This window comes from Cervus elaphus, chromosome 25 (assembly GCF_910594005.1).
Source record: "Cervus elaphus chromosome 25, mCerEla1.1, whole genome shotgun sequence".
In the NCBI taxonomy this organism is placed as follows: domain Eukaryota; kingdom Metazoa; phylum Chordata; class Mammalia; order Artiodactyla; family Cervidae; genus Cervus; species Cervus elaphus.
The window spans coordinates 38,087,327-38,375,684 of record NC_057839.1 but is presented as its reverse complement, the minus strand read 5'-3'; the positions used below and the strand labels follow the sequence as shown (position 1 = coordinate 38,375,684).

At 43.3% G+C, this 288,358-nt stretch overlaps 2 protein-coding genes across 2 annotated transcripts; one reads left to right on the top strand and one right to left on the bottom strand.

Moving 5' to 3' along the window:
- The first annotated feature begins 86,567 nt into the window (after positions 1–86,567).
- Positions 86,568–277,410, top strand: EGFLAM (EGF like, fibronectin type III and laminin G domains). Its single transcript, XM_043887626.1, has 23 exons — positions 86,568–86,894; positions 151,958–152,067; positions 153,477–153,560; positions 157,181–157,207; positions 165,214–165,331; positions 166,896–167,031; positions 186,997–187,163; positions 217,351–217,466; positions 218,056–218,374; positions 219,034–219,134; positions 220,591–220,691; positions 222,807–222,951; positions 226,412–226,601; positions 237,085–237,210; positions 238,319–238,562; positions 242,606–242,717; positions 249,113–249,229; positions 251,831–252,011; positions 260,249–260,327; positions 263,908–264,051; positions 272,050–272,133; positions 275,319–275,422; positions 276,238–277,410. The coding sequence occupies exons 1-23, from the start codon at positions 86,798–86,800 to the stop codon at positions 276,390–276,392; spliced, it is 3,057 nt and encodes a 1,018-aa protein (XP_043743561.1). The 5' UTR covers positions 86,568–86,797; the 3' UTR covers positions 276,393–277,410.
- LOC122683786 (40S ribosomal protein S20-like) lies at positions 121,741–122,417 on the bottom strand. Its single transcript, XM_043887627.1, has 2 exons — positions 122,414–122,417; positions 121,741–122,175 (listed from the first exon to the last, which is right to left on the bottom strand). Exon 2 carries the CDS (start codon positions 122,148–122,150, stop codon positions 121,791–121,793), a length of 360 nt encoding a protein of 119 aa, XP_043743562.1. The 5' UTR covers positions 122,151–122,175; positions 122,414–122,417; the 3' UTR covers positions 121,741–121,790.
- Positions 277,411–288,358: the final 10,948 nt, after the last annotated feature.

Below are 288,358 nucleotides of genomic sequence, written 5' to 3'. Positions count from 1 at the left end.
TCCAGGAAAAGAAGCCTGGATTTGAGGACTAGGTTAGGGGAGCGAAGGACTGAAATGGAGCTGGCTGTTGCATCAGAATTCTGATCTTGCAGATCCTGCCCTGTTGTGGTAGGGTTCTGACTTGGGCGTACCTGCCCAGGCTTAAAGCCACGGTGCGCGTGCATCTTGTGTTCAGTCATGTCCGACTCTGTGCAACCCCACGGACTGTAGTCCGCCGGGACCCTCTGTCCATGGAATTCTCCAGGCAAGAGTACTGGAGTGGGTTGCCATTTCTGACTCGAGGGGATCTTCCCAACCCAGGGATTGAACCCACGTCCCCTGCTCTGCAGGCAGATTCTTTACTACTGAGCCATCTGGGAAGCCCTTATAGGATGGTAGACTTTGGCAAGTCATGTAATCTCTCCACACACCAATTGTCTCACCAGTAAAATCAGCAGAATGAGAGTGTTCCAAGAGTCTTTGTGAAGGTAAACAGAATTTATATAACGTACCATCACATTGCTCAGAGGAGAGTCAACAGAAGCTATTGGCCTTTCTCCTATGTATGCAGGCAAATGCAGTTGGTCCAGTGCAGTTACAGTTGGTGAAATCAAATGAAATGGCCATCAAGGGCAGTGCTGAAAAAAGAGAGAACTCACAGAGGGAAGGACCCTCAGGGCTGTGTGGATATGTGTGGTAAGACCCAGTTTTTGAAACTCAAGGCATAAACTGTAAAGACTCCAATATATTTGAATAGCTACCTTATGGCAGAGCGTGTGACCAGGAGCCTAAACACCAGTGCTACAAAGGGGTACCATTTGCCTGACCTGGTGATGTTAGCTCCCTTCAAATGTCATGTTCATAGCACAGGACTTGATGCGTTGATTCAAACCAAGTCAAAGCATTAAAAACCTTGCAGAATAAATAACAATGGGTCACGCGTTTCTGAGACATGTTTTCTGGGCTTTTTTTTTTAACCAAAGTAGTCTTTCCTGGCTCCTAAACACAAGCCGTCCTCATCTATTTCCTAAGATAATCCATTATAAATTATGACAGGCTCCCAAGGGCCTGGCGGGCAGCGCGGCCCGATCTGTTGCCCAGGTCTCACTTTTCTGTCCTGGTCATCTCCGACAAGTTCCATGCGTGACTGGTCAGGAGACGGCTAATTCTAGTCCACACATTTTTCAGATGAGCTTCATTTTATTTTTAATTTCCCCACAAATGCACGCCAGGCGCAGATTTCGTCAGTTACAGACATAGCTCTCTAATCTGTGCCGCCCTTCCGTAGCTCAGACACCAAATGAATTAAGGTCCAGTTACATATAAAAGTGATTATGATCAGCGAAATATCTGCCCAGCATGGCCCTCCCCCAAAAGGGCCAAGATTAAGAGTCCGATGCTCCCCTTTGGCCATCTAGGGGCCACGCACTGCACCAGAAAAGCGATCCCACCCACAACCTTCTAAAACCTACGCTCTCTTCAGATTTTACAGCTCAGGGACCTCCAGCCACCACGGAGCAGAGAAATACATTGTTTTCCTGGGTTGAGTGAACTGTATTTGTTTTCTATTTTCATTCTACAAGATTTCAGGAGACCTGATCCTTTTGAAAACTTCCTATTTCACTTCTACAGGCTTTCACTTCAAGGCAGAAAACTTCTTGCAAATCCTAACCATTGAGGGGCAGGACACTACATCATTTCAGATTCTTATTAGGCTCATCTGGGCCTTTCTCAGGACAGTTCAGGGCTGTTTGCCCCTCAAATGGTTAGGGGCCAGGAGCACATGAGATAAACACTGAACAGGGACTGTAACATTAAATCAGGACCAGGGAGCAAAGGCATAAATGCCATCTCTGTCTGCTCACAAAGGGTTGTTAGCATACTTCAAGGGACAGGAAATATTCCAAAGGGTGCATTGACTTCTCATATTAATACTTTATCGATTCATCTTGATAAGTTAATAGGTTATATACCAGGCTGAGAAAACAAGGAATAGTGTAGCAGAAAAAGTAATTATTAGGGACCAAGGAGCTGGATTTTGCCACCAAAGAAGTATATGATCTTGTATACGTCAATGCTTCTCTCTGGGTGTTGGTTCCCACAAATGTAAAGTCTATAACATTCTGGGCTTCAGTGACAATTGGTGACAGAACTAGGGAAATCAGGAAAACCTTCCTCACTGGAGTTTCTAGGACAAAGATCACAAAAGCCTACCCAGGCTGATCCTGTGGGGACATCACCATAGTCCGCCCTCGTAATCAGGCCTCTTCCTGTGGACTTTTCCAACTTGCTTTTGCAGAAGTGGCTGAAGCGAAGTTGGCTCAAACCACTCAATCCAGTTCTTGTTGCGGTGGAAGCAAGTTTACAAAAGGCCCATCAAGCCCTCCGAAATCTGAACGCTGAGCAGAGCCTGCCGTGTGGAGGTCAAGGCCGAGGAAAGGCTGCCCCCATCGGCAGAAGAACACGTTACACCCGGTCCCTCCACGCCCGCCAGACCAGGGGCCCAACTGCCCTCTGGGACAAACCAACCTTGGTAGTCACCCAACTTGAGAATCTTTTGAGCTCTTCCTGTCGCCATGCCCCACCCCATCCCATTCCACCCCGGCCTCTTTTTTCTCCTCCCTGGCAGCCACTCTGTTTTCAGATGTTTACCCTGGGTTAGAACCTCAGTGGCCAGCATGAGGCCTGGGGGAGAGAGGAAGGGCAAGGGCCCAGGAAGAGGAATTACTCAGAGAGGCATCTAGGGAGCAGCAGATGGATGCCCACTCTTTCTCTTGGCGTCTGGCAGACTGTGTGTATGTGCGCATGCACACATGTGTGTTTTCACCGGTTGACAGTGGGTCTGCGTCTCTGGCTTGCTAATCCTTAATCCTAGGTTAGCCCAAGCCAGAGGCCTTTTGGGGGGGAACACTCACCTCTGAATGCCCCATCTCAGTGGTCTCAATCTGATCAGGACATCCAGACTCTCTCACATCACTTTACAACCATCCCCCCGACCCCGACTCCATCCTTGAGAGCTCTGAGGACATGTAACTGGAAGCCGCTCTGGTTTCTCTCCCCCTCTGTCGTGGACCCGTGTCACCTGCCGCCCTGGCATCATCAGCCAGGCATGCCCTGTCACACTCCCAACCGGAATGTCAGCTCGCTGTTTGAGATTCACACTGACACTGGGTCCCCAGAGGGCTCCTCCCAGAGCCAGGGCAGCCTGCGCTTGGGAACACATAAAAGCACTGGAGTCCCCTGGCTTTTTGGCAGCACTTCAAGCGCTAGCCCAATGAAGAGATCTTGACAGCATACTTGTAAACTCCACAGGCCCCAAGGGCTCAAACACCATGATATTTATGCTCGCGGGGTGGACAGCCAAAATAGTTGGGTTGTTATGCAGACGTGGGTCTCTTAGTCGGGGCCAGCATTTCTGACACCTGTTAATTGGCATTTGAGAGAACTGAGTCAAGGGGGGCAGGGGGCCTTTGGAGCTGCGGCCAACCTGTACCTGAACAGGAGGGTGTCCTGTGAGATTTTGGCCCACCCGCTGTGGCCCAGAGCTGGGGGGGGGTGGTTTGGGGTTCCCTGAAAGGGTGGGGGGGAGGATGAGCAAGTGAGTCCCAGAGTTGCCAGAAAGGATCATCAGAGAAGGAAGAAAATAGGAAGGAGGGTGAGAAGAAAAGTAAGAGACCAAGAGGGAAGAAAAAAAATAGAGAGGGCAGTATTTTTAGATTTGCTAGCATAGAGCTTTGTGCTGTAGCGCCCGGGGCCCTGTTTCTGCAGGGCCAGTTCTCCTGGTCCAGGTTAGGACAAGCATTCCATCCCAGCTGAGGCAGACCCATCCATGTTTCCAGGTCTGCTGCAAGACCACCTCCTCCCGGGAGCCTCCTCCAAACACCCCCAGGTCCGGCTCCCTCTTCTGCCCAGTGCTCTTCTCCTAACATAAGTTTAGCACTCCCTCACTCTTCCTGAACATCTGTGTTCCTCTCCTCAATGGCCTCCTCACCCCGATGTTCACTCCTTGGCATCATAATGGAGACTTTCTCTGGTCTGCACTGCCCACCACTGACCCAGACCCACAGGGGTCTTTGGTTTCCACAGCTGGATGGCTACTCTCCCACTGGATGTCCTCGTCTCTTTAGTTCCAGGCTTTCTGCCTCAACATCCACTCAGAGAAGCCCCTGCTCTGTACCCACGTAGCTTCAAGCTGACCTCAGGGCTCTGTGAACTTCTTCCCTGTTCCTGCCTTGAGGTTTGGATGGGCCACAGCTCGACCTGAGGTGAGACTAGGTTGAAATGACTGAGTAAACATCATTTCTGTATTCCATTTTTCACACATACACAGATGTCCAGAAAGTCCCTATATATGAACTGACTTACATTCCAAAAGTTAGCTTGTAAATTAGTTGTTTGAATCTGGAAGTTCATAGGAAACAATATTATAAATGAATTCGTTCATTCATTCACCAGATACATCTCAGCAACATTAAAAGGCAAGCTTCCAGGGAACAAAGCCCCTCTCCTCAAGGGGTGTATTCCCTTGTCAGGGAGACAGATAACCCACAAATAAAAAAATATATATGGCAGAGGATCCAAGGTGCTACAGAAAGGAATATCATAGGGAAAGTGAATAAGGCGTACTGGAATGGGGCTGGGATTATAAATAGGGTGGCACGGGAAGGCTATTTAAGACACCTGAAAGAGGGCAAAGAAAGTCCAGATGCAAGGCAAGGGTGAAGTTGGTCTGTTCAAAGACCCACAAGGCCAGAGTAGCTAGAGCTGAGTGAGCACTGGGAGACAAAAATACTGGTTGGTTTCCTGGCCAGCCCACTGGCAGTCAATTTAGCTGTAATTCTAATTCAATGCAAGACACATTTATTGAGTGCTGACTCTGCCAGGGGTTAGGACTGGGACTCATTCTCTTGACTTCCACAACCTAACTCTTCCTCCAAGACACAGTGTTTCAGATCTCTGAAGACAGGTGCCTGTCCCACTGCCCTAGCCCCAACACACCCAGTTTAAGATTTTCTCCTTATCTTTGGTATTCTTCCGTTTTGTCATGAGGTACTTTGTTTCTAGATGCAAGAGTCACAGGAGACGCGAGTTCGATTGCTGGGCCAGGAAGATCCCCTGGAGGAGGATATGGCAACCCACTGCAGTATTCTTGCCTGGAGAATCCCATGGACAGAGGAGCCTGGCGGGATACAGTCCATAGGGTCACAAAGAGTAGGACACAACTGAAGTGACTAAGCACAGCACACCATACACTACGTGCTTTCAATCTAAGAATTTGTGACCTTCTTCAGTTCTTAACAATTCTCAGCCATGACTGCTTCAAGTATTGCTTCTCCCCCAGTCACTCTTTTTCTTTCATTGAAAAGATCAGACACATGATGGAATCTTCTTAAACTGCCTTCCCTGTCTGTTACAACTCTGTCTCTTTATTTCTGAGCTTATTCTGAGTGAATTCCTCAGAACTGTCTTCCAGTTCACAAATTATGTCTTTAACTATGGCCAACGTCACAGTTACCTGTTATTCCTCAGCAACTAAACTCCACACAGCTGTGTGAAGTTGGGGTGGTTTCTTCATCCCTCTGAGAGTCAACTTTTATTAAACGGGATAGTGATACTACATTTTTAGAAATCAGGATTAAATGAAATAATGCATATAAAGGGCATAAATAAGTGTTCAGTAAAAATTGTTGGCACCATTTCCTTTGACTGGGTGTCATCTGAAAGAACCGTGGATGAGAAAGTAAGAAAAAAGATGAAAAGAATGAAGAGGATTGAATGGAGGTTGTTGTTTAGAATGGAGGGCATTGTTAAGGACTTCTGCAAAAGGACCTAAAGCTACTTGGGCCATTAACAATTGATGGAAGCTAGTGGTCAATATTGGTCACCTCCAACAATTAGGGGTGGGTGGAACTCCAGGTCTTCTTCCTTCACATCCTGGCTACCTAGTGGAAGGCAACAATAGTAGCAAGTCTCAGACCCCATCCTACCACAGTCTGATAATGACCAGCACTCAGGTCCTCCAACAACCATGCAGGCTGATCCATAAGCTTGGGACAACCCTACTCTGGTCCTTTCAGGAAACCTGACAAGCACATTGTATGAAAGATTTACCCTCAAGCAACCAAGGCAAATTCATCAAATATTGTAAGAGCAGAATCATCACACACATCTTCTGCCAAGTGTGAGAGACAGAGGGTAAACAAAGTTTCAGGTCAAGAGCAGCCTCCTGAAGGTAGTAGATCACCAGATTTATGCAAAGGGAGACATGCCTTTACAAATTTTCTAGGCAATCATTTATCTTGAACACCACTGATTTCACAAATGAAAAAATGTTTTACCATCCTTTATGCTAATTAACCTAGTCTCAGATACAGGTTTTTAGATCAGGAGAGCTGAACTGTTTTCTATTCTTCTTCTGTGGTGTTTATCTCTGAGTATGTGTCTCCAATATGCATGATATTCACTCACAATACACATCATGTTTTCTGCATTCAAGTATTTTTAAAGGAAACTACATGCACTATAATAAGGATAGTTAGGCAGAAGACTTGGAAAGCCTATATCCTTTAAGTGAAATCTGAAGATAGGAAACAGCAGTCACTTGTTCAGACAGAGGAACAAACAGCACACTCATTCTTGGAATGATTTCCATTTCCTGGCTTGTTTATCATAACCCCTCTTTTGGCCAGAAAATGACCCAATTTCCACTCAGATTTGCTCATCCCATTACCATCCCACATTGTCTTCAAGAGACTTTTTTTATATAAAGGTTTGAATATAGACTTGAAGCTTCAGTGCTAGGAGAACAGGAATCTATTAACATTTTAATATTATCTATATTTGCATTTCTTTCAAATTCAAGCTTGTTCAGTGCACCTGGATAGTTAACATTCCACCTTAGGTACTACTCTTTTCAGCCCCTAAATTCTCTCTAACTAGTCCCACTGGTTTGGCAGAAAGACCTTGGCTTTCATCTACTGGCAGATTTTGATCAAAGGGTGGGGAGCTGGGATTCAGGAAGCTGGCACACACACACTGAACTTGGAACTTAGCCGAAGGTTACAGGGACACTAGCAGGGTGTACTTGCCACTTTCCACTCACAGTGTAACCAAACACCCTCCATTGTACCACTAGTTTGGCTGCTTAATGTGAAGACCACACTGGGTTAAGAGCCAAATGTCTGGATTCAAGCTCCAGCTCTATCATCTTCCAGCTGGGTATGCTTGGGTAAGTCATCTGATGCTTCCCAAGCCCAATTTCACAATCCATCAGATGGGGCTGGTGAGTGAACTCCAATTCACAGGGTGGTCATTAGACCAAATGGCAGATTATGAAGACATAAGCTCTATAAATTATAAACATTAAGCAGGTGCAAAGAAGTATTTATATCATCATGCCCATACATGTGATTGTTTCAGGTGAACATACCTGATCTTTACAAGTGGATTCTAAGATTCTAGAAAGGGGAGGCTATAAACTACGAGTCTTTGTACTACCTAACAGCACCACATACCTACTGACACTTACTGGGTAAATGAAAGAATGAGATTCCAAGAGTAGAGGAATAAGACAAGGACTTGGCTTAATGTCATAGACCTGTGTGTGCTAAGTCACTTCAGTCATGTCTGACTCTGTGACTCTGTGGACCATAGCCCACCAGGCTCCTTTGTCCATGGGATTCTCTAGGCAAGAAAACTGGAGTGGGTTGCCATTTCCCCCTCCAGGGGATCTTCCTGATCCAGGGATTGAATGTGTGTCTCTTATGTCTCTTGCACTGGCAGATGGGTTCTTTACCACAAGCACCACCTGGGAAGCCCATCATACACCTAGGAAGAGTATTCAACATCATTCATTCAACAAAACTTTATTGAAGACCTGCCATGTTCAAAGTCTTGTGTAAGACTTTCAACCTAAGATGAGTGGCCTCTGCCTTGAGGAAATTAAGTGGAATAAAGTGTTAAAAGGGCTAAGAAGAGAGTCTGAACTGAACACAATGGGAACACAAAGACGTGTTTGGGTAATTCTACCCCATTGGGTTTTGAGGGTGGAAATGAGAAGAGGAAGGAAGAGCTTCATATGGAAGCTGATGCATGAACTGTTTTGAAAGATAAGTGGGCGTGTGACATTTGGGGACTCAGAAGGTCTGGGTACTGTGTTTCAGAGGAATAAAGTGAGCAGAACCAGCAAGAGAGCAGGGCCAAATCCTTACCTGTGGTTTGAAGGGCCAGAGTAGCGAGCAAGGGAGGAGTGGTTAAAAGAGATGAAACTAGGAAAGGAAATCTTTCCCACTCTCAGTTTCTAAGAAAGGGGACCCCCTACAAACACACACACACACTCCTGACTTCTCTCCACCCTTGGGAGGTACAGTGACTTCTCTGGCTGGTAAACTGGGAAGAATAGAGAGCGTGTTCTGTTCAGCCCTGTCCTTCTTCTTCCTCTTGGGACTTGGAATATCTGCCACATGGAAATCTGCTCCTCTGTGCACCAGTCCAGCTGCATGCTGGAACTTACCTAATGAGGAGTCAGCTGGCAGGCCCTTGGCCCTCATACTAAGTGGTGTTCTCTACTTAAGACTTGATCAGTAGCAAAGTGAATTCTGGCCAAGTTTGCACACTTTGTTTGCTTTTGCAGTTTACCCAGAGCCCACAGAGGGCAGAGGGGCAATGTTTTGTGTTGGGTCCCCACCAGGGCCAGATCATGGAGGGCTTGGAAGGCTCTGCCTATACCTTTAGAACCACATAGACCAAAGGGTCCCTGCTACAATGAGCGTGTGACGAAAGGGCCTGTAGAGGGAAACAGTTAATGCAGCTTTTGTAGGAAGAGCATGGATCTGGATTTCAGAGGAACTGGGAGCCCCCCCCCCCCTCACCCCCGGCTCTGCCACCAACCATTTGGATGACTTTGGGCAGATTGCTTTAACGTTCCAGGTCAATTTCCTCATCTGTAGAATGAGTTGGTTTATAAAAATCTCTAGTGGCTCTCTCAACTTATATAAACTTAGAACAGGGAGGATTTCTTAACAGGAGGAAGTTTGGAACACTGGAGCAGGTTGAACAATGTGGCAGGCTGTGGAATCTCTTTCCTTAAAGATCTTGAAGAAGCAACTGGTTTCACATCTCATTTGGATAAGCAGTTTAACTTGTATATGCCAGATACCTGATCACAATAGTTATACGAATGTTCTTATTTAATTCTGGGGCTTCCCTGGTGGCTCTGTGGTAAAGAATCCACCTGCCAATGCAGGAGATGTGGGTTCAACCCCTGGAGAAGGGAATGGCAATCCACCCCAATATTCTTGCCTGGGAAATCCCATTAACAGAGGAGACTGACGGGCTACTGTCCATGGGGTCGCAAAAGAGTTAGACACTACTTAGCGACTAAATAGCAATTTAAATCTCATGCCAACATATGAAACAGATACTACTATCATTCCTCATTGATATTCAAGGAAACGGAGACTCAAGAAGACTTAGATAACTTCCCCAGGGGCTGACACGTAGTAAGCACCAGTGCTGGACTTTGAACCTGGGAGGTCTGACACCACGGCTGCACTGCCCAGCACTCCACTGCACTGCCTCCGTGAGGGGGGCAGCTCTGGGTCTTTTCTCAAAAGCCCATCATGATCCATGGTGTCTCTGGAGGGACTCAGCATGCAGTCTCTCAGACACGTGCAAAAGGCAGGTGCTTGGCTAGTGAGAGAAACCAAACTCTTTTGGCTCCCTCTGAGTTCTGTGCCCTCGCTTTTGACATTCAGGGGTGAGAAGCACTTGTTTGGCAATTAATAATGCACTGCCTTGTCACCTCACTTTATTGATGTCTTTATTGTTGTTCAGTTTCCATGTGCTTAGGAGTTGTCTCCTTCCTTCATACTGATTGCATAACTACCACCTGTCAGGCACTGTTCTACACACCTCAAATATGTTATTCCATTTAACGCTCACAACAATCCTTCAGGGCAGGTACTGTTATCATCCCCAGTTTACAGCTGAGAAAACTGAGGCACACAGGGAAGGACACTATAATATTGCCAATAGGACAGAGACATTGATAGCGTATACCAGAGCTTCCGTAAATATCTGCAAATGGATTGACTAGTCAAGGTTCATTTATTTCAAAGATTCCCTTTGCCCAGGTCTTTCCATAATCTTCCATTTATTCTCTACTTAGCTTTATCTTTTCTTTAATTCTTACACTGGCTGTGTCTAAGGTGCCGATTGAAAAGTGAAACAAACATCCAGGTGTGGAACATTTCAAAACACTTGAGGGCAGTGTTATTCTAGAAGGCCCTGGGGAAGATACAGGAGGCTCCCAATATGGAATACACACACCTTCCACTTAATGACTGTGCTTCAGTTGACTACCTTATTGATGGTATATTTGCTTGGTTCATGATCTGCTGATAAGCATGTTTGTTCATTCTTTTATGAATTTCAGGCCTGAGAGAATTTTTCTTGCTTTTTTCGTTCTGCATTCATCTGACTTTTAGCTTAAAAGTAAAATAGGAGAAACTAAAATCAGCTTAATGGGGGCTGTATGGAGTAGATATGCTTTTCTAAACAGATGTGTGTGTGTGTGTGTCTGTGTGTCTGTGTGTATTTTTGAAGGTGACTATGGGCTGGCAATGGCGGGAACCTCTCCTCTCTGCCCCTTGAATGTCCTGTGAACAATCTCAACTCCAAAGCCACAATTTCTATGTTTACTCTGGGCTCTGGCAATGAATGATTAGCCTTCTCCAATGGTGATGCACCCATTTTGGACACGCTCTCTACACTAGCGTTATACTTTGCAGACCACCGCCATGACTGTAGCTGGGACAATGATCTACAGTGGCAGCAGCAGTAATTCACATAAACCACAGGCTAGTCAGATGTGCCAGCCGAGGTCGATGGATCCTATGTGTCCACCACCTCTTGTACCCGGACTTGTTTAAACCCCTTGTGGACAAAATTAACTTTCCACGAGAAGAGTTAAACAAGAATGAATAGAAGAGGCTCTCTGCCTCTTTACTCCCAACCCTCCTTTAGTGAACACTCTGCTCCAAAATTGCAGTTAGATATATCTCAAATTCAACTCTGGGCATGTTTCTTTTGGCTTCACTTGTGACACATCTCTAAATAAATGTTAGCATTTTACAACGTTGAAAAATACCAGAAATACACATTTCTCCATAAAACCCAGGAAATTCTCAGTATTAGCGCATGAGCCATAATTCCATGACTTTTTACTGGAGAATGAATGTTCACAGCCTCCTCCAATGCATGCTTAGGCCTCTCCAGACCAGCTGGTGCAGGTGGCCATCTGCTTAGAATCACCATCAGCCCAGAAACAAATGCTCTGAAGACCCCAGGTTTCAATTTCCTAACAGGAGGCTCACATTCTGCACCTGAACCGCTGGTGTGAAGAAAATATGGATACACTGAATGCACCCTAAGAAAGGTGATGCTCACCCACACATTCTTGCGGTACAAGTGGGAACTATGTTACAACTTCTCCAAGAATACAATACACAAGAGTGAAATCTGGTCATGCAATCTATGACTTTCCCAGGACAGGTAGTAAATATAGTTCATCTATGTTAAAAATCAAGAGTAGGCCAAAAAAATTTGAAGAAGTAATTCACAGAGGAGGAAACATAAATGGCTACTAAACATAAGACGAGATGAATTTTCATGGTGGTTATTAGGGAAATACAGGTGAAAACTACAACAGGTTACCATTTTATGCCATTAGATTGGGTATAAAATGACACTCAAAGTGATAATATGGACGTTGAACAATGGGAAATCTTGGGCCCTGCCGGTGGGAGTATACACTGGTTCAATTACCTTAGAGAAAAATCTGGCATTGTTTAGTCAAGGTGGAGATGTGTATTCCCTCTCCCTTAGGTAGCCCACCGGTAGAATAAGTATCACGTAAGTGCAGGGTAGATATGTACGTGGATATCTGAAGTAAGATTGTTTGTTAAAATAAAACAATGGAAACAACCTGATGTCCATCTACAGGGTACACATAAATGGTTGTACCTTCATATAATCAACCACTAGATAGGGTGAAAATAAACAAGAGTGACATTCATCAATGTGGATAAAGTTAAGAGAACAAAAACCACTTGTAAACTAATAAATACAGCATGATATTATTGACACTAAGTTAAAAGCAGGTAAAATACTCCATGTTTCTTAGGGATCCATATATATGCATATAATAAAAGTGTAAAGAAATGCATGAAAATGGAAAGCACAAAGTTCAGGATGATGAGTTGTTCTGGGATAAAGAACACACTTGGGGAAGGATACACAGAAAGTTATCTATTATTTGGGTAACTTTTATTTCTTAAGTTGAGTGGGTATTCTTTGTTTTCTACTTTATACCAGTGTGCATATATTAAACATTTTGTAATACACTTTAATTTGCATATTCCCTATGTGTGTGCCCACACACACACACACACTCTGAGATAAACCTGTGCTGTAGGAGACTATTATTAGCAGAATCATGCACAACAGCAACAAACCAGACACTACATATATATGTGATATATTGATATACATGTATATTGATATATGTATATCTATATTAAAACAAATGGGTAAAAAAAATAAATAAAATACATAAATAAATAAAATATTCCTTTGAGATGCCAAAAAAATTTCAGAGTTAGAAAGGCTTTAGAAATCATCTAGTTCAATAATCTCCCTTTAAACATGATGACAAACAATGAAAATCAGAAATGGAAGAGGAGGCATTATAATTAATGGCACAGAAGTAAAAAGGAATGCAAGAGGCTGCTATAAACAATTATACTCCAACAAATTGGATAGCCTAGGAGAAAAGATACATTCTTAGTAAAACATGTAATATGAAGAATGAATTAGGAAGGAATAGAAAATCTGAACAGATCTATAGATAGCTAGTAAGGAGATTGAACTAGTAATCAAAAATATTTCAACAAAGAAAAGAAGAGGACCAGATGGCTTTACTGGTCCTCCAATCATTCCCAAACTCTTCCAAAAAACTGAAGAGGAAGGACTACTTCCAGACTCCTTTTACAAGGTCAGTATTATCCTGATATCAAAGTCAGACAAAGAGATTAAAAAAAAAACTACAGACCAATATCCCTAATGAATATTGATGTAAAAATCTTCAACAAAATATTAGTTAACTAAATTCAACAGCATATTAAAAGGATTACACATCATGATAAAGTGGAATTTATCTCTTGGATGTAAGGATGGTTCAACATACAAAAATCAATGACTATAACACATTACATTAAATAGAATGAAGGACAAAATTTACATGATCATTTTAACTGATGCAGAAAAAAGTATTTGACATAATTTTCAATTTTTTTGATGAAAACACTGAATAGACTATGAATAGAGGGAAAGGTCATATATTAAAATCCTATAGCTAACATCATACTCAACAGTGAAAAGCTGAAATCTTCTCCTCTGAGATAGAAACAGGACTGAGATATCCACTGTCACCATTTCTATTCAACATAGTATTAGAAGTCCTAGCCAGAGCAATTAGGCAAGATAAATAAACAAGTCATTCAAATTGGAAAAGAAGTAAAATTATCTGTTTGCAGAGTATATGACCTAATATGTAGAAAACCCCAAAGATTCTACAAATATGAAACTGTTAGAATAACTAAACTAATTCAGCAAAGTTGCAAGATGTAAACCAGCACTCAAAAATCAGTTGCATTTCTATGCACCAATAGTGAAAATCAAAATAGAAAATTAAGAAAATGAAAACATCAAAAAGAATAAAATACCCTGGAATAAATTTAACCAAGAAGGTAAAAGACTTATACACTGAAAACTACAGAACAGTCATGAAAGAAATGAAAGAAGATACAAATAAATGGAAAGAAATCCCATGTTCGCTGGAAGACTTAATATTGTTAAAATGTCCATATTGCTCAAAGCCATATACAGATTCAATACAATCCTTATCAAAATCTCAATGGCATTTTTTTGTAGAAAGAAAAAAAAATCATAAAATACGTATAGTATCTCAAAGAATCCCAAACACCCAAAACAATCTTGAGAAAGAACAAAGCTGGAGGCCATACATTTTCTGATTTCAAAACATATTACAAAGCTATAGTAATCAAAATAGTATGGTGTTGGCATAAAGACAGACATATAAACCAGAGGAACTAAATAGACAGCCCCCAAATAAACCCTCATGTATAAGGTCAAATGATCTTTAACAGGATACTTAGGCTACAAAATGGAAAAAGATAGTCTCTTCAATAAATGGTGTTTGGAAAGTTGAATATCCATATGTGAAAGAATAAAGATGGACCTTTATCTTACATGGGCTTCCCTGGTGGCTAATAATACAATAAGTGAATTACAATAATACGTGAACTGAGAACTTCCAGATGTTCAAGTTGGATTTAAAAAAGTAGAGGAACCAGAGATCAAATTGCCAACATCCATTGGATCACAGAAAAAGCAAGAGAATTCCAGAAAAACATCAACTTTTGCTCTATTGACTACGCTAAAGCCTTTGACTCTGTGGATCACAATTAACTGTAGACAATTCTTCAAGAGATGGGAATACCAGGCCACCTTACCTGCCTCCTGAGAAATCTGCATGCTGGTCAAGAAGCAACAGTTAGAACTGGACATGGAACAATGGACTGGTTCCAAATTGGGAAAGGAGTACATCAAGGCTGTATATTGTCACCCTGCTTATTTAACTTAAATGCAGAATACATCATGTGAAATGCCAGAATGGATGAAGCACAAGCTGGAATCAAGATTGCCAGGAGAAATATCAATAACCTCAGATATGCAGATGACACCACCCTTACGGCAGAAAGTCAAGAGGAACTAAAGAGCCTCTAGATGAAAGTGAAAGAGGAGACTGAAAAAGCTGGCTTAAAACTCCACATACAGAAAACTAAGATCATGGCATCTGGTCCCATCATTTCATGGCAAATAGATGGGGAATCAATGGAAACAGTGACAAACTTTATTTTCTTGGGCTCCAAAACCACTGCACATTGTGACTGCAGCCATAAAATTAAAAGACGCTTGCTCCTTGGAAGAAAAGGTATGACCAACCTAGACAGAATATTAAAATCAGAGACATTACTTTGTCAACAAAGGTCTGTATAGTCAAAGCTGTGGTTTTTCCAGTAGTCATGTATGGAGGTGAGAGTTGGACCATAAAGAAAGCTGAGTGCCAAAGAATTGATGCTTTTGAACTGTGGTGTTGGAGAAGACTCTTGAGAGTCCCTTGAACTGCAAGGAGATCCAATCAGTCCATCCTGAAGGAAATCAGTCCTGAATATTAATTGGAAGGACTGATGCTGAAGCTGAAGCTCCAATACTTTGGCCACCTAATGCGAAGAACTGACTCATTGGAAAAGACCCTGATGCTGGGAAAGATTGAAGGCAGGAGGAGAAGGGGACAACAGAGGATAAGATGGTTGGATGGCATCACCAATTTGATGGATGTGAGTTTGAGTAAACTCCAGGAGTTGGTGATGGACAGGGAAGCCTGGCATGCTGCAGTCCATGGGGTCACAAAGAGCCAGACACAACTGAGTGACTGAACTAAACTGAACTTATCTTACACTATATACAAAAATTAAAGTCCTAAATATAAGACCTGAAACTATAAAACTTCTAGAAGAAAACAGAGGGAAAGACTTCATGATACTGGAGTAAGCAATGTTTTCTTAGGTATAATACTAATGCACAGGCAACAAAAGCAAAAACAGACACATAGTGCTACATCAAACTTTAAAACTTATGTTCCACAGAGGGTACAATTATCAGAGTAAAAGGCAACCTACAGAATGGGGGAAAATATTTGCGAACCATTTATCAAATAAGAGATTAATCTGAAGAATATACAACAACAAAAAAACAAATAACCTGATTAAAAATAGGCAAAGGACTTGAACAGGTATTTCTCCAAAGAAGATATACAAGTAACCACCAAACAAAAGATGTTCTATATTGCTTATTATCAGGAAATGCAAATAAAAATATGAGATATCATTTCAAAACTGTTAGAATGGCCACTATCCAAACAAAACAAAACCTCAGAAAATAATGAGTACTTGCTATAAAGAATTTGAATATAAAGAATCCCCACTGTTGGTGTGATTATAAAATGATACCATTATGAAAAACAATACAAGGTTTCTCAAAAAATTAAAATAGAACTACTATATGATCCAGCAACACCACTTCTGGGTACATATCCAAAAAAATTGAAAATAGGATTTTGAAGAGACATTCACACATCTACCTTCATTGCAATATTATTCACATAGTCAAGATCTGGAAGCATCCTAAATGTTCACTAACAAATGAATGGGTGAAGAAAACATGTATAGACATGCAATGGAATATTATTCAGTCTAAATAAAGAAGGAAATCCTGGCATGTACTAAAACATGGGTAAAACTTGAGGACAATTTGCTAAATTAAATAAGCTGGTCACAAAAAGACAAATATTGCATGATTCCACTCATGAGAAAGCTAAAGTAAACTCATAGAAACAGAAAGTAGGATGGTGGCTGCCAGGAGCTGAGGGGAGGGAAAAATAAGATGTTTTTCAGTGGGTATAGAGTTTTCATAATACAAGATGAAAATGTTCTAGAAATCTGTTGCATAATACCATGAATGACGTATAGTTACCAACGCTTATTGTGCAGTGAACGTTATTAAGAGGGTAAATTTATGTTGACTGTTCTTTTACAACTAAAAAACGAAACAAAAACATGATGAGAGCAAGGACCAGGATGATGGAATGACTTACCCAAGGTCGTGAACTAGCTAGTGCTGGGACTAGAATGCAGGCTGGCCAAGTCCAGATCATTGACCTTTTTCCTGCACCTTGCCAACTTCTTGTCCTGAGTTCTGTCTTATTTGTAATACCATTTTAGAGACTTGAGATGGCCTTTAGTGAGGACTGCTCTGAGGGGAGAGTCAACTCTTTATTGACCACGATGGCTCTGTTTAAAACATGGCCTTGTATCTTCGTGAGGCTTGCCCAGCAAGCTTCCATAATTGAGTTCCTAATTTTACAGCAAGCAATCACACATTCACATTGTGCTCAGCTTTTGCTGCCTTTCAATTATGGAGCTCAAGCCCCTTCGGAGGCAGTTAAGATTCATGGTTTGCTTACTACATGAAATGACAGCTATATTATAGAATGAAAAGTGCGAGGCCTGGGAAGGTCAAAGGGCCTATCTAACATTACAATGCCATCGTTAAGGGGAACACGCTTTAAGGTCAAATTATTTAAAACTTTTCTGCCCCCTCCCTCACTTCAGCCTGATGGTTGCCTGTCTCATTCCCCAGCAGTGGGAAGTGAGTAAAATACAGAAACACAGAAGTATTAGTCCCAGCATTATCTTTTGCCCTTGGAAATGGCCTCCTTGCCTCCGTGGGAAAGGTATCAAGTGTTTCCTCGATTCTAAGGACAACATTTTTTTTTTTGCAAATTTTCGTAATTTGGGGTGACTGAGGCTCTGAGGTGAGGCAGGGCATGGGAACCTCTTTCCAGAGCAGGAATGTGGGCAGGTTACAATAAGCAGCTCCTACAAATGGAAGTGAACAACCAAAAGCGCCGGGAGTCATAATTCCATCTGCGCTGAGGCAGTCATAACTCATGGTTTCCTGAACACTCCAGACGCTCCGGAGGGTAATTAGGGCTGCTTTCTCAGGGGCCCATGTGCCCTAAATGGGGTCCAGTTGGACCGACAGACCCCCCCCCTTCCCCCCACACTTGGAATTGAGACTGGGCACCTGGTCAGCCAGCCTCCTGGTTCAGCTCAGGTTCTGGGTTTAGGAAACGAGACGCTGCCAGCCCTTCACCGTCTTCCCGGAGGGTGTGCTTCCTCTGGGTGAACCTGTCAAAGTTGGCTTCCAGGAGGACAGCCACTTGCTCACCACTCAGACAAGCGGTGGCCGCGTGGGGAGGGCCCGGCGTGAGCGCTGCCCCCGCGTGGGAGCCGCATGGACCCCGACGCCAGGCCTCTGAACGGGGCGAGGGAGCGTCTGCTGGGGCCTCCTGGACCCCTGGGACCCCAGCATTTTAGGGCTCCCTGCGCCCCGCCGGATCTCCCGCCTGGCATTCCGCTCCCCGGGGCGGGCACGCTGATGTCCCTTCTCCAGCCTCCAGCCTGGCCCTGACCTCTGGGTCCGCAGGTTGGCACGGATTTATAACCCTGAGCTGCTTTTTATCTCTTCGGGAAGTAGACGTTTTGCTTGGGAAGTTTTTCAATTTCCTCCTGGCCTGGACGAAACCGCTCAGATTTCCAAGGCCGAGCTTCCCCTCTCCTCCTGCCTGGGAGGCTCATTCCGCCTGCAGACAGGCCTTGAGGGTGGAGCAGACAGGCCTTCCTGACAAGCCTCCCCCTTCCCAAAATGCATATGAGGGGCGGGGGCACAACCACGGCCAGCCATCAGCCCTCCCTAAACGGCCCCTCCAAAGCGACCACAAATTCTCCTAAGCCACAATCTCCCAGGACAGGGCCCCAAAGCAACACCTTCCCCCAGCAGCCCCCGTGGTTCTGAAACACCCCAAAGTTCCATTCCCACTGCTGTAGTCACTGTACAGTAGACAGAACGGGGTGAAGCGAATCTTAGTCCTCCTGCCTTTAATCCTCCTGAAACTTTATAGCATCATTCACAAGAAAAAAAAAAAAAAGATGAACCCAGGACAGTCCAACAACAGCATATATCAGGCTTCTCACCAATAACATTGATGACTTTTTTTTTTTGCAGAGAAGTTTTCATCCAATTGCACACACATCTTTTTCCCCCCCTCCATAAATTCCCCTCCTCTAATCCCCATACTCACCCTCCCACGCAGTTTTCCCTCTTAGACACGATGTCATCTGAAAGTCAGGGAAAGCGGTAAAGTCAAGGCATCCCTTTTATACCTTGGTGAATATCTTTCGTTTTGATGGCTCTTTTATCCTGAATCGCTTCACCCACTTCATATCCCAGGATAACTTCACCCACCACTGAAGTACCGCCAGCCGGCTCAGGAGGGGAAAGTGGCAGCTGTTGCTCTGTTTTAGGCAGGAAGTGAAGAAGAACATGATATTCAATTAAAACTGCAGGGGGAATTCAGCGAGACAGCAGGGTCTAGTGGAGACCAATGGCCTGGGAGATCAGCCGGTCTGAGTTCTCCCCCCAGTCTCTGCCACCAGCTCCTGGGGGTGACCTTGGGCCTGTCACTAAAATGTTCTGGGCCTTCGTTTCATCTGAAAAATGGTGGTGATGATACCTGCATCCTCACAGGGATAGTTATGAGGATTAGGGAGATTAGGAAAATAAACAGGGCTCTTTTGATCCCTTCAAAGTCAGCAGCAAAGGATGGATGGATGCAGAAAGCCATCTTAGGCTGAGTGGATTCGGCTGCCAATTACAGGATGTGATCTGAGGTGTAATGAAAAGGCAGCTAGAGCCGGGATGCCTCTCCCACCAGCCCGCAAAGCTGCTCTGAAATCCCACTGTTGAAAAGACATGCAAAGAGCTGGGTTCAAATATGAATGTGACCTCTAGGAGCGACCGCACATCCACAGCCTTCTCCTGAGCTAGCTGGAACAGTTTGCCAGTTTCCAAGGAGAAAAAAGGGTCCTGAGTGAGTGAGACATTTGAACAAGGCCATGTTATTGGAGGAGAGTTTAGTACAAAGAGAGCGAAATTAGCATCAGCATGATGGTGGTTAGGGACGTGGGGAGGGGAGTGATACTACAGAAGCTGGTTTTTAAAAACACTGTAATCAGTGTTAGGTTACTGATAACAGTATGTTATCAATATTATTATAATGTTATTGATAACAGTAAGATCGCCCTGATGAAGTAATGTTACCTGATGTCTATTCTCTCTGTAAGATGCTGTATGTGTCCTTTCTTATCCAGTTTTGCTCTTCATATGTCCGTGCTCACTCGCTTCAGTTGTGTCCAACTCTTTGTGACCCCATGGATGGTAACCCACCAGGCTTCATGGGATTCTCCAGGCGAGATTGCCATGCCATCCTCTAGGGGATCTTCCTGATCCAGGGCTCAAACTCGGGTCCCTTACATTTCCTGCATTGGCAGGCAAGTTCTTTACTACTAGCGCCACCTGGTAGCCATCCTACACGTGTCTGTTCAGCACACCAGGAAGAAGAATGGTACTGCAGAAAGCTTTATGAAGATGATGACTGCGGTTGTGCTGACCGGTATTAGTATTATCGTTTCCACACACACGTCAGGCATCACACCACCGAGGGCGATTAAATCCTGGGGGCTTGAGTTGGAGTCCCAGCTCTATCACTTTGTTCGGGGGCCCTGAATATTTGAGCTTTCTGAAACCCAGTTTCACCATTTGGAAAATTAACAGACCTGCTTCACAGCTCTTTCCAGAGGATCGAATGATGTGGTGTAAAGTGCAAAAGGCGTCTGTATATGACAGAGGGCAATTCAAAGGGGAACTCTTGTCTCAGTCAGAGTAGGCTAGGTTACACCACAGTAAGAAGTAGCCCGTGACACCAGCATTCTATGGCTTAAAGCAGTAAGGGTTGATTTCTTCCTCCTGCTACAGGTCCACCACAAGTCAGCCCGGGGACACTCTGCTCACTGTAGTCGCAGTGGGACACAGGCAGAACCGCAACCTCTAGGTCAGAGGTCAAAAAGGAAGTGCCCTTGGCTCTTAAAGTTTCTGCTGCTCCTTCCTTAACCCAAGAAAGTCACAGGGCCCTATGGACTTCAGGTAGGCAGGGGATTGTAGTCCTACCGTGTGTCAGAAGAAGGGAGACCTAGGGCAGGCATGGTCACTGCTCTACAAGGCTGGGTAAGATGTCATCCTTGCATTCAAGGAGCTTACCCAGAACTAACCTCTAGAGCACACCCCAGACGCTCCAGAAACAGCTCCAGAAGAGCACATGCGCATTCTGCCCTGGATTTCCACCCTTGCCCCCACTTCCTCCCAGCCTTCTCAGGCACTCATTTCCATCTCAGGAATGCCTTTGCGAAAGGAAGCTAGAACACCTCCTGCTTCCTTGGCCTCTGCCACACTGATTGTAAAATCACCTCAAGGCCTTTCTTTCAGAGCTGGAGTCCTCCCTTTGTCCTTCATCTAGACTGCATGGGGAGGTGCCCAGGCGGCAGGCCTCTCAGGACAGCCTCCCCTGGCTGCAGCTAATTGCACCAGGTTTGAAGCACAGCCCCTCCCTTGCCTCCCGCCCCTCCTGCGCCTGATGCAAGCTGACCTTCCCTTGGCCCAAGCTTGGAGCTGGTATTTTGCCTTTGGGGAAGAAGCAGGCAAACTTAGGTCAGGCTTTGCCCCTCCCAGTCTCCCTTAGAACCAGTTTCCAACTCTCCGAGTGTAGACATCTCCCACATCCCCTTCTCCATCATCCAGAGATTTCTAGCATGGCTTGAGATTCAGCAAAGTTTTCCCTCCTTCCTCTTGAGTCATGTCCCTTCTCCTAAGCATTTCAGTTGGGACCCAGAAAGAAAATGAAAGGGTTTAATGTAATATTCTTAGTAATAATAATAAGCATAATAGCTTACTGTGTGCCAGGCTCTGAGTACATTAAAGTATTAAGTCATTAAATATTCACAACAACTCTACGAAATCGGGACAATTTTCTCATTTTCGATATGAATAGGAAACAAACCCAGAGAGGTGAAGTATCTTGTCCAAGGCCACGCAGCTAGTAAGGGAAAGAGTTGGGATTTAACCCAAGCAATCTGCATGGTTAAAGCCCATGCAGACCGTTTTCCATAATGGTAGTTATTTATACAGTGTTTGAGAGAGGTGTTTGATAGACTGGAAGGCTGATTCACTTGTCGAGGCCTTCCCAAGATATTATGAGGTCATCACTGCCCTCTGGTGGTCATTGGTGAGCATTGCCACTCAAAATGCACTGACCCTAACCCTCTGGCAAAGATCTTCACAAAATTCAGAGTGAACTGGCAAATAAACGTTCACATGCCACATTGTCGTATTGACTATTTCCCTCTGGCTTGGTGTGTTTTACATTTGTTTTCCCCCTGGAGAAAAAAGAAGGAAGAACAAAAAACACACGGGCAACTCTCCACCTCTGTGAGAATAAGCAGAAGAAAACCACAATTATGTAACTATCAAATAACAAGTCTATGTGTTTATTGTCATGGAATTTGTGATGTAGCATAGATGCCCATGGAATGTCATCCTAAACAGATGCAAAAGCACATTTTCAGTCATTTATAACCAAGTTAAGGTGAAATTCTTGCTTTAATTAATCAGGGTATTCTTCCACTATAAAAGGTTGCATGCAAGAAGATTCTTATTTTTAAAGTTCAGCCATTTTGGATTATCTTCGTTCAAATAGAAATCCGAGGTCATGTTTTGTTTTGGTGTAGAAGGATGAAGGTGATCATTTCTGACGGACTTGTAATCGGACAGCTTGGCCTGAGAAACCGTTTCAATAGTGACTACAATTGTGGAGTGGGCTTCCCTGGAGGCGCTAGTGGTGAAGAACCTGCCTGCCAATGCAGGAGACATAAGAGATGCAGGTTCAATCCCTGGGTCGGGAAGATCCCCTAAAGAAGGACATGGTAACCCACTCCAATATTCTTGCCTGGAGAATCCCATGGACAGAGGAGCCTGGTGGGCCACAGTCCATGGGGTTGCAAAGAGTTGGACACTAGCATGCATGCACACACAGTTCTGGAGCTTCTTATTAAACTCCAGCCAAAAGGACCCCTCAGAGAAGGTGATCCAGTAAGTCTTTATGGGGAGGAGAGGGAGAGAGAGGGAAGCATGAAGGGGGACATGTGTTCCTACTTGTAGCCACAAAAACCTGGTCTGGTCCTGGAAGCTGTGCCCTGGAAATCGCACAGATGAAGCACCTGGTAACACGTGGGAGGCCTGAGGAGTCAGGGCTTCTGGAGGCTGGGTTTTCAGCCCCCAGATGCAGAATCATTAGGCCTGTCAGCTCTTAACTTGGCTAAAGTGTCCCTCCTTGAGAAGATTGAGTAAGTTATGCATGCACAGGGCATTAGTCACACCAACAGCAAATCCTTCATCAATCAGAATTCCTCTGTGTATTTTTCAGTTCCTGCCAACACACCTTGTTCAGATCAATGTGGAAAATCACAGGAAAACTGCTGATAAGAAGTGTTAGTAAGGCAGAGCTACCTTCACACACTTAGGATCTGCACTTAGCCCCACCCACAGGTCATGCCTGGACCATGAACATTGATATCCTATCCTTGGGTAACCTCTCTGGTCCATGTCCAGACCATTGTCTTGATATGGGCCATGTGCATATCCATTGTTCCTTACTGCTGCTCTATCCCGTGGTCCCAATTTGCATTCAACTGCCCAGTGGCAAGTTCCACCCAGTTGTCCCCCAGCCCCCTTGCTCAGCATGTCCAAAGCGGACCCACATATCCCATCCCTGCTGCCTCTCTTGGACGTCTTCAATTTATTTTACCAGTTTCACCATCTCCCTGTGATTCCAGATCAAACCCTGAAACTCATCAACTTTGCTTCATGCTCTTGTCCCACCCACTGGACCTAGTCACCTGCTGAGATCGCTCACATCTGCCCTCTACTTCCGGTTTCCCACTCTTATCACCTCAGATGGCATGATGCACTGGAGTATGCAGAGTCAAACATGGGTTCAAATCCCAGCTCTGTTCTTTATTATATGTAGGAGTGTGGACTTTACTTAATATAATCAAGCCTCATTTGTACAATGGAAGATTGATGATGAGTTCAAGGTGGGTAATCTAGGTTAAATATCTGGCATGGGGGGCAGGTGCTCAGTATATGTTATTTCTCTTTTTTTCCATTCAGGCCTTGTTTCTCACCAGAACTAAATTGTGCATGCTAAGTCACTTCCGTCCTGTCCAGCTCTCTGCAACCCTGTGGCTTGTAGCCCACCAGGCAACCCTCTCCAAGGGATTCTCCAGGCAAGAATACTGGAGTGGGTTGCTATGCCCTCCTCCAGGGGATCTTCCCCACCCAGGGATTGAACTCACATCTCTTTAGGTATCCTGAATTGGCAGGCAGGCTCTTTACCACTAGCTCCACCTGGGAAGCCCAGGGCTAACTTGACAGCCTCCTAATTATCCCTTGCTCCTTTGCTCTCAAACACTAGTGTGGATTGAACACTTCCTATTGGCCAGACACTAGACTCTCCACTCGACTGAGCAACTTCACTTTCACTTTTCACTTTCATGTGCTGGAGAAGGAAATGGCAACCCACTCCAGTGTTCTTGCCTGGAGAATCCCAGGGACGGGGGAGCCTGGTGGGCTGCCGTCTATGGGGTCGCACAGAGTCAGACACGACTGAGGTGACTTAGCAGCAGCAGCAGCAGCAGACTCTCCACTAGGAAGAGAAACATTAAACAATTCCACAGGATGCTGCCCCCATGAAGCTTGCAGTCCAACAGAGAAAGTTAGATTCTCTCCTTCCAACAATTTATTTTCACTCTTCTGACAAATGAATCTTGCTAAAGCACAGATCACTCATGTCATTTCCCTCCTCAAGACCATCAATGGCTCCCCACTTCCCATCTCATGAGATATACATTCCTTTGCCTACACTCAGGTCCTCCTTAGTTAATAAGGGCCTTACCTCCTCTTGCAGCCTAATTTCCTCCACCCCACAGACCTTCCTTTCTGTCCAAGCAGAGCAACTTGCCAGTTCCACAGTAGAGTAGATAATTATCTTTTTTAACATGTCTATTATAATGTCCTTCCTGTTGGGAGAAATCCCCATGACTGAAAATCTTGGTGAGAAGCAGGACTCTCTTCCCACAGAAGTGGGAGCACACAGTTTCTTTTTCCCACTCCAACGGCTACTGAGATACAGGCAAAAGACCAAGACCAGGACAGTCCAAAACCCTACTCAGGATTCTGATTTTTGAGGGAGTGACATGGCATCAGATGAGACACTTTAAGGTTTTAACTGAAAAGATCTTAAGGAAGAGAATATTTACAGAAGTATGGTCAGGGTTAAGGAGGTTAAAAATATCACCACCGGGGATTGGCAATGCCCTTGGGATGTATTTATAAAGACAAATCTAGATAAAAATTTATGTCTCTCCCCCCCACCCCGCCCCCTGCCGATTTTAAAAATTGTGGCAGTTTTATAACTTGATCAGCAAATATGAAGAATCACATAAGAATATATTCTCAGCTTTTTTTGCACACAGAGGAAAGGGCATCATTTCCGCCTGTGATTTTCATTCAAGCATCTGGAAGTGATCCTCGTTGTTAGCTTGATTAATAGACTGAAGCTACTAAATGACATCAGGACGAGACAAATTCCTTAGCATGATGTAGAAAAAAGAACTCAAAGACCTAAAGAGAAGGGAATGCTGGAGTGGATTTGCATGTTTGATCCGCACCCCTCGTCTGCAACCCGCTCCAGTATTCTTGCCTGGAGAATTCCATGGACAGAAGAACCTGGCGGGCTATGGTCCACGGGGTCATAGAGAGTTGGACACGACTGACTGACTGAGTACACATTACCATGATAAGAAGAAGAGCTGACGTGTAATAAGAATACACAGGAATCCCTCCTTGGTTGAGGGATTGAGATCCTGCATGCAAGTTACATGGCCAAAAAAAGAAATTTTTTTTTAGCCAAAGTTAACTGATTCTGAATTTCCATGAGTGCATGGATTATCCTATTTGCATAACTAAAAATAACGTTCACCGTAAGAGACTGTGTTGTTGTTTGGTCCCTAAGTCATGTCTGACTCTTTTGAGACCCCATGGACTGTAGCCTGCCATGGACTGTAGTCCTCCAGGCTCCTCTGTCCAAGGGGTTCTCCAGGCAAGAATACTGAAGTGGGTTGCCATTTCCTTCTCCAGGGTACCTTCCCGGACCTCTGCAGTCATATGGCTGCTAGATGGTAGATATTCTTTCCTTCCTGAGTTCCCTCAGGGCTCACCAGCTCGCTGTTGGCAGTGGTTGCAATTACTGACAACTGTGACATCTTTGTTGCATTTGCAGGTAGATTCTTTATCACTGAGATACCAGGGAAGCCCAAGAGACTATAGATTGGCCCAGTTTTGGATAGAATTAACATGTGGCCAGGGGGGAGCAACGCTGAAACACCACTGCTCTCTCAATTCCTGACTCCCTTCAGGGATCCAGAGGCCCAAGGACTGTGGATGAGAGCACCACTTTGACACAGGCAGATGATTAGACACCAGATTAGACATGTCTGGGGCTGCTGTGCTTGACCACCATCTGCCTTTCAGCAAAGCCAGCATGTCTAAGTTTTTGGGAAGGAACCACTGGGATAAATGAACTTGAAGAGCTTAATTTAACTGGTCACAAGGAAAATGCATTTTTTTTTTCCTTCTTGATGTCGCATATTTATGTCCAACCAAAATGATCAGTTTAGTGACAGAATTAAGACGTTCAATCTATGAACCCCAAAGTGATAGCATGCCCTGCTGACTCACAACTGACCTTAGTATGCAGTAATATTCCTCATACCCAGAGGGACTTGCACGTGGGACGATTTCACTTCTGTCAGACTCAACCCATCAGATCATGAAGAATCATGGTGTAAGAGAACTCAGGCCACAATCTTAGAGGTCTCTTTCCTATTGATGAAGAAGGAATTTCCACAGACAGTTTACTGTGGAAGATCTTCCTCTTGGTAGAGTAATGAGTGCAATTCTGTGCTTGGGTAAGTATTCAGTACATTGACAATGAAGACAAGTTTGCCCTGTTGGAAAACTGGTGGTAAAGCTAAAAGCCCTGACTCAGCTAAAAGCTTGAACCGTTTTGATAAACTAAATTGAAAATGTCTCTCTTAGGTCCTGCTGTCTAAAAGTTATCAAATATAATTAAGTAGCTAGCTTCCAGATCTTGTGACTGAGAAATGGAACATTTCCTGCCATGTCAATAAACAAAACACTTCAGAGTCATCAACAACTGCAGCCACTGCCAACGATGAGCTGGTGAGCCCTGACGGGAACACAGGAAGGAAAAAATACCTGCCATCCACCAGCCACGTGACTGCAACCACTCCCCATGGTGAGCCCTGAGGAAACTCAGGATGTGAAAATACAAGATACTGGCTCCAGATAGCTGAGGTGCCTATCAGAGGAATGATTGCAGTGAGCCCAGACTCTTGCATCTTCCCATACATGGAAAAGCGTAAACTCCTTAATCAGGAATATTGGTTTTCTTTAACTAACAATCATCTTTCGACATTCAGACTAACTGCCCTCTGTGACAAACTTCTATATAACCTGGCTGTCCCCCCAAACCCCTTGCCTCCTTGGAGCAGCTCTCTTAAGGTAACTTGAAATGCTGCTTCCCAGACGTAAGTCCTAAAAATTCTCACCAAATAAAATGTAACTCTCAAATTTAGGTTCTGAATATTTCTTAAGTCTACATGACCAAGTGTCTGACTTGAGCTAACCACTATGACAGAAAGTAACAATAGACAGAAAAACACATAAAGAAGTTTGGTTCATTAGGAAGGACTCTGCAATAACATCTTGAGGACACAGCATGACTATTCATCCTAGTTTCCCAAAGATCCCTAAAGACCTTTTACCAGGGTAACTGGGTCCTGGGGAAAGATGTCATTTTGACACTGACTCTAAGCTAACAAATTCTTAGAGGTTACAGAGGGGGCTTGGGGAGGTGATATGATGAGTGACATTTTGTCCAAATCCACCTTGAATGCAGCTTAGTGAGATCCCAAGCATATCCTGATTATTTCACCAGCCCCTGGATATATAGTTAAAATTAATATTTTTAACAGAAAAATCCTGATCTGTAGGATAAGATGATCTCATGGTAGGAAAAAACCAAAGAAGATCCAAAGAGCCCTACCAAAATGGTGAAAAAAGAAGCAGTACCAATAGTCATGTATGGATGTGAGATTTGAACCATTAAGAAGACTGAGTGCCAAAGAATTGATGCTTTTGAACTGTGCTGTTGGAGAAGACTCTTGAGAGTCCCTTGGACTGCAAGGAGATCCAACCAGTCAATCCTAAAGGAAATCAATCCTGAATATTTATTGGAAGGACTGATACTGAAGCTGAAGCTCCAATACTTTGGTCAACTGATGTGAAAGGAAGACTCATTAGAAAAGACCCTGATGCTGGGAAAGACTGAAGGCAGGAGAAGAGGATGACAGATGATGAGATGGTTGGATGGCATCACTAACTCAATGGACATGAGTCTGAGCAAACTCCAGGAGTTGGTGATGAACGGGGAAGCCTGGCATGCTGCAGTTCATGGGGTCACAAAGAGTCAGACAGGAATGAGCAACTGAGCTGAACTGATAGCATTCCTGGGTTAGGGGAGGAAGATACTCATATAAATTATTGTTACTTGAAAGATGCAAGGAGTATGCAGCTCAATTCCAGAAAAATAAATGACCCAATCAAAATATGGGCCAAAGAACTAAACAGACATTTCTCCAAAGAAGACATACAGATAGCTAACAAACACATGAAAAGATGCTCCACATTACTCATTATCAGAGAAATGCAAATCAAAACCTCAATGAGGTACCATTACACACCAGTCAGGATGGCTGTTAGCCAAAAGTCTACAAGCAATAAATGTTGGAGAGGGTGTGGAGAAAAGGGAACCCTCTTACACTGTTGGTGGGAATGCAAACTAGTACAGCCGCTATGGAGAACAGTGTGGAGATTCCTTAAAATCTGGAAATAGAGCTGCCATATGACCCAACAATCCCACTTCTGGGCATACACACCGAGGAAACCAGATCTGAAAGAGACACGTGCACCCCAATGTTCATTGCAGCACTGTTTATAATAGCCAGGACATGGAAGCAACCTAGATGCCCATCAGCAGATGAATGGATAAGGAAGCTGTGGTACATATACACCATGGAATATTACTCAGCCGCTAAAAAGAATTCATTTGAATCAGTTCTGAGATGGATGAAACTCGAGCCCATTATACAGAGTGAAGTAAGTCAGAAAGATAAAGACCATTTACAGTATACTAACACATATATATGGAATTTAGAAAGATGGTAATGATAACCCTATATGCAAACAGAAAAAGAGACACAAATGTACAGAATAGACTTTTGGACTCTGTGGGAGAAGGCGAGGGTGGGATGTTCTGAGAGAATAGCACTGAAACAAGTATACTATCAAGGGTGAAACAGACCACCAGCCCAGGTTGGATGCATGAGACAAGTGCTCAGGGCTGGTGCACTGGGAGGACCCAGAGGGATGGGATGGGGAGGGAGGTGGGAGGGGGTATCAAGATGGGGAACACATGTAAATCCATGGCTGATTCATGTCAGTGTATGGCAAAAACCACTACAATATTGTAAAGTAATTAGCCTCCAACTAATAAAAATAAATGGAAAAAAAAAAAAGAAAGATGCAGGAGTAGTGATTCTCCAAAATAAGGATAATAATGCTATTCACCTCATAGAGATATTGCAATCATTAAGAGAGTTAATACATGTGCCTGGCACACTATAGTTGCTCAATGAAACTTAGCTACTATTTCCATAAATATTGATAATTATAAATCCTATTTTAGTCTGCATGGGGGTGTTCAGAGAACACTGAGATCTTGAAGAATCACTATAGATTAAGCATAATCAGGTAGTAATAGGCCCTGGAAAGCAGACATTAACAGGGATTCTGGAATTTAGGTAAGAGAATAAAAGGTAAATCCATCCCAATTCAAAGACTTTCCACCTCAAACTTCTCTTAGGGGTTCAGCAGTCTGGGGCACATCAGGATGTCTCCTTTGAGGTAAAGGGGTGTCACTGTACTTCACACCTCCTACTAAGAGGCCTTGGGATTGAGAGGCTGGGTGGCCTGTTTCAAGTCGGTGTTGAGGCTACCAGACCAAGGTGGCATTTCCCTCCTCCTATGGATGTTCTGAAAATACATTCAAGAGACAGGCCTGGGAGGTGGGGAATGAATTGGGAGATGAGGATTGACATATATACACTATTGATACTATGCATAAAATAGATGGGCTTCCCAGTTGGTGCTAGTGGTAAGCAACCTGCCTGCCAATGCAGGAGACCTAAGAGACACGAGTTCAATCCCTGGGTCAGGAAGATCTCCTGGAGGAGGACAGGGCACTCCAGTATTCTTGCCTGGAGAATCCCATGGACAGAGGAGTCTGGCGGGCTACAGTCCATGGGGTGGCCAAGAGTCAGACATGACTGAAGCGACTTAGCATGCATGCATGCATAAATAGATAACAAATGAGACCCTACTGTATAACTCAGGGAACCCTACTCAGTGCCCTGACTTACAAGGGAAGGAAATCCAAAAAAGAGGGGATGTATGTATACACAGGGTTTACCACGTTGCTCAGTCAAAAAGAATCAGTCTGCCAATGCAGAAAATGCAGATTCGATCCCTGGGTCTGAAAGATCTCCTGGAGAAGGAAATGGCAACCCGCTCCAGTATTCTTGCCTGGGCAATCCCATGGGTAGAGGAGCCTGGAAGGCTACAGTCTATGGAGTCACAAAAAAGTTGGACACAACTTAATGACTAAGGAACAAATATGTATACGTATAGCTAATTCACTTTGCTATAGAGTAGAAACTAACACAATATTTGTAAAGCACCTATAGTCCAACAAAAGTCAACTTTTTTAAAAAGAGATAGGCCTGTAGTTCATCTGGGTTTGCATTCACAAGTTCCATGGGATGGTAGTGAACAAAGAAGCTGGTGTTAATGGGTGAACCCTCCCCATGGCTATTCCTCCAGGGCTTAGTAGAGCGGAAGTAGGCAAAAACACCTAGCTCCTGAACTTTCCCTGGAGGGGATTTGACAGCATACTTCACAAACTGTTGTTGACTGAGGGTCTGACTTCTAAATAGCATGCCTCTGAGTGTTGACTGAAATCCTCCAGGGAGCCCAAAACACCAGTGGACACTTTGGCCCATCTTCTCCCTCCAGCTCACTCCAACAATGTTAACTAAGTCACCAGTATTGACTTTTCCTGTTGTGAGACCAACAGTCTTCTAGGAAGAGGTAGTTCCATCCCCCTGGTTCCCAGCATGAAGATGCCCTGAAGCAGAGTTGCAAAAGTCCGTGTAGTGAGTGATAAACTTCTGTTGCTTGTTACTATGGCATTACTTAGCATTACTTATGCTAGCTGATACTCCCTCCTTACCCAGAAGCGGTATGCTCTATGGAATGCTAAGATGGCTTAGGCAGTATGTAATTACAGGGCCAGTTTGTTGTGCTTTTCTGCAGGTGGAGAATCCAGTGAAAACCAATGAGTATATTATGCAATTGTTCCCACGTTATGATTAGAGAACTGAGAAGTGGATGTAGAACCTAACTGAAAATTTTGCTTCTCCTCTCTGAAGCTCTAGCCTCTGTCATTGTAGAGGTTATTATAAGCAGGAGAAGACTACTTCCCCCAAGGAAACCAACAATAACCACGTGGACTAGGAAGCTGAGTATGCCGCCCAACCATCCCACTGGATGAACAGGCAAGAGAGTCGCCATTTGCGAGGCTCTTGCCAGCTGTCTTCCGGTTGGGTCCTACCAGGGAGCAATGACTGGACACTGGAAAGTGAGCAGGGAAAAGGACAAATGTGTGCTGTTTTCAGGTGCTGGAGGTGTCTTTCCAGCAGATAGCAATAGACACCTGTACACTCTTGAGTCCGTAGACAGGTGCAGCCTTGCAGCATGAAGGAGATTTCCTGGTCCCTGCCATGAAGTTTGGTGCCCTCTGCATGGTCCCAGAACTAACCACGCAGCATCCCCTTGACAAACCAGCATTCTCATGTGGCACTTCCTCCCCAGGATGTCCCAGCACCAGCTGTGGGGCCCTGTGTTCCAGGACAACTCAGTGGCTTCTGCTCTGCGGCAGTCCCGCTGGCTGGAGGCACTCCTGGCGGTGGGGAGGAGGAGTTGTCCACTGTGGATGAAACCACTTCCTCTTCTTTGTTTCTGCAGCCATAGGAATGGAAACTTCTTCCTCCAGCTATGATTCTCAGCATTGCCTGGCCTTCTTGATTTTATCTTCTTGACCGATTTCATGTTTTTGCAAACAATTCCCTGAATGAAATCCTTAGACATGTTTAGCTTGGTATAGTTTTGCAGATTGGACCCCAAATGATACACTATCCATTTCAGAAGGCACATTCTGGGACATGCCTGGTGGTGCAATGGATAAGAATCTGCCAGCCAATGCAGAGGACAAGGGTTCAGTTTCAACCCCTAGTCCAGGAAGATCCCACATGCTGCAGAGCAAGTAAGCCCACACACCACAGTTCCTGAGGCTTCATGCCTAGAGCCTCTGCTCTGCAACAAGAGAAGCCTCCGCCAGCTCAGAAGTCACCACAATGAGAAGCCTGCACACCACACCAAAGAGTGGCCCCACTTGCCACAACCAGAGAAAGCCTGTGCAAAGCCAATGAACACCCAGTGCAGCCAAAAATAATAAATAAATAAAATTATGTATATATATATATATATATTTAAAAAGCACATTCTGAATGCCCTCTCCTCCTTGAAGTCTTATCTCTTCTCCCAGCCCAAAGTTATCTATGAACTATTCGCAATTATTTAACACTTTTTGAACATCTTTAGACATTTGTAGTTTTCCATCTTGTATAGAATTCACTTGTTTTATCCCACTCGATTTCCCATAGATGGTAAATACATTGAAAGCAATCACCGCATTGCAGTCATCACTTTATCTCCTACAGCAACTAGCTCAGTACCATGAACTCAGTTCGCGTTCTGAGAAAATATTATTTGATGTGAATTGCTGTTCCAAATGGTAACCCTAAGATCTTACCATTATCATCAGCCATCAAGATCGTATTGCCTTGGCTGTACTGTCTTCGTTGTACTCATAGTGATGCTTAAATTTGGAGTTTAAAAAAAATAACTGAGGTTAAATTACAAAAAAATATATTCATAATTCCCCAAACTGAAATGGAAGTATTTGTATACCCTATTTCCTGCCTTACACTCATTCATCCATACACATAAAACAGTGCTGTCTGAAAACATTTAGCTCATTTTAACTTCATATTGATGATGAGAAATAGAAATTGATACACTTTGAGTACACACAGTACTAAAAGGCAGAGTTTGGGCTCCTATCCAAAATACTAACTTCAAAGTCAAGTATTCTTTCTCACCTTTTGTCTAAAGATGGGGTTCTGGAAAGTCAAGGCTCATATTTCTCTAAGTCATTTCTCCCTGCGAATGAACGCCACCACTAGACAACCAGATTTCCATGTTTTACGCAAAGGCACAAAATAACAGATTATTTTTATTCCTCTTTCCTATGAAATAAAGGGGGAAATGACCATTTAATTCTTCTGGCTTAGAGAATGTGGGCAATCGTGTTGTCAATTTCACAGTTCATTGCTTGAACATTTATTAGATTAGCACCGGTTTAGAAATGCACCACTGAGCCTCCCCATAGCTTGGCAGTCGCTTTTTGATTGCTTTTTGGAATTGTGCTGCCTGTTCTCCCAAGACTACGACCAAGGTTTAGCGAGTTAAAACTGAAATGCTGCAGGCAGAAACTGAATCCAATCCAGGCAAGGCTCAAGTTATTACTTTTTCCCACCTGTTTATTGTTCGGTTTTTCATTGGTGCCACTTCTTGTCTCGGGGGCTGATGTTATAGAAGCAGATCTCCTTTCTCAGAGCAACATTTATGTCTTGGTAGAGAGGGGAGACTCATTCCATCACTAGCCCTGTATTGGCCCCCAAGCACCTGAAAATATAGCTCCAGTAATTGATCTTGGGTTTGGCTGGAAAAGACCTGTTCGGTGGCCCAGCTATATGAAGTGCTATTTGAAGGGTACTGAGAATGTCCAGGCAAAAGTGTCATTCTCTACATTACACCCCTTGGTTTACATTGTGGTTGATGCCTAAATTCCACCAACAAGTCATTTTTTCCTTTCCATTGGGTTTTTGAGTCCTTATTCCTGAGAAATTATCATGTTGATTTTGCTTGTCTGATCATACTCAATCCTCCTATCTGAGCAGGTAGTTTAGGTTCTAGAACCCGAAACACAGAGTACTTAGGATATTGCCTGGTGGTAAATCCTCCAACAACGGAAGTCATTACTGTCATTGTTGTCATCATTACTATTATTAGATATGTTTTGTTACCCAGATCAGCTAATCGTGATGGCTGATATTTATCACACACATACTATTCTAGGTTTACTCTAGATACTACTTTGCTATTGAATCGTTGCAACCACACTATGAAATAGGTACTAATATTTGCCTCAGTTTTAAGGGTGAGGAAATGGAGCCAGAGACTTAAAGTACCTTTCCCAAAGCTGAAGGCCTAGAAAGGGGCAAACCCAAAATTCAACTGTTGGCACCCTTAATAGTGTAAGAATTGAAGGGAGCCGCTGCAAGATGAGTCTACCAGACATGTCACCTACTCCTGTGAGAGTATCTCCCATATAGCCTACCTAAAAAATACTGAAAGAGATTTGTCTAGACAAAAGGGGAAAGTCAAAGGCTTGGGTCATTGAGGAGAGGTATAGGCCCTCTATCTCTCCCAAACTTTCAGAATAGGGCACATAATATCTGGAAGAGCCTCCTGGTGTCAACTGGAAAAAAAAAAAAAGCACAATGTGAGAGATGTGAGTTAAGTTCTATTTGGGGCAAAATGATAATTATAGCCTGGGAGACAGCATTTCAGATTGGTCTGAGAAATGGCTCCAAAGAGGCAGGGGAAAGGTCAGTATACATGTGATTTTGGTGAAAGGAGAGCACATGCAATCAAGCACACATTTTTACAGAAGGTTACCACTAGTCACAAGGAGCAGATGTCACCATGAAGGATTTTAAATATGAGGCAATATAAGAATTGAGCTCATAAAATGTTATCCTGAACACGTCTATCTGAAGACCTGTTCTGTCAGTCTTTCCCAGAGCACAGGGTGTCTCGTTCCTGATCTCCACCCTGAACACCTTTCAGGGGATGCTGGCAGTCAGCGGTCATAGCAGATCGGGATTTAGTCCTTGCAGAGGTAGATGGCCCGTGCCAGTTTGTAGCTGGCCCTGGGCTGAGCACCTGAAGGCAGAGGTGCATTGGGAATATGGCTCTTGGTGTTCTCTTTGTTCACAGCCAGTGTGTGCAGTGGGTGACTCCCTGGGGGTGTGTTTAGGCTTATGCACAACTTCCAGCCCTCACCTATAGATCTCTCCTATGCTCTGCCACTCAAGGAAGCACACTGGAAATTAAGTGAATTAAGTTATGTCTTTGGACCAAATAACTCTGGAGTGTTCCGGTGCCCCACTGGGCTGTCTCTAGGGGGAACTTGACCTTCCCAGGCTCCCTGCAGGATATCTAGGGAGTGTGGTCATACCTTCCTCGAGAGAGCTCTGGACAGAAAAATGGGAGTGAGTAGAGGACAGAGGTATGACTGCGCAAACCCAGATCTTGCCAACACACTTCAGACAAGGCGGAGAAGATCATGGTCATGTCATTTCCCCAGATTCCCAGCTTGGCAAACCCAGGTTCGACTGTCAGACTCAGGCTGCAGAAGGTGTCCAGTCAACCACTGCTTCTGAGTGGGGACTGAGCCGGGCTGACAACTAGGAGGGCAATGTGGCCGGTGGAGCGCAACCGGTAGCCATCTCTCTAGAGATCAGTGTGGCTCTCGAGTCTCCTCTTCCCTTGCTCTCCCATCCCACCTTTTCTGTTCTCATCACCTTCCATCTCAGCAGCCACTTCCCAGTATCAACAATGGTGATGGTGGGGGCCTCTGTCATCATGTTGTAACCTGCCAAGTTCCAATGTCATGTCCCCAGGCGGGGAAATTATAACTGTCTGAAATGTGCCACGACATGAAATATGAAAGCACATGAAGTAAGTAAAATGGAATTCAGAAATTTAGTTGTGATGCTATATGGCACATTTTGTTTATCAAAACAAGTGTATCTCTCTGTTAGCATGATGTAGAGGGGGAAGACCTACACTAGGCTTCTCCATCCCCAACTTCCTGGATTTTCTAGGGAGAAATCTCAGTCCTTTTCCAGTCTGTCTGGACTTCTTTCCAATCTTCCCATTTCCCTCCTGCTCTTACCTACCCCACACCCCTTCCCTTTTTCCTTTTCTATATTCCTTGCACTTTCCACTTCACCTCTCTTTTAAAACTGTTCTGTAATGACTAATGAAAATGACAAAGCAGAAATCTGACCAAAAGTGACTCCCTCCCTTCTCCTCTTTTCCCAGAGAGCTGGAATATGCACATAAATATTTTTATTTTCCCACAAGGCTTGTACATGTTTAGTTGGACGTGATTTCATGCTGTGGAAAAGCTTTGACAGGCAGATGCTGTTAACCAAATTACTCAAATACCTGTAGGTTTTACAGTGGTGGATTTTTAGGAGAAAAATTATAAGAAGCGACATGAATTTGAAAAGGATACTCCTATATAGTAACCTGTTACCACACAAAATAATGTCTAACAAATAACTGCAAAAGTCAGTACAGTCAAAGATAGTGGAATTTTGCTCATTCAGCCTCAGGTCAGTTACAAGGCGGCTGATTCAGGCTGGGATGAGCTGGGCTCCAAGCTGCAGGTTGCTTCTGGTTCTGTTCTAATTGTCTTTCTTCATCCTTGGATCAATGGGATTCTGGGAAAATCTTCTTCACATCAAAGAGACAGAAGTCCAACTGGCCAAGCACAGTTCAAGCTTCTGTTTGCATCATATCTTATAACATCCCACTGATCAAAGCATGTCCCTTGGCCTAACTCAATGTTAAAGGGTTGGGAAGGATACCTTGTTTCTAGTAGGAGGAACTGCAAAGTCACACAGCAAAGGGTGTGAGGATGAGGAAGGCTGAAGAAACAGGGCCACTGAATTCAATCGACCACTCCTGGGACAGCAGCGGCTGTATTTAAAGCTGTGAATAGCCAGGATTTGGAGGAACCCTTCAATTTGATCAACTCTGGTGGCATAAGGAGCCCTCCTGAGGCAGAGGCAGGGGGTGTGAAGGGAATTGGGCACAGGAGTGGCCCACAGCCAGAAGAAACCAGTGAATGCTCTTTACTTCCCACAAGGGATCACTTTCCAGGACACCATCTGCCTCTTTTTGTAACTTTCAGCCTGTCATTTGTCTACCTAGAGCCTCCATTTTTTACCTATAAAATGGGCACAAGGAGGGAGAGAGGGCAGAAAGAACTACAAGACCTCTGAGTTGCCTTCAGACTTAGGAGTTTAAGATTTTGGAAAAAATATATTTAAAACATCCTTACTTCCCTTGCCCCTTTCTCCCAAAGCTACATTCACTTAACAAGACCTCAATCCAACTTTCTACCTGCTCCACACCTGAAGCCAGACCAGCTCGGTGTCTTGAAGGGAACCACACAGCCAGCTTGGCCAGCCCACCCCAAACTTAGGACCAAAAGCTCCAATGGGCTCTTACTGCTACTGGGCATTTGTTTTGTAATCTGTTATTACCTGTACTTTGCAACCTTATCTCTCCTCACATTTTCAATATTTCTTCCTTGCTTCATGGTCTTTGGATGACCTTACTTTATAACTTTGTAGACAATATAGAAGCAATTAAAAAAATACCCTATTCCCCCCTCCTCAGTTTCACCAATGGACCTACAGATGTATTTAGCTGCCCGTGACTGACAGAAGCAACTACAGCCAGTTATGTGAAGTTCGCGTAACATGAGTAAGAAACAAACTTTTGTGTTCTGTTTGCCGCCGAGATTTTGGAGTTGTTACTGCAGGACTGATGCTGAAGCTGAAACTCCAATACTTTGGCCACCTGTTGTGAAGAGCTGACTCATTTGAAAAGACCCTAATGCTGGGAAAGATTGAAGGCAAGAGGAGAAGGGGACGACAGGGAATGAGATGGTTGGATGGCATCACCAACTCAATGGACATGAGTTTGAGTAATCTCCAGGAGTTGGTGATGGACAGGGAGGCCTGGAGTGCTGCAGTCCATGGGGTCACAAAGAGTCAGACATGACTGAGCGACTGAACTGAACTGAACTGCTGGATTACCTAAGCTGACTGATCCATGTGTCGTCTTAAATATCGCACAATCTAAAAGTTGAAAATTGCATTTTATTCGGAGAGAATTTTTAGAACTTCAAGCCCAGGAGGCAGCATCTCAAACAAGCCTGAGATAAGTGCTCTGAGGAAGTGGTTGGGGGTGTTGGGGAGCCAGGTTATATAGAAATTTTGTAACAAAGGGCAGGTAGCCTGAATGTCAAAAGATTATTGTAAACTACAGAAAACCATGTATTCCAAGTAAAGGAATTTAGTGTTTTTAATATATGGGGGAAAACGCAAGAGTCTGGGCTCACTGAAGTCATTCTTTCAAAATGTCCCTCAGCTATCTGGGGCCAGTATCCTGTGTTTTCACATCCTGAGCTTCCTTAGGGCTTACCGTGGGGAGTGGCTGTGGCTGGATTCTGATGGCCGCTAGATGGCAGGTATTCTTTCCTTCCTGAGTTTCTTCAGGCCTCACCTGCTCACTCTGGGTGGTAGCTGCAATTGCTAACAACTGTGACATCTTTGTTTACTGATATGGAAGGAAAGATTCCATTACTGAGTGTTTTCTTTTAGCTTATCAGACTAATACATACAATGAGAGTGACTTTGTCATGGAAGAGTCCATAATCTAGAGTCAAAAGATCTCCATTTGAAATGTAGATCTGACATTGGATTTGTTACCTTGGAATCACCTGACCTCTGGACTTCATTTTCCTTGCTTGTAAATTGGAACTAATAAAATTTCATGTTTTTAAACTATGGTTATTATTGGTTATTATATGGTTATTACGGTTGTTATTTTTCTACCATAACCAATAATAGCAATTGCTTCTACTTTTTGCTCTCTTATTATTGAACTCCTACCAGGCACTGGGGCCAAGCACCTTCCATGGGTTTAATCTTCCCCACAGTGTCATGAAGTAGGTTCATTATCTCCATTTTACAGATTTAGAGCTCAAGGGCTTGCAGTGTTAAGTATTCTGGCCATGGTCACATAGAAAACAGGAGTAGACCCAGGGGACTTCTCTGGTGGTCCAGCAGTAAGACTTTGATGACCAATGCGGGGGGCCTGGGTCCAGTCCCTGGTCAGGGAACTTGATCTCGTACACAACAATGAAGATCCTGCGTGCTGCAACTAAGACCTGGTGCAGCCAAATGAATAAATAGAAATAAACATTAGAAAAAAAAAGGAAGACTAGACACAGGATGTTTGCTGAAGCTGGAACTATCGAATCTAGCAAGGATTTCAACTTGACACTTAGAAAGGAAAGCCCCCGAAAGAAAAGTTATAAACTCCAATGCACACATTTTAGAGATTTAATATTTTTAAGATCTATTTTTCGTAATTAGCTTGCCTAACACAATGGCACTATGTATAGGTGAGAACTACATAACATTTGATTGTTCTTATTTTCCCTTGTAGCTCAGTCGGTAAAGAATCTGCCTGCAGTTTAGGAGACACGGGTTCGATCCCTGGGTTGGGAAGATCCCCTGGAGAAGGAAATGGCAACCCACTCCAGTATCCTTGCCTGGAAAATCTCATGGACAGAGGAGACTGGTGGGCCGCAGTCCATGGGGTCGCAAAGAGTCGGGCACGAACACTATTATTTAAAAGGTTTTCTTGCTTTTGGCCACTAGATGGTGCTCAAGGCCAGCAACCTCTACCACACTTTCCCTGTCTGGCTGTAAGTCACCTCCCAGTACCGCTGTGCCGGGGATTCGGGCGCTTTCACAGCCGGACTCACGCCTTCCTCACACCAGAGGGCCCGAGCTGGAAGAGCTGATCAACATCCATGGGGTTCCTGGCATCTGGAGACCTAGGCCAACACTGGGACTATATTCGGAACTCTTTCCCATAAATTTGTTAACATTTTTCCAAACCAAATAAATTTACCTTGGAAACTCCAGCTTAGAAACTTCAGAGGGCCCCAACCCAGAAATGACATGCCTGTCCACCTCTGGCCAAGACAAATTATCACAAGTGTTACTATTTAATGCAATGGAATAGGTATTTATTGGGCTTCCCAGGTGGCTCAATGGTAAAGAACCTGCCTGCCAAAGCAGGAGACACAGGAGTTAAGTGTTCGATCCCTGGGTCAGGAAGATTCCCTGGCGTAGGAAATGGCAACACAGTCCAGTACTTTTGCCTGGAAAATTGTACAGACAGAGGAGCCTGGCAGGCTACAGTTCACAGTCACAAAAAGTCAGACACAGCAGAGCACGCGCACATACACAGAGGTATTTATGCAATTTAAACTTTCCAGTTTACCATTACATTAAAGATCTGAGTCTACTACTGAAGCATGGCTCACTGTAGGCAAAACCCAGGAGCTTATTATAAGATATAGAATTTCAGGATCTGCTCTGGACTCACCGGATTAGAGTCTGCATTTGAATAAGACTGGGTGATATGTGGGATCACACTTCAGTTTGAGAAGCACACAAGAGCCACTAGCCCATTTGTGGTCTTCCTATTAAAAAAAAAAATTTTTTTTTAAGTGTCTCCTTGCAGGCAGAGGAAGCCATAAAGTTCTAAGCACAGCAGAATTTCAGTGCCCACTAGCCAGGGCTCTTGTGCTGGGGTTTAATCAGCACGTTACACAGGGACCTTGATGATTGATTTTTTGGTGGTCATATTCTCTTCTCTCTCTCCTCTCTCTCTCTCTCCTTCTCACCTTCCATTCCTCCCTCTCTCTTTGGTATATGTGCCAAAGATCCACCATCATATACTTGTATAATAATTGTCTAACCAGTACACAACAGCTTACTTAAAAAGGTGTCCCTGAAAAGCACTTTTCAATTTTTTTTCCTTAATAGATATCTTTTTAAAAAATTTATTTATTTTAAATGGAGGCTAATTATTTTACAATATTGTATTGATTTTGCCATACATTGACACGAATCTGCCATGGGTGTACATGCATTCCCCATCCTGAACCCTCCTCCCACCTCTCCCCCTATCCCATCAATTTTAAACTCCTTGGAATATTGATGTTGCATCCATTAGCCCTGATAATCAAGAGCCAATTATATACTGAATCCTGGAATAAGCATACACCCACTCACTTCCTTGGTGGTCCAGTGACTAAGACTCTGCATTCCCGATGTAGGAAGTCTGGGTTGAATCCCTGGTCAGGGAACTAAGAGTTTGCATGCCACAAGTAAAGATTCCACATGCTGCAAAGAAGATCCAAGATCCCATACGCCATTACTGAGACCTGGTGTGGCCAAATAAACAAACAAATAAATATTTAAAAATAAATAAATAAAATTGTAATACTACATACACTACTTACAAACTTACACTGCAAAAAGGATGACAAGAGTTGATTATATATCCAGCTCTTCCCAACACATTGACATCATACGTGTGTGCTCAGCTGTGTCTGACTCTTTGAGACCCTATGGACTGTAGCCCCCCAGGTTCCTCTGTCCATGGAAGTTTTCAGGCAAGAATACTGGAGTGAATTGCCACTTCCTATTCCAAAGGGATCTTCCCCAACCAGGCATCAAATCCTCATCACTTGTGTCTCTTGCATTGGCAGGCAGGTTCTTTACCTCTGAGCTACCTGGGAAGCCCCATCACGTTCACTTCAACCCAATACAACTTGCATATTTCTTTAGATGTTTGGGGGTCTTATTGAAAAAAAATAGCAACGAAATATCCTTGATGGTCTTTGCTTTAAACTCTCATCTTGTTCTTCCTAAGTCTTTTCTGTCTGTCTGATGCTCAGCATCTGAGGAATAAGGTAAAGGCCTGGACTGGGCCAGTCTTCTCCTTGGATCATTCCAGGGGCAGTGACCTTGGTTTCATGTGCCACCAAAAGAGAGTAAAGTATTACCTAAAAGAAGAAGAGTTCTAGAAGGGTAAGAAGGATCTAGAGGAGCACAAATGAAGAGGCATCAATAGATGGGGAGAGAGAAGATGCGAAGGGGCAGTGGGAAGGTGGGAGGAAGGAAAAGTGAAGAAGAACTGAGAAAAAGTGCTGGTGATACAAGGTAATAATAATTCAAATTAATGGTAAAAATAATATGCCCCATCTCCTGCAGAATTAAAATCAGGGCCCATAACCTCTCCTCTTCACATTTCCCCAAAACTCTTGGTTTTATCTCCCCCTCCTCCTGCCTCCATCACCCACGCCAAATTTCCACATTATGCCTCCCTCAGTCCCCAGAATTCCCACACTGCTATGGCCACCCCACCTCACCTCAGTCTGGGAGCACTGCCAGCAGGCTCTCGCTACAGGGATTTTGCATTAATCTTATCTGTGTTGAAAAAGGCTTCCCGCAATATCTACCTGGCCCACTTCCTTCCTTAGTGTAGTTTTCTGTTCAAAATCCCTCCTCAGGTCCACCCTACAGATAACTTTACAAACACACCTCCCCCATCCACCCTTAATGCCGCTTTATTTTCCTTTTCAGCCTTTATCACCTCCTGGCATTTTACACATCTATTTATTTCATTCTCTGACTTGCTGGACCAGAATGTGAGTTCTAGGAGGCTCTGTTTTGCTCGTGGTGGGACTTCCAGCACCGAGGACAGTGGCTGATGCAGAGTCAGGGGCAACAAACCTCCACACAGGTGAGCGAGTGCATTCTTCAGAGTCCACTACAATTACCAACCTGTTTAACCTTCACCAGAACCCTGTGAAGCCAGGGGCTGTACTGAAGAGGAACCTGAGGCACCAAGAGAGGAGGGAACCTGCCCAAGGTTTCTTTGTTTGGGTTTTTTTCTGACTTGGCCTTGACCAATCTTTTTCTGGTACAGGGCAAGGGTGAGAACACTACAGCTTGCTGGCCAAATCCAGCTTGCCATCTTGTCTTTGTAAAGAAAGTTTTAGTGGAAAGCAGCCAGGTGCACGTTTTACATATTGTCTGTGACTGCTTTCTGGCTAAAATGTTAGAGTTGAGTGGTGTGACAGATACCACATGCCCTGAAACATATTTGCTATCTGACTTTTTACAAAAAAAGTCTGCTAACCCTTGTTTTTGAAAGTAACCCATCAGGAAAGCGAAGCCAAATCACTGGTCATCTGCTTGAATGCAGTGGCTCAATAACTGTGTTTGATCATGTCTTTAAGTATTCAGATGAATTGAGGGAAAAGATCTCCAATCTTGGATTTAATAAGTATGTGTTCTCATCTCTTTTCTGTTGCTAATTAGCTCTGTGATCTTAGGTCATCATTTCTTGTTTCTGGATCTGTTTTCCCATAGATCTGCTATCCCACAACAATAAGGCATGCGTGCTAAGTGGCTTCAGTCATGTCCCACTCTTTGCGACTCCATGGACTGTAGCCCGGCAGGCCTCTCTGTCCATGGGATTCTCCAGGCAAGTATACGGGAATACATTGCCATGCCCTCCTCCAGAGGATTTTCCCCACCCAGGGATTGAACCCGAGTCTCTTACATCTCCTGCTTTGGCAGGCGGGTTCTTTACCGCTAGTGCCACCTGGAAAGCCCAACAACAGTAATATGATGATAGTAACGATAGCTCTTGCTAAATGCCAGGCTCTCTTCTTGGCATTTTACTGTAAACTAATAGTGTTTGATATTTGAGTTGGGCTTTTTGTAAATATACTGACTCTACGTATGGTAGAAGTATGCTTCCACACCCACTGGAAAATAAGTATTGCTATGGACTTGCTTTGGCGAATGAAGTGTTAGAGGAAGTGGCACGTGTAAGTTTGACTTAAACTTGAATAACCTATGCACACATTTCTTCATTCTTTTTTCGTGCCTTTCTACCATGGCAACCAAAAATGTTTCAATAAGTGGATATTATGTCAGTTGGGTCTCAGAGTGTGGATAATGCAGAGCAGAACCCCTGGTTTTCCCTCATAGAGCATAAGTATTCAGTACACCTGGGTTTTTGTTGTTTGTTTCTAAGCCACCGAGATTTGGAACTGTTTCTTACTGAAGCACCAGCTAGCCTATCCTGACTAATAACACAACCATTAAGATTCTCTTCAGGTCAAATTCTGACATCTTAAAAACAAAATTTTTCCCCCCTCAGGGGTAGGATCTTCATTTTGTCAAGGAAAGGTGGCTTATGTGTGTACTGGGGAGAAGGAGTGGCAGAGCGTATAGGGGAGAGGGACAAAGAGCAGGAGGGGGACAAGGATCTCTCTGAATAGTTTTAGGCAATTTTAATCCCAAATATCTGCTCCTGTGGCCACTTAAAAAATTCTACCACTGCTCATTCCTTGGGTAAGACAGTAAAAGCTCTTATTAGAACATGCAAGTGCGTGCAGGTGCATTGTTTTCTGAAGGGCCAAGAGTTAAGTTATTAGCTCTCACAATAAAAGACAATGTGTCAAGTTTTATTCCCTGGAAGGCAAATGAAGGGGGCCTAAGAGAGATATATTTTGCAAAGGAATGTGGGGAAATGTTCACACATACACATTTTGTGCAAATAGAGAACCCAAATCAGCCGGGCAGTACAACCTTTCTGGGGTTGAAGGAGAACTGAAAGAGAAAGAAGGAGGATGAGGAGGGAAGAGACACACAATTTTAGTTGTCAGTCAGACTCAGGATTGATATGAGTTTTAAGGTTAAGAATGTGAAAGAGAGAAGTTGAGAATTTTGTTATTTTTGTCAATTCTACTTCTAAAGGTTCAGATTGGCACCAACATAGGTGAGGGGTGAGCAACAAATATTATTTAAATTGTAAGCATGCTGTGCCATCTCCATAAGCCATTTTTTTTTCTTTCCCTTTTCCCAGCAGAATGCCATCAGTTTGCATGCTTCATTTTATTGTACAAGGACATCTGGTGGGCACAACAGTCCTCTGGCTCATTTTGGTAAACTTTCACCACATGTGAAACTCCACTCATTGGGTGGAGTTATTTTACAAGTTGAAGGGGTTTTGCAGTCTTCTAGAATGGGCAACTAATGTCTGTTTTAAGATGGACCATAGGCCACCTAAAGTGTGGGTGGCCTTTTGTGTGATCACTAAGCATAACATGCCTTGTGCTCTGTCGTGTCTGACTCTTTGTGACCCAACGGACTCTAACCTGCCAGGCTCCTCTGTCGATGGGATTTTCCAGGCAAGAATACTGGAGTGGGTTGCCATTTCCTTCTCCAGGCGATCTTCCCCACCCAGGGATTGAACCTGTATCTCCTGTGTCTTCAACATTGCAGGCAGATTCCTTATCTGCTGAGCACATTGGGGAAGCATGTGACGAGTACAGACAAAGCTAAATGGCAGCCACATTAGAAGGCCAGGTGTCTGAGGAGGCGATGAGCCATGTGACTATGTGAGCAGCTGCCCTGACCCCCAGTACCCCAATGACAGCAAGCGTGTCCTGAGCACTGACTCTGTGCCAGCCCACCATCCTCCTCCGAGAACGTTGGCCAGCAGGCCCCACATTGCACCGATCCCGAGGGACCCCCCACTCCTGCCAATGGCTGCATGGGTGCTCTTCAGACAGAATGCAGAGTGAATGTTTTCTGGGAGTGGTACAAAATGGTGACCTTCTTCATCCCTAACCTCTTACGAGCATCTCACCTCGCAGATGTCCTGGAGATTGGCAAGCTTTTGCAAGCCATAGATCAAGTTTACAAAGCCAACTCTCCTGGGATGAAGGCAGGAGGGAGTGGAGTCTCCTGAGACGCTGAGTGGGTGGGAAAAGATGGCAAGTGACCTTGCACTCATGTTGTATGAGACAAAGGAGGCTCTGGGGCTAGAAGGAGATAGGGGCTTTGGAAAGAGCAGGAACTTCCTCCTTCTCCACAGACAGAGGTGGGGACCTCCTTGGGAAAAGTCTCAGAGTCAGGACACTACTAATATTTCAAGGTACCCACATGAGTAGCATATATGGTGAAAAAAGTTCAGGAATTTAGAGGAATGAGAAAGATTTGTGGGCTAAATCATGTTATTTCTTCCAGTGTTCTAATTTTTTTTTTTTACTTTGAGTGTATATTGCTTTTATAATCAGAGATGGCAATAGCTATTTCTTTTTGACAAAATTAACTCAAGTGTGCTGAAAAAAAGAGGTGGCGATATAAAATACACCATTAATCTTTATTAATTATTTACACTGATTTTAATGAGAATAATTACACACACATATATAATTATATAGTAATTATAATTTTGAAATAATTATTAAATTAATAATTAAAATAGTTAATTTACACTAATTATTGGGAATGCTAAGAATGAATGAGCATTGGCTATGGCATGGGATGTATTCATCATTTTCCAGATGTGTATTGAAGGCTAGAAGGTATTTCTGGCATCTGGACCATCAGGACATGTGAGTTTCTTGCTTCCAAAAATCTGCCATATCGTGTGAACATCTGTGCCTGGCATATCCAGCCCCTTAGTAATTATTAACTGAACTGAAAAGCACAGTTTCTCTATCCAGTAAACCTCTGGTTTGAAGTAAGTTTTTTATTATAAAAATTTGTTTCCCTGACCCTCCAGCGTTACTTTGATGTGTTCTGGTTTGAGATTCAGAGACCTGACTGCTACCCAGATTTCAAGCTGACAATCTTTGAAACATCCAGTATGTTCATTTAGAAATGTGAGCTTTCAAATCAGTAAGATTTTGCCTTAGTTGTTTGAACTCGTAACGCATTCCATAGCAAAGAGAAGAAGCCCCATCATGTCTGAAGCCCTGGGCAGCTAGAAGTTTTAGCTTACATTACTCTTTTATAGGGCAGAATTTCTTTATATCCGTATACACATGAAAAGTGTGGAAAATGTGGAAAATGACATTTCATGTCATTTTCTCCTTGCATTTTCCCCAACTTCCTTTGGCCCCTGTTTTTGTAATTACAGATGCTTTGTAAAGTGCTTAGACATACTATTTATAGGAAGGTGTCATATAAAATGAAGTTGCTGTGTATGTGCCTCTACCATTGCAATGTCAAACATTGTGAGCCTGAGGAATACAGATTTTTCAGCAGCAAATGAAAATGAAATGAACAAAATGCTTTTGATTCATCCCAGGAACACTGGCAGGTGATCTCCTGTAGCACCAGAAGGTGCGAAAACCATGCTTAGTTTCCTCTACAACATGGATCAGAAATGTAAAAAGAAATATCAGGTCTGAAATGGTAGTAACTTCTGAATTTGGAACTAAAAGGAAACTTGAATTCATTCAACCTTTTCATAGATGAGAAAACATACCTGATGCCTACATACGTCAGAGGTTTTGCTGAAAATCATTCAGGTAGTGGAAGAGTCAAGCTCAGAACCCTTGTCTCTGAGTTCCCAGCTAAGGACTTGTTTTAGTAGATTATATTTCCTTAGTCCACCTGCAGCAAGGCTTTGAGGTCATACAGCCTCTCTCTTCCACTAGGATGTGCTTCATAGCAGCATCAGAATTTGGGGACCATCTTGACATGAACCTTAACAGACATAGGCTTCCAATCTTTGTAAGTTATATAGAGAGCACTGGAAAAAGAAATGCCATCCTGCTGGCTAAACCCACATGATAGTGTTGTAGCCACGTGTTCCAGGAAACAAACTCACTCAGAAGGACAATGCAGATAGTGGAGTGCAGTTTATTACACTGGCGGGCCCAAGGCAGAGTCCCCTCTTAGCCAAGGACCCTGACCAGCATTTGTGAAAATCTTTTATACCCCATGTGTACATGTCTGAACCCACCACCCCAAATTCCTTGAGACTTACATAAACTAAGGAAGGGTAAATACAATCCCAATAACCCCATCACTCATGTGCCATGTGCTCAGACAGTTAAACAATTAGCCAATAATCAATAAGCACGAGGTTACACTCTGATAGATACAGAAAAATTTATGGCCTGTCTGGAGGAAGGGGTGATTAGTGTATGTGTTCTCTTAGGTGATGAGTAACCTGGATAGGATCTTCAAGATTCCCCTGTCTGGAGGGGGTCTTATCCTTAAATTGTTGTTTCAATAGACACTAAATACAGAGTTCAGAGTCCATTGGAGAGGTGGCCGAGCATGATCAGCATGAACAGGCCTAAGATGGAGTCCAGGCCCTATGAATTCCTTCTTCAATAGAAAAAAATGAGAAAGAATGTCATAAAAAATGAAAAATATGAAGACATTGGGTTGTAAGAAGCACTGATATCAAAGCTTTGACTTATGCTCATAAACATTGCCAAGCAAATTTTCTATGTTCTCAGTTCTACTTCTTAACAGACTGAAATGTTCACTAGTTGGATTCCATTTCAAAGTTAAAATTCCAATTCTGTGAAGTTGCAATGAAGATCTGAGTTGACTCTTGTTGTCATATGACCTAAGTTTTCTATCCATGCCAACTTTTTCATTTTTTCTGTTTTGTGCATTAATGATGGCTTCTTTTCCCCTTGAAGTTTAACTCCATAAAATATCCCCTATAACTGTTCTACTTGTCACAGTCTAAACAATTCTCCAATCAAATAGTCCTGCTTAGCACAATACCTCCTCTCAGAAAGCAAAAAAAATAGATATGGGGCAGACAAAGTGCAGCTGTGTTGAAGCTGTTTAATAGCCCGCCAATGGCTAATGTATAGCCCACCAATGAGGGGGCGGGCAGCGGATGGGGGTGGGTTGTAGAGACCCACAGAGACATCCAAAGAAAGAGCAATCATTTTGATTTCAGAACACAAAGTGAAGGAGTGCCTTTTTTTCAAAAGATCCTTGGGATAAGAATGTAAATGGTGATCTAATGATATAGGGTCTAGCAGTAGGGCTGCCCAGGAAGAAAAGCCTGTCTTATCAGGAAATGTTAAGCTGTTGCCCCGGAGATTGTTAGCTGCCGAGGGAGACGCACTCTAGGAGTCTCTGTGACTTTCTGAGGTGTCCATTAGGTGGATGAGGGTGTCTTACCAGCCCTATAAGACCCAAGGAGTCAATCCCATTGGCTTAGCCAGCAAGTCTTAACATCCCTGACACTGGCTTCACATCGTCAGGAAGTTAATTCTTTAGTGGTCAAGAAAAAGAAAGGGATCTTGTTTGAGGACAGGGGAGTCTGGAGCTGGCTGGTGTAAATGGCCTGAAGCTAAGGAAGAGAGTGTTTTACAATAAGCCATTGATGATACAGAATGTCAGATTGAGGCAGAGATGATATGAATGAAAACCATGGATGGGTTGCAAGACAGAGCAGAATGGGATTATGTCAAGTGCCCCCAATACAAATAGTGTTCTGACTTTTTCATCTTTAGGCTTCTGTGGAAATGTGTGTTTCCCGATTCACATGGGCAGATCAGTCAAATGTCACAGAAAGAGATGTATTCTTTCTCCTATGGAGTTCTATGATGCTCTAGATGGAGGGGTGCTTTGAAGTCAAACTGTAACCTTTCTTTTGGTAAGATTCCCTTGCTAAAAATGACAAAAGGCTTAAATATTGTTGCATAATGTATCAATGATAAAAATTGAATTCTTGAGGTTTAATTAGTCACTTGTATTCTTTTTTAAAGAAACTTAAATCATGGGGTTTTTCTCCATTGCTAGGGTATCTTTTCACTTCATTTGATGAGCTTGGTCTGGGTGACTCATGGATATTTGCGATTCTCTTGCTGGTTTCATATTTCTGAGCCAGGCTCAATTTTATAGACCAGCTAGTTTTACCATCTGTCTCAGTAATTCTCAAATAATACAGTGCATCAGTATCCACTAAAAACCTATTTTTTGTTGGCTTGGTTTTAGGTTTTTAAAAAAATGTTTAATTGCAGTATAGTCACTTTACAATATTGTGTAAGTTTCGGGTGAACAGCCCAATAATTCAGTTATACATACATACATATAAATATATTCTTTTTCAGGTTATTACATGATATCAAGTATAGTTCCCTGTACTATATAGTAGGTCCTTATTGGTTATCTGTTTTATATAGAGCAGTGTGTATATGGGCTTCCCAGGTGGTGCAGTGGTAAAGAACCCGCCTGCCAATGTAGGAGATGCAAGAAACACTGAGTTTTATCCCTGGGTCAGGAAGATCCCCTGGAGAAAGAAATGGCAAAACACTCAGTATTCTTGCCTGGAAAACTCCATGGACAGAGGAATCTGGTAGGTTACAGAGCCTGAAGTCACAAAAAGTCAAACACGACTGAGCATGCTTGCAGTGTATATATGTTAATTCCAAACTCTTAATTTATTCCTTCCCACTCCCACTTTTCCTTTGGTAACCATAAGTTTGTTTGGTATGTCTGTGGCTTTATTTCTGTTTTGTAAATAAGTTCACTTGTATCTTCTTTTTTTTTTTTTTTAGATTCCACATATAATTATTGTCATATGATAATTGTTTTTCTCTATTTGGCTTACTTAGTATGATAATCTCTAGGGCCATCCATGTTGCTGCAAATGGCGTTATTTCATTCTTTCTTATGACTGAGTAATATTCCATGTATATACTGGTGGTGGTGGATTAGTTGCTAAGTCATGTCTGACTTTTGTGATCCCATGGATGGTAGCCTGCCAGGCTCTTCTGTCTGAGGGATGTGCCAGGAAAGAATACTGGGGTGGGTTACTATTTTCTTCTCCAGGGGATCTTTTGAAACCAGGGATTGAACCCATGTCTCCTGCATTGCAGGTAGTCTCCTGCGTCACAAGCAGATTTTTTTACAGCTGAACCACCAGAGAAGCCCTCCGTCAGCCAGTGGACACGTAGGTTCCTTCCATGTCTTGGCTGTTGTGAACAGTGCTATAATGAACATTGGGGTGCATGTATCTTTTGATTTATGGTTTCCTCTGGATATATGTCCAGAAGTGGGATTTCAGGACCATATGTTAACTCTATTTTTAGTTTTTCAAGGAACTTCCACATTGTTCTCCATAGTGGCTGCACCAGTTTACATTCCCACCAACAGTGTAGGAGCATCCTTTAAAAGTCTGTTAGAGTGAGCCCTACTAACTCTACTATTCTTGAGCCATATCACCAGAGATTCTGATTCAGAAAGTGTGAGATCAAGGAACCTACATTGTGACAAATGCTCTAAGTGATTCTGATTGTGATGCAGTTGGTCTACCAGTGGCACTTTGAGAAGCCCTGCCTTATCCTTTTCTAGTTGCTGTCGTCTGTATGTCTTGTCCTCCCTCCATTTCCCATCACAGAATTGTTTTATGATCCATATCAAGGGGAAACCACGTCAAGGCCCCAAACTTCTCAAAATCCATTACATATGTCATCAGCACCCAACTACTTTCCCAATCATTCCAACTCCATCCTAGATATCTTCCATCCTTTGGAATCAGTCTCTAGAATGTCCTCTAGAATCAAGCAAAGTGAGAGATTAATAGCTTTTCTTTAGGCAAATGACATCTCTTTAGCCTTTTGGTCCTTCAGCTACAGAATAAATCAGTTGGACAAGATCAATAGTTCTCAAATGGGACGCAGGGTACCTATGAGTCTTTGTGGAATGCTAGGAACTGATGCTTTTGAACTGTGGTGCTGGAAAAGACTTCTGAGAGTCCTTTGGACAGCAAGGAGATCAAACCAATCAGTTCTAAAGGAAATCAACCCTAAAGATTCATTGGAAGGACTAATGCTGAAACTGAAGCTCCAATACTTTGGCCACCTGATGCGAAGAGCTGACTCATTGGAAAAGACCCTGATACTGGGAAAAACTAAGGGCAGGAGAAAGGGGTGACAGAGGATAAGATGGTTGAAAGGTATCACCAATTCAATGAACATGAGTTTGAGCAAACTCTAGACAGTGAAGGACAGGGAAACCTGGTATGCTGTAATCCATGGGGTCACAGAGTTGAACATGACTGAACATTTGAACAGCAAGAAATAAAATACAGAACTGTTTGCTTAATTCCAGGAACAATTTTATTAAAACAAAACTTGGCCATGCAATATAAAATCACAACCATGACCACATGAGTGGTCTTTCTCAAAGATGGCCACACTCAACTATATAACCCTTCCCGTATATTCTTCTTTTAATGTGACTTACACCTCTTTCAATGAGAGATGGGCTGTATGTTACCTCCCCTTGAATCTGGGCAGGAGTCTGTGGCTGCTCTGATCCACAGAGTATAGTGGAAATGATATCTGTGAACTTCAAGTTTAGGTCATTAAAAGAATACACTTCTTGTTTGTACTTGTAAACTAGCCTCCATATTGTGAGGAAGCTCAACTATAACATGAGGCAATCATTCTGTCATGAAAGAAGTAATGTCACCCAGGTGTAATGATTGGATTAAGAGAAGGAGAATTTTTGCTCTGCCAGCATTAGAACCATCTCTTATTATCTATTTCTGTGCTGCTGAACTTAGAAGTTTTCCAATTATGTCTATTTATGGGTTTTATATGGTAGACCTGGTCATCATAATAAACAGTTTTTGTTTTATTCTAAGCGCAAGGATTTAATAAAAGGCAAGATGTTATGTTTTAAAAAAGATAATTCTGACAGGTTCATGAAGAATGGATTGTGTAGACAAACAGACTCTGAAGGCCTGTAGGAGGTTATTTTAGGAAAAAAATTATGGTGATGTGGACAAAGGTGGCAATGATAGTGAAAAAGATAAATATATAGACTGGGGATGTGCTCTGGAAGGAGAGTCGACAGGATGCCCCAGTGGGCTTGTCAAGGGAGATGATGAGAAAATCAGGGTTATCTTAGCTTTTTGACTTGATTACCTGGTTGGGAAAATAGAGTCGTTTACTGAGATAGTTAAGATGGAGGAAGGAACACCTTTGGGCTAAGGAGATGTAGAAATCAATAGATTGTAGATTTCAATGTAGAAATCAATCAGTCCTCTTTTGAGATCCTATTACTTATCCACACAGATATTAATATATCAAGTCCAAAGAAGGATACAAGTGTGGAGTTGAGGAGAGAGGTCGAGGATAGAAATGTAAATACAGGCATCATTAGCACATTAAGGCTCTTCGTGTATTTGTTTTTATTTATTTGGCTGCACCAGGTCTTAGTTGTGGCATGTGGATCTTTTCTTTTTAGTTTTGGCATGTGGGGTCTAATTCCCTGACCAGGGATCAAATCCAGTCCCCCTGAATTGGGAGCATGGAGTTTCAACCACTGGACCACCAGCAAAGTCCTCACTGATGCTATTTAAAGCCAGGGGGGCTGACTGAGATCAGGGAGAGAAGAGTAGTTGGGAAAATCAAATGGGTAGAAGCAAAGCCCTCAACAGTCTCTGTTTGGAGAAATAGAAGAGATGATGGAGCTGACAAAGGAAGGAGGCTGAGAAAGAGATACCACAGACAGGAGAACCAGGAAGGGTCCGCATTGTTTACTTGAGCTTAGAGCATGCTGATGGGAATAGATGAATAGAGGCAGGGGAAAGGCAGAAGGAAAAATAGAAATAACCACAGGAGTAAAGGCCTTGAGAAGGTGAGCGAGGGGGTCCAAGCACAAATGAGAGCTGGTTTTCCACAGGAACTAGGGAAGCTTGGTGACTGGCCAGAGTGGGGACAGACTGTGGCTGTGCATAGGCTGCAGGCTGGTAGATTTGCTGTGGGAAGATGAGAGAGTCTGGCTTGCGTCACTTGCTCTAAACCCACTTGTTTATTTTTTTTGATAATCCTATGGAAAACTTCTTTGTAGAAGCCAGCTGGTCTGGGAGGATCAGAAGTTGCATTTGGCATTGTTCAAGGCATTTGTATTGCAGAGTTAATAAGCTCAGAGCGAGGATGGGCACCTGGTAAATGGTGAGGTTATCACCATTTGTCTTTAGAAATCCTCCCTCCCCCAAGTCCTTCACTATTTCTCCCACCTCCTCATCCCTTTCAGTGTTCTCAGTACTTTGGTAACTCAGGTCAAAGAGAAAGCATCAAACTTCTCTGTCCCAAGCTATAAGGGCTTAAGTGTCACCCTTCCCAGGACTGTTTGCCTTTTTAAAAGAGAGTTCTGGGAAAAGAGAAGAAAGTTCCCAATGCAAATTCCCAGTGGAGGAAAGGCAGGCGTGGGGAAGATTTGGGGGAGTGGCTTTCCTCCTTCAAATCCCAACAGGGACAGCAGTCATAAACAATTATAGGACCGAGAAACAACATCAACCAAACTACTGTTTACAAATCTGATTACTGCTCACAGATGCTTTCTGTTTTATCTTTCAAGGTATGTAACTGTGACATACTGTGACTGTGAGCCATTATGGTGGGGGAGGAGAGGAAGACAAGGGGGAAGAAAAAAAGGAGGAAGGAAGAGGGAAGGAGAAGGGAGAAAAGGAAGAAAGTATATTGATTGGTGTCATTTGTGGCTCTGTAATAACATATCTCTTTCTGTCCATGAGATTTCCCAGGCAAGAATACCGGAGTGGGTTGCCATTTCCTTCAGTCCATGGGGTCACAAAAGAGTCGGACTCGACTTAGCAACTAAACAACAACAAATAATACCTCTCTAACAATCCGTTGCTATATTTAGTAGCAACATTAGTTGGAGAGTCCAAACATCGGGATTCTAGAAGAAAATGGACTTTTAATGAAAGTTGGTTTGGTGATCACCATCAGCCATCACACTAGTCTTTAATAGTAAAATTTGAAATTTCAGTTAAAGTATTGTGTGCCATATCAGAGGCAAAGGAAAGAAATAGAGCTTGACTTTTTCATAATAAGGAGAAAAGCAGAATGATCCTAAGAATGATAATGGCAGTAGTAACAGCTATGATAGTGGGCAACTACCGTGTGCCAAGCACAGTGCTTTATTGTTGTTCAGTTGCTAAGTCATGTCCGACTCTTTGTGACCCCGTGAACTGCATCACGCCAGGCTTCCCTGTCCTTCACTATCACCTGAAGTTTGCTCAAACTCATGTCCATTGAGTTGGTGATGCCATCCAATCATTTCATCCTCTTTTGCCCTCTTCTTCTCTTGCCCTCAATCTTTTCCAGCATCAGGGTCTTTTCCAGTGAGTCAGCTCTTCATACCAGGTGGCCAAAGTATTGGAGCTTCAGCTTCAGCATCAGTCTTTACAATGAATATTCAGGGTTGATTTCCTTTAGGATGGACTTTGGAGCCCAAGAGAATAAAATTTGCCACTGTTTCCATTGTTTCCCCATCTATGTGCCATGAAGTGATGGGACTGGATGCCATGATCTTGGTTTTTTGAATGTTGAGTTTTAAGCCAGCTTTTCCACTCTCTTCTTTCAACTTTATCAAGAGACTCTTTAGTTTCTTTTCGTTTTCTGCCATTAGGTTGGTATCATCTGCATATCTGAGGTTGTTGATATTTCTCCCAGAAATCTTGGTTATTCTTGCTTCATCTTGTTTATCTTCATCTTGATATCTTTAAAGTCCACACTTTCATGAAGTAAGTAGCTACAAAGTCTGCGAACTTGGAAAGGTCAGAAATAAGGTGGCCCTCAAAATGTACAAGAGTAAAGGGAAGGACAGTGATATATAACAGAAAGATTTTGTCAAATTCAAAGAACACATGTTCCCTGTGTTGATTTCTACCACAACTGTTCCTTCTCGACTCAAGTCAAAGGAAACAAGTTTACCATCTGCATCTGCCTTTTTGTGTCACATCTAGATTTCTGAATATTTCCCAGACTCTCCACAGATGAGGTTAACCTACCCTTAATGCAGAAAGTCATCACTCAACATAAACCCACATGTGGCCCCCTCACTGTTGGCCAACAGCTGATGCTGAGGGTTATGCTATTTTGTGTGGGGTGGCTCTGATGGACAGAAGCTGACAGTACCAGAGTCACAACAAGCCTGCGTTTGGATCTCATCTCTGCTATTTATTAGCTGTGTCACTTTGGGCAAGTTCCTTAGTCTCTCTGATGCTCAACTTCCTCTTAAGTAAAGCAAGGAGACCCTGGTCTTCTTGTGAGGGTCAAGTCAGAGAGTATACATGAGCACACAGAATTTTTAAATGAGGAAAAGGACATTGAAGGAAGCAGGGCAGTTAAGAAAAAGATGAAGGAAGAGAGACAGAGAGAGAAGCAAAAGGGGGAGAGGAGAAGGGGGAGGGGGAGGGGAAGGGAAAAAGAAAGTGCTGTGAAGACTGGCAAAGTGTTTTGCATGTATGGGAAATATATGTTTACTGGCTATAATGATGAATCAATTTCAGTGAAAACAATCATAAAGAATAGCTAACAGTTCTCTCTTTCTCTCCTTCAGCCCCAGTAGTTTCCATTATCTGCCCCACCATTTATAAGGAGGTAAAATCCCAGAGTTACAGCATCACCTTCTTGGGGCAATCCTAACGAAGAGGAAAAAGAAAACAGCATGGAGGTTTTGGATAATTCAAAAGCTGAACAATCAGCTCCTGAATAATTGAGAGTGGCTGCTTCTGCACATTGCTTCAAGCCCGTAAGAAAGCCGGGCCAGTCAGGTGGACATACAGCGAGGCATTATGCGCCCCCTATCCTCACCTGCCCCCAAACACTAGGCACAAGTGTTTGACCTTGACCCAAACTCCACTGAGCCCAGAACAGTCTGATCTGCATTCAGTGAGCAGGCTGTGTGTGTGCTCATCATGAATATATCATACATATTTACAATAGTCTGCCATGCTTTCTAATGACTGCAGGGAAACTCGGGCTATCTGTCTGCATACATCGCTTACCTGAAACAGAATTAGGAAACCATTTCCACTTGATTTCCTGAAAAAGTGTCAGTGGAATGATTCTTAGGTTATGAATTTAGTAATAGGCAATAGTGTTAATTATGAAGTGAAATATATAATATATATGGAAAGTATTAGTCACTCAGTCATGTCCGACTCTTTGCAAACCCATGAACTATAGCCCGCCAGGCTCCTCTGTTCATGTGATTCTCCAGGCAAGAATACTGGAGTAGGTAGCCATTCCCTTCTTCAGGGGATCTTCCCAACCAAGGGATCGAACTTGGGTGTTCTGCATTGCAGGCAGCTTCTTCACCATCTGAGCCACCAGGGAAGCCCATAATATATAAGGGCTTCCCAGGTGACTTTAGTGGTAAAGAACCTGCCTGTCAGTGCAGAAGACTTGAGAGACACGGGTTCAATTCCTCTGTTGAGAAGATTCCCTGGAGAAGGAAATGGCAACCCACTCCAGTATTCTTGCCTGGAAAATTCCATGGACAGAAGAGCCTGGTGGGCTACAGTTCATAGGGCTTCAGAGAGTCAGACACAACTGAGAAACCAAGCATACATATACATATATTTTATATCTATTTAACTATGAATTAAATATATATAATACATGTAATTATAAATTAATGTATTATAGATTTAGAAAATAAATGAATATATAATTAAGTGAAATCTATTCAGATTTTCCTGGAGTTGGTTTTGCCATCTTGAATTCTGAATAAAAGTGGGTATCTAAACTCCCATAAGAATCAGTAAAAAAATAAAAGCTCTCCAGTTCTTGTATTCTTCTGAATACTACCGAGATGCAATAAATAATCCTATCAAACAATGCTTGTGCTGTGAAGCCTGTGATTTCTTTGATTCTGCAGCAGAAACTCCTTGTCGGGGGGCTCGTTAGTACAGGGCAGATGCTGATACCCTTTCAGAAGAGTGTGGGCACCGAGAAATAAACGCTTTCTTAGAGTAAAGGGCCAGCAGCATCTGCTGCATTTCCACATCTTTGGCCTTTCTCCTTTGTCTGGGAATGGAATGAGGTGTTTTTCCCAGAAGTCAGTCTGTCACCTTCTTTATATCACAGGAGGTGAGAACTCAGCCCTGGACTGGAGGTGGAGTGGTGAGCAGGCACTGGAATGGCTCCAAGTATGGGTGTGAAGCTGTAGTGTGATGATGTCCAGTGAACCCAGCCCATGGAGGGTAGGGCTCCATCACTGCCCTGTGTGTGCAAACTAACCCTCTTCAGTCATGTCCGACTCTTTGTGACCCCATTTACTGTAGCCTGATAGGCTTCTCTGTCCGTGGGATTCTCTCGTGGAGCAGGTTGCCATGCCGTCCTCCAGGGGATCTTCCCAACCCAGGATTCAAACCCAGGTGTCTTACGTCCGCCTGCATTGACAGGCAGGTTCTTAACCACTACACCCCCAGTTCCCTTCTCTCCTGTCAATTTACCGCAGAGGAACCACCTTTGGCTAAAAACAAATTCTTGGATTGCTCTGCTGCAGTCTACCTCTGGCACTCATGGGAACAGAAATAACTGCTGGAGGTCAAAAAGGGACACGTCATGGGATCTATCTGAACTGAAACAAGTGTGTTTGCTGTGGAATGAAGTCCTCGGGGCTGTGATGCTCACTAAACGGGGGCTGAAATCCTAATGCCCGGGGCAGACACCCCTGCTTTAGGTCTTGACCCAGCTGTATCCATAAATATTTCTGAGATCAGAATCTGGTTCTGTCCATGAATTAGCCTATAGAGAGTTACTAAACCTTCAGAATATAAAAGCATCAATGACCAAAACACACACTTTCTCTCAATGTGAGAATGAAAGTGAGGACCTTCAGATTTAGTCTTCAAAACAGCTTAATGCTCATTCACTCCGTTGTGAACACTCACGTGTTCTTTCTTTTGAAATTATCAGGTCTCACCAAATGCAGGGCAGGGTGGGAGCATCAAAGGGAGACCTCGGCAGCACAAGGGGACCAAGGACAAGCTTGAAGGAGTATTGATCAAAAGACTGAACATTCATCCTAGGACTCAGATTCTAAAAAATGGCTTCTTGGGATCTAAATTACCAAATTTGGATAAATTCTTTTTTTGAAAAAAAGTTCATTCATATAAAATCATTTTCCTTAAAATCAATGATAAGAAGCTTGTTGTTTACAGATGAATGTTTCCTCTCTGAAGTATATAGTAAGCACCACTTCAGGACTTTCTTCCACTCTGTTGCTTGAATCACAAAGTCTCCTGTGGCAGAGGTGGGGTGATCTTTCACTGAACCATTTCCATTTTCCTCCCAGGCACGCAGCTCTTTTACCAGGAGACTTAATGCAGTGAGCCATAGAGCACTCCATAGCATTTTGTCTCTTTCCTTTCAGAATTAATATTTACTTCACTGCAGAATCATTGCTTCTAAAAAATGTGTTTTTATTTTTTAAGTTGGTTTTAAAGCAAAAAAAAAAAAATTCTGATGTAGTCATCAAATTTGGTAATTAATTGAGCGAAGAGATTGTGATTACCAGTAGCCAAGCATATGCTTCTTATTATAAGTTTAGTTGAAAATGGCTTTTTCTTTCCTTTTCTTTTCCTGATTTAACAGAATATTTTTCCACGAGCCTAGTTTAATGGACTCCTAGTGATGTTCTAAGTGTTTGCTTTTATATTATTGGAGAGCAATGGGTTTATAAACTTAATGAGGTTGATGATTATAGAAATTCAAACCAGAATCGCTTCAGTTAACATATGCAATTTTTTTTTAACTTCAGTGTATTTGTCAGTATCTAATGCATCAATATCATTTGACTTTTAGCCTTTCACACAGGCAAACAAAATAACTACATTTTTAGGTTCCCAACAGTGAAGTTTCAAGGAAGCATTATGATGTACTTAAAATTGATTTTCTAATTTGATTTATTGTTTGAGTGGATAACGTAATGCATACTATATACAAACAACATAAAGGATCACCTAGTGAAAAATTGTGTTCTTTTCTCTCCCTTGCCTTCTAGAAACTCAGTTTCTCTGAAAACTGCCACTATTACCCATTTCTTCTATATCTTTTCAAAAGTATTCTATGTATATTTAAATAAACATGTATATATTTATTTTCCAGAAAAATGTGATATTATACTTAAGTACTTTTTTGGAACCTTTCTTTTTTAACTTAACCATATCATCTAGAAGTTCCTTCCATACCAATACATATACAACTTTTTCACTTTCTGTACAGTATTCCATTCTAGGAGTGTGCCATGTTGGCTAACCAGTTCCTATTAAAGGACATTTATGTGATTTCCAATACATTGCTATTATAATATTACAATGGGTATATTCACCCAATAATGTCACTTTGCATGTATGAGAGTGCCCATCTGTTAACTAAATACCAAGGGGCGGGAGATGTGAGGATTTTTATTCTGAGACATACACATATACATGCTTATATAACCATGTCTTTAAAATGACCAGTGTTGGACTCTCCCACTTTGGAGGAAACCAAACAATTTTCATGATGAAAGAGCCAGCCATTTGCTTTGCCTTGCTGGGCCTAGCTGTAGGGTTAAGTAGATACAAAAGCCTAGACCTAAGGATGGTCAACAAATTTGCAAGATGCAGAGGTGTCAGGAGCTTGGAGTAAGGGAGGTAAGAGAGGCGTGAAAGAAGTGGACTAATGACATTTAGAATTAAGATCTCCTGGCTTAAGATGCTAGGAAATACACAGGTTAGGGAAGGCCAGTGACCTGAAAATGCTCATTGTTTAATTGTGGTGAAGGGGGAAAGATAGAGATGGAGACAGACATAGAATGCACATGGAGCCTGGAGTCAGAAGACCTAGCTTTGAATTCTGGCTCCACTGGAATGAGTGATCTGTGACTGACTAAGATAGCAAGGCTTACTTCACAAGGGTTTTGTAGGGGAGAGAAAGGAATGCATGTGAAAATGCCTGGAAAATTTTGAACTTAATAACTGTTAGTGGAATCTGAATGAATTCAGTTTTCAACATGTTTAGGCACAAAGCAATACTAACTTCAGAAAGTTTCCCAGAACATCAGCCCCATAAGAGCCAGGCTGTGTCAGGATTATTCACTGCTATGTCCCCTCTGTCCAGAACTGTGGCTGATTCCTAATGGGTACCCTATGAATGAAGTTTGGGCCATCTCTACTCCACTGTTGAAGGAAATGAAAAGGCATAGAGAGAATCTGGTTAAGGTTAGAGATAGAGTTTTAAGAATTATACACTTATAATTTTTAGTCCTGTTCAATTCAGTTTAGTTCAGTCGCTCAGTCGTGTCCGACTCTTTGCGACCCCATGAATCGCAGCACGCCAGGCCTCCCTGTCCATCACCAACTCCCGGAGTTTACTCAAACTCATGCCCATCGAGTCGGTGATGCCATCCAGCCATCTCATCCTCTGCCGTCCCCTTCTCCTCCTGCCACCAATCCCTCCCAGCATCAGGGTCTTTTCCAAACAGTCAACTCTTCACATGAGGTGGCCAAAGTATTGGAGTTTCAGCTTCAGCATCATTCCTTCCAACGAACACCCAGGACTGATTTCCTTCAGGATGGACTGGCTGGATCTCCTTGCAGTCCAAGGGACTCTCAAGAGTTTTCTCCAACACCACAGTTCAAAAGCATCAATTTTTCGGCACTCAGCTTTCTTCACAGTCCAACTCTCACATCCATACATGACCACTGGAAAAACCATAGCCTTGACTAGATGGACTTTTGTTGGCAAAATAATGTCTCTGCTTTTTAATATGCTATCTAGGTTGGTCATAACTTTCCTTCCAAGGAGTAAGCGTCTTTTAATTTCATGACTGCAGTCACCATCTGCAGTGATTTTGGAGCCCCCGAAAATAAAGTCTGACACTGTTTCCACTCTTTCCCCATCTATTTCCCATGAGTTGATGGGACCAGATGCCATGATCTTAGTTTTCTGAATGTTGAGCTTTAGGCCAACTTTTTCACTCTCCTCTTTTACTTTCATCAAGAGGCTTTTTAGTTCCTCTTCACTTTCTGCCATAAGGGTGGTGTCATCTGCATATCTGAGGTTATTGATATTTCTCCCGGCAATCTTAATTCCAGCTTGTGCTTCTTCCAGACCAGCATTTCTCATGATGTACTCTGCATATAAGTTAAATAAGCAGGGTGACAGTATACAGCCTTGACGTACTCCTTTTCCTATTTGGAATCAGTCTGTTGTTCCATGTCCAGTTCTAACTGTTGCTTCCTGACCTGCATACAGGTTTCTCAAGAGGCAGGTCAGGTGGTCTGGTATTCCCATCTGCTTCAGAATTTTCCACAGTTTATTGTGATCCACACAGTCGAAGGCTTTGGTGTAGTCAATAAAGCAGAAATAGATGTTTTTCTGGAACCCTCTTGCTTTTTCAATGATCCAGCGGATATTGGCAATTTGATCTCTGGTTCCTCTGCCTTTTCTAAAACCAGCTTGAACATCTGGAAGTTCTCAGTTCACGTACTGCTGAAGCCTGGCTTGGAGAATTTTGAGCATTACTTTACTAGCGTGTGAGATGAGTGCAGCTGTGAGGTAGCTTGAGCATTCTTTGGCATTGCCTTTCTTTGGGATTGGAATGAAAACGGACCTTTTCCAGTCCTGTGGCCACTGCTGAGTTTTCCAAATTTGCTGGCATATTGAGTGCAGCACTTTCACAGCATCATCTTTCAGGATTTGAAATAGCTCAGCTGGAATTCCATCACATCCACTAGCTTTGTTCGTAGTGATGCTTCCTAAGGCCCACTTGACTTCACATTCCAGGATGTCTGGCTCTAGGTGAGTGATCACATCATTGTGATTATCTGGGTCGTGAAGATCTTTTTTGTACAGTTCTTCTGTGTATTCTTGCCACCTCTTCTTAATATCTTCTGCTTCTGTTAGGTCCATACCATTTATGTCCTTTATTGAGCCCATCTTTGCATGAAATGTTCCCTTGGTATCTCTACTTTTCCTGAAGAGATCTCTAGTCTTTCCCATTATGTTGTTTTCCTCTATTTCTTTGCACTGATTGCTGAGGAAGGCTTTCTTATCTCTCCTGGCTATTCTTTGGAACTCTACATTCAAATAGGAATATCTTTCCTTTTTTCCTTTGCTTTTAGCTTCTCTTCGTTTCACAGCTATTTGTAAGGCCTCCTCAGACAACCACTTTGCCTTTTTGCATTTCTTTTCCATGGGGATGGTCTTGATCCCTGTCTCCTGTACAATGTCACGAACCTCCGTCCATAGTTGCATAATTTAATGAAGAAACGAATGAACTTTTCAGAGTGCTTTCAGAAAATATTTCATGAAGTCGCTGGGTTCCCCAAACCCTACAGGGAGAAAAATATTATTTTTATTTGCATTATTGGATTGTCCAAAAAGTTTGTTCAGGTTTTTCCATAACATCCTACAGAAAAACTCAAACTTTTGGGCCAACTCAATATTTATATTACAGTGACTTGAACTGTTGACAAGTTATTCCATATTTTACTTTTTTTTTGTATTTTAATTGTTTTTTGACCTATGTTTTGCTTGGGATAAATTAACACATATGCTGTTGGCCACGTATTTCTAAAGCCTGTTTTACATAGTCATGTAGTTTATGTTGCCATATGGAAATACACAGACAAGGAGAAAATTCCTCAAACCTTCTCACTGACCAGGTTTTCAAAATTAAATAAGGAAATTGAAGTAGATGACCTTGAATGTCCTCTTTTGGCCTAAAATTGTATAATTCTGTGAATAAAAGTACAAGGGAGAGCAGAGGTTAAAAAAAAAAGCCCGGGATCCCTGTGGGACAGAAGCCATGTTACACTTGGAGTATGATAATAAACACCTCTCTTTTATAGAGTGTTGACTAAAGGCCAGGCCTTACATACCTTGTTTCACTTAATCCTTACAATCCCTATAAAAGGGGTGTTGGAAATTCTGCCTGGTGTCCAGCAGCTGGAAAGGAGATCGTTCTAAGCACAGACCACTATTCGAAGCAGCAAAGTTGCCAATAATAACAAGCTTTGTAAAAGTAATTACTGCTTGAAGTCAAAGAAGGGAACCGTTCCCCTCCTCCCACACCCACCCCCACCCCCACCCTGAAAGGGCTGTTAAATCCAGGGCCGGTCCCGCCAGCTATAAGACACACACAGATAGTGTCACCTTGAAGGGACGGTTCTGTGTGGTAATGACTTCACAGAGCAGGGATTTTCTACTAGCTTTTTCACTTTCTCCGGAATCAGTTTTTCTTTCTTGAATGGGTGATACTCTTTCTCCCTTCTAGTTTCTACCTCTGTTGTGAATTGCCTAAGCCGATGAGGTAGCAGAGTTCTTAGGCTCTTTTTGTTCATATCGGGTGTATATCAGGTCAGAGGTAGCTGGGAACTGCAGATCTCAGTGCTCACGTCTTGCTACAAGTAATAAAAGCAAGACTCAGACAAACTCTGCTCTCATACAAACATTTACTGACAAACAAGCATCACTGACTTCGATTCTTGCCCTTTTGGCTACTCCTATTACTCCTCGTTTAAATGGCACATTTGGGGCAAATGCCATCACATCTTACACGGACGGTTCAGTTAGCCTTGTGGTTACCATCAGACAACCAGAATCCTCCAAGCCAGTGGTAGACTTGGGACAATTTTAGAATTCAACCTTAGGAACCATTTTATTGTGTGAAGAGATTATATTCTTAAACCCTGTCCATTCAAAGGCAGGCAGTATGTCCACATTATTCTAGACTAGCAGCTGGCAAACTTGGTGCAAAGGTCAAATCTGCTCTGTGCCTGTTTTTGTAAATAAAGTTTTATTGGACCACAGCCATGTCATCTCAATTATATGTTGTCTAAGACTGATTTTGTGCTGCCAAGGCAGAACTGATTGATTGTGACAGATTATTCACCTGCAAAGCCAAAAAAAATTTGTCATCTGACCTTTCCTGGAAAAAAAAAAGTTTTCTGACCCCAGCACTGGCCAATCCACATATACTGATGTGAAAGTGTCAGTCTAGCGGTTCAGTCATGTCTAACTCTTTGCGACCCCATGGCTTGTAGCCCACCAGGTTTCTCTGTCTATGGAATTTTCCAGGCAAGAATACTGGAGTGGGGAGCCATTCCCTTCTCTAGGGGATCTTCCTGAACCAGGGATCGAGTCTCCTGCATTGGCAGGCTGGTTCTTCACCACTAGCACCACCTGGAAAGCCCCCAGGTATATTAAGCAGGATTATATTCAGCAGTAAAAATCCATTGCTATTAATAATATCCATTTTGCTAATTAGCAAAACCTCTGGTGTGGATCAGAGATAAATGTAGCTGAAGTGTTTACAGCAGGTACCTCTACAGGGTGGCCTGCCTATTAAATATTAAATGACACCCCCATAATATGCATGTTCTATTAGAGCAATAGTAGACTCAGAGTATTTATTAAAATTAACACACATTTATAGAACATTGTCAATTCTGACATTTTAAAAGTAAGTTGCAAGTCATCTTAGATTTTCTTTTATTGCATCTCAGAGCTTATATTCATTAATGGTTATGATTAAATTTGGGCTTCCCCGTGGCTCAGTGGTAAAGAATCCACCTGCAATGCAGGAGATACAGGAGACGTGGGCTCGATCCCTGGGTTGGGAAGATACCCTGGAGGAGGGCATGGCAACCCACTCCAGTATTTTTGCCTGGAGAATCCCATGGACAGATACGCCTGGTGGGCTATAGTCCATAGGGTCTCAAAGAATCAGACATGACTGAAGCAACTGAGCATGCACGATTAAATTTTAGAAACTCTCATTTCAATAACAGTGTTCAACCCAGAGTTGGAAAAGTATGTTATCCAGTTGGATCTCAATGCAATAGCTAAGACAGAGCAGGTTTATATAATCCCATTTTACAGAATAAAAAATCTGGGGACTTCCTTGATGGTCGGTGGCTAGAACTCCAAGCTCTCTCAATGTAGGGGGCCAGGGTTTAATCCCTGGTCAGGGAACTAGATCCCACAGGCTGTAACTAAAGATCCTGCATGCCACAATGAGGATAGAAGATCCTGCATACCTTAACCAAGACCTGGCACAGCCAAATAAATAATTTTAAAGAAACTAAGGTCTGAAAGTATATCTACTTTTCTCACAGTTGTAGAACTGGTGAGTGATAGACTGAGGCTTGAATCTGAATCTATTCATTTTCCAGATCTTATCATCTCTTCTCTATACCATCATAACTTCCCAATAACAACAATTAATTGATTTTTTCTTTGAGCAAACTGCAGATTTCAATTTCAGCCAATGGAAATATATTCTATGTCTAGTAAATAGAAAAAAAAAATAAATTCTTAGGAACTTGACTATTTTGCAAACTGTTTCTACCTCTTTTTCTCCACATATTTTATCGTTAAAGTTTTAAAGCCAACATTGGGTTGCAGGGTTGGCTACTTGAGGTGGGGATAAACTTCCCAGGGAATCAAAGGAATGAAGGTAGATGCTTGAAAATGGATCTGTTTCATCAACTGCATAAAATGAGACTCTACAGCGTCAAAGAAGTCTTTGAAGGCCCACCCTGGACTTAGAAGTCTGTAACTGGCACAGTATAATAAGGCTCCAGGGCTGTTCATAGACATTAGAAGAGGAAGAAGCTCATTATTAGGTTAGTGAGTTCACCCCACCGCGCCTTACAATGCTGGGTTGTTCTTCCAGCTGTGCTGGGCTGCATGGGAAATTCAGTTATTAATGATTGGCGGTGGTGACCTGGTGGAGCGTCTCCTCAGCCTTTCCTCAGTCACTATTCCCCATGACTCTGACCCTCAGTTTCCCATAATCTATTCATTCCCATCCTATGCAATTATCTTGGTTGGATTTAAGCCCATAATTGGTACTTGTGCATTTTGCTTCTTCCATCTGCAGGTTCTGAGTTGGAGACAGAAGAGGCTTTCCTCCAAGACATCCCTTCATCTACATGGGCTCCAATAGGCCTCAATCATTACCATAACTTTAGGCAAAGAAAGGTAAAGGGCAGGTATCATGTTCAGGAATAAGAATGTTAAGGTGTAAGTCCAAAAAGGAAGCTAGAGGGCATCTTTCCAGACCTTAGTGTGATTGTCTGCTAGTGACTTGGATGACAAGTCATAACCATATACATTCTAATAGCCAATAAAAGCCCTCATTGGAGACTTTTAAAAACAGCTTTAAAACAACAAGTTAGTGATGTTAAGAGACAAAAATGAGTTTAGGCGTGAGTCCACCAGTAGATGGTAAAACAGCAGCAATGTTAGGAGAGAGAAGTCGCTCTGTGTGCTTTTTTGAGAAGACTCAAATCTCTTAAAGACAGTTTCTCACATCTGAACATCTGGGAATCTTCTTTGTGATTCTTCTAGTTGACTTCTGATGCTGATGGAAATAGCAGAGTCAATGTTGGGAAGAAGACAAGACTTTCAAAAGTTAGGGTTTGAGATTATATATTTATGATCTGCCTGAAATAGAAAAGTGGGGAAAACAATGAAATCTTGAGTATTGATTTTGGGGGAGAAGACTTCCCTGACAGCTCAGCTGATAAAGAATTTGCCTGCAATGCATGAGACCTGGGTTTGATCCCTGGGTTGGGAAGATCCCCTGGAGAAGGAAATGGCTTCCAGTATTCTGGCCTGGAGAATTCCATGGACTTTATAGTGCATGGGGTTGCAAACAGTCTGACAAGACTGATCGACTTCCGCTTTCAAATATAATTTACTTTTCACATAATATTAACTTTAGGACTATGTAGTCAGTCATTCAGGATAGGGTAGGTTATCCTGTGGCAACACACACCTGCAAAATCTTAGTGGTTTAGAACAACCGAGGTCTACTTTTCATCCAGAGAATATACCCCTTGAGAGAGTTAACTTCACTCTGGAACCCAGGATTATAGAAAAGTAGCTCTGTGGAACAAGACTGAGCATTGTGATAGAGAGAATAAGAGCTTTGGAAGGTTTGAACCAGCAATTAAGTGCTTCAACCCAGAGTAACATTTGCTAACAACTCATTGGCCAGTGCTGGTCACATGCCCCACTCAATCATAAAAGCCCAGGAAGAAGAATCTTATCAACTACCCAAAAGGCAGTTAAAAATATTTATAAAATAGTGCTAATGATTTCATGTCATTAAGATCAACAGGGCAAAATCTGACCTGGAGTATGTTCAAAATCATGTACACCAAATGCTTCTGTTAAGGCTGACTTTTAAAAAACAGATTACAATAGCCGGATCATGGAAGCAACCTAAATGTTCAATAACAGTTGAATGGATAAAGAAGTGATACATATATACAATGGAATACTACTCAGTCATATGAAAAAAATGGGTCATTTGTAGAGATATGAATGGATTTACAGTCTGTCAGACAGAGTGAAGTAAGTCAGAAAGAAAAAAAACAAATATTGTATATTTGCATTGTATATGCAATTGTAATGCAATTACATTGCAATTACATATGCAATTTGTAATGCAATATTTGCATTGTATATACATGCATTGTAAAAATGCATGTATGTGGAATATGGAAAAAATTATACAGATGAACCTATTTCTAGGGCAGGAATAGATGCGCAGAGATAGAGAATGGACATGTGGACACAGGGAGGTAATGGAAGGGTGGGATGAATTGGGAGATTAGGATTGATATATATATATACTACCACATCATATAAATGGGCTTCCTTGGTGGCTCCGCAGGTAAAAAATCGGCCTGCAAGGCAGGAGATTCAAGAGACGTGGATTGGTTCCCTGGGTCGGGAAGATCCCCTGGAAGAGGACATGGCAACCACTCCAGTATTCTTGCCTAGAGAACCCCATGGACAGAAGAGCCTGGTGGGCTACCGGTCCATAAGGTCACAAAGAGTAGGATATGATGGAAACAAGTGAGCACACTTGCATCTAAAATAGCTATGGGAAGCTGCTGTATAGTGCAGGGAACTCAGCTCGGTGGGTGACAACCCAGAGGGGCGGGATGGGGTTAAGAGTGGGAGGGAGGTCAAGAGGGAGGGGATATATGTGTACACATATAGCTGATTCCCTTCATGGTACAGCAGAAACTAACACATTGTAAAGCAATTATACGCCAATAAAAACATACAAATAATTTGCAGGCACTCACAGTAGTGGGAGGATCTACTCAAAGTTTCTCTGCACTTGGAGAGTGAATATGGGGATCTCCTGAAAAGTGTGAAAAATACTTACGCCTGAGGCCCATTCCAGAGATTCCAATTTAATTAGTTTGAAGTGCACCTTGGGCATCAGGATCTTTAAAAACTCCTTGAAGTGATACTAAGATTTGCCTAGAGTAGAAAGCCACTGATCTGATTTACAGGTCAGGGTTTTATGGTCATTTTCAACTCCAGAGTTATCTGTGCATCTGTGTGGTCTTAAGTCAATTAACCACTCTGGGTCTCTGTTTCATTATCTGTGAAATGAGGGGTGGAATACAATGACTTCTACAGATCCTTCCAGTCTTAAAAATCTCTCCGAGACCATTGACTTCTATTTAGAAGGCGTTTCAGAGCTCAAGTTAATGTGCAAGCGCAGCCAAATCACTCTGTAAGTTCATCTGGTTAAGCTCCTCTATCTTCGATAATGGAAACAGGGCAATAACTGGCAGGAGTCTTTACGAGGTAAGGAGCTGTGTTTTTTTTCCCCACCAAACCAGAAAGCTTGGCCAGACTTGGGGCTAAAGTCATGCTATAAGAAAAAACATGAAGTTAAGTTCATCTCTTGGTTCTGTGTGGACTGAGGGTGAACTTCCTGCTCTAAGATGAAAAAATTGTATGACCTAAGGCTATTCAGGTAAAAATAAATTTTAAAAAGCCACTTCCCTGAATTCTTCTTGCTGAAAATGAAAAAGTGAAAGGTTTCACCATTTCTTCACCGTGTAATCCTATCTCAGTGCTGTCAGTGTCTTAATGGCGTATTGATTGGCCCACACGCCTGCTATCTTTAAAGAAGCATTATTACTCTGTTGGTCCCAACATAAAAAACTACTTTTAAAGACCTTTTTAAGGTTTCTTTCTTTCTTTTTTTTTTTTTCCAAAAGCTTCTTGGGGGCGTATTGAGCTTCTGTGGCAGCTGGAATTAACTCTACAATGCTCTTTCTCTATTTCTGACACAGTGAATCAGCTGAAGACGGCAGGTTATCAATGACTCATAGGAGAGAGACGATAAGAAGGCTCCGGAGATAAATTAATGTGGTAATTAGTTACATGGATACCTGTATTTTTAGGCTCTTTCTAAGTGCTACTGTTGCATTGGAAACTCATGATAATTATCAATCGCCATCTTAAATATGTGAAGTTGACTAGTATTACAGGGGAGAAAGTGAAGAGAGGAGAAGATGGATTGTAAAAATTAAAACTGTTAGACGTTAATCTGTTTTTCAATTATCAAAATGCCTGACAAGCTGAAAAAAAAATCTTCATTTAGAGCCCTGCTATATTTATTCAATGTCTGCATCTCTCTTCTTCAGTTATTAGAAAAAAGCATCAGAATAATTTTTATTGAAAGCTTAGAAAAATACATGATGATAATAAACCAAAATGTTGTCATTGTGGGTGATGGTATTGTGGTTAGGTCTTTTGTTCTTCATTTGGGAATCTCTAAGTTACACTACTTTTCTCCATTAACCAAAAAAAAAAAAAAAAAAAAAATTTAACCCCACTCGTTCAACGTGTTTTTGGGAAAATAACTTAACCATTCTGAACCTCATTCTGCAACTCAAGATGAAGATATTAATAGTATATATCTCAAAGAGCTGAGGTAAATATTAGGTTTAATCACCTGAAATAGCTGATACTTGATCATCTTTTGACCTATGAACATGGCAATTTGAAATGATTCAGCATGGTATTAAATATTTAGCACTGTGCCTGACAAATACTAAGCACTCAGGAAATATTCACAGTGAAAGAATGTTAAGGAAATATAGAGAACAAATTTTAAAATAGAAAAGACATGCAATTTGAAAAATTAGGTTTACGGAGGTATCATCTGCATGTAGCTTATAGTTCGAGAAAAGATGACAAACACATACAGTTAAATAAACATAGTCAGGATACAGAACAATTTCATCATCCTCTCAAAATGCATTGCGCCTCTTGTAGCCAGCCCCTCCCTTCTCCATAGTCCCTGGTAAGTGCCAATATTTTTCTATCCTGATAGTTCTGCCTTTAAGATGAATTTCCCCCTTAGTTTGGACTTCCCTTGTGGCTCAGCTGGTAAAGAATCTGCCTGCAATGCAGGAAACCTGGGTTCAATCCCTGGGTTGGGAAGATTCCCTGGAGAAGGGAAAGGCTACCCACTCCAGTGTTCTGGCCTAGAGAATTCCATGGACTTTATAGTCCATGGGGTCACAAAGAGTCAGATATGACTGCGCGACTTCCACTTTCACTTCACTTTCCCCCTTAGTTTAATTAACTAAATGTGTTCATTTGCCTCGGAGAAGGCAATGGCACCCCACTCCAGTACTCTTGCCTGGAAAAGCCCATGGACAGAGGAGCCTGGTGGGCTGCAGTCCATGAGGTCGCTGAGAGTCGGACATGTCTGAGCAACTTCACTTTCACTTTTCACTTTCATGCATTGGAGAAGGAAATGGCAATCCACTCCAGTGTTCCTGCCTGGAGAATCCCAGGGACGGGGGAGCCTGGTGGGCTGCCGTCTATGGGGTCGCACAGAGTCGGACACAACTGAAGTGACTTAGCAGCAGCAGCAGCATTCATTTGCTTCCTTCTTACATGGACACACGCTTTGAGAGGCAGAAGGGAAGTCTCTTCCCTTTGGCTAGCTGCTAACTTCCACAGGGGTTCAAGGTGTGGAGGGGGCAGGGACAGGCATTTGCTGAGGCTCGGCTTCTAGGAGTAGAGATTCATTCCTCACGAGAGGAGGCGAGAATGTACCCAGGCAGCCCGTTCTGACTACTTTTCCTGGGATCCCAATGTGGTTACGGGCTCTGACTTTTCTGTTGATTATAACAGGTACACATGCTTGCAGGAGGTCTCAGGACCTAAGGTCAATTTAAATTGTTCCATATCTCCAGAAAGTGTTTAGCAAAGAGCCCTCCTCAGTCCGCTTCTCCTTTTAGAAGAGTGCGCATCCTGTGGGTGTAGGCAAAGCCCTTGCTTCTTGGATACTGGGGTACTTTTATAAGGGTCAGGGTCATGGTTGTGCTCTTTGAGGTATTTTTTCCTTGCCTTCTAAGCATCTCTTCATCATGAGATCACGGAGAATAATGGCCTTATTTCACATTTCTGCAAGTCTCTTTTACATCCAGTTTAATAGAAGATGGGGCTTCCCTGCTAGCTCATCTGGTAAAGAATCCGCCTGCAATGCAGGAGACCCCAGTTCGATTCCTGGGTCAGGAAGATCTACTGGCGAAGGGACATGCTACTCATCCCAGTATTCTTGGGCTTCCCTGGTGGCTCAGCTGGTAAAGAGTCTGCCTGTAATGTGAGAGACCTGGGTTCGATCCTTGGGTTGGGAAGATCCCCTGGAGGAAGGCATGGCAACCCACTCCAGTATTCTGGCCTGGAGAATTCCATGGACTACAGTTCATGGAGTTACAAAGAGTCGGACATGGCTGAGTGACTTTCACTTTCATTTAATAGAAGATGGAGGTAGGCTCACACCTGCTTCTGCAGTCAGTCTATTATCACAGGATGTGTGACATGCAGCCTCTGAAAACCCCATCGAATTCTCGGGACAGGAGGCAAGTCAAAAAAGGCAAATGGCATCTTAATATCATAGGAATAGTTTTAACCTTACAAACCCCACAAGAAGGTCTCAGATACCCTACTCAAGGGTCCCCAGCACTATCTTTAAAAACCACTGCAATAGACCACGTTTAAGAATCCTAGAAAACTCTGGAAGTTATTACATTAATTCCGGAGTTGGGCTTTATTTAAAAAATAATTTTATCTATTTATTTCTTTTTGGCTGGGCTGGGTCTTTGCTGCTGTGTGGGCTTTTCTCTAGTTGCAGTGAGCTGGGGCTGCGCTCTAGTTGCGGCGCCCTGGTTTCTCATTGCTTTGGTTTCTCTTGTTGCAGAACGCAGGCTCTAGGGTGCCTGGCCTTCAGAAACTGCAGCATGTGGGCTCTGTAGTTGCACTTCCTGGGCTCTAAAGCACAGGCCCAACAGTTGCGGTGCACAGGCTTAGTTGTTCTGAAGCATGTGGGATCGTCCCAGACCGAGGATCAAACCTGTGTCTCCTGCATTGGCAGGCAGATTCTTTACCACTGAGCCACCAGGGAATCCCCAGACTTTTAAAAAATATATTTATTTATCTCTTTATTTGGCTACGTGAGATCTTAGTTGAGGCACAGGGAATCTTTCGCTGCGGTGCACGGACTCTCTAGTTGGGGCGTGTGGGCTCCAGAGCACTCAGGCTCAGTAGTTGAGGAGCACAAGCTTAATTGCCCGGCAGCATGTGGGATCTTAGTACCCCAACCAGGGGCTGAACCCATGTCCTCTGCATTGCAGGGTAGATTCTTAACTGCCAGGGAAGTCCCTGGAATTGGGCTTTTGATGTTTTGTACAATTTCTGACTTCTAAAATTCAGTGAGGATCCTCTTTCTGAACCTAGATTTTGTTTCTATTTCAGTTGCAGTTTCCTTCCTCATCTTCATCCTCTGACGGTGTCTATCTGATCATACTCTCAACACAGAGGAGAATCTCTTCAGAAAATCACCAGCCAAAGAAATAGTATTCTCTCTAGACAGAACATTTGATAAAGAGGATGTCAAGTGGATAAACACATTTTATTGAATTCCTTAAAGATTTTTTTTTCAATTATTTTTATTAGTTGGAGGCTAATTACTTCACAACATTGCAGTGGGTTTTGTCATACATTGACATGAATCAGCCCTGGAGTTACATGTATTCCCCATCCCGATCCCCCCTCCCACCTCCCTCTCCACCCGATTCTTCTGGGTCTTCCCGGTGCACCAGGCCCAAGCCCCCTAGCCTCATGTATTAAATGACTTAGACTATGACTTTTTTTTGCTATATGCATCTACCACACTTATCTTTAGTATTTTTTATTCAAACATGGTTTCACAATTTTTTAGATATAAAATGTAAACTAAAATCAATTGATTTGCTTAAATAGCATATGTCCATTTTTTTTGTCCCTAATTTTTAATACTCTTATGCTTGAATTTATAAGTTTATACCAGGTCTCAGAAGAGCTTTAGAGTAGACTTCTGAGTTCTTTGATGTGAACTCTCCTTTGAGCTTGGAAATGTTTCTTTAGTGTATCAGGTTCTCCATTGGATCTGTATCAGCTTAACTCCACCCAAGTGTATATTGAAAGAGTTGTGCTAACTGGCAAATCTGTTGTTCATCATTATGTCAGGGCTAGGAAAGTGGAACCCTGTGAGTTCAAGCCTTGAGGCACTCTTTCTCTGCAAGATTCCCCTCAAGGCTTAGTGCTCTCAATTCAGAGAATCATAGAATATTAGGATGAGGAGAGATCTTCAAGGTCACCAAGACCCATGCCACTCAATAGTTAAAGCACAGGTACCACCCGGGAAGTTGCTAGAAATGAAGAATTTCAGGAGCCACTCAGACGTACTGAATTGGAATCTTCATTATAACAACAAGACTGCAAGAGATGAAGTGTCCATGTTAATGTCTAAGAAGTGATGCTCCAGACCAGCCTCTTATCCAGTGGAGAAATTGTACCTGCAGCATCTTCCATGTTGTGGTCCCCTACGGCTCGTAAGTCTTCACCTTCAGGCTTTGGGATACAGATCAGTGATTCTAGATCAAAGATTCATAACTTTGATTGCACATTAAAATCACCTGGTGAGTTTTTAAGAATTCCAATGTTGAGATCTCACCTTGGACTAATAAAATCTGAACCTCTGACATTCGTGTTTTATGAAATTTCCCCACAATAGCCTAACATGAAACCAAGTATTGGACAACTGATCAAGAGCTATCCATTTGCAACTTAGGCCATTTACTTCATTCCTGCTTTGATTTTCTGTGAAAATGCAAATATTCCCTAATTTCCCAGGAAATAGGGTTTTTTTTTTTTGTTTTTTTGTTTTTTAATAAATCATCCTAACTAATTGATGGCAAACTCTTTAGTACCATGACAATTCACACAGCATTACTCTGGGATGGAGGAACCAGCAGTTAGGAAACCTCAAGCCTACTTCTTAGTTATGACCAGTTCTTGGTCAGCTAAACTGCCTTGGGCAGGAAAGGGCTGGGTCAAGCAGAGAACAGGAAGTTCTTTGGCCAGCTCACTTCAGGTTTCTGGTCTGTCCTCTTGCTTCTGCATTCATGATCCCTGGGGTGAGGAAGGTGTAAGGAGGCAAGAACCTCTATAACTGCCAAGCTATTGGGCCCCCTCAGCTGAGTATGGGGTCCCCAGTCTAGTCCTTGGTCTCATAGGTCTAAGGCAAATTTTGCTAATTTCATAATCTTGTTGGCCTCAGAAGAAGCTGGCTGTTTTTCTCCACTCAATAATCCTCTTGAGTCATAAGCACTTCTGTTTGTGACATCACTATTGAGGAAACTGAAACCTGCTTTTATTACTTTTTTGCGATTTGTGGGAGTATGATTTTGTTGACATTTATTAGCTTTTAAACTATCCAGTTTTATTTTGATAGTACTACATTAGACTAGTTGTTGCTTGAAAGTGTGTAAATCATGTTAACAGTAATTCTGAATAGACTAAATTCATGATCAAGTCAAAAATTTGAGGACTTGGGAGAGAGTATTATTTTAAAAGGAAATTCAAGTTATCACCCATAGTCATTTTAATTTACTATTTAAAAAATAACAGAAAATGAACTCTTAATAATAAATAAATTTAGAAGTTCTAACATCCTAGAATCCAATGAGTATCATTCATATATTAAAATAAAATTCAGAAAACATATAGCTTAAAACTTTTCTTTATACATGTTTGAGGATGAAATGCCATCACATCTCCTTTCTTCCATCCCTGCTTGCATCCTTGCTCAGTTGCTCAGTTGCCTAACTATTTGCGACCTACAGACTGTAGCTCACCAGGCTCCTCCTCCATGGAATTTCCCAGGCAAGAATACTGTAGTGGGTTGCCATGCCCTCCTCCAGGGGATCTTCCCAACCCAGGGATCAAACCTGCATCTCTTGCATCTCCTGCAATGGCAGGCAGATTCTTTACCTCTGAGCCACCTGGGAAGCCCCATCCCTGCTTACATAGTTTTCAAATCTGGATATACATATACACATGTTGTTTAATCATGAATGTGACACACTAGATTTATAGACGTGTGAGGGATTTAAAATTTTGGTTCGACAAAAGGAGGCAAGAATATACAATGGAAAAAAGACAGCCTCTTTAACAAGTGGTGCTGGGAAAACTGGTCAACCACTTGTAAAAGAATGAAACTAGAACACTTTCTAACACCATACACAAAAATAAACTCAAAATGGATTAAAGATCTAAATGTAAGACCAGAAACTATAAAACTCCTAGAGGAGAACATAGGCAAAACACTCTCGAACATAAATCACAGCAAGATCTGCTATGACCCACCTCCCAGAATATTGGAAATAAAAGCAAAAATAAACAAATGGGACCTAATGAAACTTAAAAGCTTTTGCACAACAAAGGAAACTATAAGCAAGGTGAAAAGACAGCCTTCAGAATGGGAGAAAATAATAGCAAACAAAGAAACAGACAAAGGACTGATCTCAAAAATATACAAGCAACTCCTGCAGCTCAATTCCAGAAAAATAAATGACCCAATCAAAAAATGGGCCAAAGAACTAAACAGACATTTCTCCAAAGAAGACATACAGATGGCTAACAAACACATGAAAAGATGCTCAACATCACTCATTATCAGAGAAATGCCAATCAAAACCTCAATGAGGTACCATTACACACCAGTCAGAATGGCTGCTATCCAAAAGTCTACAAGCAATAAATGCTGGAGAGGGTGTGGAGAAAAGGGAACCCTCTCACACTGTTGGTGGGAATGCAAACTAGTACAGTCGCTATGGAGAACAGTGTGGAGATTCCTTAAAAAACTGGAAATAGAACTGCCATATGACCCAGCAATCCCACTCCTGGGCATACACACCAAGGAAACCAGATCTGAAAGAGACACGTGCACCCCAATGTTCATCGCAGCATTGTTTATAATAGCCAGGACATGGAAGCAACCTAGATGCCCATCAGCAGACGAATGGATAAGGAAGCTGTGGTACATATACACAATGGAATATTACTCAGCCATTAAAAAGAATTCATTTGAATCAGTTCTAATGAGATGGATAAAACTCGAGCCCATTATTTATATATATAGAGTGAAGTAAGTCAGAAAGATAAATACCAGTACAGTATACTAACACATATATATGGAATTTAGAAAGATGGTAATGATAACCCTATATGCAAGACAGAAAAAGAGACACAGATGTATAGAACAGACTTTTGGACTCAATGGGAGAAGGCGAGGGTGGGATTATCTGAGAGAACAGCATTGAAACATGTATATTATCAAGTGTGAAACAGATCGCCAGTCCAGGTTGGATGCATGACTCAAGTACTTGGGGCTGGTGCACTGGGATGACCCAGAGGGATGGGATGGGGAGGAAGGTGGGAGGGGGGATCAGGATGGGGAACACATGTGGATCCATGGCTGATTCATGTCAATGTGTGGCAAAAACCACTATAATATTATAAAGTAATTAGCCTCCAACTAATAAAAATAGAATGGAAAATCAATCAATAAATAAAATCTTGATTTATATTTCTTTAAACATCCCAATAAGTAGTCTTAGAGATAACATTAAAGTTTACTTTGTAGACTTAGCAAGTATTATAGGAAGAGAAGATTGTGTCTTGGGTACCTGAAAAATATAGAGAATTTTAGAGCAATTCTGTTCTCTGTTAAGGAAAACATGGTTTGGCTTCCCAAGAAAATGTGAGAGAGGAAGATGGAGAACATTTTAAGAAGGATACTTTTTCTAATTATAACTCTTTTCTTCTACTACTACAACATTTGTATTTAAAATTTTTAAAATAAAATCTCTATTTTGGTACATATATTCTATTTTTTTTCACTAACTTACATTTTCATTTCAATAATGCTTTATTTTTATATTTGAATATATATGAATTGAAGTTAACACTTTAGTTTGTCTCTTCTACTTTCAATTAAAACATTTGGGAAAATCTCCCTGTGGCGACTTTTATAAATATTTCTTTAAATATGGAAAAATCCCAGTCATGCCCCAAATGGATCTTTTACATATGTTCAGATTTCTTAATGAAGGGCACACCTGTAAAGAGTCATCTATCTGAACAGGTAATTTTCTTATTTACTTGACTGGTGGGGCTTCCCTGGTGACTTAGATGGTAAAGAATTTGCCTGCAATGTGGGAGACTTGGGTTTGATCCTTGGGTCGGGAAACTTCCCTGGAGGAGGGCATGGCAGCTCACTCCAGTATTCTTGCCTGGAGAATCCCCATGGACAGAAGAGCCTGGCGGGCTGCAGTCCATGGGGTCACAAAGAGTCAGACATGATTGAGCAAGTAAGCACATACACACACTTTACTGGTCATTGGGCTTTGCAGGTGGTGCTAGTGGTAGAGAAATCTGTCTGACAATGCAGAAGACACAAGAGACGTAGGCTCCATCCCTACGTCAGGAAGATCCCCTGGAGTAGGAAATGGCACCCCCCATTCCAATATTCTAGGCTGGAAAACATGTTTAACTATTAAAATGTGAAATCATGCTATTAAACTTATGAACTAATTCAGTGAACTTTTGAGAATATACGTGAGAATGTTCTTGATCTCAGTATCTTCCACTTCTGTTCCTTTCTTCTCTCCCAGGTTGTTTCCTTGACTTCTGGGTTTCTTCTTTGTCCTAATTTCCTTACATATAGGTCTCTACTTTTTGAGAAGGGCCCAAGTGTACACCTGCATAGGTGAGGATATGTGGGGACACTTTCTTACATCTTCAAATTAAAGTCACTATGTTGCTACTGTCTGCTTTTCATGCTGGTGAAAGTGAACAGCTTGAATTGTGTGCTGTTATTATTGTTATTTCAACTCAACCCATGATTATCATAGAGTCTGGGACCAAAGAGCAATTAAAGCCATCCCTCTCCTTTCACCACATAAATACTTTGAGGACTGCCTTCTTCCTGCAAGTCAACATCTGACATTCTTCATCTGCTTCTTGGGTCTTTTCCCCTATCATCTGGACTTAGCAATCACTTTGGTCTAAATCTTCAGCTCAGACACCAGAGCCATGGTAGCATTTCCCAGGATAAGCATTTGGGATCTGGACGTAATTGAGGAGGATGTGCCTGAGTCTACGTTGCCCAAACATGGATGCAACAATATTCAAGCTGGGAAAGATTTGTGCTCCTTCCAGTTCATCCCAGGAAACTGCTGCCAGAGAGGCAATGTGACTCATCCAGGGACATATAATAAGTAATAAACAAAGAAGAAAACAGGGAACATGGAAAGCACACATACTGGATTAATTAAGAGGCACTAAAGCTGAAGGAAAATATGAATGGGGCTCAATGTTCCCAGGAACAGAGAGGACTAATTGGCATGCTACCAGTGGCTAAGTGTATCCTGTGTGTATCTTTATTCATCTTAATGGCCTAGCCATTATTCCTTCCCTATAGAATCTCTGTCTTGTATATCATTATCTTTTTTGGAGATATCTTTCATTGTCCCCAAATACAAACCTTGACTTTTCCCTTATTTCCAATCTACATTGAAATTGTTCAGATCAAAGCTTTATCTCTGGCCTCGAGTCTTATTTGCCATCCTAGCAATAATCCACTAGTGGTTCTGGAATTTAACTCTGGAGAGGACTTAGCCTGTCTCTGTGGTAAACATGAGTGATGCAATGAAAGAAAGCCAACATTTAATGAATGCCAAGGGTATGGTATGTACAGTGCCCTGGGTTATCCCATCTGATGGTCACAGCCTTTGAAGTAGGCTGTACATCTCATTGGCTTCCCAGGTGGCACTAGTAGTAAAGAATGTGTTTGCCAATGCAGGAGACATAAGAGATGTGGGTTTGATCCCTGGGTTGGGAAGATCCCATGGAGGAGGGAATAGCAACCCACTCCAGTATTCTTGCCTAGAGAATTCCATGGACAGAGGAGTCTGGTGGGCTATAGTCCATGGGGTCACAAAGAGTTGGATGCGACTAGTCTTGCTTCTTGCCTACATTCTATTACACAGAGGAGAAAAGCAAGGATAGTTTCTCCCTCATCCTTCACTACTGATCTTTCTTTATATTGACAAATAACCTAAACTTGTTTTCTAAGCCATTCCCTCTTATTTTTTAGAATTTCCTTTGAAACTATCCCATTCTTCCTTCCTTGAAGCAGTGCTATCATCTTGACAGGCCACACAATTTCTTCTCTGGCTTAAATCTTTTCCTCTCATACCTCTCCTCCCCAGCGGCTGGGAACAAGCCAAGTCTCCCCTTCCTCAGCTGTTTTGCACCTCCTTGACATGTCCCTCCTGGTGATAGCAGACTATATCATCAAACCTCCAGTCCCCTCCTCCTCACTTCCTCCTTTAAGAAACACCCAAATACAAATATAATCAAACTCAGATGGAAAAACTGGCATTCTGCTTTTTTCCACAGGTTTTCTTTTGGCATCAGAAAATCTGCTTTTATTTGCATTGTCATTAAATAACCCCGAAACTGAGCTTCCTCTGTTTCCTACACCCACCTCTCCAGAGGGGTCTCCCCTACCCCTCCCTTTTCACAACTCCCTATTTCCTCTGTCTGGGTAGACTGGAGATGACTTGCTTGGAAACTCTGGGTCAGTACCTTCTCAAAGGCTTTTGTCCTGCTGTGTGTGTGTGTCTTAAATATTGCATTTTGTCTTGTCTTCCTCCCTCCCTTCCTCCTTCCCTCTTTCTTTCTTTCACAAGAGAATCTGCTTTCCAACTTCACAAAGTTTTTCTGAGAATAAACTTTTTACAAGAGTTCTTATTGTTTTTAAGTACTGACATCTGTCTATCCTGGAAAAGTAAAGAGTTTCTTCTGTGGACTCTAAAATGGTGAGCCCCAGGACAAGGATAAACGTCGTCTCATCCAATACCCTCATTTGATAGAGGAGAAAAACAAGGTCTAAAGAGGTCGTCTGAATCACTAAAGTCTCATTGACTTCCAGAGAGGGATAGAGCCAGAGGGCAGGTCTCCTGACCTCTGGTCCACCGAGATTTTCTTGAGATCATGTCATTTCACAAACAAGCCCTGCATTTTGGAGTTGCATGCTGGCTCTTGAAATAGCTGTCCGTTAGTCTGCTGAGCAGTTGCCTGCGGCCACTTCCGGGCTCCTGCATTTTGTTGTGTTGTGTGTGTGTGGTCGCTGGTGACCACACAGCTCTGGAGACCCCAACGTCTTTAACATGTGTGTGTGCGGGGGTGTGGTGGGGGGGATTCCCTACATTTCCAAGAAGATAGTAATGCCTGTTCTCTTTCTTGCATTAAATCTGGCAGCACCAGATAGAATCACATGACCCATTAGGTCTGCCTTTCATGTCCCACTCTCCTATGAACAGCCTACCTGTCTCAGACGTCTCTCCTTCTAAGAAAGATATCTGGAACCTGTATCTCTCCTCTTCGATTCTCAGTCCCTACCATTCCTCCTCTCCCACCAGATACTCCAAGTAGGCTGCCCTATGTTCTTTTAAAGTGCATTCATACTTTCTTTTTAACCCAAATAAAGACATTCTTGGGCTACCCCGGGTGGCGCTAGTAATAAACAACCCGTCTGGGTCAGGATCCCTGGGTTGGGAAGATCCCCTGGAGGAAGGCATGGCAACCCACTTCAGTATTCTTACCTGGAGAATCCCATGGACAGAAGAGTCTGGGGACTATGGTCCATAGGATTGCAAACAGCTGGACACAACTGAAGCGACTTAGCACACACGCAATGACATTCCAATGATCACAAACATAAGAAGTAAAAACAGCATCCCAGACTGCCCAGTCCCCTTCCCATGCTCAATTAACCCTGGCACTCTGTTCTGCATCTTGTTTTGTCCACAAATGTGGGAATACCAGGTGAGATACCCTGGGGACTCCAGTCCTGTCTCTGGTGAGTCCTGTTAGGTATGCAAGCATGATTTAAACATTTGTGATGCGGAGTGCTGTATTTTATAGTATATGGTTACATAGCTTACCATTTGAAATCCAGGCTCTTCCTCTCCTGACACACCAACAGCGTGTTCACTCTTATCTGGTGCTTCCCTTGCTCTGTTTTCTATGCATTGTCTTCTCTCAACAAAACCCCACTCTTCCTGAGTGTGGAAGATACTGTTGCCTTTTCTTCCCTATAAGTCATTCTTTTCTCAGCACAGAACCCAGCACATAGTGGGATCACACCTCAATTAATGCTTGCTTCATATTGAGGATGGGGAGTATTCACACTTTTTGCTGATCTATTTTTATTTGTGTATTTTAAGGAAAAGTGAAAGGGAAGTGTGAACTCTCCTCATATATATGTGGGCGGATGAAGCACGAGGAGGGATTCTTGGGTTGATGGTCATGTTCTAGTTCTTGGTCTGGATGGTAGTTACACATATGTGCTCACTCTGCTACAATTCATCAGTTGGCACACTTCTTGTTTGTGCATTTTTCTGTACACATTGTATGTCATTTAAAACAGGCAATATGTGTTATATGATATATAGTTCTAGTCTGATAAGACACTGTGTTGGTGAAAGTTTGTGGAAATAGTCATGCTCCCATATTGCTTGTGGGAGTGTAAATCGTAGAATGTTCTTAGGAGTAAATTTGTCCAAACTATCAAAACGAAAAGGTACTTACCCTCTGGCTGAGCAATGGCTAGCCTAGAAATGTACCCCAAATCTATTATAACATGTGGAAACTGTTACACATTCAAGGTCATTCACTGCCATGTTGTCTATAATAGTAACACTGGAATCAACAGGAGGAAGAACAGATTGTTGTACATCATACAATAGAATATTATTCAGCAGTTAGTAAGAGGGAGGCAGATCTGTATCTGCTAATTTGAAAGGAACTTCACGTTAAAAGGGCTTCCCTGGTGGTTCAGATGGTAAAGAATCTGCCTGCAATGCAGGAGACCCAGGTTTGATACCTGGATTGGGAAGATCCCCTAGAGGAGGACATAGCAACCCAGTCCAGTATTCTTGCCTGGAGAATCCCATGGACAGAGCAGCCTGGCGGGCTACAGTCCATGGGGTCACAAAGAGTTGGACACAACTGCATGACTGACACTTTCACTTTGGGTTTCCCTGGTCCTCAGACAGTAAAGAATCAGCCTGCAATGTGGGAGACACGGGATTGATCCTTGGGTCAGGAAGATCCCTTGGAGAAGGAAATGGCAACCCACTCCAGTATTCTTGCCTGGAAAATTCCATGGACAGAGGAGCCTGGTGGGCTACAGTCCATGGGGTAGCAAAGAGTTGGACACGACTGAGAGACTAGCACTTCAGGTTAAAAAGTATGTACAAGATGTATTTGTTTGTGTTAAGTATATATATATATATATATTTATATTCATAAAATAACTATGCTCATAAAATAACTGTAGAAGGACACACAAGAAAGTCTTAATATTTATAGCTTATGACACAGGAAAGGGTAAAAGGAAACTTATTTTTCACCGTTTATTCCACTTGATGAACATTTCAAATTTTATATGTACATGCAACCCATTCAAAAAATTAATTAAATCCAAAGCTGCTTCTTTGCTGCTGTCTATTTCTCACTCTCATTCAGGAACTTCCTAAATATCCTATAATTGGTAACTTTGCCTTTACTTTCTTCTAACAGCCTCCAAATCCACTCTACGGAGGAAAGACCATACTCTTCTCCCATGATATTGAGCAAAGCAGGCAGGTCACTCTTCTGCTGGTGACCTTATTAATTGAGTTTAGACCTCAAGTGAATTTGCACAGCTTTTTTTTTTTTTAATGAAACATTCAAACCTCTTTGCCCCCTTTAGCTCCCCTCCTCCCAGAAGGCAGGAAGAGAGTCAAAGACAAGTGTTCCATTTGTCTTTAATCAGATTTACAAGTGCGGTAAGCTGGTTGTCGGACTAGAAGAGAAAACCTTAAGGGATGTAATTTGACAAGTGAAGGGAAGAAGTTGGGTCTAACATGTGTCCTAGATTTGTAACAAGCAGATCTCAAGAAGTAAGGTCTTATCTCAGTGGCCTGAGAATCTGGAGCTATTAGAGGCCCTCAAAATGAAACTATAACAATATAACCAAAGATAATCCCAACAAAGAAGAAACAAAGAGGACTCTGATAGAACCAAGTCAGCTTCCTGATCACCCATGGCCAGCTGCAGAGGATGGAAAGGCCAAGGGTGAGGAGGTGTATAGGTGCTTGTTGAGGGTGTCAGCAGGAAGGCTGAAACTCAGCCTTGCAAAATTCGCAATGGACAATTTGTATAGATTTTTGAAAAGAGACATTCAAACCTACTGTAGAGTATAGGGAACCCTACTCAATTCTCTGTGGTGATCTAAATGGGAAGGAAATCCAAAAAGGGGGATATATGCATACATATAGCTCATTTACTTTGCTGTACAGTAGAAACTAACAACATTGTAAAGCAACTGTACTCTAATAAAAATTTTTTTTAAAGAAAAAAGGAATATTCAGAGAAAAAGAGACTTGGATTAGATGGTGCCATTTTATTAGATAATAAAAAGAAAGCAAACCCTGGAACATGGCAATGATTTCATCTAGTCCCTTCATTTTGCCAAGATACACTACAAGTAGAGCCTAATATTAAATACATGGATCTCAGGATTTTTGGTCCACTGCTGTGTCTGCTTGTGTCTTCTTCAAAGTCTGGACTCTGGAACCAGACCACCTGGATTCAGCTGAAGCTCTGAGTCTCAGAAGTTGAATGATTTAGAGCAGATCACTTAACTTTTACGGGTTTCCCAGGTGGCTCTATGGTAAAGAATTTATTGCCAATGCAGGAGACACGGGAGATGCAGGTTTGATCCCTCGGTCAGGAAGATGGCTTGAAGGAGGAAATGACACCCCATTCCAGTATTGATGACTGAAAAATTCCATGGACAGATGAGCCTGGCAGACTACAGTCCATGGAGTGGCAAAGAGTTGGACATGACTAAGCATGCATGCAGTTAACTTTTACATGTTTCAGCTTTCTCATCTGTCAAATGGGGATAATACTAATAACAGTACCTAGCTGGTATGGCTGACAGTGGGATTAAACAGTCTTTTAAAGAGGGTCTGATACATGGTAGGTGATATATAAATGCTAGCCATAATATTAATGGTTAATATTACTTCCAATTTTTACATCAGGGAGAATAATTTTTAAGTGGGAAAGAGCAGAATCAACATGGGAGATAAATTCAGGGCAAAAGTTATTTGGTTCTAGGTGTCACCTTAGGTCCAACCCCTTCTCGGCTGGTGGTAAGGTAGACGCTCTTTATCACAGGTGGAGCTCAAGGCAAGGATGCTGATGGCAGATTCCCGAGTGGAATGGAGGCAGGGCCTAGATGACCTCTAATCTTAAGATTCTGCTACCTTTGAGACTAGCAGCCTTGTGGGGCAGACGCATTGCCTGGCTACCAGACATACATTTAATATCACCTTCAAAGTGAACGGCGTAGTCTGTACGAATTTCCCCCTCCAGCTCCGTGTATAAGGACAAACTCTGGTGTCACATCTAAGACTTCCAATGACTCAAGTCGGAGTGGACTTTGAATTTCTTTATGGACAGTAGTACACCTGAGAACGCCCAAACAAAAGGGAACGTATTCTCAGCTTTGCTAACAAACCAGATCCGGCCCATTACAAACCCTCTAGCCAGGGAATAAATACTTCACTCCTAAAAGAAGAGTAGACATCTTTGCTGGGAGGAGGCGGAGGGAGATAGTCAGCATCGTTCCCTCCCGGTTCCCCGAAGCCAGGTTAACAATGAACGGCCTGGACGCCGGGAGCCTCCCGGGCGCGGCTCGGTGGGGCGGGGCCGGCGCGGAGTCCCCCAGGTCAGCCACCAGGCTCCCTCTGCGGGGTACTTCCTGGGGCCTTTGATCTTCCCCCAGGAACCGGCGAAGGCTGCGTTTTCCTCCAGGTTTGTTCCCGCTTGTTTATTTATTGAATCCGCCTTCTCTTCTCTTTGGCTCGAAGATCAGCACGCGGCTGTGCAACAGGACTGGAGTCCCGGCGTCTCTTCTCTCGCCACCTGGAAATCCGGCAACAGGCGCTTTTTCCTGAGTTCTCCGCAGCAAATCCGGAGGAGAAGGGGTCTTTTTCGGAAACAGGGAGCCGATCTGGGGACCCTGGTCCCACGATCAGTGGCCAGGACCCCCTGTTGGCCTCCAGGCCCAGCCTGGCTGGCGCGCGCCCCGCTCCCAGCCGTGTCTTCTCGGTCTACCAGGGAGCTCGAGCTCCCTTCCTTACCCCCAAGGCCGGGCTTAACCTAAAGCTTCCTCTCCTCCCCTGGAGGGTCTCCAGTTGCCTTCCTCTACCGGGAGGGCACCCCACTTCCCCGCGCCGGGCCCTAATCTCCACCCGGCGTTTCCAACAGAGTGACCGGCTTCAGCTCTCCATATGCGCGCCTTAAATCCCGTTTATCTTCTTAGCGCCTGGGTCCTGGCCGGCCCCGCCCCCTCTTCCTCCTAGCCCCCCGCAATGCGAACCTCAGACCCCCGCCCCTCCCCCCAGCTACGCCCCTTACCCCGAGGGCGATGGAGCGGCTAGAGCCACCTTTGGAGGTGTTGGCAAAAGTGCCCAAGGAAGGTGGAAGCGACCCAGAGGGGCGCGGCCCGAGGAGAGTTTACTGGGGGGGGAAGGGGGGGCAAGATTTCAAAATCAGGACCAAGGCAGAGGGTCCGCGGCTGGCAATCATCTAAATCCTGCCCTGCGTGTCTAGAGGTTGAAGTCGGCCCCTCCTAGCGCGCCAATCTAGGTCACCAGCCGGGAAGGGCTGCGCAGGGGGTCGCTAGAGGGGTGATGGGCGGGCTGTCTGCCCCTGTGGTGGGCGAAGAGTCAGTTGTCTCAGGGCCTGCCCCTCTCACTTCCACTCGATTGTAATTCCATCCCCGGGCGGGTCGAGCCTTCCTCCCTCCCTCCCGCGGCCAGCCAGTCCCTCCCCGTCGGCTTCCTCAGCCGCCCCCGCCCCCCCGAAAAGCCCTGCCGCTCGCAGCCGGCTTCACTCCAGCACGCCGACCTCCCGGCTGCTGTCCTGCCTGTTTGGACGCCTCCTGGTCCAGCTCCCTCAGTCCTTCGCCTGCTCACCCCGGTCAGGGGCTCCGCGGGGGCCGCGTCCCCCACGTCTCCCAGGAGACGCCCTTTCGGTGTGCGCCCGGGACTTTGGTGAAACTTTGCAGACGCCCGCGGTGAAATGGATTTAATCCGAGGAGTCCTGCTCCGGCTCTTGCTCCTGGCTTCCAGCCTCGGACCCGGCGCTGCGCCGCTCAGATCAGCGCTCAGAAAACCAGGTAATGCTGTCAGGGCTCCCGGGAGCATCGCGTCCGGAGAGCCCAGGGCCCCGTCCCCAGCGAGGACGCGAAGCTGGCGACGCACCTTCTCTTTCACCCCTGACCCGCAGCACTTAACTGGGTTCTTCTCTGCCCAGAGCCCAGAAGAGACGCGAACCTCGCCCTCCCCTTCCCAGCCCAGGCGGTTCCAGGGATATTTGTTTGTTGAAAGAAGGATCTCTTTTCCAGACCCTGTAGAGGTGGAGGGCTCTGTATTTGACCACAGAGAGCTGAGAGTTGTGGCAGCGATCACGCTGTCTCAATTAGAAGGATTGCAACTGTGCAGGAAAAGTCAAACGGCTCCTCCTGTGTTTCTAAACAGCTTATTGAATTCATACTGCCCAGAGCCCAGCCATTTCCTGTTGAGTGTCTGAAGATTTGCCTGGTGTGCCCATCTCCGGTCCTCCCCACGCACTGTGTCGGGATGTGGCTTCAGATGTTAGGGGCTTCTTCCACTCGGGCTGTTTTCTCAGAAAAGAGCGCCCAGTGGGTTAATTTTATCCTGTGTTTTCAGCTCCTGTCTCTGCGATTTAAACAAAGAATATATAGCCTCATGGGCTATTACAGTGAACTGGAGCAAACTTGAAACACCGTAACTTGCATTTCCTCTAGTTACACAGGTAGAAAGTCTTCTTGTGTTTTTGTCTACTTTGGTTTGGCCTGTGTGGTGAGATTATTCAAAGTAGGACATTCTAAGCAAGAAAGTTCTTAACGTCGTTTCTCTAATGATTTTTATTCTTCTTTGCTGAGGTTATATTTAGAATTCTGAAAAATCTGTTTTTTCTTAGTTTACTTTGTAAGGAGGGGGTTGTCTTATGGGATTAATTATATCTTATGAACAATGGAAACAATATAACTTTATTTGAATGCAGTCTGCAGAACTTTGCAGAAAGTGCAGTTTGTCTTCACAAATAATTTTTTTTCCGTAAGAAAGAGACAAACCAGGAAAATTTTGCTGCTTTTTACTGGTGAAGTTGTGTCCGACTCTTTGAGACCCAAGGACTGTAGCCCACCAGGCTCCTCTCTCTGTCCATGGGCTTTTTCAGGCAAAAATACTGGAGTGGGTTGCCATATCGTTCTCCAGGGGATCTTCCCAACCCAGGGATTGAACCCACATCTCCTGCATTGCTAGGCAGATTCTTTTACCACTGAGTCACCAGGCAAAGAAAATAATCTTGGCAGATCTCTGTATAACTGCTTAAATATTTACACTGCTCAAGAATCTCTCTACTTGGAAATATGACTTGTTGCTTTTCAGTTCTGGAAGACACCTTCACCCTTCAAGCTGTCATCACCTGCGCCTTGCTACCTGCTTTGAAATTTATGGTTGTTATTGTTATCTCAAGCACACTTAAATAATGAGCTATTCTGTTCCTACCGATCATTGACTTTGGAGGAAACAGCAGCAGTCCCAGGTGATATTACATTATGTTGTTGCACTTCCTAATGCACACAGACACATATCTTCAAGCATTTCAATGAAGGAATTCTTCCTAACTTTCCTCCTTAAGATATGCAGATTGTGATCAACTCCCTTCTGTGGATTTATTTACAGAAAACCATCTAGTCACAATTTTTTGAACAATGCATCGTTATAGCTGTAGTTCTTAAGCATGAGTAGTGTATGTAATGTTCTTTTAAGGATAGATTTCATTCATTTAAGCAGAATTTTTTAAAAAAAAAAGTATTGCACAAAGCCTGCTGTGTAAAACTGCTCATATGGTTCACCATATTTCCTTTCTTATTTTCTGTAGTTCCTCTCCTAAAAATATTTCCTACCTGGTTCATCCAGGGTCTCATTCTGTTATTCATGCCATGAATATGCTGTGTTGGTCTCTTTGGTTTTATTTGAAGCATAGATAGGGTTTTCATAGCGGAAACTCTACCTTTTAAATATTTTGGCACATTAAACATATCAAACTGGAGGTAGAAGGAGTGTTTGGACTAGGTTCAGCCTAGGAGAGTTTTTCATTACTTTATAATTTTATCCAGACACTGGCTTTCAGATTGGAAGGCTGTTCAGATTAAAATGACAGCTACTTCATAAACTTTGGGGGAAAATATCCTCCTGGGCTCATTTACATCCCTTGGAAAGACTGGTTTTTGATCCGGAAAATTGGTCCAGATTAAAAACTGAATGTGCCCCACTTGGCTGTGATGTGAACAGCAACCAGCTAATTTATAATCTTCCCCAGACACCAGCAAATCCTGCGAGTATCCATGTGGGAGTTTCTTTGTACCTCGTTTCCTCAATAGAAATTGATTTGTGTGCAGTACTTTGAAGGTAGCATGGCTACCACCTAAGGCATACTGGAAAGGTCCTGTTTTATTTGAATGGCCCTGTCTTGCTCCTCACACTCCTAAATCTATCTTTGACAATTATGGCTTTGTTGAAGTCTTGGATTCAAAATCCACCTGCAAATTCCCCACCCCCATCTGATTCTGGTGAGAAAGAAAACAACTATGCAGCTTGAAACTCAGTTTTGAGTTTCATTTGGGTCTAACATAGGCAACCTTTCCTTCCACCCCAAGATAGCTACTCCTCTGTTATTAGTGTCAATAACGAAACCTCTGCACTTGCTGAGGCTCACCAGAAAGGACGGCGTGCAAGTTAAATCATATTAAATAGTAATAACACTGATTAAGTGCTTGCTACTCTGTCCGAAGAACTTGACACATAATGATTTATTTAATCAACCCAACAGGTCTGTGAGATGGGTACCGTTATTATCCTTGTTTAACTGAAGAGGAAGTTGTGGCTTAGAGAAATTAAATATCTAACAGGGTCACTCAGCTAACAAGTGGGGGAATGGGAATTAAAGGCTCTGATATTTAGGAGCAGAAAGGAGTCCTTAATGGCCTGATGAGCAGAGATGTGCATCCCTTCAGAGAGGGCGTCCTCCTCCTGGATGAACTGGGGGGCTACCATGGGGCTCCCAAATTCAAATCCCAGACCTGGCAGGAATTGAAATGCCCTCACTTTACGGCTGGGTTGAGCATGACTCAAGGACTTGCGTTAAGTTAGCATCAGAAGCCGAGCCTGGAACTAGTACCCAGACCTCCTTGAGTGATCTCCAGCACTTCTCTTACCCAGTCGCTCACCCGCATGTGCAGAGAGGACTGCTGAGCCTCTGATGTGGGGCAGTGGAGGGGAAGGAAAATCCAGACAAGACACATCTGCTGGGACCAGCGTGCATCAAGCCACATGTGTTCCCACGAGCAGATCTGTATCTCACGGAGTTAGCTTAACTCTGGTACACAGAGAGAGCTGGAGGGCTTCCCTGCCTTTTCTCTTTCCAGCTGCCTGAGGTCTCAGGGTCAGTGGGACAAGGTCAGGTCAGTTCAGAGTTCAAGATTTTCCCCTGGAGGACTGGGGTTCGCAGTCATTTTTGGGGGAGATGCAGGTCTGTAATCATTTCCTTTCCACCTTTCCCTCAATATTTCTCTACCGGAGTGGACTCAAACAAAGATCCAGGGAAACTCAGCAAAACGAAAGCCTGGAGGATCAGAGCAGATTTAGCTCAAGGGCACTGTGCCTTGGGGGTTGATGGTGGGGAATACAGGCGCCTCCGAGGTGGTTTCTGCTCCTACTAGTGTGACACTGATGGCTAGAGGATCAAGCAGGGGTCACGAGTCATCTTGTTCTACTTCCCCCACCTACCCAGAGTAACCTGATAGTCACAAGAGTTCGGTTATATCCTTACTTGGAGCTCTCATCAAGTGCCTTTCACAGAGCATGTAATTTGGAGGACTCAGCCCTTCCAGACACCCCCCTCCGTTTCCAACTAACCTTACTCCTCCACGAGGCTGATCCAGATTACCTTGCTTCTTGATGAAAACTGGAGCCACAAATGCCACGAGGGAGATTATGTGAGTGTGTGTACTCAGTCTCTCAGTTGTGTCTGACTCACTGTGACCCCGTGGACTGTAGCCAGCCAAGCCAGCCATGAGATTTTTCAGGCAAGAATACTGGAGCAGGTTACCATTTCCTCCTTCAGGGGATCTTCCCGACCCAGGGCTCGAACCTGTGTCTTCTGCATTGGCAGGTGGTTTCTTTACCACTGGGCCACCTGGGAAGCTATAGGTATATATACACTACTAGCGTCCCATGCAGCTGTGGCACCATAGCAGAAATATATTCCTCCAACCAATGCTTCCATCAGCTCTCCTACCCTCCTGTTTGTTCCCACTTCACAGCCAATCCCTATAAAGAAGCCCCTGCCTCTCTTTCTCTTTCCTTTGATTCTCTACGAGGTAAAGGGATCTCTGTGAGGCCACAATCAGCAGTAAATGTGTGTAACATGAGGCAGTACTTTTTTCTCAGAATTCTTTCTCATGGAAGAGAGATTTGATCAGAAAGGAACTGAGTGGTGTGTTTTGTTTGTGCTTTATATTTCTTACGCTGAGATCAGGGCTTTAATAACCTTAGAATTCTTTGGGGAGTAGTTGTTCATCTGTTCATGGGTTGCGTGCTTGTGTGCTCAGCAGATTCAGCTGTGTGTGACTCTTTGCAACCCTTTGGATGGTAGCCTGCCAGGCTTCTCTGTCCATGGGATTCTCCAGGCAAGAATACTAGAGTGGGTTGCCGTGCCCTCCTCCAGGGGATCTTCCTGACCTAGGGATCGAACCTGCGTCTCCTGCATTGCAGGCGGATTCTTTACTGCTGAGCTACTGGGGTAGCCCATCCATGGGTTACTGTAGCTCAGAAGTGGTCCAGTGACCCAGAGTTAGATTTCTGGAAAACAGGGCTCAGGTGTCTGAGGCAGAGGTGGGATCTCAGCTTCTGCAGGGTTATCCTGGGGAGATCTGTCTTCTCCTACCTCTCCCCCTCCACAAATGGAACTGTATTTCTCCCAACCCACTAAAGGAATGACATGATGTCTTGATTGCAACAGAGAATCTTCTGAGCTGGTGAAGACCCTTGCCACTTGTTTTGGCCACAGCTAGTTGCAGGTATTAGAAATACACCTGCTACTTCAGGGATTAAAAAAAAAATAGGGGAAAGATGAGGAGATACTGCAGACTGTAAATGGCAGTTTATAGGAGAAATACCCCCACCCCCACCCATCTTTGACTGCATTGATTGTGAACCGCCATTTTGGAGAAGGACCTCAAGGTGTGACTTTAATCTCCTGAGATGAGCTGGAAGACATGAGCCCTCTGATCTCGTGGTTTGGGGGTTGGGCGTGGGGACAGGGAGAGACTCAGGTGAAAAGCCAAATAAAATTGCTGCCACCAGAGGGCAGACTTTCTAGTGTTGGCTCAGAGCAGATCTTAGACCTCTGACCCAGGCGAGTCATTCCTGAATTCCTGTGTGGATAAGAATTCCTGGAGTGCATCCCAGACATCTGCTTTTTAAAACAAGAACCTCAGGTCACGTGGTGCATGTGAGTCACAGTTCACACGTGGGGACATGAGGGAGGAGAATTTGGGTTCCTCCACCACCTCTCTTCCCTGGTACGTCCACCCCAGGAACTTTCCAGTACCCCGAAATTCTCCACTTCGATAACACACATGTGTTTTAACCGAAACATACCAGTGTCTAGACACTCTGCAGGGTTTCTGGAGATTGGATTTGGGACTTGAGATCTTCAAAGGTCACTGAAGGACATCTCTTCTGAGCAAGTCCTCCTGCTTATCCTCTTTCCCCTAGCCCTGTCACTGAGAGATGGCTGCACCCAGGAGAGACAGCCTGCAGTAGCATCAGCAAGAATCCAGTCTGAACTGTACATGACCAGCCCTTTCTCCGGGCTTGGGTGAAAGCACAGACTCTGCTATTCGACAAGTTTGGATTCAAGTTCGGACACTTTTGTTGTTGTTTTCTTTTTCTTTTTTTTTAAATTACCTGGTGATATTAAGGCTAGTTATATTAACTCTATAAGCCTGGGTTTCCTTGTCTGTAAAAATACCGGGTTGGCCAAAATGTTTGCTCCAGTTTTTTCATAATGTCTTACAGAAACAGGATAAAGAAAGAACCAACCAATTAAGGATTAAATGAGGTAATGTATACACCAAAGCATTAAAAAGGATTAGAAGCCTGAAGCTTGAAGGCAATGTTTATGAATTTGGACTTGTTGAATCTGAACGGGGGTGGAGAGGAAAGGAGGAGAAAATATGTGCATTTCCAGTCGTCAGAATAATTAACACAGACACGAGTTCATGTACTTTTTATCCTTTTTCATGCGTGTTGATGTATACTGGATAACATAATTTTAAGTTTACCGAGTTGTACAATTTTTTTTAGATAAATTGGCAAATCAGAAAGACTCTTTGGTCAACCACATGCCTTGATTTGGGGTTTGCAGATGTAACTGTGAGTTTGTGGTCTTGCTTGAGTGGATTCTTTTGAGAAACACTAACCCCAAGGGTGATGGACAGTTTTTGTCTGGTAATTGTCATGTGGAAGTTTTGTAGGGTGTTGGGGGTGGGGAGCAGCTATTCCTGAAAGATGATTATCCAGACTGACACGTGACTGGAGGTTCATGAAAATCTCCACGAAGCTAGATAGCTGAGAAATGGCCAGGGTTTGCTTGTTGATCAGCAGGTTGGAGTGATTCATGGCCACTACTGGTGACATAGAAAGATAAGAGACTGGACACCAATGGCTCTTGCATTTCTTATTCATGATTCTGCATTTCCAGAGCTGTAAGAAAAAACCCCACTTACCCCAGATAACACCACCAGCTTATTTGAAGAATCAAAGGAAATCAGACTAGTGCTTTGAAAGAACTAAGGTGCTACACAAAGATAAGATATGATTATCTAACAATACTCACACTAATTACTATTATCTTAACTAACGGGACCAACCTTACTTTCTGAAGCTTTAATCTCTTTTCCAGTCTGTTCCTCCTCATTCCTGCTAAAGACACGTAAAGATTCTTTCTTTGCCTGAGTCTGCAAATCCTAAGCAATTTAAATCTTAACACTTGTGTTTGCTGACAGGGCACCCAAAATCCCGAATCAGATTTAATGCAATGTTAATGCTGTTTATTTTCCTTGGTGCAACAACTTTATATTAGCCAATTAATGGTTTACATTGTGCAAAAGGAGTTGTATCAGCAGGCACTTTTCTGTAACATCTGGGCGGTTGGAAACGTAATACTTAAATACAACCTGAGTTTAAAGCCTTCCTTGGACAGATGGCTAATTTTATTGATCTAGTCTTACACTTAGGGATAGGTTCCATGATCCTTTGCTGGTAATTCTTAAAGTGAGCAGAGACATAAATAAACTGGATGATGTCTGTGAATTAGATGCTTGTTTGTTTGTAATTTATTCTTTAAATACTTCAGTATAAACAGTCATGGTGTGAATTACTTTAATCTCTACCCTAAGGGAGCTTAATTAACATTTGAAGTTATCCAGGATAGAAGGTACCACTCCAACATAAGCTTTTGCACCTTTTTTTACTGCTCCAACATAAGAGTTTGCACCTTTTTTTAATCCCTTGGTGATGTGCGGTACCAGTGGTTAAATGTTTTGAACTTCACCTCTGTGCTGGCCAGTAATCTACACTCCAGGGCTAACTGGTTAGTTACCACCTGAAGAACTTTACTGCAAGGTCCACTTTCAAAGGTGGTTGGGAAAAGTACTTCGAGTGATGCTATCAAAAATCCAGACTAGAGGGTTTGGTAATTAGTACAAATTGTGTTAGAAATGTTTTCATTAGTGAAATATATGGTTGGCTAGAAAGACTGTGTGTGCCCCTCTATTTTTTTTTCCATTTATTTTTATTAGTTGGAGGCTAATTACTTTACAATATTGTAGTGGTTTTTGCCATACATTGACATGAATCAGCCATGGATTTACATGTATTCCCCATCCCAATCCCTCCTCCCTCTATTTTTGCGTGGACAAAAAAAGTAACAATCCAGCAAGCCCAGAGGGTCAAGCTGCTTTGGTGTTGGCTCAGAGCGCCATTCACTCCTGTATCTTTCTCACTTAACGGTCGGCTCCTCTGCCCAGTGGCCCTGGATGACCTGCTGATCCTCCCATTAGAATACCGATGCAATTCTGTGTTATGTAATTCTGTAATATCTGCCTCAGCAATGTGCTTGCGGCTGTAACAAACAACTTCAAAATCTCAGTGACTTGACCTATAATTTATTTTTCATTTACTCCAAGCCCAAAGTGAATGTTTCTTCTTGGGCAGCTCCCCTGGGCTGCTCTCCTCCAAAAGGTGACTTGAAAACCTAAGTCCTCGATCTTTAATACCTCCATCTTATACTACCACCATCTTTAAAATGGGCCTCCAAGGTGTCATGGAAGGTAAATAGAAAGAAGACTTGTATGGGAGACATTTGTGTGCTGGGCCAGAACAGGGTCACTAGGCCCCAAATGAACTGTAATGAAGCTGGGAAATGTACTTCAACTGTGTACACAGTTGAAGACAGTTACCAAATGTGGTGAATTTTCTCTGAGGCAGTGCTTTGGAGCTCCTAAGAGAACAAACAGGGGTGTTAAAAGACTTAGTTATTTGAGAATTTTTGTGACTTGCCCATGAATATTTGTATACGTGGCAGAAGTTGGCCTGGAATTTGCTTTCATCGTAGTGTATATGTTCAATTGCCCAGTCGTGTCTGACTCTGCGATCCCATAGACTATAGCCTGCCAGGATCCTCTGTCTATAGAATTCTTCAGGCAAGAATACTGGAGTGGGTTCCATTTCCTTCTCCAGGGGATCTTCCTGACCCAGGGATCGAACCTGTGTCTCCTGCATTGCAGGCAGATTCTTTACCACTGTGCCATCTGGGTAACTAAATACTATTTGTTGCTACATATTTCCTACATTTTACAGAAAGTAAAATTTATCCCTTTTGAAAAGTGAAATAACTACCTGGTGGGTTAAATAGAGTGAATTTCTAAGGCACATCAACTAGAACTCCAGTTTTTACCACAGTTTTCTAGAAGCTCCGTCTATTTGTGTCCCATAACAAAAAGGACTATTCATGGTAGAATAATTTATTCAGTGACAGATGCATCTTAAAATACAAAAATCATATTTTAGACACCACAGCCTGCTTTGACGGGGATGAAGATGGTGTGGACTGATCCCAAAAAGATAAATTGATATGTTTTGTTGAACCACTGTGTTTTTTAAAGCACTTTCAAAGAAATAATCTCACTTGATCTTATAACCCTCTTCCCACTGGGAAGTCACGAGCTAATGACTTAGCAAAGAGGAAACAGGCACAACCCAGGACATGAGCCTGATGCTTTCCATCAATCCAGAGGTGTTCTTGCAGCTGCCGGATAAGAGCATGACCACTGTGACGTGTGTAGCTCTGCAGTCAGGAGGGACCTTGCCAACAGGACTTGCCCACCTTTCACTTGCAGAGGCTCCATGCATGTCATGGGACACTCTGTGGAATGAATTGGTGCTGCTTTCAGTTATACTCCTGACTGGTTGATGCGTGTTTTGCAAAATACATGATGACTGAGGGGCTATTTGCAAATGAGAAGCAGTTATCATGGCTGGAGGATGGCCCCAGAATCCTTCTAGTGTCCCCTATAGAAGACCCTTCTGGGGTCTCAGGGACACCCAGGACACTCAGCCTGGCTTTGTCATCGTTCCAAGCTTCCCATTCCTCCAACATGTAGCCATTTTCTTTAGTGAACATGGTATTTGCTAGACCTTCAATGTGGCGTATTTCAAAGGTTTATCATTCAAGTCTCAAGGCTTTCTGATAATTTCTTAGGCATTGTTTTGATCTTCTGGGAGTTCCTAATGGATGTAGTTAAACAAGCATATAGTGAGGTTGGGAAAAGAAGGATTCCTTTAATAGCTGTTTGAGAGTAACTGATGGGCTTTGGCCACAACCTGCACACATAACACACATCCCTGCAGCTTGGAAGAATTGTAACAGGAAACCAATCAAACAGACATGGGTTTCAAGCGTGGCTTTAAAAGTTATGGCTGCATGATTCCAGATAGAGTACTTCATGTCTTAGGCTCGTAATACCTATCACAAAGGTATTACCTATCAGATAAAATCATATCTGATAAATCAATGAAATAATATAATGACTGGAAATGGAGCTAGGAAAGTACTTAAACATTTGGTACACAATGGGCACTCCAGAGTTAGGCCATATTCATTAGGTTATTATAGTTTATAAAGTTTATATAGTGGTAGAGATGGTAGTTTTTCCATATTTGATATAACCCCAAATATTGACAACATTGACACAAATGTATAATTGAGCTTAGGCTCCCATGAAAATGGAACTGAAAGGAATTTCATTTCCTTGATTTCATATTCTAGATTCTTTTTAACTGCATCATCAAACAATGACTTTTGGTATCTAGATCAGTCATAAAGTTCATATTATTGATGAAAGATCTGGAATCAGTTTAGAGTTTAATAAAGGAAAAAAAAAAAAGCTAACATTTGTTTTGGACTTTTTATAAAGCCAGGAAGAAAGAATCAAGATGCTGTATCAGGACTATATATAGCTACTGTAGTAGTGGTAGATTTTCATGTATCATCTGTATGGCTCCGTACCCAAAAAAGAGGTTATTTGCAGTTAGAATATAAAGAAAATTTTCCCTATCTACCCTCTTTGCTGTGGTATTAAGAGAATAAATATGAAAGATGCTATTTCTATGATATCTGCTCTCTGCCTGTTTTGAGTCAACTATCCTCCCTGCCAGAATAATCTTTCTAAAATGTAGTTCCAACCCTGTCACTTTTCTGTTTAATATTCCTTTCTGGCTCCCTCCTGCATTCCAGACTCTAAAGCTGAACATCCAAGGTCTACCACAGTATGGCCCCCACTTCCTTTTCCTGTCTTCTCACTGAATACACAATCTGTATTCCAGCCAAGCTCGATTATTTGCTCTTCCATAGACCTCCTCTTTGCTTCCCAGTGGTGAACCTGTCCACATGTTGATCCTCACCCTTGGAGTATCCTTCCCTAAATGGCAACCCACTCCAGTATCCTTGCCTGGAGAATCCCATGGACAGAGGAGCCTGGTGGGCTACAGTCCATGGGGTCACAAAGAGTCGGACACGACTGAGAGACTTCACTTTACTTCACTTCTTCTTCATCGCTGCCTGAGGAAATGCAATGACCCTTCCAAGCTTGGCTCAGTTTCCCCCATTCTGTGAGGTCTTCATGCACCCTCCCAGCCGGAAGCCCTTTCTCTTTTCTCCTGTTTTGCTTTGCTTTATGTTTTTGATATGAGGAGCTTTCCTGGTAGCCAAGATGGTAAAGAATCTGCTGCATTGCGGGAGACCCAGGTTTGATCCTTGGGTTGGAAAGATCCTCTGGAGAAGGGAATTGCTACCCACTCCAGTATTCTTGCCTGGAGAATCCCATGGACAGAGGAGCCTGACAGGTTACAGTCCATGGGGTCGCAGAGTCAGACAAGACCCGGTGACTAACACATTCACTTTCATGTTTTTGATGTACTGAACCATGCCTTCTGTTAGATTGGGATTTTGTGAAGGAGAGCACTATGATGTCTTCACCTGTGTGTTCCCTCCATGGCCTGCTGGGGCCATGTTTGGGGCAAATACGTTTTAACATGGTGTGATTAATTTGATCATGCTCCCAGCTCCCAAATTCATTTCCTTCCTCACTCATGATAAGAAAAGGTGTCACTTCTCTGTGCCAACATTTTTTGTCAACCTGAGCAGACATTTGAAAACCCACACTGAAGAATGATTTCGAGAGGGAAATGGCCCAGGAGTCAGTGTGCAGCAGTGTGTAATTTAAATTCTACCTCCACGTTGCCAGCGGCTATTGGAAATGTGGGTTTTTAAGGAGCGTCTGATTGAGTCCATACTGTGAAATATGTTATTTTCGATACCCAGAGAAGAGGTAGAGTTTAAGTAACAAGTTGGACTGCCTCAGACTGACTTTTTATCATGGTTTGGGAGGTTAAGAAGCAAAGGCAATAATACTATTTACTCATACATCAAAAGATCATGGGGGAGGAGGAGTTAAAGCAGGCCAGTGTGTTCAGTTCCCCTCCTTCCTCCATCTGTCTTTGAAACCAAAGGAACATGAGACTTGTGTGGGAATGGCATTGGCAGTATAATAGAAAAGGTCAGGTTGCAGGGGAAGGGATAAACTCAGTCCATCTCTTGTAACGAGATCTGATTGTGAGGTTGGGAGGAAAACAGTACTCAACAACCTGCTTCAGTTTTATTGTGTTGACCCTGGCTTGCTTACCAAGATCAATTCTGTAATCCTTGGAAAGTAAAGCAGCCAAAAGCTAGAGTCTTTGTTTTGTAAGGACTGTTATATCTGATAAAATGAATGCCCCTGTGTGGCCCAATTGAAAGCAACCAAATTGATTGACCCATTCACTAATTGATTTCTTCATATATACATATACAAGTGTATTATGAGTATGTGTTAGTCGCTCCATTGTGTCCGACTCTTTGGAACCCCATGGACTGTATAACCCACCAGCTTCCTCTGTCCTTGGAATTCTCCAGGCAAGAAAACTGGAGTGGGCAGCCATTCCCTTTTCCAAGGGATCTTTTCAACCTAAGGATTGAACCCAGGTCTCCTGCTTTGCAGGCAGATTCTTTACTGTCTAAGCCTCCAGAGAAGCCCGTGTGTGTGTGTGTGTGTGTGTGTGTGTGTGTGTGTGTGTGTGTGTGTGTGTGTTCGCTAAGTTGGTTCAGTCATGTCCAACTCTTTAGAACCCCGTGGCTTGTAGCCCACCAGGCTTCTCTGTCCATGGAATTCCAGGCAAGAATACTGAAGTGGATTGCCATGCCCTCCTCCAGGGGATCTTCCCAACCCAGGAATCGAACCTGTGTCTCTTAATGTCTCCTGCATTGGCAGTATATGTGTAGAGCTACATTATAATAGCATTATAAGCTGCATTATAATAGCAGTCTAAAATGAGCAAAGTAAATGATTTGATGCTGAAGTATTTAAGAGGAAGTGATGTCTAAAATTCACTTTGAAGTATCAGTACATCAAAAATCAGATTCACTGACGGAGACAGGATTAGATGTTGATACATGCTGACTCAGATGGTAAAAAATCTGCCTGCCATTCGGGAGAGCCTGGTTCGATCCCTGGGTTGGGAAGATCCCCTGGAGAAGGGAATGGCTACCCACTCCAGTGTTCTTGCCTAGAGAATTCCATAGACAGAGGAGCCTGGCAGGCTATAGTCCATAGGTCGCAAAGAGTCAGACACAACTGAGCGACCTTCACTTCACTCACGTGTGTGATGAAGCAACTATAGTCAAAGGTTGATGGTAGCATCCATGTGGTGATTATACATAAGTTCACTCAAACTCACTTTTCTATAATTTTTGATTATTTTCACAATTTAAGTGAAAAGATGAACTACGTATTAAGGAAATAAATGAAATGACTACAAAGTTTTCCCCACAAAGAATGGGGTTCCATCATGTTCTGCTCTGCACCCGAATAATGGTGGGTTTTCTCCTCTTGTCCTGCTCCTCGCTCCACATTTCTTCTCTGCTCTTCTCTGCCCTGCTCCTTGTTCACTGGGGCTGGGCTTACTGCATCACTCGGGCTGCTTTGCCCTTGGCTTCTTTGAGTTCAGCTAATGAGACATTGGAAGGAGATCAGAAGAGAGCAGGGGAGAGACTCTGGTGTACTTCTGCCTTGATTCCACCTTCCTTTGAAGGCACTGCATTGCTGGCAGCAGTCACGTTTCTCTAAAACTGCATCTCTGGGCCGTCTATGGCTTCTGACTCTCGCTGGCTCCAGGAACAGTTTTTTCTTCATTTTGCCCTTTCTGCCGTGGGGTATTGGCAGCATCTCACTGGTGCTGGCCTCTAGGTGCATCAACACCTCTAGTTGTTTCTTAGAGCTATTCACACGTCTGTTAAATAGTCTTTTAATTACCATATTTTTAGATCAAATAAATTCTGTTTCTTACTGGGACCCTAACTGTTACCTTTGGTACCACTGCTGCATGATATATCCTCTATTTCTACTATTTTCCTCCTTAGGTGTAACCATGAGGTTTTGACTTGTGTTTAGCTTGCATTCAGAACTCTCAGAGGATCAGGTCCAATTTGACTTAAGGATGCCTGCTATAAATTCGTGGAGTATCTACAAGAGCAATGGAAACCTTGATCTTTTGAGAATGAGCTTGTCCTCTGGGCCCAAATCTGCTGGCTTCTTGGCGAAGAACACATTGAGACTGACCTATCCTTTGCTGTGTGGTGTTGAGAAATTATTGCAGTGATGTCCAGGACTTTTAATAGAAATTCTGGGAACTCAGGTTTCTGGAACACATATGAAATGAATGCAAGATAATTCTTCATCTCTTGAGAAAGTTACCATGAACCTAAACTAACCTCTTAGAACTCCAGGGGATTTGACCTAAAGGGGAAGACCACAAGCTTAGACTTTCTCCCATTTCTGTTAGGTTTATTGCTGGTTTTTATGCTAATGATATTTTTTCAACTCTGTTCTGGTTTTTTGGCTATAAATATCTTGTACCTGATATTCTGCTGATTAATGTTTATTATTCAAACTTTAAAGAATTAATTAGTTAACACCCATTGTCTTCATCTGGATTTTCCAGGAACAGACCATAGGATAAATATTTGAATTAAAATCATTTATTTAAAAAGTAAAACAAACCGAAACAGAACAACAACAAAAAAGGACAGTGGGGAAGTGAGATAGGGAGTCCATTGAGAAGGCAGTCAGTGAAGGTTTTCTCATCAAGTGAATTAACACTGTGAGTAATTAGAGCTTAGACTTATGGAAGAAACTCTAGAAAATGGTATAGAACAGGTGGTTCAGAGTTTTCCTACCTGAGGCATGAGAGCTGTGGTATTTACATCAATTCCATCTGTCGCCAAGGGAGGCCTGCCAGGATTATGGGCAGAGAAGTTTTCTGTGTCTTCTGAGAAAACTCTTAAAAAAATTTTTTTTTTTTATATTTAAATTATTTTGACTGCACTGGGTCTTCATTGCTGTACATGGGCATTGTCTAGTTGCAGAGAGTGGAGGCTACCCTCTAGTTGCGATATGCGGGCTTCTCATTGCAGTGGCTTCTCTTGCAGAGCATGGGTTCTAGGCTCACAGGCTTCAATAGTTCTGGCACGTGGGCTCTAGAGCTCAGTAGTTGTGCTGCACATGGTCTTAGTTGCCCTGGGGCAAATGGATCTTCCTGGACCAGGAATCAAACCCTTGTCCCTTGCATTGCAAGATGGATTCCTAACCACTGGGCCACTAGGGAAGCACTGAGAAAATTCTTAAGACGAAAGTTGCAAAGATTGGTAGCTGGAAGTGGGCTGGCTGGTCTGAAATGACAAGGCCTGAGTGATTTTGGTGGTTACTAACAGTTTTTCTAAACCCATAATCAACTAATTTTATTTGGAAACTAAAGACTGAATTTCATTTACCATTTTGTTGGACAACCCTGCCTCCTCCCCTGCCCCCACAAGGAGTCTATGTATCATGAGAAGATGGAAAAAGATGTTTGGATACCCTAAGAATCCTAGTTCTCAGTCTCAACCTATTGATATCGCAAGGTTTTCAGGGGAAAATTTTTATATTGCAGTACAAAATAAAGGCCTCAGTGGGTAAAGAATCCACCTGCAATGCAGGAGACACAGGAAATGAGGGTTCGATCCCTGGGTTAGGAAGATCCTCTGGAGGAGGAAATGGCAACTCACTCCAGTAGTCTTGCTTGAAAAATTTCGTGGACAGAGGAGCCTGGTGGGCTACAGTCCAAAGGATTGCAGAGACTTGGACATGACTGAGCAACTAAGCATGCACACAAAATAAAGACTTTTGATTGAACCAGTTCTCTAATTGGAGATATTCAAGAAGGGTGACTGTTTGGGTTTTAGATTCAAGAACTACTATCACCAACTACTTTCATCCACCTAAAAACAGCTTTATTAGTTTGTGCTAATTGAGAAGGCCAGTAGAAGTTGGAGACTTCATTGCTTACAGTTATGCTCTGTTGTTTAGAACTTGAGTTTAGGTTGTTGATTGTTATAAAGGGGAAGAACCCACATTAACATTTAAAGGCATGCATTGTGCCTTCACAAAACAATAGTGATAGTTAATGCTTTTATAGTGCTTGCGATGTGCCAGGCACTGGTAAGAGCATAGCCTCCTAAGGCTGGCATCATAGAATCCTAGAATCTTAGCCCTAGAAGGAACCTTAGGGATAGCTGGCTATGTATGGCTTAGTGAAGGTAAGTCACTTGGCTTGGGGTCATGCATTTTGTTAGTAGCACAATCAGCACCAAGACTGGAACCTTCTGACCACAGACCTAGTACTCTGTCTACCAGACGCACCACCCCTATGACCATCGGGGTAGGTAGAGACTCATGTTCTCTTTTCATTGACTAGCTCTTTCCTTTTGAATTTGATTGTGTTTATATGTTTAGAAGTAAGGAACCCTTCGCCCAGGCTCCTGTGACAGTGCCATGCTTGGAGAAACAAATGATCTGTGAAAAGACAGCCCCAGCCACCTTTTCAGTTCAGCTCCTTGTTTGCTGCAAAATACGGGGTCTGTGAAAAGCACCATTTTCTAAGCCATGGAGATCTATAAGTAGACAGAGGTATTAGAGCAGAGGAAAGGGTACATTTGTACAGCATCAAAATTCCCATCTGAAACTATCTCCACAGTGTGATTTTAAGGGAATTCTTCTAGGAGGCACCCTTGAAGGGGAAATTGAGGGGAAATTTGTGTCATAAGACATTGTCAGTGGCTTAGTTAATCACTTGGCTTGCTTCTCATTGTTGGGGATAACCTTGAGGAATTAATCCACTATGGCAAAGTTCCAGGACATTTTATAAAGCACAATTATAATCATACCTTGTCAAGTCCTGCCTTGGGCAGAACTGATCCTTTAGAGCTAAGGTTAGCAGACTTTTTCTGAAAAGAGCCAGATAATGAAAATGTTATTTATTTCATTTTTATTTGTTGGGTCTGTGTTGCAACTACTCAGCTCTGTCATTGTAAAGCAAAAATAGTCATTGATCAATATGTAAATAAATGTACATATGTTTCAATAAAACTTTATTTACAAAACAAGCAGAGGACCCCCGAACCCTAGTCAGCCTAAACCTTTAGATAGTGCACATCACCTGGCCTGCTGCTTTCATTTGAAGGCTTTGCTCCTTACGTGGTGTCTGTCTTCACTATTTACATTATTGATTATTTTTTTTATTTTCCTGCTGAAAGTTTCCTGTGTCCTGGAAAATAGCTTGTCAGTTCCCAAACACAACAAAGATGGGGGTATTAGAACAAGTCCAGGGAGTTGAGCCTTAGATAGATGTGAGGTTATCTCATAAGTTCTCCATCTGATGTAGATAATGGGCCATATATGACTATGTCCAAAATACACACACATAGAAAACATTACAGACCTGACCCACATCCTAGAACTCCCATTCTGCTTATGTTTTAAAGTAATGACAATAACTCTGTCTTAGAGGAAAAAAAGGGAGTTCCCTGGAGGTCCATGGTTAAGACTCCATGCTTCCACTGCAGGGCACATGTTTGATCCCTGTATGCTGTACAATTGTTATCAAGAGTAACTATTCTCATGTAATTATGGTAGAAACTCTCTTATCCACTCTAATTTGGAGTGGTCAGTTAATAGGAAGAGTCAATTAGGGGAATGATTTAAATATAGGTATACTTTATTTTTAGTTGAGAGATAGAAATGGGAGACTTATTTCACAATATTTGGATATAAGGATAATGCTTCTTCTTTTTTTTTTTTTTAAACATGGGCCCACTAATTAGAGTTCTTGGTCATCCGTCACGCCTAGACTGCAACAACAGGGCATTATCTAAGTGCAGAAAGTTTCCAGATATTTCAGTCTTTTAAGTAGCTGCAATTGTTGCTTGGAAAGTACCATTACTGAGTTATCCCCAAGCAGTCAACCTAGTTTTCACAGAAACAACTTTTTCTCGTTATATTTGTGTTTCATTCATTTACAGAATGAAAGGTCATGTAATTAAAAAAACAACTGGGAGCAATGCAACTGACTCTTGGTAAATAAGCACACTGCTCAGTTGTGGGGGGAGTGGATGCCCAAGGGCCATAGAGTGGAGCCGTGCCAGCCCAAGCCTTCCAGGAGCACTGGAGACCATCAGTATCAGAACCCTTGAGAGGGAGTGGAGGATGTTGGTTAATACAAGAAATAAGTTGGACTTTCTTTTGCTCACAGTACTTTAAAAAGTTGTTTTGTTTGGGTTTGTTAAAACAAGGTTCCTGCCCCTCTTGTTCATACTCATATTTTGCACAGGTAATTTCTTCAAAGTAGACTGTACACAAGCTTCTGCCAAACCCTGATGAAATTGTCAGCTAACTTGGCCTTGGTGAAGTTCAAATCAATGAAATTAATCAATGAGCTGAGTACTCTTCCAATCGGCCATGAACCTGTGTCTTCTGTTAAAAAAAAAATTGAGTGATTAGTAAACTATTTCAGAATCAAAAAAACTTAAACACATATAGCTTTGCTACATGCCAAGCACTATTTCAAGTGTTTAGAAATAACAGACTTATTCTTAACATGCCTTAGATGTAGGTCTTATCCCACGGCCATTTTGCAGATGAAGAGACAGAAGCAGAAAGTTGAGTGGCAAAACTGGGCTTTGAGCATGGCAGGCTGGGCTTTCTTCTTAACCTTTTCTTTCTGCCTCTCCAGGGCTAAAGTTGTCCTGCAGAGGATGGGTTTGAAACTTGACCCAAATGAGTACTCTGACAGTCAGATCCTTTATGCTTATAGTTCACTCCAATAAGTACAAATGATAGGTTCTGGCAATGGCAACTCACTCCAGTACTCTTGCCTGGAAAATCCCATGGATGGAGGAGCCTGGTAGGCTGCAATCGATGGGGTTGTGAAGAGTCGGACACGACTGAGCGACTTCACTTTCACTTTCATGCATTGGAGAAGGAAGTGGCAACCCACTCCGCTGTTCTTGCCTGGAGAATCCCAGGGATGGGGGAGTCTGGTGGGCTGCCTTCTATGGGGTCGCACAGAGTCGAACACAATTGAAGTGACTTAGCAGCAGCAGCAGCAGCAGTTAAGTGTATCATGAGGCATCAGCCTGGGAGGTGTAAGACAAGCTCAACTTCCCAAATCCCTAGTTCCTCAAGGAGGACGTGGTGGCCATGGTAGACTTCCAGTCCAGTGGAAGTCCTGTTAGGCATGGCCCTGAGCAGGAGTTGACCAAGTCTCTTTAATCCTTAGCCATGGACCCTGAAACTCCAGCATACTTGGCTTTTATGGTTATAAAATTGGCATTAGAAAGCCAGATTTCTGGGCTGAATATCTGAGTATAACTGCCACCAGCACCATCTTGCTCTGCTTTACCCAGATTATAAAATTGTGGGCAGACATAACTCCTGGGTAGTGACTTGGCACCTATGAAATGATGACCAACATATGAACATGCTCAGACAGTCATGTCTGATCTAAACAGACCCAGAAGGGGCTGAACACAGCAGGCGTGACCAGAGCCTATCACAGAGATCAGGCACAGTAAGGACTCCCCCAATATATTAAGTGGTTTTTGTTGTCTTCAAACAAGAAGTATCTATGCAGGCAATAATAGAAGTATTGGAAACTGCAGATGATATAGTTACTCTTGTCTGTATCATCAGCATTACTACTGGTGGTTGATTTTGGAGTCAGAGCTATTGTACAATCCTGCCTGTTAGATTTGTGACTTTAGGTCAAGTTCCTTAATTTTTCTGAGGGTCAGTTTTTTTTTTTTTAATATGTAAAATTTGGATTCATCTTTTACCTTTTGGAGTTTCCTGAGTTAAATCTTGTAATGTCTAGGTTGTGCCTAGTTCAGAGCTTAGTTTGTAGGAGGTTCAGTGATCTCCTTTACATAGCTCTTTGCACAGAAAGAATCAGGGAAGTGGCAGAACCTAACCCTACATCTTCTGACTTTAGATCAAGTGTCTTTGCTCTTTATCACACATTCTCTGAAGGCAAGCATATTTATGTAATGAACTGTAAGGGAAAGGAACCATTCAGTCAGAATGTGCATCCAACTGATCAGAAGATGGATTGGTGCTCTGAATTGAGACACAGAAGTGAATGTCATTCATGTCCCGATTGGGGGTGGACAGGAATGATGACAAATGAACTCGATTGGGGGTAGACGGGAACAATGACAAATGAATGTGTATTTGCTAATCACTTATTTGTGATTACATATTCATTTATTTATTCAGCAGTTGTTTATTTAGCAAAAACTATATGCCAGGTATTGTGCTAACTGTTGGGAATAAAGTGAATGAGAAATAGAAACATTTTTCTAAAACTCATTAACGCTCTGCAAAATTCCAAAGGTATAATGATTCCTGTTGGAAATAGAAATTACTTAGTTGGTAATTTAACTGTGTTAGATTTAAATCATCTGATTACAGATTACAGAACTAATTATAAAGCTGAAAGGTACATTATGAATTGCTTTTTCAATATAATCTCTTAATATAGACCATTATTAATGTATTTTTATTTAAATGGGAATTCACTGTGCAGGTTAGATGGTCTAGAGATTTAAAAAGAAACTGTTAAAGATAAAAGGGCTTAAATGTATGGTAAGGCTGTTTTATTGTGTTACTTAATTTTCTTGACATCTTCTAGCACTTTTAATACAATTAGTAAAATAGCTGTAGGCTTCTGAGGCTATGAAAGAAAGTAATTTTGAAAACGATAAAATGAAGAAAACATTACTGGGAAGGAAAGGACCTCCAGTTTAATAGTATTTATTATGCATTTTACTATTTTCATCTTCTGATCAAATAGAAAGCCCTCATTTTGCAACTGGACTTTCACTAGAGTCTGATTGAGGAGTCCACATTTAAGATTGAGAGTGGAGGTTTCAGTTCCTGAGACTGGTCCACAAGTTGAGAAAATATAGGGCTCCTATCAATTCTTGGAGAGGAGTGGTCGTTTTGTTACAGAATGAAGCTTAGGACAATCTAAATGCTAATTTTTCAGACTATAAGAAAGAAAAAGATGACAAATATTTGCTTTTATTTTCCTTATAAGTTACATAATTCCATTGTTTAGACAGTATGAAATGAACCATATTGTTGAGCAATCCCTCTTCTGGTTGTGTAGACCAGATGTGTGTTATTTCTTCAATATTGGGGCAGTTTTAAGTGGTAGGAAGAGTACTGGGTTATAAGCCAAGAGACCTAAGTGCAAGTCATCTCATCATTATGTCCTATAATTGAGTCATGATCACTACACATTGTTATGAGGGAAATACTAGGGAAACCCTTTGTGACTCATCCTATTATTAACCCCCAAACCCTGGCCTCTGTGGGGAGAAGGCATGGGAAGGCTCCTTCTTTAGATGGTATGAAATAGAACCTCTTTAAACTCTTATCTCATACCAAATCAACCTCTCCAGGATCCATTCTTCCTCTAGACTTGCCTTTTTAAGATACCATCTTCCTTCCAATTTTCCAAGCTTGAGTCTCTGGAGTCATATTTCAGTCCTTTTTTTCTTCTCTACTAACTGATTCTTCTTCCTTGAAAGTTGCTCTTTTATTTCCCACCCTTCATATTTCCAGTTTCTAGATCCTACTTCAGACTCTTTTTACTTGAGGCTTGCAGTAGACTCAACTAATCTGCCTTCAGTTGTTCTGTCTCTTTCCCATCTGTACTAGTCAGGGTGAGTGAGGTTATGTTACAGTGACAAATAATCAGAAAATCTCAGTGGCTTAAAACAAAATTTACATGTAGTTTGTTATATGGTCATCATAGATTCCAGGGCTTGATTTCCATTGCATGTTCACTCAGTGACTCAAGCTCCACTCTTTAGGATTTTGTCAGTTCTCAAAGGAGAAAGGGGTGCAGTATGATTTCACTCTGATAGTTAAATGTTCTGTCCCAGAAGTAGCACCCTAGGTTCCACTCATAGCCATTGGCCAGAACTAGTCACATAGCAGAAACGTGGAGTCCTCTAATGCAAGTGGAGAAATGAATATTGGGGAACATTAGGGAGCTGCACTGTTCCATCCTACAATGAAGGCCAGAATTCTCCACTGAAGACCAGGTCCTCCAATGAAGGTCATTGGAATCTCTGCAAAACATGCCGTTACTTAAAACCTTTCACAGTTCCCACTCTATCAGACAGCCTAGAATTCATGGATCTCTAACATGTCTGGAATAATCACGATTTCTCAAGCCCTTAATACCTATATGTCACAACAACTATTCAAAACAGGCATTATTATCCTCATGTGACAGATGAAGAAACTGAGGCTTAAAGAATGTTCTAGCTTGAATTTCTCCAAAATCAGACCACATGGCAAGGACTTGGATACTCAGAAGCCCAGTGAGGGAGCGGAGTTGTGATAACAGCAAGAGAGGAGTGTCAATGATGGATAAGGAGTGGTTACCACCGGGGCAGCCACGGACCCTCTGAGAGGCTGTACAACAGCGCTGTACATTGAAGCAAGGAATTGTGCCAGTTTTCCACCAGCTGTGACACATCATTGCTTGAGGGCTGCTCTAATGTTAATTCCCCAGCACCTTTCCCCAGCCCTACCCACAAGCCAGGCACATGTCAGCCCATCTGCAGAGGTGAGCAGGCTGTCAGCTTTCTGGAAGTGCTGATTCCCTGAGGGGATATGGGCATTGGCAGCTAATGCTGCAGAGAGGTGAAGCTTCTTGCATAAAGAATGCAGCCAATACTCTTGTCCACCACTGTCCACAAAGACCTCCCACTACTTACTAACACCGGAGGTGGGTCCGGGTATCGGCCAAAACGAATCACTGACCACTCTCCGAGCCATCTTGTCCTTTTTCTTTCTCTCCCTGGGTTCATACTATTTCTTCCTTGGGGAGTTTCTCTTTTCCATGCCTCCTATTTAAATTCTGTGTTCTCTGCTCAGCTCAAACAACGCCTTCTCCATGAAGCTTTCTTTGATCACCCAAAAATCTGCTTTCCCCTCTCAACCCAACCGTGATCAGTATGTTCTTTTAACACTTCCCCTGGCCTGTCTTGTGTGACAGAGTTGCATGGACAGGTCTTTCTCTGGATTAGACTTTAGGCTCCTTGAGGGCACAAATCCTATTTTATTCTATTGCTTCAAATGCTTGGTGGAGTAAGGCAGATAAATATGACTGTATATGTGCACATCTCCATAGACACATTCCTTTCACTTTCAGTCCAGGTTGGCTAACTTTGCCAAACATCACACTGAAGTCTGGATTTCAGGAGGAGGTGGTTTTCTACTTTTCTGCTCAATGCACCACCATCAGCTTCTCTACTTACCGGACTTCTGGCATCTGTGTTGCCACTTGCAGTGTCTACTCCTGAGAGGGACAGGAGAAGTTGCTGACCTATTAGGACAGGGTAGTCTCCAGCAGCCTGTGGCAGGTTCCTTTTAGCTGTCACATCTGGGGGATGCATTGTTGTTCAGTTGCTAAGTCATGTCCGACTCTTTGCGACCTGTGGACTGCAGCACACCAGGCTTCCCTGTCTTTCATTGTCTCTTCGAATTTGGTCAAGCTCATATCCAGTGAGTCAGTTATGCCTTCCAGCCATCTCATCCTCTGTCATGCCCTTATCCTCATAACCTCAATCTTTCCCAGCATCAGGTCTTTTCTAATGAGTCAGCTCTTCCCATCTGGTGGCCAAAGTATTGGAGCTACAACTTCAGCATCAGTCCTTCCAATGAATATTCATGGTTGATTTCCTTTAGGATTGACTGGTTTGATCTCCTTGCTGTCCAAGAGACTGTCAGCAGTCTTCTCCAGCACGACAACTAAAAAGCATCAGTTCTTTGGCGCTCAGCCTTCTTTATGGTCCAACTCTCACAGCCATACATGACTACTGGAAAAACCATAGCTTTGACTAGACGGACCTTTGTTGGCAAAGTGATGTCTGGGGAATGCATATCCGTCATTGTTGTTCAGTTGCTCAGTCATGTCTGACTCTTTGTGACCCCATGGACCGTAGCACACCAGGCTTCCCTGTCCTTCACCAACTCCCGGAGCTTGCTCAAACTCAGGTCCATTGAGTCGGTGATGCCATCCAACAGTCTCATCTTCTGTTGTTTCCTTCTCCTCCTGCCTTCAATCTTTCCCAGCATCAGGGTCTTTTCCAATGAGCCACCTCTTTGCATCAGGTGGCCAAAATATTGGAGCTTCGGCTTCAGCATCAGTCCTTCCAATGAATATTCAGGACTGATTTCCTTTGGGATTGACTGGTTTGATCTCTTTGCAGTCCAAGGGCTTTCAAGAGTCTTCTCCAACACCAGTTTAAAAAGTATGAATTTTGAATGCCTGTCATTATTCCCATTCAAAATGACAGTGGAATGAAGATGGTTTGCCTCATTCAGGGGACATGACCAGGAGAGTGTGATTAACCTTCTGGGGACACATCTTATCACCATAAACTGTATACTAAGGGTTGCTAATAGAGAGAAGGCAACAAAAATCTTCAGAACTGGGAAGAGGAAGCCACTCTTTAAGCATTTTCATTTGCACTTTCAGTGGTGCAGGCTGAAGAAGGGAATTCTACCTGACCCTCTCTTACTTCCAAAGAGATACTTTCGTGTTACTGAGGACCACCTGTCAGGTTTCCATGGTGCACTGGAGCTCCATGATAAGAAATAACAGCAGGATAGGTGGGCCAGGCATCCTCCACATGAGAAAACCTTGTGTCGCGGTTTTCTCACATGGCATCTGGACCGCTCCTTGGGAATATTGCTCTTCCGTTTTGAAATGCTGAGCCCAAAGAGGCACTTTGGCCACAGATAGTAATTCATTCTAAACAAAGAATGAATCTCTCTCTTCTTTTCCCCCAACAAGATTATATTCTTATTCAAATTCTTTTCTAAAGTACTATATAGCTAATAACTGCTTTAACAATTTCCTGCACAGCAAATTCTTAACTATGTAGTGGACTAAAAAAAAGGCAGCATTTTCTTTTATCTGTTTTAAACGAGTTACCTTTCGATTTCATTGACTGCCCCTTTGTTCTTACAGGGCGAAGAGTTTATTTGAAGAATGGCTTTGTCATATTTCATGTGACTGTCTCCATGGCCTAAACAAAAATGTCTACCAGAAAAAGCTTGCAAAATTCAGCTTCTTAGTTGTGAGTCTCCCACAGGAGCAGGCAACCTCACAGTTTGCTTTTACCTCTCAGATCCTGCAGTCCATCCCATTTATAAACCACTCGTGTCCCCTCGTTTTGCTGTTCAACAGTAACCCAGTACTCGCAGTCGAGTTAATTATTATTCCTATATCAAAGTTACATAAAGATTCCAGACATACAGAGAGGACTGTGCTCACATGTACATGTATAGACAATTTAAGTCCACTTCGCAAAGGCACGTGTTGATATTAGGAGAATTTTGTATATACATGTGTAAGCAGGTTGGCCAGAGCTGGGAGGGCGGGCGGTGATTAATCAAGAAGAACATTTGGAGGAGTCAAATTTTGGGCCAGTGTTGGAGGGAAAGAGCATAATTTTATAGCAAGTCATGTAAACGTTTATTATTATCATACTTGGTGAGATAGTTGATATTTCTATGGAGAACCGTTAACAATTGTTAAAAATAAATCCATTCCGGCTCTCCGTCTATTTGTCTCTCTATGGAACATACAACAGGGATTTGCCCTTGTGAAAAACTGCTCTGTTGGAAAGCTTTTTCCTGTGTTTTGTTTGTTTTTAGGTTGCAGCTTTTATTTCTGCCTTTAAGCCTCTGATTCCATATGTTTTTCATTTCCACTCAGAGGAGTTTGTACTGTGGTCGACCAGAGCTTCTACTCTAATAACGTTTTTTATTTTTGACCTTTTAATTTGTCTAGTGTTTCAAAGTATGAAGACCCTTAGCTTTCTAATCTGGGCTGGGTTGCAGTTGTCCTCATAAGTGGTGTGGTGAGAAGAACATGGGATTTGAAGGCAGAAGACCTGGGTTTGAATCCCAGTCTTAGCTGTGTGGCTTTAGATAAGACCTTCAGCCTCTCTGAACTTCTGTTTCCTTGTTTGTAAAATAATGAGAACAGTACTTATTGCCTCCAGAATGACAGCAAGGATTAAATTTAGTCATAGTGTGATGTAAATTTTAAATGTGTTATTTAAATGATTAGTGCTGTAATTGTAAGGCACTACTTGGAGACTTGGCTGCCAAGAATTCCCCCTTTAAGGTCATCTTCTATTGAAACACTTTAGTTGTAAACAGTTACCCACATCAAAAGCATGTTTTTCCTTATCAACCCCAAAGGCACCTTTGGGGACTTCATGTGTGGTTCCTCAAGATATAAATGGTGGAGTTATAGGTTTTATGGGGTTATTGCCTAATGTCAGTGCGTCTTACCAAATTACACAAGAAACCAACATTATCCTTGCAAATCTTTATTCTTCTTCTTCATAAAGTATAGTGTATGAGCTTTGATGTCTACACATGTGACTCCCATTTAGGGAGCCATTTGTAGGAAAGTATTAATATTTCTCAGTAAGCAGTCTGTGGGGTTGATACTCACACTGGGAGATGCATGTGGAAATGGATATCTGTTAAGGAAAAGTAGATTCCAGCCCCTGGTCTCACTCACTCCAGGTGCACACTCATTAGGAACCCTTCATATTGATGTTTCTTTTTCCTTATTACTCCATCTGTCAGCTATAATATTACCAGACAGCAAACCACTCCAAAACTCAATGATTTATAAGAGCTACTATTTATCCTCACTCATGTCCTTGCAACTTGGCTGGAGCTAGACTCAGTCTGCCAGTGCTGTTTCAAGGAGCAGGTTTTTCTGGGCTTGGCTTGTAACATTTTAGGCTCGGGTTAGCCCCACATTTGTCTTATGTCTTTTCTGGTTAAAGGGGCTGTCATGGCAATAACAGAGGCAGAAGGGGAAAGCCCAAGTGCACAGACCATGTCAAACCTCTTATAATATCATATCTGCTGTTGAAGTAATACTGCTAAGCTTAAAGACAAGGAGTGGGTCAACAGATACACTCTGCTTACCCTGAAGCCAAAGCAAAGCACATGGCCATACCCAGTGTCAAAGTGGTGGGGACATATGATCTTTCCATGTTGGGATATGGGGAGGTTGAATATTTTTTATCAGTAATCTAATAGTCTGATTGCCAAGTACGTATGTTGAATTCCTGTAAATAAAATACATATGTGTGGTGAGACTCTACAGTATAAACATAAAAGGGCCAATGCACCTCTACAGGGGCCATCCTGAAATGACACATAGAGGATGATTCTGCCACACAGAGCCATTTCCATTGTTAAGAAAGATAAGAAAGGCTGTAGGTTTTGCAGATTTGTCTTGGATCTAGCTATGATTCTTCTCTTCCGCTCCCTTTCAAGAAAGTGTATCTACCTTGACTCTTATTTTTAAAAAAGCAAATCATTCTTAAACTTTGGTCCTTTGGTATGATTAATCATGAATTGCTTGTAATAAAGCCTACACTGACGGCAACATGGCATGGCTAAGACCCACAGGTAGATTCCACTAACCAGTAACCAGAGTGCCTGGACAGTTGATTACAAAACAAAATCCATGGAATGCCGTAGTGATCTGGGCTCTATGATGAACTTTTTATGAGTTTGAATTTGAAAGCATGTTTGTGCTAGTAATCAAGACAGAGAAGGACCATGCTTGATCTTTGAATGAGTGGGTGTTTTAACGTAATATACTTCAAAAGTTTAAAAATATATATGACTGATGAAGAAGGTATAGATGGAGAAACTGTCTAATGAGGATGACCAGGGGTGTGTTAGGGGAGTTCCAATATGTTACAACATGGAAAAGGTTAGAAGAGAATCAATTGCAAATAAGAATTTAATTGATATTTTAAAAAATTAGGCTGAAACTGAGAGGAGGATCCTGACTTGAAATTTATAACTCTATTGTTGCTGTTCAGTTGCTAAGTCATGTCTGACTCTTTGCGACCTCAGGGACCTTAACCTGCCAGGCTCCTTTGTCCATGGGACTTTCCAGTAAGAATACTGGAGTAGATTGTCATTTCCTTCTCCAGATATAATGGTATATACCTTTTTACATGCCCAGAATGCACCCAAATGATAAATAAAATTACGATGATGGTCATCAAACAACTAGTATAAACTACCTCCCACACTTCTGGTAGGAAAAATGCTTAAGTAAGGCAGAATGTATTCCATTGCTAAGCTAACCTTGTTTCTCAATTGACTGTGTATTGCAAGACCATAGTTTTATGCTACCTACTTTGTGAAGGCAAATTTTACATTATAGGTCGTACAAGTAGCAACTCTGAAATGTAGAGGAGTATGTGTTATGTATTTAGGGTTTGTGCTGTTGAAACTGCAATATACAATCAGAAACAAGCCCGAGAATCATTGTTAAGACACTTTGGGAAGTTCACACATCTATATCTGGTTACACCCAACACTCATGGTCAGGAAATTCATTAGAAATGATGTGTGGATGAGAAAATAATGTCTATGGGGTATTGATAGTATCAGGTTAGAAAAAATCGTTTCCACCCAGTCCCATTATAGGAGAAACCCAGGCAGAAAGATAGAAAATCTCTTGACTCTTATTGCTTTAACTATTCTAAGTGAAGCTAAAGAATTGTTCTACAGGAAGCAATTATTAATTTTTGATGATGATGATAATAGAATCAACTTACAGATATGTACTGTAGTAAGTTGAATCATTTGAATTCCAACAGAGGTCAGTTTAACTCTGAAGTCCATTTCAGCTAGATTTAGTGGCCTCACAATATATTCAACTACCTCTTATTTAAAGAGAGTGGCATCTTCTTTACAAAAGAATTCCAAGTAATAAATGTCAAAGGAATGAGAGAGATAGAAAATCACTATTAGTCAAATGCTACAATTATAATGAATGCAGGTAGGATCCATCAATGAACATTTCCAAAGTTTGATAAGAAGTGGAATAAAAATATCTCCCCACCCAAAGATACTTATTAATTAATTCCAAAGGGAAAAATAGTAACTTTACAATGGAAAAACTTGGCAGACAGCACTGTATCCAAATGACCCAGGTTAACATTTCCAGTAATACGACATATTGACATTCTGTAACCCTTGATATGATGAATTAAGAAGGGCGTCACTTCTGTATGGTTCTTGCTCAAAATATATGACCTCAATCGAATCACAAAGAAATTTCACAAAACTGAACTGAGGGATATTCTACAAAATAACTGACCAGTACTCTTCAAATGTATCAGAGTCATGAAAGACAAGGAAGGATTTACAAATTGTTGCCGATTGGAGGGGTTTAAGGAGACATGATAATTTAATGCAAGATAGGATCCTAGACTGGATTCTAAAATGAAAAAGGGCATCAGTGGAAATATGGGCAAAATTTGAATAAGTACTCTAGTTAGAAATGTTGAAACCAACTAATTTCCTGGATGTTATCATTGTGCTAAGATTATGTAAGATGTTGACATTAGGGGTAGCTTGGTGAACAGCATATAGGAACTCTCTGTACTATTTTTGCAAATTTTCTGTTAAGTCTGAAATTTAATAAATAAATACAAAGTTTAGAAAAATAAAAAGATAATGTTATAGCTTAAATTAGTAGGGTCTAGGGATCTTATTGTATTACTAAAGAGTCATCCTTTTACCTGATAAAGACATTTATCATTATTATTTGCTTATTCAGAAACAAAAATTGCAAGGATTTTAAAAATATCTTGGCAATGAACTTCAGATTACACAATTTTGTTTTAGCATTAAAGCATTCATTGGGTATTTTATTCCTTTTGATTTTGCCCACTGGAGTTTGGACTCTTTCTCAAGACTAGCATTTACGCATCATAAATCACATCAGAAATGGGAGGAAACCTTTTAAGGAAGATTTCTGTTCGAACCCAAATTTGCTTGATTGTCTGAGTCTGTCCTGACTCTTTTGGAATTACCTGATGTTTAAAGTCTAGCTTCTCGGGCGGGAAAAAAAAAAGCGAGAGCCATTCATTAGTAAGTGCGATTAGTCCTGAAGGGCTGCAAGTATTGTTCCTGGGTTCACTTTCTAAATACCAGCACTGAGAGATGTTCCAATCACTTCTGGGTGCTGAAAGCCTCAAACCCTCAGAGCTATATCTGGGTAACTGCCCCCATTCCCTGCCTCTGGTGTCAGATAGAGAGAAGCAGCCAAGGAGGAAACAGCCTGCAGTGGGGCGCACACTCCATGAGTGTCCAAAGACGACATTTGTCCAGTGATTTCAGTCAGGATCCAGTGCCATTCAGTCCAAAGCCACAGTGTGTGTAGACCAGGAGAATGGCTTCTAGAAAGCTGATGTCTTCAAGGGTTTATGAAGCCTTGAGGGGAAAACGTCTCCAAGCTCAATAAGATGGGTATGCAAGGAGCTGTGGCTGAGAGGAGGGGACAGATGACTTGGTAACATGCTCGACCTAAGAACCTTTACTGGTGATGCATCTCTGATGTTTCCTTCTTTTCCTTCTGTACCAGAGTTGGCATTATTCAGAGACTTCAGTTTTGACTGTGGCTCCAACTGTATGTAAACAATGTCTCAGTTATCTTTGGAGATCATTTCCTAGCTGCTCTTTTGCACGGCGATCTGATTGGAGAGACAAAAGGCATCTCGACTCCTTGTACTTCTCTGTTGCTCCCTTGCAATGTGTCAGCCTACAGACAGCTCCCTTGCTCTGTCCTAGTGAGCCCACGCTTTCCCAAGCTTCTGTCTTTGGACCATCTCGGGGGCTGTAACACACTTAATGGAAGTTCGTAAGTTAGGGCTTTAAGTAAATTTAAGGCATTAAGTACTCTATTAGATAACTATTTGAAAGCCTATGAATATGAAAGTTTACTTCCAGTAAGTTACGCAAATACATATAAACAGCAGTCCCCAACCTTTTTGGCACCAGAAACCAGTTTCATGGAAGACAATTTTTCCATGGACTGGAGATGGGGGATGGTTTGGGGATGATTCAAGGGCATTGCATTTATTCAGAACTTTATTTCTATTATTTTTATTTTATTCTATTATATTTTGCATCAGTTCCACCTCAAATCGTCAGGCATTCGATCCAGGAGGTTGGAGACTTCTACAATTAAATAAAAAAATCTCTATACATTTATCAAACATTAGCCAAAATCATTGAATGTTTGTTATAGATTAGGCACCATTTTGAGTACCTGGCACTAATTTAATCCTTATACAAGATTGGGATACAAGTACAACTGTTATTCCCATTTGATAGTTGGAAAAACTGAGGCACAGAAAAGCTAAGGAAGTCCCCTTAGTAATTACAGCTGAGTGATAGGGACAGGTCATGAATGGAGGCAATATGGCCCTGGGATTGTGCTCTGGGTCACTACAGCCCTGGGCTTTGGCTTGTTGCTTTTGCAACACAAAAGCAAAGATGAGTGTAGGCCAGACTGTGCTTCCTCAGATGTCCATTACTGTGAAAAAATAAAAATTCTACTTCTGTAGTGGTCCCTTGTCCACTTGTTATTCTTTACCTATGAAGCATCCATGTACTATGTAGCTTACATAAAGAAGTTATCATAAACCCCAGTGAGTTGGAACAGAATTCATGACATCCTGGTAAACACATAAGTGTGGCTTGTCTATGCCCAGTCTCCTAGCAAGGTGACAGGCAGGAGTAACCTGACAGCTATTTATTGAGCATCTATTACATGCTGGGCACTGTTCAAGATACAGGAGATGCCTTAATGAGCAAACACAGACACAGGTCTTTGCTATCATAGAGCTTCTAGTCTTGCGGGAAGAGAGAGACAATAAACAATAACCTGCAAATAAATACATAAATAGATACTAGTAGTGCCATAGAAGAACTAGAAATACTGCTGAGTTAGGAATAAGAAGAGCTAGGCAGGGACAGATATGGGCTGTCGTTTCCAGTAGGATGGTTAGGTCAGTCTCACAGAGAAGATCAAAAGACTCCAAGGAGGTGAGTGAGTTAGCAATATAAAGAACTGCCAGTAAAAATATCCTAAGGTGGGAGTGTGCCTGACAGGTTCCAGGAGCATCGAAAGGCCAGAGCATCTGGAGCTGAGATGAGAGAACAGAGTTACAATTAATCGGGGGTCAGGTCGGGTAAGAGCTCGAGGGTCACTTTCATGCCGAGTAAGTGAGGAGCCACTGCAGGGTTTTGAACAGAAGAATCGCCTGGTTGGATTCTCTTTTTAAAATGACACCCTGGCTGCTGTGTGGAGACTAGATGTGAGGGGGTTAAACATAGAAGCAGGGAAACCTGTTAGGAAGCCATCACAGAGGTTCAGGAGAAAGAAGATGATGACTCAGTCTGGGATGCGTCAGCAGAGGTGGTGAGGAGTGCTTGAGTTGCAGCTTTATTTTGAAGATAAAGCCAAGAGGATTTTCTGATGTGTTGGATGTAGGTGTGAGAAAAGAGAGGAGGCAAGAATGATGCCAAGATTTTTAGTCCAAGCAACTAGAAGAAGGACTATGTCGGTTTGGATGAAGGAGACTGTAGGTGAAGTGGGTTTTGGTGGTGGTTGGCATCAGGAGTTCTGTTTTGGGTGTGTTTCATCTGAGACGCTTGGTAGACGTCCATGTGTCAGGAAAGCAGTTGAATACATGAATCTGGAGTTCTGAGGAGAGGTCAAAGCCCAAACAACGGTATTTAAAGCCAAATGTAGAAGAGGTCAGGCTTCCCAGGTGGCTCAGTGGTAAAGAATCTGCCTGCCAATACAGGAGATGCAGGAGACACGGGTTCAGCCCCTGGGTCAGGAAGATCCCCTGGAGGAGGAAATGGCAATTCACTCCAGTATTCTTGCCTAGAAAATTCCAGGAACAGAGGAGCCTGGTGGGCTACAGTGTATGGGGTCACAAAGAGTCGGACATGACTTAGTAACTGAGCATTCAGGCACATGGAAGAGATCATCAGGAAAGGGAGTATAGGTACTAAAACATTAAATCAGAGATAAGGAGGATCCAACAGAAGCTGCTGAAAGGGAGTGAGGTGAAATCAGGAGGAAGCCAGGAAAGGGTGGTGTCCTAGAGGCCAAGAGAAGGAAATATGTCAGGAGGACAAGTGATCGATTGGCAAACACAGTTAATAAGTCAGGTGAGGTGGGGACACAGAACTGGCCATTGGACTTAGCAGAGATAGAGGACACTGGTGACTTTGAAGAATTCTGACCAAGGTAGATTTAAGGGAAAATGAGGGGAGGGAAGACAGTGACTACAGACAGCTCTTTCTGGGGAGTGTTGCTGCCAAGGGGAAGAAAAATGGTGGTAGTTACCAGAAAACAGTTGAGTCAGAAGTTTTTCTAAGATGGGAGAAATAACAGTAGGTTTAATTGGCTTAGAGCTCAGGTTCTTTAGATAGCATTGTGACATCTAGAATTCGTAGAGAAAATCTGGTAAAATACTACTGCTGGTGTCATGTGAGAACTGAAAATAGGGAGGGTGGAAGAAGATAAAAATGATATGGGAAGGAAAAGAGAGGGGTCTGAGGATTGATAGCTGTTAAATTCTGTGAGTTTTGGGGGAACCGGTTATCAGCAATGTCTAGATCAACTCCTTGTGTTGTGCCAGGCATCTTGTCCAGTGCCTGTATGCAGTTGGCATCAATCTCCCCCATCCCGATAGCCCCCCAAATCCAGCTTAATCCTGTGATAGATCTCTCAACTAGATGCATAGATCTCATAATATAAACCTGAGATCCAGGTCTGAGATTCCTCTGAGGTAATAGTGATGGACCTGGCATAGATTTGGGAGTCAGGCAAGTTGACATTCAGATCTTAGCTTGGCCACCATCCTGTGGCCAATCAAATCTCTCAAGCTTCATTTTCTTATCTGCATGAAGGGAAAGATAATAATGACTACCTTGTTAAGGTTGTGCAGCATCCCTTGTAGCTCAGCTGGTAAAGAATCCACCTGCAATGCGGGAGACCTGGGTTTGATCCCTGGGTTGGGAAGATCCCCTGGAGAAAGGAATGGCTACCCACTCCAGTATTCTGGCCTGGAGAATTCCATGGAATTCCCCATATATCCATGGGGTCACAAAGAGGCAGACATGACTGAGAGACTTTCACTTTATAAGGCTGTACAAAAATAATGAAAGAATAAATATAACCACAAATGTTGTCACACAAAAGAGCCAATAATTTAATTTCATGCTTCCTTCTAAAATATAGCTTAATTATATTTCTATTCTTTGCATTCATCTTTTCCCAACAATTCAGAGGCACTTCTTCACTTGGACTCTTGAAACTTCAGACTCTCTTTCTTTAAGAGATTTGTTTTTCAGTTGTCTGAGAGTTAAAAAAAAAAAAAAAAAAGAGCACCTTATAAAAAGCCTTTCTCCCTATGTTCAAATAACTGTAAAATGGACAATATAGATTTTTCAAAAGCTTCCCTCATACCCGGTAAGAGACAAAGCCTTATTTCAATTATTTCAGCTCCAGTGTAATTTTCTGAACAGGCTGTATATACCTGAAGTGAAGATTTCATGAGTAGTCTCTACTCTTGCTACTCCCTGTCTTCGTGCCCTCATAGCCCAGATTCAACAGTGAACTCATCTGGACTCTTAGAATCCCAGGGCTTAGCAGCTATCATCCAACTCATAATGCATAGCTACTCATGAGAAAAGATTACGGGAGGGTCTTCATTCCCATTTCACAGAGAAACTAAGAAAAGCACTAGCAAGTTGTGAAATTGTGTAAAATATACCGATTGTCCCTGAGATTTACTCAGAACACTTCTGAGGGCATCTTTAAAGGACTTCTTAAAGAGAAAAACATTTCCCAAGTCTAACTCCTCTTATCAGTCTACTGTAATTTTCTCATTATTCCTCAATCAGTGAGGATTTAAGGGGGGAGGCAGGTGAGCTATTGCCTAAGGAGTTTTTTTTTTTTTTTTAACAACTGATTATCGATTTATTAAAAAGATTGATTTAGGCATCGGCAATGGTGACTTCCACCTCGACTCCTGGCTCAATACTGATGGAAGTGATCTGCTTGACAATTTCAGAAGGGCTGTGCAGGTCAATGAGTCGCTTGTGGATCCTCATTTGGAATCGATCCCAAGTCTTAGAACCTTCACCACAAGGAGTTTTCCTTGTAGTTATTCTCAGAGTCTTGGTAGGCATCCGAACTGGTCCTTTCACTTTGAGATTCTTTTCCTTCTCGCCTCTGATCAAGTCAGCACACACCTTCTCCAGAGACTTCACGTTGCGGCTTGTGATGGTGATCCTAATCCGGTGAATGGCCACCTCTGGCTCCACGGGAGTCTTGCCGGTGTCTTTAAAGGCCATGGCTGCGGCTCGGCTTCCTGACCGACTTGTTCCTCCGCGAGAGCAAACAGCGGTGAGTCAGGGACAACAGCCGGCGGCGCTGAGCTCTGCTGCAGCGGCGACCGCGTCTTCCTCAAAGAGGTACCTACGGAGTTTTAAACTATCACTAGTATATCAAAATTTCACTGGAAATATAAGATGAAGACAATTGTAGTTACTAGAACTTCTCTCATCGGTTCGGTTCAGTTGCTCAGTTGTGTCCGACTCTTTGCGACCCCATGGACTGCAGCATGCCAAGCCTCCCTGTCCATCACCAAACTCCCAGAGCTTACTCAAACTCATGTCGATTGAGTCGGTGATACCATCCAACCATCTTATCCTTTGTCGTCTCCTTCTTCTCCCACCTTCAATCTTTCCCAGCATCAGGGTCTTTTCCAATGAGTTAGTTCTTCACATCAGGTAGCCAAAGTATTGGAGTTTCAGCTTCAGCATCAGTCCTTCCAATGAATATTCAGTACTGATTTCCTTTAGGATGGGCTGGCTGGATCTCCTTGCTGTCCAAGGGACTCTCAAGAGTCTTCTCCAACACCATAGTTCAAAAGCATCAATTCTTCGGTGCTCAGCTTTCTTTATAGTCCAACTCTCACATCCATACATGGCTACTGGAAAAACAGTAGCTTTGACTAGACAGACCTTTGTTGGCAATGTAATGTCTCTACTTTTTAATATGCTGTCTAGGTTGGTCATGACTTTTCTTCCAAGGAGCAAGCGTCTTTTAATTTCATGGGTACAGTCACCATCTGCATTGATTTTGGAGCCGAAAAAATTAAGAATCTTACTGTTTGCGTTGTTTCCCCATCTATTTGCCATGAAGTGATGGGACCAGATGCCATGATCTTAGTTTTCTGAATGTTGAGTTTTAATCCAACTTTTTCACTCTCCTCTTTCACTTTCATCAAGAGGATCTTTAGTTCTTCTTTGCTTTCTGTCATAAGGGTGGTGTCTTCTGTATATCTGAGGTAATTGATATTTGTCCCGGCAATCTTGATTCCAGCTTGTACTTCCTTCAGCCCAGCATTTCTCATGATGTACTCTGCATAGAAATTAAATAAGCAGGGTGATAATATATAGCCGTGATGTACTCCTTTCCCAATTTGGAACCAATCTGTTGCTCCTTGTACAGTTCTAACTGTTGCTTCTTGACCTGCATATAGATTTCTCAGGAGGCAGGTCAGGTGGTCTGGTATTCCCATCTCCTTCAGAATTTTCCACAGTTTATTGTGATCCACACAGTCAAAGGCTTTGCCATAGTCAATAAAGTGGAAGTAGATGTTTTTCTGGAATTCTCTTGCTTTTTTAATGATCCCATGGATGTTGGCAATTTGATCTCTGGTTCCTCTGCATTTTCTAAATCCAGCTTGAACATCTGGAACTTCATGGTTCACATACTGTTGAAGCCTGGCTTGGAGAATTTTGAGTGTTACTTTGCTAGCAGTGAGATGAGTGCAATTGTGAGGTAGTTTGAGCATTCTTTGGCATTGCCTTTCTTTGGGATTGGAATGGAAACTGACCTTTTCCAGTCCTGTGGCTACTTCTGGGTTTTCCAAATTAGCTGACATATTGAGTGCAGCACTTTCACAACATCATCTTTTAGGATTTGAAATAGCTCAACTGGAATTCCATCACCTCCACTAGTTTTGTTTGTAGTGATGCTTCCTAAGGCCCACTTGACTTCACATTCCAGGATGTCTGGCTCTAGGTGAGTGATCATACCATTGTGGTTATCTGGGTCATGAAGATCTTTTTTGTATAGTTCTTCTGAAGAACTTTTCTCATAGAGAGGACTAAATCCTCACGTGGAATTCTTGTTAACAAAAGAGTTCCTGAAATGCCCTGTAAGGAGATGAGTCCATTGACCCATAGGGCTTCTAAGTTTTTTTGGGGGGGTGGTGGTGGGGTTCTAAGTTTTGCTGAGTGAGCTATGAAAGTTTACGGCCAAAGTTGAATTGCTGGGCAAGACAACTAAAGCTGAAGCCTGTGAATCACTGACCTTTTTTCATAATCCCCTAGGCAGTGAGCAGCTTGTCTTAAATAAGTATTGATCATATATGTGAAGAATATTGATTTGAGTTTCTGCTCAAATGCTTGGGAGAATGGGTAGAGGTTAAACACACAGGTACTTTTACTTCTAGTCAAAGCCTCATTAAAATGGTTTCAAAGTATTTTTTTTAAGTATATGTTTGAGTTTTTTAAAAAAATAGTTAATTTTATTTTGTTTACACTGTGTCTTTGTTGCTGCATGGGGGCTTTCTCAAGTTGTGGCGATCAGGGGCTACTCTTTGTTGCAGTGTGTGGTCTTCTCATGGCAGTGGCTTCTCTTGTCCCAGAGCACAAGCTCTGGGGTACATGAGCTTCATCAGTTGTGGTACATGGGTTTAATTGCTCCGTGGCATGTGGAATCTTCCTGGAGAGGGATCAACCCCATGTCTCCTGAATTGGCAGGCAGATTCTTATCCACTGCACCACCAGGAAAGTCCTCAAAGTATTTTTGGTTTTGATTTTTTTTTTAAACAAAATGATCAACAGAATTAGAGTAGGGAATCATCCACTGAATTCTTGAAGCTGAAAGGTATATGTAAGAGTAATAAATGACTTAATAGACTTAAGAAACTACAATCTTAAGCTGGCAGTAAGGAAAGCTAAACGCCTATCAGATTTGCATCTTGAAATCTCCTAAGTTTCCAGAGACTGGAAGCACTAGATTCTTCTAGAAGTAGGAGGTGAATGGGAAGCTAAGATAAAAAGAAGAGATGAAAATGTGATTAAGAAGTAGTCATGCGAGACAGCAAGAGAGACACAGATGTATTGAACAGTCTTTTGGACTCTGTGGGAGAGGGCAAGGGCGGGATGATATGGGAGAATGACATTGAAACACGTAAATTATCATATGTGAAATGAAACACCGGTCCAGGTTCGGTGCATGATACAGGATGCTCGGAGCTGGTGTACTGGGATGACCCAGAGGGATGGGATGGGGAGGGAGGTGGGAGGGGAGTTCAGGATGGGGAACACATGTACTCCCATGGCGGATTTAAGTCAATGTATGGCAAAACCAATACAATGTTGTAAAGTAAAATAAATTAATTAATTAATTTAAAAAAAAAAGAAGTAGTCAGAGTCCCAGCTATCTTTTAAACACCTACATAGTTGAGCAGTTCCTCCCCATTCCTTCCTCAAAAGATTAGTAAAGCAAAAGTTCTGTGGCACTCATCACAGTTAAGATGGGTACCATATTGAAAAGTATATGTACACAGGATGCTGAGACTTCATAGTCTTCTTCTTTACTCAGGTCCCATATTTTTGGCAGACAGACTTTCCCTTTTAGGTAGGATATAGGAGAATCCTTCTTTGGGATTTGACTAGCCTAAGAGGAAAGACTTGATGTTGATATTGAAAACTCTTGAAACAGCCACAGTAAAGTTCATGGTCAAGAAGTCCACTAACACACAAAATTTACAATGAGCTTTTGATTCCTGAACATTTAATTATGAGCAGATAATCAAGGCTTCCCAGGCATCTGAAGAATGCCTCTAACATGAAAAATAGAAACAAAAATTATAAAAAATGAATAAACAAATTGAAAGGAACAGACTATGTGAAGAAAAGAAAATGTAAAAGAGCCATAGAACATGAGCAGGATATTATATAAAAGGAAATAATAACCAGAGGGCAAAAAGAGCTCTGGTATTTTAATATATGATATAGAAATAAAAACTCACTGTAAGGATTAAAATGAGAAATCTTTAAGGGCTTCTCTGGTGGCTCAGCTGCAATGCAGCAATCCACCTGCAATGTGGGAGACCTGGGTTTTATCCCTGGGTTGGGAAGATCCCCTGGAGAAGGGAACAGCTACCCACTCCAGTATTCTGGCCTGGAGAATTCCATGGACTGTATAGTACATGGGGTCGAAAAGAGTCAGACATGACTGAGTTACTTTCACTTTCACTTTGGAAGTGATAAAGAAATGACAAAAGGAAAGGAAAGAATTAGTGTCCCATCTGGGATATCAAATATACAAATAACGAGTATTTTTACAAGGAAGAACAGGGGGAAAAAAAAAACAACAACACAGGAGAGGTCACCAGTGGAATAGTTCAGAGATATTTTCTAGAACTGAAGGGCATGAATTTATAGCTCAAAAAGGTCCACACATGAAAACAGACCCAAACCAGAGGATGAAGACAAAATGCTACAAAATTCTAGAATGTTAAAACAAAAACATAGAAAAAGTCAAGAAAAGAGGTAGCTTTGGACTTCAACAATACTGTCAACAAGAAGACTGTGGAGCAATTACTTCAAACTTCTGAAGGAAAATGATTTCCAACTCAAAATTCCATACCCAGCTGAACTATCAATCAAGAGTGAGGATGTAAGACTCTTGATACATTTACCTCTCTCATGCCTTTCCTCAGGAAGCTACTGAAGGATGACTCCACCAAAATAAGACAGGTAACTTAGAAAGAACCAAGAGGCAAGACACAGGATGCAGGGAACAGGAATTCTAGCCCAGGAGAGTGATACAAGGAATCCCAGAACAATGGTGGAGAGAAAATGCTAGGATGATAAATACTTTAGATAAAGAAGGCAACCAGTCCAAACTGAAAGAAGTCAGCAGGTTCTGGATGATATATCTTCAGCAAAATGAAATTGAGAAAATATCTGACATGCCTTAATGTCTTGAGAAGAGATTTATGAATTAAGTACAAACACAAACAAACTACTAACAGTAAAAATTGTGTATTACTCCAGGGGACACAAATTAGACATATTAGAATACTAGGATGGACTTATTATGTAAGGCCTACACACTGTGATTCCAGGAAGGTTCAGAGGACACTTCCTTTACCAAAGCAGTGAGGAAATCATTCATTAGGTGAGCCCTGGCATCCTTGAAGAGCTCTGCTGTGGGAACTCTTGAAAGGACGGTGGGAACTGCTGCCATCAAACTGAGGTCCCTGGATTCAGTGGGAATGCTGGAATTTCAGGGTTACATGGACCAAGAAGCAACATTTAATGATCAGAGATTTGGTGGGCATGGTTATCATAATTGGCAGCAAGCTGAGTAGTAGTCAGAATAGTCTTCTGACTTAATGAGATCTTTGATGTTGGCTAGTTATCATGGCAATAGGTGGGAGCCTATTATATTGTTACTTGATTTGTAAGAGTCTAGGCCTTGTGAACAGAAATCTAATTTGAATCACCACAGTTTTTTTTTTTTTTTACAAGACACTGTTCCTTTGAAGGAGCACCAAATTATTAGTCAATCCACAAATTTAAGTTCAACATTTAGTTACTTGGGAATATCTGTTCTAAGACAAAGGGAATCAGCAGAGCATATATTTTAGGCTCAATGGCTTCTTGGTTTAGGCTGATGTTCTGGTTGTTTGTGACTTACTCTCTAGGCTCACAGAGAAGCTACAGCCCTTCTACAATGTTGACTATTAAAGTTTAATATCTAATGTTCAGGGCCACTTCACTGAAATACAGTTGCTGCCATTATTGCTGTTCTATAATTTATATTATTTTTACTTTCATGTGGCTTTCATTTTATTCGTTTTTTTTTACATGCACTGGAGTTATGCTGCTGAGTATATGACATTTCTCCGACTAGTGAGAAATTGTCTGTTACATTGACAGTCCCTGATGAACCATGACTCCCTGTGGGTATTTATGCACTTCTATAGCCTCTCCTGGAAGCTGATGCAGAAGTTATGCTTAATCAACGTCATGCCTAAGTCTTTAGAAGTCCTGAAAGCTCCTGTTTCTTTGCACTTTGGCGAAAGCCAGCCACACACGGAAGTCTTAACTGCCCTGAGAGCACCACATTATGGGAAAGCCCAATATAAATACCACATGAAGGGGCCGCATGTAGGAGAATCAATAAACCCAGCTAACAGTAACAACCAAGATACTTGGTTGCCAACCCCAGCTAGGCTTCCAGCCAATAGCAAGACCAGCAAGCCACCATGTGTGTGATGGTCCACCATCTTGAAAGTGAACCCTCCAGCTTCCAGCTGGGAAGCCAGCCTAGCTGACACTGTGTGAAACAAGAGACAGCTGTTTTCAGAAAGCCCAGTCCAGATTGAAGAATCATGAATGAATAACTAATGAGGTTATTTTGAACCATTAAGGTTCAGGGTTGTTATTAAGTAACAGATAGTTATAGTACTATTTTTGTTTGTGTGTTTGTATGTTGTACTTGGCACCTGGTGTAGCTCAAGGATCTGTGTTAGGCTCCATTTTCTTAGGCAGCTATGAAAAAATTGCTGCTGATCTTTGCATATAATTCTCTTGGCAAAGATCTGTCTCTTTGGGTGGTTGTCCAACTAAGGAAATATTTTAGACTGCTTAGACATTCAAGAGAACATATGCCGAAGAGTCTATGAACTCACTAGTCAGAATTTTCTAGTATTTTGGACCAACAGTTACACTGCCCTCGGCCTTGTAGCTGAGTCTGGCCTGAGGGCTGGATGTGGCTTCTCTTGACCTTGACTGCTCTCTTGCTATTTCTCTGATCTTCTCGTACTCTTGGTTCTCAATTTGCTTTCAGCTTCTGGGGAAGGCCTACTGATTCCATCCCCCTAGTTTTGTGTGGGAAAGAATACTTTCCCAGAAAAAGATGTTAGAGAGATGTCCCCTTAGGAATAAACAGACTTCTTCTTCCATGTTGTTTTCAAGTAGCCTTTTTAAAAACCCCTCCCCTCTAACAATCCCTATAAAGGAGAAAAAGCTAGCCTTTATCATATAAAAGTGACATGACCAAAATATTCTTTTAATGTTTGAAGATCAGCGGGTCCCATTCCTCCCCTTTTAGTCCATCCTTCTCAGGAATGGGAGGCTCTGCTGACCAATGGGGCTCCTCTCAGCACTCTCACAACTGTCTCTCTTCTCCTGGCCAGACTTTGACTGGTGTCTTCTGCTCATGAGCCCTGCATGTGGTGAGAGCTGGGTTTCACCAAGAGATAGGAAGCTTGGCAACCAAGAGATAGGTGCATGGGAAAGAGCACCAAATTCTGAACCAGACAGATCTGGATCAGAATGCTAGCTCTGGCATTTCTCTCATTGTGTGACCTTAAGCAAGTTGCTTACACTCTCTGGAGTTTCCTTATCCCCAGACTATCATATTTAATGCTTACTTTATAGAGTTTCTCTGAGGTTTGAAAGTAAATTGTACTAAGAACCTAAACCATAGAGTGGATGGTCAAAAAAAGGTAGCAGGGATGAAGATGATGATGGTGATTAGCTTTAGAGAAAGAAAGAAGGGCCAGAGAATTCTTAACTGCTTCTTTCTATCAGGGCTACCTTACTGAGTTCAACAGATTGAAGAGGAATAGGGGAGAAGAGAGAATCTGGTGGGAAGAACCAGGATTTGTTCTGGTCTGCGTATCCCCTCCAGGTCTGTGTATTGCACTGAGCAGGTTGGGCACCGCATTGCCTACTGTACAGTAGTACATGGTGACCACCTCTTTGTTGTTTAGTTGCTCATTCATGTCCAACTCTTTGTGACCCCAGGGACTGTAGCCCACCTGGCTCTTTTGTCCATGGGATTTCCCAGGCCAGAATACTGGTGACCACCAAGGGATCCAAATTCTGTGGTGGCAGCTAGGTGGGATTAATCACACTGGGTGTGCTGGGACCAGCTCCCATCAGCTCACAAGAGCCAATTGTTCAATTTTTAGGAATTTTGCCAGCTGTTAAATGCAGCTATTATACAACTTAAGTGATATCAGCTGACAATCACATCCTCAAAACTCATCACTTTTCTGATTATTTTACTGCATTTTCTGTTATCAATGGTCTTGAGATTATTTACATCTAGGACTTGCACTGTGGAAATACTGCATAATTATGTGCTAAAGGAACATCTCTTTCCAACTGTGTGTTCAGTAATGTTTCACAGATGACTTAGAACTGGCCACGGTGTATTTACACCATAGAAATTGGCAAGGGCTCCAAATGAGGGCATTTAAAAACCTTTACCAACATGCCACTGAATGTAGATAAGTCTGAGAGAAGAAATAGGAACAAAAGCATTTCATTGTCTTGGAACCCACAGTGTGTTAATTATATGTAAACCAATTACTAACACTGGTGAAAGAAAGAAGGAAAAGGAAGGAAGGAAGAGAAAGAAAGGAAGGAAGGAAGGAAGAAATAAATTACTGAGGAGCGCAAATCAGGATATGTTGCTCCATCCCCTGATCACTGTAACTAGAGAAAACCCATGTGCAGCAACAAAAGCATAGCCACACACACACAAAAAAAAACCCCAAGCAAAAAGACTTAGAAAACAAACAATGTATGGCAAAAATCACTACAATATTGTAAAGTAATTAGCCTCCAACTAATAAAAATGAACGAAAAAAAGAAAGCAAACAAATGAAAAACTTAAGAAGGCTACAGACAGTCCACTTCAGGACAGTAAATTCAATTCTTTGGGAGGAGGTAAGGTCCAACCTGCATATTGCCTATCACCATAATGAATGATGATAACCCAACACCATACAATGACACCAAACACCACCACCATAGCTCTCGGCAGGGACTGTGACAGAGAGAGGCTCAAATAAGTCATGGTGGGGGATTCCAAGTCGCTCATACAGTTCTGACCCTTAAGGGTTGCCAGTTGCTTGACGTACACACAAAACATGGACATTAGATGGTATTTCATCTCTGGAACAAAACTTGATTCTTACCTTTTAAAATGCATCAACAGATTTGACTGACCTTTCACCCCTATGCTTTTCCAGCTCTGAGTTCTCAAAAATCCCCAGTCTCATTTTTCCTTCTGCCTTTGTAAGTCACTGATTTGCTCTGAGGTTGCATTCTTTAGATTAGCGAAGTAGGTAAGAACTTTGGGCTCTGGGGTCAGACAATGGAGTCTAAATCCTGCTGACCCTTATTAGCTGTATAACTTTGTACTGGTTTCCTTATCTGTGAAATGGGAATGATAATAGCACCTATGATGTGGAATTATTTTGAGGATTAAATTAATTATACATATTAACTTGAATTTGAGCAGGCTCTGGGAGATGGTGAAGGGCAGGGAGGTCTGGCGTGCTACAGTCCATGGGATTGCAGAGAGCGGACATGACTGAGTGTCTAAACAGCAACAACATCATAACTTATTGAGTTAAATTGTTCAGATCTTATGTGACACATAGGGCTCAGAAAGTGTCTGGGATAATGTTTTTTTATTAAAAGTATTTATTTATTTACTTTTGACTGTGCTGGGTCTTCTTTGCTTCCCCTTGGTTTTCTGTAGTTGCAGCAAGTGGAGGAGTTGTGGTTTGAGAGCTTCTCATTTGGTTTCTCTTGGTGCGGAACACTGGCTTTAGGTCACACGCTCAGTAGTGGTGGCTCACATAGGCTTACTTGTCCCATGACCTGTGAAGTCTTCCCAAACCAGGATCGAACCTGTCTCCAGCCCCTGGATCAGCAGGCAGATTCTTAACCACTGGACCACTCGGGAAGTCCATGCTATAACTATTCTTTTATTATTACTATATGAAGCTGTTCCATGCTTCACCCCTGTAATATTTCAGCCTTCCTTCCTGCCTTTTTTTATACTTTCTCATCTTCTCTAGAAGTCTCTTTGTTTGAATGTTATAATTTAATGACTAAGAAGAGAAAAAAAAGGCATCAATTTTTTCCTAATGCCTTACTATACATATTAAGGCCATTATCATTTACCTTTCTGGCCTGACTTTTCAGACAGTTTTCAAACCTAACACAGTGTTGCAAATGTAGTGACAATGACCTTCATTAAGATTTTAATCTTGGAGGCATTTTATCCGACATTCCACTCTCTAAACCAATTTGACTAATAAACTCTTCCCTTTTCACAAAGAACTGTTCATGTGTAATAACTACTGAAGAATGATGCTCTCTGTTGCCACTCTGTGTCAGAAAGCCTGGGAGCAATGGGAGATTACTTCTAGAGGTGGCCAGACGTGGGGATAAGCATCTCCCCCTTGTTTAGTTTCCTATTGTGTGCCCCCCCCGCCCCCCCCGCCAGCCTCGCTCTGCCTGCCCCTTGTCTTTCTCCCTCCTACTTAGAAGCATGGGGAGAGTGTGTGTGTGTGTGTGTGTGTGTGTGACTAATGACATTTTGTATGCAGCAGCCACCTGTCTATTTTTTGGGTTTTTATTTTTTTTTTATTTTTCGTTTCAATAGAAGCAAGAATGGAAATAAAGACATCTACGAAAACACTGTGAAGTATTTATACTCCCCTCCCTATGAAGGTCTTTATCAAATCATGAACTTGAAGCAAAGTTTGCAAGCCTAGAATTGGAAATGTTGAGAAAGGAATGCAAAGAAGGAAGGGAAGCAAGGGTTATTAAAGGTCTTGGACATACCCTGGGAAACCGAGAGTGTAGTTTCTTAAGTAAGGAAGAGGGGCCGCAGAGGGAAAATGAGAAAAGCCTGAGAGCTGTGTGTACTAGTTATTTAAGGAGTGAATGTGTCCAGTAGCTAGGGATGGGGGTGGAGGGGCAGCAGAAGGGAGTATTCTAGAGTTGGAATGCCTGAGTTCACACACAAGCTTCTTTCTAATCCTGTGACCAGTCACCTAATATACTCAAAGGCTCAGTTGTCTCATCTGTAAAATGGTATCCATCAGGTTGTTGCAACCGACAATGCAGGAATCACTGTATAGTCACAAGAGCTGGATTTGGAACAGATCTATCTTGGTTCAGATACTGGCTCTATCACAGACTCGCGAGCTGTGTGATTTTGGAAAAGTTATTCAGTCTCACTGAGCCTCGGGTTCTTAACTGTAAAATAGGGATATAACAAACCTAATGATGGGATAATATAGGGGACTAGTCAGAGCATATCTGACATCTAATAAGTGTTAGATGTTACTCTTCTGCCTTTAGCTATACCAGTGTCTGCCTTGATTTTGTAAAGTACCCAGTATAGCTCTTGACACAGTCAACACTCAGTTATTATTATCAATTATTTATTAAGATGCTTGTTTTTCTCTCATAATATAATACATGGTCTTTAGAGAAAATATAAATATATTGGAAAGTAGAAAGAAAAATGAATCACTTTGAGCCAACCGCTATGAACTTTTGATGATCTTTCCTCAGGGTTTTGCTCTGCATATTTCTGTGTGTGCATTAATTTTTGTGGACTGGTTTGTTTATGTAACATAATAAAAGCATTTCCTCATGTTTTTATAAACATCATTTTTATGAAAGGCCATGAATTACATATATGTTGCTATAATTTACTTAAATATTCTTGCCTGATTTCATTTTTTTTTAATTTTTCAGTATTATAAATATATTGATATGAACATGCTTGCATAAAACTTTTTTATTTTATATCTGAGATATTGTTTAGGATAGATCATGAGAAATCAGACTACTATGTCATATTTGGATATATTCAAGAATCCTCAGACATTGCCCAATTACTTTCCAAAAGAGTTGTATAAGTAAAACTACAGTCAAAATGTATAAAAACACATCTTCGTTGAACTGGGTTTTATCGTTTAAAAATTCTTTCAATTTGTAGATAAACAATGGCCTTCAGTATTGCAGTAAGTTCTACTTTTTAATTACTCATGTGTTTTGAATGCTTTTCTCTGTGTTTTTTCAAAAAACTTCATTTTTTTTAGTAACTTGTCTGTTCATGCTTTTGTTCATTTTACTTTTTAAATCATAAAATATTTCTGTTGCATTTCATATGAGTTCTTTATATATTAAATCACATTAATGTTTTTTTGTCTGTAAATATTTGTACCCAGGTTGTACTTTAACTTTGGTTGTTGTTTTAATAGGAGGAAATGTGTTAAAAAGTTGTATAACCTGTTTATTTTGCATATGATTTCTTCTATTAACAAAACTTTAAAAATAAATATGCTGGGGTAGATGAGGGTGAATCGGGAGCATCTCGTTTATGTCTTAAAAAATATAAACTTGTCTCATTCTTTAATCCCTCTGGAGTTAAAGTTATGTTTGTGTGTTGTATGAGTTAAGGCTAAAAATTGATTTTCTCTTCTAATTTGCTAACCAGTTGTCCTAGTGTCATCTGTTGAATAATTCTTCCATTACCCATTGATCCAAGATGCCTTTCTTATCATAAATTAAGTTTTTTACATTCTAGGGCTATCTGTTCTGTTCTATTGATCTGCTTGTCCATTTCCATGCCAATACCATGGTGTTTTAATTATAGTTGAAAGGTATTTCAAGTCCACTACTTTAAGAGAGAGCCAGAACAATTATGTGAATGTGAGGATATAGGCAATAGGTGCCTAAGAGTTTTGTTCTTCTTGCTGTCTTTGGGCTCTGAACAGGTCACAGAGTGACTGGTATTTGTTGAGAGGAGATACTTAGGGATGCAGCCATGTCATGATGAAGATTCCCAGGCACTAGCTTCCCTGGACAGTGCCTAGGTGGTTGTCACTGCCATTTGCCTTTCTGACCCGCTTTTCCTGTGTTCCACATGAATTCCGCACACCTGCCCCCCGACCTCTGGGATAGCATCTTTTTCTTATCTTGGTAGAATGCTACTGTGGAAGCGGTGTGGAGGAGAGCTGCAGCCAACTCATCGTGATTTTTGTGAATGAATGGTAAATAGGTCCTTGCTGTTGTAAGCCTCTGTGTTTTGGGGGTCATTTATTACAGCAGCACAACCCAGTCTATCTGAACTGAGTATAAGAGTCAAAATATTTAACAAATGATCTGACATGAGCGTTGACTAATCCAAACGGGTACCAGCAGGGGCACCATGGAGGTGCATACTGCCTGATCGTTGGCCACATACTTTATTCAAGTCTTATCATCCCATTTCTTTAAGGTGACTTTGCATATCTCAAATCTCATTTACTGGGTATTGATTTTCTAACTTAGATTTTATAGTCCTTAGTGATTCTAGTCCCTCTTCTCTATTACCTATGGCATGATTTGCTGTGCTGGACAATAGACAGCTCTTCATATTTTATTGTTTCAGTTATGTTTATCATTTCTACTTAATCAGATCATAAATCCTGATAGGCATGGTCAATGTCTATGCAACTTATGTCCCTTCACTGGCTATAGTGCCATGCTGAACCTTCCTTCTTTCATTCCACAAATATGTTTTTTGTGCCTTTTATGTTTCCAAAATCTAAATGTGAGACATTCTAATCTTACTTCTTAATTAATCATAAGATTTTATATACCAAAGTTAAACAGACCTGGGGAATTTCCTGGTGGGCCAGTGGTGAGGGTTCTGCCCCTACTGCAGGAGTCATGGGTTTGATCCCTGTTAAGGAACTAAGATCTTACATGCTGCTTGCACGTCCAAAAAAAATAAATAAAAATAGACAGACCTGCACATATGGGCTGGATCTAGAAGCATTAGAGGGAGACAAGGACTTTCGCATTATCCTTAACAAGAGAGACTGCTCTAGAGCTTAGTAACTGAAGTGCTTGGGGTTTGGAGACCAGCTTACCTGGATTACTAGCTGCTACTTATGGGTGTGTGATTGGTGCAAGTTATTATATCTGTCTCAACCTCAGTTTTCTCATCTGCAAAAGGAAAGTTCTTTGTGAAGATTAGATGAAAAAATATGCGTAGAGAATAGAGAGGGTCAACTATGAGTGATAAGTGGTATATAAGAGGTATTTTGTTATACATCCAAATTTGTTGATAATAAAATATGCTATACTGGTCTTTCCTGATAAGAAGAGACAGCAGGTTTTATAATAATAATATTCATCTCTCAATGAGATTATGTACTCTCAAAAGGATAGTTTTTTTTTTTAATGTGGCTTAGAAATACTAAAACAATGTCACAGGCCCATATGATTTTAGTATTTCGTAAAGTGAATTTTGGACTTCCCTGGTGGCTCAGATGGTAAAGAATCTGCCTGCAGTGAGGGAGACCTGGGTTTAATCCCTGGGTCAGGAAGATCCCCTGGAGAAGGGAATATATTCTTGCCTGGAGAATTCCATGGACAGAGGAGCCTGATGGGCTACAGTCCATGGGGTCACAAAGAGTCGGACATGACGGACTGACTAACACTAAAATGAATTTGGATTGTCTTTACTGGGGATAAAGAGTTTAAGCACAGAATCTGCTCCTAAAAGCACAGAATATGGTCCTTATATTTATTTGTTTTTATTATTAGTGTAGCCCAGATATCTTTGCTCCCCTCTTCCCCGTTTCTTGGTTGGTCAGTCAAATTTGGCTCCAAGATCCATGTGTTACTACTCCCCAAGGCTCTGGAGTTGTCCTTGGTTCCTGGTCTGTCTCCTTCACCTTGCAGTAGCTGCTTAATCTCTCTCTTTTTCAAATTCCTCACCTCTAAAATAGGACAGTAGTAGTGCCTGTCTCTCAGAGTTTTTATGAGAATCGCTGAATTAATACATCCAAAGTGTCTAGAACTGTAACTGACAAATAATCAACAGATAAAATAATCAACAGTAAGTAATCAACAGAATTCAGTTACTGTTACTCTCTACTCCATATTTTTGTTAAGTTTGGCATTTTTTATTGGAGATTTGGCATCTCCTCCATCTTGCAGGCTCAATTCCTCACATTCTGCTGCCTTCCAAAGCCAGTTCCTATAACATGACCCTCATCACCCTGTGAATCTCCTTGAGATGTGAGGTTCAATTCAGTTGCTCTCATTATTTCTCTTTTGGGGAATAATCTTGTCAGATGAGTTTAACCCCTAGCCCCAGACTAAGGGGAATAAAATTTCTCTGTTTTTTTTATGTTACCTTTTAAGATGATACTAAGAAAGGGTGGAGGGCAAGGGAAGTCTTGCTGTTTTGGTTCAAAGGCAAAATAAGTAGGATGTGATTTTTGCCAATAATCACTGCCCATGGAGTAAAGCTGTTTCCTTCCATCAGCCAATGATTCTCCCATCACATAATCTTGGAAGTAATTGAGAACATTCATTTTGGGGTTGGAGAGGCCTGAGGTCAAATCCTGGCTACTCCACTTTCTATAATCTTGAACATGGCAATAATTATCTGTTTTCAGTTTCCTCTTTAAGAAATGGGTGTAATGACCGTATCTTGCAGAGCTGTTGAAAGATGAAAAAAGAGTAACTTAATGTCAGGCCTTTTGTTTGCAGTTAGGAGTTGCAGAGATCTAGAATATAGAATCCAGTTTGGAATTACCGTGTTAATCCATGAATGGTTGAGGATGCAACAACCTGGGGTAGAAATTCTATCCTCTTTCCCTGGCCTGGGGATCTGTGTCTGCCCAGAAGAGGAATCTTTTCCCTTGCTGTGTAAAAATAACCTTTGGGCTTGGAAGTGGTGGAAGGGACTCTCTTTGTCAAGTGCTGATGAGTGCCAGGCTTAGAGATGGTGGTCAGCAAATTATAGCCATTATAATCTTTAGCAAATTCATATCCCCAAACTATGAAACTGCTGTCTTTAAGATTTCCAGCATTTTGGGAAAGGGGAGGTGATTGGTTACATTTTTGTTTTGAAATGACTATTATTCTCTACTCCCTAACTTCCTTAGTGATTCAGTGGTTAAGACTGCTTTCCAGTGCAGGGGTTGTGGGTTTGATCCCTGGTTGAGTGGCTAAGATCTCACATGCTTCATGGCCAAAAAACCAAAACATAAAACAGAAGCGATATTGTAACAAATTCAACAAAAACTAAAAAATGGTCTACATAAATTTTTTTAATCTCTATTCCCTGAAGGACAAGACATTTTAAACCTTTTTGTGATCACATACAAGCTAATTCAGTCTACTGATTAATAAGCTTCATGTTCTACTAACCCCATGGTTTTACCAGGAAGAAGCCATGGGTGAAGTTTTGGCCCAAGGCCTCTTGCCACCACACTGAAAACTGCAGGGGCCAGATTCACAGGGAAAGGGGGAAGCTGCTTCTCAAGCAGGTGTAGCCTGGAGACCCCAACCAGATGTGCTTCCATATGCTGGGACAGGGCTGGCAGGAGGAAACAGGAGAGATACCTTTTTCTGAGCAAAGGAGAAAGAGTGAAAGCTGCTCTTCTCAGTCACTGTGGATGTGCAGGCCCTGCAGGTCGGCAGGGTGGGGTGCTACCGGCTTTCCATTGCTGATTTTCAGGGCTCGGGACAATTCTGCACCAGCAGGGAGACAGTCTTGCCTGGGAAGGGGACTCTGCAGGAGCGACAAGGGTCTCCTCTCTGGGATTATCATGAACAAAAAAGTAAGGATCTATATTTTTTCTTTGGTAGTTTTATTTTGGGATTAATTTTAAATTTACAGAAGAGTTGTGGCAATGGTATAGAGTTTCCATATGTCTTTCACTCAGCTTCCCATGATATGATTATCTTATGTGGCCATTTATCAAGGCTAACCCTACAATGCTACTAACAAATGTACAGTCCTTATTCAAATTTTATCAGTTTTTCACAAATATCTTTTTCTCTATTCCAGGATCTACCCAGGGCATTTCATTGTCATATCTCCTCAGTTTCATTCAATCTGTGGACTATTCTCAGTCTTTCTTTGTCTTTCATGACCTTGACTCTTTTGAAGAACACTGATCAATTATTTTGTAGAGTGTCATTCCATTTAGATTTGTCTAATATTTTCTAATGATCAAACTGGAGTTGGGCATCTTTGGCAGGAATACCAGAGAAATGAATTATCCTTCATATCCCACCAAATCATGATGATGTCAACATGAGTTCTCACTGGTGATGTTAACCTTGATCACATGGTTAAAGTGGTGTCTTCCAGGTTTCTCCAGCGTTAAGCTACCATTTTTTTTTCCCCTTTCATCTTCTATTTATTAGAAGTGAATCACTAAATCCAAGCCACACTGAAGGGGAGGAAAGTTAAGTTCTACCTCCTGGAGGAAGAATATTAAAGATTTTTTGGACACATGTTAGAAACCACTATTGTCATTGAAAGAAATAAGTGAAAGTCACTCAGTTGTGTCCAACTCTTTGTGACCCCCATGGACTATACAGTCCCTGGAATTCTCCAGGCCAGAATACTGGAATGGGTAGCCATTCCCTTGTCTGGAGGTCTACCCAACCCAAGGGTTGCAGGTGGATTCTTTATCAGCTGAGCCACCAGGGAAGCATCATTAGTAGATATTTTTGATGAGCTACCTTGAGGCTTGATCTTAGTGCCAGCTCTTCACCAGCTGCTGAGATCTCACACGACGCTTAGCTGCTCTGAGTTTTAGCTTCCCCGTCATTAAAATCAGAGGTTAGGGCAAACCAGTGGTTCTCATACTGTGGTTTAAAAACCGGCAGCATCGGCATCTCCCAGGAGCGTGTTAGACATGCACATTCATAGGCCCCATCCCTCTCCTAAAGAATCAGAATCTCCAGGTGGGACCTGCAATCTGTTATTCCAGCCTGTGGGAGTGATTCGGATGCTCCCAAACCTCAGAGAACCGCTGGATTAGATGAACTTGGATCTCCCTTCTGAGGGCTTCCCTGGTGGCTCAGATGGTAAAGAATCTGCCTGCAATGCAGGAAACCCAGGTTCAATCCCTGGGTTGGGAAGATCCCCTGAAGAAGGAAATGGCAACCCACTCCAGTATTCTTGCCTAGAGAATTCCATGGACAGAGGAGCCTGGCGGGCTACAGTCCATGGGGTTGCAAAGAATCAGTCATGACTGAGTGACAGTTTCAACTTACTTCTAGCTTAAAATCTTCTCTCTATATTCTTGTCCAGATGCTTTTGTAAAATTTCATAGTCTAAGTTTCTTTAGACTTTCTTTAGACATGTTAAAAGATCTGAGCATTTAATCATTGTTAATAATGAATCACTGTGAAGTGATTTAAATGATTTCTGCTTGGGGTGGGGAGGAAGTGCATGCACATGTACATGTGTGTATATATGTGCATGTTTGTATATATGTGCAGGTGTGTGTGGCAACAGGCGGCTGATTAGTAGAGGCTCACAGCTTCCACCTGCTTTTCTTGGTTGATGTGGTCAGAAGCGAGCTCCCACCAGTGACAACAAAGGGTCACAGGGGCAGTCTCTCACAGTCGGCACTTCACAGCTGGTTTTTGCCTTCACCCTCTTTAACACACCTGGAGTTAGGGGAGAACAGAGCCTCGAAGTCCATCATCTAGTTGTTACTCTAGTAGGTTGCGAGTTCTGTGATGCTTCCACTCTCTCCAGCATCCCTCTCCATTTCTGGCATCTGTGCTATGCTCGGCTGGTTGACTGATTCCTTTTTTAAAAAAATTTTTTTGGAGTATAGTTGCTTTATGATGTTGCGTTAGTTTCTGCTATACAATAAAGTGAATCAGCTATCCGTATACATATATCCTCTCCCTCTGGGGCCTCCCGCCCGCCCTCCCCCATCCCACCCATCTAGGTCATCACAGAGCACGGAGCTGAGCTCCCGGCACTGTGCCGCCGCTTCCCACTGGCTGGCTGTTTCACACGTGGAAGTGTATACATGTCAGGCCTACTCTTCCAATCCGTCCCACCCCATCCCCCTGCCCCCGTGTCCGCACGTCTGTTCTCTACATCTGTGTCTCTGTTCCTGCCCTGCAAATGGGTTCATCAGTACCCTTTTTCTAGAGTACACATACACGCGTTAATATACGATACTTGTTTTTCTCTTCCTGACTTACTTCCCTCTGTATGACAGACTCTAGGTCCAGCCACATCTCTGAGTCTTAACAGGAATGTTGTTAGAGGCTCGCAGCTAAATTTCCCTCTGCCAGAAGTCCCCAGCTGGGCCGGAAGGACTCCTCTGCAAGATCCCCTCACAACCCAGCTGAACCCCCGTTTATGAAACAGTGTGATTCTTGGAGGCAGGCCTGCCCCTCCTGCTAGTGCATCGAGAGCAAGAGTTCAAATGGACACCTCCATACCACCTGTAAAAACTTACAATCCATTCACTAAGTAAACTATTAGATACAGTGTTTTCTCTCCTTCCTCCCTGACCGATATACTTTCATGATGACCTGGAAGACCAGGTTCAAATTTAGATTTCTCAGACTCCTTGAGTTTTACTTTGAAATAGTCAGCGTGGCCAGGACTGGTCCCTGAGGCCTGGTCTGGGGCTCCTCTTGTTCTGGCCCTCCCTGAAGGCTGGGCCTATGCACACATGTGGACACCCCAACCAACAACCCCAACTCCGTCCTCCACCCATCGTGGCAAACAGCAACCCTCTGGCCACCCTGTCACCGAGGGCATACTCACCAGCAGCATGGGTCACCCTCAGGAGAGCAGACCCAGGGGAGAGGCCACTGAAGACCAGGAAGCATGCTCAGGACTATTTGAGCAGGGAACCCAGGGTCTAGGGTGCTCAGGAAGTGGTCCGCAAGTGGAGATGCCCCAGGCTTTTATAGGCGTGTCATCGTGGCCTGGGACACACACTCAAGCCAAGGTATCCAGTGTGGCCAAAAGAGGATCCAAACCAGGTCTTCTTTTTTTTTTTTTTCCACTTATTTTTATTAGTTGGAGGCTAATTGTTTTACAGTATTGTAGTGGTTTTTGCCACACATTGACATGAATCAGCCATGGATCCACATGTGTTCCCCATCCTGAACCCCCCTCCCACCTCCTTCCCCATCCCATCCCTCTGGGTCATCCCAGTGCACCAGCCCCTAGCACTTGAGTCATGCATCCAACCTGGACTGGCGATCTGTTTCACACTTGATAATATACATGTTTCAATGCTGTTCTCTCAGATCATCCCTCCCACCCTCGCCTTCTCCCATAGAGTCCAAAAGTCTGTTCTATACATCTGTGTCTCTTTTTCTGTCTTGCATATAGGATTATCATTACCATCTTTCTAAATTCCATATATATGCGTTAGTATACTGTACTGGTGTTTATCTTTCTGGCTTACTTCACTCTGTATAATGGGCTCCAGTTTCATCCATCTCATTAGAACTGATTCAAATGTATTCTTTTTAATGGCTGAGTAATATTCCATGGTGTATATGTACCACAGCTTCCCTATCCATTCATCTGCTGATGGGCATCTAGGTTGCCTCCATGTCCTGGCTATTATAAACAGTGCTGCGATGAACATTGGGGTACACGTGTCTCTTTCAGTTCTGCAAACCGGGTCTTCTAAAGCAGGGCCCACAGCTGTCGGCCTACCTGTGCCAGGAACCGCTCTGAGCCATTCTCTTCCCTCTTTAGTGTTCTGGGGATGTTCCCATGTGGTATTTAGGGGAGTAGAATGTCAGAGTAGGGGGAACATTATAAATCATCTAATCCAGCCTGGTCGTTAGCTAAGGATTAAACTGAGGCATTGTGCAAGGGTGAAGTACATTCTGGAAAGGTGGCTTACTCTCTGGAATTATACTCTGGTGCTGTGGATTATATTCGGGAATTACACCCTAGAATGGTAGATTTCAGAGGGAAGCAAGGTTGTGATGTAGACCACGTGCTGTGCTTAGTCGCTCAGCTGTGTCCAACTCTTTGTGACCCCAGGGACTGTAGCCCTCCAGGCTCCTCTGTCCGTAGGGATTTTCCAGGCAAGAATACTGGAGTGGGTTGTCATGCCCTCTTCCAGGGGATCTTCCTAACCCAGGGATGGAACCCAGGTCTCCCGCATTGCAGGAAGATTCTTTTCCCATCTGAGACACCAGGGAAGCCTGATGTAAACCATAACTGCCCCACAGAAAGAAGCTAGAAGGGCTCTGGGAAACACTTTGTGCTGCTCCTCAATGTGTGAGAATTTTCATCCCCAGCTGACTAGAACAAACACTGTTCTGTGTCTAAACCTACATTTTTAGTGTTGCCTTGAAGGCATCACCTTGAGAGTGGCTCTGGTGGCAGATCCTGGTTACATATTCATAGTGCTTGCTTTAGTAATAATGGTTGGAGCAAGCTTCAAAAAGATGGAAATAAGCTTTTATTCCTATTCAGAATGACTTGATTATTTTTAGTTAGTCTGGGCACTTTCCATTGCATCAGTGAATATTACTTGGTTCATTCTGTGAAAGTCAAATAACTGAAAAGCGAGCAATGTATTTCTGTCACAGATGATATTTTTGTTTGCATTTTGGAGTGTTTTTATGAATTGGATTACAAAGCTAATTGAATCAGAGATGAATTTTGTGCGGGAAGTCAAAGTATTTTATGAAATAAAATTACCATGAGAAAATGACTTAATCATTCAGAAGTTTCTAATGCAAAATCCTAACACAGTTTTGAAAGACTTCCAAAGAAGAAAGCCCCTGTAAAGAATAGAGCTCCTTCATGGCAAAGAAACACACTTTTTAATTTATTTATCTCTTAAGAAGTATAGCTTTTAGCTTACAAAAACACAGCTTCCGGATATATTGTATAAATGCATTATACTTGTTTAAATGGCTACAGTTCTTCAAAACTAGCTTTCTATTGTGTAATATATAATCCAACATTCTAAGCATTGTTGGTTAAATATGAGTGTTATTTTTGTATTTAACTGCTTAAATCTTGTTTATTCCACATGTTAGTGACCTACCACTTTGATTTCCTTTTTAATATTGAGGAAGCACTAGTATGTTTTTATATCATAATAGATAAAATCCTAGAGGAACTCAGTGTTCCAAGAATTATCAAAACTTTTTTTGCTTCCTTAAGAGTTTTTGGAGAGAGTAGCTTGGGTTCGACTTGCCCTGTCCAATGATAGGACATTCTCCTGATGACGCACAAGTTGTAGAGATGTGAGGCCAGTCTCATTAGTTTCACTTCTAATCTTTCACTTCCCTAGCCAGAAGAGATTGAGAGAAATACTTTGATCGGCTCATTCTGGTGGGGACCACACTCCGATATCCCTTTATCTCCAAAACTGGTACTAGGCCAAGCCTCAAGACTTCCCAGCTACCTGGACTCTGTCTCCAGCTCAGAGGGGCCCACTGGGTGGTGTGCTCCTGCCTTCAGCCTGCCCCCTATATGGATACTCCAAGGATACTACAATCTCTGTGTAAATATCATGCTGACTCTGCAAATATAGCTTCAGACAGCTCCCAGCTGGAGACCTGCCCTTCCTTCAAGGATACCTCAAACACACACACAAAGGGAAAAATGCTGTGCTCACAATACAAATGTGCCTTAAGACAAGGCCTCTGATGCTTCCTTATGACAAGGTGACCCTTCATATAGCCCTCCTACTCCTAAGATTTAGAGTCTTCAGTCCTGTGGCCTTCTACTGCTTTGCAGAAAAAAAGTTCCATTTGTTGGTGTAATAGTTTATTAACACACATTCTTTTGAGGAAGGTGTAGGCTGAGCAAGCTGAGGGGGGATAATTTTACTCTTTAGGGTCTGGAAAGGCCAGAGAAACCTTAAGGGAAGTCTTGCGAGCGTGTGTGCTAAGTCGCTTCAGTCGTGTCCAACACTTTGCGACCTATGGACTGTAGCCCACCAGGCTCCTCTGTCCATGGGATTCTCAAGGCAAGAATACTGGAGTGAGTTTTCATGACCTCCTCCGGGGCTCTTCCCGACCCAGGGATTGAACCGGAGTCTCTTGAGTCTCCTGCATTGGCAGGCAGGTTCTTTACCACTAGCGCCATCTGGGGAAGTCTTGACAAGTGGCAAATAGGTTCCACTGCATGTGCAGCTGTGAAGAGGTGGTGCTGCTGCTCCAGGCAGTGGATTGAGGAGGGTTCCGAGGCCTCCATGAACAGGAGAGAATGGACTCCATGTGATCAATTTGATGCTGAGGGTGACTTCCAGGTTTTTGGAGGTCATAGTGGATGGTGATACCATTTACTTGAACAAGGATTACTGGAGGGGCTCAGGTTAAAGAGAAAGATGATGGATTTAGTTGGGATGTGTTGAGTTTGAGAGGCCCACGTAACATCTGAGTGCACTTGGCAGTTGGGTACATAGACCTGTCCTCTGGGAGAGTGGGCTGGCCTGGGGAGATGGACTGGGGGGGCACCAGTACATGTGTGTATGACGGGGAGAGATGAGAGCACCTGGGAAGAGAGTATAGTGGAGCTGAGAAAAGGAGTTGGGCATAATCACCGAGATGCTGTTTTCAGTCGCTAAAGTGTGTCTGTTTGCAGCCCCCTGGACTGCAGACACCCAGCTTACCTGTCCTTCACTATCTCCTGGAGTTTGCTCAAACTCATGTCCATTGTGTCAATGATGTCATCCAACCATATCCTCCTCTTTCACCCCCTTCTCCTCCTGCTGTCAATCTTTCCCAGCATCAGGGTCTTTTCCATTGAGTCAGCTCTTTGCATCAGGTGGCCAAAAATATTGGAGCTTCACCTTTAGCATCAGTCCTTCCAATCACCGAGTACACAAACTTTAAGGGGTATAAAAAAGAAGATCCTCTCTTCTTTGTTACTTACTGTCTCTGTCTGCTGCCTCACTGATGAGATCTTATATCAACAGACTCTTGATCCAGTTTCTTCATCTGTAGAGTGGGAATAATGTCTTCTTTCTTTGTCCCATACTGTTACAAAGATCAGTTGATTTCTGGTGAAACATGGTGGCTTGAAGTAGCATATTTACTACTGGTCCCTCCAAAACCCCACCGAAATACTTGTAAATTGGGGCAAAGGCATTAACCTGCAGGAGAAAAAAGAAACAGAAGATAGAAGTGATGAAATATGGAAACCAAAATGCACATGGACAGATAGCAATGGATTTAGAAACTAAAGAATGATGGTTTTTAGGCCAGCAGTGACGGGAAGAACAGAGGCTGACTTTTGCCCTGTTTCTAGATATTTAGGCTGTTTGTGATTTTTCTACATCACAGATGATTCTCTGAAGAACATCTTCATGGGAGCAGCCTTCTCTTAATATTCTTTCCTCATGGCCAACTGTAATCCCACGTCTGAGAGTCCGAGGGAAGAAAAATACTTACGGATAGTACCGCATTTTGCCAAATTGCCTTTCAAAATGCCTGTGCTGATTTACTCTGCCATCAGTAATTTTTTTGAGACCAGCACATTTATGTAGTCTTGTCAGCATTAGTTACTATCACTTAAATGTTTTGGCTAATTTAATAGGTGAACATGACATCTCGATTTTAAGAAGTTGTATTTATTTGATAACTAGCAAATTGGAAGCTTTTGCCATGTGTATTTACCAGCTATATTTCCTCTCTGGTGAGTTCTCTCTTCATATTTTATTTATTAGGGCCTGGATATGTTTTTTTCTCAATATGTATGAGTTTTATAATAAAGATATCCCTTGGCCTGTCGTTTTGCTGCAATTACTCACCCTTTGATCTGTTGTTTTGATTTTTTTCTTTTGTGATATTTGAAAAGCATAATGAAGTTTCCTGATGTGGAATCCATCACTTTTCTTTTGATTTCTTTACTTCTTTTAAACTTAGGAAGGTTTATCTTTAAAAAAATCTGATTTTCAATTCTTTTCCTAATGTGATTTTCCATCTTTAACCACTGGACTCATCTAGGATAGCTTTGGTATTTGCCCCAAATGTCTGACCTGGCCACCTCTTACTCACCAGCTGCTGATGCCCACACCTCCTACATCATAGCAATCAAAGCTGCCTTCGTGCTCCTAGACAGTGGATGGCCCACACCTCTCCCCTGTGCTGCCCAAGGCAGAACTCCTGGAGCTTTCCTCCTTCTCATTCACCACCCACATCCACTCAGTTATGGCCGTCTAAGGTTATACTGGGCATCCATGGTGGCTCACTGGTAAAGAATTCGCCGGCAATTCAGGAGATGTGGAGATGTGGGTTCAATTCCTGAGTCAGGAAGATCCCCTGGAGAAGGAAATGGCAACCCACTCCAGTATTCTTGCCTGGAAAATCCCATGGACAGAGGAGCCTGGCGGGCTACAGTCCATGGGGTTACAAAGAGTCAGGCAAGACTGAGCGACTGAGCACCAACGGATATATTTAATATTATGTGGTTCTTCCCCTGAGTCTTTGAAAAAAGTGTATAGTGCTCACTCTGCTTGGGATGCTTCCCCATCCTCACTTTGTCTCACTTTTACTAGTCTGCCAGGTGGACTCAGATGTCTCCTTGCTATGTGCGACCAAAGTGCTCAGTCCTTCCCTTTATGCTCCTCACACCAGACTGTGATGTCCTGCTAACTTGTTTATGGTCCTCTGTCTCTTTTCACCACTAATGTAGCCTCACTGACTAAGCCAGTGCCTGATACATATGGGAACTCAATACATACTCGTTAGGTATGTGGAAAATTAAATAAATGGAAGACTATACCAATAGAACAGAAATCATACCTGTCTGTGTCCCAGCAGGGCTTGATTTGAGCACTTTCCTAGAGAATATGAAAGTAAAAAGGATAGTATATTGGAATTCAGGCTTCTTAAGGTACCAGTATGTCATAGATCCTGTGGACTGGCTTGTTCAACAGTAACAATTTTGCCGTCCTTCTAGGCATCATTATTGTAATGCAAAGCTGGAGGAATGAAAACATTTCCCAGACTGCCTTGCAGGCAGTATTCTACATGTAAATTATATCCAGTACAGTTAGATGCACTCTTGGGACTTAATGGAAGGCAGGAGTGGGTGGAAGGCTACTTTCTGGCTGCTATTTCTCCTGCCAAGAAAGGCCAGCAGAACACAAAAACCTCTCCAAGGTTCACCACACTTTCGTGTTTCTGCAGGCAATTATAGTGACAAGAATGGCAGGACTGAGTGTGGAGGCAGAAGCTTCTTGGTTCTGAATCACCACGATAGTGAATTAGCTATAGCTATCATCTCTCTAACTAGTGTCTTTCTCTCTCTTTCTCATTTATTTATTCACATATTTATAAAATAGAGCTAATAGAGACTCTTGAATTCTACTCCCCTAGTCTTTCCACCAATTTTGTAACCACCTTTCTGTTTAAAATACCTAGAGAGTTTTCTGTACTGAACCATGGCAGATACACAGAGGATACAAGGACTGCTTCCCACTCATTGATCCAAGTAGCCCAACTTAATTGATTGTAGACAGCAGTGCTATTCCTAGGATCTAAGTGAAGAAGAACTAAAGAGCCTCTTGATGAAAGTGAAAGAAAAGAGTGAAAAAGTTCACTTAAAACTCAACATTCAGAAAACTAAGATCATGGCATCTGGTTCCATCATTTCATGGCAAATAGATGGGAAATCAATGGGAACAGTGAGACTTTATTTTGAAGGGCTCCAAAGTCACTGCAGATGGTGACTGAAACCATGAAATTAAAAGATGTTTGCTCCTTGGAAGAAAAGCCATGACCAACCTAGACAGCATATTAAAAAGCAGAGACATTACTTTGCCAATAAAGGTTCATCTAGTCAAAGCTATGGTTTTTCCAGTAGTCATGAATGGATGTGAGAGTTAGAAAGAAAGCTTTTCTGTAAAGCTGAGTGCCAAAGAATTGATGCTTTTGAACTGCAGTGTTAGAGAAGACTCTTGAGAGTCCGTTGGACTGCAAGGAGATCAAACCAGTCAATCCTAAAGGAAATCAGTCCTGAATATTCATTGGAAGAACTGATGCTGAAGCTGAAACTCCAATACTTTGACTACCTGACACAAACAACTGACTCCTTGGAAAAGACCCTGATGCTGGGAAAGATTGTAGATGGGAGGAGACGGAGATGACAGAGGATGAGATGGTTGGATGGCATCACCGACTCGATGGACATGAGTTTGGGTAAACTCTGGGAGTTGGTGATGGACAGGGAAGCCTGGTGTTCTGTAGTCCATGGGGTTGCTAAGAGTCAGACACAACTGAGCGACTGAACTGAACTCAACTGAGGATGAGATTGTGCTTACTGGTTATTCTGTGGTCTGTGAAGTTTCTGTAAATCATTTTTACTATCTTTTCCTCCTATTCTTGGCTTCTTTTGAGATTTTATTAGCATAGACCTCAACTCGGCAATAAAACTGGCCAGTAATAGATGATAGTACAGCCTGGCCTAAATATAAAACTACATAGGAAAAAATATAGGTAAATGATTCAGATCTTTAACATATTAAGAGCTCTTTTCAATCACTGAATAAAAAGAAAGCTAACCTGATTGAAAACTGTATGGAACACATAACGGGAAGAGGAAAAATATTCAAAGAGGGTATTAAAATATTCCTCTTTTTTTCTGATCAATGTAACAAAGGTTTTAAAGTAATACTCAGATCTGGTGGATGTTTTTCTTATACTGGGCATTCTCATACACCTCCATAAGCTTCTAAAATGGCTTAATTTTCTAAATGTAAGTTTGGCTACATTAGAATCTGCCTGCAATGCAGGTAGACCCAGGTTTGATCCCTGGGTTGGGAAGATTCCCTGGAGAAGGGAATAGCTACTTACTCCAGTATTCTTGCCTGGAGAATTCCATGGTCAGAGGAGCCTGGTGAGCTGCAGTCCACGGGGTCACAAAGACGCGAACATGACTGAGGAACCAACATAAATATCTTTAAAATATTCATTCTGTTGGATCAGCAGTTTTCAGCTGGAGTCATTTTCGCCCCTACAGGACATTTGGCAATGTCTGGAGATATTTTTGGTTTTCACAACTATGGTCAGTGGGTGCTACTAGCATCTAGAGCTATATAGAGACCAAGAGTGGATAGAGACCAAAGATGCATCTCAACATTCTAAAACAGGAGAGTCGGCACAAAGAATCCATGGCCTGAAATGTCAGTAGAGTGAAGGTTGAGAAATGATGTCTTAGACACCAAAGTTCTACTTTATTTACCCAAATGAAAACATTGAATGTACTTCAAGATTCATTTATTTAATCCTTTTTGGAGAGCAACAGGTCACTAGCTTTTAAAAATTAACATGCATTTACTCATAATTTTTAATAGATATCCATCTTGGAAATGCTTGGACATGTGCATGAAAAGGTGTGCACACACACTGATGTTCTTCTTAGCATTAATTTCAGCAGTGAAACTTTGGAAATGACCAAATGTCAATCAGTGGAGTAACAGTTAATATATGTGCATGCTCTGAGTAACAGAGGATTTGGCTATTTCACCACCCACTACTCTTTTTCTAAGGTCCTGTCCTTCTTTAGAGAGACTCCTATGCAGTAGATAGGCTTGGTGGAAGAACTATTTCGAAGACTCCATTCATCCCGTCCTTTTCTAGTTAGAAATCAGAAAAAAATCGATATTTCTTTTCTGATCCTTTGGTCACATGACCTGTTTGTCACATGACATTACTTTGGCCAATCAGATGGGACTTTAGATCTTTAACCAAGCCAGAGCCAGAGAAGAGTTGAAGACCAAATCTGTGAGTGTCAGCAGTGGGGGCAGTGGGAGGTGTCTATGGCAGTTCTTGCCGATTGATGGCACTGGGCCTCTGTAACTTGGTCCACCAGAAGGGCCTTCGATTCTGTTATTAAAAATAATGGTGATGGAAGGCCCGGCAGTAACCCAATAAATAGACACATTAGATATCTGTGTGTAGAGAGTATCCCAACTGATATGTTAGAGAATTATAGACAGTCATTAAAAAGGAAGATCATCAAGACATGTTAGTAAGTGTAAAATCAATAACATTCGTTCACTCAAGGAGTGTTTGTCGAGCCCTTCCATTTATTAGTCTCTGTGCTCTGAACAGGACATACCTAGTTTCTGCCCTCATGGAGCATTATTTAAAATAGCAAAATATCAGAAATAAATTAAGTGCAACAATAGTAAAATGAGATAGATTGTAAATTATGGCACATGTATTAAGTGGAAGAGCTAACTTCCACTTAATACAGAAATAAAAAAAATTTTTTAGTAAATGTATACTGTCAGTTTTTATATGTACATATACATTATATATACTAATTGAAATAACATGAATATATTGAGTATATGTGCATATTATATATAATGAACACAATAAAACATTAAAATTTTATATACATTATATAAACAAAATATGTAAATATGTCTATGTATATGTATCTACATATCTTTCAAAAAATTTCATGTAATCAAGAAGAGGTATAAATACTGTATTACAATGCCGGCAGGATTCAATTCCGAATGTTGGAAGTTTTTTGTTTGTGTTTTCTAAATTTTGAAATCTGCATATGTTGTTTTTAATAAACGTAAATTTTGTTATTTATAACCATAAAATTATTTAAGATAAGAATACAGTAAAACGTTTGAAAGTTCCTAAGCCCATTTTATGACTGTACTAAGCCACATTTATTAAATATTCGACATTAAGAATATATGTGCTAAATAAACAGATGTATCTATATAACATATCCATAAAACATATATGTTACTGAGTAAAAACAAACACCATTACTACCTTGCTTTAAAACATTCCACACTCGTTGGCCTACATGTGCTGTGCTTAGTCACTCAGTTGTGTCCGACTCTTTGCGACCCCATGGACTGTAGCCCACCAGGCTCCTCTGTCCATGGGGATTCTCCAGGCAAGGATACTGGAGTCGGTTGCCATGCCAACCTCTAGGGGATCTTCCCAACCCAGGGATCGAACCCAGATCTCCCTCATTGCAGGCAGATTCTTTACCATCTGAGCCACCAGGGAAGTCCGTGAATACTGGAGTGGGTAGCCTATTCCTCCTCCAGGGGATCTTCCTAACCCAGGAATCAAACCTGCATTGCAGACAGATTCTTTACTGGCTGAGCTATCAGGGAAGCCCTCCTTGGCCTATGCTATCCTGAAATTTCCTTTGCTGGTCCTTGAGATATTAGCAGTTACAGAAGGGACTGTGGGCAATAGCTGGGTTGATTTCCCTCCCATTGCCCCATGGGGAGGGTCCAGCTGAGATCTGGAGCAGGCAGCTGACACAGGAGTGTCCTACTAGAGAGCAGTCTGCATTTCTGGCCTCTGGAATCATCTTCCAGTATGCTCTCCATGTGTAAGCACACACTCTCACATCTTGTGTTAAGTGTACTCATGGTGGGATGCATGAAGCTTCTAACACCATCTCTTTTGTTTTGGAGCAGGCAAGGTGGGACCACCTCTTGATATCATGCTGGATGCTCTGAACTGTTCAGCTTTCAGCATACAATGGAAGATGCCTAGGCACCCTCTGAGCCCCATCATGGGGTATACTGTGAGTACCTGGGCACAGGGATTTCTCTAGTGGGTGTGTTGGGGGAACTGTACCTCCTTCCCATCATTGCTCCTTCTGTATCTGGCCTTCTGATATCAGCCCTCTTATAGTGGGGGAGCCTTATTCTCCCTCCATGAAACCAGAGATGTTTCCCTTTAAAGGGCCTTTGTAAGTGTTCTGAAAGTCAGTTGGATCTACCGGGTCCTGACTCTGTTCAGTTCAGTTCAGTCAGTTCAGTCGCTCAGTCGTGTCTGACTCTTTGCGACCGCATGGACTGAAGCACGCCAGGCCTTCCTGTCTATCACCAACTCCCGGAGTTTACTCACACTCATGTCCATTGAGTCGGTGATGCCATCCAACCGTCTCATCCTCTGTCATCCACTTCTCCTCCTGCCCTCAATCTTTCCCAGCATCAGGATCTTTTCAAATGAGCTAGCTCTTCTCATCAGGTGGCCAAAATATTGGAGTTTCAGCTTCAGCATCAGTCCTTCCAATGAATAAGGATGGAGTAGCCGTCATAGTCAACACAAGAGTCTGAAATGCAGTACTTGGATGCAGTCTCAAAAAACGACAGGATGACTCTGTTCAGGGATGGGAAAATATAAACTCAGTGGAAGACATGCTTCTTGCTCTCCAATTGCCCACAGTCAAATTTGGAGACCAAAGCAGATATATGGGAAGTGATAGGGAGTCACTGTCGTCAGTAAGGACAGAATAATGTAAAACCTGAATGAAAGTGATGGGGTGGACAGGTAAAGTGGAGAAGGGGACAGAGAATGCATTCCTACCTCTGAGAGGTGAAAGATTGGCCTTTTAAAAAATATTTTCTTTGAAAAGTGTTTTTAAAAATGAGTCAGCGTTTTGAAGGTAGGAAGTTTCAGATAAATTCTTAGAATCCTGAAATCTCTGTGCATATATCCTCACCCCAGGCCCACAAGCCTGCTGGAGCTTAGCTGTCCAAGGGCTATAAACTCCCCACGAGACCCCAGACCCACCCTTCCCTCCTGTCTCCCGTTCACCAAGGGAGAGAAGGCATTTATCAAACCCTTGTCCTGTCATCATTTTAATGCAGAGAAATGTATTTCTGGATTCAGGCAGACACAAGAGTGAGAAAATGAAAGACTCCCTGGGAGAATGTTGGTTTCAGAAATACTGAAAAATACTAGAAGGTGGGTCAGCCCTCCCCACCCGACTTTAGAGTGTCTCCTTCCCGGCTTCTACGGACTTAGGAGGATGCGACCCCAGCCGGGTTATGTCTGATGTTTGCTGACAAGGGGCTGGTGTGTGAGAGGTGAGATAGCTCACATCAAGACCCACTGTGGTTGTGAGTACACCCCCAACCTTGGGTCCTCGGTCTGCTGGAAAAGTGCCAGCCCCGCTCTTACCTCGGATGTCTGCCTCTTTTCCAGGTCTTTTACTCTGAGGTCGGTGTAGACAAATCCCTGCAGGAACGGTCCTATGGTGTGCCGCCCGGCCTGGATACCCCGACCACTGTGAGTAGCTCCATCCTGGCAGCACCCCCAAAAGCACAGCCTGTGAGTGACATTTCACTGATGTTCAGAAGGATTTCTAGTTTGCTGTGTATGTGTACTGCTGTCTGTACAATAATAACTGTTTGTATAATCCATTGGAATTTAGAATGTCTTTCTTGTCCATAACCCCATCACATACATCTCTATCCTCAGAAAGGCAGCCGTGTAAGGAATGTTTCCATGGACTCAGTCCACCCCATTTATCCTGCGAGAAAACAGCCACCTTACAGCTGTTTTATACCCCCCTTCTTTTCTCTATAAAATCCAATTCTGGTTTTTTTAAAATCTTAATAAAGCTTTATAAATAAATATGACACATTTATATCTTCTCAACTGCCTGGAGACATAATGCAGAAGAAAATGATGTAATTGGAAATGTATATTCAAATGGTGCAAGTTGTTTGTTTTTCTTCTCCAGCCGGCATCCTGTCCTTCCACTAACCAACTGCTGGCTCTTTATCTACTTCTCTTCTGTTTCCTGTCAAGGTCTCTCGGGGTGAATTTCTCTGCCTTAGGCATGTTCTGTTTTCTTTTCTTTCACTTGCCGTCTCCTTCTCCGTTCCACTACAATTAATCTACAGACTAGAGCCTTTTTAATTGCTCTGCAAGGAGTTAGCACCACTGCCCAGAATACTGCAGCTTTAATAGCACTGGTGGTGGAAGTGATGTCTATAACTCCTGTCTAGTAAATGCCTGCCGGGCGCTGCACCTAGAAACCTATTTGTCATCCGTGATGAGTAACCATCACTTACTGAGCATCTGTCACCTGCCAGCCACGCTCCCTCATGCTTTACATTTCTTTTGCCATTTAATCCTTACAGCTATCCTATGACCTGACACGGATGCTGAGACTCGGGGAAGTGAGGTGACATTCTTCAGATCATACATTAACAAGTAACAGTCGACTGTAAACCCAGGGCAGACTGCATTCTGAGCCCTGCTCTGGCTATTTTTACCAGAGCACTCATGACTCAAAAAGAAGAGATGCATGTCTTCAGCTTGCTTGTATTTTGCATGCTGCTTTTATTCTCAGACTTTTGCTTAAGTACCCCTCAGTTGCCTCAGAAGCCCTCAGCCCCAGCTTCTGTGGTTTATTCTGTCCTAAGAGGGGGCAACTGGGGTGGCCCCACCTGTTGTTGTTCAGTCGCTCAGACATGTCCGACTCTTTGCAACCCCATGGACTGCAGCACGCCAGGCTTCCCTGTCCTTCACTGTCTCCCAGAGTTTGCTCAAAGTCATGTCCATTGAGTTGATGATGCTATTTAATCATCTCATCTTCTGCCCCCACCTTCTCCTTTGGCCTTCAGTCTTTCCCAGCATCAGGGTCTTTCTCAATGAGTTGGCTGTGTCTATCAGGTGGCCAAAGTATTGGAGTTTCAGCTTCAGCATCAGTCCTTCCAATGAATGTTCAGGGTCGATTTCCTTTAGGATGGACTGGTTGGATCTCCTTGCAGTCCAAGAGACTCTCAGGAGTCTTCTCCAACACCACAATTCGAAAACATAAATTTTTTGGCACTTGGCCTTCTTTATGGTTCAGCTCTCACATTTGTACATGACTACTGGACAAAACCATAGCTTTGACTATACAAAGCTCTCTGAAAAGTGATGCCTCTGCTTTTTAATAAACTGTTTAGGTTTGTCATAGCTTTCCTTCCAAGGAGCAAGTGTCTTTTAATTTTGTGGCTGCAGTCACCATCCAGTGATTTTGGAGCCCAAGAAAATAAAATCTGCGACTGTTTCCATTTTTTCTCCATCTATTGGCCATGAAGTGGGGGCACCAGATATCATGATCTTAGTTTTTTTCATATTGAGTTTCAAGCCAGCTCTCCTCTTTCACTTTCATCAAGAGACTCTTTAGTTCCTCTTTGCTTTCTGTAATTAGAGTGGTATCATCTGCATATCTGAGGTTGTTAATACTTTTCCTGGGAATCTTGATTCCAGCTTGTGATTCATCTAGCCCGGGATTTTACATGATTTACTCTGCATATAAGTTAAATAAATAGGATGACAATATACAGCCTTGACGTACCTCTTTCCCAGTTTTGAACCAGTCAATTGTTCCATGTCTGTTGTTTCTTGACCTGCATACAGGTTTCTCAGGAGACAGGTAAGGTTGGTCTGTTTAAGAACTGTCTTTAAGAACTCTTTAAATTCCATCTCTTTAAGAACTTTACAAAGTTTGTTGTGATCCACACACTCAAAGGCTTTATTCTTTCCATTAACTATACCTAGGTGTTAGAATATGCTACCAAATTTTAGTATTTGATTACCTTGCTGATTTCAACAAATGTTCACAGTTGCCACTCTGCCCAGCACAATATCACATACAGTTGCTGTTCTTGGGCAGCTTTTGGGAAAATCACATTTACACTGGGTCTCCCAGGTGGTGCTAGTGGTAAAGAACCCGCCTGCCAAAGCAAGAGACATAAGAGACATGGGTTCGATCCCTGTGTAGGGAAGATCCTCTGGAAAATGAAATGGCAACCTACTCCAGTATTCTTGCCTGGAGAATCCCATGGACAGAGGAACCTAGCAGACCACGGTCCATAGGGCAACAAAGAGTAGGAAGACTGAAGTGACTTAGCACACACTCACACACCTTTACACTAGATAAAACAATTAGAGAGCAACGTGAGACCAGATTTCATTCACATGCCACTTACCAGATAGACTGAGGTTTTGAAGATAGATTAGTGTAGGAACAAGTGTTCAAGAGGTAAAATTTGGGGCTGAGAATTGAAGCAGGGGCAGTTTCTGGAAAAGGCAAAGAAGACAGAGGGGAATTCAAATCATTTGAACCAAGGGACTGAACACTCAAGTGTGCATAACACGTTCTTGTGCTTGTGTGTTTGGGTGGGGGAGGGGGGATTGCAGAATACACAGAGTGGAGAGAGGAAGTGATGATTAGAGATAAAGACAATGAGTCAGGAAGGGGGAAGGAAGAGGTCTGGTATAGCAGAGTGGGCTGACATGCATTCAGATTCCTGTATGGCAACAAATCACCTGGGTGACCTTACTGGGGCTCAGTTTCCTCATCAACAGAGCAGGGATTTGAATAGGGTCTCTATCATGGGTAGTGTGTCTGTGGTTCCTAGCCTGTGTACTATGGTCCTCCAGGGCTCTGCAGCAAACTCACAGGGGCCTTGTGGAATATTTGAATGTTGCCCGGGAATTGCAACATCTGTGTAAACTACTACTACCAAATCTTTTGGGTATAACTATTGAATAAACGGAACTGTCCGGGAGTTTTTTTTTCTGGATTAGTGGTGCTGCTAATTCAGTATTATTTTATACTGAGAACAGAAAAAGTTTGGGACCCTCTGTACTCTCTTCACCCTACAGCGTAAGGATGTTGTGGACATTAAACAAGGTCATGGTCATAGAACCCCCAGCACCACACCTGGCACAGATTAAGAACTGAGTGATGTTCGAGAGAATTCACATTGCCAAGCTGTGTGTTTGCTGCCCTTGACTGTACATGGCAGAAGGGCAGCTACTCTCCGGGTTCATTTTAGTTCCTGCAAGCTTTACTTTCCTCTCCTTTTCATACTGTTTTTTTTTTTTTTTTTTCTCCTCTCTAGGGACGATTGGATCATCAGATGATTTTTGTAAGTATGCTTCAAAAAGTTAAACCCTTGCCCCAACCCAGGAGTCAGGGGGTCTCTTTTCATCAAAATGTCAATTTTCCTGCATCTTCCTCATCAATTAAGGCCCACAGAGAGTGCTTGGTTCTAGTGGTAGCAGCAATGGCTGGGCATACGGGTGAATTTTTAATCATTTAGAAAGAAAAGGCTTGTATTTCACCTGGAAGAGTAAAGTTAAAAGCAATATTTTTAAAGTTTGAGGTAATTTAAGTTCTGCTCCCAGACAAAGTGAAAAAGATTGAAAAGGAGAGAAAATATTTCAGTCAGCAAGCCCTCCTGCAAGAAGCGCTTCCCCACCCCCCTTCTTCTTTCCTCACTTTCTGTAACAATTCTAGACCTTGTCAATGAGACCAGACCAGGTACCTAAACCTGGTTGATTGACTTTCTGGACTGGTTGCCAAACAGAGGATTGGGTTGACAAATGGTTAGTCTGATTCAAATGAAGAATTGACCAAAATAACCTGGTGGTTGCTGCTGCTGCTGCTAAGTTGCTTCAGTCGTGTCCAACTCTGTGCGACCCCATAGACGGCAGCCCACCAGGCTCCCCCGTCCCCGGGGTTCTCCAGGCAAGAACACTGGAGTGGGTTGCCATTTCCTTCTCCAGTGCATGAAGGTGAAAAGTGAAAGTGAAGTCGCTCAGTCGTGTGCGACTCTTAGCAACTCCCTGGACTGTAGCCCACCAGGCTCCTCCGTCCATGGGATTCTCCAGGCAAGAATACTGGAGTGGGTTGCCATTTCTTTCTCCATAACCTGGTGGAGTAGGTAGAATTCTGATATTTTCTTTGATACTCTGCCTATGTAAAAGCTTCTGATTTGGTTAGCATTTGGTATCCACACTTTCTAATCCCATGGACAGAATAGCCTGGTGGTCTGCAGTCCCTAGGGTTGCAAAGAGATGGGCACGACGGAAGCAACTTAGCACACATGCACACACCATCAGTTAAAAATTATTTGAACATATACCAGAGTACCAACATACGTATGTATTTGTAAATTATATATCTGCTACTCTACTAATATATTGTGTACATTCTAAAATCCTACCAAATTTTAAAGGAGGAGATGAAATAGAAAGTTCTTGTCTTCTTTGGGTATTTCAGTAAATTTTGTCTTGCTAACTAAGGGGAAATAAACCATCACCCTGCTTTGGATTTCACTGGTCTGGCTGACCCAGAATAGTGATGCTATTTGAGTCTTACCCAAGGTTAAGGGATAAAGCAGACAGGAATCATGGGACTTGCATCTAGTCCCAACTCTGTCACTAGAACAAGGGTAACTGTGGGAAAGTCTCTGAGCCCCTGTAAACATCTCTTGACTGTAAAACAAAGGGGCTGGTTAGTAATGGTTTCCACCTGGGGGTTTCTTTGTTCCCTGTGGCATATGGAAACATCTGGGCATTCTAGTGATCAAGCCTCAGGGATACTGACTGTCCTGCGATAAGGGTAGATCCATAGGAGGCAGATATGTTCAGCCCCAAAGCCAATGCTGCCCTCCTTGCAAAACCCTGAATGATACTCGTAACTTTCTGTGACCCCTCAGGAAATGGAAATCCTTCCAACTCTTCCCCGCACTCTGGCCTGCCCTGCCTTCCTTGGGACCTTTGAAAGAAGGCTGTTTGGGAGAAAACCCTTTTCTATTTCCCTGTGCCTCCCATCTAATGATGCTGAATATTCCCAACTTCTATTAAGGCAACCAAAGCACAGATTTGACTTGTGAAGTCAAATGTGATGTTGAATCCAAGGTCAACTAGCCACTAGTGAAGGTTATTTTAAAAGAATTATAAAATTTCCGTGTTGAAACTCTGGCCTAGAGAAGTGAAGTGGAATCCCTGAAAGCACACAGCTCTTTGGCTGCAGAGCCTGGGTCTCCTGGCCCCTTGTCCAGTGCTCTCCCACTTCTTGTCCCCTCTCCGCTGTGCTCACTGGATGCCCTCCTGTAGGGACAACCCGACCAGACTAGTGAACAAGACAACATCCAACTTCATTTCTGGAAACATATGACTTTGTTTTCCAGCAGTAGGAAAAAAGTACAGCATGAATGGGGTTAAAGGTGAGGTCTGATTCAGGGTCAGAGATTTAAGTTCAGAACCATTTAATACAGTTTCATCATTGCAAAGGGAATAGGGATTCAGTTAAGAATAGTCCTGTCTTTTCAGGGCCTGCTTTTACATAGCTATCTAAGTTGTTTTTGTACATTGGGTCTAGTATGAAGTAGAGTGAAAGTTCAGCGGCCCCCAAACCCAAGGGTAAAGGGTGGCCCAACGGTAAAGAATCCGCCTGCCAGTGCAGGAGACATGGGTTTGATCCCTAGGTTGGGAAGATCCCCTGGAGAAGGAAATGACAACCCACTCCAGTACTCTTGCCTGGAAAATCCCATGGACGGAGGAGCCTGGTAGGCTGCAGTCCATGCGGTCGTGAAGAGTCAGACATGACTGAGCGACTTCACTTTCGCTTTTCACTTTTATGCATTGGAGAAGGAAATGGCAACCCACTCTAGTGTTCTTGCCTGGAGAATCCCAGAGATGGGGTCACACAGTCGGACACGACTGAAGTGACTTAGCAGCAGCAGCAGCACCCATCTTCGCTCTCTCTTTAAGAAAAGTATGGGAGGGGCCGGAGGAGACTGTGGGATTCATTCAGGTTTCTACTCCAAGAAAGCAATTTCTTTTTCTTTGTTTTTCACCGTTTTGTGCGGAAAGAGGTCCAAGAGAGAGAGGTATTTTGACTCATTTTCAAACTTCCACAAGACAACAAAACATTTTGTTTTCTACTTTGAAAAGGGTATATTTAGCATCTTATCTAGTTTGGTGCAAGGCTAAAGTAGTTGCCATAAGACATTTAAGGACAGCAATAGAAAGATTTGTGGAATTATGCAGCATTTTACTAAAGAATTCAAGGGTTATCACAAGTCATACTATTTTGAGGGATTCCATTTGGAAGAGAGATGCAAGAGGAGGAAGTGTGGTTAAAGCACTGAATCCAGCTCCTCTTTTTTATAACCCCAGCTGCTCAGTCCCCTTGACCTCACTCCCTTATGCTCACCTACCAGCCTGTCAGCTTAGGAAAAGACCAGAAAAGACTGGAAATAGTTTCTGGGAGGGTAACACTTCACCTTTCAGAATATACCTGGGCTAAAGGTCATACCAATTATTCCATGTCTAACAAAAAATTAGTTGTTTTTTCATCCACATTAAGAACTTCTATTAGTGTAATTTCCCTTGATTTTTAATTATCACTTTTACATTTCTGATAACATAAATTTCCTTGTTTACAGATAAAGTAATCTGATCTTCAGTGTTTCTGTTATAAATTTTTGTTAATTTAAATATTATTTAATATTTTTCACTCATGTATTATCCAATTATAACTTTGTCCATGGAGTCAAACAAAGCAGGGTTTAAATCCCCACTTTGCCACTTAATAAATACACAACCTTGAGCAAATCATTCGCTTTTTCAGAGATTCAGTTTTCTCCTCTGGAAATGAAAATAAGAGTGATATCTACCTCACAGGGCTGACGGAAGAATTAAATCAGGCTCTGTATGTTTCTGGAGCAGATAAAGCACTCAATAAATGGTAATTAATGGTAGCTGTGTTTGGTATTGATGCATAGCTAATATCTATAGTAGTCTATAAAATGACATTACCACCCCCATACTTCATACAGTATAATAACTTCATGGGAGGAAAGAATTCTAAAGCAAAAGCCTGTGAGAGCATTGGATTGGTTTGAAAGTGTATTTCTGCTTCTCTGGGAAAAGCCTGTGAGTGGCATTTGGGAGAGTGATACGGCAGTCTTGTATACACCTGCTGCCTCCAGCCTCTTAACCACCCAACTTGACATGCAATCAGGAGACAGATGGTAGAACTAGGGTGCACAGATGCAGAGAATTAGAGCAAGGGTGAGGGTGGGGGCCATGGAGCTGGGAAAACAGGACCATATGTTCAGCAGAGACCCTTCATGCAGTTACATGTAGGATGGAGTCGTTGGGGAGAGAAGGGACGGAAGATGGGAGACCCACACCCCCCCTGGAGGCTGTAGAAATGGCCCAAGTAAGGATTCAAGGGAAATGAAAGGAGGGAGCCAGTCCAAAAGGCATGTGGATGTGGCTGGGGACAGATTGATAAAAGGAAGTCAGCCTTGTCTCTGTATTACTAACTTCAGGTCTAGGGCAGAGATATAGAAGCTGATAATCCTGTTGGAGGGGTTATTAGGAGAAATTGGTTCTTGACGAGGTAATCTGTTTATGTCAGACATCTTGGTTTCATTTCTTCCATTCATTCACTAGTTCATTTATCCATTCATCATAAAAGCATCGCTTGAAAATTTGCTCCATGTCTGGTAATGCTATTCTAAGCTTTGGCATGCCAGAGGAGTACGAACTTGTCTTGTGCCCTTAAGTGGGTGGGGAGAAGGTGACCAATGAGCAATTACAGTCTAAGGTGAGTGTTGCTACATTGAGGTACATCAAGGGCACCAGGGAAGCATAGAGGAGGGACTCCTAACCAGACTGGGGTCTGGGGGTCAGAGAAATGAGGTAATGTCTCAGTTGAACTGAGTTATGAAGGATGAGCCAGGCAGACATGGAGAGAAGGGCATTTCACATAGAGGGGGCAGCAGGTTCAAAGGCCCAGAGGCAAGGAATTGAATGGCATAAATTTGAGCCCTGCCAAGTTCTTCAGTATGACTGGAATGTAGAATGTAAGGAAGGAAGGCGGTATGAGATGATGCTGGAAGAAGAACCAGGGGGATGCAAAGATGGTATCATAAGTGGAGAGTGACGTGATCGGATTTGGGGTTTAAGAAAACTGCTGTAGCAGTGTGGAGTCCAGATTGGAAGTGCAGAAAGTATTGGAGGCGTTGCCATCATTGTGGGGACTTGGACTTAAATGGCTGTGAAGATAAAACGACATGGACAGATTCATGTGATATGAAAGAGTATTGGTACTCGATTGAATGATGGTTAGAGAGCAGGGGTGAACAAGTGTTGAGAATTTCTGGTTTGGGTAATGAGGGAGAGCACACAATGGTGAAGCAGTTTTTTGTTTTGTTTTTGGTGGTTGGAGGAGGAGTGATCAGTTGAGCTTTGGTTATGTGGAACTTGAGTTGCGTGGTTGTTGAGTAGAGATGCTCAGGTGGTGGTCATAAACTCATGACTGGAGATCAAGAGGCAGCTTAGAGGTGGGGATGGAGGGAAGTGTCATTCGAAGGTGCCAGAAGCTAAGGGAGTAGTAGATGAGCTCGCCTAAACAAGGCTACAGAGTGAGAGGAGATGGTGAGGGGTGAACTTCTGGGAAAGGCCAACACCAAAGGGGCCAGCAGAGAATGGGGAGTGGGTGAGGGACACTTGAAAAGAGAAACAATAAAAGTAGAAAGAGACCAGGAGGAACAGACACAGTTTCCAAGGGAACTGGGAGATTGAAGAGGCAAGGGTGGGTCACAGTATTGAAAGCTACAAAAAGTCAAGTAAAGATGGAGACATCCCCACGTGGTGGACTGCAGAGTTGTTGTGATGACTTTGGTGGAAACATCTCAGTCGTTAGTAGTGAGGAGAGGCCAGATGGGAGCGGGGTGAGGAGTGAACGGGAGGTGAGAAAGTGGAGACAACTTCTTCAGGAGGGTTGTGTCTCTGGAGAGGCGACAGGGGCGCATGCGTGGTGGTGAAGAGTTGATGGTTTTGAAGATGAGAGTGACTTGAGCACAGTAATGAAGGATCTGGTAGGTAAGGGAGAGGTTGGAGATACAGGAGGAAGAGAGGAGGGGAGACAAGTGGAACTCAGAGAGGTGAGGCAAGCCCAGGACCAGTGGTTCACAAACCTGGCTGCCAGTATTAGCATCACCTGGTGAGCTTTAAACAGACTCGGGCCCTGCCCCCCAGAAGTTCTGATTTAAGTGGTCTGGAGTAGAACCTAGCATTGGTATTTTATTTGTAGATCTTTGAATGATTTTAAAATGCTCTCGGGGTTAAGGGCTACTATAGTAAGTATTCAGTAATTACTTGTTGAATCTTTTTAAAAAGTTTTGTTGATCAATTGATTAGTTCTTATCAACAATTAGTATTTAGTCATTTGCAGGGGATGTTGTGAAGAAATATGGCAGGATGCCTGCTCTCAAGTGGCTTGCAATCCCATGGGAGAAATAGTAATAATTTTAATATATGAAAGTGCTAATTTAGTGGCGTAACACTTAGTGTGGTAAGATTGAGTCTGTGTGGTCAGGTGTCGAGATATTTGGGCCTCAGAGAAGTGGTAGGACCTAGGTAAGTGGAGAAGAGGAGGAGTTTCAATGTCCAAGACAATAATCATTAGGATCCTGTTTCTTGAGGATGGCCTTGGAACCAGCGACTTTACATACATTACCCCAGATGCTATAACTGTGCAAGATAGTTATCCATCATTCCCATTTACAGAGGAAGAAACTGATGCTCTGGGTATTTAATATGAAGGCCACAGCTAACAATAAGTGTCAGAGTCAGGATTCAAGCCCAGGACTGATAGATTCCACGTCAGTATCATTTTCTCTACAGTGTACTGAGACCAATGCGACCCAGGCTCCCACTTACCATATAGCACTGTAGCCTCCATCTGGGGCTTCCCTGGTGGCTCAGATGGTGAAGAATCTACCTGTAATGCAGGAGACTTGGGTTTGATCCCTGGGTCAGGAAGATCCTTTGGAAAAAGGATTGGCTACCCACTCCAGTATTCTTGCCTGGAGAGCTCCATGGACAGAGGAGCCTGGAGAGCTACTGAGAGCTACAGTCCAGAGCGTGGCACAGAGTCAGACACGACTGAGCGACTAACCACACAGGCACACAGAAGCCTCAAGACGGAGTGAGTCCACTTCAACTGGCTTCTTGGTCAAGGCTTCGGTGCAGGTTCAGTTCACACACACACACACACATTCCTCATCAGTCCTAGTGGTTTTCAATGTCAAAGTGTTAGTCGCTCAGTTATGTCCAACTCTGCGACCCCATAGACTGTAGCCTGCAAAGATCCTCTGTCCATGAGATTCTCCAGGCAAGAATACTGGAGTGGGTAGCCATGCCCTTCTCCAGAGGATCTTCCCAACCCAGGGATCAAACCCAGGTCTCCTGCATTGCAGGCAGGTTCGCTTCCATCTGAGCCACCAGGGAAAACCCCACCATGACCCACCAGCAGCATCGCTTGGGAACTTCTTAGGAATGCAGATTCTCAGACTGCTTCCCAGATTTACTGAATCAGAAACCTTGGGACCCAGGCTTAGCAATTTGTTTTAAGGAGCCCTCATGGTGATTCTGATGCAATTTGGGTACCAAAGTTTGAGTCCCTCCTTTATGGATGCAAATGAAGACCTCAATTTGCTGTTGTGGCTAGTACCTGAGCCTCGGTGATGTGCAAATGGAAAGAAAGGTCTGGGGGATTCCAATCCCGGAAAAGATCCTTACCTGAATTCCAGCAGCCTAGTACTCTTATTGAAGAACTCAGATATTAAGAGCAACAGCTGATAGGGTGAATGAGTCCCAGTTCTAAGACAGTGTATATATTCCAATAAAAAATAATTCACTAGTTTTTGGAAATACGTCATGGTGCTTTTCTCTTTGCAAATTAAAATACTTGGCCAATCCTAGGGAAAGCAAAAGCCTTCTCAGGTAGCTCTAGTGGTAAAGAACCTGCCTCCAAATGCAGGAGACATGAGACGTGGATTTGATCCCTGGGTCGAGAAGATCTCCTGGCGGAGGCCACAACAACCCACTGCAGTATTATTTTCCTGGAGAAACCCATGGACAGAGGAGCCTGGCAGGCTACAGTCCATAGGGTTGCACCGAGTCAGACATGACTGAAATGATTTAGTACACATGCACATAGAGAAAGCAAAACAATCTCCCAAGCAAATTTCACAAGGGCCTCAAGATGTAACCCTCATGGAAATTGTCTGGTTTGCCTCAAAGGAACTTCTGATCATTGATACATTTTATGTTTGGTCATCGACAGGAGGAAGTGATCGGAGATTTGAAACCAGGCACTGAATACCGCGTGAGCATGGCAGCTTATAGCCAAACTGGCAAAGGACGGCTAAGCTCTCCTCAGCATGTTACCACTTTGCCCCAAGGTAAAATGGGTCTGATTCATTAATAATAAGAACTGTTATTTAGGGCTATTCATTCATTCCTCCATTCAGTATATACCAATGAGGACCAACTCTGTGCCAGGCACTGTGCTACATTAGGCTCTGGGAATTCAGTGGTGAACAAAAACAGGCAGTTTTAACAGCCCCTGCCCTCGTAAAACTTAGTGGGATGGGTCAAGATATTATCTATTTATGTGTGGCCATAGATAGTGACAAGTGCTTTCCAACATGATATAAGATCTTTTGTAAGATCCCATGTAGAGGGGGCAGTAAGAATTCCCTAAGGACATAACTACTAAGTAGAGATCTGATAAGTAAGTGGGGATTAAGAAGCTGAGGAAGAGGGATGGGAGAAGAGATTTTACAGGCCAGGGAAATTAACAAATGCTCATTGAGGTGGTGCTGTGGTGGGTACTCGGGGACAAAGGTGGTTTGAAAGCATCGTTGCTCTCAGGACCTCCCTGGGGAGGAAAAGGTGCATGGTTAGCATGTAACTCAGTGTATCTGAGTCCACTCACGGCTCTGGAGCACTCAGAGGGAGCACTTCCTCACCCTAAGTCTTAGGAGGATTTCAGAAAGAACCGTATCTTTGGCCTGGCTTTTGAAATCTGCGTAGGATTTTGCTAGGAAGAGGAGGCAGGAAAAATATTTCTGGCCAAAGCAACAGTGTAAAGCTGGCAGATGTGAAAGTCTGGATATGAAAATAGTAACAGCAGTGACCTTGGGGTGATAGAATCATCCTACATCTTCACACATGAGAGCTTTTCCAGATGTCCTACCATTGGTATGTATTCTGATGATGGGGGTGGGGGGAAGGGAGGAGATCCACACACAGAAGAGTGGAAAGTAAGTGCCATTACATTAAGCTTTTAATTTTCCTCATAAGTAAATATCAAGGGGCTTCCCTGATAGCTCAGTTGGTAAAGAATCTGCCTGCAATGCAGGAGACTCTGGTTCAATTCTTGGGTCAGGAAGATCTGCTGGAGAAGGGATAGGCTACCCACTCCAGTATTCTTGGGCTTTCCTTGTGACCCAGCTGGTAAAGAATCTGCCTTCAATGCAGGAGACCTGGGTTTGATCCCTGGGTTGGGAAGATCCCCTGGAGAAGGGAAAGACTACCCCTTCCAGTATTCTGGCCTGGAGAATTCCATAGACTGTATAGTCCATGGGGTTGCAAAGAGTTGGACATGACTGAGTGGCTTTCAATTTCAAGTAAATATCAATTCTAACACGTGCACAGGGGTCTTAAAGGGTGCACAGCACTGTGTGTCCTGGGATCAGTAGTCTGCACATAATTTAATTTAGTCGGATTTCCAGCCATGGGTCCTTGGGGAGGAAGGGAAGATCAGCTCTCATTGATACACCTTGTATGAATCCTGGAGAATCCAGTTATGGTCTTTGGGTTATGCTTATTTTGGTTTGGACTTTGAGGGACTGTTCTGAACAGAGACGTTTAGGCTGTAGAAAGCACATGTTCTTTGGATACATGAAACCTCTCCAACAGCAAAGACTACAGCCAACTCCAGTTGTTTGCTGTCCTGCCTAGACTCCTGCCTGCCTCCAACAGCACCCCAGCAGCCGCACGTCATTGTGGTTTCTGACTCCGAGGTGGCCCTGTCTTGGAAACCTGGAGAGAGTGAAGGAAGCTCTCCTGTTCAGTACTATTCTGTGGAATTCACCAGGTGAGTCTGTGTGTCACATTCAGAAGCTAAATGTACTGACCTCAGGTATTCCGAACACCATAGAAGTCTCCATTGCTTGTGTATTGAAGAGATGACAAAGGCCTGGAGGCCTGACTTGGGCCAGCACCAGCCTCCAGCTGGCTTTGATAGTGGGTCATCTGGTAAACCTATCTATACTCACCTTACCTCGTCCCCATTTCCCTGCCTCAGTCAGACTGTCCCAGCCTCTGAAAACTCCTGAGGTACCACCGCCAACAAGCTTTTCAAGCTCACCACTGCATTTCAAGCTCAAGACGTAACTCCCTCGCTCTGAAACATGATGATTGAAGTGTATGTTTGAAGGTGACTTTTCTCGAGGGAGAGAGGAAAAAACCTTTAAAAACAAGTGCAACGCATTGTTCCCTTTACATCCATATTGCCGTGGGGCAAGTTTCTTGGTTTGGTTTCAGCTTTTTTCCCTCATCTACTCCAGCTCTCATATTCAGCTCATCAGAGGGTAGAAGAGTCATTAGAAGTTCTTCTAAGAACTTACACATGTAAAAACATGGATTCTCAATGCTGCTGTGTAATTTTAAGCAAAAACAAAAACCAGAAGAACACCCCAACCAACCAATGAGCAAAAGTAAATCCCTATCTAGGACTCTTCCTTTGAGCTCTAGTTGCAGCTGAATTTTGAATGGAGTGCCTTGCTGAGGAAAACACAGTTTGTGGAGTTGGTGTTCTCTACATTAAAAGTGACAGGGTTTGTCTGAGGCCAGTTGCTTCATGGATTCATAAAGAGACTTGTTTAGCACCTCATTCCTGAGGCTCTCTGAAGCTGAGACAAAGGATTTTGGTAAGATTTGATTAGCTCTGCTTCCGTTTCTTGACTTCCTAGCCTATTTTTTGGTAGTCGAAACAGATATTTGTTTCTTCAGAGAAGTCCCACGCTGAGTCTCTTTAATGCGTGAGTACAGAGCTCATTTCAGGAGGGACTTATTGAACTGCAAGTGGCAGAAGTGTGAAAGATGAGACTGTAATGTCCTGGTCCCTGTGACGGTCAAGTCCTGTGAAAAATCTCAATTCGAAGAAGACGAACTCCGGGTCACATCAGCAGTCTGTCTCCCTCCATCTCTGACTGTGCTTTCCCCTTTATTGGCTTTATTTTCAGGCTCTTCCAATAGTGTGGCAAGAAGGCCACCAGGCCCTGAAAGCTTGCTGTCTCCTAGCCTGGCTCCCCACTGGAGAAGAGTGGCTCTTTCTCAGTGGACCCATTGGAGCCTTAGCATTTACTCTAGTTGGCCAAGCTCCAGTCCCAATCATAGTGGCCAAGGAGAAAAGTATCCTAATTAGCCAGGCACTTATATTTTGAGCTCTGGAACTAAGGACTGGTGGGTTACTCAGATCTGAAGTATACGAATTGAGGGTTCCTTAAGGTTGCATCTTTAAAGGAAAATTGTGCAATTAATAGAAAAGAGAGGAACCAATGCTGGGAAATTTTAAAAATAAATAAAAGATATTCTCAGAAAAGCTCCAGACCAATGCCCTTCATTGAAGATAATCTACAATCCTACTGTTGAACAGATTTGGTAGGCAAAGCCTGGAATGTGCCTGGAGTAGAAAGATGCTAAGCCTGGTTTAAATAGTAGTAAAACTGCAACTATAGAAGGTCTTAAAACTTAGCTTTCTCTTCTGTAAAACTTAGAGTGAAACGTATAATTGCTAATTTACTTGTCCAACACAAGCAAAGCAAAGTAATACTTTCAAATTTTGAAAAATGTGCAATGTTTTTCATAGTAGCCCAGCAGATCATCTCTGTAACTTCCAGCAAAGATGATGGCTATCATTTACTGTTAATTTTGTGGTAAAACATGTGTTTTTTAAAAACTTAAGTCTGATGTATTGGTAAAAGGTGAAAATTACAGTTTCTTCACCTGTATGTGGGCTTCCCAGGTGATTTAGTGGTAAAGAATCTTTGATCCCTTGGTTGGGAAGATCCCCTGGAGAAGGAAATGGCAACCCACTCCAGTATGCCTGCCTGGGAAATCCTATGGACAGAGGAGCCTTGTGGGCTACAGCCCATGGAGTTTCAAAAGAGTTGAACATGAGTTAGGGACTAAACAACAACCCGTGCCAACAAATGAAAGGAGAATATGAAGGATGGATTTAGAACCAGAACTGGAAGGGAGTGCTTGCTGCCTCTTCTTTCACCAGCAGGGGGCTGGTGTAAAAAGTGTAAGTCACTTTTCCTCCTTTAGCCACACACAACGCCTTCTACAGTTTGAAGTCTCCAAAAGGAGAGTGTTTTAAGAGGACTTGGGTAAAAATAGTTTACTTTATTTGGAAGAGGGAATGAGAAAGTCAGGAGGGGGATAGAGGACATATGACTTGTGTTACAGAAGTCACTTCTACAGGCAGTGGGGTTTCTATAGGGGTCCTGACTCCATGGAGTTCTCTTTGGAGCACAGATTTCCTCTTGAATTTGCTTATCAAAAAGATAGGAGCCATTTTTCCCTGGTAAAACTTCCCACCCTTCCAGGCTTGGCTGGCCTGTGGATTAAGACGGTAGGTCTAGGGATCGAAGGAGCAGTGATGTGAACACAGTGTATACTTTAGGTTCTGTGCTGGCCTTGAGAGGCAAGTTAGGCTCACAGGAAACTGTATCGAAGCTGCTGCCGAATCAGGACAAGGGCAGGTGACACAGGCCCCAAAAGCAATGACTACGATGTCCTTATGTGGGTGATAAATTAACATGGGTGATAACTTCTTCCCGCCTTATAGTTCATCATGAGGAGGACCAAGTAAATTCACATACGAGAAAGAACTTTGTAGATGTCAAAAATCTAATCAAGTGTAAGGTGTATATGGGTGTTATGTACCTACATTTAACAATTATAATTCTTCAACAAAAAATGCATCTTAACATTGAGAATGTTGTTACGTCTAACATTTGAGAAACTCAGGCCCCAAATTCTATGTATAAATATTTTAAAGGTATATACCATTTTAACAAACTGTTAATTTTTTTTTTTTTTTATGTTTATCTTAACAAGTATGTCTTTTCAATGTCCTGGAAAGCTAGGTTCAAATTGAAGTGTTCCAAATGGAATATGGTGGAATGCGGAAAGCTAGCTTCTGGTTCCAGCTCCTATACTAGGGATTCTGCTTCTGTTATCTTTTCCGAATATGTGCTCTTAGTCAAGTTAGTTTATCTCAGAACCTCCATTTCCTTATCTGTAATATTAAGCTAATGTGACCCTCATTGAAGAATTGTTGCTTATAGTCTTCAAAAAGTTTATTCATAGTAGACATTCTGTATCTGTTTCCTTTTCCCCATACCACTATTGCCCCTTTACCAAGAAAGAAATTGGGGCTCAGTTGCTTAAGTTGCTTTGCCAAGGTAAAATGACTGGTTAGGGACAAAATGAAAATTAAACCTCAAGTCTCCTGATTTCCAGCCCAGTGCTCTTTCTACAAAGCCCCACGTCCTCTTCACGTGTGTGATCCACCTTTGGAGAGGTAAGCATGGACTCAGCCCGCCTGGAGCCCTACTGGCTTAGGAAATGGGAAGCCTCATCTTAGGCTGCTGTTTGCTGTTTTCCAGAAAGAAAGCTCTCGCAGCTTGTTGTGCATTTAAAGTTTGGCTGCAAAATAAATCCCCACATTCATTTGTAAACATCTCAGACTCTATCCCATTTCAGTCGAGAGCCTGAGGATATGTGTTTAGAGAGAGCTTTCCTGGACTCTCAATCAGAAACTGCAGTTAGTGTGAGAGAGACTTTGGGGGTCTTCAGTTTTCTTTTTTCCCAGAGAGGTCTGTTTAATGCTTAACATTGATTTTTTTTTTTTTTTTTTTTTTTGCCCAGATACCTTCTGTGTACAAAAACACCCATGACAGGTCTCTGTGTGAGCCAAAAAATTTATTTTATATCCAAAAGGCAGGCTCTTGACAGCCCAAGGCTAAGAAATTGTAGAATCAGTGTATTGCCAGTGGTTATCCTCAGGTTTCACCTTCCTGAATGTGAAGTTCTTGCCTGAGTTCTATCGCTTGGAAGATGAGATTCCAGTCCTCTCCCTTGGTAGGCGCTTATACATCAGTTGCTCTTCTTATTCAACAAGGATAATGATATCAAAGGCACTGTCACAAAATAGACTAAAAAGTTTCTGAAGAAATATTTAATTGGCTAATAAAAGATTAACCTGAAAAACTATGGATGGGCTACTGACTGATTTTCTGCTAGTTGTGTTCGTATTTGGACATTTCATATATTTGTGATGCTCTGAAAGGGGGCTTCCCTTGTGGCTCGGACAGTAAAGAATCTGCCTGTAATGCAGGAGACTTGGGTTCAATCTCTGGGTCTAGAAGATCCCCTGGAGAAAGGAATGGCAATCCAGTATTCTTGCCTGGAGAATTCTATTTGGACATTTCATGTTATTTGTGATGCTCTCTTAGGTTATGGGCTTTAGGACCAAGCAAAGTTTTGTTCCTAATCCAGCTTCTACCTCCTGTAAATTGGAGGATACCTACACACAAGCACCTTAAACAGGTCCTCTCAGAATCAGAGGGGGAAGGCAATGGCACCCCACTCCAGTACTCTTGCCTGGAAAATCCCATGGATGGAGGAGCCTGGTGGGCTGCAGTCCATGGGGTGGCTAAGAGTCAGACAAGACTGAGCGACTTCACTTTCGCTTTTTACTTTCATGCATTGGAGAAGGAAATGGCAACTCACTCCAGTGTTCCTGCCTGGAGAATCCCAGGGACGGGGGAACCTGGTGGGCTGCCATCTCTGGGATCGCACAGAGTCGGACACGACTAACGCGACTTAGCAGCAGCAGCAGTAGCAGGATCAGAGAAGAGGTTTGGTTTCTGGCTCAGGCAGGATGAAGCTTTCAGATGAGAGTAATCTTTATAATCTCTCCCAAAGTTGCCCTGGGGGCTATCCATCAGCTTCCTTATTTACAATAGATTTTAAATTTTTAATCAGTGTAGAAAATATTTGAAGAGGCAAATTCTAAGTAAGCCTGCAGGCTGTAACATATTTTGCAATGATTTTAAAACTTTTTCCTCCTGCTTTTCTAGAACAGAAAAACCATGCATTTGAGGTAGGAAAGATATTTTATTTCTAAAGTGATACTGAAAATTTCTTTGTGGGCAGCAATCTTAGTGTTCATTAAAATACGAACCAAGCATAAATATAGCTACCTATGTTTTGAAATATTTTGGCTATAAATATCTGAGAAACTTTCCTCCTGCTGCCTAAGAATTTCCCTAGGGTAAGTGCTTTTCTCATAAGCAAAAAATATATACTATGGTGGCAATGAAAATCCAAAGGCCTGGAAAAACAGTCCTTTGAAATTTCAATTGAGGTAACATATTTCATATGTGCTATCTATCAAGTTGGTTAAAGGTGAAAATAGTTTTATTTAACTTACCTATACAGTAAGTCCCCTACATATGAACCAGTTCTGTTCGGAGAGTGTGGATTTGTAAATCCAATTTTTTTCATAAGTCCAACAAAGTTAGCTTAGGTACCCAACTAACACAATCGGCTATATAGTACTGTACTGTAATAGGTTTATAACATTTTTCACATAAGTAGTATATAAAAAACAAATAAAAAATAGAGAAAACATTTTAAATCTTACAGTAAAGTACCTTGAAAAGTACAGTAGCTACATCACCACTGCACAGTACTGACCAGTAAGGTACACAAAAACGCAGCCACTTGTAGCAGATATATGCATGTGGCACCAGACATGTGAACTAACTTACACGATTGGCCATACGAACGCATGTTCACATTTTGAAAGTTCACAACTTGAAGGTTGTATGCAGGGAACTCACTATGTAGATTTTTCTGTAGGTGAACCTGATTGGTTAAAATTGCTTCAGAGCTTTGCACTGTCCACTGTTAGAAAGGGCAGATTAAAACTCTTTTCAATAATTTTCAATAAAACTATTCTCAATAAAAAGGCCACTTAAGCTAATTTTGAGCCCATGTGAAAGTTCAAAATATTTCTATGTGTTTTAGGGACATAGGTCAAGAAATGATCTCTAAATTTCAACCCAAGACAAGAATACTAATAAATATGAAAAAGAAGTGCTTCCTCTCTTTTCTCTTTCACACCTTTCTGCCTAAATAATTCCCTGGTCCCTTGCAGAGGCCTTCCCTAATAAGACTTGCAAAAATCATCTTCACGCAGAGCTGCTTTTAAACTAATTGTAATGTCTACATATTGGTTTTACTTGAGAATCTCAAGGTCATGCACACCTGGGTGGGTTTTGAAAATTATTTTACAAATTGATATTTTTGTTAAAAGTCATCATCTGTCTTTACATCCCATCATCAACTTCCTCAGGCTACAAGTAGCAAGTGAATTTAATTAGTTTCTTCTTAGGCATTGACCCTGCAAAGACTGTTCCTGAAATGAAGATCAAGTCTGGGATTCAGAGTGGAAGCTGAACGGATTATGGATTTTCCTTGAATAGTTTTAAGGGATGACATGGTGTGACTCATGGTCAAGGTCACAGTCTTTGAAGGTTAAGGAAGTGTTCCGTTCAGAACTGAGTCTTACAGTCCAGTATTTGGTATCATCTCTCGGGTTCAAGTTTGTCCACATGTGGAATCAGAAGACACAGTTCTGAGCTGGCCTCTAATCTTGGGGACAAGTGGCTTGATTCCAGTTTTAAGCTTTCTTATATGTGAAATAAGGCTGAACAGTTTGACTTCTAAAATCTGATGACTCTGATTTTCTGTCCTTGTGACCTTGCCTCCTTGTCCAATGCTAGTCTCCACCATTTTTAAACCATAAGATTTTAGTTAGATTACTTAACTTCTCCGTGCCTCAGATAGAAGAAAGGAGATAATTTCCTTACCTCACAGAGTTGTTATGAGATTAAATGAGTTAATGCATGCATAATGCACGGAACAGCACTTGTTACACAATAAGTGCTTGATCAGTGCGAACGATTCTTAGTAAGGCTTTTATGATAGGTCTTTTCTGTTTTCCTTTGTAGCCGTGTTCTTTCTTGTCTAGAGGTCTTTATGCTTGCTATCCTCTGCTAGCATGGTTCTTCTACTTCTTTACCTAGCTAACTAACTCTTGTTCATCCTTCAGTTCCCCTGCTTAAGTACCACTTCCTCTAGGAAGCCTTCCCTGAATCCCTGCCCCCACCTCAGACTAGGTTAGGTATACCTGCAACATTTACTAGCAACACTCAGCATACTTGTAATTACTTGTTCAGTGTCTGTCTTCCTTGCCAGGACGTGAAGGTAACGTCTTGACTTGCTCCGCTCTATGGAATAAGATACCTAGCATGGGGGGAACATAGCACATGTCAGACAGGTACTGGAGAACATTTGGACATAGGCAGTCATGGGATTGAATCCAGAGAATGTCAACAACTAGCTGCCACCTTAGCAAGATCCTTAACCCTCTGAGCCTTACTTACCTTGGCTGTAAAGTAGGGATGACAATAGTGGATACTTCAGGAGGGTTATGAAGATAAATAGATGTCTACTTCCCAGGTGGTGCAGTGGTAAAAGTATCTGCTTGCCAATGCAGGAGACACAGGTTCGATCCCTGGGTAGGGAAGATCCCCTGGAGAAGGAAATGGCAACCCACTCCAGTATTCTTGCCTGGAGAATTCCATGGACAGAGGAGCCTGGTGGGCTACAGTCCATGGGGTCACAAGGAGTCAGACAAGACTGAGCGACTGAGTACGCACAATATTTAGAAGGGTGGCTTGTGGAAGAATGTTTTTAAATGTCAATTCTTTTCCTTACCCTGAGCCACATGGAAACGTATGGCCACACTAGTCACAGGAGAGTCAATGAATCCTTTAGCACTAATTTCCAAGGCCACAACCATAACCAACATCCTTCCTTAACAACTATAGAAAAAAGAAGCAGACAAAACCCAAACTGGATCTGCACGCGTGTCTCCTCTCCTTCCCCCCAATCCAAAGTTGTTCATTGCTTTTGTTTTCTTGTCATAAAAGGGATAGCGGTATGTGGTAACACTTCAAATAATACCTAATGTATAAGACTAACATGAAGGTTCCCATTGTGATTTTATTTCATATTGAACGATAACTTCTATTTTGGAGACTTTATAACAGGCAAGTGAACTGCCAACTGCCAGCTTGTTTCAGAGTGTTTTACTAGAGTTTATAGCAATAACTGGGCAAATGTCTGTAACATTTAACAGCGATGTAGCTCTGTGTTGGTTTTCCTGCCCTCAAAAGTATAAACTTAATATATTTAAAGAATTGTCCTTACACAGTTAATTAATTTTGGAGAGAATAGAAAACAACAGCAACAACAACAAAAAACTGCCTTTCTTTTCACGAAAATATTAAGAAAGTTGTGCTAATTATGGACCTTCCTTGCTACCAACAGTAGAAGTAGAAATAAGCAAGAATAGGCTTGTTTGGATGTCAGCTACCACTTCATGTTAACAAGTGGTGGTTTGTGAAAAATTCCCTCTTTTTACCTTTAGTTTTCAAATTGAAAATCTCAGAACCACCTTCCAGAGTGGTGCCTAGTCCTCGAAATTCTGGTAGCCATCGAGTTTCTCCACTCAGGCTCAAAAGGAAGGGCGATTGTGAATGTTTTTGTAGAAGTTTCACCTACAGTTCTACAGATTGATTGCTGAAAGCTTCAGTGCCTCCTACCATGAGCTTTCCTGCTGTAATCCCTGATCAGATTGATGGGAGGTGACACAAATCCAATTCTTGCATACCAGCATTGGGAGTCATTTGTAAACTGTAAATGAAATTGAGCTCTCCAGTTGCCCCGCCAGGGACAAATTGCCAGCTGAGTTTATCATTACTCCATTCTATCCATCTGTTTGTCGTTTGGTTGGGTAGAACCAATTCATAAATGAAGAAAGCTGAAGGTCAAATAATACATCGTTGTTTTTTTTTTTTTTCCTTGACTGTGATTACTTAGCGGTTTTGGACTTCCTCTGCAGTTCATTTTAATATAGAGCAAATCTTGCTTAAAACCAAGTCTGTAAAATTGAGAGAGACTTAGAGACCTTCCTGAGCATGAGATTTTCTTTCACTCCTTTGTGTTCATTCTGGATAATCTATGGGATCTTAAAGCAGGGTGCTTAAGCTGCTGTCTGTATGTCCCCAAAGGGTTCATGGATAGAAGGCCAGGGGTCCCTGAACTTTGGTTGCACAAAAATTACATCCTTAGTTTTACCAGCTGAAATTTAATTTATTCAGATACAAATGTAGTCAACTAACTGCAGTGGCATTAGCAATTCCAATGCCTTTGTCATCATTAGAATCATAGATATGTTCTTATCTTGTTATAATTGTTACATGTATCTCAAAATCCCATTTATGCATATCACTATGATGAAATTATTATAGTTAATTAATCCATTTCTAGGTATATTTAATGCATTAATGAAGAAGTATAATGATACGTATATTGACTTATCGTAATTTTATTCTTGTTTTGGTAATTGTTTCTAGTATATTTAATCTGGTATAGGCTTCCTTTGTAATCCTATGCATTTTATTTTATGTATTTAAAGATATTATTCTAAGAAGGGATTCCAGGCTTCTACAGATGGTTAAAGTAGCACAAACAAGGTTAAAGACTATTGTCTTAGACCAAGGGTCGGCAAACTCTTTCTCCAGGGCCAGGTAGTAAATATTTTGTGCTTTGCCAGCTGTGTGGTCTTTGTCTCAGCTATTGAACTCTGCCTTTGTAGCAGGAACACAGCCATAGATAATACCTAAACAAATGGGTGTGGTTGTGTTTCAATAAAACTTTATAAGAACTGACAGCCAGCTGAAGTGTGCCACTCCCTGGTTTAGGGCATCATGTTCTTCCCAACGTCCAAGCCTGAAGATATTTCAGTTCAGTTCAGTTCATCTTTATGAGCACACATTCATCCAAACATGTACATGTTGAGTATCCTCCATGTGCAAAGCATGTACTAGAGATTTTGGGGTCAATCGGCTACTACCTTTGCTTGGAGAGTGCAGTGGGGAAGACAGAGGAGCAGAGTCCAGAGTGGTGAGTGTTACGGGCAGGAGCGGGGGACCAGGGGCCTAGGGGAACACAACTTTGACATTTAACCCAGTTCTGAAGGAATCTGGGAAGGCTTCTTACAGAAACCAAGGAGGGTACATCAGTGATAATGGGGCACAAGGGGAGAGAGGAAGCAGTGTGGAACGGCTTAGGCCAGAAGAAGCTACTCTAGCAGTGTCTTGGAGGCAAAAAGAAAAAGTTCTTGGACTTGTTTAGGAGCCTGGAGCTTCATGTGGTGAGAGGGAAGCCTGGGTAGGTAAGCGAGATTTTGAGCAGGAAAGGCGTTATAAAGGATCTCATGTGCGTCCTGAAGGGAATACGGAGCTCCGGGAAGTGTCAGGCAGGAAAGGGGCTGATAGAATTTGCATTTTGAAAGATCATGCAGACATTCCAAGGATCGCAGAGATGAATAAGACAATAAGAATGTTCATGAGCTCACAGCCTAGTAGGGAAGACAGAAATATAAAATTACATTAGAAAGTAATATAGTCAGTGTAATGGTAGAATCAGATTTAAGAGGTGAGAGAGTCCAGAGAAGAACCATTTCAATTCTCTTTTGGAAATGATGCTTAGAAGGAATAACATGAAAGAAAATATTGAAGGAAAGGGCTTCCAAATAATCCAGGGTCCTCCAGGAAACATTAAATCATGGATTGCTTGGTCCCATATTGAGGTAAGGAGGACATACATATCTTGGGTTGTACTGTAATTAGACTTTTGGTCCACTCTGTCTCAGGCCCCGAAGAGTGGCTTCCCCTGTCAAGGCCATTCTGGATGTTCTATGAATCCCCTAGAGGGCTGTTTTCTGCTCCACAGATTACACTCTCAAAAGCATTTTCTTAGCAGGATTTAACTGTTCCTAGTCCTGTTTCTGGAGAAGGCAATGGCACCCCACTGCAGTGTTCTTGCCTGGAGAATCCCAGGGACGGGGGAGCCTGGTGGGCTGCCGTCTATGGGGTCGCGCAGAGTCGGACACAACTGAAGCGACTTAGCAGCAGCAGCAGCAGCAGTCCTGTTATCCTAGTTAACGTCTGTATCATGCTTGAATGTTACGCCTCACCTCAGCTCAAACTTCCCAGAGAAGGGGTTCTCAACCCATGGACTCATTAGAAGGTCGAGAAATCAGTTGAAGGTGTCCTGGCCAACAGTTTTTCGAAAGTAAAGTGGAACAGAAAAGAAAATTATCAGAGGGCATCACACATAATAAAAGTAAGAATTCTTTTATGAAACGTGTTTCAGTTGTGTTTGGGTCACAGTGTTCAGTGTATGTCTTATCGTGGATCATTCAAAAATGTTGAAAAACTCTGTAAAGAGTGTGTATCTAGAGCACGTGTGCGGTACTGTGCTAAGTTCCCTCAGTCCTGTCCGACTCTGTGTGACCCTATGGACTGTAGCCTGCCAGGCTCCTCTGTCCATTGGATTCTCCAGGCAAAAAAAATGAAGGGGTTGTGCCCTCCTCCAGGGATCTTCCCTACCCAGGGATTGAACCCAGGTCTCTTACATCTTCTGCAGAAAGGCAGGTTCTTTATCACTAGTGCCACCTGGGAAGCCCTTAGTTGGATCTTACCAGCATTAAAAAAAAAAAAAAAAAAGAAAGGTAAAGAAGATAAAATAGTAAAGTGAATAACAGTAAGGATAAGTGATTTTTCTTAAAATTTTTCTTTCACCTTTGTACTCACATTTAAGTCATAGAGTATGCATATATGAATAGGTGTATTGGGTTGCTTTGCAAAAATGTATTTCTTACTGTGAGTTGAAGTCAGAGACGTTGAATGAAGTCAGAGACGTTGAATGAAGTCCAACCTCGGACTGTGTTCAGAAAGTAGCTGGTTACATTTCTGATTGATCATCACCCAACCTCTGCTTCAAGACAGCCACCAATGCAGAGCTCAGCCCTGTATGCAGTTGACTTCGTTGTCAACCATTCTTAATTGCCGTCAAGGGGTCTTCTTTATAAGGCACTGCCATTGGTCTCCTTGTAAGGAATTATTGGGTCTCCTATTCCGATATGAAAAACACTGAAGGCGTTTTCACCATCTTCATTTGACCATCTTATCTCTCCTCTAAAGACACTGGCCTATGTTCACTGTATTCTAACTCAAGCCGGAAGATAACCAGTCCTTTGAACTCTGCCTCAGTGGAGATGGGTCTAGAGCACTTCTGCCAAGTGATCAACCTAGAAAGCCATTTTTTTCCCCAGGATATGAACACTGGACCTTTTCAACAGCAGGTTGTCCAGAGAATTCATATTGAGTTTGTGATCAGTACCCCTGCTTCCCCATAGATCTTTGTCACACTGGGTTTTTTCTACCGTATGTCTATGCCATTTGCTTTCTAAAAAGAAACCCGAATGTGAGATTTTACATTTATCATTTTAGGTGGCTTTGCCCTTTTGTTTCTGCATGCAAGATTGTCTTGAATTTTTGTTTTGTCATGAATGTCTTATGAGGCCATGTTCCAAGCAACTATTTGCATTTCCTAAAGCTCCTCTTTTTCAGATAGTTGGTTAGTGTATAGAAACAGAACTGATTTTTTATTTTTTTTGTATCTTGCAGCTTTACTGAATTCGTTCATTAGTTCTGGGTGAAGTGTTTAAGGTTTCCTTTGTATGATACCATGTCATCTGTAAACAGAGACGTTTAGTTTCTTCCTTTCCAATTTGGATGGCTTTTATTTATTTTTCTTGTGTAATTGCCCTGGTTAGAACTTCTAGTACTAGTTTCACAGAAATGGTCAGGGTGGGCACCTTTGTTCACCCTGCTACTGATCTTAGACGAAAATTGTTTAGCTTTTGACGGCTGAGTATGATGTTAGCTGTGGGTTTGTCGTGTATGGCCTTTATTATTGTTGTTTTAGTCACTGAGTCGTGTCTGACTCTGCGACCCTATGGACTGTAGCCCACCAGGCTCTTCTGTCCGTGGGATTTCCCAGGCAAGAATACTGGAGTAGGTTGCTATGCCTTTTCCAGGGAATCTTCCCCACTCAGGGATTGAGCCTGTATCTCCTGCATTGGCAGATGGATTCTTTACCACTGAGCCACTAGGGAATCCTGTGGACCTTATTATGTTGAGGTAAATTCCTTCTGTACATAACTTGTTGAGAGTTTTTACCATGAAGCATGTAGAATTTTGTCGAATGCTTTCTCTGCATTTATTGAGATGGTCATCTGTTTTTCTCCTTCGTTCTGTTAATGTGGTGTATCAGTTCAGTTCAGTTGCTCAGTTGTGTCCGACTCTTTGGGACCCCATGAACCACAGCACGCCAGGCCTCCCTGTCCACCACCAACTCCAAGAGTTTACCCAAATTCATGTTCATTGAGTCAGTGATGCCAGCTAACCATCTCATCCTCTGTTGTCCCCTTCTCCTCCTGCCCTCAATCTTTCCCAACATCAGAGTCTTTTCAAATGAGTCAGCTCTTTGCATCAGGTGGCCAAAGTATTGGAGTTTCAGCTTCAACATCAGCCCTTCCAATGAACACCCAGGGCTGATTTCCTTTAGGATGGACTGGTTGGATCTCCTTGCAGTCCAAGGGACTCTCAAGAGTCTTCTCCAACACCACAGTTCAAAAGCATCAGTTCTTAGGCACTCAGCTTTTTCACAGTCCAACTCTCACATCCATACATGACCACTGGAAAAACCATAGCCTTGACTAGATGGACCTTTGTGGGCAAAGTAATGTCTCTGCTTTTTAATGTGTGGTGTATCAGACTTCTGATTTGCTTACATTGAACCATTCTTTCATCCCAGGGATAAATTACCCTCGATCATGTAAGATCCTTTTAATGTGTTATCAAATTTGGTTTGCTGCTATTTTTTTTCTATTTCTGTGAAAAATGGCATTGGAATTTTAATAGGGATTGCATTGAATGTGTCCCACTGCAGTATCCTTGCCTGGAGAATCCTGTGGACAGAGGAGGCTGGTGGGCTGCTGTCCATAGGGTTGCGCAGAGTTGGACACGACTGAAGCGACTTAGCATGCATGCATGCATTGGAGAAGGAAATGGCAGCCCACTCCAGTATTCTTGCCTGGAGACTCCCAGGGACAGAGGAGCCTGGTGGGCTGCCGTCTATGGGGTCGCACAGAGTCGGACATGACTGAAGCGACTTAGCAGCAGCAGCAGTAGCATTGAATGTGTAGATTACTTTTGATAATATAGACATTTTAACCATACTTATAAGGTATCATCTACAATTTCTACATACATTATTTTCAAGTTAAAATTTTAAAGTCACTTGCAAAGTTACCTGATTGCAAATTCTTCTGGAATTTTATAATCTTTTCACTGTTTTATAGTTGTCTTGCTTTCACTTAGTTCAAAGGCAGTTGTATTTTAGTGGCTCAGCTTTACCAAGTCTTTCAAAAGCATTAACATAGCTATCACCTATATTTTTTTACTCATATTCACTAGTTTATATAATATTGCATTAAATGACATAATTACAATAACAAACACAAAAGTCATAAATAAATTTGGGAACAAACCCAATGGATAGCTAGATTAATGGGAGCAAGTGAGGACCATTGGGTAACCTGACAGATTGGTAGAGACTGATAAGGAAAGCTTTGACTATGTGTGATATGCAGAGAGGTGCCATATGTTCACTTACCTACTTACTTATGGCTAATGTTTTTGTATATTATACCCATCTTTCATACAGATTAATTGGTCATTCATATTAGGGACCCATATTATTTATTTTCTTTGAATATCCCACAGTGTATTTTACATGTAGCTGGTGCTTAATTCATCCATACCATACATAGAACTAATACTGCACCCAGAGATGTTCTATTCCTTTTCAGTTATCAAAACCCAAATATATTTGAAAACTAGCTTAAATTCTTCCTAGTCTTATACTGTTTCCCCAGGATGTCAGTTCACATTGACCCATTCAAAAATATAGCTCTCAAAATATGTGACTTTGCACTGGCTTCCTGCTGGTCCTTAAATGTTTTATCTGCCAATTAGGTTATAAACTCTCTGAAAATGGAACTGTATTTATAGTTCCTTAGAGCCTCCCAGAATATAGCTTCCTTGATGGATGCATGGCTGATAATCATTAATCACTTGCCAAGTGAGTAGCCCAAGGCAGCCACCCACTGGGTTTGATGATACCAAGAAAAATGATTGTCCACTAAGGGTGAACTTGGCAATAGTCAAGGTGGTCAAAATGCCAACGAAAGGAAATAAAACAGAAATATATACCACCCTGTGGTTTTATGACCTTGGATAAATTATTTTCCTTTAGTAGCTACATGGGTAGAAAGAGAGACTGGACTAGACAGTGACTTCTAAAATTTTGGGGATCATGATTATATTTGAGAATCTGATAAGTGACTGAGGACCCTTTACTTAGGAAAATGAAATGATGTTCACACATAGAATCTTGCATGTAATTTCTGAGAACCCTTAGACACTGGGACCAAACAGTCTCTAAGATTCCTGATGACCAGGCTGATGCTAACATTGCCAATGGCGATGCTTCTTCCTACCCAAACAATGAGTGAGTCTTGATTATTTGAATCAGCTAACTGGGTTTTGAATAGTCACTGCTGACAGAATTGTATCTGTTCCCTCTGACTTCCGCTGCCCAACCACCTTCCAAAGTTGTCCTACTGGCCTCCTGAGATACAGGATGCACAAGCTAACCCTTCCGACTCTGGGAAAGTGTTTAAGTGCCTGCTTTGCTCATGGCTGACCCACTCCAGTGTTCTTGCCTGGAGAATCCCAGGGATGGGGGAGCCTGGTGGGCTGCCGTCTATGGGGTCACACAGAGTCGGACACGACTGAAGTGTCTTAGCAGCAGCAGCCATCTTTACCTGGGATGACAGCACTTGTCTTAGTGTATATCTTCCCCTCTAGCCTTTTTCTGATTGGGGAAATTGGCAGGCTAATGTTGCTATGGTGATTTGACTGGCAACTTTGTAGTTAGGATACAATGATTTTACTTAGTGGAAAAAAGATAAAGCTATTATTTGAGGGTGCACTAAGACAATACTTTTGCCTGATTATCTCTCTCTCAACCTCACCTTTGCACTTTTGTACCCCCAAGAGACTCTACAAACATTTAAATGCAAAACTCAATAAGTCAGAGGCAAAATGTTAACGTTAATGTTAATGTTGCTATTCAATCTACGTGAGCTTTCCTCTTAGTGTATACAATGAGATGAAATGTTAATAATGTCAATCTCTTATTCACTGAAAATATGACTTTCTTTCTTGCATTAAATGGACAAATATAAAATAGTCTCTTGGTGGGAGAACTGGGAAACTGTTGAACAATGAAGATTGTTGCAGATATTTGCAGGTAGCCCTGGGTGGATAATAGCACATTTTGAGAGCAGTTGCAGGTCCTTTCCTCTATAAATGTCACAAGGGAAGCTTAGCAAAGGATAATAGGAGAGTTTTATCTGAAGATCACATCTTTCCTGACTTTACTGTTGGGCATCCCCTATGACTTCCCTCTGCAAAGTGATTTTGTTTTAATTTGAGTTTGTAAATGTGTTTCCTTCCACTCACTAAGGTTTTCTCTTCAATGGCAGAGTTTGTTTACATGAGTCCATCTTTAGGGAAAGGAAAGTCGAAAGAGAAATGAGCCCTACTTCCTCCAGTGGCCATCCCCTGTGACCTCTGCTTCTCCAAACACGTGAATTCTTGTGAGATATGAGCCGCATAAACTCCTCATCAGCACAGTTAGCCCACAGAGACAACCTTTACTGGGCTTTAGAACTCCATCTTTCTCTCATCAATTCTTGCAAATGAAAAGCTACGAGAACTCATGTTAGGGAAATCCATGCACCGTCCACGCATCTCCTTTCCACAAAATGAGTGTTTATTTGCTTGCCTATTAAGTTGTTCGTAAAGGACAGATGTCAGTCTTTTTGCTTCCTACCTTCCTGTAAATGGGGCTTCCCAAGTGGTGCAGTGGTAAAGAATCTGCCCGCCAATACAGGAGACACAGGAGATGGGTATTCAGATGTGGGTTTGATCCCTCGGTTGAGAAGATCCCCTGGAGAAGGAAATGGCAACCCACTCCAGCATTCTTGCCTAAAAAGCCCCATGGACATAGGAACTTGGTGGGCCACAGTCCATGGGGTCGCAAAGAGTCAGACACAACTGAGCTTGCACATACACACATGCACGCATGCACATACACATTTCTCTAAATATCTGTGAGCAGAAATGTTTAACAATTGAAGTGCTGAGGAGTTGGTCAGGGAGCAAACTAAGATGGAGACTAACCCCTGCAACCACTATCACCCCAATTTTTCATTCAGCATCAAAGATCTCAGTCTCATCTTCTCCCATCAACCCAAGTAGGCCTCACGTGTTTCAGCTGTGTAACCTCAGGCAAGTTACTTACCCATTCTGTGCCTTAATTTCCTCTTCAAAGAAGCTGGGGATGTTTAATTTTAATACCTACTTCATAGGGTAATTTTGAGAAGTAAATGAGTTAAACTATTAGAAAAATACTTGATACTTCACAAGAACATGATAAATGATAGTTATTGTTAGTTATTAATAAAAATCCTCCATTCCAGTTAGGCCTTTTGCACTATCCCTCAGTCATACACAAATATTCCCAAATTTTATTTTGCAGTCCTCACTAGCTGAAAAGCTCTCCTTTCTCCCTCCAACTGGGAAGTCCATATAGAACAGCACTATCCATTAGAAAATGCAAGCCTGTATGAAATTTTAAGTTTTTTAACATGGCCATTTAAAAAGTAATAAGAAACAAAGGAAATTAATTTCAATAATATATTTTTAACCCACTGAATCTAAAATATTATCATTTCAACACATAATCTGTATAAATATTAATGAAATATTTTACACTTAAAAAACTCCATTGTCCATTTTGCACTCACAGCACTTCTCAATTCAGATGAGCTGCATTTCAAGTACTGATTAGCCACCTAGGCTAGTGCTACTGCATTGAAGTTGAAGTTCACAGGTATATAGAGTGAGCAGGTGGCCCAGGGTTGCCTGTCAGCTCTGTGAGCTGGGTACCTCCCTTACATAATGCTAATCCATGCTGAGCGTTTACTATATGATGATGTTACCGAACCACACTTGGGTCCTCTTATTGGGCTCAGTAAAGTCAATCCACTGATACTGGGTTGTGGTGAAGGGAAGTGCAATGTTTGTTGCTGGAGCCAGTCAAGGCATCCAGGGTAGCTAGTGTTTAAAAGTCCTGAAGACTTTCAGGAAAAGGTTTTTAAACATGTATGGGAAGGGGTTGTGTGTAGGTTGTGTGACCAGCTAGCTCCTGGACATTCTTCTGATTGGTTGGTGGTGAGGTAATCAGGAGTCAATATCATCAACCTTCTGGTTCCAAATGGTCTGGGATCTGTGTGCTTATGGGCAGCATACAGTTAACATCTTCGCCTGGTGGGAGTTTCAGTTGCTGCAAAACAGCTCAAAGGACATGGCTCAGAATATTATCTATAGCTCCTGAAGTGAAGTGAAGTGAAAGTTGCTCAGTCATGTCCAACTCTTTGCAACCCCAGGGACTATATGGTCCATGGAATTCTCCAGGCCAGAATACTGGAGTGGGTAGCCAGTGGGATCTCCAGGCGATCTCTCCAACCTAGGAATCAACCCAGGTCTCCCACGTTGCAGGAGGATTCTTTACCAGCTGAGCCACCAGGGAAGCCTTGGAGGGGGAACTAAAATTCCTTGACTTTTTTTAATAGCTTAGCTACTATTATTTTATCTTGTTTGACTTTTTTTTTCTTTCTCCATTTTCTCACTTCTCTGATTACATTTATTCTTTGACTAAAATTTTTCTGGGCTTCCCAGGTGGCTCAAGTGGTAAACAATCTGTCTGCCAATGCAGGAAATTTAGGCAGGAGACACAGGTTCGATCCTCGGGTCAGGGAGATCCCCTGGAGGAGGAAATGGCAACCCACTCCAGTATTCTTGTCTGGAAAATTCCATGAACAGAGGAGCATGGTGGGCTACAGTCCATGGAGTTACCAAGAACCAGACACAACTTAGCAATTGAACACACACACAGGGTTTTTATATAGCCAGAAGGCAGGCTGAGAACATTGGGAAGTGGGGGAGTCTTGTACTGGGAAAGTCCCATAGGGTCCTGCTCGGTTACAATGCCAGGCACTGTTGCTGAGGATACAGAGCTCATTTCTCCTTTATGACGGCCCTCTTAAGTCGGTACTTTTATCACCCCATTTTATAGATGAGAAGCTAGAGACTTAAAGAGGCAAAATAGCAGCTAGTGATCAATAGAGGCAGGATTTGAATGGCTCAGTCTAGCTCCAGAATTTGTTCTCTTAACCCCTGTATGTTGTCCCTTAGGTGGAAGCTCTAAGTCAAGGTCTGCACTCTCTGTAGGGTTCTCAGAAGGACGTGTGAACGTTCAGCAAGTTGGCACAGTTGTGCAGTTTTGTGAAGAGTGAGAATGGCTGTGAACAGTGTCTTCTTGGGTTTTCCCATGGCAGTTCACACAACTAGTTGCCCAAAAAATTTATATTTGTTTATTTTGCGAACAGATTGTGAATAGATAGAATCTGTGCTCTCCTGACCCCTGGGAACAGGGACTATGAGGGGAAGGCTTGTTTATGAAACATCTGGCAGGCAGAGTCCTTGAAAATAAACTCCTATGTAGGAATCTTTTCTTCACAGTCAAGGCCATGCAAGGAAAAGCCAGTGATCTTGAAACAGCACTGAACACTGGCCCTAAAAATGATCTGCTTACTTTTATCAGCAAGGACCTGCAAATTTTTACCTGTGATGTCAAATCAAGGTGACTTTTTGGTAGGAAATGTTCACTCACTTTTATAAGTTTTGCTTCCAGTGTTCAAACGCTGTTAGTTTGCATAGCCAGCAAGCTTCCATTTTTTCTGCTATTCCTAAACTACTGTTTCTCATTCTTCTTTTCTTTCTTTTTTTTTTTTAAATCAATAAAGGCCAGATTTCGACAAGAGTTGGACCTCAATCCAAGAGCAGATCCAGATGGATTCCATGGTTATCAAGGGCCTTGATCCTGATACCAACTACCAGTTTGCTGTGAGGGCTGTGAATCTCCATGGTCCCAGCCCTCGAAGTCAGCCCAGCAGCACAATCCGAACTGCCCGTGAGTACCACAGCCCCTCTGAAGGACAGACAGACAGACAGACATAGCTGCCTTGCTGGGCTTGCCTCCCGAGGACCCAATTGACCGAGGTTTCTTAGCTCCCACAGCAGGGCTGCCTGCGGTGGGACTGTCCTCAGCCTTTCATTCTGCGGTTTTCTCAGCCCTTTGGAAGTGCGAGGCACTCAGCAGGGCCAGGCTGCTTCTGTATGCAGGAGGTCAGCAGAAGGCTTATTTTTGTATTATCCTTAGGGAGTTTGAGGTCAGTTTTCTTTCATGAGCACAAAACAGACTACATACCAAGATGATGTGCAGCCTCCCAGCCCCACTCACTTTTCATCTTGTACAAAGATGGGTTTAGCTTTGAATCATAGGAGAAAAAATACTGATCCCAGACCCATCAGGGTTAGTCTTCACCAGGAAATCAAAGATGCCCAAGGAAAATTGGTCACTCTGAAGGATGGTCAGGGAGGATTCAAGCTGGCTAGCAGGCTGATGTGTAGCTGGGGGTCCCGCCAATGGCATAGGCTCCTGAATATCCCAGACCACTCTGGGGGACTGGGGAAGGGTTAGGCCGGTCCATCACATCATCTGGAGAGTCTGTGAAAAGTCAGAGTGTGATTATGGTCTGGGGTTTAAGAAACTCCCACATGATTAAAGAACTGCATTTTGATTGCTTAGTCCACCTTGCCAATCTGGCTTGGAAACCTTTGTCTTTTGGAAGTGGGGGGTACATGTACATAAACCTAGCACCCTATGTCTTGGGGTGATCTCAGAGCTATTGCACTTCTTTTGTCTGAAGACTGTAATCTCTTCAATTTTGCCAGTTAAGTTCTTCTAGCTTTTTGTGTCTAAAGAGCCCTTTTATCATCCCTGGGTCCTCTTTACTCAAGAACGGTGCCCTCCGAAAAGCTGACTTAACACTTTCAGAGGCTTGCCCCTGGCCAGCACAGAGCCCTGTGTTTATTGATTAGCTGATCTGAATAAACTCCTCCCCACTCCCTACACTGCACTTCCTTGCCCACCTGCTGTTTCCAGGGGTGGCGATTTACCAAGTTCCCTAAAGCCCCTGGAATTCTGGCTCTTCTGAAAACAGCTCTTACCTTGACCTTGAATGTGAGGGCTCTTTCAGATTGAATTGTTGGGGGATACGGTGGGGCCACACCCTATACACACACACACACACACAAACACACACCCCTACACACTCAATGACAACAATCACCCAACAATTGTTCTACTGCTCGTCTTTAGAATTTAGAAGCTAAAACTCCCCTCTCTAGAAGAAATGTTAACAATTTTATCTCCAATTGAAGCAGGGCCACCTTCTACTCTTGCTGGATGAGACCTACGCTGTAATCTTTGGTAAAACTTGGTGATGCAAGGCCAAAAATTAGGGCAACAGTAGCTGAGTCAGGCCTCAGGGTCTGCCTGTGCTTGGAGGCAGGTAGTTTGTCTTTTGGTGTTATAACTGAGCAGGCAGTCTGTGCTGCCTGCCCACCCGCCCCTCCCCAGCGTCCAGCTCTTCTGCTTCCGTTTTGTGAGCTGCCCCGTGCTCACTTCTTTCCTTCTATCCCTAGTATCTCCTTCTTCACAGAGACAAGAAAGTAGAAGGATGATCTAGAACAGCTGGCTTCAGGGGAGGGGGCTTGAGTAGGGCATCTCTTGAACTTTTTTTTAAACTGAAACACTAGACTGGTCTTGGAGTTTCTGATAATTATTTCCCCATTGGTGGATGCCAGCTTTGTGAATTAAGCGGGATAAGGTATGTGAAAGTGCTTTACAGATGTATAACATTTTGCAACAATTGGTCTCCCATGTGCAGTAAAATTTTATCATTTCAAAGTAATTGTGTGCAGGGAATGTGGCTGATTCAGTGAAAACTCAACTGTGAAATATTCTTAAATCCAATTTAACTGTTTTTACATAAATATGGTTACTCAAGTCAGAATAACAGAAATGGAATTTATTAAGTGGCCTGTTTCATGATATGTAAGAATGTGCTGTAATTGGTATTTCAGTTGTGATATTTTTGTTGTGATCATTTTTAATGTTTTAGAAAAGCCTGTATTCTGGCACATTCATACTTCTTATTCCGCTGTTTGTCTGGACTATTATTTTACCTCCAGACCCACTATTCCATATATAAAAATGCCTAATTACCAAGTAGCCCTTATTGGAATTACAGTAACCGACTATCAGAGGTACCACTGAGAAAGACTCCTAAGAGCTGACACCATCTGGAGCACTTACCTAGGAAACCCCATTTTAATCCTTGCAAAAATCCTGTGCTTCAGGAATAGCATCCCTTTTTATAGATTTTCAAAAATTGAGTCTTTGAAAGATTGTGTATTTAGCCAAGAATAATAATTGCAAAGGCAGGATTTGAACTTGGGTTTGGCTGACTGCTAAAGCCACTTGTGAGATTCAAATTAAACAAGGTTCTTATTCTTCTAATACAGAGTAGCATAAGAAAGGTAATGTCAGCAATTCAATAAAACACAGGGACAGTCTTTGTAGAGTCTATGGACTAAGAAGTTCTGACAGCGCAGAACAAACCTCTAAGGATTTTTTTTCTTTCAAAACCTGTAAGCCATATTGTACATACCAAAAGGTGAGTAAAACATTCATACAGGTCTGAAATTCTTCTGGTAAGCATGGGTATAGCCCTGGTAGGTAGTTTATAGCTGGCAGCCCTTGTGATTGGTTAGACCCAAGCCAAGAAGCTATTAAACATTTTGAACACCTCTTAAAGGAATCTGTGAGATGAGTATTTCCACATGTTGGGCTTCCCTTTCTCACAGCTCCTGCTTTTCCTCACCTCTAGATCTTTCCTGCATGGACTTTTTCTTGGTCCATGCCCACTTTGCTCCCTGAACAGTGAACCTCAGAATGGACGTTCAAGTTGACTATCAAGGATCAGAAGACCCCATGGGAGCCCTTAGATCCCCACCCCTCTACACCACCACTTGTTGGGTTCCTCTGTCATCCTTTTTATGCCTGCATCCACCACCTTTCCTTAAAAAATATGACACATCACCCCTATTAACTTGCAAAATGTTGACTTTCTCTGGACCTATTAGTGCAGGACCCTGTTAGCGGCTTAGTTGCTCAGCTGGGGTCAGTTGGCAGATCTCGAGGGCTCTGAGCCTGTAGCTCAGAGCCAGGACCAGTGTTTTCCTTCACTGGTGCACACCCTGCACGAAGAAGAGGGAGGGTTTCGATGGCTTCACCAGGGAATTGTGATGTGTGTTCAGCATCCGCACCTTAGCTCCACAACCTTCCAAGTAGAACAGGAAGGAAAAATCCAGGTGTTTTATTGCAGATTCTCTCCTGAGAACTAAATCACTTCAGACCTTGAATGATGAAGATGCCAGCCATATTGAGTCCATGCTCTCAGCAGAGATTTTTCCACACGTCAGCTCCTAATTCTGTTCCTCTAAGGAAATATAGAGAAGATGAAGATCACTATCCCTCACTCTTTACCCCATCCTACTATACCTGTTTTCTTCAAGAAAGAATTACCACCAGCCATTGTAATGTGCCTATGGTTCCATGGCATTCTTTTTTCCCTTGGTTGATCTTATAAATGAGCCAATCAGAACAGGGGGCTCATGGAACCTCACGGACACAGATGCACAAGTGTGACATTGCAACAAGAGATGTAATAAGACTCCACATACCTGGTGGTCACTTATTCCCCGGGATCCAAGCTTACCTTGGATTAAGAAGGATGGGGCAAGTAATAAAGGATATGAACTGTAAACAGTAGAAATGGCAGAAGTCATGTGTTTTCTTTTTTTCCCAATGACAAATGAAACGAAAGTCACTCATGTGTAACCAACTCTAGGATTATATAACCTTCCCTGGGAACAGAACTTGGTCCTACCACACTAAAGCATTTAAATTTCTCGTATCCTATCCTCGTGATATAAGCAGAGAAAGAACCAATAAGTTTTTTGGTGACGCGAAATTGGTATCCTCAGGGCAGTCCCTAGTGAAAGGTGTTCTTCTGTTCCCAGCAAAAGTCGTCTTACTTCGTTCTGCCTTGGGGCTTATGCACCTGCTGTTTTTTATGATTGGAACTCTCTCCCCAATCTTTCCATGTCCCCATGACCACCCTCCCTTTCTTCTTTTAGACCATAGCTCAAATGTCACTTCCCCAGACAAGCTTCTCTAAACCTCTCACCCTGTTTCCTCAGCCCCATTCCCTGCTTCTCTACAATCCTTTCACTGCCCGAACGATGCAATTCTCTGTCTCCTCCTCCAGGATAAGCTCCTTATGGAATTGCAATGGCTTATTCAGTGTCGTGTTCCCAATACCCTGTACAAAGTAGGTTCTCAATCAACATTGACTGAGTATGTGAATGACTGAATTCAACTTCACAAGCCGAGAGCCTGTGACTACTTTGGAGACTGATAGCTTTCTACTGCTGCCATCTGGGAAATTCAAAGGAAGATGTGAGGAGAAAGTTGGTCTAGAGACCCAACAGGCCAAAAATGGGTTTCCCCATTGGCCAGGTTCATAGGGAAAGTCGAGCTCCCAGATTTGCCGTGAGACATAAGTAAGAACAAAGTAGAGTGAGAGAGTGAGGGAAGAAGGAAGGAAGGAGAAGAGGGAAGGAGGAAGAGGGGAAGAAAGGAAGGACAGCAAGGAGGAAAGAAGGGAGAAAGCAAATCTGGAGTTTAAGTTCAAGGCAATGACTCTTTCAAATCAAGTCCTTACTTTACTCCTGTGTTGTTTCTTAATCATTAGAATAAGCTTTAGCATTTCTATGCTAAATTAGAGTAGATTTTCCTTTTGATGCTCATATGTCTAATTGTGGACTCAGATCCTCAGAGATTGTGTAGGGAGGTATGATGGTGTTTGGTCTTTGCCATACTCTTCTCCCCACAATCCATGTTCTTCCAGTTTCAGAAACTTCCTCTTCTGCTGAGCTGAGACAATCCAGCCTGGCCCCAATCAATCAACTTTCTCTAATACTGTAAACCTGATTCCACGGTGTTCCTTGCCTCCCCACCAACCCATCTCACTTTTCCTGTTGCACTGTCCTGCTTACTCAGACATTGCTCTCTGTTCAGTTGTTGCTGGTTGTATATCTGTTTAGGAGGAGCTTTCCTGATAGCTCAGTTGGTAAAGAATCTGCCTGCAATGCAGGAGACCCCGGTTGAATTCCTGGGTCAGGAAGATCTGCTGGAGAAGGGATAGGCTACCCACTCCAGTATTCTTGGGCTTCCCTTGTGGCTCAGCTGGTAAAGAATCCGCCTGTAATGCAGGAGACCTGGATTTGATCCCTGGGTTGGGAAGATCCCCTGTAGAAGTTTATGCCCTTTTGTCATGCAAGTGTCTTCTGGATTTTGCCTAGTTTTGCTCTGAGATTAGAACCTTTGTAATTGCCTGACTTTCTTTCCAGAGACCAGCTTGGCATGCTGGGGCTCCTGGGTACATGTTCTCATACATGTAGCCACAAAATAGATGTCCATTATCCCCAGTCACTAGAAGGGCTTGTGTTTGATGGCAGTGCCCTGCATTGACCATAGTCGTGAGTAGCGAGGAAGCCAGTAGAGACAGAGGCTGTGGCACCTCTAGGGGTGGGAGGAACATTCAGGAAGGGACTGGACGTGTCTTTTTCCACAATTCCCTGACTTATCATCCATTACCCTCTGGCAGCTTTCACACAACCTTTGGTCAGTGTCTATGAAAAGTTCTCACCAACCTTTCAAAGCTCCTCACTGCCCACAAACACTCTACCTTTGCACAGAGCAGGATCTCGCAGCCGTGGCTGTGTCTGAGGGCCAGGGGAACTGTCTTTCATTACCTCATTGTGAGACTTTCTTGGAAAGTCATTTAATCTCCCTGGGCCTCAGTGTCCATATCTCTAAAAATGGGTACAGTAATGTCTGAGGCAGGTAATATTTTCTAATTCTCAAGATTATTTTGAGAAGATATATGTGAAACAGACATTGTGACATCGGCCCACTTTTTTCAAACTGAAGGTGAGGTTGATCCTCATTTCCTCTATGCATAGGTACTGAAGAATGGTGACCTAGGCGACCACCAGCTGGTATGTGGCTGTTTCTTTATGACTCTGTGTCCTGAGCTGTTCTCCTAGGACCCGAAGTCACTGAATCTTCAAGCTTTCCTTCTGCAGCTTCTTCACTGTCAGCCTTGTTCTAGGTTAGATTTTGGCTTAAGGAAATCTTATGGCTGGTATGATCTCTCTAGGAATCACCCTTATTGCTGATATGGAGTGAGTTTTAGTGGTCTGGTGAGGTCAAACCAGCAAGATTTACTCGCAAAATGTGACACAAAGTAAGCAAATTCTATTGAAAAAATTTTGCCAGTAGACTTGCTTGACATAGGGTTGCCACAAACCTTCAATTTGTAAAAAACACATTATCTGTGGAGTACAATAAAGTGAAGCACAATAAAGTAAGATGTGCCTGTAGACTGTATATTTGGTCAAGTGGGACATTTTCAGGGATATGAAAGTTATCTTAAGTTTGGGGTTGCTGATGGAGAAACCCTGGCAGAATTGGCTTCATCATGGGCCTAGAAATTTATTTCAACAATCATGTGTTTTAGAAAAACAGGTGGCTGTCCAGATTTGGCCTATGGGATGTAGTTTGCTGATCTCTGTAGTACAGTGCCGGGGTTTTCCCCCAAAATTTTAGGAGATTCTCCAGGAAGTTTAAGAAATCCTCTATTTTGTAGCAATTTTGTGAAAATTGCAATGGATTAATTAGTGCATACTAAGGGAATTATCCCCTTGATAGAAATTCCTGTGACTTAATTTTCACATGAGTGTTCTGAGATAAAGAAGAGACCTGAAGAGCCTGTAACCTAACTGTGTTTGGGCAGGTTTGCAGTGTTGTCAACAGAGGGGGTAGGGGGAGAGGGAGAGAAAAAAGAGGCTTCACTTGGCATTACTCCAGAATCTTGGGACAGGCCTATATATTGGTGAGCTTCACGGATTTGTAAACCTTTAGAATATAAGATGAAAAAGCGAACAGGAGGGGGAAGAAATCGTTTGTTTCCCTCCTCACCTAGACAGATCTGCATGTTAAATGTGCAGTTTGTGCATAAACATAATTTCAGGTGTGATTTTACACTTAGGTGCCCTTTGAGGTAATTGCTCCATTGATCTGCTAATGCCGCAATGCCTGTGAAGCTGAGCCATACTCATTTGTGCAACTTTATTGGTTCTAAAGGGAATGATTCACTTTGTGCTTAAATACCTGCTACCTATTAATTGCTCTTCGGAGGCCTTTCTACATCCTACATTACCATCCATTTACTTATAATCGGTGCACCGATGTTTTACCCCCTCTGGCTAGAGCCGGAAGAAAGACTAAAACAAATGATAAGAAAACATAATTTTCCGAAGAATTGGCACTTACGGTGCTCTAGTTTCAGCTGTAGCATCTCTTTGATCAGTCAGCTAGTGTTTCTCAACCACACCGTGAACAACCATATACTACTTATTCCACTCTGGCTCAGTGGATTTTGAAACATTAATATGTTGACGTGAGTAACACACAGATGTTCTTAGCTATTTTTCCTTTTGTTTCCTGCTATTTCCTTATTATCCATTTTGTTCTCTTTCCTTTATATTCATCATTTCATAGTTCATCTTTTCTGCTCTTGGGAGCACTCCTTGCTCTCACACAATTCTTCATAGGGATTGTTTCTTTGTATTTAAACCTCTGAATCACTTAGCTGTTTTGATGAGCCAGGAGGGCTGCATCCGTGGTTAGGCACAGAGAAGGGAGTGGAAGAAATCAGCTCACCACAGTGACAGACGTGTGGGAGGGACACAATTCCCACTGGCTGAGTTTGATGGAGCTTGTCTGATTCTGCCACCAAACAGGAAACAGAGAGGTGCAAATAAGAAGGAACCTAGGGAGAAGGATGACTTTTCTAATGATCTCAGGTGTCTCCCGCCTCCCAGCAGGAAACAGAGGCTGTGCGTGCTCAGTTGCTAAGTCGTGTCTGACTCTTTGCTTCTCCGTGGACTGTAGCCCACCAGGCTCTTCTGTCTGTGGGATTATCCACACAAGAATTCTGAAATGGGTTGCTGTTTCATCCTCCAGGGGATGTTCCCAACCCAGGGATCAAATCTGCATCTCCTATAGCTCCTGCATTGGCAGGCAGATTCTTTACCACTGAGCCACCTGGGAAGCCCAACAGAGGCTATGTAATTGGGTAATTTGAAGTGAGCTTAGTGAAGGGACTGTGCAAAAGTTTGAGTAGATGTAAGGAAACCAAGAGGGGGCAATTACCAGCTTCCAGAGATAGACAGGGAGGTCAAGTGTTGTGACTCTCACACATGTGTCCCATGACAACCTCCTTGGGAGGAAGTTGGAGAACAAATACTCTGACTCTTTTCCTCTCTCCTTCACTCCCCTGCTAGTGTCTCTGCATAGGCAGATACAGCAGGAAGTCACAGGTCTGCCTCCCAGGACCCAGAGCAGAGAGAGGCAGATTAGAGAGGGGACTCTTTCACAAGAAGTAATATTATCATCTCATTTAATAAGAGAATGGTACCTTTTACATGGATTGCAAAAATATGGCTTATTTTTGGTCTTTCACTCAGCACAGATCTTACCTCATTCTTCTTTGCCTATGTAGCTTTGTTGACTGAGAAAAAATGCACATGGGAGTTGTGAGTTAAGTTTTATTTGGGTGCAACACGAGGACTATAGCCCAGGAGACAGTATTTAAAATAGCTCTGAGAAACTGCCCCAAAGAGGTAGGGAATATGTGATTTTGGTGAAGGGAGAGTACATGCAATCAAGCGCACTTTTTTTTTTCTTTTTTTGCAGAAGGTTGCTGCTAGTCACAAGGAGTAGATGCTACCACGAAAGATTTTAGTGCTTTTGTAGACACGAAAAGATACAAGAACTGGGCTCATAAAATCTTCTGAAATTATCTATCTGAAGGCCTCGTCTGCCCTTTTTTCCCAGAGCACAGAGTGTTTCATTCCTGATTTCCACCCTGAACTCTTTTCAGGGGATGATGGGGGTCAGCAGAGGCCATGATTCATAATTTAATCCTTTAGAGGTAGATGGCCAGTGCCGATTTGTACTAATAGCTGGTGGTTTATTTCCTTGAACACAGGAGATAATGAGGTTTCACAGCCAATATTCATTTACCGAGGGTTTGTAAACTCATAGAGCTGGAAAGCACTGCCTCCACATTCAGCACCTGAGGGAATGGAAGCCCAGAGCCCTGTCATGGTCACTTGGTGACAGACAGTGGGCAAGATCCCAGGCTGGTGAATACCTTGTTTTCAACTTGATTCTTAATGTCCATGGGATTCCGATTTTCTAAAGAATATTGGCTTCTCAAGTTATTTTATGATATACCCACTTACTCTTTCAAACATATGTTTCATGCCCACTATGTGCGAGGCACTGTTTCAGATGCTGGGGATTCAGCAGTGAACAAAATCGACAAAAGGAATCCCCATGCTCACGGACCTTACATTATATTCAGGGCAGGCAGAAGGTGAAGAGATAACATTAAAAATGTAGATAGCGTGTCAGATGGTGAAAGAGCTGCGGAGAAAAATGAAACAGGGAAGCCTGTGTACAGTCAGAATAAGCCTCCTGAGAAGGTGACATTTGAGTAAGAAGGAATGGGTGAACTTTCTGGATAGATCGATGTGTGGCCATTGATCTATCTATTGTCTATCCATCCACCTGGAGGGAGAGCTCGAAGGTAAATGCTAAAGCCCTAATGCAGCATCATCCTGGAGTGTTCATGGAAGGGCAGGGATGCCAGTGTGTCTGGGTTAGGGGGTTGTGAGGGTGAAGAGTGGAAGGAGATGAGGTCAGAGAGAAAGGGAAGTCACAGTTGGTGGAGGCTGATTAGGACCTTAGTGGAGGCCATTGGACTTTGAGTTTTCTTGGAAAGAAAGACTGGGAGACTGGGAGAGTTGGAGGGCAGGATGGACTTGACCAGAGGGGCAAAAAGACCTTACTTAGGTTTCAGCAAAATCGCTCTCATATATGAGAAAGAAGGACTATAGACAGGCAAGGATAAGAGCAGTGGGATCATTAAGGAGACCATTGCAGTAATCCCAAAGCGAGATAGCTTTTTTATTGTCTCTAAATAATAAAAGTAATCCATACTTATGATTAGAAAAAAATATGAGCAATATATGAAAAAGTGAAAAATCAAGATGAAAATGTTCTCTAGTCTTAGCATCCAGACATAGCCATTATTAACATTTTGGTCCATAATCATCCAGAATTTTAAAAAACCCAACATGAGATCACAGTGCATATACTGTGTAACAAAAAATTATTCTGTTACACAGAAAAGTGCAACAAAATACTGTGAAAGTGTTAGTCGCTCAGTCGTGTCTGACTCTTTGCAACCCCATGGGTTGTACCTACCAGGCTCCTCTGTCCACGGAATTCTCCAGGCAGGAATACTGCAGCGGATTGCCATTCTCTTCTCCAGGGAATCTTCCTGACCCAGGATCGAACCAGGGTCTTCTGCACTGTAGGCAGATTCTTTACCATCTGAGCCACCACTCAGTCAGTCAGTTCAGTTGCTCAGTCCAGTCTGACTCTTTGCGACCCCATGAACCACAGCACGCCAGGCCTCCCTGTCCATCACCAACTCCCGGAGTTCACCCAAACTCATGTCCATTGAGTCAGTGATGCCATCCAACCATCTCATCCTCTGTCATCCCCTTCTCCTGCTGCCCTCAATCTTTCCCAACATCAGGTTTTTTTCGAACAAGTCAGCTCTTTGCATCAGGTGGCCAAAGTATTGGAGTTTCAGCTTTAGCGTCAGTCCTTCCAATGAACATCCAGGACTGATCTCCTTTAGGATGGACTGGTTGGATCTCCTTGCAGTCCAAAGGACTCTTAAGAGTCTTCTCCAACACCACAGTTCAAAAGCATCAGGGAAGCCCCAGATACTGTATACATCTTATACATCTTTAAATATAAGTAAGTATAGATCTACATCATTAATTTTAGTGACCACAGTATATATTATTGTAAAACTCTACCACATTTATTTAACTAATTCCTTATTGATGGACTTTTACATTGCTTCACTATAATATATAAGACTAGGCCCCTTGATGGTTCTCTTACTTATCTTTTGGCTTGTCCAAGTCTGTGTCACCCCTTGGATATCTCTTTGAAGGAGGGTAGGTCAGGACTGTTAATCATCTCTCCTTATGTTTATCAATGGATAGACCAATATGTGCAGTCAGTTCATAATATGGATGGCATTTGAAGTCCAACTTTCTTCCTGCTATTCTAACCATTATTAATTAGATGTTTTGATACATAGTATCCATGGGGCTTCCCTTGTAGCTCAGTCAGTAAAGAAACTGCCAGCAATACAGGAGACTGGGGTTCAATTTGGGTTGCAAAGATCCCTTGGAGAAAGAGATGGCAACCCACTCCAGTATTCTTGCCTGGAGAATCCCATGGACAGAGGAGTCTGGGGGGGCTACAGTCCATGGGGTCGCAAGAGTTGGATATGACTTAGTGACTAAACCACCACCATCCATACTAAAGCATGGTGTTCATACACAATTTGGGGACAAAAATCTTAACAAAAATCACCTGCTATGAGGATGTAACTACTTTTGAAGTTTAGGTCTCACACGAGAGGTTTTGGTGATTCCAGCTCCTCCTTCCCACTTGCATGGAGGGTCGTTAGTGTTGCCAACTAAATCGAACCATAAATCTAACCTTACTATCTACCATATTTTCAAATGTAAGTGTATGTCCCCTATGGCCCAGTGAGATGTTTTTCCCAGCATTAATTTTGATCCCATGGTTATGGAGGAATTCCAAAAACCCATAGATTCTGAGGATCACAAACATTAGGGAATGACCAACAATTGCTTCTCAGGAGGATGAGTGAAGACCAATCCCCAGGTGGCAGTAGTTCACAAGTCACCCAGCAGATGGCGATAGTTCACAGACTTTCAGAGCCTGAGAGCCCTCTAGCCTCATCAGTTTGAAGTCTCTTGAGGTGACTGAGATGAGGACGAAGCAGAGAGGTTCCATAAGTTGCTTCAGATGATTGACTTCTTCCATGGTTAACTAGTTCCACTGAAATGAGAGAAGGCAGCTAATTTTAGCTTTTAACTGTAATGGAAAGAAAAGTCTGCAAGCAGAAAGTGAAGTCTCTTCTGTAATCTGAGACTTTGATAATATCTTATAATCAATGCCAAGCCCTAATGATAAAACAAACTGATTCAATAAATTTATCTCTAAAATAAAGTGAAATAAAGGGCTGTGAAATTCAGAGAGAATTAGAAGAATGAAAAATGGAAGAGTGCAAGATAAGAAAAACTACAAACAACTGGAAGTTAAGTTGGATTTTTCTTGATTGTTTTCGCATCAGACATCACCACTGGTCATTCCCTACATTAATCTGGAGACTGTTTTGGTGATGTTCAAGAAAGTAAAGAGTTTCGTTTCTGAATCTACAGTGATTATGTCTCTTGCTTAAACATTCATTTGGCAATTCATTTTTTAAAAATGTGTATTAGGTCTTAGCAGTAAGTAAGATACATGCCCTCGTGGATCTTACATGTGTGAGAATAAGTCCCTGTAAGGAAGTAGAGAATGAAGTAAATAATTATTCTATTAGCCCACATGAATATTGGGCTTCCCTTGTAGCTCAGTTGTTAAAGACTCTGCCTGCAATGCAGGAGACCTGGGTTCGATCCCTGAGTTGGGGAGATCTACTGGAGAAGTAAGTGGCAACCCATTCCAGTATTCTTGCCTGGAGAATCCCATGGACAAAGGAGACTGGCAGGCTACAGTCCATGGGGTCGCAAGAGTCAGACATGATTTAGAGACTAAATCACCACCACTCCGTGAATAATATATCTTTAATGCTATGTATTAAGAGGAAAAGAGAGGGTTTAAAAGGTCATGGAGGGTGCAGGAGCTACTGTTTGAGATAGGCGACCAAGGAAGGTGTCTCTTCAAGAGAGATTTGAGCAGAGTCCTTCCTTGTGGAAGGAGCAGCAGGTGCAAAGGGCCTGGGGTGAGAGCAGGCTTGGGATGTTCTACAAGCAGTAAGGAAGACAGTAAGTAAGACGAATGATAGGGAAGTGAAGTCAGAAATGTAGTCAGAGGCCATGACTCTGATAGAGGTCAGAGATCAGAGGTCAGATCATGTATAATCTTGTTCTGATGAGGACTTAGGGTTTTATTCTAAGTTAGATGCAAAGATCTCAAAGTGTTTTGAGCAACAGAATGTTGGTCTGATCCACATTTTAAATGCGATCACTATGGCTACAGTGTGTGGAAATCAGCAGGGAGGAAGGGAGATGAATAGAGAGACAGTATATTGCTCGAAGGAGAATATATATGAAAAGGAAAGAGAATCAAATCCAAATCATGGAATTTGGGGGACCCACAGGTTGTTTAAGGACCCAGCCAAGTTCCACAATTTTCTGATAAGGAACTATCACCAGATCATATGACTAGTTCTAGGTCACTGTTAGTTGCCAGGAAAGTTAGATTCACGGCACTTTCTGTCCAGCGCTCCTGGCGTTTCCCTCCCTCCCCTCTGTGCAGAGACCCCTCTTGCATGCATGATCAGGCCTTTCCAGGTAAGAGCAGTGCCACTTCTTACCATCTGACACTTCATTTCTCACCCATCTCCTGGGGATTCGTAGCTCCTTTTTAGAGCTGAGAGACTTTTGTTTCCATGATCCCAAGTGGGGACCTTCCACATGAATTTCCTGAGATGCTTCCTCCGTTGCAAGACTTTATGTCTTTCAGCCGGAAGTTCTAGGATTCCTTCTCTTGGTGCTTCCAGGAGCACCTTCTGATTATGAACAGGTACTGAGTCCTGCTGCCCACCCGCCTCGTGAAAACCCTGTGTTTAGACTGATAGCGTCTGTGCAGTCAGACAGTGGTCTAGAGGGACCTGATTGTAAACCTGATGGAGATTGGGAATCTTTGGGGACCAGTGTTTCCAGATCTTCTGTTACAATAGGCTCCTACAGGATCTTTGTTTTAGATCTTTTCTCGTGCATTTCTTAAAGCTGCCTGAACGCTCAGCTTTATCTTGGGCACCATAGACTATGGTTTTCGCTGAGGGAGATTGTGTCCCTTACGGGACACTAGGCAGACTCTGGAGACATTTTTGACTGACTGCGCTGGGGAAAGGTGCTCCTGTCACCTTGGAGAGAGAGGCTGGGGATGCTGCTAAACACTCTACAATGCACAGAAACCCACCCGCAAAACACACACACACACACACACACACACACCCACCAAAAAGTGATTCAGCCCAAATTATCAGTGGTGCTGAGGCTGAGAAATCCTATTACAAGTCAAAAATAAAATGAGAAAATCTAAGCCTTGCTCAAAATAAAATGGCTGATTTAGAAAATTAACTGACGATCAGAAAATCAACTTGAGTGAAGAATTTTTCTCAAACTTTTTTGGATGGCAGCCCACAGTAAGAATATACAATTCTCACAGCAGCCCAGAGCACACAAATATATCTCGAAATATGTGTGTGTGCGTGCAAATGCCTCACAGAGCAGTACTCATGGATGCTAAATTCAGAGCTTTGTGTGTTTCATTTGGTTCCATTTTTGAAAACTGTGGTCAGGTCCCAGTGAGTTATTTTTACTCTCTGCTAATGGGTTTAAAATGTGCAGCTTGAATAATACTGAATCAGATATATAAGGAAATTGAATACAGGTTCATATAAACAACATATCAGCCCTTTAAGGCACAGAGTGAGGGTGGATTCTGTATCAAAGTCACCAAAAAGGATCAGCCCTTAATTCCACAAATATTTTTGCCCCATCCTTGTCAAGGAGAGTTGAGCCAAGCCTTCCCTTCCAAGGTTCAGGATCCAGTCCAGGGAACAGACACGTGGCGGGCAGCATTCAGAGGGGCCTCTGCCGCACGGGGAGGGGAGTGGTTCGTTTTGTGGATCTGGGCGCTGGGAGGTGGGCTGGCAAAGATGCCACGGTGATGTGTTGTTGGGCATGGCTGGGAAGAGTTGAGTAGGATTTCCCCAAAGAGGATGGGAAACAGGAGAATCCAGGCAAAAGGATTTCTGGGTTGAGTGATGAGGGAGATCTTCAGGGGTGCACAGGAGCCCAAGAGATAGAGGGCGCAGAGTGAGAAAGCAGGAATCCCCTGCAGTCTGTGACTGCATGCGTACTCAGTCGTGTCTGACTCTTTGCCACCCCGTGGACTGTAGCCCTCCAGACTCCTCTGCCCATGGGATTCTCCAGGCAAGAGTACTGGAGTGGGTTCCCATTTCCTCTTCCAGGAGACCTAACCCGAGTCTCTGGCATCTTCTGCATTGCAAGCGGATTCTTTACCCCTGAACCACCTGGGGCTAATGTAAAAGCATCTCCATTGACTGTTACTTTCCTGATCCTCACTTGTTTACAGGATCAAGGCCACACCCCTTAGCCCAACATCCAACATCTTCCATGGTCTAGCCCCACCAGCCTGTCTACCTTGTTGCCCCCTTGGCCTCATAGCATGAGGCCTCCACCCTGGCCAGTGGGTCCTAGCTCCACTCACTGTCCCCAGGAGGCTGCCCGCTCTGTGGTGGTGGTGATTTAGTCACTAAGTCATCTCTGACTCTTGCGATTCTGTGGACTGTAGCTTGCCAGGCTCCCCTGTCCATGGGATTCTCCAGGCAAGAATACTGGAGTGGGTTGCCATTTCCTTCTCCAGGGGATCTTCCTGACCCAGGAATCGAACCCGGGTCTCCTGCATTGCAAGCAGATGGTTTACCAACTGAGCTACGAGGGAAGCATGCTCTGTCCCTTTCTCTTATTCCCTTGCTCAGCAGATTCTAGATGGTATTTTCTCAGGGTGTAGGTTTCAAATCCCTGCAGAAATTCTTCCCTTAGAAAGCGACTCATGGTGAGCCCACTGGATAATTCCATTTAGACAGTGGATTCTCGGCGTTGGCATGTCATGATCTTCTCTCTGGTGGAGAGAGGTTTGTGAGGCTTCAATGCTTGGAGACCCTCAGTGGCACCCCTGGTTCCTCCTGTATTCTCTGTCTTGATTTAATCAATATGCCACAATATCTATTTGAAAACCAGACCAGATGATTCTTGTTTCCATTCATTCTGAAAAGGTTTCTTGGGCACACCTAATCTCATGTCTCAGAGAGAGGCTGGCTTGCGCCCGCCACAGATTCTCTATGGAGTTTTCAATGAATTGTTGGGTAGGATTAGGGGGTTGGATTGAAGGCCAAAACCAGCCTCCTTTCCCTGATTTAAGGCTGGCTTTTATGACAGTATTTACAAGCAGGAGTTGTTTTCATCGTGATGGGACACTAATGGGCCCTCCCTAGCTCAGTCATCACCAACCGTCTCTTCCACAATGTGGCTGTCTTCTGGGGCCATGCAAGCTTTGGGGATGTGAGTTTGCTCAAGATGGTTGAATGTCTTTTTCGTGTGCTTTTCCTTCCAGTTTCATTGAGATACAATTGATATAACACACTGTAAAAGCTGAAGGTATACAGTAGAATGATTTAGCACAAATACTTCATGAAAAGATGATCACAGTAAGTTTAGTGAACATCCGTCCTCTCATATAGGTATAAAATTTAAAGAAATAGGACAATTTTTTCTTGTGATGAGAACTCATGATTTACCCTCTGAACAGCTTTCATATATGATATATAGAGTGTTAATTATATTTCTGATGCTTACATTATATCCCTGGTCCGTATTTATGCTTTAACTGGAAGTTTGTACCCCTTGACTACCTTCATCTCGTTTTCCCTCCTGCAGTCCCCATCTCTGGTAACCACAAATCTGACGCCTTTTTGTGTGAGTTTGTTTTTCTTTGCTTTGGAAGTAGAATTGACTCATGACACTATGTGTGTTCCTGATACGATACCCAACATAGTGATTTCTGTACATTTCAAAATGAACACCAGTTATGATATGTCCCTGTGGAAAGATGTTACATGCCTTAGAGGTTATTATGTGAAGTGAAATAAGTAAGACGGGAAGATGGATACTGTATGATGTCATTTATATGTGGACTGTAAAAAGCAAAAACAAGTGAACAAACATCACAAAGCAGAAACAGAGTTTTGTGTAGACACAAAGAACATATAGGTGATTGTCAGAGGGGAGGGCACAGGTGGGGAGGAAAGAAGTGAGTAAGACCAGTGAAGAAGAGGTACCAGCTTCTATTTGCAAAACAGACGAGTCACAGGTGTGAAATGGACAGCAAACGTATTTTTAAGTCATTTCTATTTCACCTATGTACAAAGGTTGTTTGAGAAAATTTATACACACACACACTCACACATATTAATTAAAAAGAAATACAATGATCAGAAACCAAATAGGTGACACAGTTCTTATGAGATGAGATAGTTAAGTCCTGGATGTCACTAAACTCTGAGTTTCCTATTAGCAAAGATGAGAAAGAAACCAAGTTCTGAGAGAACTCTCCATGTGTGACCAAAGGATGCAAACCAATATTCCAGTGAAAATAATGTTTTTTTTCTGGATACAATTGCAGGAAGAAATTACCAAAGGAATCATTATATAAGGAATATTGAGCAATTGTAATGAATACTGACTATAATAGGAAAAGGAGTACATCAAGGCTGTATATTGTCACCCTGCTTATTTAACTTATATGCAGAGTACATCATGAGAAACACTGGGCTGGAGGAAGCACAAGCTGGAATCAAGATTGCCAGGACAAATATCAATAACCTCAGATATGCAGATGACACCACCTTTATGGCAGAAAGTGAAGAAGAACTAAAGAGCCTCTTGATGAAAGTGAAAGAGAGTGAAAAAGTTGGCTTAAAACTCAACATTCAGAAAACTAAGATCATGGCATCTGGTCCCATCACTTCATGGCAAATAGATGGGGAAACAGTGTCAGACTTTATTTTTTGGACTCCAAAATCACTGCAGATGGTGACTGCAGCCATGAAATTAAAAGACGCTTACTCCTTGGAAGGAAAGTTATGACCAACCTAGAGAGCATATTAAAAAGCAGAGACATCACTTTGCCAACAAAGGTCCATCTAGTCAAGGCTATGGTTTTTCCAGTGGCCATGTATGGATGTGAGAGTTGGACTATAAAGAAAGCTGAGTGCCAGAGAATTGATGCTTTTGAACTGTGGTATTGGAGAAGACTCTTGAGAGTCTCTTGGACTGCAAGGAGATCCAACCAGTCCATCCTAAAGGAGATCAGTCCTGGATGTTCATTGGAAGGACTAATGCTGAAGCTGAAACTCCAATACTTTGGCCACCTCATGCGAAGAGCTGACTGGTTCAAAAAGACCCTGATGCTGGGAAAGATTGAGGGCAGGAGAAGAAGGGGATGACAGAGGATGAGATGGTTGGATGGCATCACCGACTCAATGGACATGAGTTTGGGTAAACTCTGGGAGTTGGTGATGGACAGGGAGGCCTGGCGTGCTGTAGTTCATGGGGTCGCAAAGAGTCAGACACGACTGAGCGACTGAACTGAACTGACTATAACAGTGGTTTGAATTGTGGTTTTATAGTGAGAAAAAAACTTTTTTGCATGACTCATCTCAGTCTCTCTCTTCTGCCTCCTGATTCTAAGTGCAAGATCTGAACCAAGCCCTGTCTGATGCTAAGCCAAATTTGAGATTGCTACCTGCACCCCACCTCATCTCCCCACCCCAGTCTCTCCCACACAATCCATTTTTCACTCTCAGCTTTTTAGATCATTCCCATCAGCATGCAAACATATATTCCATACTCACAGAAAAGACTTCCTGAACTCCACAGCCCCTTCACCTACTGTCTCATTTCTCTGCTTTCCTTCAGCCTAGAGTTATTGAAGCATCTACATTTACTGTTCCTACTTTTTTCCAGCCTCCCATTAACTCAGTTCACTTCAATCTGCTTCCAGTCCCACCACTCATGTGAAGAGCACCAAGGACTCCATATTTCCAAGTATAAATTCACCCCATGAACATAGAACATGCCATTAAACTTGTTAAAATAATGTTTTAATGATAATGAATGTTTTTATACATCTGACTATTTTCTTAGGACAAATTGCCAGTAGTATTATAGAATAACAAAATCAGATAACTCAAACACTTGATGAAAGTGAAATTGGTAGCCACTCAGTCATATCTGATTCTTTGTGACCCCACAAACTGTATAGCCCACCAGGCGCTTCTGTCCTTAGGAATTCCCAGGGCAAGAATACTGGAGTGGGTTGCCGCTTCCTTCTCCAAAGAATCTTCCCGACCCAGGAATCAAACCCCAGTCTCCCACATAGGAGGCAGATTCTTTGCTGTTTGAACCACCAGCGAAGCGAAAACATTTGATATATATCTTGCAGAAAGAGAAGAGCTCTCACTTTTTAAGCCCTGTTATCCTCCTAATGCTATGGACAATGGTCTTCTGTTATTAATAGTCAGTTGAGAATTACTGCTAAACTCCCAGTGAAAATGAATGATTAGACACTTAGAACATTGCCACATACCAGATTAAAGCTGGTCTTTCAACAGACATTTTATTTTCCATTTATCATGTGCAGAGCACCCTGCGAGAAGATTTGGCTCTTACAGAAAACATTCATTCACTCACTCTCTTATCTAAATGATATGATTCTGCTGTATATGTAACCTTGCCAGACACTATTGCAGCTGTTTAGAAATCTTTTGCTTGCCTATCTAAATTGTACACTGCCCACTCCACCTCAGGTCCTGCATAGCCCCGCAGAATGTTGTCAGTAAATTAATATTCATTATTCTCTGAAGTTACAAAGGTTCCACACTTGAAATTTTCAGCACACCATGATGAAAACGTGGCCTGAGGTTATATTGCTGTGTTCACAGCCACCTCTCGCATCATGCTTTGCCTATGTATCTCTGCCATCAGCAGGTAGTAGAGAAGCAGGTCCCTAACACCTTGGTTTCTGGCCTTAGCTTTCCACAGCCCCATTATCTTTAGAAAAGGAGACTCCAGGGGAGAAGGATACAGTGGGTTGTGCTTGGTTGACTGGTTTATGTTCTTCAAAAGAGAACTCACCACAGGGGTTATGCAATTGGTGCCTCCTCTGTGTGTGCCGGCATAAAGATAAAGGAGTCGGGGAAGCTTTGAGGTGAGGGCTCTCGAGGTCGTCTGATGCCTGGCATGCCATTCTTGGGCTGTAGTCAAATAAGAGTTTCATGAAGCATGATGAATGGAAAAGAACAAACAAATGTGCCTATGGCTGGTTCTTTAGAGCCACTGTCTCCCAACCATCCCACCCCTACCACTATAGAATTGTACCCAGGGATTACTTTCATTCAGGTGGAAAGATAAGAACCAGAAGGACTGTTTGTGGGACAGGGCGGAGTGAAGAAAACCATTCAGCTTTCTTGCAGACCTTCTGAGTCCCTGTGTAACCAAGGCTGATGTTGGGGTTTTGAGGATGCTCAACGATTCACACTTCCTCTCTTTGTCCATTTTCTGAACCAGTTGAGAAATAATAAACTCAGAAGATACAGAATTGAATACCTTCCATAATTATGGTAAAGGCTGGATCAGAGAACATTGTTTACTCTTAAGGCACAAGCTCCCTTTTGCCCAGTCCAGCCTATGGAACCCACCTGAGGGAAAGTTTGGACTTGCAGAGAGGTCACTTTTAATATCTACCCAGGTCACTGCTTTCTGCTTGTTGAGGCAGAGAGGGAAGGTGAGGGGGGGACCCATTTGCCCCCAATTCCTTCTCGCCTCCCAGGTCCTTTGATAGGTTAGCTTCACTCAGTTTGGAAATATGGGCCAAATACTTCTACTCAGCATCTGTCTCTGCCTCTGTAGGGAGGTGAAAGGTTGGCCAAGCATCCAACAGTATTTCAGGAAACGCTTCTCATGACTGCAGCTTCAGGAGTGGAGAATGAGTGTTCCTTTCTCATCCTTCATAAGAGTGATTAGGAAAAGGGTCCCAAATACAACCTGGTTCTTATGAATGAAGATGACCTCTGATAAATGATAGCTCACATCATCTAGGAGGCTTATAATATTGAACAAAGTTACAATCCCCAAGGTGTGTAACTTCTGTGCTGAGCTAACTCCTTTTTTCTTTTTTATCCACATAAGTGAAATTCCCTAGTTGTTTCTTTTTCAAACATCTCTTGGAGTAACATATGCCTGTAATATGTCTAAATCAGAAGTGTAAACTTTAGGGTCACAGAATGTTAGTGCCAGCAGGTCATCAAATCCAATCCAATTCCTTATTTTATTAGAAAACATGAGACCCAAGGAGATTAAATGACTCATTCAAGGTCACACAATCACTTATGTCAGTCTCTCTCCCAATTATTGGTTTCCATGACTAGGGTATTTCCAACTATATCATGTTGATACATCAGAGAAAACCTGTATAACCTCTATAAAAACAAGCACATAGGTTTTTAAAAAATAAGTTATCCCTTAATATAGAAATGTCTTTTGTTTATCAATTTTCCTCATGCAATAACCCTTAAACTTGTTTTGTATTCAGTCAATGATTTGACTATTCTCATTCTAAATAAATGGCTCTTTTTTTTAATGTTCTCTTTTCCTAATTAACAAAGTGCCAAGTGGAGAGAGATAAGTTATGCACTTTAATTACAATAACCCCAGGCTATGGGGAGAATGCTTATCACTGGCTTGGACTGTGTGTTCTGTGCTCACTTAGAAACAGCATTGGCAAAATCTTCAGAGAAGCAGTGCATTTGAGATCTGAGGTGGTGGGGTCATTAGGAAACAGGAGTGGGGATCTTCATTCCAGCTGTCTTCATGCAGTACTGTGTCTCATCCTCTCTCTGCTCATTTCCTTCCTATTAAAAATGGGAAGTGGTGATGATTGTGAGAGACAAGAAGAGATGCCACAACAAGTACTGGAGTGCAGTATCAAGAGTCTAGAATTCTAGATCGGCTCTGCCACTGATGAGCTGTCTCTCTGGGCAAGTCACATGGTCTCTCTGAGCCTCAGCTTACTCCTCTGTGAAACTGACTTGTTGTGCTTGCCAATCTCCAAGGTCTTTCTATAAAAGTTAAGATGTCTTTGACTCTAAGACTTTGTAATTCCATATTCTCATCCCACTGTTATCTCACACTTTGTTTCCCCAAACTGAACAGTAATCTCTGGCTTCAAAGAGATATGTTACATACAGTGTCAAACAGAAGCAATGATTATAGAGACTAAGTAATTGTATTCGTTGAACAAGACATGTCTTATTTTCCTTGTCAAAATGAGAGGAGAATCTGGAGTCATTTGTGTTCTCATCATGGTACCATTTCACAGCCATGGCAATGGTCCTTTCCTTTAAGAGTTTCCTTCAAGGTAGAGTTTCCTTCCTAGGATGAGTTAAGGGGCAGAATGAGGACTCAGTTACCTTCACCCCTATCCCTGGCTCCACTATATCCATCTGGCTGAAGTGCCTTATATACTTGATGTCGAGACATTTGTATGTAGGGGATTCTGGGTGTCAAATTAGGGGTCATACGGCCTGCTTCTGGTCTCGAGTTTTCCACTCATATAAGATGCATGACCTTATATTAAGTCACATCTCTTCTGTGGCTTGAGTTTCCACATTTATGAAATGAGAATTTTGGACCTAATGGTCTTCCAACTCTAAACATCTGGTTCTGAGCTGGGGAAAGAGACAGGAATAGTGACAGTCTGGGGAGAATGTCTTTGGATTTGGGGGCAGCGTCTCACCACACAGGGACTTGTCCGCAGTATTCCGCCACTTAAACAGACCTGGCCAGGTGGGCTAGGACAGGGCAGAGACAGACTGCCTCTGCAGTGCCGTGCTGTGATATGAGTGTCCCCTATGCCTGGTGGGGGTCTTAGCCGTTGGCGAATGTGTGAAGCATTAGTTGAATGGAGGATAGGGAGGCGAATCAAGAAGTCTAAAATATAGTTCCTGCCCTCAGGGCATTCACATTTGAGTTGAGAAACACCAGGATTCCAGAAAGTGTAAATACCATTTTAAATATGCATTGAGTTCATTAAACTATGGATGCTTATTCTGAGCCCAGGATTAGAGACATATCTGTGGGTAAACAGCTCCACCAAGGAGAAGATGAAAGTATTATTCTCTAGGACTTGGCTGCTCCGTCTTTTCTGGAGTCACCATTTTCCCCCCCGGAATAGTCTGATGTTCTCTTTTTCAAATATTACTTGATTTTGGTCTTTGGATGATACATATTCAGCTCTGTCTCTACAGAGTGCATGCAACTGGAAGGGTAGGTAAACTACTTATTATGATACAGGAGAAGGGAAATTAGGTGATGTGGAGAAGAGCATTAACCAAAGTCTCAGGGTAAAAAAACAAGTTGTGTTCACGAAACAACTAGTAGACCAGTTTGGCCATTGAGACTTTGGAAGACGGGGAAAAAAATGTCAAAACTACAATTTGGAGTCAGATCAGAAGTGGCATGTGAGTGAAATTTGCTCGGTTCTGTCCGACTCTTTGCGACCCCACAGACTGTATAGTCCATGGAATTCTCCAGGCCAGAATACTGGAGTGGGTAGCCTTTTTCTTCTCCAGGGGATCTTCCCAACCCAAGGATTGAACCCAGGTCTCCCACATGGCAGGCGGATTCTTTACCAGCTGAGCCACAAGGGAAGCCCAAGAACACTGGAGTGGGTAGCCTATCCCTTCTCCAGGGGGTATTCCCAAACCAGGAATCGAACCGGGGTCTCCTGCATTGCAGGCAGATTCTTTACCAACTGAGCTATCAGGGAAGCCCCATAAGTGGCATAATGTAATCAAAGAGACTAAGGATAAAGTTGTTTACTGTCTGTGTACCTTTGAGCAAGTTATTTAATCTTCCTCAGTTGATATCTCCACATAGTAAAATGTTAGTAATAATACCAATTTCACAGGATTTGGCAAGGATAATAGAATATATGCACAGCTCCTGGCACAGTGAAAATGATCAATAAATGTTAATTTTATAAATCCCAGACTCTCCATAGTGGTTTCTTCTCTTATAGGCAATGGGAAAACAATGACCAGACAAACCTGGCTTTCAGTTAGGCCAGACCTAACTGAAAAACTATTTTTTTTTTTTTTTGAAAAAGACAAAGTCTTTTGATCTTAGTCAAACCGCTTAACTTCCCTGTCTTCAATTTACTTATCTGCAAAGTGAAATCTACCACACTTACGCTGAAGGATTATTGTCAAGTTTAGGGATGTATGATGTGTAGCACCCAACAATACCTGTCTGTATGACAGAGGCAGTGGGTTTCCATAAACAGTGGTGATGGGATAAGGGAGGAAAAAGAGGAGTTGTGATCTTTGTTGTTTTCAGTCGCTCGGTCATGTCTGACTCTTTGTGACCCCATGGACTGCAGCATGCCAGGCTTCCCTGTCCTTCACTATCTCCCTGAGATTGCTCACACTCATGTCCATTGAGCTGATGATGCCATTCTAACCATCTCATCCTCTGTCGACCCGTTCTCCTCCTCCCTTCAATCTTTCCCAGCATCAGGGTCTTTTCAAATGAGTTGGCTCTTCGCATCTGTGGCCAAAGTGTTGGAGGTTCAGCCTCAGCATCAGCACCAGAACACCCAGGACTGATCTCCTTCAGGATGGACTGGTTGGATCTCCTTGCAGTCCAAGGGACTCTCAAGAGTCTTCTCCAACACCGCAGTTCAAAAGCATCAGTTCTTCAGCGCTCAGCCTTCTTTATGGTCCAGCACTCACATCCAGACATGACTACTGAAAAAACCGTAGCTTTGACTATATAGACTTTTGCCGGCAAAGTTCTTTGCTTTTTAATATGTTGTCTAGGTTTGGAATAGTTTTTCTTCCAAGAAGCAAGCATTCTTTAATTTCATGGGCTGCAATCACCATCTGCAGTGATTTTGGAGCCCAAGAAAATAAAGTCTGTCACTGTTTCCATTGATTCCCCATGTATTTGCCGTGAAGTGATGGAACGGGATGCCATGATCTTAGTTTTTTGAATGTTGAGTTTTAAGCCAGCTTTTTCACTCTTTTCTTTCACCTTCATCAAGAAGCTCTTTAGTTCCTCTTTACTTTCTGCCATAAGGGTGGTGTCTTCTGTTTATCTAAGGTTATTGATATTTCTCCTGGAAATCTTGATTCCAGCTTGTGCTTCATCCAGCCTGGCATTTCAGATGATGTGCTCTGCATATAAGTTAAATAAGCAGGGTGACAATATGCAGCCTTGATGTACTCCTTTCCCAATTTAAACCGGTCCATTGTTCCATATCCAGTTCTCACTGTTGCTTCTTTACATGCATACAGATTTCTCAGGATGCAGGTAAGGTAGTATGGTAGTCCCATCTCTTTAAGAATTTTCCAGTTTGTTGTGTTCCACATAGTCCAAGGCTTGAGCTTAGTCAGTGAAGCAGAAGTAGATGTTTTCCTGGAATTCTCCTGCTTTTTCTATGATCCAGTGGATGTTGGCAATTTGATCTCTGGTTCTTCTGCCTTTTCTAAAACCAGCTTGAACATCTGGAAATTCTTGGTTCACATACTATTGAAGCCTAGCTTGGAAAATTTTGAGTATGACCTTGCTAGCATGTGAAATGTGTGCAATTGTGTGGTAGTTTGAACATTCTTTGGCATTGCCTTTCTTTGGGATCGGAATGAAAACGAACCTGTTCCAGTTTTATGGCCACTGCTGAGTTTTTCATATTTTCTGGCATTTGAGTGCAGCACTTTAACAGAATCATCTTTTAGGATTTGAAATAGCTCAGCTGGAATTCCATCACCTCTGATAGCTTTGTTCATAGTGATGCTTCCTAAGGCCCACTTGACTTCACACTCCAGGATGTCTGGCTCTAGGTGAGTGATCACACCGTCATGTTTATCCAGGTCATTAATATATTTTTTGTATAGTTCTTCTGTGTATTCTTGCCACCTCTTCTTAATATCTTCTGCTTCTGTTAGATCCATAGTATTTCTGTCCTTTATTGTGCCCATCTTTGCATGAAATGTTCCCTTGGTATCTCTAATTTTCTTGAAGAGATCTCTAGTCTTTCCTATTCTATTGTTTTCCTCAGTTTCTTTGCATTGTTCACTTTGTTTTGTCTCCAAGTCATGTCCGACTCTTTTGCAACTCCATGGGTGGTAGCTCACCAGGCTCCTCTGTCCATGGGATTTCCAGGCAAGAATACTGGAGTGAGTTGCCATTTCCTTCTCCAGGATTGTTCACTTCGGAAGGCTTTCATATCTCTCCTTGTTATTCTTTGGAACTCTCCATTCAGATGGGTATATTTTTCTTTTTCTCCTTTGCCTTCCACTTCTCTTCTTTTCTCAGCTATTTGTAAGGTGTCTTCAAATAGCCATTTTCCCTTTTTGCATTTCTTTTTCTTGGGGATGGTTTTGATCACCTCCTGTACAAGGTTACAAACCTCCATCCATAGTTCCCCAGGCTCTCTGTTTACCAGATCTAATCTCTTGCATCTATTTGTCATTTCCATTGTATAATTGTAAGGGATTTGATTTAGGTCCTACCTGAATGGCCTTTCCCTACCTTCTTCAATCTAAGTCTGAATTTTGCTACAAAGAGTTCATGATCTGAGTCACAGTCAACTCCTGGTCTTCTTTTGGCTGACTGTATAGAGTTTCTCCATCTTCGGCTGCAAAGCATATAATCAATCTGATTTTGTGATCATTGAGATTCTTGAATTCTTGACCAAAGAGCCTGGACATCTATTTTGTAGGCAGTGGGAGTCTGAAAATGTTTTTCCAGGTAGAGCATTATAAGATGAAATGCAGAGAATCTTGACATTCATGAGACTAGTATTATGTAACAATGAGTAGAATGCGCAGGGGGCAGGAGTGAGCACTCTGGAGGTACAGAGACCCACCACTGAAGATAAAATCCATCTCTCTTCATGCATGTGCTATATTAATTCTTTTATTACCATTTGAATTCTTTCTAATGAAATTCAATAATTCTGAAAATATAAAAGAGACAAAGATAAAATCGAGAGTGATGAGGGTGAGATGAAAGAGACAGGGAGAGAAATAGAAAGACACAAAGATGCAGAGAGACAGAAGGGGGAGCTGTCCCCAGGGGCTTCCTGGGTGTTTGTGTGTAGGCATCTGGCACACAGCTGTGCTGGCTCGATGCAGGTGGCTGAAAGAATTTGCATCTAGGTATAAATCTGGCACCAACAGGCTTGAATTTTCAGCTGACATGTGGGCTCCTTTAAATAAAACTGGGAAACTGGTGTGGAGGTGGTGAGAAAATCTCCACCAAGACATGCCTCATACCTGAGAAGAGGACCTTCCCTGCCATCTGTGGATCACCTGCAGACCACGTGCTCCTCTTCCTAAGGCAGGAGAAGACGTCTGGTCAGCAGTGTGCCCCCTGAGCAGGCTTCCCACACTCCCTTTCTGTCATTTCCTTCAGTTTCGTGGTCAATCTACTTGCTATTTTTCTTAGAGGAGGGTGAGTTTGCTTTTACAAGAAAGGTGTTTGGCTTAGTTAATTCTGAAAGCAGATTTGTCTTTAAATTCAATTTATGTTTTTAATGTCATTTTTCTTTCTTTTTACTAGTCATTCAATAACTAACGAGCATCAGTAACCTACAAAAGTGAGTTTCTGTTGCCAGCATTGTTAACAGCCATAAAGTTCAGTGCCTGGTGTGTCTGAATTAGGGATGGCCCCTGGTACCTGTGCTTACCCTAAACCACCAGGAGGACTTGGGGGCGCTATGGAGCAGCACTTTGAAAGACTCTCAGACCTGGGCATAGGGCTTCCTGTGTGTAGCCTAAATTGGAACTTTGGATCAGTAGATTTTTCTGGATGACAGCTGAATAAAACTGTTAATCTGACCATCCCCTAAGGAACAATACGCTGTGTTGTCCCCTACAAGTTTTTCTCAGCCCACCTTTCAGTTTTGAAAGATCTTCCTCTCCTATGGATGGAAACGGTTGAGACCCAAGATGTCGCATGGGACCCCTTTTTTTTTTCTGGATGTGTTTGCTGTAGTATAATGTCTCTTTCTTATTTTAAAGAACTTTTAATGAAATATCTCGTACATCAAAAGTATATTTATACATATATTAGTTTATGCTTTTGTATAATATATAAATGCTCATGGGTATCCAGCACCTACCTTAAGAAATAGAATATTTTAGAGTACTTTCAAAGACCCTGTATGTCAACTTCATTCATAGTCCTCTTCTAACCTTCCCCAGGTATTTTTGATCATTGCCTTGTTTTTCTTTTCTTTTTTAAAAAAATATTTATTTATTTGGCTGCATCAAGTCTTAGTTGCAGCACCCAGGATCTTCAGTGCGTCATGTGGGGTCTTTTTCATTATGGCTCACAGGCTCAGTAGTTGTAGCACATGGGCTTAGTTGCTCCACTGCATGTTGGGTCTTACCAGGGATTGAACCCACATCCCCTGTATTGGAAGGTGGATTCTTAACCACTGGACCACTAGGGAAGCCCCCTGCTTTACTTTTCTTAAGAGTTTAAACTATACACACAATGGGTCTTCCGTATTGTTCTGTGGTTGGTTGAATCCATGGATGCAGAACCTGCAGATACCGAGAGCCAATTGTGCTCTGGCATTTTATATAAAGAATTTGAGCATCTGTAGATATTGGTATCTGAGTGGGTCCTGTACCCTCACCAAAAACATACATGTATGTTTGTGTTAGTTGCTCAATCATGTCCAACTCTTTGCAGTGGACTATAGCCCGCCAGGCTCCTCTGTCCATGGAATTCTCAAGGCAAGAATACTGGAGTGGGTTGCCATTCCTTTCTCCAGGAGATCTTCCCAACCTGAGGATCAGACATGGGTCTCCTGAATTGTAGGCAAATTCTTTATCGTCTGAGACACAAGGGAAGTCTGCATGTGTGTATGTATCCTTAAATAATATATAATTTTTCTTGCTGCTGATTTTTATATAAGTGGCATCAAACTGGTATGTTCCTTGGAAACTTGCAATTTTTTGCATAAAATCATGTGAGATTAAACCATGTTGATGCATTAAATGCCTCAACTAAGCATTCATCCAATGCCTCAACTAATGCCTCAATTAAATATTTGTTCCTCTTCCCTGTCACATGGTATTCCACTCCATACCATTCTCTGTTGATAGATATTTGGGGTGTTGCTGTTATTATAAATAGCAAATCTGGCAGGTTCTTTTTTACTATTATAAATTACGATGTTGCAAACATGTTATGCTCCTGTCTCCTGGTACACATGGGAAAGATTTTCTCCATATTTTGTAAGTGGGAGTGAGATTGCTGGGTCAAAAGGTATGAACATTTTCTACTTCATTAAGTATTCCCATGTGTTTTGCAAAGAGGATATACCGGTTTCCACATCTAACATCAGAGTATGAGTCTCCATTGATTCCATCCTTGGCAATACATTTTATACTTTTAGTTTTTAATTATGAACATATGATAGCACATTTACAAGAGACTTGAAAAATACAGAACAAGGTTACATATAGTTCCACTATATGTTACAATTACTTTTTTTAAGTAGATAAATTAAGGCTTTTAGTTGGAGTTTCAATATAGAAGTCTCAAAAATTAATAGAATGCTTGTACATTCTATTATTATTTCTCTGTAATAGAAGATTTTTCTCTTCTATTACAGAGAAGTAAAATGATATAGTAGACCTGAAAAGTACTATGAACGAATTCAACAATTAAGATTTATACAATTTTCACACAACAGTAGGATACAAATTCTGTTCAAATTCCCATAGACTGTAAATTAGGAGACACTGGAACATATCCAGGGACATAAAACAATTTCATGCAAAAATTTCATGGTAAAGGTAGCAATACATTTTTTTTTCAGGCGCTGCTGTGTGGCATGTAGGATCTTAGTTCCCCAACCAGGGAGTGAACCCTTGCCACCTGCATTGGGAGTGTAGAGTCTTAACCACTGGGCCACCAAGGAGATCCCCTTGGCGATATTTTTTATTGTCTGACTTTTGTCTTTGCCAGTCTTGTTGGTGTAAAATGGCAGCTTTTTCTGCTTTTTATGGGCTTTTCCTTGATTACTTATGAGATTAAATGATTTTCATATTTTTGGCTCAATATTGCTTCCTCTTCTGTGTTGAATTCCTTGTGTGTTTCTGATGTATCTCCATCCATTCAGTACAGCTATATATGGGCTATGTTAGGATAGAAAAGGGGGCAAAGGCACATGCTGACTGCAGGGTGCTGCTTCCTCTCCGAAGGTCCCGAGGAATCAGGAAGTGGGCGCTATGGACCCCATTATGCAACCGACACAGAGGCTGGCGAGGATGATGACACATTGGAAGACGACTTAGATTTGGATATTTCCTTTGAGGAGGTAATAAGTCCTGCTTTATAAACTTGGGTGTTTTTGTTTCCTTGCTGAACAAAGCGGTTTAGTCAATGGACCATGAACATCTTACTTCAGAGTTACTTAAATTGGCTCATTTGCTTTTAAAACTTATTTATTTCCTCTATTAGTCTCCAGGTGATCGTAAATGAATAGTAACTAGATACCAACTATGCCGATGTTCCAAAGTCAGCTCCTGCTTGCTGACTTCACCATTTGGCAAAAGCATATTTAGATTCCAAGCAAGTGAAATTTTATAAAGTCAGTATTTATAAGGAAATGAACAGTTCCTTGAAAAAATAATGTGCCTTAATGATGTTGTAATAAAGATAAGTCATGTAATATCAGTTTTAGCACTGATTTTCTGAGTAATACAAGGGAAGGTACTTAAAACTCTTGAGCCTGAAGTTCTTTATCCATAAACTGGAGTCAGTACTATTTGCCATCTCTACCTCCCAAGGTTTGGGGAAATATCAAAATAACTGTGGTTTCATGTATTAGACATCAACCATAAATAAGGCAATCTAATTACTGTGTTCCATGTTGATCCTGAACTTCTTTTCCTTTCTGTCTTTAGGTTAAACCACTTCCTGCTATCAAAGAAGGGAATAAGAAATTTTTCGTGGAATCCAAGATGGCACCTAGACCGAACCCGATGACTGTTTCTAGGCTTGTCCCCCCAACCCCAGCATCTCTCCCCACAGCTGCGGTGGCTCCCCAGTCCACGCCAATGGACAGGAAAGGAAAGAATGGTGTGGCTATGATGCCAAGGCTTTTTGACATGTCTTGTGATGAGACTCTTTGCTCTGCTGACAGCTTTTGTGTCAATGACTACACCTGGGGGGGCTCTCGATGCCACTGCAACCTGGGCAAAGGTGGTGAGAGCTGCTCAGAAGGTAGGTGCCTGGGGGAGTGGCTGGGGACATGGTGGTGACCCTGCAGGGAGCCAGAGAGCAATACTGCAGTCCACACGAGGTTCCTTCTTGTCCTTTTCCTAAGACAAGCCCCTTCTTCCATGTTTTAGTGATTAAACTAGCTAGTTAGCAATACAGGGCAAGTGTGAGTCTTCCATTGCTTCTAGTTGAATAGCAGCCCTATTCCTGTATGTGCCAAACATGTAGTCCTTTTGGAGCAAGGCATAAATCATCCCAATGGCACCTTGGGGGTGAGTTTACTTTTGTGACACCTCTTCTAAAAAAAAATACAGCAGAAATCTGTGCATGAAGGTTAGGAAGGATACTAGTTGAGCCAACGTATATTACACAGTTCTACAATGTGAAGTAGGTGTCAGTGGCCTTAAAGCCACTGATTTCTTTTTAGAGTGGCAAGTAACAATCTCCAAAGATCTGATTTCTCCCTAAGAACTTCGGAAGCTCAATGCCCCCAGGAATGAGAATCCTAGGGGTAAAGGGTAGAGAAATGATGATGGTAAGCTAGGCTTAACAGACTATCAGGGGTTTTTGCTTAATAACATCCAAGCAATGGTGTTGTGTATTGATGTTTTGCATTTGAAGAAGTGAGCAAACAGCATTCTTTTGTCTTTTTCTTTTTTCAGATATTGTTATACAGTATCCTCAGTTCTTTGGTCATTCCTATGTAACCTTTGAACCTTTGAAGAACTCTTACCAGGCATTTCAAATTACTCTTGAATTTAGGGTAAGAAGGATTAATCCTTTGATGAGTGACTGTTGGACATCTTAATGCAACAATGTGCTGCATCAAAGGGAGAAGGAGAAGGGGAGAGGAAGCAGAGGGTAAACCCATTCACAGGGCAGCAAGAACGATGGTCACATTTGCACACTCAAGGGCAGCAGCAAAGGGAGAGTGATTTGTGTGTGTTACTGAACTATGGAAATGGCTGGTCTGAAAGTGCCCAAGGAGAATGTTTGGGTTCCAGCCATATTTTGCATGTTGACCTAAAAGTTGAGAATTACATTTCATTCAGCAGATTTGCTGAGGACTTAAGCCCAATTGCTGAGGACTTAAAGGGCTTTCCTGGTGGCTCAGATGGTAAAGAATCTGCCTGCAATGTGGGAGACCAGGGTTCAATCCCTGGGTTGGGGAGACCGCCTGGAGAAGGAAATGGCAACCCACTCTAGTACTCTTGCCTGGAGAATTCCGTGGACAGTAGAACCTGTTGGGCTACAGCCCATGAGGTCCCAGAGAGTTGGACCCAACTGAGTGACTAACACTTTCACACTTTAAGCCTAATAGCTCTGAGGGACTATTCCCTGGGCACAATGTCCTCATCAAGTCCATCAAATAAAACATAATTCTCAACTCTTAGGTTGTGCTTTTTTTTTTTTTTTCAGTTACTTTTATAATCATGACCAGGCCAGGATTTCAGAAGGCATAAATGCATTCTTCATCCCCAAATCCCTTTTAGTGGAAGCCCAAACAACCTTCCTTGTTATGACTGCACCTGCACAGATAGAAAAATAGCTATATGCAACCCTGGCACATGGAGACAGCCCAATAGATGCTCTCCGATCTGAATCAGCTGCAGTGCCTTCAGCTTAAAGGGATTCTTTTGGGTATCTCAGATGACAGGAATAGGTTTGGAGATGTGGAAACAAGTCCCCTTTAAGGTCAGTGTTGAGAATCCACAAGATGACTTGTCTCAGTCTAGGACCAGCAGCATGGGTGAAAACCAAACTAGTCCATGGACTGCTTGTATTGTCATGTTCTCCTAATGCAAGGAAAGATGCAAATTTGCTTGGGAAGTTAAAAAAAAGAAAAGGAAAAACTGGAATGCCCTTTGGCAAGAATAGAATTTGATGAGGATGAGAGCAGCCCCTGTGGGACCACCGTCTCTGCACACACAGTCTCCTGAGGCTCTGCTGGTGGATCCAGGAAGAGTAAAGAGTGGGTCAGATATGGGGCTGCCTTCCTCTCATGTCACTGCCAATTCCTCACACACTGTTTATATCCCTGCCCCCTGTTTATTGAAAATGAACTAGAACTATGTACCTGGGAATTAATTGGAGTCATGCATGCTTATAAATAGGACCTCAGTGGAGATGCTCAAGTTTCGTATCCGTGAGTGTTTCTGGGTGGCCCTCTGTGGAAGAGGAGATGCTTGTTGTTCATGTGGCTTTTGTTTGTATAACAGGCAGAGGCGGAGGACGGCTTACTGCTCTACTGCGGGGAGAATGAGCATGGGAGGGGGGATTTCATGTCCCTGGCTGTCATCCGGCGCTCTCTCCAGTTCAGGTAATTCCTGGCAAAACCCCCTGGAATGTTTAATACTACCCTACAATATGTTTTCCTTTCTGTACTGTGAACAAAACCTATACTCGATTTATAGGATAAATAAAGGAACTGTGTGTATTATGGAGCCTGGACCAGTCTACTAAATACTGGAGTATCAAGATTGCAGGGTAACCTCTGAAATTTGAATCTGGAACCTTGTAATCATTCATTCACTCAAGAGCAAATCTGGTGGGTGCAATGGGAAGAAGGCTGGGACCTTCTTGTCCCCTGCAGTAGATTCAGCTGACAGCCGCGGAGCCCAGAGAGGAGCCCACAGCCTCCTGGAGGTTCCTAGAGACTCAGACCGTATCCTCATCTTTCCTCCAGACTGGGATGGACTGTTTGACTTACCTCCTCTGCCCTGATCCTTTGTGTCCCATTGCATCTTGGAAGCCACCCACCTTTGGTTTCTGTGTGGTTTTCTGGAGGCGGAGTTCTGTGGATGTGCGAGTGTTTTAATCATCCTCACAGAGGTGTACATAGGACTATTTGGTGAGGTCAGCCAAGTGCTTCTCCATGGCTTACTGGTCAAGATCCCCATGGTAACATTCCCTGGCGACCTGACCTTCCACAAGTGACTTAACCTCTCCAACTCTGTGTTACCTCCCAGCGTTACTGTGAGGATTAAACGCATTAATACACAAGAGAACTTAGAGCAGTGCCTGAACCACAGCAAGCACTCAGTAAGCACCAACCTTTGTTGTTTTTTGATCATTTCAGCACAAAAATTACTTTTGGTTTAGACAGGTAATACTGTCTATGAAGCATTCCACATGGGGTAGAAAATGCCCCCTGCCCCCTGCATCCTTTGCTAAATGCATCAGTTGATGGGAGATTGAGTTCAGCTAGTAGGATGCAGGGCAGTGGTCCCTAACCTCGTGAGCTCTAACGCTTGGAGGATCTGAAGGACTTCCGCTAGCCCTGCTGGTTATTTGCTAGTAGCAGCTGTCCATCTCTGCAACTCCTACTGTTGATTCTGAGATCACCCCCTCTAGGTGAACCAGTTCTGCAATGCCTCTCCAGCCCATTCCTGTCTACTGAGGATCAGGAGACAAAGGGAAGCCGTGAGAAGCAGGCTGCAGTTAGTGCGCATCCTGAAAAGGACAGCACTACGTGTCATGGCCAGTGTCCCCCTCTGACAGCCTCGGGACCCAAGGGGGTGGTGCTATGGTGGCTGCTTAGAGCTTGGCTGGATGGGGTCAGGGTTCTAGATGTCAGGCATAGTGACCGGAGGGCACCCCAGGACATACGGAGGTTGGGAAAAAAAAAACAAGAATAATGCAACTGTCTGAGAATGCTCATTCTCCACCCACACCCGCTCTGAGCCGCAGCTTCCCATGGAAACCACACCTGCACTCAGGCCCAGCTGAACACAGATGGCACTGCTGCCCAGCTTGCCAAAATAAGTGTGAAGACTTGTCTTTGGGTTTTTTTTCCCAACATTTTATTAATATCACTGAGGCTGTCATTTGGGAGTTGTGGGAAGTCCCCAGAGAAATCCCTGGATGCAGAGTGACTCAAGCTCTAATTCTCCTCACCTTGAAACCACGTTTGGTATCCGGCCATCTCTGAGAAGGAGAGAGAGGATCTTAGCTGCCCAGGATTCTCTAAGCTACAGAGAAAGTCGGGTTAAAGGAGGCCCCACGTTGAAAGGTTCTATGGGCAGATTAAGACAACAAGACTGAGGTAGTCGTAGGGAAGAGGTGTCTTCCTAAAGAAGTTTTCTGTATGTGGATTTAAACAGCCATTGATATCCATAAGCCTAACTCTGAACAGACTGGCTCTCAGGGAAGCTATTACTGCCCTGGAAGTGATGTCCACTGAGTCTGAACACAATAGTGAGCTTTCCTGGTAGCTCAGCTGGTAGAGAATCTGCCTGAAATGTGGGAGATCTGGGTTCATTCCCTGAGTTGGGAAGATCCCCTGAAGAAGATAACGGCTACCCACTCCGGTATTCTGGCCTGGAGAATTCCATGGACTGTGTAGTCCATGGGGTCGCAAAGAGTTGGACACGACTGAGCAACTTTCACTTGCACTTTGATCTAAGAGTTTTCCTTTTCTTTTCTTCCCCCACAGGTTTAACTGTGGAACTGGGGTCGCCATCATTGTAAGTGAGACCAAAATCAAACTCGGGGGCTGGCATACTGTTACGCTCTACAGAGATGGGCTGAACGGACTGCTGCAGCTGAACAATGGCACGCCGGTGACAGGCCAGTCCCAGGTGAGTGTGCGCCGCACTCCCGGCCTCTGCCCAGCACTCCAGGAGGGTCCCGCTGCAGAGAGCTGGCAGATGGACTGTTTTGCATGGTATACACAGGCAACCCAGCTCTGATGTGCCCCTGCCAGCTTTTCCATTGAAGGTGGGCTTTCAGGGCTCATGTCCTTCCCACATCTACCAAGGAGGGGGACTCATTCACTGAATATGACTGAATATGACCGACACGTCGGGACTGGCCGACATCATGGCCCTGGGTGCACTGGGACATGCGGGAGGCCTTGTACCTGAGGACATGTTCTTTTTCTACAAGGACATCAAAGCCAGAGGCGGAGGAAGGCCCCTATTGGAAGAATTGAAGCCATATTATTAGAGCCAAACATAAAGCTTGCTTTTAAGGCAGAGGTGTTGCAATCCTGTGGCTGTAGAAAATCATCCCGAAAGGTTCACTTGGTTCAATATGCAGGCATAATCCATTCATCCACCTTTTTTGGGGCCATGATTATAGGAAGTGGTAAAACAATTCAACTGCTGGGCTACTCAGCACATCACCTAGGTATTCACATATTTGTCATGCTCTGAGCAATTTTAGGACTGTGTTTAGAATAAATAGTTTGGATTAGCAACCTGCCAAGGAACCAAGTCTGTAATTATAATCAGGCAGGTGTTTGTATTCTCTGAGGAAAAAAGTAGCAAGAAAGCCTTTGTGTATATGTGTGTAGCTTTCTCCTTCCTAGACTCTTCATATTCTTTGCTGACAAGACAAGTTGTATAAAGGGTCATGACTTGCTGCTAAAAAAAATATAATAATAGAAAAAATAAACCTCATCATTTGGATCCCAGTGGTTCCAAAGGAACAAGAATACAAATGTAGTGAATGTGAATCCAAGAAGATCATTATACAGATATACATATATTTCTAAGGAAGGGAAAGAGAGGATAAATGCACTGCCGACTTAATAAATGCCAGAACAATGGGCCTACTATGGTTAAAATTAAATTTGATAGAAATAAAGAAGCTTTGAGCTTGGGTTCAAAGTACTAACCTGAATACAAGGTGGAGAAGCTGTAACAGAAGAAACACAAGTATAAGTATCATGTAGTTTAAAACAAGGGAATTCAATGAAGGTTAATAAATAGGGCCATATGATAACAACATGCTAAAGAAATTATAGGTTACATTAATAAAGGCATAGCATCTAGAAAAATTGAGGTGATAATCCTATTCTATTCTGATGCCTGTGTATATAGTTTGCAGTGCTCTAACAGTTGGGAAGATCCTCTGGAGTAGGAAATGGCAGCCCACTCCAGTATTCTTGCCTGGAAAGTTCCATGGACAGAGGAGCTTGGCGGGCCATAGTCCATGGGGTCACAGTCAGTCAGACATGACTGAGCATGCACAACGGTGATTCTAGTCCTCAAATAGAATTGCCTTCAGAGGATATGATTTATTGAATATAATAATTAATTACAAAAGGTATATAGTTTTGTGGATACTCAGGGTAACATCTGCCTCTCTACTACCAGGATTTGCTAAGCAAGTTGTATAAGTCAGACTGCAAGTGTAGAGTGTTTAAGAAACTGTCTTGAGAGATAGTGATCCGTTTTAAGTTAGGGTTCCCCCAGAACATACCTCAGTTGATGAGTCTATGCAAATGATTCACTAAGAAAGGAATCCCATAGGAAACCTGTGATAGAAGGGATTAAAATGAACAAGGGAGGGACAGAAGTCAGTAAGAATGAGATCTAAGGCAAAGTTTACCAGGATCTGGCATTAGCCTGATCCTACAGGGGAGCTCTGGAGTGTAAGTGCTAACCCAAAGCAACAGAGTTGGACTTTCACACTTAATCACCCATTAAAACCTGTTAAGAGCTGTGCTGAGGGAACGCAAATTCTAGTACCACCAGTTCTTTCCATAGGCAGGCAATACAGGCTTCAGAGACCCAAAGGTAACCCTCATTAGAGGAAGATAAAGGCTAGGCTCAAAGGCTATTGTCTGGGTTGTTGTGAAGGGAGCCTCAGAGGAGCTATTCACCCCTATGGTGCACTTAATGCTCCAGAAAAGAAGAAAAGGATTTAGCTGTTGGACTCCTGCTGTGGTCCTGGATCAGGGAATGGGGTCAGAGGATGGGATGAGATCAGGATGGGATCCAAAAGAAGTAAATCCTGAGGATCTTGATGAAATAAGTCAACCAGACACTCAATTCACCTAACAAAAAATGTAAATAATTAACCCTTAAAATCCACTGTAAATATGTCAAAGCTGCCTAGCTCACATTTAATATACTATTTATAAATGATTCTTATCTATTCATTAGAAAAGATAAAGCAATCATTAGATGTTTTACTTATTGTTAACAAAAGTATAAAGGGTGAAGATTACTTTTCAGTGACTTACATTCTGGAAATTTTATAACTACTGGCAGCATGCCTTTACCCAGCCCTTCTCTAGATCCTTTAATCCAAACAAATGAGATATATCTGCAATAAAAAACAAATAACCACGAGCACCTTAATTTTGTCCCTCTTCATGTTCAACTCTGTATTTTATAACCTCAAAACCTACAATCCAGATTGTGGTTTAGTCTAAGATTGGAAATGTCCCTACTGAGCTGTAATAAGACTTTAAAAAAAAACGTATCCATGAGCAAATTTCAAAATATTTTGCAACTCAGTCAGTCTTGGCAATTTCCCTCTCTCTCACAAATGCCTCTTGCAGGATCTAGTATAAAGGTGACCGGGATAGTAAAAGGGTAAACGTTAGCCCACATATACACAAAATTAGTATTATCACCTTTGGAGACACAGAATAGTCCTATGGCCCATCCAAGATACACAGTAAATTGGTGTCAGGACTGGAAAGAGAAAGTTTGTTTTGGATGCCCAGCACAGTACACTGCCTGTTGGCTTACTCCGGCTTAGACTGACCTTCCTTTCCCTTCGAGGCATTCCAAAGTCATCCCTTCTCAAAACACAGCTCTCTGAGTTCCCAATGCTAACTGTGGGTTTAATTTTCCAGTAGGACAATGACTTAAAGATAAATATGGGTGGAAAAATATTCATAAATTGGATATATGGGTATCCATATACATTCATATATATATGATGAATGGATAAAGAAGATGTGGTAATATATAGCTTCCCTGTTGGCTCTGCTGGTAAAGAATCTGCCTTCAGTGCTAGAGACCTGGGCTCAATCCCTTGGTTAGGAAGATCCCCTGGAGAAGGGAAAGGCTATCCACTCCAGTATTCTGGCCTGGAGAATTCCATGGACTGTATAATCCATGTAGTCGTATGGAATACTACTCAGCCATAAAATGAATGAAGTTCTGTCATCTGCAGCAACATGGATGGACCTAGAGATCATCATACTGACACTAAATTGCATCTTAATCATGTCCCTCATCTGGTGTGTTTTAGCTTTTGACTTTGTTTAGTGAGTTATGGTTTCCATCTTTCTTAAAGGGCCAATACAGTAAAATTACCTTCCGGACACCTCTCTATCTTGGTGGAGCTCCCAGTGCTTACTGGTTGGTGAGAGCAACAGGGACAAACCGAGGCTTTCAAGGCTGTGTGCAGTCACTCACTGTTAATGGGAAGAGAGTGGACTTGAGGCCCTGGCCACTGGGGAGAGCTCTCAGCGGGGCCGATGTGGGTAAGTGGTTGAAAGTGGGTGGTATGCTCCGGTGGATTGCTTTTCTGGTTTGGGTCGAGGGTGGTTAATACAGAGCTTCAGAAGGGAGGTGAGCTGAGAAGTGAGGTTGGTGCTCTGCGGACATGATGACCTTGAATCTGAACACCAAGACGTGGTAAATAAGACCAAGGGTGCACCAAACCCTTGGCTGTGCCTTGCTGCCATCTTGGCCTTCTTCAAGAAATGCAGTCTGGTCCCATCTGATGAGGCAATGACAATTGAGCCCTTCTACCCTTCTTCATCCAGTCCAGTGGAAAAACCAGTGCAATAATGTGGAAAGATCTTTTGTATACTCTCTGCTTCTAAAAGAAGTGGTCACATTCTAATTTTGACCACTGTACCAAACGCATTATTATAGCCCTCTCATTTACCCCTCACACTGACTCTAGGAAGTAGAAATTATTACTACATTCATTTTATACAAGAAGGCACTGGGGCTTGTAAAAGTTTAAGAATTTACCCAAAAGAGGGCAGAACTAGGTTTGTGGGGTTTTTTTCTATTTTCTTTTTTTTAAATTAAGACTTGATTGAGTAGTTTAAGGTTCACAGCAAAATTGACAGGAAGGTGCAGATATTTCCTATATGCCCTCTGTCCCCACACATGTATATCCCCTTCCCCCAATATCAACATCCCCCATCAGAGTGTTTCTGGTGTGCAGCAAAGTGATTTCACTATACATATATACAATAATTTGCATTTGTTAATCCCAAACTCCCAATCCATCCCTCTCCCACCCCTCTCCTCCTTGACAACCACAAGTCTGTTCTCTATGTCTGTGAATCTGTTTCTGTTTTCTAGATAAGTTCATTGGTTTGTATCTTAGAATCCACATATGAGTGATATCATATGGTATTTGTTTTTCTCTGTCTGACTTACTTCACTTAGTATGATAATCTCTAGGTCCATCCATGTTGCTTCAGATGACAGAACTTCATCCTTTTTATGACTAAGTAGTATATACATACTACTTATATATATACATACCACATCTTCTTTATCTATTCATCTGCCATTGGACATTTTGGTTGTTTCTATGTCTTAGCTTTCGTAAATGGTGCTGCTATGAACAGAGGAATGCATGTATCTTTTTGAATTATAGTTTTGTCCAGATATATGCCCAAGAGTGGGATTACTCAATCATATGGTAGCTCCATTTTCAGTTTTTTGAAGAACGTCTGTACTGTTTTCCACAGTAACTGCACCAATTTGCATTCCTGTCAGTAGTGAAGGAGGATTTCCTTTTCTCCACACTCTCTCCAGTATTATTATTTGTATACATTTCAATGTTTGGTCCATTTTTAATTGGGTTGTTTATTTTCTTATTAGTGAGTTTTAAGAGTTCTTTATATGTTTTGGATACAGTTCTTCATCAGATGTGTTTTTTGCAAGTATTTTCTTCCAGTCTGGTTTGTCTTCTCAGTCCCTGACATTGTCTTTCAGAGAGAAGAAGTTTTTAGTTTTAATGAAGTTTATCTTATCAATTATTTCTTTCACAGATTGTGCCTTTGGTGTTATATCTAAAAAGTCATCACCTTACCCAAGGACATCTAGGTTTTCACCTATGTTATCCTCTATGAGTTTTATAGCTTAATGTTTACATTTAGGTCTGTGATCCATTTTGAGTTAATTTTTGTCAAGTTTGTAAGGTCTGTGTCTAGATTCATTTTTTGTGTGTGTGATTGCCCAGTTGTTCCAGAACCATTTGTTGAAAAACCTAAGATTGCTTTTAAAGCAATAAGGACATTTATTCCATAACTGAAGGCAGCTGATAGATAATTTTAAGGTTGGTTAATTCAGTGACTGTTTTAGTCAGTTAGGGCCACCGTAACAAAATACCACAGACTAGGCGATTTAGACAGCAGAAATTCATTTTCGCACAGTTCGGGAGGCTGGAAATTCAGGATCAGTACACTGGCAGGTTTGGTTTCTCCTGAGGCCTCTCTCCTTGGCTCGTTGATGGCTATCTTCTCATGGTGTCCTCGTGTGGCCTTTCATCTCTGCCAGACTCCCCATGTCTCTCCCTCTTCTGATAAGGACACCAGTCAGATTGGAGTAGGGCTCACTCACATGACTTCAGTTAAACCTTAATTACCTTCCAAAAGGTGGTATCTCCAAATACAGTCCCATTGGGAGTTAGGGCTTCAACCTATGAACTTGGGGAGGACATGGTTCAATCCCTCTTAGTGACTCAGTAATGTCAGATCTCTGGGTTGGTGTCTCTGGGGTTCTCTTGTTTTTCACTCATAATCCCAAGATGGGCCACAACTCTGAGCATCATATCCTCATATGACATTGTCGTGGCAAGATATGGCAAGTCCTTTTCTTGGGTCTCTCTGTTCTCCATCTTGAAGATGTTCTTCTGAAAGAATGCATGATGAATACCACATACCTGCAACCTAGGCTCTACTGTCACATTTGGCTGCCTTTGCTTTACCACATGGGCTTCCCTGGTGGCTCAGTGGGTAAAGCATCTGCCTGCAGTGCAGGAGACCTGGATTCGATCCCTGGGTTGGGAAGATCCCCTGGAGGAGGGCTTGGCAACCCACTCTAGTATTCTTTCCTGGAGAATTCCACAGATAGAGGAGCCTGGCAGGCTGCAGTCCCTGGGGTCAGTCACAAAGAGTTGGACATGACTGAGCCCCTAAGTGCGCACGCACACACACTTCTCCACGTATGATCCTATTCCACCGTCTCTCCATTCCTGGATCTGAGCTGTTTGGTACTCATAACTCCAGGTATAGTTGGTTTATTTTGTTTCCTTGTTTTATAGCTGATTAGCTGAGCACCTGCTACTTATACCCACCATTTGGAATAACTTTATTCTCCTCAAAATAAAAGCTGTGACAAACCTTGACAGCATATTAAAAAGGAGAGACATTAATTTGCCAACACAAGTCCATATAATCAAAGCTATGGTTTTTCCAGTAGTCATCTACAGATATGAGAGTTGGACCATAAAGAAGGCTGAGTGCCAAAGAATTGATGCTTTGGAACTGTGGTGTTGGAGAAGACTCTTGAGAGTCCCTGGACAGCAAGGAGATCAAACCAGTCAATCCTAAAGGAAATCAGTCCTGAATATTCATTGGAAGGACTGATGCTAAAGCTGAAGCTCCAATACTTTGGCCACCTGATGGGAAGAGCTCACTCATTAGAGAAGACCCTGATGCTGAGAAAGACTGAAGGCAGGAAGAGAAAGGGATGACAGAGGATGAAATGGTTGGATGGCATCACTGACTCAATGGACATGAGTTTGAGCAACTCTGGGAGATGGTGAAGGACAGGGAAGCCTGGTGTGCTATAGTCCATGGGGTTGCAAAGAGTTGGACGTGACTGAGTGTAACAACCTCAAAATTCCTACAGTAGGTGCTATGATTAGCCTCAATGTTTACAGATGAGAGCTGGTGCTTCAGAACAGTTAAGTAACTTGCCTAAGGTCACACAGCTAGTAAATGGTAAAGCTGATGGTGACCTCAGTAATTCTGGCTCAGTGTCTGCCCTCTTAACCACATCTGCCACATCAAAGCCTCCTGAATTGGCTTCAAATTGCTTCCTTCTACTTTTCTTACTCCTAAAGGTGATAGTGAAATTAAAAGATGCTTACTCCTTGGAAGGAAAGTTATGACCAACCTAGATAGCATATTAAAAAGCAGAGACATTACTTTGCCAACAAAGGTCCATCTAGTCAAGGCTATGGTTTTTCCAGTGGTCATGTATGGATGTGAGAGTTGGACTGTGAAGAAAGCTGAGTGCCGAAAAATTGATGCTTTTGAACTGCGGCGTTGGAGAAGACTCTTGAGAGTCCCTTGGACTGCAAGGAGATCCAACCAGTCCATCCTCAAGGAGATCAGTCCTGGGTGTTCATTGGAAGGACTGATGCTGAAGGTGAAACTCCAATACTTTGGCCACCTCATGCGAAGAGTGGACTCATTGGAAAAGACCCTGATGCTGGGAGGGATTGGGGGCGGGAGGAGAAGGGGACGACAGAGGATGAGATGGCTGGATGGCATCACCGACTAATGGACATGAGTTTGAGTAATCTCCAAGAGTTTGTGATGGACAGGGAGGCCTGGCGTGCTGTGATTCATGGGGTCGCAAAAAGTTGGACATGACTGAGTGACTGAACTGAACTGAACTGAAAGATGATACTATTGTTAAAAATACAAACAATCATGTTTACTTGAAAGGAAAAGATTACTTACTTCTTGTTATTCCCTATGTTACTTTTCCCCTCAATTGATCTAGTCAAGCAAACAGTCAACAGTAATAACTAGAACGATTATAAAGGCACCCACTGTGGTAATGTAGGAACCAGCAGGCCCATCAGACGTCTCCTGTGGTGTAGAAGGGTCTGAACTCTGAAGGTAGGTTGCCTGGATTTAGTAGATCAAATCCAGATAGTTGACTGGTTCGGGACTCAGTAGCCCATCTTTGGGATTCCCTGGTGGCTCAGATGGTAAAGAGTCTGCCTGCAATATAGGAGACCCGGGTTTGATTCCTGGGTTGGAAAGATACTCTGGGGAAGGGAACGGCTACCCACTCCAGTATTCTTGCCTAGAGAATCCGTGGACAGAGGAGCCTGGCGGGCTACAGTCCATGGGGTCGCAAAGTTGATACCACCGATACTACAAACAACAGAGTTTACTTGAAAGAAAAAGATTACTCTCCTCTTGTTATTCCCTATGTTACTTCCTCCAACTGAGAAACTAATACTTTTGCCCCATCTATAAACAGTAACTGCCTTTATAAGAGTGTCTTGTCTAGATGAGTCATGGTGCATATACAGTACTTAGAATAAAGCCTCGCACATCGCAAATATGTTGTAAAAGTTTCCTGTTGTTAATATTATTATTATTAATAATAATGTGGCTTCAGTTTATTAATAACAATAATCACAGCGTATAAGTTGTTACTTCTTTCTTCATTGAACTATCAGGGAAATAGCCCTGAAGGACAGGTCTGGCAATCTCAGGGCTGCAGAAACCTCTGACAAGAAGTTAAGAAGTTGCAAATTTGAGCAAGGGCTAATTCCTGACAGTGTTTTAAATTCTACAATACCAACCTCTCCATTGAGTGGATAAGGCAGGAGGGTCCACCTTGTGGGCTCTGGGCTCCCTGGGCGTGTGAAAAGTGAAGTGAAGTGAAAAGTTGCTCAGTCATATCCGACTCTTTGCGACCCCATGAACTGTAGCCCAACAGGCTCCTCCATCCATGGAATTTTCTAGGCAAGAGTACTGGAGTGGGTTGCCATTTTCTTCTCCAGGGGATCTTCCCGACCCGGGGATAGAACCCGGGTCTCCCGCATTGTGGTCAGGCGCTTTACCATCTGAGCCACCAGGGCTCCCTGGGCATCAGTTCAGTTCAGTCGCTCAGTTGTGTCCAACTCTTTGTGACCCCATGAATCACAGCACGCCAGGCCTCCCTGTCCATCACCAACTCTTGGAGATTACTCAAACTCATGTCCATTAGTCGGTGATGCCATCCAGCCATCTCATCCTCTGTCGTCCCCTTCTCCTCCTGCCACCAATCCCTCCCAGCATCAGGGTCTTTTCCAATGAGTCCACTCTTTGCATGAGGTAACCAAAGTATTGGAGTTTCAGCTTCATCATCAGTCCTTCCAATGAACACCCAGACTGATCTCCTTCAGGATGGACTGGTTGGATCTCCTTGCAGTCCAAGGGACTCTAAAGAGTCTTCTCCAACACCACAGTTCAAAAGCATCAATTTTTCGGCACTCAGCTTTCTTCACAGTCCAACTCTCACATCCATACATGACCACTGGAAAAACCATAGCCTTGACTAGATGGACCTTTGTTGGCAAAGTAATGTCTCTGCTTTTTAATATGTTGTCTAGGTTGGTCATAACTTTCCTTCCAAGAGTAAGGGTCTTTTAATTTCATGGCTGCAATCACCATCTGCAGTGATTTATGGGCTTATTATTATATGAATCTTAATGGCAGGCATTGGTCACATGACCTTATTTCATTTCTTCCCATTTTTTTTCTCTGTGATAGAACAGGGCTAGCTATCCTTTCTCACCCTCCCTATTTGCTTCCCTTTGAGTGTGTTCTGTTGAAATCCAAGTTCCTATAAGTTAATGTGGTCTCAGCACAGTGGAGACTGGGCTCTTGTAAACAGCGGTAATTTCCGGTGGAGATGCAGACTTCCGGAAGAGGGTGAGGACAGTTGCAAGTCATGGCTCCTCCCTCCGATGTCTAACTTGGCCTTGATGTCTTCAACCTCAATGTTTTCTCTCTCCCACCTCCCCCGCCCCCCCCACTAAAGCCATTTCTAAGGGGCCTTTCATTACTCAACCCGTCCTGCCTCATTGCCGTCATTAAATTTTTTCCAGTTAGTGGACTCTCTCTGACCTCACATTTTAGAATAGTCAGCAATCTCAGCAAAATTTTGCAAACTTTGGCCCAGTGTTTTCTTTTATTATTTCCACCCAAAATCTCCAACCTAAACCACCACCACTCACTTTTTCCAATCCCATCTTGAATCCCCACACCCTGCTGTGTCATGCAGGCACCTCCCCAAATTATTTGAGATTCGTGAAGTCTGCAGGGGCCATGGGTCACACTATGGTTTATCACCCTCTTACTCTTTTTTCCACTCAATAAATACTTAAGCTCCTGCTTAGTGCTGGTCACAGCTGTAGGTGCTTAGGATAAAGGATTGAACAAGACAGGATCCCAGCTCATTCCTCCTGTAGTTGCCATGCATGTGTGTGTGTGTGTGTGTGTGTGTGTGTATGCATGCTGAGTTGCTTCAGTTGTGGCCAACTCTGTAACCCCAGGGACTGTAGCCTGCCAGGCTCCTCTGTCCATGGGATCCTCCAGGCAAGAAAACTGGAGTGGGTTGCCATTTCCTCCTCCAGATGTTCCCGACCCAGGGATCAAACCCATTTCTCTAATGTTTCCTGCACTGGCAGGCAGGTTCTTTACCACTAGCACCACCTGGGAAGCCTGTACCTGCCGTGAGGAGGGACCAAATTAATCAAATAATCATCACTTGAGACATGTAAAATTACAATTTGGAGTCAGTGTTACAAAGGGAAAGCACAATGCTAATGTATTATAGGGGGATTTATGGGGTGGGGGTCAAGAAAAGCATTTCTGAGGATGTAATATGAAGTTGATATCTCAAGCAAAAGTAGGAGGTAGAAAACAGAGATGAGAGGGAAGTGCGTTCCAGGCTGAGGAAATGGTTGTCCCAGTGGGAATGTGTTTGTGGGGGTGTGGGTCTCATGATCTAGTTTGTGTTTTAGAAAGATCCCTCTGACTACAGACAGCTTATCGGAAGGGGTCTTCCTTCCTGGGGGTGCATGTAGACCAGCTGGGAGGTTGTACAGTAGTTCAGATTGGAGATGATGGGTTTTGATCGAGGGTAAGAGGAATGGCAGACTCGTCAGAGCTTTAGGAGAGGAAATAGACAAGCCTCATTGTTGGGCTGGGTGGGAGACGAGGGGCAGGGAGGCTGCCCACTGTCCACGTCTGCTTAGTGTACTCCATCCCACCCTCTCTTTCCTCCACGAATACCTCATCTCTCTCCTGCCCCTCACTTCATTATCTTGCATAAACCCACACAACAGCCGGTGGATAGTAGGTGTCAGTGTCAGTTATTTTATGTGTTGGTGCCTATACACGTGGTCTTGCAGCTCCTTCCTCATGCTCTCAGAGTTGAGAGTTCTAACAGTAACCTGTTCATCTCCGCACTGCACACCCCCCTTCCCTATATTCCTGGGACCTTGCTGCCAGGATTGTTACTTCTCAATAACCCAAGGTTACTTAACCTTCTGTGTGCCATGACCCCTTTGGCAGTCTGGTAAAGTCCATGGAACTCTTCTCAGAAGGATGTTTTCAAATGCAGAAAACAGTATGCCTGATAAGAAACAATTTTATATTGAAATAAAACTATATAATAAGTTTTGCTATTATAGTGCTGTATGTTTCTTTTCTTAATGAGCACTTTTAAAGAGATTTTAAAATCGATTTATTTTTGGCTGCGCTGGGTCTTGGTTGCTATGCGCGAGCTTTCTCTAGTTGCGGTGAATGGGGGCAACTGTCTAGTTGTAGTACACGCCTTCTCATTGCGGTGGCTTCTCTTGTTGCGGAGCACAGGCTCCAGGATGCACGGGCTCAGTAGTTGTGGGTCATGGACTTCGTTGCTCCCTGGCATGTGGGATATTCCCAGACCAGGGATCAAACCCGTGTCCCCTGGATTGGCAGATGGATTCTTAACCACTGAACCACCAGGCAAATCCCTATACGATTCTTTATTAAAGCATTAAAGACATGATTCTTCAACGGTGGGTGCAATACCTACCATGCTTTCAAAGGAGTGATGAGCATCAGTGAGATTTTGAAATACCGGCAATGATACCTCCCTGAGCTTCTGGGAACCCACCTTGTCTGGATCCTCTGGGTCCTTTGTCTCGTCTCACTTTGTCTTCTCTGCTGGCTCCTCTCCCTTCCTTGGTGCTGGGAGTTCCAGGGTCCCTTCCATCCTGTCCTCTGTCAAGGAGCCCATCTGTTCCTGGTGTCAGGTTCACCCCCAAGTTGTTGCTGTCCCGCCAGCCCTCACCTGTGTGCAAGATATCTTCCTGCCCTGGTGTCCAGCAGCAGACACTTCCACCATCACCTCATGTTTAAACTGAACAAAAGACAGCTTCTCCTCCGCTCCTTGGAAGCCCGGTCCTGTTCCCAGCCTCCCTATTTTTTTCCCTCTTGCCTCTCTCCTTTCCATCTTCCAAGCTAGAAGCCTTGGGGTTTACGCTGGAGTCTTCCTCCACCTTCAGCCTCTCAGAATGAACTGGCTACTCCTCCTTGCCCTGTGGCTCTTTGATTGTTCCCTTTCTCTTCGTTTCCTCTGCCATCAGCCTCTCCAGCTGTGGTTTACCTCCCTGAGGGCATTTCTCCTCTTCCCCACCCTCATCACTCACAATCCATCATGCATACCATTGCCAGCACGGTCTTGCTGAAACACTGCTTTCATCAAGTAAACATCTCCGGCTGGCTTTCGAGCCCCCTCCCTGTCACCTCCCACCCATAAAAAATAGTTACAAAGCAAATGTGTGAAATAATTGTTCCCATGTATATCTAAGATAAACCAAGGACCCCACTTCCTCCTGTGACACCGGCACTCTGAGAAAGACTCCGGCCCAAGGAGACGGGTGGAACCAGACGACCTGTGAGAGTTTGGCTCCCTAAAGCCAAGTGAGCCTCTCTGTGGATGCTGGCGAAGTTCTCAGGGCTATGGCTGAAGAAAAACACCAGCGGTCACTTCTTTGCATGAACTTGCAGTGCCCCCCACCCCCAGCTGGAATTCCCACCCGGCTAGAGAGGCGCGCCATCTGGAAGGGCTGAAATGAAACTGTGTTATCAGGTCCTGAAGTCGGTCTCCTCTCCTGGGTACACAGTGGGCCAAGCCCTTCCCCCTCCTCCTGAGGAGGCTTTGGGAGAAGAAAAGACTGGATCAGTTCGATCAACACAGATGACTGATGAGAAAAGGATAAGAGACTCATCTTGCTGAGAAGATGAGTTGATGCCCCTCTTTTCTTCCATCCTGAGAAAACGTGCTTCAGACTCAACCTGTGTTGTTTTGGGCCAGGTTGTGACCCATCTGCCTAATTTGTTTCTTATACACAAGGAGAAAAGGAAGAGCAGAGAAGCAGAAGAAAAGCAACCCAGGAAGTTAGCTTGTTTTCATTTCATCTGGCTGACTACACTTGAAAATGACCAAGAGTACCTTTTATGGGTGTCTCCAATGTGTATTTGTAGAGAGAACTAAGCCATCTGATGTTGAAGCTTTCAGCACTTTTTACTTCTGGTCACCTTCCTGTCCCTCATGAGACTGTAACTTGGGGCTGAGAAATAAGGATTCTGGAACCCCCTGCTAACCCCCGCTCCCTCTCTGCTCCTGTCAGAGGAGTTGACAACCCAGGCAGTTAATAAGCTTTGACAAGGCTCCTTACCTCCCTCTGTGCTTATCTTGCCCACCTCTGCGTTCAGCCAACAAAGCGGGCAGCACTTAAGGTAATTGAGGCCACATAAATGAGAAGGCTTTTTAACATAAAGCCTCTGCTGACATTGGAGGCATGGAAACACTCTTGTGGGAACAACAGTGAGGTGAATTACAGCAGAAACAGCTCCGTCATCCCTGTCAGGGTTCATAAAATTGCCCTGTAGTTTATTGTTTGATTTACTGTGTCCACCCTGTTTTAAGGCATCTGTGTAGCTTCTCATAAAGAATAAACCGAAATCAGATTAAAATGAAGGGAAGGGTCCACATCTCCTGAAAGCTAGTGTGCAGTTGTGCAGAGGAGCTGATCAACAGGAGAAGGGCATGAGCTGTTATTTGTTCAGAATCGCAAGCAGTGGGCCTGGTCAGTCTCGGACAGGTTCACTTGATGAATCAGCTTTGTAATTCCCGTTCTGTGTTTAGGGGAGTGCAGCAGCGGAATCTGTGATGAAGCCTCGTGCATCAATGGTGGCACCTGCACGGCGAGCAAAGCCGATTCCTACATTTGCCTCTGTCCCCTGGGCTTTCGAGGTCGACACTGTGAAGATGGTGAGAAAGATGCAAATTGATGGCAATTTCTGTCTCCGTTGTTAATTCCTGTTGGTATAATTTTTCATTAATGCATATTTAGCAAGGTTCCACATATTTTTATGGGATTGACGTTGCTTTGTTGGGAGGGATGGGAGAATCTTTTTTCAAACCAGGTGGAAGTGTCTTTAGATGTCAAAGTGGCAAACTGGCCAAAAGACAAGTTCATTTTATGATGTTCCTGGGCCGATGCTTTGGTGAGCTCCTCTTGGCCCTCAAATAACTCTGAAAAGCCTATATGTGTGTGGTTTGTGTCAGAATTTGAAGTATTTCACAGCTCAGGCTCCTTAGAATATCTGACAGTTGGGAGAAAATGCTGGAAAGCCATACACAGAAACATTAACTCTGTGATGTTTCTTTTTCTTTGTACTGTTCTGCTGAATTATTCTACATCTCAACACTGTATTGATTATTAATATATATACATATATATGTATACATACATGCAAACACACATGCACCGACAAATACACACAATAATGAAATTTTTTAAAAGATTTTGCAAAAAATCAAGCAGGGATGAAAAAGCTTTATCTTTTCTACCAGTGATTCAGATTTGGCCCTAAGACACCATCATCCTAGAGAAAAGTTTTTTTTATTAACACTGTATAATTTCAAATCTCTTGTCACCTCGAAGAGGGTGTTGTGAGTCAGAGTAAGGAATAGCTGTTCTATTCCATCTTCGTATGTCTGTAGCCTCACATACTGAAGTTTGGTCCTTGCTCACATCGCTGCAGGTCAGTGGGAGAGGGGTGGCTCTGTTCCACACAGTCATTCAGGGATGCCTTCTAGTGGCCCGCTAGGATCTTAGAACCCTCCATTGATTCCCACATCCAGCCAGTAGGTGAGGAAGAGAGAGCGAGTGGAGGATGGAAGGAAGCTCTAGGGGCCAGACCTGGAATGCTGTGTACTATCCCCCCCACCACATTCCACTGGCCAGAGCTCAGCTACACCACCCACTTCTCTTCAGAGCAGCTGAGAAATATCCTTGAATTCTATACCCAGGAGGCAAAGAAGATGGCTAGTTCCAGCACGAAGGAGTTTCTAAACCACGCACTTGCTTTTTCAGCTTTCACCTTGACCGTTCCTCAGTTCAGAGAGTCTCTGAGGTCCTACGCCGCAACCCCCTGGCCGCTGGAGCCCCGGCATTACCTTTCCTTCATGGAATTTGAGATCACATTTCGGCCGGATTCGGAAGATGGCGTGCTCCTGTACAGTTATGACACGGGCAGCAAAGACTTCCTGTCCATCAACATGGCAGGGGGCCACGTGGAGTTCCGCTTTGACTGTGGTTCTGGGACTGGTGTTCTCAGGTAAGGGCTGAGGCTGTCAGGGGCTCTCCTCCCTTCAATAGTCACTTTGAAGAAAGATTTGTCTTCAACCAGTTGACTGTCTTCCTGTCTTCTGTATACAGTTGTCTTTTCTGAAACCTGTCCTGATTAATACAGATGATGTGCTTCCTAGAGATCATGCTTTCCTGGGGGCAAGGTTTCCTTTTCTCAAATAACTACCTGCTGCTGCTGCTGCTAAGTCGCTTCAGTCGTGTCCAACTCTGTGTGACCCCATAGACAGCAGCCCACCAGGTCCCTCTGTCCCTGGGATTCTCCAGGCAAGAACACTGGAGTGGGTTGCCATTTCCTTCTCCAATGCATGAAAGTGAAAAGTGAAAGTGAAGTCACTCAGTCATGTCTGACTCTTAGCGACCCCATGGACTATAGCCTACCAGGCTCCTCCATCCATGGGATTTTCCAGGCAAGAGTACTGGAGTGGGCAAATAACTACCTAGCAGGTAGCGAATCTCTGCTTCGAACTGTGGAAAATGGGCTGGTCTCAGATGGGGGTAAACCGTCGTCCTCTCCACCTGAGATCATGCAACACAATCAGCAGAAACTTCATAAATTGTCAATCAGTACCTTGCTCAGAGCATCACTTGGTGAGCACTTGGCAAATACATAACAACTAGTTGAAAAAGTAGGGATTTACCAGGTGGAGCTAGTGCTAAAGAACCTGCCTGCCAATGCACAAGACTTAAGAAACACAGGTCCGATCCCTGGATCAGGAAGGTCCCCTGGAGAAGGAAATGACAACCCACTCTAGTATTCTTGCCTGGGAAATCCCATGGACAGAGGAGCTTGGTGGGCTACAGTCCATGGGGTTGCAGAGAGCAGACAAGACTGAAGTGACATAGCATGCATGCAGTAGAAATGTAATGAACAGAAACGTCCTTGGTGGCCTCACATTTTTTTTTTTTCTCTTTGGCCATTGGAAATGGAGTGCATCACAGCCACATTCACTTTGAAACATTAAATCATTATTCATCTGCCCTATTTCCCACAAATGTTCTATTGGCAGAAGCTTACCAAGTCATTTCCATTAGATTAAGAGGATTTCAAAGGGACACCAACTTCCTCACCAGCCTTGAATGAACACACTGGCATTACATTATACATTCTCACATTCGAATAAGTGCATAACTGTCACATAATCATGGTGTGACATGATGTCACCTTAAATATCACTGATCGGTTTTCAATCGATTGGGGTGGTCTCACTTTAAATTGTAACTTTCCTCTTGCATTATTTCTTTGATGGCAACTAGTTATTTAGCATGGCTCTTACCATTCTTCATATAAAGAAGCTGACAGAGAATCACCAGTGATTGCAAGGACCCTTCCCTGACCAGTGTGGTCAAAAAGGCTGTGTGATGACTGATTTCAGTGGCATGGAGTAACTAAGTGCTTCTAAAGGGCTTGCTAGTGTCTGTGGACTTGGTTCTGGGTTATTAAAACTTTCCCTCTGTTACCTAGTTTGTACTGTTCATCAACTCAGCAGATCGATTGTTCCCATAGAATGTGGCAGCATCTCTGTGAATCCCTCAGAGCCTGCAGTTGGAGGTGCAGGTGTTTTTCTTATTTGTTTATGTTTCCCTCTTCTAACTGTGTTCCTCCCATGGGAGTTTTTACCTTCTAGCCAGAGGCCTGCTGATCTAATGCACACATGCTTCTTGTTCCTACATTTCAAGAAATCTCCTCCTTTGAAACTCACTAGGGTGTTGTGTTCAACAGTGCCCTGCAGCAGGAAATTGGTTAGTCTTTGTTGTTGTTTTAAAGGAAATCGTGGGCTGTATTCAATCACAATTCATGTTGCTAGACTGTCATCTCTAGAAAGAGCTCTTTGTGAAATGTTACAATCATGAAGTGAAAGTGAAAGTTGCTCAGTTGTGCCTGACTCTTTGCGACCCCATGGACTATACAGTCCATGGAATTCTCTATGCCAGAATACTGGAGTGGGTAGCCCTTTTCTTCTCCAGGGGATCTTCCCAATCCAGAGATTGAACTCAGGCCCACATTGCAGGCAGATTCTTTACCAGCTGAGCCACAAGGGAAGCTCTGCATTGCCCTTAATTGCTGATCGTTTTTCCTGGCTAATGGAAAGTGCTTACTGCCTTAGGTTTCAACAGTTCTTTTAAAAGTACAGTTCATTCTTGTCCTTAAGGTTGAACTCCTACACATCAGTGACACCTCCCACCTTGGGGAATGGACAAATATTTTTGTGTCTCTGGTTATGCAAGAACATCCTGTGTCTCAAGACAACTTTGGTGGGTATTTAATTGATTCAATTTACATATGATTATGCAAAACAGCCTAAATAACTCACTCAGAACAATTTGTCAAGTCAAGAAAGGAAGAAGACACCTTGAATATCACCTTGTACTTTCAAATGGCTTCTTCCTGGATAAGGAATGACTGGAAGGGGCTGGAGAAGGTTGTGGACCATCAGCCCTCCTCCTGAACAAATTGCCCCCTGCCCTCTGCACACATCTGCAGCAGCAGCTCTAGCTGCGGGGTCACAGACACGTGGAACCTTAGAAATCCAGCATTTCTCCCTTTCATAATTTGGTGCCTATTTTTGATGAGGTGTTTTTAATTTTTTTTTTAAACATAAATTATTCCTTCCCTGCTTGTCAGGAAAGGTGCCTGGAAAAAAAAATCTTTAGCATTAGGTGTGATGAAAAGGAGGCAAGAACTCAGAGTAACCATCATCTGCTCCCCTGGGCCACCCCTCTGCAATGTAACTGACAACACCCATCACGGTTAATGTTTCAGATGGCCCTTTGGAAAATGTTTATTTTGAAAACCATTTCCAAGACTTCCTGCTTCATTAAGACAATTCAGTGAAAGCCTGAACTACAGGAAGCCGTGGAGTTGCCACATCATTTTAACTTTAGGCAGAGGATGAGGTGGTCTAATTTATGATGAACTTGATTCAAAAATCAAGGCAACTGAAATGAGCTCATGATGGCAGCGGTCGATATCCCTGTGCTGAGGGAGGCAGTGTATCGACAGGGAATGACCTCTACAGGACAAGAACAGGCTCAGATGCTGTTAGTTATTATGGAGATGGGCTGCTGAACGAGATCTTTATTGCATATTGATTGAGCCAAGGTGATTAAATTCTAATTGCTAAGGACAAATGGCAAAAGCATTTGCCAGAGCGAAAAATCAAGTGAGGGGGTGGAGACCTTTCAGTAATTGTGCCCATTGGTATTCCTGGTGGGTTTCTAAAGATGATCCAGGACCACAGAATAATTGGGAGGTTCAGGGAAGGCCAGGAACTACATATACATCTTTAGAAACACAAATGCAATAATTGTACTCTTCTTACACACCTCACTGTAAAATGTAACATGTAAAAATCTTACCAGTATCATTTAAACTTCAAGTGCTTCCATATTGAATTAATAATTGCATTTTTAAAGTACTTTTAATTATTTTCACAATATCAGACAACGTGGAATCTGCCTCCCAAATATTTTGTTATGAGACACTTTAAACAAATAGCAAAGAACTCTGCAGTAAACCTTAGACCCACCACCTACTGTCTACAGTTAGCATTCTGCTGTATTTACTTTATCATGTGTCTGTTCATTCTTATATCCCCCCATCCATCCATCTTATTTTTTATGCATTTCAAAGGATGCTACAGACATCATTACATCAAGGAATCTGCTTTACATCATAGCCTATATAGTTTTCTCTTCTTCAAAGATTTCATGCAACTCTGATCATATTTTACCCCCAATGTAACCCCCTCATCTTGAAAACCAGACTGATCCCACCCCCATTTCATACTTGTGATAAGGAATAAGTAAAATGATAAGTGAGATACTCCTCCCATGAAGGAGTCCAATAAATGGAGCTAGCCCTGCTGTGTTTAACAAGGAGGAATGAGGTTCTTCTCTTGCTGAACAGGACGAGGTGCTGCAGGTTGGCACATTTCATCAGAGCCAGATTGGTGGACATTATCTGTGGATGCCGGTGATGCTAACCCGTGTTCAGTTTCCTTACTTCAATAGGAGCGAAGAGCCCCTCACCCTGGGCCACTGGCATGAGCTGCACGTGTCCCGCACAGCCAAAAACGGCATCTTACAGGTGGATAAGCAGAAGGCAGTGGAGGGAATGGCAGAGGTAAGAAGGACATCCCCTCCTGATGACTCGTGTGAACGGGGTTACTGCTTCCTTCCTGTCCTGGAGACAAAAGCACCAGCACAGTGGTTAATCACATGGACTCTGGTGCCAGTTTACCTGGATTAACACCCAAGCTTCCCCCTGGGCAGTTCCTTAGCCTTGCAGTTCCTCAACTGGAAATGGGATTGATAATAGTAGGGGCCTTCACAGGGGAGTGAGCTAATAACTAGTGTCACTTAGAGAACTGCCCACCCGCCCCATGCCTCCCTGCCGACCCATACCTTTGTTCACATTGCTATAGAAGGTAGATCAGAACACAGCTCCAAGGCAGAGCCAGTGAGGTGGTGGGGGTGTGACTACACATCTGACAAGAACACAGACTCTGAAACCAGACACCCAGGGTTCAAAACCTAGCTCCATTCCTCATCAGTGATGTGAGCTCAGACCAGTCTGAGCACTTGATCTCCTAAGATGGTGTTTTTACATCTAAAAAAATAGGGTAATTGTGATAATAATAGCACTGCATTATAGAGTTGTGAGAATTAGAATAACTGTATTTCTCAAATACCAAAGACCCCCGCATATGATCAGTGTTGTGTAGCTTTACTTATTATTATTGCTAATAGTGTACTCAGTTCAGTTCAGTCACTCATTTATGTCCAACTCTTTGCAACCTGTGTACTGCAGCACACCAGGCTTCCCTGTCCATCACCAACTCCTGGAGCCTGCTCAAACTCATGTCCATTGAGTCCATGACGCCATCCAACCATCTCATCCTCTGTCATCCCCTTCTCCTCCTGCCTTTAATCTTTCCCAGCATCAAGGTCTTTTCAAATGAGTCAGCCCTTTGCATCAGGTGGCCAAAGTATTGGAGTTTCAGCTTCAGCATTAGTCCTAATGAATATTCAGGACTGATTTCCTTTAGGATTGACTGGTTTGATCTCCTTGCAGTCCAAGGGACTCTCAAGAGTCTTCTCCAACACCACAGTTCAAAAGCATCAGTTCTTCAGTGCTCAGCTTTCTTGATAGTCCAGCTCTCACATCTATACATGTCTGCTGGAAAAACCATAGCTTTGACTAACAGACTTTCAATGGCAAAGTAATGTCTCTGCTTTTTAATATGCTATCTAGTTTGGTCATAGCTTTTCTTCCAAGGGGCAAGCGTCTTTTAATTTCATGGCTGCAATCACCGTCTGCAGTGATTTTGGAGCCAAAGAAAATTAAGTCTGTCACTGTTTTCATTGTTTCCTCATCTGTTTGCCATGAAGTGATAGGACTGGATGCCATGATCTTAATTTTCTGAATGTTGAGTTTTAAGCCAGCTTTTAAAGTTTCCTCTTTCATTTTCATCAAGAGGCTCTTTAGTTCTTTTTTGCTTTCTGCCCTAAGGGTGGTGTCATCTGCATATCTGAAGTTATTGATATTTCTCCTGGCAATCTTGGTTCCAGCTTGTGCTTTATCCAGCCCGTCTTTTCGCATGATGTACTCTGCATATAAGTTAAATAATCAGGGTGACAGTATACAGCCTTGACGTACTCCTTTCCCAGTTTAAACCAGTTTGTTGTTCCATGTCCAGTTCTAACTGTTGCTTCTTGACCTGCATATAGATTTCTTAGGAGGCAGGTCATGTGGTCTGGTATTCCCATGTCTTTAAGAATTTCCCACAGTTTGTTGTGATTCACACAAAGGCTTTGGCATAGTCAATAAAGCAGAAGTAGATGTTTTTCTGGAACCCTCTTGCTTTTTTGATGATCCAGTAGATGTTGGCAATTTGATCTCTGGTTCTTCTGCCTTTTCTAAATCCAGCATGAACATCTGGAGGTTCTCGGTTCACATACTGTTGAAGCCTGTCTCGGAGAATTTTGAGCATTACTTTGCTAGCATGTGAGATGAGTGCAATTGTGCAGTAGTTTGAGCATTCTTTGGGATTGCCTTTCTTAGGGATTGGAATGAAAACTGACCTTTTTCAGTCCTGTGGCCACTGCTGAGTTTTCCAAATTTGCTGGCATATTGAGTGCAGCACTTTCACAGAATCATCTCTTAGGATCTGAGATGGCTTAACTGGAATTCCATCACCTCCACTAGCTTTGTTTGTGGTGATGCTTCCTAAGACCCACTTGACTGCGCATTCTAGGATGTCTGGCTCTAGGTGAGTGATCACACCATCCTGGTTATCTGGGTCATGAAGATCATTTTTGTATAGTTCTTCTGTGTATTCTTGCCACCTCTTCTTAATATCATTTGCTTCTGTTAGGTCCATACCATTTATGTCCTTTATTGTGCCCATCTTTGCATGAAATGTTCCCTTCAAAAAAATCTCTAATTTTTTTGAAGAGATCTCTAGTCTTTCCCATTCTATTGTTTTCCTCTATTTTGCATTGATCGCTGAGGAAGGCTTCCTTATCTCTCCTTGCTGTTCTTTGGAACTCTTCATTCAGATGGGTATATCTTTCCTTTTCTCCTTTGCCTTCTGCTTCTCTTTTTTTCTCAGCTATTTGTAAGGCCTCCTCAGACAACCCTTTTGCCGTTTTGCATTTCTTTTTCTTAGGAATGGTCTTGATCACTGCTTCCCGTACAGTGTTACAAACCTCTGTCCATAGTTCTTCAGCCACTCTCTATCAGATCTAATCCCTTGAATCTGTTTGTCGCTCCCACTGTATAATCGTAAGGGATTTGACTTAGGTCATACCTGAATGGTCTAGTGGTTTTTCCCCACTTTCTTCAATTTAAGTCTGAATTTGGCAATAAGGCAAATTTAAGTCTGAATTTGGCAAACTAGCATGACCTCAACAGTTCAGAATTTCCACTCAGGTTTATAACTTTCATCCATGATTTTATTTCCAAGGTCATGCCCGAAGGAAAATGGCATTTTTAAGGACAGCTAAGAGACATTTGTTTTAAATTACAACCTACTAGCATTCTGTACACACATGAAATTTACAGACCCCTAAAAACAGAGGGGAGCTCAGATTTGCCAGGATTTTAATTACAACAGTCTTCATTGTATGCATCACAGATTTAAAGAAGGTATTGATGAATGTGACTGTTCTGATAAGAAAATGAATTGATAGGAAAAGAAAGAAAAGGGACTCTTGGTGGGGAAGATCTTGGTTGAGGAGGGGAGTAAAAAGGCAACTTTTCAGGAAGGCAGCTTCAGGGACGGCAGTGGTGGGAGGTCCTGTGAAAATCAAGGCCTTCCTTGGGAATCAGAAAAGTCCCAACCTGGGCTCTGCTTTAGGAGGCAAGTACCCTAGAAAATGTCCCATATATATTTTAGGGAGGAAGGAAAGATGGAGAGAAGGAAGAAAGAAAGTAGGGAGGAAGGAAGGAAGATGTATAAAGGAAAATGGATTTTAAAGCGAGAATGGGAGTCACTTTCACGCAGTCCAGAAAACAGCTGATTTTAGTCTGAGACAGAATTAGAAGCTCGCAGGTGTAGATCTGACTGTGTGTTGACTTAATAATATAAATTCACAAAAGCACTGTATCACTCTAGGCCTTAGTTACCAACATCTGTACAACAGTAACAAAAACAGGATGGGCGTGTTTGTAAATAGTAGGGTTAAGGCCTTTGATTATAAATAAGGAACTGTTTGAGACACAGTATTTACCCTTGAGATCCTGTAGTGAAGAGACAGCACAGGGTAGAAACCACACACCTCGGGTTCTGTTACTATCATACCAGGACTGGGAATTAGACAGTCTGGTGGAACCAGTGTTCTCTTTATTGGCTTTTGAATGGATGGAGCTGCCCACCTGGAAAGCAGTGTAAACAGGTAGGAGGGAAGGTGTGGCTGTTCTGTGTGCATTTGAGGGTGGTTCTTGTGAGGCCTCCCTGAGGTCAGCGTGGGAAGACCCATGCTTGATCTCAGTGACTTAAAGCTTAATCAGATCGCCCCCCAGGGCTCTCTGCCCCGCAGCTGTCTTACCCTGTTCAAAGGCTTGGTCAGAGGGGATAGTGGTCTTAGAGCTTGAAGAAGGAGGGGGACAGGGGTTATGGGATACACTGGAGGCTAAGCCAGCCGCTAAGTGTCCAAACCACACCCGACATCACGTTGCTCAGCTGGCTACACTGAGAAACACCGCAGCCCAGGATGAGTCAAGCTGTGCAAACTCAAAGGGGCAGTGCTCCCAGGGCTTCAGAAAACCCCATCAGGGGGTTTACTCAGGTTTTCCAGCCACTCTCAGCTTAACGGAAGTGGCAGATCCAGGCACTGAGCGCCTCACTTTGGTGGATCTGTTTGCTTTCCTCCTGTGGTCCCGCTGTGGTCCGCTGCAGCCCCGCCTTTTGTCCACTTCAGGTGGTGGTGGGGCAGGCGTGGGGGTCAGGGGGCGGGGGGAGGACTTTGATGAGGAGCCAAAAGAGACCTCTGTCACCCCATAAGACCCCACCCAGTTTGCCTGACACAACCAAGAAACTCCCAAGTTGTTTCAGAACAGCCTGCTTCTCTGAAATCCCTTTGACCTTGCAGCCTTCCTTTCCTCCTAGTATTTTATTTTAAAGACAGGATGGAGATGGGTTTCTGTGGGTGTGTCCTGACAGCTCCTGCCTGGTTCCCTAGTCCACAAGGATTCCTGAAATTGCCTTTGATGATTCCCCACGTCCCCAGTAGTTAAATAAGAACCCCCGAAACTGCGAAGGTTATTGACAGAAGGCAATTCAATCTGTCTACTACAAGACCTCTCTGCTGTTACCTGGCTGGACTCAGCCACTCAGAGCACTCCCCTAGATGGAGCATCCTCCTCTCTGCTCCCCTGTCTCCTCTTCTCCACCCTGACTGGACCCCAAATCCATTCTCCTCCCTCTGGCCAGTGATATTGCTAAAACACAGATCTGATTACTCTCTCTCTTGCTGAAAACTCATTGTTCTTTTGGTGAAGTGTAAGTTTCTATCCATGTGTGATGTGGTCCCTCCAAGCTCTGACTCCAGCCAGTTTCTAAGACTCAGTTTTGACTCTTCCTAGTTCACCTCCCACTCCCTAATTCTGGAGTATGAGATGCCCTATCCCTGCCAGGTGCCCCCGTAGTCACCTGGACGGTCCTCACAGGGCTTGTCTTACCTGCCCATTTACTTGTCTGTGTTCCCCCACAGTGTAAGGCCCTGGATGGCAGGGACCTGGGCTTTCTTATTTACTGTGGTTTGTGCACCACTTAGTACCTGGGACATGGTAGGTACCTAATAGTATTTTTTAAATAATTGAATCCTGCTACACTTTATGTTTCTTTTGACTATAAATCAAAGGAAACAATAACTTATGTTACCCCAAATGTGTTCATCCCCAGAGGTCTCAAATTTACATGTTATCTTAAGGCATTTTAACATTTTGCTTAAGATGTTTAAAGGAGTTTAGCCGTTAAATCTCACACACAGCTTGTTATCTAGCCCAGCCATTGGGTTTAGGCTGTTGAAATGACCAGAAGCAGGGGAAGCCTTTGGGGATTGACAGTGGGGATCTCTGAGAATCTGGAAGGAATTTCTCTGCCCTTGTATCTGATAACAAGGAATGCCTCCCACTCACCATGCTTTCCCTTTTCTCTTGGCCTAAAGAAATTCTGTCTTTACCGTTAGTGAATATATCAATAAATGCAGTACTAGAATTTGGATCATTTATCCAACTCTAGGCAAAGTGCTAAACCAATGGGAGCTCAATTGCCAGGAGAGGCTCAGGCACACATGTGCCCCAAATAGCAGCAGCTTATAATGAGGGGTTGTTTCTCATCCACATTACATATCCATCAACAGTCAGCTGCAGCCTTAATCCGAGACCCAGGCTGAAGGAATAACAGTGGTCCCCAGTGTTTTTGGCACCAGGGTCCACTTTCATGGAAGACAATTTTTCCACGGAAGAGGGGTGGGAGGGTAGGGATGGTTTCAAGATGATTCAAGCACATTACATTTATTGTGCACTTTACTTCTATTATTATTACATCAGCTCCATCTCAGATCATCAGCCGTTAGATCCTGGAAGTTGGGGACCTCTGGAAATAGGGGTAGAGGAACAGGGCATAGTGAACCACTCCTGGCTCTGAAAGACTCTGCCCAGAAATGATTCATTTCTCACCTGCTCATGTTTTGTTGACCAAAGCAAGTTACATGGCCCCACTTGGGACTGACCGGTTAGCGGTAACCTTCCTGCAGGGAGAGAGTGATACCGATGATGTAATGGTCTACCATATTCCCTTGCATTTTCTAGATGATGAATCTCAGAAATGTCCAGAAATTTACAAATATTCAAACAGGTGATAAGCAGCAATGAAAAACAAGGCAAAGGTTAGGCCAATGTGTATAAAAATTGTCATGATGAGTCTTGAGACTGCCTCAGCCATTTGTTCCCTAACAGGGAGCCAGAGGCACAGTTGGTTACACCGTGTTTTGATCTTAATCTCTTGTCAGGGAGGCTTCACCCAGATTAAGTGCAACTCGGACATTTTCATCGGTGGGGTCCCCAATTACGATGATGTGAAGAAGAATTCTGGCATCCTCAAGCCACTCAGTGGGAGCATCCAGAAGGTACAGGCTACCCTTCCTCATGTGCATGGTGTGACTTTGACTACAGACAATGGAATTGAGAACTGTGATCACTGCAAACTGCTGTACCCAAGAAAGAAACCTTGAGGAAGTTTAACATTTTTTAAATTATATTTTTTAATTCTCAGAGCATACCTTTCCAACCCCGCTTTCTTATAATGTCTGTCCCAGCTGTGCCCAGCGGACATCTCATGAATGCAACTCAGTGAAGATGAATTTTTATAATAAATCTACTAGAATATCCTAGTATTGTTGAGGGGGCAACTGGCACCAGATCACTGCAGACACTTCTCAAAAAGGGAAGGAAATGGATGGGGTTTCATAGTGACTCTTGCTTCTCTTTGGGGCCAACTTGGCTTTTTGCTCAAGGCAAGACCCAATAGTTTTTGCTGCCTCCACTTCCATCCCCACCACCATGTTTTAATGGTTGTTCATCAGTCATGTAACCAAACTGTTAAGAGCACATAGAAGGCTCGGGAGAAAATCCACTCAGCTAGTAAGAGACAGGATGCTGACCCCATTCATATCTGTCTCATGTTCCTTCTCTCGGGGCTGCCTGTGATCTCTCTGGTCATGAGATTATGTTCTGTCTACAACAGACTTTTAAGTTGACCCACCAACCCAGAGGTCCAGGACCACTAAACATGGGGAAAAAAGGATTTGAAGAAAAACACATCCAGTTCCTGGATGTCAGCCAAGTCCTGTTTCTCTTGGCAACCAGTGAAGGAATGGGGGCCACCCATCCCAGAGGGGGATCTGAGGCAAAGTACAGGAGGCGCTAAGACGGTGGAGGGGCAGTGAGAGGAGGTGCTCTCAGGATTTACACAGCTGGGCTCTGAGAAGGGCCCCAGGGACCCTGTCCTTCTCTGTATCCCAGTGTGGGGCCCAGAAAAGGGGCCCAGTCAATATTTCCTCACCCTGCTCTGCTTCCCTTTGCCGCTGAAGTGTGACGTCAGTGACCCCTCAGTTCAGACCCTTGTCCCCCCGTGAGTGGGACTGGCCGTGTGAAATCATGGGTTTGAAATTCTAACTTAGGAAGTAAGCTGAGCTGCTGAGAGGCTTCATCTTCCTTCTGAACATGTCAGGCTTTGCTCTCTTCACACAGCACAAACAAGCCTTTCCTCCTTACTTCCTGGAAAAGCCCCCTCCCCTCCCAGTGACCCAGTCAGCAAGCGAAAGTGAAAGTGTTAATCGATCAGTTGTGTCTGGACTCTTTGTGACCTCCTGGACTGTAGCCTGCCAGGCTCCTCTGTCCATGGAATTCTCTAAGCAAGAATAGTGGAGTGGGTAGTCATTCCCTTCTTCAGGGGATCTTTCAACTCAGGGATCAAACCCAGGTCTCCCACCTTGCAGGCAGATTCTTTACCATCTGAGCCACCAGGGAAGCCCCAACCCAGTCATGGCACTTGCCTTGTTCAAGTTCTCATGACTCGGTTTAACAGCAAGGGGGAAAGTGTGGAAAGATTCTGGCTCTTCTCTGGTAGATTCTGAGTGGCATGCCTGGAGGAAAGTTTTCTCCCAACTCTCCCGACTCTCCAAAACTAGACAAACCTATGGAAACATGGATTAGTGACCAGAAGTATACCATTGCTAACCACTTAGGATCCCCTGCACACTGGAGATTACCCTAGGAGAAGCTCTGTCTGTCTCTGAGTTCTGCAAAGCCTGAAGAACCCTGAAGCACCCACAGCTCAGGGCCAGTGCACACTTCGTTTATTTGGAGTTGGGGAGCCCAGTGACCTCACTCGATAATTATCAGTTTCACTAAAGCCCCATTGCAGGGAAAAGGGGTGAGAGCAAAGAGCTGTCTGTCCTGGTGAATATGCACAGCACCACTAAGAATGTGACCTGAGTTTCACTCCGAGGAAGAGGATGTGGAGAGGTGGGGATTCCGGAGTGCTGGGGAAGGAGGAAGCAGGAGGGAGGGGGGCAGCTGGGGAGACTGTTGATGGAGCTGGTGGAGGCTGCAGAGAAAAACAGCCAGGAAGACACGGTAGTACATTTCCACCACCTCCAGACTCCATCACCGCCCCCCGCCCCGCCTGGGATTCCTGCCTCTGTAACATTTTGTGTTGTGTTAGTCCTTACTCTGCTTTTTAACTGCATGTCTCAGCCTTGGCTGCATCTTAGAATCGCCTGGAATATCTCTTTAAACTTACCAGTGACTCAGTTTCACCCACAGAAATCCTGGTTCCGTTGATCTGCGTGGGGCTTGGTTATGAGTATATTTCTTAACCGCCTCACCTCCCATGATTCCAATATACAGCATTAAAAACTGAATTTTGTAGTAATTGGTTCTTCTTTATGACTGCTCTGAGTGGCCAGGTTTTCCAGAACCAGAGGAAACTGCTTGTTTAGTCTTGTACATGATGCAGATTCTCCCAAGCACCAAATATAGTCACTTTCCTTCCTGCGTCACTCACAGAACTCTGAAAGCAGTAACCAGACTTTCTCTCTTTATTTTTAAAGCCCCACCCCACCCCACCCCCAGGCATAGTTCACGTTGGTGTGCTGAGGGAAGCTGTAGAAGATTCCAAAGGTGATTTCTGAATCCCTGAATTTCTTTATGTTTTCTTTCCTAAGATCATCCTGAATGACCGGACCATCCATGTGAAGCATGACTTCACGTGGGGTGTGAACGTGGAGAATGCAGCCCACCCCTGCGTGGGGTCCCCCTGTGCCCATGGGGGCAGCTGCCGACCCAGGAAGGAGGGCTATGAGTGTGACTGCCCCTTGGGCTTCGAGGGGCTGCACTGCCAGAAAGGTACACTCTGTATGTGTGTGTGTGTGTGTGTGTGTGCACGCACTCGTGTTGAGGAACTGCTTCCTGGAGCAGAGGGGATGGACAGACTGTTTGGGAGACTGCCACTCTTAAAGGACCAGTTGATTACCCTGAGACATCCATACTGTTTATTTTTATCAATGATGTCAACAGCATATTAGGTGATTCTTTACCAGCTGAGCCACAAGGGAAACCCAGATGATTAATTATATATATATACATAAACTACTTTAACTATTTAATAAGAATTAAAATGCTGAAACACTTCTGTAAACAGTAAATAGCTCCCCATCACACCTACTACGGCTCCTTCTCTGAGAATTGCCCCATGGTCTAGAATCAAAAGGTTAATTCATTATATTGGTGGGGGGGGGCAGTTTCCAGGACCCCTGATCTGAGCCTCTCCCAGAGCCTATCCTGACCGATGAATGCCTGGGCTTTATAGACTGATAAATATTTTGATAAAATATATTTTACTCCTACTTGTGAATGCTACAGAGAGAAACCTTGCCAAATAGGGCACAATATGAATTGCACATTAGTTGCTACAAGCTATGAATAACCTTCTGCAGACTGCTGTTTTCCATGCTGTATATGTTTCCTCTGTACCTCAATTTCTTCATCTGTAAAATGAGAATAATACAATGATATTGTTTAACTCAGAGAATGATAGTGTAGATTACATAAGGCAATATGTATTCCTTAGAAGAGGAATGAGACAGTACTCATATTTCTCAGAAGAATACCTAGTAAGTAACAATACCACCCATCATCCATTATCTGACGCTGAAGCTCCAATACTTAGGCCACCTGATTCGAAGAGCCAACTCACTGGAAAAGACCCTGATGATGGGGAAGATTGAGGGCAGGAAGAGAAGGGGGCGACAGAGGATGAGACAGTTGGATGGCATCACCAACTCGGTGGACATGAGTTTGAGCAAGCTGGGAGATGGTGAAAGACAGGGAAGCCTGGCGTGCTGGAGTGGCGGCCGGGCGGGGCGGGGAGTTGTGTTCAACCTCACAAAGAGTTGGACACGACTGAGCACAGGAACAACAGCAAACCATTATTATTCTTGGTGAGAAAAACAAAATCCACCGGCAGGGGCTGTGAGCACTTAACGTCCAACTTGCCCTTGTCTGAAAGCAGAGCAGATCCCAGATTGCAGGTCCTGCGGGACTGTTTTCCACGACTGCTCAGGGAGGCAGAGGCCAGGGTGGGGTCTGGGAGAGGCCCACATCATGCAGCTGCATCATGGTGAGCCATATGGACCTTCTTTTTAGCATGTCAGGGAGGCCTCACCTGTCCAGGAACTAGTAAAAAAAAAAGGTATACAGGCCTGAAGGCAAGAAGGCAGCAATCCTAAGTGAAGTACTGCTCTCTCTCTCTCTTTCCTATTTTTTTTCCCCAGGTTCTTGATTTTTATCAGAAGTAGGGCTTAGAGGAAAACTGTAGACTACAGGTAGATATTTCAGTATGTGGAGTGCTAGGAGAAGTTGTTTTGCAGCTTCTGCAAATATGAAAGATGCCAATATGAAAGATGCCAATTAGCTAGTTGGAAGATTAAGTAGTATTATATTGAAATGAATTTTGAAACCCTCATGGCAAATCAGATGAAATAAGCTTACAAACGTAGCTCACTCTAGTGATGAACCCCTAAAGAAGAGGAGCTGAGCCATTGTGAATGATGCTGATTACAAAGCTAACAAGGAAATCACTGTTTAGCTAACAGTAGGTACTTGGAGAGATTTAGCTCAAGAGTGGCCCGTTCATTCAGAAAATTGGATCTAGATTTCACACATCAGCGTTTGAATCTCCTAAGTGTCCAGTTTTACCACAGGCAAATGCAAGCTTGCTTCTGCCTTAGATGCTAACACTAAGGGTCAATATATAAAGTCCAGGATTAAATGAACATTTAGCTTCTGGAATTAAATAGAAAGGAAAAGATATCTTGGTATCTTGGTAACCCTTGTTTCCTGTTACAGAACATTAACCATATAGATGTAAAGAGCTTTGCAACTATAGGTTCAGGTTCAATGAAAAATATACCTCCCCAAAATGAAAGTCAGATCGCTGATGAGGGCCTGGGCCTTCTGGCAAGATCCAGGAGATTGGGCAGTGACAATATGGCTGTGGTCTAGGTGGCATTTAGACCCCTTTTTTCTGCAACATCCTAGGCTACAGCCAAGACTAAAACTCAAAGCATCAGCTGCTTTCACATTGTATCAGCATTTCCTCATACTTTGAAATAGGGTATTTCTGGCAAAAGGGCAATTGTTGCCAGTCCTAGGCAGATTCATACATAGGAGGCATGGCCTGTATCATGTAATTTCTTCTCCTGCTGTATGGCTTGGGAGGATTAACGGGACTGCGGGTACAGGTTAGGGCTGTTAAGGACAAGTTTTCAGGCCCCAGCAGGCACATAGAGGTACACAGTTACCATACAGACTGCTGTGGTTGTTCAATGAGCTTCTAGTCCTGGATAAGTGTCAGAAAGAAAGGAAAGAGAGCTGGGTAACTATAGTGTTCCACGGAGATGCAAAAGAACAGTCTAAAAGTTGGGATATATTCTTGGCGGGAAAGACAAAGACTGGTTAAGAGCCATCCTTGGTTATCAAAGAGAATCCCACCTGATCCAATAAGGTGCTTCTTACCCTTACCCTTACCCTTAAAACCTTTATATTTAAAGGTTTTCCCCTCCATGATGAACAGATCATGCTTCAAAAGCACAACCTTGTTCCCCCATGTCCCCCACAGATGTTAAACCATCCTGTAGTGTAGCATGTTGGAGAAGCCCCCAACGCCAGGCCTCACTCAGTCCATACCAAGGGGCACCTTCTCCAGCAGGAAGTTAGTTCTGAGGATGTTCAGTGAGTCTGGTTCTCTCTACCCTCCTCAGTGAGGAGTTCCACTGGGGCCCTAGTTGGGAGACTAGACACTTGTTCTCAGCTCTTGGTAGTACGGGAGGGCTGGGGCTGGGGCGATTCCGGGCTCTCAGACCATCAGACCATTAAGAGGGTCTTGGGAGCCCCGTCCCACCCTCTGACTCTGCGACATCAGAGGCTGGAGCAGAGTCTGAGCCCAGATGGAGGTGGGCACTAGGCTGCCACGGAGCTGCAGGAAAGTGAGCCTCTGTGTCCCCAGCTGGGGCTGGAGAAGCCAGAAGGCCAGGTACCAGCAAAACCCATAAGGCGCAGTGGTCCCCTCACCTTCCATCTGGGGCTGTCCCTCTCGTGTATCTTCTTCTCCCACAAACCTCAGTACCCCATGCTGCAGCCCAGTACTGAATCCCCTTTCTCATCTCACCAGAGGGGTGTCAGAAAGCTGATACTCCCCATCCTTAGAGATTTCTTTCTTCTTTCTCTCTACTCTCATCCAAATTTGCCCATTTTGTGTCCCAGGCCGTCAGAGCTCTTATATCTAAGTTACTGACAAGAGAAAGCAGAGTTTCACAAAGTACAGGTGAAAATTTAAGTTCTAAGGAATACTGATGGCTGTTTTGTGCTCGCACAGAGAGACAGACAACATAACATTCACATGCACAAAATGGGAAGGGGATTCTGTGGTCTAATAAAGTCAGTCGCTCAGTCGTGTCCGACTCTTTGGTACTTCATGGACTGTAGCCTGCCAGGCTCCTCTGTCCATGGAATTCTCCAGGCCAGAATACTGGAGTGGATTGCCACTCCATTCTTCAGGGGATCTTCCCAATCTGGGGATCAAACCCAGGTCTCCTGCACTGTACACAGATTCTTTACCATCTGAGCCTCAAATAAGACTGAGTAATCCTGGGTAAACCACAGCTTCTTCTGCAGGACTTCTCAGAGCTTTTGATATGTTCTGAGTGTCCAAGACAAGGGTGTAGGATGCAGCTGTTTCCTCCAGAGTTTCCCCGAGCCCATGGCAGACAGGCCACTTGGGAAAGAACTGAGCTCTGATGGTACCCCCTTTCCTTCCCTTCCCAGATTACTGAGAAGTTCTGACTCAGACAGTGCAGGACCCTGCAGGCCACTAGATGGGAGTGTTTCTCTGCAGCAGCTGAAGTTCCACTCTACCAACACCAAAAGCCACTCAGTGGCTTAGGTCACACATTTGTCAGGGACGCGCAGTCCTCAAAGATGGGAACCTGCCTGACTCGTAATGATTGACCACATTCTAGACACTTCACACTGTATTTAGTAAATTCATATCAAATTGCTGGGTCTGATTGGGGGATGGGGGACGTCCCAGAGCATTAAAAAAAAAAAAAAAGTAGCTTCGTTAAATATGAGCTGTAATTTAAGAATACTCAGTATGAAAAAACACAAATTCATAAAACATATAAATTGTGCATACTATAGGGACTTTCTTTTCTTGGGATGGTGTATCCTTAACCAATGGAAAATTTGGAGGCATTCAGCCTGGATGTTGATTTTTAGACAGTTGAAGTGTAGTGTAGAAAATGATTTTTTAGCTATTACTTACTTGGTGGCTGCAGAGTCAGCTTCATGGGACCAAGATGGCTGCTCCAGGCAGAGCTGTCCAGCAAGGGAGTGCTGCCGTGGCCGGGAGAGCTCCCCACCCTGGAAGTTGTTCCCTGGGGCTGGGTGCCATCGCTCAAGAGGCTGTGGGGAGGAGTCCAGGCTGCTGTAAAAGCTAGGTCACAACCCCAGGTCCTTCCTTCACTGGTCCTGGGACTGCGTGAAGGAGCCAGCAAGTTTTCTTCCACTCTTCATAGTCCACTGGGAATTTCAAGTCCCTGAAGTGGAAAATTTGCTTTGCCTGGCTTGCAGGGCTGGCTATTCACTTTGTCACCAGATGTCTCAAGCTTTTAGGTCCAAATGTGAGGAAGCACCAAAAACAGTTTTTGAGTAGTGCCTTTGCCACAGGGGGGGGAAAAAAAGACACTGTAGAAGAAATTAGATATAAAGGGTTAGGATAAAATATACTTGTGCTTAACAATATTTAAACAAACTGCAAAAGGCTAGACAGAAGTAGATGGTTCCTTCTAACTGTAATGTTTTAGGATGGAATTAATATTTATCCACATATACTGATGACACGGAGTATATTTTCACTGTGTTTGTGTTCAGTGGTGTCATTTCTAGAGTGTTCCCCTGCTCTTTATTAATCACAAGATCTGAACCTTGTAAAGGAGGTGGGGTGGGAATTAGGGTGATTTTTTCCACTGTGGAGAGAAAAGCGGCAGCTGGCTGGCTTATCATTCCTTTCTCACGTGTAGCCTGGAGCCAAGAAAAGGTCGTGGTCATTGACAAGGTAAGTAACTCTCTAGCCAGGAAGTGTTTCTCCAGGTTTAGATTAACTGGGCATTGTCAGTTCAAGGTCAGGGGAGCCTCAGAGGCGTTAGACAATTTATTAGACACATGATCCTGGTCCACCACCACCTGCACCCCAGTTACTAAGTTGAGAACTGCGGAGATGTGTTGGGTGATTTGGTGCTAACCATGCTGAGAGAAAAGATTTCCAGCAGTTTCTCATGAGGGGAATGAGTGGATTCATGTTCCTTCAGAGGAACGTGAGTTCCTGCAGGGCTTCCCAGGGGCTGTGCGAGGCCACTTTCCAGCGATCTGCAACCACAGTAATTGGGATTTTACAGTGACTGTGAGATTCTGACTTGCCCTGTTCTGTTTCATGCTGACATCTGGCAGAGTGTGGGAACTACTGCCTCAACAGTAAGTACAGTGAGTCCTCCAAGAAGCTGGGACGGCCCCTGGGCTGGTGCCAGGGCAGGCTCTGGCCAGGCTGCGGGCACAGTGCAGGCCAACCACCTGCAGAGGGAAACGGGGGACACACCTCTCAGAGGGGTTGCAGCCTCCCACTGAAATCGCCAGCCCTGGGAACACACTTGTCTCCTGGCTGGATCTTGGGAAGCCCTGAGCTAGGGGGTCTTAGCAGCTGGACGGGGCTCACACACACTCCTTTGAGAGTTCAGGTGCAGAGCACGTCCTGATCATTTCCAGGAGTGCAGGGGAATGATGACTATTGGCCACAGACCCATGTCCATGACCAGTAACAGCAGGGACGGGCCCTGCTTGGGGCTGAGCCAAACCCAGCAGGGACTCCAGAGTGACTGGGAGGGATGGCTTCTCCTCCTGTCTGGCATCAGCAGCTGGCAATTCAGGGCCTGCCTGCCCAGCTACGAGCCCCCCTGTCCTCCTGCATTTCCCCACTCTTATTTCTTATACCCCATTCTCACCCTCTCCTTTCTATATTTTTGCTTCTCCTGGACTTCTCCCCCAGCCACACCTTTTTCATCCCCTCTGCATCCCTGGCCTGGGGCTGCCATGGGCTCTTCATTTTTTTTGTTGTTGTTGTTGTTTTTTCCACACCTTCTCCTCCTTTGCTTCTCTGACATTTTCTTTTCTCCTCCTCTAACGTCTACTTTCCCCTTCTTTTCTCTTCCCACCAACTTTCTACTTGTGGCATTTTGCACCTTTTTTCTTCTCTCAGCTTCCTTTTCTTCCTTCTTCCTCCTCCTCACTTAAACCAGAGGGTGGTGCAGCTCAGAATTGAAGATTAAAGAGCCATTCAGTTCTGACTCTAAAACGCCCTCCGGGTCGACAGCCCCTTGTCCTGGGTTGTGCTGCCTGAGAGGACAAGAAAGTAATTTCTTGGATAGTTACCTCAAAAAATTGTCTTTAAAATGTTTGCTTCTCTTCCTCTCCTTCTTTACTTTCTTTCTTTTACTCTCTCCCTCCCCCAACTTCTTTCTTTCTTCCTTCCTTTTTTTTTTTTCTTTCTTTTTATGAAGAATACAGGAGCATGCTGTGGGTGACCTGCCAACACAGGAACTTTTATTTGGGGACCCGATGTCATTATGGGCTTCCCAGGTGACTCAGTGGTAAAGAATCCACCTGCCAATGCAGGAGACACCAGAGAGGCGAGTTTGATCCCTGAGTGGGGAAGATACCTGGAGGAGGAAATGGCAACCCACTCCAGTATTCTTGCCTGGCAAGTCCCATGGCCAGAGGAGCCTGGTGAACTACAATCCATGGGCTCGCAGAGTCCAGACATGACTGAGCACACACATGCAATGTCATTGGATTTTGTGTTTTACTGTTATTTCTTTTTCTTTCTTCCTTCCTTCTTTTCTTTCTTTCTTTCCTTCCTTCCTTCTTTTTAATGTGTAGAAGTTGAGTTTAAACTCCCCTATCATTTGTAGTGTCAATAATTACACATTTTTTCTCTCCTGGATGTAGAGTCCTTAGTTCAACGTCTTCTTTGTACCAACCACATATCTTGTGAAACTATGTCGTATTTTATAAGCTGGCTTATTTTCTCTCATTTTGCACATTTCTTTGAACATGAGATTCATTTTACCTTAACTTTTTTAAACTGCCATTTCTCTGTCTTTCTAAAAAGGACAGTGATATTGCTGTGATCTCTTTAGAAGAAATTCTGTAACTTATCCCTAATTCATGACACTAAACGCGACTACTTAGCTTTTTCCCTTACTCACTGTGTGGAGGAGGGTGATTCCTCAAGAAAACAAAGTAATGAGAAGGAAACACTTCTCAAATATTGGAAAGTAGGCTGAGGGCCAGAGTTTGGTTCATAGTCTGTTTCTCTCTTAGCTGTATAATCTTGGGCAAATCCTTGATGATTTTGTGCCTCATTTTCTTTTTCTATAAAATGGGAACATCCAAGCCTCCCCTTCCCCAATATTTCCTGCTCCTTTGTGTGACTGTGGTAAAAATTTTGTGAAATAGGACACCAGAAGGTGCTTCACAAAAAACAGTCAAAGTCTTATCCATTACTAACCAGTATCTGAGGTTGTGACCAAATGAATTCTGGACCAGGTTGGTTTCAAATAGAGAAAACCTGGTGGATTTTGTTGGGGGACTGTTTGCCTCCCTCGGAGAACTTCTATGACCATCCCCAGCTGCTCCTCACGTGGCCCAGGGCCTGCCCTTTGGCTTCCAGGAATAACTGGGCACGATTCAAGGTTCAGTATATTGCAGGCCCTTCTCGGTAGGGCTGAGGCAGATAACAGTGACGGCCAGCCTCAGGGAGGGTCCACCAGGGAGACGCCAACTCCAGGCAATTGGGCCAGGTCATCCTAAACCAGGCCAAGTGCCTGTGCAGCCAAGAGGAAGGGGCTGCCAAGTTGATAAATGCCCTATTTCCAGGAGCTGGCTTTCTTTGTCTTTTCCTGCCGCCTGGTGGAGTGCTGGGGTCAAGAGAGCCACATAGCATGTAACCTCTGTTTTCTGTTCTGTCTCAGCAATCACAGAAGCTATCGAGATCCCGCAGTTTATCGGCCGCAGTTACCTGACATATGACAATCCAGATATCCTCAAGAGGTAAGAAGACCCCTCGAGCACCTTCCTTATCTCCTGGGAGGTCAGTTTCTCATTATCTTTCCCAGAGCTTTTCCTTATCGTCCATGCCAGAAGATAATTCTCCAAGAAGGCACGAGAATTTAGCTGTAGTCCCAGGGGAAGAAAACATACAAAATAAACATAGAAACTAGAACAAAACAACACATACAAGAAAAAAAAACCCACACAAAAATGTAGCCTTTGAACCAACCTCATGACCAACAGCCCAGAGCCTTTCTGGTCAAAGGGCCTAAAGAGAGGGACAATGGTCAGCCCTGGGATTTCTGATACTCAGGCTTTGAGGAACAGTGAGAACTCAATGCTCCTGAAGCCAGGGTTACATGCGTGTGATTCCCCGGCAGGGCAGTCAACTTCATGCTATTCTGTGGCCATGGTCTGCCTAGAGCCAGCCGTGGAAGGGTTCTGGCCCGGCTCCAACCAAGCAAAGAGCTCCAAGTCCATGTCCTACTTTGAATCATCATCAGTGAGGTCCACTGTCCTCTTCAGGCTCTTTCCAGTTTGGTGGTAGGGGGCTTCTCGGCTGTCTTCAGGTGACTAAAAGAGCATGACCAAAGAGGTGCCCACGTCACAGCTGGGACTTTTAATTGCTGGTGACTGAAAGTCCAGCCCTGCTCCAGAGTCCAAGCTCCTGGTTTCAGCTCAGTCCAGTTCAGTCGCTCAGTCGTATCCGACTCTTTGTGACCCCATGGACTGCAGCACTCCAGGCCTCCCTGTCCATCACCAACTCCCGGAGGTTACTCAAACTCATGTCCATTGAGTCGGTGATGCCATCCAGCCATCTCATTCTCTGCCGTCCCCTTCTCCTCCTGCCTTCAGTCTTTTCCAGCATCAGGGTCTTTTCACATGAGTCAGTTCTTCACATCAGGTGGCCAAAGTATTGGAGTTTCAGCTTCAGCATCAGTCCTTCCAATGAATTTTCGGGACTGATTTCCTTTAGGATGGACTGGTTGGATCTCCTTGAGGTCCAATGGACTCTCAAGAGTCTTCTCCAAACCACAGTTCTTGTAAAGCTCCTGGTTTGGAAGAGCCTAATTAGGCTCTTTCCCACAGGAAGACTGACTCTGGTGAATCTAGTGAAGCTCGGCTTTGGTGCTTTCAGTTTTCCCTTTTCTCTTTCTTTTCCTTCCCCTCCACTCTTTGTAGTTTAGAGAGCACCACTCCCCACCTCACTGCCAGCACAATCATTCTGGATATTTTCCATTGTCTCAGGTTTATTGCCTCATCACAGACTAAGGCAACTCTTTAAGCCAAGCGCACACAGTTCTTAGGGTGGAATTTGGTGGTTTTTTAAGGAACAAAGCGGGTTAAGAGACATTTTCCTGGGGCATTGGATGTCCCTGGTGTTTCTGAACATACACCAGACAGACCCAGCTTTGTTTCTCTAATCCTATGTTGTGTTTATTGAAGTTGTCTTGTGTGGGCCTTAGGCAAAATGGAGTCCCAGCCAAGAAACCCTCTTCCTTCTTCAAATCCTTACACCCAAGAGATGGAAGGGTGTTCAGTCCCCAGAAACTAGGAGGGTGGTGCTTAGTGAGAGGCACCAGGTAGTTTGGGGGAGTGGAAGGGCTTGGTGTAAGTAGGAGGTTCAAAGCCCCAAAGCAGAAAGCTCAGTAACACCTGTGTGTGTATATATATAGATTGCATCTATGTGTGCAGGTGTGTAAAGCTGCAGATAGAAGTCAGGTTCAGAGTCTGTTTCCATTAGATGCCTTTGGCTGCAAGTAACAGAAAACTCAGGCTTCCCAGGTAGCACCAGTGGTACAGAAGTTACCTGCCAATACAGAGTCATAAGAGACCCAGATTTGATCCCTGGGTCTGGAAGATCCCCTGGAGAAGGGCATGGCAACCCACTCCAGTATTCTTGCCTGAAGAATTCCCTGGACAGAGGAGCCTGGTTGGCTCTACAGTCTGCAGGGTCACAAAGAGTCAGACATGACTGAAGTGACTGAGTGCACATACACACACACAACAGAAAACTCAGCTCAAAATGTCTTAAACATGAACGGTAAACATTTCATATAACAAACTGTCTAGACTTAGTCTGGATCCTGGGTTGATTAATTCAGAGAATCAATTGTATTAGCAATGATTCATTTTCCTGCCTTGTTATCCTCAATCATACCCTTTATGGTGATAAGACAGCTTTTCCTAAGTTGCTCATTAAATAGTTATAAATCATGGCAATATCCAGTGCACCAAAAAAAGCCCTTTTTTTATGTGACTCTCTTTGAAAGGAAGAGATTCTCCTAGAATCCTCCTGATGAATTTCCTCTATCTCATTGGACAACAGTGGGTCACAGGCCCACCCCTAAACCAATCATTGCAAAAGAAATGGAACCATGTGATTGACTTGTACCAATCCATGTATCCAAGGCAGTTGAGGGAAGGAAGGAACCTTGAACATAAGACTGGGAAAAGCAGATCTCGAGGGAATAGCCCAGAGCTGGATTGCTCTGCACCTGGTCCAGTGGAGAAGTCGTCAGTGTCACGGACCCTGCTCCTCACTCACCACTCTGAGACCGTGTCTGGGGAGAGCAAACTTGACCTCTTCCTGTCTATCCCAGGCTCTGGGAGGCCTTAGACAAAAGTCTCCTCCACTGGTCACTGCTAAATGCACTCTACAGCTGCAGGCCACGTTCATTGGACAGAGGGACACGTGACAGGAAAATGGTCAGGACTTTTCCAGTAGTGCCATCTTCCACTATGAAGAACAATATTAAATTGTATTTGTTCTTACTTCGCCTTTTATTTAAGGTCTTCATGGTTGCTTTTCTCCCTTCATCGGATGAAACACTGGCCACTTCCTAGTGAAACTGGATCGCTGAACTAGTCTATGCCCAAGAATCAATGAGACTATCCCAACATTGATAGGAACCTATAAGCAGTGATCTTATTCCCAGCCATGGCTGTAGGACTGGGGCCTGACCTTCCCGAGCACCCCTTCCTTCCTCTCAGCTTTCTGTTCGACTCCGCCCTGCCTCTCCCCCAACACCTCTCAAGACCGTTAGCCCATCGAGGCACCTTCCTTGTCTGACACTCTGCCCCCTGTCCAGTCACTCCTCCTCTGTGTTCAAGGACATCACCTCCACAAATGGCCATCCACAGCCACAATCATAGCCCTGAGCATTCGAATCTCTTGGTAATTAAGTAAACCACTTCCTTTTGAGGAATGGGGGGCACTTTCCCAACGGCTTGTGAGTGGTAGGACAGGAAAGAGGGAAGACTGAAGTGTGTATTGGGGGTACAGGCTGGGACTGTGACATTGGCCAGGGTCTGGCTTATCTGTCCTGTCACTCATCAAATGCGCTCTGTGGTGTTTTACCACACTTGGGGAGAGAGAGAGACTCCATGTTGTAGAATGAGGAGTTCAGACTTTTAGACCCATGGCATGGCTCGTGGTGGTGATCCCTTTTCTAATATCCTGATAGTGTCAGAAACATTAGACCATCTTTATAACTGGCAGACAAAACCAGGATTACTCAGAATTGAATGTTGGTGGAGACTGGTTGATTCTGTGTAATGGTTTGTGTCTTTCCTCCAGGGTGTCAGGATCAAGATCAAACGCGTTCATGCGGTTTAAGACAACTGCCAAAGATGGCCTATTGCTGTGGAGGGGAGACAGCCCCATGCGACCCAACAGTGACTTCATTTCCTTGGGCCTTCGGGATGGAGCCCTGGTGTTCAGGTAACCCTTACACCAGCTGCCAATAGCATCATCTTGTGATTTTTCCCAGCCAGTGCAGACCATGCCAGACAGAGGTTGCAGAGGAGCCAGAACATAGTCAGCCAGAATTAACTGTTGCCTGAAGCTCCAAGTTAATTTGAGGCTCCTGGCCTTTCTTTCCAGTATCTGTCTCTAGATCAGCAGTTGGTCAACTACAGCCTGGTGGCCATATCTGGCCCCCTACCCATTTCTGTGACTCAGTGGTAAAGAATCCACCTGTCAATGCAGGAGCCACAGGCACTGCAGGTTTGATCCCTGGGTTGGGAAGAACCGCTAGAGGAGGGCATGGCAACCCACTCCAATATTCTTGCCTGGAGAATCCCATGGACAGAGGAGTCTGGTGGGCTATATATAGTCCATAGGGTTGCAAAGAGTTGGACACGACAAAGCACACATACCCACCCATTTTTGTAAATGAAATTTTATTGGAATACTGCCACCCTTATTTATTTATGCATTGTCAATGACTGCTTTTATGCGACAGTGATACACTTGAGTAGTTTCAATAGGAACTATATAGCAAAGCCTAAAATACTTATTATTTGCCCCTTTAGAGTACAATTTTGTGGCTCTTGTACTAGTATGTTATTACCATCTACTCCCCACTTACAAATGAGGAAGTAGTAGAAGGAGGACTTTGATCCTGCCAAGCATGGACATGAGTATTTGGCCCAGTGCTCACCAGCTCAGGAAGATCTGAAGATTTAGTTGAGAGACCTGGCTTTATATTCTGACTCAGCTCCCTAATCCCTGTGGAGCCTTGGGAAGGAGAATGTCTGCTTTCCAATCTCTCACTGCAAAGAACAAAGCACAGACTCATATCTCAATAGAGCAACCCAACATTTGCATTTTTATAAGTGCTTCTCAGGTGATAATGGGTAAGACAGTTCCAGAAGTTCTACGTGAGTTTAGACTGTTCTCAGATTTGTAATTGGGAAAGATCCCCTGGAGAAGGCAGTAGCAACCCACTCCATTATTCTTGCTTGGGAAATCCCATGGACAGAGGAGCCTGGCGGGCTACAGTCCAAGGGGTCACAGAAGAGTCGGACATGACTTAGCAGCTAAATAACAACAACGACAAGCTATAAAGTAGCTAAAGAATTACCAGGACAAGATCTCATCACCAGAAGCTGGGTGGCAGCTGGGTGGGAGCCAGATTCCCAAGGGGCAGGGGCCAGCTGTATAATATGAAAGAGCTTCTCTAGAGTTGGTGATGACATAGCCTCACTTGAGGGCAGAGATATCTTGTTTAGAACTGTGCTTCTCAAAGTGTGGTCCCTGGACCAGCAGCATCAGCATCATCTGGGAACGTGTTAAAAATATACAAATTTTCAGGCCACAACTATGAACTACTGAACCAGAAAAACTTTAGGGATGAGACCCAGCAATCTGTTAACTGTTTCTCCTGGTGATTCTGACGCCTGCTGCGGTTTGAAACCCCTGCTCGCTCTCTAGACCATCTGCTTCACGGGGGAAGGAATTTCTCTGACTTTTCCTTCTTTAACCCCCCACCTGGCGACCTGCATAAGTGTTCACTAAATGATACAGAATTAACTGGAGTTGAAATAGGTGAAGGCGAGATAGGGAACTACAGAGAAGAAGAAGGCTGAGTTCTGGGGCTTCAGTGGGTCCTGTGCTGGGATTGCTGACAGCCAGGGTACAAGAATAGAAGTCTTGGCAATTTGAATAAAGGACATTTTGAAAGGAAATGTCGCTTGTCCGATGCTTGCCCCTACATAGCCGAGCATGCTCAGTGATGTGACCCTATGGTTGTTGAGGACGTTGGGGAACGGAGTGTGGTTGAAAGCTGGAGGCTGCCTGAGAGCAGTTCGCACCACCTCCACCCCCTCCCCGCGGCCCCAAGGTCAAATGCTGAGCTCTTCACACCCCAGTTTCAGGCTGGCTGCTGCAAAGCCATTTTCTTGTGGTTTTCCTGTGGTTAACCTCGCCAAGGCCTCAAGTACTTGATTGTGCCCAGAAAAGGGAACTGAAACAGTAGCTCAGCCGTGGGTGGGAGGCCCGACTTCCCCCCTAAACCGCCAGCGAAAACTCAGCTGGACGGGGAAACAGTCTCCTCCCGGCCGCCCGCAGCTCCCACTGGTTCTCACACCCTGCTCGGGCCAGACCCCCAGGCCCTCTGGGCACCCTTCTTACAACTCCACTCCATCCTGATGTGTTTCGTTGGTTACCAACTCTTTTTCAGGTTTCTGGAAATTGTTCCCACGTTTCTCTTTTAAGCCTGGAGTTCTGGCCGAGTTCTGAGTAAAGGGCACCCTCCCCCGGTCAGCCCCCACACCCCAGAGCAGACATCTGCGCTCATCCTTGGGCCTGGAGCCTGGTGTGGCTGCTTCGCTGCATTTCCTTCCTCTGGGCAGCTATTCCCCCAACATCATTCAGCCGGCTCAGTAGTACGGAAGCCCTGGGGGAGGCTGGGCGGAGAGGTATCAGAGTAGCCAGTGGTTTGAGATTGTCAGCCTACACAGAGCCAGCTGCGGGGCTCCTATCCGAGGTTACTGGATTCCTGGGCCCACACCCAGAGATACTGGTGGAGGAGGTCCTGCTGAGTGCCAGAGTCTGATTGGAAGATACCAGGAGCCACACCCTGAGAAACCGAGTCTGGAGTGGTCAGAAACCAGGGCTTCAGAGTTAGACATGCCGGATTCTCACGGCCATGTGATCACCTGCAAGTTATTCGACCTCTGTAAAAGGAAAGGGTTAATCATGAGGACCCAATGAGTTAATTCACGTAAAGGGCTTAGTGTAAGGCCTGGCGTGTCTAGTTATTAGTGAGTGATAATGATTATCCCTGATCAAGTGTTTTCTCTGTTCTAAAAACTCGTATCACGAACATATGTAAGGGAACTGGCACAGTATACTATATAAAATTTAGCTGTTATTATTATTTTGAATAAGGCCCTGCTGCCATGCAGCTTACATCAATGGAGCCTAGAGAGTAAACCTGTTGATTGGGTACATGAACCATTTTTGAGGTTTTAGTGTTTGATCCAATTTCAAAGCAAACAACAGGAATTCTAAGAAAATATGGTATAATCTCAACATTCTTCACCGAAATGCTTGTCCTTTTTGCTAATTTAGTGCTCAAAGTACTTCTGCCAGAGAATAAAGAAAAGCAATGGAATTCTAAAAAAAACATTAGTTATGGTTTTGGTGCAAATTGAATTTAAGAAAAGGAATCAGTGCTCAGCTGAGAGTGTGGTTTTTGTTGTTTTGCTTCATTCTGTTTTATATTATGTATAGGGCATAAAACTAGGTGTGTAAATATCACTTTACTGGGGATATTACCCACTAATTTTCCATGTGACTTTGATAACATTTTCATGCAGCAGAGAAAGGGAAGCAGCCTGACATTAGCCAAGTACCCTGTGCTATGCGTTAAAGGAGGCATGACCAAGTGTAAGTGCCACCACGTGGAGGCAGTCAAGTGGCTTCCAAGAGGCCTCACCTGATGGCATTTCCTGGTTGGCCCACCTTTGTGCTCAGACTCCTAGCCTTTCATGTGCACCAGGTTGAGTAGGTAAACTGGCTTCAAGTTAACAGATTCATGCTCACCAGATACATGGGACATTGTAGAGAAAGCAGACCTGCATTTATTGGTTCATTTATTCATTCACTCACATATTTTTACCTTTTTTTTTAAATTGAGATTTAACTAAGTGAAATAAGAGAAAGACAAGTTTCATATGCTGTCATTCATATATGGAATCTTAAAAAAAAAATGAGGCAAATGAATTTAGCTACAAAACAGAAACAGACTCACAGACGTAGAAAAGAAACTTACGGTTACCAAAGGGAGAGGGTAGGAGGGATAAATTTGGAGTTTGGAATTAACAGAGACATACTATATATAAAATTAATAAACAACAAAGTCCTATTTTATGGTACAGGGAACTGTATTCAATATCTTGTAATAACCTATAATGGAAAAGAATCTGAAATCAGACATATATATATATATAATATGTATATCTGAATCAGTTTGCTGCACACTAGCTGGTGAAGGATCTGCCTGCAATGCAAGAGACCCTGGTTCTATTCCTGGGTTGGGAAGATCCCCTGGAGAAGGAACAGGCTGCCCACTCCAGTATTCTTGGGCTTCTCTGGTGGCTCAGACGATGAAGAGTCCACCTGCAGTGCGGGAGACCTGGGTTTGATTCCTGGGTTGGGAAGATCCCGTGGAGGAGGACATGGTAACCCAGTCCAGTATTCTTGCTTGGAGAATTCCCATGGACAGAGGGGCCTGGCGAGCTACAGTCCATGGGGTCACAGAGTTGGACATGACTGAGCAACTACACACAGCACAGAAACTAACAAAACATTTTAATTCAACTATACTTCAATTTTTAAAAAAAATTAAGCTGTAATTTACATAAAGTGTACAAATATTAGGTGTACAGCTCAATACATTTTTTAACATACAAACGCCTGTGTGACCACCACTCAGAACAAAACATAGAACATTTCCAACACCCAGGAAGGCTCCCTCATGCCCTCTCCCAACAAAGGCAATCACTGTTCTCAGCCGTTTATTATTATTTAAAAGAAAGAGAAATTCCAGGGGGATGTTTATCAGGTGTCTGGGCAAGCAGGAAGTTATTCCAGAAACGAGAGGGAGTCGTTGGGGTTGGAGAGTCAGACCGTCAACGCGCCAACCGGGCTGCTCCCCCACCTGCAGTGGTGGCTGGATTCCGTTCTGCTGGGTTCCGTGTTTGCTTCTTGAGTACAATCTGGATGAACAGGCATGTTGCCAGGCTGGAGAATAGAAGAAGAAAGCCCATCCTTTGTCCAAACACAACTGAAAAAGTTTCCATTCACTGGTTACAATCCCATTCCAGTCTAGTGCTGCTGCAGTTCTACCTAAGTCACCTTGTTCTGAGACCTGGGTGTTCCTGGATGTTTTGGTTACATATTCACAGCCTGTTGGTTTGCTTTCACACATGGCAACTCTTCCAGGGGAGGCTTGACAGGTTTAACTCTGGGTGGCAATTTTCTCCTATTGCTAGTTCCTCTGGGTGTACTGTCAATGCTCTCTCCGAGCTGCATTAAGCACTGCATGCATTCCCACGTGGCGCTACTGGTAAAGAACTTGCCTGCCAATGCAGAAAGCGTAAAAGATGCCAATGCAGAAAGCGTAAAAGATGCAGGTTCAAGGCCTGGGTCAGGAAGATTCCCTGGAGAAAGGCATGGCAACCCGCTCCAGTATTCTTGCCTGGAGAATCCCATGGACAGAAGAACCTGGTGGGCTACAGTCCACAGGGTCACACAGAGTCAGACATGACTGAAGTGACTTAGCATGCACACAGGCATGGGGTTATTTGTCTGGCTCCTACTATGTGCTATGCTCTTTATATATATTATCTTACTGAACCTCCCCTAAGATCCTTCAGGGTAGGTATTATTAACCCATTTCACAGATGAGAAAATTGAGGCTCAGACAAATGGAGCAAATTGCCCAAGATCACAGAGCCAGGAATTGGTAAGGCTGGGAATCAAGGCAGATTCCTCTAATCCAAGTGTCTAGGTTCTTTCTGTCACCCCGTGCTGCCTCATAAAAGCCCACATAATAATTCAGCTGTATTTCTGCCAACCAGCTCTCAGCCTTGCTTTATACTCATTCATTTCTTCAACAAGCATTTGGCCACTAAATAATGAAATCTGAAAATTCCACCTCCAGGCTGCTTCATACAAGGAGACGCTTGATGTGGGAAAATTCATTAGAAAACAGTGGAGTTTTCTGGGTCAGAGCAACAGCTTTGTCTCAGAGTTTGTCAAGTCACCCGAGTTCTATTCTTGGTTAAATGTCGATAGGCTGTGTGGCTTCTTTGAGACTCCGGTATTAAAGAAAGGACTCATAGTGCTTTCCCTGGGGAAAGCCAAAGCTTTCTATTCTTGCTCTTTTGTTGGCTTGAGTGCATAGAAGAGCTCAGTGACTAATCCGGGTTTCCTCTCAATTTCCTGTTTCTTGGCCAATGAGCTAAAAGAGAGACATGTCCTTTTACAACATGAGGAGAGAGTTGTCTGGGTGGAATGCGTTTTCCTTCAGAAGCATGATTACATGGGCTTAATTATATTATCAAGGGGTGATCTAGGCAGCTGGCTCAGTGCCCAGCCTAGAATAGTCACTCACTAAATATTTGTTGTATTTAATTAAATTAGAATAATTGAATGAACACTGGACTAAGAGGGATATTTCTCTCTGGTAAACAACATATGTAAGTCTTCTGATCCCCTTAGCATATCAGGGTATCTGGCAGCTGAAACAGAAAACAGAAAACTGTGGAGTGGATCTGCCATCCAAGAAAAGGTGGCAGGGGGAGGGGCGCAGGTAAGACCCCAAGTGCAAGTCTTATACTTTGGTTTTGAGATTTTAGGCAAATTCCCTTAAATTCTTTGGGACTCAGCCTACTCTGCAATGTTTTGTTCTGTTCTGTTTTTCTGAAAAGTGAAAACACGTGTGTTAGTTTCTGAAGACTGCCATAACAAATTACCACAAATTGGGTGACAATAGACATGTGTTATCTCACAGTTCTAGAGGCGAGAAGTCTGACCCGGAGGTGTTGCAGGGTCCCTTCCTTCTGGGGCGCTGAGGAAGTCTGCTCTGTGACTCTCTCCTAGGTTCTGGTGATCGCTGGCACTCCTTGGCACTCCTTGTCTTATCGCTGTATCATTCCAGTCTCTGCCCCTGTCTTCACGTGATGTTTTTGTGTGTCTCTGTCTCTGGGTCAAAACTTCCTCTTTTTATAAGGACACTAGTGATATTGGATTTAGGGCTTCACTAACCCCAAATGGGGCTTCCCAGGTGGCTCAGTGGACAAGAATCCGCCTGCAATGCAGGAGATGTGGGTGTGATCCCTGGGTCAGGAAGCTCTCCTGGAGCTTCTCTTGGAGTATTCTTGCCACTGCAATATTCTTGCCTGGAGAATCCCATGGATATAGGACCCTGGCAGGTTGCAGTTCATGGGGTCGCAAAGAGTCAAACATGACTTAGCGACTACACAACAACAATAACCACATATGACTTCCTCCCTAACCCCATATAACCCCCATATAAACCTTCTTAACTAATTATATATGCAAAGACCTTGTTTCCAAATCAGGTAACTTTCTGAGTTTCTGGACCCAGGTTCAGTTCCTGGGTTGGGAAGATCCCCTGGAGGAGGGCATGGCAACCCATTCTAGTCTTCTCACCTGGAGAATCCCATGGACATAGGACCCTGGCAGGTTACAGTCTATTGGGTCGCAAAGAGTCAGACACAACTGAGCGACTAACACTTTCACTTTTCACTTGGATTCTGGATGTTCATTAATTTTGGGGGGGGGGGATACTGTTCAACCTAGTACAACACATTACAAATGATAAAGTCCTTCTTTTTCCTTATACAGTAATACTATACATGGAGCCTAAAATAAGTCAACTTTGAGGGCATTATGGTAAGTGGAAAAAGCCAGTTACGAAGACATGAAAACTGTTTGACCCTACTTAGATGAGGTATCTAGGATTGTCAAATTCACAGAAAGAGAAAGTAAAATGATGGTTGCCATGGACTCTGGGGGAGGGGAAAATGGGAAGTTGTTTAATGGGTACAGATTTTCAGTTTCACAGGATGAAAAAGTTCTGGAATTGATTGCTCTGCAATGTGAATATACTTAATACTACTGAACTGAATGCTTAAAAATAGTTAAGACTGGACTTCGATAGAGGTCCAGTGGTTAAGACTCCATGCTCCCAATGCAGGGGGCAGAGATTCAATCCCTGGTCAGTTTTGGTCATTCATGGCCTACTTTGGGAACCTAGTGTCTTTTTAGCATTGTTTTGTGTTAAAGAAACTATCTTCTGAGCTCCAGAGAACTTTCTCATTGAGAATCATTTATGAATGACCATCTGCCTGTGCTTCAGTGCTTTTTTCTGTTCTCTGTCTTGTTCTTCTCTGACGCCTTTAGCTATAACCTGGGCAGCGGTGTGGCATCCATCATGGTGAACGGCTCGTTCAACGATGGTCGGTGGCATCGAGTCAAGGCCGTTCGGTGAGTACCTGTCACAGTGTGAGACAGAGCTGATGGGAGTGCCCTCCAAGTCCTTGTAGTCCCACTTCCTGTTCCCCCACCTGGCCTGGCATCCCAGTATCCCTGATCCCACTCATTAGGGCATCTCGGTACCAATTCCCACCTGTGCCCGTCACTAACACTGCAGGTCAGAAAGGCTGAACTCCCCATCTTCACTCAACACAGGCCTTCTGGAGAAGGAATTTTATGATGGCTAAACTGGAAGAGGGACTGATCATCTAGTGAGATCTAGATATTTGTAGTGAGATAAGATTTCAGGGCAGGTAGATTTTGAGGAATGCTTCTATTCTCATTATGCAGGCAATTGCCCCCACTGTTTTTTGTTTTTTCACATTACATTACCTGAACCTTAGAAGCCATGTATATATACCCTGCCCCAATTACACATCCTACCTCTGTTCACAGAACTCACTACCCTCACTTCTGATTAATTTAGGGTGAATCATCCCTTTGAAATTAGTTTTACTATGTATATATTCCTAAAAATATATCTTTAGAAACTGAATAGCAGGTCCTAATTCAGCTGTATAAAGAAATGTCAATCCTGCCACGCTTGATGCAGGTCCCGGGAGATGAGCTGAACAGTCTTTGGCTCAGGTTCCCTGAGAATATACCATAGTGCTTTCTGGGGAGGTCAATAGGCGAGGTCATGAGCAAAGCTTGGGAAACATGGGGCCAGCATGGTCAAGTTTCCTACTCAGTTCATGTATAGGCTATGGTGGAAGTAGCCTTGCTGGACCCCGTTCTTCTTTCCACTGTGCTTGCCTTTGATTCCAAAGGATGTGGCAGGGTGCAGAGGCAGACCTGTGCCCATCAGCTGTCCAGGTGACCTTGAAAGTCCTTGAGAGAGTGATTTTGATGAAGCCCTGACTCTGACTTGTTAAAAAGATATGTCTTCCCATAGTGAATATTTACTGGAGTAGGTAGCTATTCCCTTCTCCAGAGCATCTTCCCGACCTAGGGATCGAACCAGGTCTCCTGCACTGCAGGCTGATTCTTTACTGCGGAGCCACTGGGGAAGACTCAGACTGCTTTCCAGCTCAATTCCAAGATCCTTCAGACTATGTGGCTTCTAGGTTCTTCATTTTTCTCTTATATTTTTCAAATCTAAGATGCCATTGATTATAAAGTATATCCTCATTTTGGACATATTAAAAATGAAAAATTCTTAGAACTGATGAAATAAAGTGGAGAAAATGGAATTTTTAGAGTAATGGGGAAAAGCAGTCAGAGCAAGCAAGGCCTTGCCCATCACATCCTTCTGGTATGAGATTTTGAAGAAGCATATCCAAAACGGGGAAGCTGTGTGGTCTCAAGGGTGATTATAGGACAGGCTAGAAATATCTCTAAAGCTAGTTGCTAGAAGAGTTGTTATCAATAAATAAGGTTTAGGCAACAAGATTTCTATCATTATACCCCACTGCCCCCCAAAAAGGAGTAGAGCCCAGAAATTTTAGAAGGTAAATGAGGGGTTGAAAACAGATTGGCTTAAAAATCTTACTTAAGGTGTTAGACTCCAAGCTCCTTCTACTTCATATAACTGGCATGCTGCCCTTCCCCTACCCATGGAAGAAGAATGAAAGTCCATTCTCTGGAGAAAGTGAATAAGGGTCTTTGAAATGGGAGACATTAGGTATAGCTAAACATTGGACTAGTCTACTCTGTCTATATTAATACTGGAAGCTATGTGAAAGTTCCTGTGTTGACTATTAGGAGCCCTATAAATCTTCCCCCATTGAGATTCCAGAATGCTGAGAGCCAGGCCTGCACCCCACAGTAGAGTAGGAAATCCAGGTGTCCCCCAGTGATTGCACCAGATCACAATACAGTCACAGAAGCCATCCTGCACATGGGGCTCCCACAAGGCTTCCGGTCTCCTTCTCAGTCCTCAGCACTGAACCGTGGAGTGGCAGTCGGGGATCACTAAGCATTTGAAAAAAATCTCCAATATCAAGCATGGATATTAGAACAGATACATAGAACAAAGCAACTTGGAGGAAACAAACTATGAATGAAAAAAAAATGATATTCACATCATCAGAGAGATAAGAGAGTTTCTTGTTTCTATTAACCTGAAAAACAAGGAAGCGATTGCTATTAAAAAAAAAAAGGAACAGTAAAAGACCAAGAAAGAACTCATTTTAGAAGGAGGAGAAGGAAGAAGAAGAAGAGGGGTGGCTGGTTTTGGGAAACCCCCGTAAAATGCAAAGTCCTTGCCACAGATGAGCACCTCTATCCTACCGTCCTCAGAGTCACTTTTGGGTGACTGAGGGTCCTTTGGCTTCCCAGGTGGCGCAGTGGTAAAGAATCTGTCTGCCAATGTAGGAGCTGCAGGAGGTGCGGGTTGGGAAGATCCCCTGGAGGAGGAAATAGCTACCCACTCCAGTATTCTTGCCTGGAGAATCCCATGGACAGAGGAGCCTGGTGGGCTACAGTCCGTGGGGTTGCAAAGAGTCAGACATGCCTGAGCATGCATGCACGCACCACATGGGTCCTTTAGAAGCCTCTAAGCCATTCCGTGTTCTCCCTGAGAGTGATCTGCCGATGGGGACTGCCACATTGGTTTCTCACTGTGCTTAGAATAACATCCACACTCACCATGTGTCACCACGTCACCACCACTCCTCCCATTAAAGTCCTCCGGTTCCCTTCCACACTGGCAATAAATTCTAAGCTCCCTTTGCCCCTCAACATCTGCTTCTGGCTTCACATTTTCCTATTCTGTTGCCACCTCTGGAATTCTGTATGCTCAGACTGTCCAAACCCCCATGTCTTTTCTCTCTTTGCAGTTGCCACTTCCTGTTTGCATTACCCTCTCCTTCACCCAACTCACCCAGCCTTCAAAACGCATCTCAGACAGAATCTTTGTTGAGAAGTTTCCCTTGAGCTTCTCTCCATCTCCTGTAGGATTTCACAAGCACATGGGTGTTCTTCTACCATAGAGTAGTGACACTGTGTGATCACTGGCAATTTTTTTTTTTTTTCGCCTTAGGAATTTGGGTGATTTGTTGGTTTGTTTCATTTTGACAGCTCCATCATTTAGTACAGTGCCTGGTGCTTAGTAAGGACTTGAATACATTTCTGTTAACATGAGTACACTGTTGAATGATTAAATGAATCTCCAAAGCTGGTGGTGGTTTTTACAGGGATGGCCAATCAGGAAAGATAACCGTGGATGACTATGGGGCCAGAACAGGCAAGTCACCTGGCATGATGAGGCAGCTCAACATCAACGGAGCTCTGTATGTGGGTAAGTGACCTTGACCTTCACAGAACCTCCACTATCCAGTGCCTTTTCTTCTTAGTCTTCCCTTTGTCATGCTGGGGCTTCCCAAAGTTGTGCATTTCACTGGATCAGTCAAATACTTGGAAATCAGGAAACTCTCCAGATATTCCATTCTTCCATTTTCTGAACTTCTGACTCATGGCTGAGGGGTCAGGAAACACTTAGATGCTTTTGTGTTGTGGACCAATCCACCAGGAAAACCCTGCTTTTATTGTTTATAGAACAGGAACCTGCTAAATATAGCTCCTGGAATTCTGGAGGAAGGAGTATCTGTCTTTCTGGCCCCTCATTAGAATGAGTGGTATTTTTATAAATAGCTTAGAACCCACTAACGCAGAAACATAAACATGAAAAGACACCTCTGTCTGTATATTTCCTAAAAGTGAACTTAATTGAAAGCATTCAACATCATTGTATTTCTTTTGGTTTAAGATGGCATCATCTCTTATCACATACTACATATTGTTTCCATTATACAACATTTCTTTTTTTTTTTTTTTTTTTCAAAATTCACCAGGTACTGTGTGGCTTTAAGTGGTCAGCTAGGTCAGAAAATCATGTATGAGGTAGATACTTAACGGCTCTGATTGTGTATCTCACTGATCCAAGTCAACTTGTCCCTTCGTTAATTATAAACTAGATGTGATGTCAGAAGTTCTAGGTTCTGCACCCTCCCCTGTCCTGTCAGTCGAGGGACGTGATGGTCAGTAGCCACTCAAGCATCCTACAGAGACGTCCTCCCCTTTGACTCAGGTCGTCTTCCTCTTGCTTCCTGGCAGGTGGAATGAAGGAAATCGCTCTTCACACTAACAGGCAGTACATGCGAGGCCTCGTGGGCTGCATTTCTCATTTCACACTGTCCACCGATTACCACATTTCCCTGGTGGAAGACGCCGTGGATGGGAAAAACATCAACACTTGCGGAGCCAAGTAACACCAGCTGGCCCTGCCCAAAAGACCGAGCCTTCTATCCTGAGAGTCCCGGGGGCCCCGAGACCCTGCCTGACACAGAGGCACGGGGAGCAGGAGTGTGTCTTGTCCTCAAGGAGCAAGTTCACCCTGCTGGGAAACTAGAGCCGAGACGGGAGTCCCTCGGTGGCCTTGCCTGCTGACACTCTGTGGGCCAAACCCAACGGAACACTCTGTGTAGGAAGCATGGGACTCTGTCCACCGAGTGTGTGGAGGCTGCCAGAGAGCACACATCAAGGCGAATTTCCGAGCCCGTCTGCTGTAGCTCAATGACTGTGTTGTGATTCATAGTTCATTTAAAAAAAAAGAGAGAGAGACCCAAAGGGCAGTATTAAAATACCTCTCTCCTCTCCTGACTCATCACACTCTTACTGACAGCAGAATGACTGTAAGACCTTGGACGTCAATTTTCTCACTTCAGCCCATGAATAACTAGGATTAACCCCTTCCCCTCCTCACTGGCTGGTTCAATGTGCTCTATGAAAATAAGGATGAAGGGAGACTAGAGACAGAATCATAATTATGAAGCTGCGCCCCACCCCCGCCCCTGCCCCCCTGGAAAGTTTACCCTTAATAAGAAATCCTTACTTTTTATAATGCAAATCTTAAGAAAATGGGCACCATGATTTTGTAGCTGTCCTTTTGTATGTGTATATTTTTATAGCCACCGACTGTCCATGCGATATACTTTTGCGAGTTTGGGTGGACGACCCTGAATTCTTCGCACCCTTCCTAGAATTTTCTCCCAAAGGAGACTTGTCTGGGCCCTGCGTGGCATCAGCGGTGTGGAGTGGGTCACATGGGTGGGCACCTCGGGGAGCTGACCATTCCCTCTTGGTAAAGGATGGCTCAAAGAGGCGAATATGAAGCTTCTCGAATAAGCAGATGAAAAGGCACGTGTGTTACTGAGGCAGGTCACTGTCGTTTTGGTTTTGAGAGAGGGGGATGTCTGTAGTACACTTGAATAAAGGAGATGAAGGCTACCACGCATTAATATGGTTGTTCATTCACCTGTGGAGGGCTTGCTTCTCCCTCCCAAGGCCGTGTCCAGAAGTGGACACGAATACAGTCAGTGTTTCTGAGGCTGGGCAGGGGGTATCCTCGGCCTGGTCTGAGCATCTGGACAAGAATCAGGGAAGCAGGGTTGCTTCCTTGAAGGTCATCATGGTGCCACTTAGCCAGCTCATGAGTGACCCTGGGGCCGGCGGGCTCCCTGGCAGATCCCCATGCGGGACTTGCTGAGGGAGGTGAGATGAACGCTGCCACCAACCTAAGAGGAGGGAAATCCGATCCATCTCACAGAGGCGCCTACCAGTAGCTCCACCATGACTCTACTCTTGCTTGTGCCGCAGGCTCTCAGCAAAGGCTTGAAACTTTGCACCAAGCACAGTTCTAGGCACATTAAGAGTTCTAAAGAATGAATAAATAAACTAGAGACGTTCACCTTGAATTGCAGCCTTCTGCCTCCTGTCTTTGGGCACCTTTGATGACCAGGATGCTTCATCCCAGAGCAATAAAGGTAACAACCATTCGTCCTCTCCTACATCTGTCACCTTGTGAGTGCAGTGTGGAGAAAGGTACATGGTAGAAAGTGGGTGTCACCGCCTCCCCACCACCCTCACCTCAACACCGTCTCCTTGGAAACAGCCAGGGGCAGTGCTTCCAAGACAGAATGGAGTTGCTTTCACAACTCCAGTTGAATCACATTTTGAATCAATTGCCTTCAGTCCAAAAAAAGTGATTTGAGCAAAATATTCAGCTGAGCTGAAGCCAGAAGAGTTGTGCTGTGGATGAACTGTTTCTCTCTACAACTGTTATCCAGGGAAACACGTGGTAACTGGGGGGTGGGGACCCGGGAGTGTGTGTTGAAGCTGATGAGGATGCTGAACTGCCTTGCTCTGGGTGGGATGCAAAAGAGGTGGAAGGGGAGGGGTGACATGTGATGGCGTCAGAGCCGTAGAGATGCTGTGGGTGACAGGCCACCAGAGCAGGGGGACCCAAGAGGAGCTGGTCACATGGGAGGCGCAGGGCGGGAGAGCAGGCTAAGAGATGGTATGTACCAAGCTGGGAGCAAGCTCCTTCACCCACTCAGCGGCCCCAAATCAGGAAACGTGGGGAGACTAGAAAAGCAGCAATGGTTGGGAGGATAAAAACTTGGTCTTGATGCTGAGGGATTAGATTGGGGTTTAGGTGAGCAAGAGACCCAAGGAGAACTCAGGCTGGCTTTGTGGCTCCCCCAGGTTCCTTGCTAAGTGTATCTGCTATCTCTTGCCCTGATAATGCTGCCTGACAAGCAACCACAAAACCTCAGTGGCGTACCGCAGAAATGTGCTGATCGCCTCCACGCCTTAAGTGGTTGGCTTGGCAGCCCTGCTGATCCGGGTTGGGCTTGACTTGGCGGTTCTTCCAGCCTCAGCGGGACTTGTTCACAAGTGTAGGGTATCTCACTTAGCATGGCCTTGGCTGGGATGGGGAGGTGACCGGTGTCTGCTCCATCCTCCTGCTAGACCAGTGACCTAGTCTGACATGCCCTCTGCACACCGATGGAGGAGGGCAAGAGCACCAGAATCGAGGTCCAAGGCCTTTGACAGCCTAGGATTGGACTTGCCCTGTGCCTCTTCTGCCACATTGTGTTAGTTCGAGTCCATCCAGTCAAGGGATGAAGGAATAGACTCGTATCTCCATTGTGAGAGCAACTACAAAGCCGCATGGCACCGGGCAGGGATTCGGGGAGAGTGAGCAGACAGTCCACGGCAGCAAGTCCTGGGAGGGTGCAGTGACAGCCCAGCTGAGGCGGGAAGGGACCATCTCCTCCTCCAGCCCTGCCTACTGCACCCCTGTTGTCCCCGTTCCACCTGCCGCCACGTTATCCTTCTGAGGAGGAGGGCCTGGAGAGGGATGGGACCTGTGCGTGGTTTTGTGGCAGCAGCTCTGTGGAAGGCAGGAGGGGGAGGCTGGCCGGACTCTTGGCTGCAAGAAAAGGTTTGAGGAGCGGCCAGTGAGCTCGGAGGTTAATGCCAGCCACCTCTGTCCTGCCCAGGAAGGATATCATGAAGCATGGGTTCCTGAAAAGCTTTTGTCCCACAAGCAGGATTTGAGAAAATTCCCCCGAATTTCCCATGTGTTCTCAGGACGGCTGGGGTAAGGTCAGGGAGGGGAATGTTCTTGCTTTTCTTAGGAAAACTTTCAGGCACCCTGTGTTTCCCCTCAGCTCACCTGTGGGGTCTCTCAGGATGGCCCGTGGGGTCTTCTTTGTCCCCTCGCTGCCCCAGAGTCCAGAGAGCTCGGTGCCCCTGCGGGTCAGGCACACCCTGAGTGGCTGCCCTGCTCCTCTTTTTTGCCGTCCATCCAGTCTCCAGGCCCCTCCAACACAAACAGGCCCTCTGCTTCCCACACACACCCAACAGCCCTGGTGTAGAGCCACTGGTGCTTCCCTTCCGATTCCCTCCCCTCCTTCCCCCCACCGCCCACCTCTCCTCTCCCCCTTGCGAGGAGCTGCCTGCCTCCTCCCCGAGTGGGTGGAAGATCTCGGAAATGTGCCCAGAGCTGGCGGACCCAGTTGCTTTCCACTTGGAGGAAATGCTGCATTTTTCACCTTTCACCCAGAAAAATATGGTTCTCAGTGAGCTTGTTTTTATCCCCTGAGAGTTCCCCAAGGAAAAGGGGATCGCGAGTAGGAGGGCTCCCAGCCTCGCTCAGAGCCCTGACAGCCAGCCCCCGGTCCCCCAACCCCCCCCCCCACTCTCCACCCCCAGGGTTGCTCACCCCTGGGAGGGAATTGGGCTGCTGGGAAAATAAAGGCAGAGAATTCCAGCTTCTCGCAGAAAAGATGGTTCATCCTTGAGGAGAGGGGCTTGGACAAAGCATTCCCTGTTTCCTGTTTCCCTTCCTGTCCTCTTCCAGCTCCTCCCAGTCCAGAGATAGACAGCGACTGCCCTTGAAGGTGGAGGTGGAACACATGTGTGCCCTGCGACAGCCAGCCAGTCCCTTAACTGAAAAGGGTGTTGTGTTTATCATGTCAAAGGCAGGAAAGAAGAGCTCCAGGACTGCCATCCAGAAAGCCCAGAGGGGAGAGGGCTTGGAGTGGCATGGAGTCAAAAATCAGAATCAAAAATAACTCAGCCTGGCCCACAGAGTTACCTCCCAAGTTGGAGAAATGGGGTGGGGGGTGTCATCACTGCATCATCCCTTGGTGTTTCTACAGCTCACCCTAAACACGCACGGAAAATAGCAGCAGTTCTGCCTCAGCTTTGATGAGAATGTGGAATACGAGGTCTGAAAGCATTCAACTGGTGGGTCTCGGTGGAAGTGACAGGCTGCCATTAGGAAGTTCCAGTTTATAGGTGGCAGTATGCTTACAGGCAGCAAAATGACTAATCCAGTTCAATAGTATGGTCTGGCTTCTGAGATGGGCCCTGTGAGTAATTGCACTTCAACCTCACATTGTAGGAACATTCACATATTTGATCTCAAAAACAGCCCTCCTTTGATGACGGCCAGAGCCAACAGGCAAGGCCAATAGGATACACAATGACAGAAGCTAGCTGGAAGGACCAAGTGACTTGCCCATGGTCCTCGCACAGGGACACGACCACGGTGCTTCACTGTGGAAGCACCTGACCTGACCTGCAGTCAGATGCAGCGGCCAGTGGACCCCGCTCCGGCTTGCCCAGTGACATTCTGGGGCTCCCTCTGGTTAGCTGTCACTGGCAGGAGAGTCTTGTGGGTGAGGGGGGTTGGGGCCAGTCCCCTAGTGTCTGCCTGCCAGCTTCTCATCACAGCTCCAGATCTGCCTTCTCCCAGAGCTCTCCCATTGCCAGGACTCTGGGTTGAGCAAACCTGGAAGCAGGGACCAGAGCTGCTGCGTCGGAGAGGGATTCAGGCCCCCGACAAGCAATGAGGTCTGGGCTGGAAGTCTTTTTCTTCTCTCTGCCTTCTCCACAAATAACCTCCAGCACTCGGGGGAGTTGCCATAAGCTATTTCCAAATATCAATGTGCTCCCCCCGGGGCCCCTGCCCGGCCCTGGCCAAGCCGAGAAGTGCAAGAGCAGGGCAAGAAGCAGAGAAAACTCCCTGCCTCTCTTCCTCCTCCTCCTGCCTTTGCTAAGACGTCTTTATCCTAGAAAGTGCGCGGCTCCAGGAGCTCTCGCCTTTTCCTGGAAAGACGTGAGAGGAACTGTGTCTCAGCACTCGGGATGAGTACTCTTTGACGCCTTTATCTCTCTGATTTGCTCAAGATCCAAGGCACAGAGATCTTGGAACACGTGGTATCCCTCCCCTCCACCACCGTCCCCCCCCCCCACCATATCCCAGCAGCTCACCTCCAAGCCAGGGCTGGGCTTGAGGCTCTGACCTCCTCGGACAGCCTGGTGCTTAAGGGACTGCACTTCCAGCTTGGCTGAAAGAGGACTTGGGAGGGAATATTTGTGAGAAGGAAGGTCAAGGAAGTGCAAGGAATTTGATCATCTACACTCATTTACAAACACCAGTAACGGGCCTCAGGCCAGAGGATTAGCTGTGGAAAGCCCTGTTAGGAAATGGCCTGAAGGAAGACAGAGGCAGAGACCCAGCGGGCTGTGGAGGAGAGGGGGTGGGGGACTGGTGGCATGATGACCACCCCGCATCCCCCCCCTGCCTGGGCTGCAGGCATTCTTTGCTCTCACCGAATTTAGGGTTCACAGGGCAACTGTGGGTATGAAATAGGGGACGCTGTCCAGTGGAGTAGAAGTTGTGCTCCCTAGTCTGGACCACATCCCTCAGAAATAAAATAAACTGAGTGATCTCCAGGTCCAGTCCCTCAGAGAGAGCAGGGGAGCTAAGAGGACTTGCCCAGGGCTGGGGCCTTATTCACTGTCACGTGACTGGATCTGATCTGGAAGCCTGTTTGTTTGGCGTTTGTTCGGAGGCTTTGAAGTTTTCAGCATGGAGGGTGGGGATGCAAAATGATTTCCTGGGTTCTCACAAGCATTGTTGGAGCACTTCCCGACCGCCACAGGCACTCACTATATGCAAAGCAACCCGGAGGAGACACAATGAGAATATAAAGGAGAGTGAAGACTCTGTTCCTCAAACCAGCCTGGGCCAGGGCTTTGCGGTCATCACAGGCTCAGGCCCTCTTCCAAGTCCAGGGGGCACCTGCTCTGTTCCTTCAAAGCCAGCAGTCTTTCTTAAAGGCCTGGCCTTTCTTGTAAGAGCTCTCCTGATTAGTTAGGTCCACCCGGGATATCCTCCCTTTTATTAACACACAGCTGACTAATGAGTAACCTAATTATGGGAGTGACTTCCTGTCCTGTACACCAGCTGAGCCACATGCCAGGGTTGAGTTTCTTCTACCAGGTGTGTGCATCCAGGATCAAGTCTCAGGACCATTTCAGAATCTGCCTCCCCTAACCCTCTTCAACTCGGGCTCCCAGTCTCTCCCACCTCCAGACCACGCTTCACCAGAGACCAGCTTTGTTTCCTTCAAGTGCACATTTGAAGTCATGTGCTGTCCCAACCGAAGAATTGCCACAGTCTGCAACTTCCCCAGACCATGAGCCAAACCAAGACTTCCAGGAAAAGAGCTATTCCCAGAGAATATAGCAATCTTTTAAAATTTCTACTGAAAAAAAAAAAAAAAGACTTCTCTGGTGGTCAAGTGGTTAAGAATCCACCTGCCAATGCTGAGGACACTGGTTCAATCCCTGGTCTGGGAAGATCCCACATGCCACAGAGAAACAAAACCTGTGTGCCACAATTACTGAGGCCCTGTGCCAAAAGCCCATGCTCCACAACAAGAGAAGCCATTGCAATGAGGAGCCTGAGCATCGCAGTAAAGACTAGATCCACTCACCACAGCTAGATAAAGCCTGCACACAGCAACGAAGACCCAGTCTTCGAAGTGCAGTCAAAAAAAGAAAAAAAAACCTTTTATCAATAAATTTTGCAAAATCCTATTTCCCCTGGGTCCTGAAACCATCACCAGTGACTAGGGGTCCAGCATGGAGTTGAGTGGTTGAGCCCCGAGTAGCCCCCACCCTGAGCTCCTGCTGGCTGCCCCAACATCTTAGAGGAAATGGCATGTAAGTGGGAGAATTCTGCATTAGGTCAGAATCTTCACTAGTCACTCAGTGGTGAAGATTGCACTTAACAGCATAGGAAATGTGGTTTGGGACTTCCCCAGAATCATGTGCCAACAGCACCTAAATTCAAGTGTTGCTTCTTAGTGCTGGGAAAATCTGTGTCAAACAGCTTCATCTGAGCCTAAAGTCCTCCATTATTTAAGGCAAAGTGTGAACCCTGTGAATGTCCAGAATGCTGAATTTAAAGAATTAATCTAGACATTGAGATTTTATATATTTGTGAAAAGAATAACATCATAAAACATTCTATTGATACGCAAAGATCTTCAAAATGTCATGTAAAAGAATCAAGTTCCAAAATAGAATATACAATGTAACTATATACATATGCATACAGGTACAATATATATGAAAATATGTGTAAATATATATACACACAGGAAAAATGTCTAAAAGGACAAGAAGTAAAGTGTTAAAAATAGCTAATCCTGCATCAGAAGACTGAGCAATTTTTCTTCTTTTTCCTTTTATCTACTCTAGCTTTTTTTCAGTGAGTCTATAGTGATTATTTATTGTTCTGTCCATTCAGAATATCACCTCCCTTCTTTTGGGGGCCTGGTCCTCCTCCAACTTTATGTCATACTTGGGGAAGTGGCCTTTAAATAGAACATCTATTGAACCACAGGACTGGGCCAGGGATGGACATGTGACACAGGTCAGGCCAGCCAGAGTCCTTGCTGGAGCTGGGAGGAAGGGTGCCCTCTTCTCTCTGAATGTAAGGCTGTAAACGTGTAGAAGCCTGGAACCATGGGTCCAGCTGTTTTTTGGGGATGTCTGGCCTGAGTTCTGGGTGAGAGAATAGAACCGTGTTAGTTCTGGGGGGAGACAGTGCAGCTAGCAGCCAAGTACCAGGAGCCCTGGCCGCAAAGTAAATGCTGGAGATGTCGGACAAGGATTGTCTCCCAAAGAAGCAGAAATGCAATTGGGAGAAGAGAGATGGGAGTAGGAATGGATCCCTCCGTCATGCAAACTGTCACTTGGAAGGAGGTCGAGAACTTGACTGAGAGAGAGAAATACATTTCCCAACAGGAGGAGGTGGGCATTGGGCATTAGGTGGGAGGACTGTAACCTGTGGTCACTTCACATAAAGCCCATTTATCTGCTTTTGTCAAATAACAGAGCAAGGGCAAACTTCCTTTGAGGGAGACTAAAGGGTAACTGCATTTCACAAATACAGGAGCATCTACCATGAACAACAGAAGCTTCCCCCAGCTGACCTGGGAAGCCTCTTCCTCTTCTGAGGGATTCTCAGCTCCAGGAGGATGCCTTGGCTTCTCCTCCTCCCCTCAGCCCCAGAGACTCTCCCACAGGTGGTCACCTCTCTGTAAGATAACATCTAATATCTAGGAAAACACATTAAACTGCTTTTGCTTTCAAGGCACAATTATTTAAAGAATATTCATCAAGCATTTGTGATGCAGCAGACACTATGCTAATCTCTGTGGACACAGCTGTTCAATTCCAGTTATCAAATGAAGCCTTAGGATTGTGCTAGAACCTCAGAGAGGTGGGGGTGCTGGGAAGGCAGGTGATGGGGTTCCCAGGGCGCTGGAAAGACTTCTCTGAGCAGCACCACCTAAACTGAGGCCTGGAAGGTTACCCAAGTGAAGAAAGGTGAAGACTAAGCATCGACCCGTGAGAAGAGATCCCGGGCTTTACTTAGCAGGACTCCTGCTGGCTAACCCCCTCTGGGAGATGTCACCGTAAGCCAGCTTTAAGGCACGGGCGTCTTTAAGCACTGGTCAGAAAGTCTTGAGTTGCATCCGAGGTTTCTCAAAGGACAGAGGCATGAGTCACATAGTGAAATGTTCTCTCGGGTGCACTGTGGACATTACCTGGAATCCCCACAACCGGTCAAAGGTGGGTAAGACCCACAGCTCGGAGCTGAGAAGAGTGATATGAGAGGTGGAGAAAATTCTCCGGGGCCATCATGGGAGTCAGAGGTGAAAGTGGCGGGGAGCCAGGGCAGCCGCTGCCTGGGGTGTGACACCTGCATCGGCCACAGGAAAAAAATGAAGCTTCAGACCGTGACTGAGAAAATCAGACTCCAGGTGCATCTCTGAAGAGGGCTCAGAGTCTGCTCTGTCCTTGGGCAATCTGGGACCAGGAAGGGCCATGTGTTCTGCAAACTGCTCCTCAAGTCTTCCTGCCTCTCCATCGACTCAAGGAAAATGTGGGTGGGGGTGTGTGCAAGGCCTTTAATGCCTGGAGGAGACCCAGACTCACCCGACTTCTAAAGGCTGAGTCCAAGTGAAGACCCAGCTCTGCAGCCAAGATTCAGTTGGCTGAGGAAAGGAGGGGAAAAAGGTTTAAACTTCTCCAAGCCAGGCTTCAACAGTATGTGAACCGTGAACTTCCAGATGTTCAAGTTGGTTTTAGAAAAGGCAGAGGAACCAGAGATCAAATTGCCAATATCCATTAGATCATTCAAAAAGCAAGAGAGTTCCAGAAAAACATCTACCTCTGCTTTATTGACTATGCCAAAGCCTTTGACTGTGTGGACCACAACAAACTGTGGAAAAGTTCTTCAAGAGACCACCTGAACTGCCTCCCTGGTGGCTCAGAGGTTAAAGTGTCTGTCTGCAATGTGGGAGACCTGGGTTCGATCCCTAGGTCGGGAAAATCCCCTGGAGAAGGAAATGGCAACCCACTCCAGTATTCTTGCCTGGAGTATCCCATGGACAGAGGAGCCTGGTGGGCTACAGTCCACAGGGTTGCAAAGAGTCGGACAAGACTGAGCGACTTCACTTTCACTTTCTTGACCTGCTTCCTGAGAAATCTGTATGCAAGTCAGGAAGCAACAGTTAGAATTGGACATGGAACAACAGACTGGTTCCAAATTGGGAAAGGAGTACGTCAAGGCTGTATACTGTCACCCTGCTTATTTAACTTATACGCAGAATACATCATGAGAAATGCCAGACTGGATGAAGCACAAGCTGGAATCAAGATTGCCGGGAGAAATATCAATAACTTCAGATATGCAGATGACACCACCCTTATGGCAGAAAGCAAAAAAGAACTAAAGAACCTCTTAATCAAAGTGAAAGAGGAGAGTGAAAAAGTTGGCTTAAATCTCAACATTCAGAAAACTAAGACCACGGCATCTGGTCCCATCACTTCATGGCAAATAGATGGGGAAACAGTGGAAACAGCGACAGACTTTATTTGGGGGGTCTCCAAGGTCACTGCAGATTGTGGCTGCAGCCATGAAGTTAAAAGACGTTTGCTCCTTGGAAGAAAACTTATGACAAACCTAGACAGCATATTAAAAACCGGAGACAATACTTTGCCAACAAAGGTCCATTTAGTCAAAACTATGTTTTTTCCAGTAGCCATGTATGGACGTGAGAGTTGGGACTATAAAAAGAAAGCTGAGCGCTGAAGAATTGATGCTTTTGAACTGTAGTGTTGGAGGACCCTTGAGAGTCCCTTGGACAGCAATGGGATCCAACCAATTCATCCTAAAGGAAATCAGTCCTGAATATTCATTGGAAGGACTGATGCTGAAGCTGAAACTCCAAAATTTTGGCCACCTGATGCGAAGAACTGACTCATTTGAAAAGACCCTGATGCTGGGAAAGATTGAAGGCGGGAGAAGGGGAGGACAGAGGACAAGATGGTTGGAGGGCATCACTGACTCAATGGACAGGAGTTTGAGTAAACTCCGGGAGTTGGTTATGGACAGGGAGGCCTGGCGTGCTGCAGTCATGGGGTTGCAGCAAGTCGGACACGACTGAGCGACTGAACTGAACTGAGACTTGAAATTCTTTCTCATCTTTCAAACATTTAGGGACATAATTTTGAGCTCCATTCAGGGCATGTGTGTGTGTTCAGTTGTGTTTGACTCTTCCGGATCCCATGGACTGTGCTCCTCTGTCCATGGGATTCTCCAGGCAAGAATACAAGAGTGGATTGCTATTTCCTCCTGCCGGGGACCTTTCAGACCCAGGAATCAAATCTGCAACTCTTGTATCTCCTGCATTGGCAGGCGAATTCTTTACCACTGCGCCCCCTGGGAAGCCCCCCATACATGGCAATTGTACTTAACATAATTCCCACTTAACAGTTTCTATCACAATCATCCTTAACAACTTTTGTTTCTTTTAAGCTGAAAGTAATCACTCTGGGATAAAAATCATCTTGGGTTTAATCCCAGATCAGTTCAAGACATCTCTTGTTACTTCAACATCACTGGTTCTTACAGACTGAATAATACTTTTAATTCAATTTTACTGTTAGTCACTCTGGGGGAAGGGTAATAGATAAAATTTATAGGCCGTTGAAAACTAATTCTTACACAGGCCCTTTGTAATGAATCTGTTTGTAAGCTAACATTTTAGTGTGATCCTGAAAGCTATATGTTAAAATAATGATTATTCATACATCTATATTTTGTTTTCCCCTAATAATGACATCATTCCACTCTTTTTGACCCTTTTAAAAGTTCCTGGGGTTGATCGCGCTATACATTTTGGCTCAAGAACTCACCATCTGGGAAACCAGATACGCACTGAGGTCTCCCTAAAGGACAGACCACATGTATGAGCGCTTCTAGTACTTAAACACTAACATGTGTTTCACAGTTAATTTAAAATTGGTCAACAGTTTCTTCAGGTTAAACACAGGCCCATTCATAATACATCAGTTGTTACTCTGGGTGAGCAGAGGCAGCATAAGGCTAAAGACTTCATTTCCCGCCTTATGAAATTCCATTTAAGATCACTTCATACTTCAAAATTAACGGGGTTTTGCTGAATCAATGACTGTATTTCCAAATTCAAAAACTTGACAATAAAATTTTTATATA

Coding starts and splice junctions, on each gene's coding strand:
- EGFLAM (XM_043887626.1), top strand. CDS start 86,798: ATGGATTTAATCCGAGGAGTCCTGCTCCGGCTCTTGCTCCTGGCTTCC. Junction 219,135..220,590: donor AAATTACTCTTGAATTTAGG/GTAAGAAGGATT, acceptor TTTGTATAACAG/GCAGAGGCGGAGGACGGCTT. Junction 252,012..260,248: donor GGGGCTGCACTGCCAGAAAG/GTACACTCTGTA, acceptor GTTCTGTCTCAG/CAATCACAGAAGCTATCGAG.
- LOC122683786 (XM_043887627.1), bottom strand. CDS start 122,150: ATGGCCTTTAAAGACACCGGCAAGACTCCCGTGGAGCCAGAGGTGGCC.